This window comes from Aphelocoma coerulescens, chromosome 5 (genome assembly GCF_041296385.1).
Source record: "Aphelocoma coerulescens isolate FSJ_1873_10779 chromosome 5, UR_Acoe_1.0, whole genome shotgun sequence".
Taxonomy (NCBI): domain Eukaryota; kingdom Metazoa; phylum Chordata; class Aves; order Passeriformes; family Corvidae; genus Aphelocoma; species Aphelocoma coerulescens.
In genome coordinates this window covers 45,643,078-45,930,498 of record NC_091019.1, presented here as the reverse complement: position 1 = coordinate 45,930,498, position 287,421 = coordinate 45,643,078, and the positions used below count along the sequence as shown (strand labels likewise).

Below are 287,421 nucleotides of genomic sequence, written 5' to 3'. Positions count from 1 at the left end.
GACTCACGTAGTACAGAATGTGCAGACTTTGTGATTCTCTTGCACTGAGAAAAGATTTTCGTCAGCCTCAGCTAAAGGTTATTGGTCTCTGAGGGCAAGGGGGGACATATGCATCCTTCCTTGCAAACTGCACTTGGGTGTAGTAGGAAAAAAGTTGATATGTCCCCATAACTTTATGGGCTAAAGCAGCAGTTTTAAAGGATGCTGAATCAGATGAATCCTGGCCTTCCACATTCAGGACTAGGTCAGCCTCCTAATCTCACAGGAAAGCTATAGACAGAGCAGAATGTACCCTTTCTCATATGCTGCTAGACAAGATGAACAAGAGAAGTCCAAGTTTGCATCAGCAGAGCACACATTGGCTTCAGCTCTTAGTCAGCCTCCCACACTGTCTTTTCATCCCACACAAGCAGCCTAGCACCTACAAATACCTGCATAGGGAAAACCACAGCTCGCAGTATTTGTGCAGGCTACCTGACCTGGCTCCTCTGAGAGCATGAGCAGGTACAATCAGGAGTGCTGAGCACTGAGAGTATAGCTTTCCCTTTGAATCTAATTAGCAATGCAAAGTTGCACCCGAAGCAGAGGCTGCCTAACGTACAAAATAAAAGTGGCCTATTTCTTAATGCTCTTATTAGCACTAAATACCTTCCCTCTCTACCCAGACACATGGCAGAGAGAGCAAGAGACGAGGGCTCTAGCCTTTGCGCATAATCAGGTGGGGCGAGCTATCTGACCCACACTTGCCTCTGCCTCCCCCCTTCCAGTTAGTGCTTTCATCATGTTGAGCTCCGGCGCTGTGGTTTCCAGGCAAATTTCCACTCAGTGCTCAGAGAGCTGAAACCTTTAGATTAATCCCAGATCTGTCAGCCTCCATCATTTTCAAGCAGGGCCGTGAGCTGCAGGGCACTCCGTTACTTTCTCTAGCACTGAGGAGCCTTAAGCCTCTTGCTCTCACTCTCCTGGAGAGTGGGCAGCTCCATTCTTCTCCCTCCCAACCTGAGATGACCTGAGTCTGTGGCCAGTGTGGTTGCAGCAGGATTTTCTGGGAATCAGGTGATTAAATTGTTTCCTCTCCCTCAATTTTGACTGGATCTGCAAAGTTCCAAGTCAAGTAGGAGATAAATGCTGCCAGCAATCCCCTTGTTCCCTTACACATGGTTGCCCCAGCCCCTAAGCTGCAGCCACTCTGGCTGGCACCATAATCCTGCTTGTTTGCTGCAATTGTGGAAATGAGCCTAAATACCCTGCACAGAAACTCTTAAGCCACTTCACTGATAGTTTAACACTCCTCCTAGGCTAAACTTGAGATTTTGCTCAGATCTGTTTTGGTTAGACTGAACTTCTCTGATTCATCTGTTGGTGATCAACTGCCAGGGTAATTTCTTTCCCCTGCTCCAGTAGAATATCATTGCCAGTTATCTAGCCCCCATCTAGCTCAGCAGTCATTCATGGACTTTGCATCTTTTCTTCCTGCTTGCTTCTGTCTTGGTCATTTTACCCTGCTGCAGGTAGCAGCAATGGTTGCTAGCAGAAGCTGAAGTACCTAGAACTAGAGTGCTGTTGTGATCCTGCCCTCTGAAGCCCTGCGAAGCAGGGCAGGAGAGCTCCTCAAGGTGCCAGGCTCACTGCTTCAGCAATTATCCTTTCTGTGGGTACCTCCTCGTCATGTGGGTACCTCCTCCTCGTGTGCAGAAAGGGGAGATACTCTGGTGCTGGGTGCTGTGGGAAGAGTTTAACCCTTCAGCTCATAACAAATCCCACTGTTCCAGCACCCTGGCTAGCACTCCCTCCAGCCTGTACCTCCTGAATCCCTTTTGAGAGCAGCTGAATCAATGTTTGACTTGTACAAACAGCTGCCCGACTGCAATTTGGAAGGGATTCAGATGGGGATTACGGCAAGGCAGTGGATAAAAATCTATTACATGGCAGTATTTATTTTAGATCCCTGTGGCACTCAGTGTGAACTCTGGAAGCATCTCCTGTTCCTTATGCAGTGGCACAAGTGCAACGGATTGAGAAGAATCACTTTCAGGAGCGTGTGCTGCAGAGCAGTCAGAGGAGAGGAGTGAGATCCAAACGGAGTACACATTTCCAAGCCAGACTTACTTCACTCCACAGTGGATCCTCCCAGGGGGTGGGAACAGGTTTAATTTTCAGGAGGATTTGATATTGGTAAAATTGCATCGCTTTGATAGCCCTAAGGGCCTGTGCCAGCTCTGGTTTACCAAAGACCAATGTTTCTCGCTTGCTGCAGCTGCATCCAAGATCTAAATCCAATCCTGTCTTCTCTCTTTGGGCACAGAAATGATCCAAGCTCCGAGTCAGCAGTAGGACCTGCCTGGGAGAAGAACTGGAGCAATGTTGCAGCAAACCCCACTTCGTTGCTCTCTACTAAGAGCTTAGCAATGAAGGGAATAGTTCAGGCAAGAGGTCGTGTTCCTGTAGGTGGCAATCTCTGAGATAAAGTGTCCCAGGAACAGAACTGCAAACAACCCACTCAATGCCCACGAGGGTCACCACCAAACCACCACTGTTGGCCCAGCCTGGCCAAGCTAGTCAGGAGGGTACTCATGCCCAAGACAGGCATGAGTACCCTCAGTCCTTTTCCAGTGTACACGCACACAGGCTGCTGGCAGGAGGGAGCACCAGGGTAATGCTGAGAGGCCGCTGACTTAACAGGCTGTGACAGGGCTGTCCAGCAGCAAAGAGAGGCAGAGAAGCCACCTCTCTTGAAAAAGAAATACAGATAGGGGAGCGATCTAAAGACACTGAATTGCCCATCCCCAGCTTTGCCTTTTCTTGTGTTGAAAGTACCAAATTTTCATCTGCTGGAGGTACATCACGTGTTGAGGGAGACAGACCTCTCTACACCAGAGCTGCAATATTTTCTCCACAGGCTGATAGTGCTAAAAGCAAAATGAGCACTGGCCAAGGCTGCCACCGACAAGGCAGCGCATGTAGGTTCCCAATCCCTGGCAGCAGCATTTCTGGGCTGAGTGATGCAGAGATGACAGGAAGAAATGGACTGGAGAAGGGCTGGAGGAGCCAGAGCTAGTTTGGGCGGCCCTGGTGATGAGGGACCTGCCCTGAGCACAGCCACAGATTTCAAAGCCCAAAGTAGCTGTGTCCTAAGCACTTAACAGTTCCCTCTGGGGACTGCTCACATGGCTGGATCTGTGCTGGAGTCAGCCCCATGCCAGTGAATGAAGCTTTCCCATGAGATGCCAGCACAAATACAAGGTAGCAGAGCCTCCTCTTCCTCAGCTCTTCCATGGGCTCTGCACAAGTCACTGCCCCTCCTATGCAGCTGTATGGGTGACTGTCTTGATGGACAGGCTTCAAATTAACCAGCATTGCTGTGGCCTGGGATGCTGGGTCATTTTCTCAGCTTAGCAGTTTGAACTCTCAGTTTAAATTTTCCTATCTGTAGTCCAGAGATAAGCCTGCCCTAAAAAGATGCTGGGAAACTTAATGAATGGAAAACTTGCAATGTGCTTTAAGATCACAAGGGAGAAGATACAACAGATGGGAAGAATACTGCAATACATATAACATTTTATCAGATTGTAACATATTTTAAAGTACTTCAAGTATCAATCTCTATATATGAAGATGTGCTCTATCATACATGATTTTTTACAGGACCTACACTGCATTGAAAAGAACTAAACTTCTAGAGGGCTAGGAAGAGGTCATAATTCAGATTTCTGTCCCCTGGACTCATCCTCTCCATATGGTCTTTTTTTCCCCCCGCTTCCTTTTTCACTACAATCCACATTTCTGTTATCCCCCTGTCTTCCTCTGTTTGCTGTTGTGAAGTTATTGCTCACTGGGTTTTGTTTTCACGCAGAAGCCAAAAAGCATAAGAAATAACACAGGGCCCCAGAGGCAACCACACCAGGACGGCAGCATTCACATGTTTTCCTCTGGATGCTCTGACTGACTTCAGGAGTTGCAACAGGACTAGGAATCTGTGACTCTCTGAGCTTTGTATGTCACTTCTGTGACCACACAGGCTTTACTGCTGGATCAAGCTGAACTCCCCAAAAAGGAGAGCTTCACTTTTGTGTCGTGGAAGAGCCTCCATCCTTGTGCATGTAATTTGGTGCATCCCAGTCCCCAGAGGTCCTGGCTTACCTGAGCAAGCCCAGCTCTTCCATCCAAAGTGAGACACTCGGGCATTATGCTATATTATGGCTAATGAAGTTGCTTTGTTTTTCTATTGCTTCGGGGAATAAGTTAATGTCTCAGAATGCCCTTTAACAGTATTTGCCTTTGTTTATAAAATATTTATGTTGCAAGATAAATGCAGATGAGAGACTCCTAACAGGATTCCTTCTGGGAGAAGAGAGCGCTAAGAGTCACAGAGAATAAAATGGGTACAGAGATACAGGTTGAGTTCTTATCCAGAACAGGATACACCACCCATCCTTTTTAACGGTGTAAAAGATAAAGTTTCATCTTCCTAATTCTCAGAGTTTATTCTCCAGCAACCAAAAGAAAGTGGATGTGACATGCTTAGGGGCCTTTTGCTCCTCTTTGTCTGTGGTCTGACACTCCTTCCCTCCTACTGATGTAAAAGGACTGTGCTTCCCAACACAGTGAAAGGAAATCCTACAGGCTGATGGCTCCAAGGAGGATTTGGCAGGGCAGGAGGGGGAAGCAGGATGGTGCTGGTATAGGAAGCCTTCAGCAGCAGTATGAGGGGAAGGGAAGAGGGGAAAATCACATGGATGTACCACAGCCAGGATTAGCCTGTTCGCTGGTGGCCTTGCAGACTCCGTACACACCTGCTCAGCCTTTCTTTGAGTAAGCAAATAGTAGAGGAGAAATACAGATAAATCATAGAATGTTGAGGGGATGGAATGGACCTTAAAGATCATCTAGTCCCAACATCCCCCTGCCATGGGCAGGGACACCTCCCACTAGACCAGGTTGCTCAAGGCCTTATCCAACCTGGCTTAATGCAAGAGGGTAAACAGTTAGGATCAGAAGTGAGCACTATGGGCTGTTCCGGAGCTTTGCCGGAAAGTCAAAACAGCCTCCCAACTCCTCCCCAGTAATGTCAGCAGTTTGGGGGGTCCCTGCAGCCAGTCTATGACTCACAGGATCAGAGGTTTTAGACAGAGGAACAGAGGTTTGAGAAGGGACATGCCTGATGCTTCCCAACTCTCTGACCCTGATGCCCCAAGGAGAATTGGCAGGTGGGGAAACGGTGCTGCTGTCTTGCACAGCCACATTGCATGAGTCTCAGTGAAGATGTCATCCCCTCTCTGCCCATGCACGTGGCTGGCATTTGAATCTGGCCCTTCTGGTCGGAGCCCACTGCAGCTCTCTGCAGGAAGAGATTCACCCCCACGGCATGCTTCTGCTGGGAGGGTGACTCCCCTGGCCTCTCTTCCCTGAAAGCAGCTGTAAGGGAGGAATAGCCATCTCTTCCTGATGTGCATGGGAATTGAGCTGAGAGGGAGTGGCGTGGATTCAGCCTCCAGCCACCTGCTGTACAGAACGAATGGGCAGATCATTACCCAGAGAGCTCTGTAATTTTGCTTTGCAAATGCTTGCCCGCTGGCACAGAGCCCGAGGAGGGGAAGAGGGAGAGGGTGGTTGTTCACAGCTCTGCATGCCAAAAAGGCACTTTACCATGCATGAGGCCACCAACGCTTCTCCAGCCAGGAGACCTTGCAGGTTTAACCCTCTCTGCTGCTCCCCAAGCCAGTGTTTTGTAAGAGGGGTAGAAGAGTGGCAAGAGAGGGCAGAGAGGGAAAGAAGAACAAGGAGTTGTTGAAAAAAGAGAAGAAAGCACTTCGGGGAAGGGAAGGGGACTCTGGCTAAGGAAAGGGGTATGTGGAGGCCATGGAAGTATGTCGAGACAGGAGTTCCTGCAAGAGTTGCATGAAAGGAAGAAGATCCCATCTTCAAGGTCTCCCAAGCAGGCAGTCAGTAAGCTCTGTGTACTAACAGCAAGAGCGAGGAAGAGCCTGACTGGGACTTGCTGCTAAATGCATCAGCCCGCTTGTAGGGAAGGTGGCTCATAGGCACATACTGTATGCACCTGCAGCAGCATGCCATTCCTCCTGCCTCCCCCACCTCTCCAGAGCTTTTTAATTTGTGGACAAATTTCAGCTAAATCTATGACACAGGTACATCTCTATCTGAGAAGTTTCATGGAAACAGGCAAACCAACAATAGAAGAGAAATCAAGTTTCTATGAAGAGATGTGAAATGTGAATTCAACACCAGCAGAGAACCCATACAGGAGAGTGCTTCAATGAACGTGTCACAAAGTTCAAACTCCAACTCTCTGAAAAATAGTTTTTCAGCCAGCAATTGTGCAAAACCACAATGTGAGTAAGCTGGATCCCCATGCTCTGCTCTATGCTGATACCTGCTCACCTTCTAATTTTGTTTGAGCTCATGGCCTAGAGATGTCCCCTTCTCTGAGGTGTACATCAGAGATGGCAGAGAGGTGAACCTGCTGAGAGGAAGTGTAAACCCAAGTGCTCAGCAATAATCTTTAAAGGAACTCTCCCTGCCCTGCAACTCTGAGCCCCCCCCACACGCTGCCAGAGAATGGCTACATCCTACAGAGGTTCTCTACAGAGAGCTGTGCAGATCCCCCCAGGCAGCAGCACCTTTACTGCACTGACTTGAATTGCACCAAGAAACTGTGGGAGAGGTATGGCCCAAGAGGTTGTGTGTGGCCAGGGTGCTGCACACCAGAGAGGGAAGAGAAGGCTCTACTGCTTTCCACTTTTCCCAGTGTCATCTGATTTCTGCTGCTAGGCCTATTCCCATCTGGGAAGAGGTTTTCAGGACAAAAGGAAAACAAGGCTTGATCCAGCTCCCACTTCTCTAGAAAGCTGGGAAAGCATGTTCTGTTTAAGCACCTCTAGACATTCCTTTTCTACATGCAGGTAGCTCCAAAAGGAGCAACCTTTATGCTTTTCAAATACCATTCCCCAGCCTTGCCTTAAGGGCAGGCTCTGGCTAAAGTAAGCAACATGCCAACATCAGAAACATCTGAGAAAAAAAGTGTAAGTCATGTGGAAGCCGGTCTTTGGTATCCATGGCCAGATGCTCTCCTTTTTATAGCAGAACACCCATTTTCTACTTGGCAAGTACTCTCAACTTCTAAAAGCATAAGCCACAAGAAAACTAGATCCACTCTGGTCACCTGACCTATTGTACCAGCAAACATTCATCCCAATTCTGCTGACACTCTTACTTGCTCCAGTAGCACCACAACTTACAGTATATTTACTGGGCTAAAGTCATTTTAAGAAGAAATTTTAAATGTAATTTGATGACATTTTGATGAGTCACACCATTTTATTACAAATTTGGATCAGCCCTTATTTTTTAAATTATTTATAAAAGCGTAATATGAGTTTTTCAAGCAGCTGAAAAGCTCCAATCTGTGCCCCTTGATCCTACACATATACATATAGACTTGACTTCAGCATCAGGGCTTTAGATATGAATACGGACAAGGAACAGGCAGAAAGGAAGCAAACCCCAGCATGACTAAGAGAGCATTCAACATATTGGTAGCTGTGATTTTTTACTGTTTTTCTTCCCTTTCTGCCAAGTTTTTCATCCAGTTCTCACTCATTCACAGTATGGTGCAGTGGAAGGTGAGTGTTCCCTTGGCAGAGCTGAGAAACTAAAAACCTTAATTTTAGAGAGTCCCTTCAGTCACGTTAACACCACGCAGTGTGATGTTGGAATTATAGCTGGGAATTAATGGGTCAGAACAAAAAATTTTCCCCCACTGGAAAAAAGTATATATTGCTGTTGATTGCTTCATTTCTTTCCAAAGTACAAGAGAAAGAGTTCTTGTCAATAAGAAAAGACCAAAAAAAAAAAAAAAAAAAAAAAAGGAAAAAAGTGCTGAGACTTTCTATAATTAGTAGCTTCTAAATTTTGGCACATTTGTTTGCTAAAAATACCTACATGCACTTATTGGTGTGGTGGGAGAATTGGTATTCTGCTTTTTACCATCCAATTATCCAAGCAACAAGAGAGGCAGACAATTGCAATTTGATATTCCCTGACAGTTGTCTGCTGAACACAGAGCATTTAAATGCCCGTTTACAGAACATGTCGAGGAACAGAGTCCAGTCAGTGCATGGCTGAGGTGTTTGGCAGCACACCCAGCTGTGCTAAGGCTCAGCCCAGAGTGCCAGCAGGCAGGATATCAGTGCCACTCCTCACCTGAGGCAGGGAGATAGTGCCCTCATTCCCCTTGGGCAAGGCAGAGTGAATGGAGCCACAAGCCACCAAAGACAGCAGCAGGATGTGCACAAGGAGAGGGGACATGCCTGGAGCAAGGTGCCTGCCCAAACTCTCATCCCAGGACATCTCTGAGCAACTGGGATGCACAGCCTATCCTCATTCCTGGATTAGGATGCAAGTTATTTCTTTAGGGAATGTGGGACTATGCTTACTCTATTTCTTTTAAGCACTGCCCCTGCATGTTAGGCAGCCCAGTGCCCAGCACAGCTGAAGATCCAAGCTGTGAGCATCCTCAGCCTGAGGGAGCTTGGTTGTCATAGCCAGCCCTGCTTGGTGCCTGCATCTCTGAGGAAAGCTGCTGATGCTGTTGCAGAATTGTGCTACCCATTGCAACCTGGCTTACCTGAGTTACCTTTTTGGACCAGGATCAAGTTTCCTTGGGTCGATTCTTAGCTTCAACCTTCACTGTGTGACCAATCATCAGAGTTTCCTGGGACTCAGCCTTCCCTTCAGTATAAATACCACTAGTAGTAAGTAACTTCCTCCAAGCATGAAGTGGATTTTATGAGTACACAGGAAGCTACTCAGAGCTATTGGTTTAAAGCACTGAGCTCTATCCTTTAAACAGGAGAGCATTGAACCTAAAGTAGAAATTATTCCTAAAGAGCAGCATAACGACCAATAGGAATTTACAAGAGCATCTCTAGTCACAGCGATCTAGTCTCCCCTTCCAACAGAGTAACAGGGCTTGGGAGGCAGCAAGTGCAATGTCTTGACATTTTGCCGTGTGACTTGAGATATTCAAGAGAAGTATGTCTAGCTGAACCTACTGTGAGATAATAACATTTGGTTAGCAAAACATTTCTTTAAAATAGTTATTATTTCATTGCCAAATGAAAGGTGTATTGAGTGGATCCTAGAGGTATTCATTGGAGGGTCCAGCACTAGTCAGTATTTCCATTAATGACTTGAATAATGGAATAAAGAGTATACTTATTAAATCTGCAGATGACATCAAGCTGGGAGGGACTGAATACACTAGAGGACAGAAATAGACTACAAGACAATCACACTAAATTGGACAAATGATCTGAGAACACAAGATAAAATTCAACCAGGACATATTGATGTAATTAGACTTAAGCAGGAATAATCAACTTCATAAATACAGAAAAAGGAACAGCTGTCTAGGTGGCAATTCTACAAAAATTCTGGAAGTTCCTGCACACCACAGTCTGAAAAGCAGTAAAAAGCACGCCTCACCACCACAGGACAAACAAGTATCATATTGGGATGCTAACGTCAGTCTGACAGACCTGTGATGTAGATTTTTCCCTGAAGTGTTATGTCCAGTGTTGGGTGTCCCACTCTGAGACAGAGGCCCATTGGAGAGAGCCCAGGAAAGAAGGGGAATAGTCAAACATTTAGGATCCATGGCAAACGAGGGTACACAGAACAGACAGAGGATGTCCAGATAAAGAAATGATGACGAGGGAAGCACACCGTAACAGTTTTCAAATATCTGAACAGCTGCTACAAGGAAAAAAGTAATCAGTTTTCCATGCCCATGGTGAGTAAGAGGCAATAAATTCAACTTCAGCATGGAAGATTTGGGCTAATCTGTTAAGAATAGCAAAGCACTGGAATAAATTGCCCAGAGCTCAGTCAAAATATTGACAAAGGCAAAGGAGGTGCAGGTGGACGTGCCTTGGGCAAGGAGACAGACTAGATGATCTCTCAAAGCCCCTTCCAATCCTGTTTCCTATAGCTTTTTTGATCAGCAGTAGCAAGTCTAAACCGAAGATGTTCACAGAACTCTGCATTCCCCATCCTTCACATCAGGTATTTTCCACAATGAAAAGGGAGAGTTTTGAAGTTTTTACAGTACAGCAAAACACACACACCATTCCCTACCCAGCTTCAGCAAATCTCTTTTCTAAATACACCAGACACACATTTATGAGCTCTCAACACTATGTGGAGCAGAGCTTTGAACATTAATCTTTCAGCAACAAAACCACAGTCCTCTTCCAACAAACCTGTGTAACTGTTCCTAGGGGTGACTACAGAGCCTCAGACCCCTGCAGCTGCCTGCACATGCCTCCCTCACCCTACAGCCCCAGTTAGGAAAACTGTGTACATCCCAGGCTCACTGGTCCGTGTAGTTCCAAAAATAGAGAGGTTTTGGGGGTTGTTTTGTTTATGTCTTCCTGTGGGAACTTCTCATACACTAAATCTAATGCACCCACCAACAAATTACAATCACATTCTAGAAAGATTATAAAACCCTAAAACCAGTGTCAGTCTCAGACTCCAAGAACAGGACCAATGGCAATTAATGTTTTTAACACCTGTATTTGAAATCAGCCCCCCCATCTCTTTACAAAAAGAGGAGAAGTCCTTCTGCCAAGAGCTAGAGCTGTTGCAGGACCTGTGGTGCAGGCAGCCGTGTCACAGTGTTCTGCTGGAGGGCAGAGTGTGCTCATGGAAATGGGCAGGGAGCATGTGCGGGGAGCATCATGCCCGGCAGTGCTCCCAGAGGAGCATGACACGGGTATGGAAGTGTATATTACCAAGAGGAGAAAAGTGACGGCAGCACTGTAACTGGTGGAGTTAGGGCAGACAAAGACGTACTGCTTCCTTCTTTAGTGATCATAAAACTTTCCTGGTGTTATGATCAGGAGTGCATGAAACACTGCCTCCCATGCCATACATGTGTCTCCATATGGACCCATGGCTATTCTCTCCAAATCGAGAAGGTCATGCTTCCTATTCAGTCTGCCAGCAATGAAGATCATTAAGGCCATTTCTTAGATCAACCATAAAGTCACAGACCAGCACCTAGCAAAGTCAATGGGTAACATATTTTGATGCTGAAGAGCTTCTGAGACAAGCTGTCAGCTGGCCCCAGTTGTCCCAGCTCCTCCTGCGAGGGCTCAGCTGCCGCTGAGGGGTTTTGCTTCCCTGCACTCTGGCTCTGTCTGCCTGGCAGGGAGCTACTGCTGTTGCACACTGGGTGCCCCCACCTCCTGGGGACTTACAGGAAACGAGGGCATTTTAGCGGCCGCCCAAGCAGGACATGGAGTAATTTTGGTACAAGACAGAATGAGCTCCTCGGCACCTCATCTGCGGAGATGTGGGTCCCTGCAGCCTAAGTGGACGTGCCACAGGGACAGGGCACAACTACGCTTTTCTTATCAAGGCACTCAAGGGGGGAACGGGGGCCCGTGGGGCAGAGGACTATCTCTGCAGCTGGCCATTCTTCCTCTCCCATCTCGCCCACGGCAACTCCCAGCGATGCTCCCAACACTGGCTGTGCCCCTGCTGCTTGAGTTAATTACAGTAATTATACCTGTGCTCCTCAGCTCCAGCTCACTTCTGTTGTCACTTCCCTGCCCATTCATTTGCAAATCTAATCACTCCGTGGATTTTTTCAAAAGAAAAAGGGGTAGGGAGAGCAAGGATACAAATGAAGAAAGAAAGTATGATTCCTGCAACAATATAACAGAAATTGAGGCGCCATTGAGCAGCACCAAAGGTTTTATTTAGTGCCCCCGTGAGGGCTGCATGCTGCTCCCGGTTCTGATAAGACAGGCCTTTGCTAGAACAGAGTGGGGGGGATAAAGAAACAATTGCATCAGCCTCCCCCAGTGCCTGCTAAATTGCCCCAAGATACTTCCTGGTGCTTGAGAGCTCACTTGCGGAGAGGCAGGAGAGCTTCCAGGCATCCAGTGTTCCCAGCACAGCAGGGTGCCCCCATGGGCACAGGCACCATGAACCCCCAGCAACCGCTCAGCTTGGTGCGGGTCCTACCCATTTCTTGGGCAGGTTTTATGTGGATAAGGGGTGCTGCAGGATCAGCTGTGGAAACAGAAATCTCTTTTCATGCCTGGGAGGCTTTCCAGCAGTGACCCTGGAAGAGCCATGGCTAGAAGCATGCACTTCAGGTCACTTGTCTGATAAGGATAGATTTGAGGTCAATCCTTTGAACACAGAGGGGAAAGAGTGTAACCAGAAAAAAAATGGGCAGAAATGGCTTCCTATTTGTTTTCAGGTGCTCTGAAGAAGAAGAGAAAGCAAGAAGAGGAAGCTGTGATGTGCCCTGCCAGATGACACTGGGACCAGTGCTATATTGCTGCCAGGCAGCAAAGGAGAGCAGATGGGTTTTGTCACCCAGTACTGTATATAGAGTTTTGAGGAGAAAAATACAAAACTGTTATTTTTGCCTTTTACCGCCAATAGATAGAGACAGTGAAAGAGAGTGAGAGGCAAAGGGACAGCCTGGTTCCTTTGCACTAAGTGCAGCAGTTCAATTACACTGCACCGAAGCATTTTCACACCAGCCATTACACCAGTCCTTCTGTGTAGCCACACACTTCTGAGCTTGTTCACAGTATCATCCCAGATGCCAGAATTTCCCACTGTGTGATGACACTTCAGCACCAGGGCTTCTCTCTCTTATTGACCATGCTGGAAAAGCAGCCCAGGGGCTGCAGAAGTCCAGGAGGCTAAGGTTAGGATAAACCAATTCCCTGATAAAGTACTAAAAGTATTTAAGAAGACTGAAAATAGTTGGTGTTTCTCATTATCAGAGTAAATGTTTCTTATCACTGTATGCTTTGTACACAAAATATTTATTGTTTTGCATATCTGCATAGGCAAGAGAGCACTTCTCTGGACAGGAGCAGGAGGTAGAAAGGCCTTTTGAACATCATGGGCAGGAAGAGAGGTAGTCAGGGAAACGCTGGAACTGCAAAGCATTTCTATTTGCAGTTAATTTTTTGGTGAAGTGAAAGCAACAAATTTTTTTTAATGTAACAGACAGGAAAATGCAAACCCCCCCAAAGTTATGCCTTGTTTCCAGGCAAGAAATATGAAATGAGTACTGCACTGCAAAACATGTAACTGCACCAGGGCAAACTAAAGAGTCTCCAAGTTCTTTAGGTGACGTGCTCAAAAGGGTTTTCTCTCTCCCAGGAGGCTGATTGCTGGGGGAGGAGACAGAGGATCTACAATTAGGTTGATTAAAATAGTGGTCCCAGCATGGTCTGTTCTTCACTGTTGCCAGGAGACTAGAAGGCTGAGATGAACAGTTCAAACTTTTTGTAACAAAAATAGGTGTTTACTTGAACACCATATGATCTTGGCCCTCTTCAAGGCTTAGCACTCGCCATTAGTTCACAAGAAAAAAAATCCCGACCCAACTTCACTTTCTTAGACTTGTGTTAAGATAGGTTTTCCATGTTCAAAACTGCACCAATTCTTCCCTGCCTCCATCTTCCTAGCCTAGTGCCAAACTCCAGGCTCTATGCTAACTGTTCAGTGGCTGTTCTTTCACTTTTTGTAATATTAATCTGGTCTTTCTTTCCAGATCTGGGCCCTAGAACCCAGTAAGCAGGTCAGTTCTAGGTTACTCATCCCCTCTACAGAATCTACATCTGAAGCAAAGGTTGGGCAGGTGGCTCAGCTGATTGGCAAGGACATTGAGATGGGCAGCCACTCACAGTTATTTGGTGGACATGCACTGCCCTAAGTCAGTGACTTACCCTGGAAGAGGTAAGACTGTAATACATCAGGAAACAGAAGATCTTGGTGGAGAAACCAAGCCAGGCTATCTTACCAACTTGCTCCATTTCCCCCCCACTTTTCCCAGCTGATACAGAAGTAAAAGGAAACACTAAGTATATTGGTGGGAGACAGTTATAGTCCAAAGTGAAGCCCTACTTTTTTCTTCAAGTCCCTTTTGGTTAGCATCCTAAAGCATACAGAAAGAAAAAAAAACCAAAACAGCAACAAACTAAAAAAAAAAATCTGCAGTAGTAGCTGTTCCAAAGTTCTACGTCTGAAGATCTTTATGCATTTGAAGCATTTGATTTAGGCCCTACCTTCAAGGTAGGTCTTGTCTTCCCTAAAGTCTAGTGCATTAATAAAACTTAACCAATATGCCTTTTCTAGGGCTTTCACTTGTTCTGTTACTACAAAAACTGTACATGCCAAGCAATGTGTTTGCTTTTTAACATCCCAATGGATGTTAAAATCCTGAAGCAGGTGGCAAGGGGCTGTGATGGATGGATAGCAGGCATGACAGTTTTAGAAAAGAAGGATGGAGATGACAGTGAAGGTAGAAGATTGCAAAAGTAGCAGCAAAACTAGTTGAAAGCTGAAGTCCCTGCTACAAATGTTGTACTGCACATGCAGGGTTTTAATGCCAAAAGAGAGAGCATCCTTGCTCCTATTAACACAGCAGCAATCAGGCAATAGCTGGAAAGAGGCATTTAAACCTCCCTGTGTAGCTGTGTTGCAACACAGTGCATAATTGCTCATCATGCTCCTTTCCACAGCCTGCACAAGTTGCCTGTTGGAATTCATAGAATCACAGAATGGTTTGGACTGGAAAGAACCCTAAAGATCATCTAGTTCCAACTCCACTGCCATGGACAGGGACACCTTCCATTAGAGCAGATTGCTCAGAGCCTCATCCAACTTGGCCTTGAACACTCCAGGGATGGGGCATCCACAACTTCTCTGGGCAACCTATTCCAGTGTCTCACCACCCTCACAGTAACGAATTTTTTCGTAATATCTAAACCTACTCTCTTTCAGTTTGAAGCCATTCCCCCTTATCCTGTCACTGCATGATCTTGTCAAAAGTCCCTCCCCATCTTTCTTGTAGGTTCCCTTTATGTATTGGAAGGCTGCAATTAGGTCACCCTAATGTGATGCCTTTTCTTCTCCAGGCTGAACAAACACAGTTCTCTCAGCCTTTCCTCATAGGGAAGGTGCTCCATCCCTACAAAGAACTTGGTGGCCCTTTGTAGATGCTGAATAGGCTGGCAGAGAAATTTTCCTATTTTTTACAGCTGCTTGGAAAGTCTCCTTTCTCACACTAGATAGCTGAAAACAGTGTAGAGGGTTTTGTAAATCAAGACTTTATCTTACAGGTGCAAACTTGTTATGAACAGTCTTGTTTTCCACACTGAAGAAAATATTTTGAAATAGGCATCGTAGCATTCAGCCAGTCACTCTGGGAGGTGTATGGTCAAGCACCCAATAATGTTATATATACCACTTTTGCGAATAATGCTATATAAATGAGTCTGTAATTAATTAAATAATGTCATTTTATCCTGGACTTCCATGTCGTGATTTCTCGCCATCCCTACGGACAACAGTAACAGCCCTTCACTGGATGTACTCCAACAGGTCCATGTTCTTCCTGTGCTGGGGACTTCAGAGCTGTACACAGCACTGCAGGTGGGGTCTCACCAGAGCAGAGCAGAGCAGAGGGGCAGAATCCCCTTCCTCACCCTGCTGCCTACACTGCTTTGGATGCAGCCCAGGATACAATTGGCTCTCTGGACTCCAAGAGCTGGGTCACATCCAGCCTCTCATCCACCAGCACCCCCAAGTCCTTCCCAGCAGGGCTGCTCCCAGTCTTTTCATCCCCAGCCTGTGTTGATATCGGATGTTGCCCCAACTCAGGTACAGCACTTTGTACTTGACCTTGTTAAACCTCATGAGTTCCCATGCCCCACTTATCAAGCTTATCCAGATCCCTCTGGATGCCATCCCATCCTTCAGGTGTGCTAACCACACCACTCAGCTTGCTGTCACCTGCAAATTTGCTGAGGGTGCCTTTGATTCCTTCATCTATGTAATTAATAAAGATATTAAATAACACTGGTCACAATACAGACTCCCAAGGGACACCACTTGTCAATTGCTGTACTGCATAGCCACTTCAGCATGGCTTGGCCATGTGACTCCTTGGATACCATCCAGATGAGGCAGAGAGGAATTCACACAAGTACCTGAAAGTTTCCTGACTAAATCCCATCATGTGCACAAGGCCTTCATAGTCACCACACCAAGCTCACTGCTTCCTTGCACTCTTGTGGAGATACGGCACCATTCACAGGGATCTCTAGCCAGAGAAAGAGGGCAAGCAGCAGGAGTGCTACCACAAAGTCTGGTTTGGTCCTTAGTCTTCAGGTACTTTGCCACATTCGGACTGGGCAGCAGCCCTGTTAGTGGCCCTTCCCTGCATTTGCTCCAAGACATACACCCAGTATTGTGAACCAGGATCTCTGGCAGGCACATCCGGAGATCCTTGGAGGGGCTCAGATGGGAGCATGAAAGCACAGCCACGTTAGAGGAGGATACAAACCCACTATTAATAGTACTAGAGAAGGAGCCTCAGATTTCTCACCAGCATTTTAATAGGACTGTTTCTGCTTCAAAACCACCTTGACTGGATGTCAAGGACACATTATAAAGGCAGGTCAATCCAGGTGTGAAGCAATGTAGTATAGAGATAGCAGCTGAAAGAGTGCCAGAGGCAAAAAACTAAGAACACACCCCAGAATCTTAAGCCCAGCAAGCTCACAGTGGAATTACCAAATGAATTGCTTCCTGCAACCACAGATGCTAATTACTTGTGTTTTAATTTTTGTACTTAACATTCTTCTGTCAAAATTAAAGTACATCTAATTTAATGCCCCCACACAGACTCCAAGCATCTTTTTCCTTGAGAGCATTTCCTGCTAGCCAGTACCTAGATACCACACAGGAACAGTACAATTTTAACTCTTGTATGGCTTTTGCCTTCATGTTGTGAAGACAGTAAATCGTGTAACAACTAAAGAATGGGCCTTCAGTCATGTCTATCAACTAGATACAGCTATTCACCCTTCAACAAAGGCTATTGGGACGGTAACAGAGCCCAAAGAGATGCACCACAACATGTTAACAGCATCCAGTAGATGCTTCTCAGGTTCATTTCCTGACTCTGCAAGAAGAGAAAGCCAGCCATTGAGCCCAAGGGTGTATTTGTAGCTTACCTTCAAAAATTCATGTCTATTTACAAACTCTTCTTGGACAGCAGCCTCTGAGCCTTGCTTATATTCCTTCCATCTTGGATATTGCTCCTCTGACATTGTTCATTCCTCAAGTTTCCAGAAAGTCCTTGTGGCTAAGATGAAGAGATGAAAAAGTCAAGATTGCTTTGTAGGGTCTGCAGAACCAAAATTTGTTATTTAGCATCTTGACATCAAAGTAGGTGGTGAATTAGCAGAACTATATATCCAAAACCTATTTTGCCACAGATTCCTATCACTTCACAGAAGCTCTTTGCTTCCACCTTGATGACCTTTGCCCCTGATGGTAGAAGAGGAGGACGTTTGTCTCAGCCGACAAATGGTTTCACAGATACAGAGGAATCTGTGAAGTAGGTTATTGAGTAGCTGACACAAGGGGAATTAACAAGAGTATGGGTTATCTTCATAACAAACACAGCCTGCCATGGACCACCATATTTAAGAGCAGCCTCTCAGGATCAATAGGCTTGGTAGCTTTGGTCAGTCTATAAGACCTAGTACTAGTCTCAGCAAAAGTCAGATGCTGCTTAATAAAACTTGGTTTATGTTTTGAGTCTCCCAGAGATGTTTCTACTGCAAGCTTCTCCTCACATGGCCAAATTCTTTAGAAGACCAGGGAAGAAAACAGAGGTGCTGGTGAGCCAACAGGCAGCAACATTTTGTGTCTGTGTAAGCAATGCATTGGTGCACTCAATCAAAATTCTCCTCAGTGACAAGGGGTGAGGAGGAACACAGGCCAGCAGAGACCTCCACAAAACACAGCTCCCTCCAAGTCTCTGCACTGCTTCGCTTTTCTCACACTTTCTCACATTTGTTCTCAGCTGCTATCACACACCACCCCAGGCCCACAACCAATATACCAGGCAGGATGAAGGTCTCCTCATGTACTCATTGTCAGGCTCACAAAGAAGTTCAAGAAGAGATCATATTCAAAAGCCACCACCATCTGCAGGAGCAGCACTTCCACTAGCCACCCTTCCCTTGTTTTTTTCCCAGAAAAAGAAGCAGGCAAATACTTGCCTTTCTCCAGGTCACCAGACAAAAACAACCCCACTCCTTGGGATACCCTCCCTGCTCTGGGCTCTTTCCCCTGCCCCTTCTTCCCTTCTTTCTTCACACTGCCCATGTGTCACACCAAATGAGCCACCAAAGCCTTCAGCAGAGGCACTCATTAACTTCAGCAAGTGAAAAGGCAGCCAGAATGCAGAGCCACAACCTCCTTATAATTTGTAATGAGTCGATGGGAAAATATTTCTGCCTGATTAGAATCTTTAGCGATCTCCTGATTTTTATAAGTGGAATCTGGCTGGCCTTGTCTTTTGTCCCAGCCATAATTGCAGGACAGCTTCTAGTATACTGCATGTATCTCTTACCCTCAGCCCAGTAGGAAGGGGTACACTCACCCTTCCCCTTCTGTGCCACACCCTGAAACAGCAAAAGAGAAATACTGCTGGTGTTAATATATCAGCCCTTGCTGTAAATCAGGGTTAAACCTTCTGCTGCTTGGGAAAAACCTTTAGTCATGAGCAATGTCACCAAAGACGTCAGCCAAAGACACTGAGTCATGTTGCACCAGAGAATGTGTTGTGGTTGGGGGTTTTAAGACCCTTTATCAAGTGCTTGAAACCAAGATGCTCTTTTTCCCTTATATTGTATCTATTAAAAATTGTCCAGCTGAAGCATTGAGTACCATTGAGTGATTCCATTTGCAGAGGAAGACTGCAAAATAAGTATTTACATAAAAGCATGCACTCAATACTGCATGGTAACCACAGGGCTGGGGACTCCCAAGGCTGAAATGCAGCTCAGGTGCTATCATACTTTCCCCAGATATCTTCCTTGCTGGCAGCTTCAGGAGGAGCCAGAGAGGCCATGACAGCAAATGTTCCATCATCCCAAGGGGGATTCCTGCAGGGTGGGCTGTGGTGCATCTGCAAGGTTGTTCTCTGAATCACATTGAGTTTTCTTGTCTTCTTTCAGCTTGGAACTACAGATGTCCCCACAAGACCCTGTCTCTCCACAGCCTCCACATTTCCCCAGCACTGCAGGCCCACCAGGCAGTGGTGATCAACAGAGCCAGCCCCTCTCCACCCCAAATATAACATCTGAGACTTTATACATGAAGAGTCCTCCACCTTAATCTCCTGCCCATTGTCTCCAATTCAAGGCCCTCCACTCCTCCTCCTCCAAATTCTACAGACAAAACCCTTGCAGCCTGTTCTCTTGACTTTCTCTCCAAAAGCCATGACAGAGAGAAGTTCCTCTCATCAAGTGATTCCTTCTTCAACAGGGACCAGAAACATCTTTTCTCTGGGTACCCAACATTCCAAACACCAGGCCAATGAGTGGGAGGGGACAGGAGTGGTTCTCCAAGCCCAAATTATAACACAAGTGATGCACTTGGTTTAAGTTAGTCCCTTATAAATACACACAGGCAGACTTTGAAAAAGGGGCAGGGTGAGAGAGAGAGATTAAAGGGAAGAGGGAAGGAAAGGAAAGGAAGGAAAGGAAGGAAAGGAAGGAAAGGAAGGAAAGGAAGGAAAGGAAGGAAAGGAAGGAAAGGAAGGAAAGGAAGGAAAGGAAGGAAAGGAAGGAAAGGAAGGAAAGGAAGTCCATCAGTCAGTGTTGGCTCCAGCATTGATCCAGCTGATGGTGTCCAGGGTCCTGGGGCTACACACCTGGGCTTTGTGGGGGTACCTTTGTATACATTAGTTTTCTCCACTCTGGAGCTGAGTTTATCTTTCTATGCAAATTAGTTGTAATGCACAGTTCATTTCTTTCTGAAAATGGGTCAGAAGTTTTTGGGGGTCTTTGGTGTCTTCATCCTCCCCTACAGGACTGACCTTTGCTCAACAGTCCATGACTACTTCTTGACCTCATTCCTGCACTTGCACTGTACTGTGTTGTGCTTATCTCCAGGAGCCAGAACAAGGATATTTGTCCAAGAAAAGCACTGCCCTACCTCCATATGGCCCCTTTCTCCAGTCACATCATGTTCTTTCTTGGTCATTTGCACAGCATGATCTTGCCAGCAGTCCTTGGTTGGCTCCATGGCTATCTGGATATTGGTATTTGAGACATACATATTAGCCTCTTATCTTCTGGGCTTCTACAACATCTTTACTGTATTTTTAAAGACACTCTGGAATTTACCTGCAGTTAACCGGAGCAACTGAACTGATCTTGGGAACTGAGATGCCTCATATGGTCTTGGTGATTCAACTCCAGCCCATACAAGTGCCTAAGATGATCTGGTGATGGAGCCAAGTGATTCATATGACTAGGAAGGCTTGGACAGGACACCTTGGTGACCACTTTGATTCAGTCTTTGCCACTGTTGTATCACAAGGAATGGCTGGGCCCAGAAAGACACAATCAATTGGTTTGTCACTGTGCCCTGCATTGGTTATAATGATTTTAAGGTACTCAGTAATTACTGAAAGCAGGCACAGCTGCAATGTATCTAAATATGTACATATATATTTATAAATGTTAAGAGATATAAACTTTCTTATTAAAAGTTTAGACCTGTTATAAACAGAAGTATAAAGTAGGAAGAAACTGCTCCACTTGACAAGTTTTAGGTGTTGTCCATTTGTGTGTCTTTTCCACTGCCCTCTGGACCTGCCAGGAAGAACTACTTTTAGAGGCTGCAGGATGGACTAGGTGGAGCATTGGTCTAATCTGGTCATTAAGATTTCAGTCTTATGTTAGAAATTGTGGTTTTTAATTGTAACTAGTGCTAATATTTTTAATTACTTTTTTCCATCCACTGTCCTTTAGTCTGTGTAATACCAGATGTTTACAGTATGTGGTTTGTCCTTCCAGCAAAAGAGAACTAGAAGATTTGTGCCTGGGAATAGTGTACACATTTGCTTTATACATGCAGCCCTGGAGCAGAGGTGGTGAAGAGCATGCAAGTGCTCTCAGGGACCTCAGCCCAGGACTGGTGTGGATTTCCCCTTGAACTGACATTGATAAAAACCCAAAGCAGAACAGAGGTGCTTACAAGGCTCTCACTTCAGGTCTCCTGACTCTGTCCTAAACCTTGCAAAATCTCTGTGCCATATCATATCCTTCCATGGCCAAACACAATAAAAATAAATTGAAAGACTGTGTATAGTGGGATCATCCATTGGCACATGCAATAACAATATAAACGTATCCTGTCTCTTAACACTAGTTATTGAATTTTTAACTCAGGCATTAATACCCAGGACTTGCAATGCTTTCAACCCCTATATAGCAAAGCCCTTCTGTGAAATGAGATGCTGTGTAGGCTGCTAGGAGCATAGAGATAACCCGTTAAGATTTGGAAATAGTGGCTAATATACTCGCTGACCCAGCTGCAGGTCAGAAAACTGACAAAACCCTCTGCCCAACATACAGCTGGTTTGGTATGAAGCCCAGAATGGCTTTCCTGGAGTAATGTGGTATGGAGTTCAAAAACATCTTTATGTGACTATTGTAGTAACACAGAGATGCCTTTGTAATCTAAATTCCCCACTTCTTAATATAGTGTCAAGCAGAACCTGTTGTTTGAATCCATAAGACATAAAATACCTGCCTGAGCACTTCTCATTGCCATCTGAATACAGGCAATGAGGTCAGAGATTAAACAGCACTCTGCTCCCCCACCTCTCCCATTTGTAACCATGCAGCGTGTGTGTATTTATGGGGAGAGGCTGCAGTGTCCCACTGTGGAGAGATCAGTGGGCAGCTGTTTTCCATTGAACATGTGAGAAATTAATGACAAAATGAGGGTGCTGGTGGAGGCTGAGTCCCATCCTGCTATAAAAAACCCAGTCATCTTCTGTCTCTCCTGGCCAAGCAAGAGCCCTTGACTTTTTGCTGTATGTTTTGCTTTCTCTTCCCCTCCAAACCACACTGTTTTCTCTTAGAACTGCCCACCCCCTCCTTCTCCAACTGTTGTCCATGCTCAAAGTGATTAACTCTGCCCCTTTCTCTGGGCCTGTTCTTCTGAAGATTACTGTCTCATGTTTGGAGTGGATAATCCATCAACCAAATGGCCTGCTGCCACCCAGGGGTCTGTCGCAGTCCTTTGGCACTAGTGCTAGAAGGTCTCTGACTGCACAACCAGCGGAGCGTGGAGAAGGCAGCGCACCGGGAGCAAAACCAGCACAGGCTGGAGTTCAGTGTTTCAGCCAGCATGTGCACACATAAAAATGAGCACACATATGCATGCTCATACTAGCAGCTCCACAGCCTCAAATCCCAGGACATGGCTGGAGGAGCAGCACAGGAATGAATTAGCTGTCAGGAGATGACTTGCCTGCTCTCACGCTGCAGTGACCTCCATTACATCAGGAGGGGGAACTCTCCTTGCTAAGAGCCAGGCAGAGTTTTCAGATGACTTATGGAACCTGAGTAGTGTTATTATCTAAAGCAAATATTAAAGTGAGCTGGAGCTGAACATCATGCCCATGTTGAGCCCACATCCTCTGAGCACACAGGGTTCCCTAAGCCCTGTTCTTGCAATGCTCTAAGAGTTCCCTGCCAGAGCTGGTGCTTCTATGGGATGGTTGACAATCTCCTGGCCTGGTGATGCCATTGCAGACTTGGCTTTCCTCATAGCCTTGCCAAAATGCCTCCAGCCTGACTGCTGTGCCTGTCCCAACTGCCCAGGCTGAGCCGAGATCTGAGTTACACCACTATTGAAGACTAAACTATTGGTCTTTGGAGTGATCTAAACCACACCCAACATCCCTCCACAACAAGGACTATTGAAAAGCAACATCAGCATCTTTACAACATGGCCCAAACCACAGCCAGGTCTCCTTCAGCCTGGAAAGGCAAACCAAGCATGAGAGAAACATCACTGCAGAGTGGACTGAGAAGGAAGGGTGCAGCAAGAAAAGGAACAGGGAAATGACTCGGCACATGGGTGTACCATGCAGACTGCTTTGGGCAGGTGGGCACAGCCCTACCAGCTTCATGCAGCCAAGATGGAGCAACATCTGCCTTGTGGCTAAAGCAGGGATCGAACGGAAGCTGTGCTCCATGCTAGTTGTCAGTCCCTCCCTGTGCCTTGTTTTCTCTGCCCATAGCACCAGCCAGCCGTGCCATGAAGTGATGGTACACAGGCTTTCAGTGCAGCAGAAACTGGAGAGAAATCGGGCTCAGAAAACCAGCTGCAAGTGGAACAAACATGCAAGAAGAGAGGCAAAGTGCAAGACACAAGCTTCTTGATGGGAGTGGGACTAAGCTGGCCAGGGTGCTGGCAGAGTGAATGGACATCTGGCTGATATAACAAGCCATTTAAGAAATCCATTTTCCTCTACTTTTCATCATCTTTTCTTTCTCTTTTTTCCTTTGTGTTTCCCTTATTAGTCCGTTTTTTAAGGGCAGACAGTTTATCCCATCAAGCTGCCCTGAGAGGAGGGACTGGGCTGTCTGAATCTTTACCAGTTTCCTACTGACAAGCTTCTATTCAAATCCTTCTCCAGTTTCAACCAAGAGAGGCATACAGACCCCAGAGAAAATTAAAGTCTTTTAGATCTAATGAAAATAGGTAGGTGGAGAGCGGAGAGAGGACTCTCTGAGCATCCCCACTGCAGTGCGAGCTAAAATACCAAGCACCAGAAAACCTTTGTGGGAGAAATCCCATAACTACCACAGGCCATAGGAAACACATTTAGTCTGCCTCCGCACTCAGAAGGGCACTTGCAGCTGGACATGGAGCAGGGAATCAGCAGGCAATGGAGGCAGGCACAGCCCATAACAGCTGGATCAGCCCATAATGCCTGGATCAGCAGCAGGCCTCTGCTTCTGCAGCCTCTCTGCAGACAGTAGGCACAGCATCTGGGAGCAGATGCATCCATTGCACCCAGTCTATCATGTGGGTTCCCTTCCTGGCATCCCTGGCCAGCACTGAACTGTGCATTCATGTCTGGGACTGCCAAAAGTGTTTAAAAGGCCTTTCCATCTCTCACAAAAGAGCATTCTTGTCCCTCTTTACATCTGTCCCAAGGAGACTGTATCCTCTACACTAACGATGCTGGGCCAGCTTTTTAATGAAGCCACACTGTGCCGCTAATGCTCCCGCATCCTCTAGGCAGAGGAAGGCCAATGAGCCTGCTCTCTGCGCAAGTCTTCCCACACCCTCTCCGCAAATAAGCTCATGCCAGGTCACAGCCTGACTCCACTGCTGACTGCTGGCACATGAGTGCCCGACAGCTCCTTCAGAAGCTGCTGAACAATATGAACCAGGCTTAATGATGGATGTGACTCTTGCATGCTCCCTGCGGATTTTCTGTACTCTGCTTGGGAGATCCCATTTCCCCTCTGAAGGAAATAGGCGGCAAATGGAAGGGCATTATCCCTCCTATTTGCACTGAAACTTAGGCAGAGCCAGCACATAAAAAATGGAAGGAGTCATATACCTTCCTCTTTCAAAAACAGAAGGGCTAGGATGCTTTCCAAGCCTAGAGACAAACTTAAGGCCAAGGCTGACATTTCAGGGACCACTGCCAGTTAACTTAATGAATAAAATTCTCTTCTTCAGCCATGCTCTGTGCATGCTGGAGAGGAGCTGGATTGTTTTTCTGTCCTAGTTCTGGATAATAATTTTTGCTGCATTCACTCAGAGACATCTGTCTGTTTTCATGCCTGCAGTGTAAGCTGGTGTTGAAGTTGCATCTGCTAAGAAGCCTCTCAGCTCCCCATCCTGGGGGCTATTTCAGGGCAAAAATGTATCCGTTAACTGCTTACTCTGAAGCACACATTTAACAAAAGCATGAGCAAAAAACATAAGGCTCAAGCTCCACATATAAGTCATTGGCTACGGCCATGCCTGGAGACATGGCGAGAGACTGGTCGGGAGCAGGGTGGCCAGGATGCATGGGCTCCCCAGCACCATATCTGTGCCATGGCCTTGGCAGCAGCACTTGCTCCTGGGACATCTCAATGCAACCAAAACCTCCAGCGTGTGCAGTGCCACCAGAGAGCTACCGTTCCCAAGGGCAGCCAGACACTCATGGCAGCTCTGCCCACCTGCTGGCTGGCCCCTGGGGGACAGACACACACTGCTTCAAACCCTTGCAGTCCTGCAGACCTGAATCCACATCACACCCACCCTCCTCTCACTGCCACCATGGCCCGAGCAGTGCTCCCCCGCCTCACAAAGGGATGTTTCACCAACCACAACTGAAAGATGCTGAATAAAATAGCAGTGAGTTCCAAAACCAATATAAAAAGAGAAAGGGTGAAAGAAAGGGTTCGGTGTGGTATGTTTCAGGGGGAGTGAATGACTGGAAACAAACCCCAGATCCCTGAAAGCACAGAGAAAACAGGAACAAAAAGTGGAAGAAAACCACATAAGCAGAGGGGAGGCGGTGAGGAGAGGGGCTTTTGGTATTGATGTTTGAAACGGCCTCTTTAAAATGGAAGATAATGACACCGAAAATTATTCTGAGCTTTTCAAAGGCATAAATGACCAAACTGCCTCCTGACTCCTGAATTACATTATCCAGAAAGAACTTAATAGCGTGTTATTATCGCTTCTCCTCGCTGACAGGATTTCGGCACTGAAAAGACAAACAAGAAGTGCATTCATAATCACAACTGCATTCACCTCTGCGATGCACTGGCCACAGCTAATTTCAGGTAAGTGTCTCAGTAGCCAGCCAGGGAGCTCAGCAGTGAGGTAATTGCCTTTGTCACTACCTGAGAGGGAGCAGCTGGGTGTCCCCAGTGGCAGCCAGTGCCAAAACCCTGCTGTATGGGGAAGAGGGGCATGTCCTGGACCGGCTGATGGCAGCTGGTGGAGACCTACATCCATGAAGCTGGCTCCAGTGGGTCACAGTGCATCCCATCCTAGCAGGTACCTGCAAGGGGCCCAAGGCTCCATTGGCCCGATGGGAGCTTATAAGAATAGGAGCAAGACAAGACAGGGGGATATAGAGATGTGTGAGTGGTGGGGAGTGTGAGTAAACAGCATGGTCTGAACTGTTGTCATGGGTTAGCATGACAACAACCAAACCACTACAACAGTCCGGTGACAGCACCAGCCCTTGGCATATGTCACATCGTTAGTTTTCATGACCAGCAGCTCTGAAGGAGACAAACGTATTGCTGATTTGCAGAGCTGGGCAGTTTGGCCAGCCTCTCTCCCTATTCCCCTCTGCCACCCCATTCACATGCCTCAATTGAGAGGCCAGAAGACAACTCAGTCATATTGTGCTCCCTGCCAACACTCATGCCCTGGCAACGTCCTGGAGGGGCCTGGTAATCATCCTGGTGTAAGGTGGGGATGACCCAGGCATCACATAACACCACTGTGCCACTGCCTGAGAGTAGTTTGCATTGTGCTATTGCCAAGGCTTTTCTTTACATCTTCCTTGTGCTCTACTAAGGTGTGCCACTGCAGTACAAAGCACCTCTCTCCCAGGGGGTGCTCCATCTTCTCCTGAAACCTCCCTCAATGGCCAGAGATGGGGCTGACTGCAGCTATGGCAAGACAGCATGGGAGCCCTGCCCAGAGGGAAAGCAACAAGGAAAGGAAAGAGGCAGAGAGCCGTGTCTGGCTCTGGTGAGCTGCCACAGCCACAGGATGCACTTGCATGGACACAGATCATGACCCAGCCCAGCAGGATCCCTGTGCAAAAGACCATCCCTGCTATGGTGTTGATGTGACAAGGCCAAGCTAAATGCTAGGGGCAGCCTTCATGCAGTGTTGTGTCCATGATTTATGTCCCAGGTTTAAGAGCATTTCATTTCAGTGCCATGCTCCAACATCTGTAGGCCCCTGAGCAAGAATGTAACTGCCAATGATAACAGCCTGCTCTGTGCTCTGCCGCCTGCCTGCTACTATGTGTACTTGTGGGTTTTTTTCCCCTTAGCACAGTATGGCAAATAATCCTTCCCCACTCCCAGCAGAAGACAGGCTGTGAAGAGAGTTTATGCAGTGTACCCAGAGCCATCCACGTCATCAGGGTGGGACTCCTCAGCCCAGACTTGGCAGAAGGCACCAGGGTAGGGGCCATAGGAGCACCTGCTCCCATAGCAAAATCTGGGTGGTGCCAAGGACACTGCACATGGCACAGGAACACCCAAGCAGCTTTGCAATCCCGTACCCTCCCACAGAGACTCCTACAGGGCCTGTTTCTTGTGCAACCACTGCTTGGCAGAGAGAGAAAATGCAGCAACCAAAGGAAAGCATGGGAAGAAGACCTTGGACACAGCTCCCTTGAGTAAGACCACAGGGCAGTCTCAAAAATGAAGAAGTTCCATTAACCACATAACCTGAAAGAGCAAACTGCAGGGAACAGCCTTCGGCCAGCAAGAGCTGTAAGGGCAACCTTACACAGCCTGTGCAGCTCTCCATCACATTCACTGGCTTCAGGAACTCTCATTTCCTGGGAACACAATTGAACAGCCAAGTAAGGTTTCTCCAGGGCAAGACTCTTCTCCCATAAAATTGATTCTTCAGCCTGTTGTGCAAAGTTATCAGCAGTACCACACTTAGCTGATTCCCAAACCACATCAGTCTGCTTTCTTCCCTTTGTCTTCCTCTGGTGCTCCCTCCAGTTCACATCAATGTGTTTTAGGCTCATTGGTACCCCAAAGTAAATCCTCAGTCTGCATCACCTCATTGCTTAGGTCTCCAAACTGGCTGTTGCAGAACAGCTATTTGCCCACTGACCTTTTGCTCCCAGAGACTATGGTGACAGGCTTGCCCTGCTCCAGTTTATCCAGTGATGCAGAGGAGCAACTGCAGTCCCAGCGCAGACTGGGTGCAGTGCAGGCAGCCATAGGACTCACTGCCCTGTGATGTATGCATCTTATTTTGCCAAGTTTTCCTTTCAGCCTTATCGGCATGATGGATAGTTTAGCCTTGGTGAAGTACAAGACAGCAATAACAATGTCCATGATTTTTTTTCATATTTTCTTTAAGAGCAATATGGTATTACCAGGCTTCATGCATGTCACTTTGTTTATTAGCTACCATTTAGTAACCTCTTCCATCTTTGCTTTATTAGAGCTAGATGCACTGTTAGGCTGAGAGTTGAGAGGAGAGCAAGGGCTCACGGCGCAGCTTGTGTACATCAATGCTGAGCCTGGAGCTGCAAGCCTGCAAACCACCAGCAGCTAATGTGCATTTTACATGCAGACTTGTCCTGATAGGTCAGACCCAAGTCCCCTAACCTTCAGAGCAGAGCTTCAGTTACAGGAAGAGATTTTGAGTGTTTTTTATGCTCATATATATCAGAGTATGGAAAAGTAGCCTGAGCAAAAAAGACTCTGAATCAAACAGAAATAAAGTAAAACAAAATAAAATAATAGTAAAATGCCAAGGCTCCTCCCTCCACTGTTCATGCAGTCTAGGTGAACAGTCTCTAAAGACCACCAGAAGGTATGAGTACCTGGTTACAGCCATTAGCTCAAGGGGGAAGCTGTGCACAGAGCATTCCAAGTTCTGACATCATGGCTGATCTGGAGTGACACACAGAATGATGCTCTCTGGGTCACACAAGTCAACCCAAAAACGTTGTTACCATTTGACAAGGTCAGCATGAGCTGCACAGGGTCAGCGGGATGTGCATGGGTAAGAGTGTGGTCAATGTCCTGCCCAGGGCCCTCTCAGGCACTGCTGTGGATGAACACACAGCCATGATCCCTGCAGGGGACAGAAGCTCTGACCACTACCTCAGACAGGTGTGTAGCTCCAAATGCCCTATCAGGGAAACTTTGAACTGTCTCGATGGGGCTGACTACCATCACACAGAGATCATTGAGCATCCCTCCAGCCCACTCAGGAACCCTTCAGCTGGAGGTGGGTACAATTTACTCCCAGTTTAAAACCCGTTTAAAGCCTGCATTAGCCACAGGAGGATGCTGGGGAGACGCTCACTGCCTCTTCTCCAGAAGGCACTGTGACATGCAGGTTTTGCCCAAGAAGGACCCGAGAGGTGGCTGGCTGGCTGATAAAAACTGCAAGGCAAGCTACCCAGGCTGGCATTTGCCAGCACAGGCAGGCTCACACACAGCTCCACAACTGAACCAAACAAAAACAGTTGGTAAGCCCTGGCCTGGGCTTCAAAGCAAAGACAAGACCTAGTCAGGGACGTTATCTCGCATCTGAGCACAGACAGTGAAACAGAAGGAGAGCTGGGAAAGGTGAAACCCAGATCCAACCTCATCCCACAGCACTGACTCAATGGTGATGTGAGCCAGCTCCCTGCCTGCCCCATGCTATGGCTATATGGCTTTGCCAACAGGCTGGCTGGGAGGGGCCACTGGGGATCTGACTCCTCTCCTGCTCTGAGGCAGACTCTTGCCAACAGAAGACCAGCTGAGCCACTCTGCTGGCCAGCCAGGATGGAAATCCTCTCTGGGTGACATGTCCTAGCTTTGCACCACCCTCCTGGTAAAGTTCAGTCCTAACTTTGAACACTGTGACTTGTGGCCATCAGCCCTTGTTAGTCATCTGGCACTGCCAGAAGAGCCTCCAGCCATTATCACCTCATCCTTTTGCTTCTTTCTTGCAGGACTAAACAAGCCCATCTCCCTTACAGGCTATAGGAATAGGTCCTGACCATGTTATGTGCTCTCCACCAGACCCAATACAGTTTTCCAACATCCGTCTTCAACCAAGAGAACCGAAAGAGGACAGTTTCACATGTGGACTCAGTAGCACCAAGCAGAGGAGGAGAACAAGTAGCCCTGGACATGATTTCCACTGTAAGTTCGTGTTTACCTGGGGTCCCCTGTAACCCCTTCCTGCAGGGCTGCTAGTCCACCAGTAGGTTTTCCTAGTTCTAGTGATACCTCACAGAGTAACATGTGATGTCACTACCATCCATATGATTCTTGGAAAGGGTAATTTTTCTTAGGCAGATAATTAATTAATTAAATGTCAGTCTCTTACTGTCCAGCTCTTTTACAGTCCTGGCCAGCACCTGATGAGATGCTGAAGGAAGGAGGATGACCCACACCCCACAGGCGCCTCAGTGGGGCTGACAGAGCACCAGCCCTTTCCTTTCCCTTTTCCGTTCCTTTCCTTACCTCTCCTCCCCTCCCATCTCCAAACTCCCAGGACTCACAAGCAAAATTAATTGCTGCAAACACTCAGAATCACGTGCATCCTCCCACTGCTCTGTGAAGAGCAATTTGCTGCCTGGCTGGAGTGCCAACACCATGCTAGCCACTGGCCACTGCCACGCTGCAGCAAAGCAGCTGGGGCCAAGTCCTCTCACATCAACAGGGGTAGGACAGAAATCACCCCCCAGCCGGCAAAACTGAGGACTGCCCAGGGGAATGAGCAGAAAGCCTTTGGGCCTTGCATGCTCTCTCCACACAGCACAGCAGGAGGCAGTGAACACGGAGTGGTGGCAGCAGCTTGCCCCCAGAGATGTCAGCTGCTGGCACCTTACTGCTCAGGGTGGCCCCTAGGAAGCTTTGGAGGTCCTGGCCTCCAGCACTGCTTGCAGCCTTGTTCAAGGTGTGAAGCTGCAGCCATGTGGCTCAGGAGCCCAAAGCAGGGGCAGCAGAGGAAGCAGGATTCCTTGGGAGCTACTGCATTCCTACAGCAAAACAAGACCTTCATCTCAGCCTGCAGGCAGGAGACGGCTCTTTGATGCAGAGAGCAGCCCTTCTGCTGCTTTGCAGAGGACACCAAGAAGGAAGTCATGAGCAAAACCAAAGATGCCAACTGCTTCTTCCCTACACACCCTACTTCACCTTAGGGCACACCTATTCAAGCTACTTGAGAATCAGCAGCCCCAACCAGACCTGGATTTATCCCAAGGACTGGGAGCCTCTGAAGCATTCCTTCCACCTTTCAGCTTGGCAGCACCAGCAAATTCCCCCTCCCAGTACAGTGCATGGCCCCAGCCCGCACCCCTCTTATCTCAGTGCTGTTTGTTTGCTCTGGGCCATTTGAAAGCTGCAATACAGACTCTTGCCATCACCGAGACAAGCACAATCCCTGGGTGAGGAGGGCATGGACAGAGCTCAGGCTGCAGAGGCAAAAGCCAGCCCCAGCCTCTCACTTCTAGAGAGGAGCCAAGGAGGAAGATATATCCATACCCTCTTTCTAGCCATTCAGTTGTCGGGGGATGAAAGGAATAAGGCACTGACTGCCCTGAGGGCTGTATCACTCCAGGCATCCCTCCTGTTGGGGCCCTACCCCTGCCATGGGGTCCTGGGAGAGGGGCCCTGGGGGGCAGACACGGGGTTTCCCTGCCCCTGGTCAGCCTCGTTCCCCATTGGTTGTTTTGTGTTCCCCTGAGCGGGCAAAGGACCCTCGGGTCCCGTGATTGAGGAGTTCCTCAGCAGATCCCGGCCATGCAGCTGAAGAAATAAACATCTCTGAAACATCTAGCAAGAATCGGTCCATAGATATTTCTTTTCCATGGCCCTCCTTGTTTGATACACGTGCTGCAGTTTCCCCGCTGTAACAAATGGTGAATAATGCAGGCAGAGCAATCCCCGATCCCTAAGGACAGCGACTGATTTGTGAGTAAACTCTGGATTTCTCTTCTTGTTTCATTTTGCTATTCCATATCTAAACCATGGATGAACCGTGGAAAGACTCTTGGCTTTCAGAGCCGCATATGGACATTTATCTTAAACTTGAAAAGATTCTTGAACAGCGATTTGTAAATTTTAGCTTAATTCAAGCTCAAGAGGAACTGAAACACTTCCTGGCATGGTTGTTTAAGAACTTTTTCTATGTTTCTTGGGATTTAATTCTTACCAAAGACTTTTGGAAGACTGTTTGGACACAGTTAATTTCTGAGTCAAAATATATGCCGATAGAAGAATATTTTCGTGAATATTATTTAATTACCGAGACTGTTGAACATTGTCAGCTGTGACCTCGCGAAGTTAAAACTGCTTCAGGGACCGTGTGACCCAGGCCACGTGAACCGAGCGCTCTGTGAGCAGCAGCGAGGCAGTTCCCGCGCGCGGGCAGAGCAACACAAGCTGCAGTGTCAGCAGCAGAGCGAGGCACGGCAGGAGCCCACCTGGCCCCACGCAGCGCGTGGTGGAGCGAGCCCCGTGAGAGGAGTGGCGTGCAGGCGGTGGCTGGCGGCGGAGCGGAGCCGCGCCCAGCCGAAACGCACGCTGGAGCAGGGCACGGGGAGGTCGTTGCTCGGGGGCCTGGCTGAGATGTGGGCGTGGCCCCAGGCAGCCGCAGCGCAGCTGAGAGCAGAGGCAGCGGCGCGCAGGGAGCTGAGCGGCACAGCCCGGCCCGGCCTGCGCGGCCCCGAATGCGACCCCAGGAAGAGCGCGCAGGCACGAGCAGCCCCGACGGCCCCAGCAGCACTGACAACCCTGGCAATTCCAACATGGGAGCAAGCAAAAGCAAAAGAAAAAGCAAAAACACAGCAAGACAGAAAACAGCAACCACTCAAAAAAAGGAAAAAATAACCGTAGCTAAGGTTTTAGGAATAGTAAAATGGTATAATGTTAAACAAAATTATGGTTTTATAGAGAGATGTGTGAACCAAGAAGACATATTCGTTCATAGAACTGCTATTAAAAAGAATAACCCTGAAAAATGCATCCCAAGCTTGGCAGATGGAGAGGTGGTGGAGTCCAAAATTGTACAAGGTAGAAAAGGGTTACGAGCAGCAGAGGTCACTGGGCCTGATGGTGTTTCTGTGAAAGGCAGTATATATGCTAAAAATCGTAGTCATGTTAGACAATATCTCCATTATAAGCCCCCCCTACAGTCTCCCTTTCCTAATCCCACCTTCCCCTTTTACCCTATATCCTATTACCCCCAGTGTATTCCCAATCCGTTTTTTCACCCATGGTTTCCCTCACAAAACCATGCCTTTGCCAATTGTTTCCCCAAAAATCCCTTTCCAATGCTGAGTGGGGGATGAAGAGGGGGAGGGAAGAAATTATCTATTGCTGTTTAGAGTTCCAACAGGTACAAATGGAAGAAACCCTCTCCTGCCTCAGTTTCCCCACAAAGCATGCCTGGAGAGTCATGTCTCTTTTCTGACAGCCATAAGATGTTCCAGAGAATCTGTTTGGACATTTAAAGACTCAGCAGGGTGGCTTGTTTTGTTTTGAAACTGTCCTTGCTATCTCATGTTTATCTAGTTGCTTTCAATGTTAAGTTTTAAATCTCTTTTTGTTAAAAATAAACAGGTGAAATGTCGGGGTCCCTCCCCCTGCCATGGGGTCCTGGGAGAGGGCCCCTGGGGCAGGAGGCACAGGGCTTCCCGAGCCCCTGGTCAGCCTCGTTCCCCATTGGTTGTTTTGTGTTCCCCTGCGTGGGCAAGGGCCCTCGGGTCCCGTGATTGCCGCAGTTCCTCAGCAGATCCTCAGCCATGCAGCTGGAGAAATAAACATCTCTGAAACATCTATCAAGAATCGGTCCATATATATCTCTTTTCCACGGGCCTTGTTGACTGATACGTGTGTTGCAGTTTCCCCACTGTTACACCCTCCCTCTATTCCCACCTGATTGCTGGGCATCTTGGCACAGCCCACCATGTGTGACACCTTGAATGCTCCAGGACCCAGCAGGCTGCCCATACCCCTTTGGACTCAGGGCATGAGGGCAGAGGGAATAGTACCGAGGGATGCAGAGATGCACAGTGGAGGTGGGGGAAGAGCCCTGCCAAGTGATGCCCTGGAAGGGGGAGTCATTGTGAGGGGAATGACTTTGACGCTGGCCAAGCTGCATACAAGTCACAGTTCAAAAGACATATGCTGTGGGAAGCAGGGTGTGATTCATTCCAAAGCTTCTACACTGCAACTGCATGAGGTTTGTATGCCCTGCAAGATGGCAGAGGGCACCATGCAGCCTTGATCTGCAAATCTATATGCCACCCACTCATCATCATTAGCATTCACTAGATGGGCTAGGCAAAGTCTATGCTGTTCAGCCTGGACTAATGCCCTCTCTGGTTTTTCTTCAGCTGGATTTGTAAAAGCATGTTCACTTCATACCTGAGATTCTTGAAGTTTTGCATGGCAACTTCACTTTCCCTGACTGCCCCATTTTCCACCTCCAGCAGATGTAATGATGGTACATATAAGTGCTAGATGAAATGTCCACTGGTTTCCCAACACATCTGAGACCACTAGGATTGGTGATCCCGTAAGGCTACAACACAGTACTTCATATTACAGGAGCTGAAAGATACCCATCAGTTTTGCACCTCTGGTCCCAGCTCTTACCTACCCCCTGTTAGTCCTGAGAAAGAGTTGATGGGCTGCAAGGTCAGTATTTAGTGTCTGCACTAAACTTCATTTCGTTCACAGATGAAGCTGGGCAGACAGTAAGCCATGTGCTGCCTGCAAGCAAAGCAGCAGAAGCTGTGTTTGCTAGTGGTGAAAACAACAATAAATGCAGGTTGGAAGGAGAGGCCAAGTGCACAGAGCTGATCCAGGTTACCCATGTTTGACAACTGCAAATTGGGATGAGAAAGTGTCTTTTCAAAACCCTGTTAGCACATTCACCTTTGAGAGCTTTCAGCAAAAAGGCAGAAATGTTAAAGGGTCAAACTCCATGTATTTGCTTGTACTTTCCTAAGACAAACCTTCATTGATTGACTATGAGAAGGGTGAGAGCTGAGCACAACTGATGGAGGAGTCCCTCCACTAACACTGCAACACACAGCCTCCCAGGAGGAACTAATGTCAATAGACAAAGCTCTGCCAAATATACCCTGTTCTCTGCCTGCTGCACACTGCCAGAAACCAGTCTGAGGGGCTGCTGGTTCCCTACCACTTTTAGAGTCAGGACCTTCCTCAGGTAGCAGAACTAGCAGTCATGTGGTGGGATTTTTAAGGACTGAAAGAACATGCATGGTTGAGAGTACACTGTGAGCTTGACAGCCAGTGCAAATGCCAGCTGCAAGGAGCCTCTCCACATCATGGGATTCTCTAGAAATGAGGGCCTAACCATGGGATGAGCTTTCACTCACAGATGAGAGACCCAGACAGTGCTCTGGTCAGCATATCCAGCCATGAACAGGCAAAGGCATTTACAGAGGCAGCTACAAGGTGAGGATATGCAGTTGGTGACCATTATTAGAGGGTCTCTGGGACTTTAACAAGGCACACCAGGCCACCCTTCTGAAAGGAGCTCTACTTGTGATGAGTACAAGTCAGGCCCATGCTGGCCAGCCTACCAGCTGTAAGTGCCTGAGCAAGGCAGTGATTCAGCCAGACTGCTCAGATGAGCAAAGATTAGTCATGTACAGGCTGCAGGCCCAGTATTCCAAGGCCCCTGTGACTCTTGGTCGACTCAGGAATCTCACCCTGCAATTACCACCACTCCATTCCCTGATGCCATCATACAACTGAGAAGTCAAGGGAATCTATGACCTGTCATTGCATGGGTCAGGAACAAGCTTTACAAGGACATTCAGTCTTACCAGGGTTTCTTTTTTGCTCTTAGCAAAGATCAGAGAGCACATCACTCCTGCTGCTGCCCCCAAAGTCGGAAGGGCTCAGAGTTAATGCCAGGATCAGGTGATTGACTACACAAAGAGACCTCAAGCTCCCATTCAGTAATACCCTATCCACAACTCTGCCAATCACACACCACCTCTTGGCAGTCCTGAGCCAGCCAGCTCTGCCTACATGCTTGTGCATGTACACAGCCACTGTCTGTACATCTGCAGTCCCTAACCCATCATGCCCAAGCCCACCAGCAGTCAGGTACTTTTTCTGGATTATATTCCTTCCCTTCCCTGCACAGCCAGCAAGATGATTGGTTCCCCAGGGACTCACACACACACACTCACCTGCACTCCGTGCCCTGCTTCCCTTCCCACTCCTTCCCAAGCAAATGAACTCACTTCAAGGCAGGGTCTCGCATGCGTGCAAGTTGGGAAATTGTATGGGAACTGGGAGAGTGAATGGCCTTCTTGTAGCTTGCTCTCAGGAACAGCTTGGTGCCTGAGTAACCCTCAGCTTAGCAAGCTTTCTGACAGTAGAGAGACATTCCCATCCTGTCCTTCATGTCCCCTTTCACCAAGACAGTTTATGACAAAAGCTGAGATGATGTGAGCAGTCACCACCATCCACCCTTCCTGGCTAAAGGAATTCTTACAAGCAGCAGAGATGTCTCCCAGTATCTCAAACATGTCTCACATAAAGCAAGCCTCTAGATGAGACTTTCTGGTAGCTGTCCCACAACTGCAGAGTCAGAGCCATCAGACCTGTCACTTGCACCACTGAGCGAATGGCAGGTTTTTGTCTGAGGCCGGAGCAGTAAAATATCACAGGCAGTGACGAGGTGAAATGCTCAGTGTGGCATGGGGATGGTGACATCTCACGGATGTGCTTCAGCGCACTCCCACAGGCAGGGAGGACACAGGCTCAGCATGGATCTGGGCAGCAGGGTGTGAGGTGTCCTCCCAGCAGAAAGATGCTTGCTCCTCCATTCCATCCCAACACACATCTGATGCAGTACCAGAGGACTCAGATGTGGTACAAACCTCTTGGATAGAGGAAAGACCAAGTGGACATTTTGCTTACAAGAAATTGCCGGCACTGCCTGGCATCACTCACTTGTGGAAACAGGACTTAGGACAGAGGCCGAAACATAACTCTAGTGCACAGCCAAGCATCCCTCCCCCAAAGGTCTTCATTTATTTTGTTGTGTGGAAGTATTGTACAGTACATGTACATTACCAGCAGTTTCAGAGCCCTGAGTTGTCATTCCTACTGCCTCTTCTGAATTTGAGAAGAGGGGCAAGATCACTGTCCTCTTCCCCCACTTCACCTGCAAGGAAACAGGCCAGGAGAAGTCCAAAAACAGAGGCACCTGCTGACAGGACTGGAGATGAACCTTAGAAAGTCAGACTCCCAGTCCACCATTCTTACCATTTGAGTCCTATTTCCCTGGTGCTGGAAGAGAAAACCCTAGTGGCAGCTTTCCACAAGGCCTCGCTAGTCTGAGAAACCTTCTGCACACCTGAACAGAAATCAGACTAAGGAGATTGCACAAACTAATATAAACCCTATTGCATTTTAAAGGGACTTACCACCTCTCTCTGAGGGTCTGAGAAATGTTTTGGGGCATTCTAGGTAGGGTTGGGATTCTCTTAAATTCTTTAAGATTGTTTAACAAAGAGTCAAAGAGGCACTTGCTTCTGGTGCGATCTCACTAGAATCTGAGTGGAATTTAACCTGCACAAATGAGGAAAGAAAGTATACTTTCCTGTCTTTCCTGACACAAGGCATCATGCACCTACTTTTCCTAAACCACAAAACAATAGGGCTCTGGTACCAACTCAACTTCTCTGTACCACAGAGGAAGCTAATGCTGTAAAAGACAAGGACAGTGCAGTGTGTGATGTGGAGTAAGACCCAAAAACAGAAACAGTGAGAAAGGCAAATGTGCCATGGAGAGCAGAAGGGAGGGAGGGAGCACCCAGGCCTCTCCCACCAGTTCATGTCAGTATGTGAAATGGTGCATCCGTCTCAGGAGAGCAATGACCCAGTTCCCCAGCTGGGACCCCTTCAGCCACAGAAAGAGTTCATACAAGTTGATCTGCCACAGGCTTAGGGCTTCTGCGAGTGAGATCTGGGCCCTCCTGTAAAGCGAGTGACTCTTGTTCCTCTGGTACCTAGAATGAGAGAAACAGCTGCATTAGATCCAGCAGAAAACAGCCCAGGAGGAAGGAGGCCTGTCCTACATCATCCGTACAACTGACCCTCCCCAGGGGTGGGCAATATCTGCCATCTGGAGAATCCCCAGGAAGCAGGGATTTTCTCTAAGCAGTGCTTCTGAGGAGCTGAGGATTGCCTTTCTTAGAAGGAATCTGGCAGGAGAGACAGCCTGCTTCCGTTGTGAACTCAGTTCTCTTCCCACTGTGCATAGTGATCCTGGGTTATGGCAGCCCTCTGCTTCTATGCCCAGCTTCACTTCAGCTCACAGGGACAGGTGCACACTCCTATTGCTTTTCCTGGTAGCACACTTGTAAGAGTCCAGCAATCCTGACACACAGATTCCAGGAAAAGTATTTCTCCACCTTTCTTTAGCAGGGGCTAATTGGGATTCATAGGTCCCTCATCAGCCCGAGAAATAACTGTTATTTCATCTGCAAGGAGGAGGAATCTGAGGCAGAAGTGCATTGACTCATAAGACTCACAGATGGAAATCACTTGCACAACTCCTGTTCCTGGCTTTTAAACATCAGCCTGATCTTCAGTCAGCCCAATTCCCTCAATCAGGATGCAGTGAACTTGCAGATCTACCCTACCCACAAATACCGCCCAGTGGTAATGCCTGTAATGGGCAGGAAGCCCCTTCCCCTCCTCTGGGGGGACAAATCCTAAACCCTTAACCTAAGGCCTCCAACTCTATCCCTGTCCCCAGCCCCAGGGTGACAGGTTTGTCCTCTGGAGAGGCTGATGGATGTGAGAACAGCGTAGACAAAGGTTGAGATGTGTAACTGAGCAGAGGTAGGACCACAATGAGGGGACAAGACCCACAGCTAAGAGTAATAGGCCAAGAAGTCAAGTCAGAGCCTTGTCAGGCCCCCTGAGTGGGGGCCTCTAATAAGCCTTAATGACCCTGACTAGCCTGGAACCTCCCCCAACCCAGGAACCAGGAAGGCCCAGGAACCCCAGTTAATCTCAGACCTGCACCTTCCATTCCTGCCTGAGCTACACTGGAAGAGTAATGGTCCCCAACTCATGCCCTGCTGTAAAGCCCCATGGCCTGGACCTCAAGTCACATACTGACTTCTTTGCTTGACCTCAGCCCTGTCTTGTCACCAGGGACTTGCTTGACAACCACTGGACATAATCTACAGATTGACTTTGGTTTGTTCTTAGACCTGCCACATCACCAGCATGCTGCCTTATCATGAGGATTTTTGATTGGACCTGACCACCATCTCAGGGTCTGTCCTGCTCGCCTTGCTCAGCTGCAGTGGGACTGGACCCTGACTGGCCTGCTGTACCTGGGATCTCCCTCATCTCCTGGACCACAGGGACAGTCAGCTCCTGCTGCTCCCTGTCTGGCCTCTGGTGCCTGGATAAGAGACTCACGTGGAAACGGCTCTGATGCAGCAGCGAGACATGTTGAGGAAGGAGCTGGCACTGGCCCGTGTGTGCAGGGCTGACTCAATCCCCCTTAACAAGTCATTGGTCTTCAGCAGAAGCAGCATCTGGCGGGGGACATTGTTGAGGAGCTGGGTGATCTGGGGCAAGTAAGCAGCAGCATTGGACCGGATCTCCATGTCCTGTGGCCAGCCAGGTCATATCAGGGAGAAAAGAGAGAGAAGGTGAGAGTACATGGGAAATCCAGGTCCAGATGCAGCTGAGATTTGCCAGGAAGAGACAGTGTTTTTACAGACCATGACACTAGGCCAGAAGCTGAAGAGCTCTGTCCTCCTTTCCTGCAGACACTGGGCACAGCACTCACAGCACAGATCACTCTTGCCATATCCCATCTGTCCCTTGGTGAGATAAGGACCTATCTCCTCACTGGTAGTATTAATAGCCTCTCAGGAGAACAGCCACTCACTGTTATCTTGGTTCTTGGTCCTAGGCAGCCTGCAGCAACCAGAATTCATTACTGCCCTTGGAGACTTCTCACCTCACCAGCCCCAAAAGGGGCAGAGCTGCAGGTAGCAGGATTGCTCAGGAAGGTGGAGGCATGCTGCAAAGACAACCAGGCTGCTTGCTCTTTCCTGCCCCATGCAACTGATGGCTCTATGCTATACTGGTGAAGCTGTTTCCAAGGCCTAGTTTAGTCCTCTGTCCTCGATACAATTCAGCAGAGGTGAGAAAGCATTATGCAGTTAAGCATCATGTTAACCCAAAAGATCAAAAATTGTCATCTGTCAGATCTAGACCTATATCCTCTATGACAGCAGCCAGTAGCAGATAATTAAGGGAAGAGTTTAAGTCCAAGGCAATCTTTCATGTTCTCTGGTTCTCCAGATTCCAACTAATACATTGCCTACTGTAAGAACCCAGTGATAACTTACAGGCTACAGCCTGAGCCACATAAGATGAGCTCCTCTCCAAATACAAGCCACCACAGCATGCAAAACAGTCAGCTCTGCCTCTTCTGCCTGTTTTTAGATCTGAGATTTCCCTCACCATCCCAGTAAATGTAGCACAGTGTAGCTGGGAGCTGATCCTATATGCATACCATGTCCCTACCTCTTCTTACAGAGGCCATGACATGAATCATGACATGAAATCCAAAGACAAGTCCCTGGAACATCTGAAATCTCCAAAATCCAGGAGGACACATGCAGAGGGGCAGTAAATAATTTCTTACAGGAAGGAGCTCCTTTGTGGGAAATGACAGCTCTAAAGCTTTCTCTCTTCTGGAATGAGGGATGGCCTATATTTCATGATGTGGGATCTCACACTCACTCTTTGTGAACTTCAAACTTATTATAAAGGAACAGACCTGCACAAACTGAGTGTGCAGGTCATGATGGTCAGAGCTGTACACAGCTCACACACCACCATGGTTGCTTTGCTACTGACAAACAAATCTTTGTGTCCTCCTGCTTCTAGATTGACCAGATACACAAGGCTTCAGCAAGAAGATGCTTAGCCCTCCTAAATGTTAATTGTTTTGTTCCATTATTTGTTGGCAGAAAATTTCTTGCTGATTATCTCTTATCCCTTTTCCCAGCCAGCATCATTGCAAAGCCTACATTATTTTCCACACATAGGTTTTCTTTTCTATTTCTTTTCTTTTTATTTTTAGCTCCAGCTGCTTGTCCACATCACAAAACAACCACATGATCTGTCATCAGAACTGTCATTTTCTGTCAAGGGCAAAGCCTGTGTGCAGAGGAAGAAGTAAGCTATGCCACAGGACCTGAGAAAAGCCCCTTGGCTGCAGCTGCTGAGGCTGCTGCAGGATGCAGCAAAAGACATCATAAAATCAGACGAGATGAGGCTAGCAGCCACCCTGAGCGATCAGCTGCCTGGCCCTGGCTTAAGGCAGGAACAACTATACCTATGGCAATCCTCTTACATTTGCCCAGCCTGCACCTAAAACTCTCCAGTATTGAAATTGAAACCTCCCCAGACTATCTGCACTAGCATTTCACTGCTTTGCCGTTAGATCTGGCTTTTCTCATGTTTAGCTGAATTTAAACTTAAACCCATGACTGCTTGTCCTGCTTGCAGCTCTCTTCAAGAAATTTGAAAATCACTTCTACAACTCTTCTTGACCTGCCTTTTCTAGATTTTTTCTGACCTAACTTCCTCAGACTTACCTCAAGGGTTGCATCTGCTTGGCCACTAGTCCTTGTAGACTCCTACTGGACTTGCCCCAGTTTCATCAAACCTTTCTCAAGATGCAGTGCCCCAGACTGAGTACAATACTACAGATAAGATTTTGTTTAGGAAGGTTGGTTCCTTGTCTCACAGGCTGCTGTCATGTTGATACATCCTCATGCACACTCTCTGGAGCTCTGCACTGATGGTACCTGGCTACACAGTGCTCAGCTCTTGCTGCTGATAAAATCTTTCAAATTCACCTCTAAAGTAAGGGCAAGCAGCAGCTCATTTCCTAATGCCACAGCAAATCTGCTCAGCTCCCCATTATCTGCTGCAGGATTATCTAGTTTCAGCATTAATTGTGTCATGTAGGCAGACAACAGAGCTGGTTCCATACACGCAATTCAACTCAATGACAAAGTTCATTAGCACACACAGGGTACCATGAGGATGCAGCTACACCCCTGGTGTAACCCTCAAAAGCAAGTTGGGAATAAACATTGCTCACTAGCTCAGACTCAACACTGGCCTGGTAGGATTGGAGTCAACGCTGTGCGAATTTGCTTTGGCACCTATGAATTCTTTTCTGGAGCTACCAGCTACAAAACTCAGCAGATAAGCACAGATCTGTTAGATAGTCATGATATTATTTCTGATGTACAGAAAATTAACTCAGATAAAAACCAATCAAATTACTAGCTGGGGTGGGGTCCATTACCCAAGGTATCTGACCTACTCATTGCTGTTGATAATGGCAAGCCAGTGCAGCAAATTCTGCCACATCCATCAAAATGAAGGAACTTTTAGAAGAGAATTTCATAGGACAATATTATAACACTACTTAAATGAACTTCATCCTTTCTACTATAAATACGTGCAGATAAAAGCAAACCATAGGATACAACACACTTCTATTTACAGACACTCGTCCATTGGCTGGATCACATCACTTTATGTTCCTCTCTAGAAATAGCACAGTTGGCAGGGCTGCTACTATTCTTAAGGTGGGCTATGTGTGTATCAGGTGTGCGAGGAGGCGTGAGAAGGATCCCAGCACATGTGGATATGAAAGCGTGGAGAATGTAAGTGCAATTTCCCAGATTTGTAGTGATTGAGTTGACAGGATCTGCAGTTAAGCAACCCTGACTCCAAGTTAATAGGGTTTCTGATTGGGAGGTAATTTCCAGGGGTTTTTAGGAGTTTATATCAGTGCTGATAGTCATTTCCATGAATAGTGATAATGCATTATCCTTCTCATGTCTTCCCACCAAACCTTTGTGTCTCCTGTACCTTATCCTAGCCTCCTTGATGGTTTCCTGCACAGCCACATTCAACATTTTTTTAAGAAAAGGACAATCTAGAAATGTTTCCCCAGCCAGAAACGGTGAACACTTAGGTATTCAAATATTATAAAAAAATTTAAGCAGCCCATGACAAGTGAATCTGGGAAATTAAATTCAGCCACTATGAAACACATTGCAGAAGGAGTCCTGGCTTTTTCTAGTTCAGTTATCAAAGCAGAAATTGCTACAGAGCTGCCAGGGGCTGCCCAGCACTGCTGTAATCTCAGTGGTGCAAGTGATTTTAACAAAGAAAGGCACCTGAGGAGAAGCAAGGGCACATGTTAGGGAAAGACACACAAGACATACCTCGCTGGCAGAGACTGGTGACTGGTCAATGCCCCTGTTGACAGACTCCCAAGATCTGGCAGTCAGCATGCAGGCAAAGAGAGGATACAGATCCCCCGCCCCAAGCCGTCGGCTGTACTTCTGCACCCTCTTCATATCGGCCTTGATGAGGGCCTGCCAAAGGCGGCAGTAGTCCATGCGGAATGACTCGCTCAGCACCTGGGAAGGGAGACATGGTCCCCAGAAGCCCACAGAGGACAGGAAACAGGGAGAAAAGTCTTGCACCCCTTACCTGTGCCCTGACCTCCATTTCAGAGTCAAAAAATATCATTGGAGGGTTATGGAAGCAATAGGAAACATGTATTTATATGTGCTTAGAGGGGCAAGGCTCCAGCTGAGTGTGTTATTTCAGCCTGATGCCCAAAGGCAGCCTCACAAGGCCCTGGAAGCCCGTCACACCTACATACCTGGTAGAGCCCATGATCCAGGAGGATAATGTAAGCCTTGCCAGAGGCTGGGCATTTCTTCACTAGCACGTTGCCTGGGTGTGGGTCACAGTGCACAAAGCCATTCACAAAGATCATTTCGCTGTAGAGCTTCCCCAAGTTGCGAGAGATCTGTGAGGAGACAAGACATGGTCACAGATTGCCACCCACAGTAGGGTGCCTGCCGGGGAGGGGAAGCAGCCTCCATGTGACAATCCTACAGGGAGCAAGGGTCTGTACATGCTGATGTCCCCATGCAGAGTTCCTGCAGCTCCTCACACTGATGGATGCACAAGGTGGCTGCTGGCACCTACAGGTGGTCCAGGGCATTCAGGGAAGGATCCATCCAGGGAGCACCATGAAGGTGTTTGTGGGATCTGGGGTTATTTAAGGACACTTGTCTAGCATAAAGAAGAGATAGTACCTGTAGGTAGGAATGGGGTTTCTGATAATGAGGAGGAAAGTAGGACAGCAGATAGCGGCAGATACACATTCACAGGGAAGGCATGGAAATTGCTGCTGGGGTGGGTAAGATTGCATGGAGGAATACTCAGGTGTTTCCATCCATGGATGGCAGCAGGACACAGTGGAGAAGGGGTGGGGGGCACTCAGCCTGTCAGTCTCCTCACCAGAATGAACATGGGTTCCCTCTCCCCTCCCTCATCACACTGTCCCCCACTTTCCCTCTTCCTTTTCTGAGACCCATGCTAATCTGATTTGCAATGTCTGTGAAGATGAAGAAGCACAGAAAAGCTGTTTAAATCACCCTGTCACTACTGTGTCCCTCCACAGTACTGCTCCTTATCACCAAGAGATGTTATTAAAGTTAAAAACGTCCTAGGAGCAAGCAAACATCCCCAGGGCACGGGATCAATCCCTTGCCATGCACTAACACAGCAGCGTTGCTCTGCCATCCCACCACCAGCCCTTCCTGCCATCCCAGAGAGCCACAGTGCTCCACAGCAGAGTGCTGAATAAGCAATTAAAAGACAGTCGTTATAAATCATTCCAAGCATGTCTCCAGACACACTATGTTAGCAGCAAAGGGGCAGCTGTCCCCACAAGCAGAAGTGGTAGAAGAGATAACAGGGATAGTAATGACAGCTCATCCTGCAGAAAACCAGACAGACAAGAAAGGGCTTGCTTTACCCACTTCTGAAATGTGGCCACCTCTGAGAAGAGCATTCATTATGAATAGTGGCCAAATAACTACAAATGAGGAGAAAGAACGAGAACCCTTCCTGCAGCACACCAACAGGGACAGTGGTATGATCAGGTGAAACAATCCTCTGTCCCTCAAGTGGGACCTGGAACCACTGCTGAATCACAGGGAATGCTGGCCCACTCCATGATGATTCACCCACACAGACGGCACAGCACAGCCCTATGACCTCCTGTAGTGCAGCTTCCCTAACACCATGCAGGTGTTATTTTAAGTACTGACTGAGGGGAGTGATGTTTCCCTTCTGAATCATTGGCAGAGATCACCAGAGCCATGAAGTGACCCTTACAAGTCTCCTTGATTGGCAGGCTCTAAAATTAGATAGGACCAAAGTACCAGGTGCTGTGATCTCCTAGAAGAGATGAGTAGCCCTTGCTGACAGTCCAAGGATGTGCCAAATAGTCTGTTTTAAGCCCATCATGTCACTCATTCACAAAGCCTCCCAGGGACCTGTATACCAGAAGGAATGGACTCTGACATCATGACTGATCACAGCATCAATCCTGACACTGGTGCACACACTGGAATAACCATGCTTGGCCCTCGCTGTCCCAGCTGCTTGTCCTCCAGGGGCATGGAAAAGCACAGAATTATTGAAAATGAGGACTTGGGGACAATCTGGGGCCCAACATGATGCCTCATACCCATCGAACAGAAGTCCAGACAAGGGCTGGCAGTTCCACAAACCTGTTGATTGGTCATGGCTGAAGGGGTTGTGCAATCTCCATCCTTAGAGGTTTCACAGAGCTGACTAGCTAACACCGTGAGTAAGCTGGTCTGACCTCATAACTGACCCTGCCTTAGAAGGAGATTTGATAGAAGCCTTCCTGAGGTTCCCTTCCAAACCCCAAATATCCTAGGATCCTACAAAAACACTTCTTACCAAGTTATCCATGCCACCCTCATAACAGCATCTTATGATATGGCTGCAAGCTCCAGATGCAGAGAAGGTCCCCCCTCCTGAGTCACCATCAGCAGAAAGGTGACTAAATAGGTCTATGGTCATAGCCTCTTGCAGCCCATGATGCAACACAAAAGCAGCTCGAGATCCATCTTCCCATCCTCCCATGAAAACAGAGGGGTCATAGCCCTGCTCAGACCCACACACTGGGTCACAGGTAGAAGACAATGTTCACTGCAAGATCCCCATCCTCTCTCTCTTCCCTGCTGTACTTACATTTACCTCTCCCCCAACATGCAACCTTAAGTATCTCCAGTATCTTCAACTAAACTTTATGGCTTCTTTAAGACATATGAATGTATTCTGTACTATTTCATTAGCATACAAAAGATATTTTACAGGGATTTATGACACAAGCATATAAACAGTCTTCACTTTTGGAAAAAATTTACCATGGAGCTGTGGTGCACACTAAAGTATTTTCACATAGTTTTGTCTGTTGTCATACCTCTAAAATGGGATACAAAAAAAATTAAGATAAAAAGTAACAATACTGCCAAATTCTAAACAAAATAGGAAGCTTTACACTCTAGGTCATAGAGTGTAATATGAATAGCGACCTATCATTGTAATTCAGACAAAGGAAGTTCACATTTCTTGAGAAAAAGTTTAGGAAAAAAATATGAAACCTTTATATACATTAATTCTTCAGTACTGCGCCTTGTCACTTCAGGCCCTTATTCCGCCCTTATTCCACCCTTATTGAGAAGGCCACTGGATAAATAATATCTACAGAATTCACTTTGGAAGAACACAGCTAGGTGAAATGAGAAAACAGACTTATGAAAACCTTTGCTCAGGAGAAGGGAGGAATTCAGCATGCATTTCAGCTGTGTAAGACCTCAGGGTGAAGGTGCATCACAAATTAGAAAAAAGGTTGCAATGATTTACAGAAGCAAAGACCAAAGTTAACACACAGGCTTTTTGTTATGACACAGAGAGGTCATCAGTCCTTTTCCTGTTTATCATCCAACAAAACAAGGTCTTTATCATTACCAGCATCCCTCAGCACTGTTCTGCTGCACACTGTAAAAAAACAATAATCACTCTTGGAATTCTGCATTCACTTCCAGACACCTCATTAAGACAAGAGATGCAGACTACACAGAGGGAGTTCAGAGAAAGCAAATAAATGAGCAGGATGCAGGAGGCATTTACTTGGGAAAAAGATTAAAAGAGCTGAAGATTCCAAAGCTGGCTAAGGAATGGCAGAGGAGGAACAGTCTACCGGTTAGGTTTGAATAGCAAGGAAGCAGAAGCACTTGTAGTTCTGTATGTGCTACAAGAAATACAACTAGGCAGAAGCAGGTGTAATCATGAATGGCATAATTTAGTCATAACACATATTTTAGGCATAACAAAAACTATGCTAATCAGCAAGCAGAGTTTAGCTTGATACATCAGGATGACATCAGGCTCCAGGTCTGGCCAGAGGCATGTCCTTGCCTATTGCCAGAAGATGTGTTATTGCCTAAAAGAAGTTAAATTTGCCTGTCTGTGCAACAGCAGAACATGATGACTACAGTCACCAACTGAGCCTGTGGCCTTACCAGTCAATGCAAATACCAACCTGCCATTGCCAAATTATGCAACATGACCATGACACGGTGTCAGGGAAACCCCACACTTTCAGCCCAATGTTTTCATTTTGAAAAAAAAACAGAGCTGAGGAATAAACAGATTGCTGACAACAATCAAACAACAGAGTGACAGATATTTGTATAACAGCCCGACCTAGGGGTAACTCTTCACCAACCTAAGCACAAGAAGTGCTTTTCATGTATCAATCTGGCAAGGATGCTACATGTCACAAACCATCCTATGTGAGTTACAAACAAATACAGAAGAAAATAAGAATGTAGTGAAGACATTAAGAGTTGTTACTGTACAGCATCACAGTCTTTCTATAAACTGGTCAAGTTCACTGGAAGTATGTGAGACAGAAAGTATAACTTTGGCAGCTGTTCCAAAAATTTACCCTTTAGACGGTCAGAACCTTTCCCCTAAATCCCAGCCTAACTTTAACGATGTTCAGTTTAAATATTTCTTTAGCTAGCATAATCCTAGTGTTTAACTAGTTCCATTCATCTCCAGTATTTACTACCCCAATGTGTCGACCAGTCAGATAATAACAGGATAATAAACAGCAGAAATTTGCCCCATTTCTACAGGGTGCTCCTTCACCTGGTGTGTCCTAGGAGTCAATCTGCCTTTTGCACCGTTCCACTGCTTAAGAAAGACACACTTACACTGCAACCAATATCCTAAAGTTAATTCTAATATGGCACTTCTCTCTGACAAACTCCCAGTTTATTTAAGAAACTCTTCTCATTAGTTTTCAAGCACATGACTTTTCACTCAACATTGCTCCTTTTTATCCCTCTCTACTACTTCAGTCCTCAAGGCCAACAAGGGCTATTGCTACGCTGCTCCTCCTTCATAATGTCAGACCTCCCAGCCTGGTGTCATCAACAATCTCCTCGATACAGTTCTGTTTATGTTGAGGTCATAACCAATTTGTTAAGATCTGTTTGAAGAGCAAACCTCACAAAACTCCACTATGGTAATTTCTGTCCACCATTGCCTCCACAAGTTTCTCACCTACTTTGCAATTTCCCTACTAATTCCCACTTTTTCTAGTTAATGGAGTCATATCCAGCGTACCAAATATTTTAACAAGTACACCTACTGCATTTCTGTCATCTAATTCAGAGGATCCCAAGCTGTAGTGTAGCTTGATACCAGCAGTGATATATTTCTTCTTGTATATGTACACAGCCACAATATGTCGCTGCCATCAGTTTTGAAAGCCTAGACAACCTGTCACCCTTGCCCCTGTATGCAACTCTCCCCTTAACAAATCAGCACATCCACTGACAGAGCGATGTGACAGTAACAAAACTCTAGAAAGCTCATCACAAATGAGTATCTTTAAAAACACCAACACACAAGAAATCTCTCAGAAAAGAAAGAATGCGTGCAAATTTGAGCTTATGAGTATTCCTACGGTAAAAAGCACATATATCATGCTCATGGTTAGCTGCAATGTAACAAACCAGCCTGGTTTTATCTGGGGAAAGTCACTGATCCTTTCCTGGACTTGTGAGCAAGCTGGAGTGGTTCTGGCTCCATGCCTCTAACTGACATAAAGAAGAAAAGCAAAGGAAAAAATACTGTGTCATAGTCCTGTAGAGATGATCTCACTGCCTGCCCCTGATAAGTCCTAGATGAAACTACCTGATAGGGCATCATCCCTTCCTGTCCCACCTCCATCTGTGACTGTCTCTTTAGATCAGGAGCAGATACTAGTCTCTGGCCTTAATTTGGCTGTAATATTTGCCAATTATTTTAAGAGATGGCGACACTAACTTCTATTGATCTCATTAAAAGTAAAGGTCGTTCTGCAGCTCATTTCTCAGGGCTCAGTATTACCTCCTCCGGCCAAAATAATAGCATTGATTTTGGAACCTTAATCGAAGGTTAATTGGATTGAAGACTGTATTGGGTTTTTGCTTGCTTTCATTGTTTTTATTACAGCCATCATCTAAGGGTTTGCTTAATCCTGCTAGGGCAATTCTGCCCAATTAAACTGATGTCAAATTAGCAAAGGGTGTGAATGGACAATAGCCACAATTTGAAGCCTTCTGTGTTTCTGCTCTGAAATAGCTCTTATCCACAGCAGATTAGGGTGGTCACAGTAGAGATCTTATTTCACACTGTGTCCTCTGTGATCCAGTTGGGAGGATCAAAAGTGCTCTGTTAGGCAGTACTATCACTACACAGTCATCTAGCATCACAGCAAGGTGATGTCTGAACACACTTGATGTCATTAAGACACAGGAATAGTTTTTAGGACTCCTGGAGTGCACTCCTAGCATGTTCTGTACTCTCTGTTGGGGACTCAGGAAATTATTTTCATGCTCAATGCTCCATCTTCCATGGCATTTAAGTGGGGAGAAACATTATGATTCATCCACCCAGGGAACTGAGGGACTAACTCTGCAAGTTTGCACAGATTCTCAAAGGGACACAGCTAGAAAAGACTAGTCATTGTTTTTTTAATTGTTTCTTGCATCTCTGTCAGACCCAAAATGACCATGGGGATCATCTCCCTTAGCTTTAAATGCAGTTGTATTTCCTTGGATTTAATGTAAAGCATCTTGCTGAGTCTTAAGCAATTGATTGACATTGATGTTCAATACCAACTTTCAGTTAGAAACAGGTTTGTGTGTAATTTAACTCTTTTACCTGGTGTCTGTGCACAGTCCAAAAGCTGAAAATACTGGAGGTCACTATTCTTGCTTATCAGCGCCTTGTGAATTTCACTAAGCTTCAGACAAGATGAAACGTAGGACAATCTGCAAAGAAACCTCTCCCCAGACTAACTCAGCAAGTGCAAAGTGCAAGAATAGCCATTTTCCCCAGAACTGTGTTCTTCTCCATGCTACGCTTCATCTAACACTTGAGTGTTAGAAGCACAAATACTTGAGACATGAGAGGTTTCCACTGCTGACAAAAGGATCCCACCCTGGGAAATCCCACCTAAATTTTAGCAGCTACACGGCTACAGCTCCTGACTCTTGGCAGAAGGGTAAATCCCAGACTGAAAGCATATTTCAAGTTGCAAAGCTGTCAGGTACAGGAAGGTACTGGGCTCTTTACTGAGCTAAGAGATACCATTCCAGTGCAGAACCCATTTAGTAACAGAAAGAAGCAAAATGCCACAGTAGGATGGGGTAACAGATGGCAATAACTGCACACAGTAGCTCATCTTAAGTACCTTAGCTGTTTGCCTTCCAATTCTCAGCTGGACAAAACACTTTCCTAACTTCTAAATCAACCATGGCTCATGACCAGGCTCTTAGCAAGCTGAAGTACATGGCATCATTTCCTTTCCTTGACTCAAATCCAAATCAGGGTGATCATGGGGACTCTTCACTTGGCTACCTGAGCTGGCTGGTTAGTTTGAGGCAATACACCACATGCCATGACCGCATCTGGAAGCTCCACAGGTCCTACAGCCGGCTGATACAGCAGCCCCTGCAGAGACAGGCAGAGAACGCACAAGGAAGGACACGGAGAAGCCATGTGGCAAACCAAAGATAATGTTAAGATTTGTATACAAATAAGGTCTCTCGAAATGAATCAGGTATAATCAGAATGGATGCAAAAGGAGCATTTGTGCCATTTGGGATCTTCTTTAAAAATCCATGCTCTAAGTAGGCTTGCTATCCCTCCTTTCCTCCTGTATACAGTATACTACAAATCCCCTGAGAGCCCCTCAATCTAATTTTTCTCTCTTCCCTGCCCTACCGACTTCTTCCAAATATACCTCCCCAACCAAGACTGCAAATGCTCTTACGCTTTGAAATAGGAAGAGACCAGTTTCCAGGCGCCCCCTTCTTAGCCCTGCCATGTTCTGGCCTTCCCTTAAAATTCCTGCCAGCTCATCCTTGATAACTCTCCTCTCCAGATTTCCCTTTCACTGTCAATATCCTAGTTGCATGTTCCTCCTCAGCTACACTTGTACATGAATAAGTAACTGCTCCACAGGCAGATATTTCAGTGTTTGCACTTGTCTTTAGAAATCAAAGCCTTCTCTGATTAAATGCCATTACAATCCAGCACTTGGACGGATCCAGAGAGATTAATGTGCTTTTGGGCAGCTTTAATGATAATCCTGCTACAGACGGTATTAAGTAAATGTCAGTAACCTGGTTTGAAGGGAGCTTTCACCTCAGGGATCCTTTCCATTTAGAGGAGAGAGGCTCAGCTTGCTTTTCAAGGCTGCATTGTCACAAAAGAGAAATCCTGCTTAGTGAAGACTCCTCTTCCTCCACACCGTAAAACAAAATGTAAGTTGATAGAGGGATTGATAAAATAAATAGATACGGGTGATTTATAGGGAGCTCATGCATCTCTTGAAAGCCAAGACTGCTGTCATACTATAAGCCAGGTCACGGTTTTGCAACCCCCTCCTCATGCTCCTTTCAGTGTCTGCTGCCTTTTGCTCATCTCCCCACCATGCCATGCAGTCCTTTACCCGGGGCAACGACAGCAGCAGCCGATAATTAACCCAGGCAATATTTGTCCCCATCTGCTGCACCTTGCTGCAGAAGTCTGGGGTGAGCACTGCCCCTACCTCACCTTACTGTGGCCATAATAACAGACCTCTTTTCCCATCACATGATTCTGACAGGCTCAGTATTCCCTCCTTTCTACCTTGCTTTATTGGCAATGAGTAAAAGTTAATCATTAATTTCAGGGGGTAGGAAGAGAACCAGAAGAAAGAAAATTCAGTCCTGCCACTGAGCCGAGTAACATTCTCTACCTGACAGATGGCCAGAACTCTCTGAGGCTTATACTTTGCAGTAGTAGAAGTCTGTTGACAACTTTTTAAAAATTACTTCTTAGCTATCATTTAGAGACTAGCTCAGACTCAGGAAAATACGTGATTTCACTTCTGCACAGAACATATTGTGCCAAGTCATCACAAAACAACCTTCCCAAAGGCATGGATAAGCAAAAAAATTAGCAGAAATTTTCAGCCTACATTGCTCCTATCACAAGCAAAAGCCTCTGCAAGTTAGAAGAACTGAAATTAGCTGCTGCTCTACAACCTTGCTATCTCCAGCAGCTTGAGAAAATTCAAAGAAAATCTCAGGGAGCTATGCTATGCTAGCTACCTCAATCCCAGAATGGATCTGCTGCCTGAGATCTGTGAGGAAGCCCAGCTCAAAATCTAAATGTACATATTGCTCAAGAGTCCTCTCATTAATGCATCAAAACAAGCCCTTCTGACTATTTCAAGACTTGAGGAGTATTCACTCTCCTATCTGAGCGTGTGAGATAGATTTGACTTCTGCCTATAGCAAAAGTGTAAGATAAACTCACTCAAAGAAACAACTCTCTTACTTTGGACCAGCTGACTTGTCCAGATGAATGGAGCTGACCATGTTTTGCTACAGACAGAACTTTTCAAATCTCTCTTAATAGCAAAGTCCATGAGATAAAAATAATCAGAAACTGAAGTTGTTCCTTTAGGGTGACAGGAACTTCCATCTTGGAACACACCATGGTGTCTTTAATGTAAGAGCATATGTCTCCTTGAAGATGCCCCTAGCTCTGCAGCATACAGGAGAGTGTTCCCCAAAAGGGATTATGTACTTTTCAAAGGAGCACAAGAACAGATCTCTCAGATCAATCGCTCTGTTCACATCTGTGTGTGCTTATTCTTCTGCCCCATCCCATCCTGTCTTGTCAGCCTCCATTTTGCATCAAGGTCAACATCAGTTTTGCATTGCCCACCATGCCCAGCTCAGAGATGGCTGAGAAACTACCTCATTGACGTTGATGCCATTCCTCTCCATATAGGCCCTGTCGTTCACCTGTCCCCCTTCCATAAACTCCATGAGAAGGACGCGCCTTGTTGAGAGCTCCCAGTAGATCCTTGGGACCTGAAACAGGAACAGATGGGTTAGGTCAAGCAACAGCTTGGGAAAGAAAGGAGAATGTATCACACAAATCCCAGAAAAGGAGTGAAACTGGAAGCAGCTGAAGTGAGGACTTGGTTTTTTGATGAGCACAAGAGAGGTAAATCCATCTATCAGCCTCTTCCCCAGGACAGCAGCAATGTGTACAAGGGTAACACACTGATTTAACCACAGCAGAACCTGATCTCATGCAACATTTCTGGCCACACTCTACAGGATTTTGACCACCTCCCATTCCCAGTGATGTCTGAGAACTTTCTTACCTGCTCTGCAGCTCCTCTAGCTGGGCAGTTTAACTAGTACCTATTGCAAGTTTCTGAATCATCCACTCAGCTCCTTTAGACAGGAACTGCATCTTGTTTGCTACGCACAGGGTCCACTTACGCAGCTTTAAAAATTACAAGCCATCGTCATAAATTGTATCTCCGCAGAGCCCCTTGGAACACGAATGCCTTTGAGCTGACAAACCCTGCATACTTAGGCCATCTGCAATTGAACTGGGAGAAAAATGGAGTGTCACAAATAAGAGACTTGTCACAGAAACCATGGGAGACCCTTAACTATCTTACTGCCAACAACACAAGTAATGAGTGTAAAATGTCAATGCACTTTTCATCCAAGCTGTGGTAGATCAAGCTGAGTGAGGTACCAGAGAAGAGGTCTGGTGTCATCCAGAGAGGCAGTGACACTAGTGTTGCTCAGGCTGGCTCCCCATTTTCCAGCCTCCCTCTCCAGACAAATTTCTTCCATGTTGAAGTCCCTATTGTCAAGAGCCATTTCACTGAATTCCCTTTGGATACTCCTCATGTCACTGTGCTGACCAAACCCTCAATCTGCCCAGATCTGCTTTTGTACATGGGTGAAGCCACACATGTACATTTTACCAAAGACATAAGGGAGCTCCACCCATTCCCATTACTGTGCCCCACTAGAGAGATAATAATTTTGGATCATGCAAAGAGGGAGCCAGCCGTGCAGTCCCCTCTCCTCACCCTCCTGACTCAGCCATGGACTCAGCACCTTGGGGCAGGACAGGTAAGAGGTGTTGTCCATTGACTGACCAAAACAGGTGATGCTCATCATAGCTCCTGAACAAGCAGCATTTGCTGCTCTTAACTATTGACAACGTCTCAGTCCCTCATACAGTATCTGCTTCCCTCCTGTTCCTGTCCTGGAGACACCACTTCTACTTTACCACATGTGTGCCACTTCAGATCAAAGGCTCCTTTGCTGAGCAATTTCAGTGTTCCTCAGTCCCACTGTTCAACACTCCTGGTATACTTTGCATGTGAATCTTGCTTAGACTTTGATGCCATAGATCCACTATAAGCAAGGGGGATTCAGACACTCGCAGCCCTCCCAGCTTATCTGGATGCCCATTCTTTGCAGTTAGATTGGTGAGAAAGCCTGCTAACTCCGAAACTAACAGTTCCCCATCCCATCTAGCTCACTGATCCCTTAGATCACTTCCGAAAACACTCATTCTTGTCTCAGGATTTACACAGGCAAGTCAGTGGGCTTGCAAAGCACTATTCATGCTGTCAGAGATGCCTCTCTCAATCACAGCCAAATTCTTCAGCGATTTTTTTAATTACTCACAGATGTTTGGCTCTAATGCTAGTGTGTGGAAATAATTTATCTCTGGCTTTAAAAGCTCACACAGGTTCACAGCACAAAATCTACTTCTCAGCTTTCTCGCGTGTTCAGGAAAATTTATGATACAGGAGCCCAATTCTTCTGTTGTTTTTAGGTGATGAACACGTCTCTGAATTGGCAGGTCAGACGGGAGGATCCATTATTTAGCCATCTCAAGTCATTTGTTATTGTTACACATATTGATATCATGATAGCTCCTTACCCCAGCAAGGAGGTGATTGGCTGTCTCCATGGGGATTTATTTCACAGCATGCTACTTACAGCTGCAACAGATACATTCTCTAAGGTGCATCACTTCTGGTAAGTGCCCACTCAGCAAAACCACTCGCCTTTGGTCTTCCATAGCCCTGGTGGCTTTTAGCTATCTGTGTCTATGGGAAAGCCACTGCTGCCACTGGGCTCCAAAAGGACTCCTCCAAACCTGGAGTCAGGCAATATGGAATTACAACCCTTGCATGGAAAAAGCAAGGAAAAATGAATGTATCGGCCTAAAGTCTAACAAAAACTCACCTTATTTCAGACCTCTGTCACTTCTATCTTGGGACTTCTGCATAAACAGGAGTGAAAAGCTCATTTAGAAGTGTGTATGCAGGAAGGCCCACAGGAGGGTGTGTTTTTGCTGCCATTTTGTATGTGCCATGGGCACAGTCACATCAGTGACTGCAACCATGGCACTATGTGTGTTTCCAGAAAGCACACACTGGAGGCTTGTGCCTCTTATATGTCAGCAAAAGATTTCTGAAAGTGTGACTTTGAAGATGTGACCTTATGTCTTTCCAAGAATGAGATGTGTACATGTCTGGTTTTACTTGAGACATTTGTCAGTGACCTTAGTGTGTGGCAGGGGAGGTGAGGTAAAAATGCCAGTGGGGAAGAGCACACATAGGTGCAATTGGGTTTCTGTATGAAGGTAACATGAATGCATTAGCCATAGATGTGTATAAAGAATGAACATCCAATTCTAGAGTAAGAATGTGCTTTTTTCAATAGGAAGGACTCATGTGAGCATCCTTCCTCCTGAGATACAAGGTGTCCTCAATACTACTTGACATCATCAGTTTCAGTCTAGCTTTTCTGTTCTATGTCCATTTCTTGCCCTCAGTTGAGATAGAGCCCAAGGAAAGGTACCATCAGATGGCTCAGCAAAGAATGGCAAATTCACAGTCTCTGAACAAGTTCAGAAAGAAAATGAAAATGGAATTCAGAAAGAAAACCTGGGAAAATAAGTAGCAGGCTCCAGAGACTGCTGGTCCCAAGCCACCACTCCTGACCCAACAGAGTGCATTCAGTAGGAAACAAACAAGGAGAAAGCATGTCTCAGAGCATGTTCTGGTCTGTACTAGGACAGCAGTCTAGGACGAACAACACAGAGGGGCTGAACTCCATTCTCCCTCCTTATGGTTCCTCCACCTGGTGAATGAGAGGCCTAAGACTAAGTAAGGGAGACTATTAATGCACATACATATACAGAAATACGTGTTTCCTCACCTTCAGGAAGTCAAAGTTTTTGAGCATATGAGCAACCTTCTCAGCATTTCTGCCTTCATTGAGGAAATCCAGCTCCAAGGGCAGATTCTTCTTAGCTTCTTCCACCAGCCACATGAACTCAAAATCTGGAAAAATCTGCTTCACAACCAAGAGGAGAACCTGAGAACAAGGAAACAGACAATCAGTTCCATCCTGGCTCCAAAGCTACACAGCTACACACTGTGATGTTTTGATAGGATCATTCCATATAACTTACAGATAAAAAAACCAAGTGCTTTTAGGGTTCCTGCAGTATCACAACACAACACATGTCATGCCTTGGTCCTGTAACACAAATTCCGGCCTACACTTCCACAGAAGAAGGCACATCTAGGAGTTAAATGATGGCATACACATCAAAGGGAGGCCAGCTGGCTGCTGCCTAGAAGATAATAAATCTCAGGAGAAGAGACAACATGGCCAGATCTCACCAAGGGTGTTGCCCTAGAGCAATTATCTTCTGAGTCCGATAATTCTACAAGTCATTCTTTGACCATTTGAACAGCTCTCAGATAAAGCAGATGAGGAAGATCTAAAGTAAGACTTGTCACCTCTGTGTTACTTCTTCCACTGTTGAGCACAGAAAATCCTCTGGGCAGTTCAAAGAAGACAGTGGAGTTTGGATACAGTTAGTAGGTTACAAATCTTTAAATAACACTTCTGGTGGGGGTCAGAGGGCAAGTTGCTCTTCAGCATCAGACAAAGCCATCCTCACAAGGCTGAGGAGGTATTTTCCAAGTATCATATATCCACCACATGTAATGCTCTTCTTAAAGGGATTAGGTATTCAGCAACACAGCACCTTGAAAAGCCCAGCCAAAAAGTTCCTTGAAACGTTTGCTTGGAGCAACATTTAACGGGTGAGTGAATCAACATTACACAACTGGATGGCATAATCAAAGCTGCATAGCAGCCAAGTATGCTTTCTGTTCAAAGAAAGGGACAGTTTCTCCACCAGAGTCACAAATTTACACAAGCTGACAATTTGGACCACACCTTAAGGAAAATAATTTTTTTGGCTCTTTTTAACTAACTGAGTCATAAAACAAGTAAAAAAACATAAAAAATACAATGCACTTTGCTGTCTTTATTTCACCTGTTCTGTACATTCATCTGAAAACAGAAAAAGGCTTTTAAGTGTGTGTTATTGCACAGTTTCCCTTTCTCGATCTCCACCACTGAGGTGGGAACTCCTGCACTGCCGGAGGAACATTTAAAGTACACACAGGAAGCTATCATTGAAATGTATGACAAAAATAAATTTATGAACCATCACTGCTCCTGTTCAGTTGTGTGACAACATTTGTTCTCCACCCCGTCTCAACTTCTCTTATCTAAATGTCAGTTGCAAACTCAATGTTCCTTTAAAAATGTAATCACCAGGTTCCAGACACTATTGAATTGTATTTTTTACTGTTATATCTAGAGGCATAAATCCTTTCAAATTTATGTCACCCAAATGAAATGTAACCAGCGATCTTCATGAACATGAACATAAACTTCATAGGGCCTCCAAGATTATTTCTTTGGTGTCTGACGTGAGAAAATTCATTCCTTTTTTTTCCTTTCTTCAAATGCTATTTTCAATCAATTTGCCAACTTGACCATCAGCAGGGACACGCTAACAAGTATTTCACCTACCCCTTTTCTGACATCTGTCTAACATATTGTCTTGAAATAATTATTGATATAGAGAGAGCAGTGAGGTATCTCTCTCTGGGTTTATTAGATGCTGTACTGATTTTTAAAGAGTCGGCACTAAAGCTATGAAACCTCAAGCTACCTTTCTGTGTTCAGATTCCTTCCCAGCAGTCTCTAAATAAGACCATCTCCATCAGTATTTAAATTAACCTCTTACCTAGCTGCAATGTCTGTCTGATTCTTAAAGGACCAGAACATTAGCACATGTGATCTGGCTTTCTATGCAGCCTACACAAAAACAGTCCCACACAAGGATATGATGGTGCATGTAAGCCAGTACTCCAAAAGAGACCTTTTAAAAACAAAACTGCATGTGTCACATCTTGAGGATGGTAAACTAGACTGTCTGTACAAGAAGGACGGTACTAAATTACCAAAACAAAATACACCGGTTTAGTTTCAAGTTTCCCAGGAAGAATGGTTTAAAGCCAGAAAAGACAGGAATCATTCTAAAATAATTTGTTTAAATGTGTCTTACCAGTATAACAAGAAATCACAGCAACATGGTGTGAGGAGATATGTTTTCTGTGATATCCACTGTTAGAAGGGCAAATGTCCCAAGGTAGACACAGGTTTTGGTTCATTCATACAGAATCCTCTTATTGCCCTGATCCCACACTCTTTCATTACCTGCTCATCCTTAATCCTTGACTGCTCTTTTTCTGCTACTCTGTTTTGGGAGGGACTGAAGGATGTCATAAGCCCCCTGAGAAGTGCTGTGCATGTGATTACTCACAGAAGCAAATTCACTGGGCAGACTACTGCAGAGTCCTGGAGAAGATCTGAATCAAATTCAAATCTGTGGCTGGACCCAAAGCCAGTTCAAACAGTTCTGTGTTCTCAAACCAGCACAGAAACAGAGAGATCTTATCTTATTGGGACATCTTTTTGGAACCCAAAAATTTCTTTCACTATAAGTTCAAATTAAATACTCAGCTGCAAACTAATTTGCCCCAGCTCAAACCAGCTGTGCTTCTATGCAGACTAGCCAGGATTGCTCAAAGCAGGGTATTTTAACAGCCTAGAGAAGCTTTAGTTACATGGTACTCTGAGAGGGTGCTGGCAGAATCTTTGATTCTGATCTTCTGTGATGGAGAACTGCGTTACTGCATCAGCAACATCCTCCAAACATTCATCAGAACTCCTCAGCTTAAACTTCCCCTCTTTAGTCCCATGGACCTACCTGTCTGCCAATTAATGCGCGCTTACTGTATTATACAGACACACACATATATATACACATATATATGTATACATATAGATATACATGCTTTATTAGGAGAGCAAAAAGCTTCAGTGTTACCACTTACAGACCTAATCCTTCCCATCTCCTCCACCTCAGCCCGGTGTCCATTTCCTGTTCCATACTGCTGGCATCTTTGTCCGCTGCAATGCAGTACAGTGCCACAGTTTTTCTCCATTTCTTCCTTTCCATGGCTAGACTTAGAAGTTTGGGAAAAGCTACAGCACTGCACTGGGAAATATGAGTGGTATCCACCATTCAGGAGAGGAACAGGAGCCAGGCATTGAAACTTTTTTCCTAGCTAAATCCCTCATTTGTGTATTTTCCCCTGTTAGGTGACCCTTTCTGCATTTCAGTGTTTTTGTTTCTACTATGAATCAGTTCAGCATTAAGGAGCTGATCAAGAAACAAAACTGAATCATAGCAACCTCATCCACTGTTGAATCCACACTAGAATTTAATCAAAAAAAACATGCTCATCATGGGCAATGATCTTCCTTGGCCACATAGCCCTGACTACAAGAGAATTGAGACCAGTTAATGGGCACACAGGCTAAAAAGAGACTTCAGAACTCACTCTCTAGTTCTTAGATCTTATATGGACTTACTATGATGTCATTCATCTTTACCTGTCTTCTCCTTCTCTCTTACCCTGTTTTTCAGTCTCTCCATCCACACATTCACCAGCACTGCAATCCTCACCAATTTTCTGTGTTAATCCTACAAGACAGCACTGATTTCTGTGGAGGTTTCAAAGCTACAGGTTGGTGGTGTTATACCTGCTTACACCATGGGTGAATGTGGTCCTCATTTGGTTCAATGGCAATTGTTCTGTAAGTTGAAGTCAACAGGTAGTTTTACCTCCATGAGCAAAATATCCTTGGAGCTCTGAGCTTGCACCTTGGGGTGCTGGATTTTCACCGCCACTGTTCTCCCATCCTGCAGCACTGCTTTGTGTACCTGGGCTAGTGATGCTGCTCCCAAGGGAGTGTCCTCAAAACTCAAGAAGAGCTCTTTTATCTGCCAAGAGAAGAGAAGAGAAAGAGGCATCAGCTTGGGGTAACAGAGGCTATTCTTAGGAAAGCCCTGCCCACAGGCCAGAGAGTTCCTGTGCCAAACCTGGGCAGACTCAGGCCTTTCATCCTTCTCCTGTCCCCTCCCTTAGCCTTGTCATTGTTTGGCCTCCAAGTAGAGCCTGCCAAATGTGCAAGTGCCCTGGAGATACTCTGCTTATGGAACCTGTGGCAGAGCCCCAGCAGCACCTTTTATCTTGGACTTGTAGCGGCCAGGCAGTACATGAGGAACTTCTCCAGGCTGTCCTGAAAATGGGTTGGAGTGATTATGGTCAGCTTCCTGGGTGCAGAAGCCAACAGCTGTTCCCTTGCACATATTTCTTTTGCAGATACTTAATACCACCCACCATCACCCTCTGAAACCTGACAGTGTGTATTCCTGTGCATTACAGCAGCAGCAGCTAGCTTACTTGGTGAAAGCCAGCACATGACTGGGAGCAGTGGTTACAGGCTGCATTCAGGGCAGAGGGACAAAAACTGCTGTTTCAACCTTGACAACTTGGTCTGAAAACATGTTTAAAGTGATGGACTTTGTCACACCTTCTGTAAAGTAACCAGTGCTCTCAACTCAGAAAAAGCACCAAGCAGGGACAGCAAAGCACTTTGTGAGTAGGAGAGGAAATTACTAGAAGCTTTGGCTGAGAAATTCAGGGCTAGACTACAAGAAAAGTTGCAGATGAAGTAGATCTACCAGGAGCAGGTCCAGGAAGCAAAATCTGAGGTAGATGTGGGTGAGGCAATGGCAGAAGGGCAAAGGCCGACTGCCCTGCATAACACAGCACCCTGCTAGAGACCCTGAGTGCAGCACCAGGTAGTGCAGGCTCTGGAAACACTACTCCCATGGCAGTGCGATATCGGCCTGGCTGACGAGCCAGGGCCCTCCACAGTCAGTCAGCTCACAGGAAGGGCCAACACAGATATGTGGCTTCAGGTCTAGTTCACGTAATGCTAGTTGAGGATTTTTGTCCTGCTCTGTAGGGCAAGGTGAACATAAGCTCTCAAGTTTCCAGAAGTCAGCAAAGGGAACCTGTCCTACCCGTCTCACGGGCTCAACTGATTTCGAGTGAGCAGTTAGGAAGCCTGTAATTTATGCAGTAACAAAAAAGAAAGAATGTCAGTGCATTTTATAACCTGCTTTTTAACACATAATTAAAGATGGAAGCTGCAGCAACCTAGCAATTAAATATGAATAAAGACCTTCTAAGCAAAGTCTTCATGCAAAGCCTTAAACGAATACTCTTTTTGCTGAAAAGGAGGAAAAATACTACAAGGAGCAGCCTGTTCCCTCCTGCAGCTGCTAAGGAATGAGCCCCCTCCCACACCACCCTACCCCTTCTCTCCCAGTCCCTTCCACAGAAAACTATTGCTAGCAACAAACTGGAGCATTTGCAGTAATTAGATACCAACACAGACTCAGCTGCCTCCAGTAATTCACTAGGAAGGTGCATTTTATTTATTTAATTAATTCCTGTAGGTCCTGGCGGCAAAATCAATTAAGTAAAACAACTGCATTTAAAAACAACTAGTTATGTGGTTTTTAATTACAGCGGGTCCATAATTCAAACCTATTGACATTTGTGTCTCAAGGGAAAATGTGTTCAAGACACAGCGACTTTTACCTTTATGTGCAGTTTATCTATTGCCTGAAGAGAGGATCTGTTAAGGGTAAAGATTTAAGGTGGTCAAGAGTATGCTGGGCTGTACGATTCCATAAGGAAGAAAAAAATGCAAACAGAGAACTTGCCATATGAGGTCAAGCTGGGACTTTCTTCAGCTCTCTCCCTACCCTACATCCTCGTATCAAAGTGGTTACTAGTCTAGCTGTCATAAGGCTGGGTAACATCCCCCAAAGGTTAAAACACAGAACTGGAAGTTCACTGGCTTGAATCCAGTAAGGTACATTTATAGTAAGATCATATATAAATTGGATAAAATTCCATCTGCTCTGGATTTCAAAACCTCTTAATTGCCTACACTGTCAATCCAACCATTTTCACCAGTACTGAATGCGTGCAGGGGAAAAAAAGCTGCACGTGTTCCCTCTGGCAGGAATAATATCCACCTCATTATCGTGTGACTAAATTTTCTAAAGAAACATAACTGAAGAAAGCTGCATCTAGGAGTTATTTTGGATAGAAGAGTTTCATTTAAAAACTTGCTACTTAGGACATGAAAGTCAGGTTAGCAGTCATGTCCGGTAGAGCCTGCCCAGTGGCCCTACTGCAATTCCAGGGCAAATCTGTGCACATTCACAGGCTGCAGGCAAGGACAGAAAGGCGAAGGACTGCAACAGGGACAGAGAATTGATGGATACCCCAGGAGCAAAAGGGCAGAACATGCACAGGGAGAGGGAGCAGATCACAGCCAAGCCATTACATGAGCAGGTGTGAGGCTGAGATAAAGCCGAAGCACAATTATGGCTGGGCTCCAGGACCCCCCACTTAGCAAATGACCCTTGTTCATTATGGAATTGTCTTTTCTCGGCTCACTAGAGGTAGCTAATGCCTCTGCTGCAGGCTGTGTGTCCCAGACAGGCAAAAGCAAGCAAGAGGCAGTATGACATGGAAGCAGAGAAGAGGTGAGCTAGGTTCCCACACTGCCTGCCAGGGAGTGGGTCCTTCCAAGGGAAGGTGGCTGCACCCATTTCATACAAGCAGGGAGTTCTTGGAACAGGCTGCAGGCCCTTAGTGATCACAAGCACCGTTAACAAAAACTGTCATTTCCAGGATGGATAATTAGCAAGCAAAGGTCTGGGAAGTCTTGGAGCCCACCTAACTTAAGGAACTCTCTAGTTTTTTCCAGGCTGCAGCTGGTCTCAAATGGCCTCACCAAACTCGCTGTTACTATCTGTAATCCTGGCAGGAGATGAAACAAGCAGCCTCCCAACAGGTTTAATAAAGGTTTAGAAGGAACTTTAGGGCTGCTCTTTCAAAGGAACAGGACAGCCAGCTGCAGGTTTACAGCTGTACAGGTGAGCGGTGTCCCTGCACACAGTGGTTTCCCGCACTCCTTCTACATAGCCAGGTCCCCACTGGGCACATGCTCCACCAGCAAATGAATGTGCACTGTACTTCACTGGAAGCACAGCCCTGACTGCTTAATTCTAAAGAATGAAGCTCATTTAATTTTAAATATGCAAAATCTTTTCATGATTGTTGGTATTAGTATTCACACCTCAGGGAACTGATATAAAAGCTCTTACAGGATCTATCTACTTAGACACTTATTAGTATGTATTTGAGCTGAGGTTGCACCTAGAGACCACATTAAGCCCAGAGTGCCATGGTATGAGGTGCACAGCCACCATGGGCCCTGCAAAAGCTCATGCCTTCCAGGAGTTCCCAGATGTCAGCTACAGGTTGCCTCACATGCTGAAGCGCTTTCCCAAAGCACAGCTGCACTTCCCAAGGTCTGCAGCACATACCCCCTTAATGCCACAATGCTGAGCATCAGGATGCCTCAGTATTTTTTGTGAATCCTGTCCTTAAACACTTAGGAAGATACTGGAAGTCAATTGGATTTAAGTTCCCAAATCCTGAGTCCCTTCCAAAAGTATTACCTTAGGTGACCTGCCTAGCATGTTCAAAGAAGTCTTTGACAGAGCTGGGATTTAACCCAGATATCCCAAGTTCCAGACTGATATCTTAATCTCTAAACCATAAAAGTTAAATGTGCATGTCTTGCTAGCTAATTTCTTTTGAAATATACTGCCTCTCAATCCCAACCTTTTTATATCCATGTGCTGCAGCAAATGATGGAGTATTACTGCCTGGTTTCAACTTGCCTCCTTCACAGAGAGGTATGTTCTCTTCCCTCTCCAGAAAGGCTGCTAGCACAGTACCCTGGAGCAGAAGCCTGAGTCACAGAGCCCTTTCCCAGCCCAGCACTATAAAACATCATTCCACATGAGATGTGGTGGTTCTGCTCTGCCATTGTGAAGAATGTTGGCCATGTGTCAGCAGTTTGTTCAGGACAAATTTAGGGTGCAGTGAGATGCAGGATCACTAACAACAGAAGGCATCTCAACAGTCCAGCCCTGTTTAGCTTGCAGGCTGAACCCCACTGTCTCTTAGCCAACCGTGGCTACATCTGGAGACAGTGGTGAGCTCCAGCTTTTGATCTGATCTGTACTGTCATCCTTACATTCTTCAGAAGCTCTCCCAACAGACTGACCAGTCTCAATGACAGCAGGATGGGCACTGGAAGAACTGTTCCACCTGCGGCAAGCTGGGACTCAGTCACTGTCTGACAGCCTAGAAAGTTCCTGATAAACCCTGTAAGCTTCTGGGAGTGCAAAGGGTACAGGGAAACCACAAATGAAAGTAGCCCTGTATCCAGGGTAAACCCTGAGCTTTGGTAACAGTGTATCTTCGTGAGAGGTCTGTCATGTAGCTTTCAAATAATAAATTTGCTTCTGTTCAGTATGGTAAATATGACAGAACAAAGGTAAATATGTCTACGTTAGGGAACTTGGCCAGAGTCTGGCACAAGTGGGAACATGCAGCAAGAGCTGAGACCATCTCAGGCAGATGCCATCTCCAGACACTTCACTGTGCCTGACAGCTTCACCAATCACAGCTGTGCAAAATAATTCACAAAAAGAGGCTGAACAGGGATAATGCTATTCCTTTATTACCAAAACCAGTGCAAACTAAAACATTCAAAACCTCAACTACAATTTCACAACTCAGCTCCTCAAAACCAACAAAACCTCAACTCCTCTTCTGATCACAGCATAGTGTAATTGCTCCTGAGTCTTGCATTTTGTATTTGGAGACTATAATCTATAAGATGTCCTGCTATTTTAAAAGGGAGTGAGTGACCAGGTTAACACATGATTAATTTGGAACTGTTTTTGTCTCCAGGATACTCACCACAGGCCATGATACAACAGAGCTCCATTACCAAGAGTATGCTGTTGCAATGGTCAGGATCAGCTGACCAGTCACCTATCATTTTGAAGCCATGTAGCAGCACAGGAAAATGCACATGGAAAAGGTGGTATCAATCCATTCAAGACAAAGGGAATGATACAGCTGTGACACAAGTCCATGGAGGAAGCGGACAGCAAGAAAGTGATTAAGGTAGGTAAATTTTGCACATTCCCTGTGCTGTGATTCTCCAAGCTGGAATTCACTTGATAAGATGACTCAATCTGTTTTTTCTACTGAGACAGAAAGATAGAGACAGCACTAAACAGTTCCCTCTTGATCATGGCTCCATGGATGGCAATTTGCTAAGGTGAGCTCAGTCTGCAGGAGCTTCCTGAGAGCTACTGTCTGCAGCCTCCCAGACAAGACAGTGCAGGGCAGTGTGATAGCAGGATTCACAAGCTTGCAGGAAAACAGATTAACATAGTATCACTCTGGGAAGAAAAGCTAGGGGGCTGCAGCTGCCACTGTAACACTACATAGTACAATGTCCCCTCTAGTTCAAGAAACAGAATACCTGAAGAGACATTCAGTTCTATGTCTGTTACAGCATTACTAGGGTTTGCGCTTCCCAGAACTTTTGGAATTCACTTTATCAACACTAGCATACTATTGCTCTCAGGAATCTGAATGGCTTTCCTGGTTGAAGAAATGTGAACCTCATCCTAGGCTGGTTATCTTTTCAACAAGATACACATAACAGCTCATGGTGCCAAGGACTCACTGATCCCTGCAAGTCTGCAAGACCAGAGTTCCAGGTGTGAGAAAAATGTTACCTTGGTGTAAAGCAATATACTTCCCAGGCAGCAAGCGAGGGTTTTTTTCCATTGTCCAAGCCTTTCTATCCCCTCTATGAAAACAAAATGTCACAGTGTTGCTCTGAGAATTATTAAGACAGCAAAAACTGAAAGATTAGATTTATTGCAGTAGACAGTGGATTATGAAGAATAATTCATCAAACGTCAGAGCAAACAGCCCACAATTTATAGGCGGCTTTGTTGAGTCAGTGAAATCTGATTGGACTTCTCCCCACCTAATGAATGCCAAGCTTAATTGATGGTTCATAAATGCATCTGTCATGAACATCTATTTATTAATTCAGTATTTTTAATAATATTGCAGATATATACAGAATAGTGGTTTTCTTTTCAATAGACTTGCTGGTGTTCATATTACATTTACACGTACATGTGCATATATAGAGAGGTACACGCTGCATCCAAATGAATGCAGGTAGAGGTATGTGTGTATTCTCATGCACTGAAACAATTACCTTTGGCTTATTACACAAAATCCCTGCATCTTTCAGTGCACAGGATGGCAAAGTAACGTGGTTCTTTTCAGGGGGTGATACGCAATAAGGTGCCTGCCTAGAATTTGGAAGAGCTGAGCTCTAACATTGTTTCACCTCTCTGAGGAGACGAGTTCTGTGTGTACCTCTGTGGAGAACATGGAAGGTGGAAGGACCTTGCATGACTGAATCAACTATTTCCTCAGAATCCCCGAGTGATAACAAAGAACCAGCCCCTCTAAGACTGATGTGGACATTGAGAAAATGCTCATTTCTGTTTCCAGATGCAGTTAATCAGCACAATGACCTCTGGCCCATTCAGCATCCCACTTCTTTCCATCTCAGAATATAACATCTTGTGCAGCTAGAAATCCATCTAATTTATAAGGACAAAATTTTTAGCTTTCCCTTTAAAAACCTATCAGTATAATAAATATACAACAGTTACTACACACAGCCACAAACATGTCACTTCACGTGCCAATGGTACACACTTGTTCCTGGCATGCCAGTCACTGCTAACTTAGTTAATCACTGCTAATGTGGCATTACAATAGCACAAAACCAGGGCTGTCCATAAACCATCAGCCTTTCTTCTAGGAAAGGGCTGTGACACAGGTGGGGTGTGAAGTTTGTTTTTTCCTGTTATTTCTACCTGGTACCACTTTGGTCCTCTGCAGCCCACTACCTGCTAAAACCCTGAGAATATTCTCTGGGATCCTACCAACAGCATTTCTCCATTACTGTTACAGAGAATGAACTCTGCTAAAGGAAGAGTCCTTGATCCCCATCAGCCAGAGACCAATGTTTGCTCACCCATTCACTGATACCTAGGATCCTGGCTACTTCCTGTTCTGCTCACCTATGATCCTCTTTCCATAGTCTCTCTTGGCTAGACAAGCAGTGGAAAAGCCTACATGAAGCCACTCTTGTATTCATCACATCCATCCACTGAGCTGTGCAGCAATAGTATCAGTCTACTTTACTTGGTATAGTACCTTTAATTATTACAGAGGCATACCTCGAGGAAAAGCACCTTTTATTTTCTGTCCCTGAAGACTCCTGTGTAATAGTCTGTGCTCAGACATGCTCATGGTAGCTTCATTTATTTTCCTGAGTAAGTCAGATCCTTAAGACAAGGCAGAGCTGTCTGAGACTATCACTCATCCCAGATCGAAACCTGGATCTCAGTGGTGACAGCTACAACAGGCAGTATGAGCAATGAGCAGACAGAGCTGATGTACGTCTCCTGAGACCTTGTGTGTGAGGTGGACCTCATCTCCTATCTCTCTAAAAGGGGAGCCACTTATCCATGGCTCCCACAAACAAACAACATTTAGTCTAACAAAAGCAAGGATTGTCCTGGCCAGACTGGAACATAACTGGGTCAGGAACATCCTACTGACTGGCACAAGGAAACAAATGTTTTTCACTGATTAAGCTACCGGAAGTCCTACTATCTTCCAGAGACACAGGCTGCTAAAATTAACAGATTAGCTCAGCACCCAGACATGCTTTCAACAGTTTGGAGTTCTACAGGTCTTCCACTAGCATTTCATCACAGTCTCTTCCATGCTTAGCTTCATTCAGCTGTTCTTTGTCCAAGTGCTGGTTTCACAAAGCACTCTGAAAGCAGAGGAACTGCGCAATATAATTCTGATGTAAGGCAGATATCAAGCTAAATTGTAAGAAAGCAGAGTCCAGACATTATCTGCAGGGCTAGCACAACATCTTTGGTAGCACAGTCATATAGATGAAACCAGAGAAAGGAAACAGCAAAGCTGGGATGTGTCCAAAAAAGCTTCTAATCCATCCACATGTGTGTGAGCATTTTTCCTGCTCAAAGTACTCCATACAGGTACCTTTCCCCCATGTCTTTAATCTCACACTCAGAATTAAATTCCAAGAAAATCTATTTCCCAAAAATATCCATTACTAGGGGGAAGGTTTTGCTGTTGGAAGCTATGTCATAATTTTAAGCTGCAAGTCCAGTTCACTTCTCTGTGGAGAACATGGAAGGTGGAAGGACCTTGCATGACTGAATCAACTATTTCCTCAGAATCCCCGAGTGATAACAAAGAACCAGCCCCTCTAGACTGATGTGGACATTGAGAAAATGCTCATTTCTGTTTCCAGATGCAGTTAATCAGCACAATGACCTCTGGCCCATTCAGCATCCCACTTCTTTCCATCTCAGAATATAACATCTTGTGCAGCTAATCACCTTCCTGGTATACTAAACCACTTCCGCACTCCAGCCTGTCTGTGACTGGCCTCCAACAGCAGCCAGTGCTTCCTGATCCTAATGGTCAAGCAAGAGTCCACCAACAACTATGCTTGTGTGGAAATGGAAGATGAAATATGACAGTCTCTCTATGTGCACAGTAAACAATGTCACTGTGGAATCTATTTTGCATGACATAAGTATCCTATAGCCTATGCAAAATGCACACGCCAAAGCAAAACCAAGGTGTGTATATATACATATATAATCCTGCTTGCTTTCCATTCCATCATGCTGAAAAAGAAAATCGTGACTTGTGAGCTACTTATTCACTCCAGCAGTGCAGGCTATGGGGCAGATGCCTCCCTGCTCTTCCCTTGCACATACAAATGCTGTTTAATTTGCTCTTTAATCTTTCTCCCAGTTCAGCAATGCTCATTAAATCTACTCTTTTCTCTCTGACTGTTTGGGGAAATGCTACTTCCTCTGCATCTCTCCTGTCTGTGAGGATGGAGCCACACTTGTCAGTTGTTCAGACAGACTGGATCACAGTCCTTCAAGAGCACACAATGCCTCCACTCCCAGCCATCTTTTGTATTTTAATTGAAAACATTCTTTCTCTTTCCTCCCCCGCTACAAAGGAGGGTCTCATTTATTACACCAGTGCACAGTGGAAGCACAGCAGAAGACAACTCCTTGCTGCATCCCATCTGCCCAAAGGGATTCTTATTCCATGGTTGCGGTAGAGCAGTAGTTGCCCCATTCTATTAAGATCTTCAAGGCTTTCTGTGTTCTCTGCAGCTCTTCAGCTCCCAAGCAACAGAGCTGAAAGTGCTAACATAGCAGGAACATCCCAGTAGCTCCTAAGGAAGGGAAGAGTCTCCTCAGCCTTCTGCTCTTTTAATGGCTCTGTTAGTATACCTGAGCAGCTTGCTTATCCCTTTCCCAGCTTTCTGGAGATGTTACACAAAGCTCTGCTCACAACCTCTACCCCCACCACTGCATCTGGATAATAGCTCACATAAAATTCCCACTTCCTTTCTGCTGACTTGTAGTTCTGGCTCTGTACTCCACATCAGCCTGCTTCTAGCCAAACTACAATTTCAGCCTGTTTCTCAGTCATCTTCTTTCAGATAGTAGTATCTCTGTTCACATTCAACAAAGCTAAAGCACAGTTCCTAATTTTCTCACTCAAACCATCCCTTCTGTCTCCTTTCTCATCACAACAGAGAATGTCACCTACTTTCCGTCAAGCATGCCTGCAGCCCTGACCTTGTCATCAACAGTGACCTTGCTCCAAATCTCATTTCAAGGTCTGAATCTAGTACTAGACATCAAGTGCTAATGCTCATAAATGACAGGCAAAAACAAGCCAATTGTTGTTCCACATCCCCTCAAAGTTCCCATTTCTCTTGAGCCACACATGCAGTAAGATATGTGGAGGTCCCCAACACACAGAACCCCTTGACTGAATTCCTGAAGGCATAGTCCCAAATGACATATCACCCCTACAGATACCAGCAGCCTGGTGCAAAGACAGAATATTTGTAAAGAATCATCAAATCATAGAACAGCTCTGGTTGGAAGGGACCTCAAAAGATGGTCTAACTTAACTTTTCCTGGGAAAGGAGGCCTAGAAGAGATTATAACATCTTGAAAACCTCTAGATGGGGTCTCTACCACATCCCTGGGGAAGTCGTTGCTGTGATTGGTAGTTCTCAATGTAAAAAATTTCTGACCTGTATCAAGATGAAGCCTCTCTCAAAATGCCACAGAGATGGGGCCAGCTGGCACATAAGCAAGAAGGTTAGATTTAAGAAAACACCCAGAAGCGAATTAACTTCCAAGACCATTTTGACTCCAGGTATAAACACATCCCCGCCACTCACTGGCTGAAACCTGTGTAGGAAAGGGTCAAGGAGCCACAACAAACAAGCTCCCTGTTAGTCACAGCCAGGCAGAGGGAGGCTCAGAGAGGACTGCAGAGATGCCCCAAGTGCCCTATCAGCAGTAAGCCTGCACAACAGCAGCAGTCCTGTGAGAAATAACTAGCTGACAGAGCCTGAGGATATATGAGGACCTTCAGGAACACACATCACCTGTGCCTCATCTTAAATGGCTCTGATTCAGCCTTGAAAGTCTGGGGGCTTCAAGAAGTGTATAAGACAAGGTGGGGGATGTGTATGGGCAGTTTTATGTGACTATACAGAGAGTGATGAGGGGATGTTTGGAAGAGGCCAGGTACAAGGATTTGGTCAGGAAGTGAAGCTGTGCCAAGGCTTGAGCACAGAGTTAAAAAGGAAGCATGGGGCAGGGCATTTGTGTACACAGTTTACCTGGGAAATGGTAGGCAAAATCAATCCACAGAGAGGCAAATGATAGGATCAGGATGGTGTTTGTGTGTGTGCAGAGACAGGGTGTGCAGAAGGAGTGGAGGGTTCCTGCAGTGTGTGTGCAGACCAGCACTGCATTTTGTTTTATAGAATCATAGAATGGTTTGGGTTGGAAGAGACCTTAAAGATCTTCTAGTTCCAACCTCTCTGCCATTGGCAGGGAGACCTTCCACTAAACCAGGTTGCTCAAAGCCCCATCCATCCTGGCTTTAAACACTTCTCAGAACAGGGCAGTCACAACTTCTCTGGGCAGTTCTGTTCCAGAACCACCTTCACAGGAAAGAATTTTTTCCTAATATCTAACTTAAACCTACCATCTTTCAGTTTGAAGTAATTCCCCCTTGTCCTATCACCACCATGCCCTTGTAAAAAGTCCCTCTCCAGCTCTCTTTCAAGTCCCCTTTAGGTACTGGAAGTTGCTATGATGCCTCCCCCGGTCCTCCTCTTCTCCAGGCTGAACAACCTCAACTCTCTCATCCTGTGTTCACAGGAGAGATGTTCCAGCACTCTGATGATCTTCATCACATGGGACAAAGAGCAGTAATGACAGAAGCAGCACTGCACAATCCAGCAGCCTGTCACGAGGGTGGACAGAGGCACAGTACAATGATAACATGCAGTGGGCAAAGCCCAATCCCAGACAGATTCTGCCCAGTTATATCCTTTCCTCTGGTTTTGGTTATAATTACATAGATACAAGCAGGCCTGAAGTCTTACTGAGACACAACACTGCCCCAGATGAAGAGAACCGGGAAGTAGCAGTAGGGATCTGAGATAGACCTGGAAGTACATGCAGTCTGGCAGATGTGGGCAACCCTGCCTGAATTGAACTGGTATCAAGAAAGGCATATAATAAGGTCACTACTTTAGAAGAATAATGCTTAAAAGGTAGTAAAGCTCTGCCAAAGATGTAAAGCTCATAAGCCAGTTACTGGTGCTAACTGTGCCTTGATGGGAAATGGAAACACCAGCACACCTGGCAGACAAGTCAATGCAAAAGACACAGCTATTGTGCAGTGCACACCACAGAGACCAAAGAACAGGGACTAAAGAGAAGCTGCAGTGGAATAACTTACAAAGAGGTCTGGATGGGGCTCTGGAGTTTGTATCCTTTACAGCCAAGTCTCAGAAAAAAATGTACAGAGATCAATAGAAGTCCCTCAAGAGAGACAACTGCACGACAAATTAAATCCACAACTGACTTTGCCAATAGTGTCACTGGCACCATGCATTAGTACATCCCTAATGACCAGTCATACAAACAATGGAGCCCTGAGCTCTCTGCATGACGCCAAGAGAAAAGTCCTATACTAAGCCAGCCACATCCTGTCCTGTTTTCTTCTTGTCAATCTCTCCTCTGAGTATCAACTTTTCCTTTCTCCTGACCATATTTCCCCTACTTTTCACATGTCTGCTCTGATCTATCTGCTCCTTCTACAGTTCACTTATTATCTGTCTCTTCCTCCTCTTCCTCCCATGTATTTTTCCTTGCCTCCAGATCTTCGTGTAGGGCTGCCAAATCCCTGCTTCACTGGTGTAACTCAGCTGATTTACTTTCCTTAAAGTGTCTGCTCTCATGTAAATTACCCTCCAAACCCAGCCTGTGAAGCGGGCTTGTTCACTAAACTCTATGAATAGGAAAGTAGGCACAGCTGGCCTATTCATAATCAACATAAAAAATAGATTAGCACTTTACAGATTAAACATTATCGTTTCGACGGTTAACATAAATCAACTACACTTACAGGCCTAGCATTGCTGCTGCCACTGCAGGGTGACAAGTACTGCAAAGAGAAGGGCTGACAGTCCAGGGTGCAGTGGGAAACAGCGTGAACCTAAGCTCTCCTCTGGCATCCCCAGTGTGTACTGGTAGAGGTTCTTACCAGGAGAAGAGTAGGCTATGGAATAGGGGGGTAATTTTGATTAATTCACATGCATTTCCATGCAATCTAGCAACCCATTATTCTAAAGTAAGAATCCAACTGCCTTTCTTCCTTCCCTAGGGCTGATGCAGCTCAAAAATAGAGCAACAAAGTCAGCCTCTGGAATAGGAGCAGGACAGGAAGCCTCCAAATACTACCTGGTACGTAGCTCTGTTTCCTATAGTTCAAAATATTTGGGCTTCTGTGGATGAAGAAAAGCAACTTGGTGGATTCCATCTATTCTAACCATCTCAAAAATCACCTCATTACAACCCAGGATTCACCTCACCGAAGAGAGGCCAAGTACTGACACTGACTTCAGACGTGTCCTGTGGAGAGCAAAGCCAGGAGAGAGTATCCTGGAGTGGTCAGGCTACACTTTCTCCCTCATCAGGTACATGATACTAAGTCACTGGAGAGGCTCGCTCCAACACACTGTAATCAGTGTGCTATGGCTATGTAGTCATTAGAGAGATAAGGACCACAGAACCAGTCTGGTCCATATCTTTCCATTCCCTCCTGCTCACTCACTCACTTACGTTGGAGCAGCCAACCTGTAATGCCTGAGCTGGTTTTAGTGACTGCAAGGGACTGGCAAAGGCCTTGGCCAGGATATCCCATTAAGAACCAGCCTCACATCTCTTTCAAACAAAAAGGAAAAAAAATAGAAGAAGAAGAGATTAGGTTGTGGTCCAAAGGACAAAAGACAGACTGGGAGAGGAGGCATTGGCTTATAGGTCTTTTTGGCAGCCAGGGCAAAGACATTAGCAGTTTACAAAGGGCAAGGCAGGAAAAGTTACACAGGGAGACTTCTCTACTATAACCCCTCTTAACAAGCCCTGGTAATTTTAATTGCTCTAGCCTCCTTCTAGCCTTTCTTGATAAATGGGAATAGCAGCTAATAGACCTGAACCAATCAGCTACACCCAATAAGGTGCTTGAAAAAATTAGCTTTGTTCTCCACACACAACTCATACCACCTCAGTTTCATTCATTATCCAAAATGAGCTAACTAATGTAAATTTTCTACTAATAATTTGAAATTTGAAAGGATTGGTGCTGAACAGCCTTTTCCAAGAACTTGCCAATTTGAGATGCAGTGGTTATGTGAGCTTTGTAAGTGAGAAACTCATAGGTTTGCTTCAGCTGAGCTCTCCTGGCACAAGCAATAGCTCACGTGAGTTTACTTCTTCAGTTGTCACAGAGCTTCAGAGGTTTGGCTCTGAACCTCACATTCTGTAAAACTAAATACTGCAAAGCTTACAGAAAATAAGTGCAAAATATGCTCAATGTTCACAAATATAACATGAGAAAACTTCCTCAGGCTAGTCTGCCTACTAGGAACAAACAGATTTTGCTCACTAATGGTCTAAAGAACTTTGAGACCCCTTAGATCCCAATTTTTGCCTCAATTCTCGAAATATAAAAGCATGTTGAGTGTGTGGCTTCTCATAAGGAGAATTTCCAACGCTCCTAGCAGTTTTTTCACAGGGAAGAAAACTTGCAGGCAGAGTTGAAGCGTTCTTTATGGCTCAGCATCCTTCCATAGAATCAAGAGCTGCCTGTCAGACAGATCCCAGAAGTGCCATAAAACAAAGCTTATTAGATCACCATACATCTTAAAAATTCATAAAAATTCTATGTGTCTATTCTGTATGTTAGAAAAATGCAGATATGTCAAGGTCAGGCCCTGTAACTCCTTACTTCATCTTATGTCATTTGTTTCATCTACAAATAACCTATTGCCAAAAGTTGCCTGACTCACTGCATCATTTTTTCATGTTTCTGATGGGTCAAGAGCCAAGTAACTGTGCAGATGTAAAATTCTGAAAGAAATCAGGAGATAATAACTAGTCAGCATCAAGTAGGATATTAAAAGATCAGTGGGCAGGCAGATGATGGGATTCTCTGCTCCCTCAGAGAAAAATCAGGCATAGTAAACCCAGCCTGTGTCAAGATCAGAACATGAAGAATATTTCAGAGTATATCAGCAGTGGGCTTTGAAACAGAAGCCAGTCCCTCCACACAGCAGCTCAATGTTTCTGCCCCTACACAGATCCTGCTGTGTTAGAAATGCCTGGAGATTGCTGAGCAAAGGAGATACACATTTGAAAAAAGGAAGTCTCCATATGCAAGAATAAGGACTATTAATCCCAGATACAGACTCCAATTTCCAGTGATTGTTTGGAATTGGAAGGGTTACCCACATGCTGAGAAGCGTTTTCTGTCAATGGCTTGAGCATTGCTGTGCAGCACATCCACCACGTCTGCAGGATGCAGATACTGAATACAGCCTGACACAGCTGTTGTATGCACTGGCAGCCAAGGTATATTTGCATCAAAGCAACACTTCTGGTGCAATCAAAACTCTGAGAAAACTGTACTGTAACACAGCTTACCATCTGCACAGACACTGAGCCAACAAATTCCACGCAGGTATGTCATGCACTAACCCCCAGGCACCTAAAGAATTTGTAAATTGAAGGAAAAAAATGTCACTAAGCATCCAGTTCAGAACTATTCCTTACCAGGCCATTCCGCATTGCATTTTCTGATCTGAAGTTTTTCACTTCCTTGCAGAAGGCCCTCCAAACAATCCGTCGGAAAATCTACTGTCCAACTTCCTATATTGTAAATCTTACTAATTTGAAAGAAGTCAAAGGAGATTATCCTCTGATCTATACTCAAAACCTTCTCTCTCTTAGACAATGGGGCCTAGAGTACCCAGGAAGAGGCTGCCATGAGGACCCAGCCATCCTCTCCCAGGAGCTCTGAGTGGAGAGAAAACCCATGGAAAGTGGCAGTACCCTCTTCCAAAGCTCCCCTGGCAGTCAGAACAGCAGGTTGTCCTTGGCACGACAGTAAGGGTCAGTAACACTGAAGCTTGCATAAAGAGTGAGCAGGGACACAAGAAACAAAGCAAGGTTCACTACCTGAGCCACATAAAGCTCTCTGTTTGCTTTCCCCATCTGCCCTTGGAGCAGCAGTTCTGGACAGCTGCTGCTCACACAAGGGCTCAGTGTAGAGGCAGCCACATTGGGATCTGCCAGTGACTGGGGCCTCTTACCAGAGACAGGGCAGGGCAAGCACAGCAGAGGCTGCAGCAGCAGCGGGACTGCACAGGCAGCCACTTGTGCCTTTCCGTTGAGTAATGCAGGACCATTTGTTCTGGGTGACATTAATGCTATTCGCCATCCATCTCAGACTCTTTAAATTACCTTTTTATGGCCAAAATCCTTTTCATAATTGATAAAAATCTCTTTTTTATATCCCAAGTTATTGAAAGAAATTTGAAGGTTTTTTATTCCTCATTACAGTTTTAATAAAAATGTGGTTTTTATTGATGCCTGCTTGGAAGCCCTGCCGGGTGTGCTGAGAGAGACTCAGAGTGGTGGGAGAAGGGCCTTATCCTCCCATCCCACTTTCCAGCTCCTCACACTGTCAGAGCAATGGCCACCACAGCTCAGCTTCCACTTTGGTCAGTAAAGAAGGGTGGGTAACATCATGCAGAATGAGGACCTGTGACCAACAATACCCATAGCAGGCAAAAGAGGCTCTTGCTGACCTAGATCTGGTTGCCCCGAGCCCATTAGTGATGCATGCACAGTGATGGATTTCACTGACCACCCCGGCACAGCACTGCTGGAGATGGTATTTTAGGACAGAACCAGGTTCACAAACTACAGGAGACCTGGGTGTTCAGCAAAGCCATTCTGTGTCAGTCCACAGCCCCAGGCAATCACAAGAGGGACTGTGCACTGTGCCACACATCAGTGCTTTTGGGCAGAGCATTCAACCACAAGGCTGCGCAACACTGGAGGAAGCAGGCACTGTCCTGGCATCCTGGGTGGGTTAGACAACACTGCCAGCCTGGGAAGAGGCTTTCTGGAGCCATAACAGAACCTGCAGCAACCTTCATTATGATATGAAGACCTTGTGATATAGCACAGTAAATGAATCTTCTCTAGAACACCATATGGAGCCAGCTACAGAAAGTGGCTCATACTACCTTGGGAATAACTTGGATGCTGTAGAACATGCAGCGTAATACCCAACAGCCTACTGAAGGCCTAGCTCCTCTCCCACAGGGCTGAGCATTGCTTGAATCATTCTGCAAATCAGAAATAAGCATATGTGTTGCCAGAGCTTAAAATGCTAATCAACAAATTCCAGAAGGTCGGGAATCAAGTCCATCCTTCTCCCTCTCACTGGCACGGCAAAGGCTGCCATACTATACCAAGAATTCACACAGAAATAGGAGTAAAAAGAGTCTTTTCTATTCCTTCTATTTCTCATACTCTCATAACAGTATGAGGACAGGGCAGTCTCTTGCACTGGGGATTAGCACCTTGCTGTGGTCTCATTCTCTATCTTTTCCATGGCAGTACACATGGGCATACAATTTTTGTCCCTCCCCATGAAAGGGCCATGCAGCATCACTGCAGATCATTGCAGTGACCATACTCCCAGGTATATATGGGCATGTTTCAACAACAGATGAATAATATTTCATGTACCCAACCCAAAAAACACTTTGGGAACATTGGAAGTGCCCTGGCTCCAGCCAGGACAGGGTTAATTTTTTGCAGTAGCAAGGAGGGGGTGTGGCCCCTAAAGTTACTTGATACCACCTCATGACATTGCCAGAGGCAGGGGAAAGGGATTCTCTTTCTCTTCCAAGGAAAAGGAGTTCCTTCCAATGGAGTTAAAGTGGTGGACAGAACAGTCAGGTATTGTTTATTGTCAGGGGCTTTTCACGTAAATTGTTTCTCTGTCTTATACCTTTCATTATTAATATTGTTGCTGTTTTCATTTGTTTTCTTATCTCATTGCTGTTTCCAGTAAATTGTTCTTATCTCCACCTGTGATCTTTGCCTTTTGTGCCTCCAGTTGATTTTAGCTGGAGTACAAAATTGGAGAATACCATTCCTAAAAAGACAGGAAGCAATTTAAAGTGTTGCCTGGAAATAGAACAAACCTTCCCAGACAACGTTAGAATGATAATATAAAAGCAAACCTTTACTTGAAAGCCTTCAGGTACACAATATGATGAAAAACGCACATGATACAGTAATTCCATGATGTTTTATAAGGTTAGTTGATTAGTATACCTATCAAATATCATCCAATTATAAGAGCAGTTGGTTAGGTAATTTTTCCCTGGGTACTGCCCCATTGGAATTGGTCCAGGGGCTTCTCTATCCCACTTCTTGTTATGTCTCCTAAATTTCCAGTTGGAAAACAAAATGTCCTTGTAGGTGGTGCTCTTCTTAAGTAAGACTAAACAGTATTTCAGGAATGTGTTGGAAGGTTAGCTTATTGTTCTAACATGTAGGGGAAAAGGGTAGGAAAAGTACTAGGAGCTACAGCCATGCATTAGTAATCTACAAGGCTACAAATCTATGAAAAATATATAAAAAGCTAAAAATCTTTAGGCATCATTTCCCCCTTTAGAGACTTGACAAAAATTCTATATTGTCTAGTCTCTACCACTTACATTTGACAAAGGGCAGTATCCTTCTTAGCCATGGTTTTGCTGCAAAGCCAGTGACTTCTCAGACAAGGAGTATCTGTTTCTCACTTGCACAGCACTGGTGCTCTGCCAGGTACAACAGCAGGAATCCAAGGCTGAATCCTCCAAATATCACTGTGGAAATGCATCCTACTTCACAAATCACAGCACAGGAGGTTCCTCTACCACATGTGCTTTGTTTATAAATCACAGTCAAACCATTGACGTATCCTGCCCTGTTCAATCAACAAGCTCCTTTACTGTATGGCTGCAGGAGGTTTCTTGCAAATGGCAAAATAGTGCTTGAACAACCTGTAAAAGCTGCAATTAACTACGGATTAAAAGGATGGTCTCCTTGGAGGTGCTGGGTAATCAAGCAATTAAAAACTACTTCCCACTACCTACATTTCCACAAAGCAGAGCCAGAATGACATCCTTCCAAATGACTATGTTCCCACCTGTTTAAGCCCTTTATATGATTTGGCTTCAGCAGAGACAAGCCTTGACCTCTGAGCTCTCCCAGCCCTTACTCCCAGCTTTGAACAAAGGAAGCATTGTAAGCAGAACTTTCAACCACTGGTGTGTTCTCAGTAGGGAGCCTGTCTTGCCTCAGCCTTCCTGTAGCACAGCAAACTCACCAGCAATGGCATAAGCATGTATGCAGATATGGATATATGCAGTCAGGATTTCTTGGGATCCCTCATTTGCTCAGCTTCAACCATTTCTACTCTTCTCTGCAACAGTTTCAGCAACTGTTAGATGTGAAGGTAAGTAAAGAGACAAGGAGAGACACTCACTCCCGTGGCTAGTCACATGCCTTACACCAGCCTGTCATCTCCCAAGCAATGACAGCCTGGACACAGAGCACCTGGGCAGCCGCGCTACACAAGCACCCCATCAACATGGCAAAGACCCTGCTTGGGACCACACTGCCCTCAGTTGCGGGGGTGCTAACTTTGTCCTCGCCCTCATCCCCAACCACACAACATCCAACCAGACACAGGAGCAATGACTGGAGAACCTGTTCCCTAGGAACCTGCCAGAAAGGAGCGGGAACTGTGATATTTTTGAACGGACAGAGTGACAGATGGGGAGGAAGGGAGTGTCTCCCACCAAGGAAAATTACCTCCAACATGAGTTAAGGCCTGGGTAGAGTATGAAGTATATAAACATATCAAGAAGGAGAATAAGAAGTCTTAGGGAAAAGGTCAATAAGTTGAGTAAAAAATGCCAATGTGTAAGGATGGGCTGGAAGCTGATGAGAATTGGCTGTGAAAAGGGACATCTTGCTGTACACAGAAGTAATAACTGGCACTGAGTGGGTAGAGCTATGCTGTGGCTTACTGGGATGTCCAATATGAGGAGGTACTTTGGGACTAGAAACAGGTAAAAGTGTGTGTTGGTGTAGACAAGAGTACACAGTGAAGCAAGGAGATGTCACAGTATCTAAACACCTTATCATTGTGCGGCAGCAGAGAAGTGAGACCAGTATTAGGGAATGCACTGGACAGTAGTGGAGCCAGGCAACAGAAAGGCACAAAGGATATTTGGAAGACCAGGGTTGTAAAATCTGCCAAGTCCTTCTGCAACCACTCCATCACATAACAAGGGATGCTGTGAAATGCACTTGATCAGAACAGAGTGGCATTACCTCCCCAATATGCCTGTATCCCACAGACACATGACAGTCCTTTCCAACAACCCACCAGAGGGAGGAAATGCCCCTAATCCCAGTGCTGTTAAAATTTCTTCCACCTTTTCTAGTTTCTAAGCACAAATATTTTGTGCTTTAAGGTACACACACTGAAAAATTTATTTTCCAGAGCTCCTCATCAGTCTTCCTCCCTAAATGTGTGGTGTACACATTTCAACAGAAGTTGCCTGGCTCTGCCCTGCATGCACTTGGTTGAGTTAAGAGAGCACTTAGCTGAACCAGCTCTCTCTCCCTGTGTCATTAATAGCTCTGCAGAAAAAGAACATACTCCGTTTGCTTTCATTTTCCATGCTTGACACCTTTTCACTTTCAGAACCTTGTTCAAGCAAGGAAGATAAAAATAGAGGTAGGAGAGAGTCTTTCATTCATATCTTATCACCCATTCTGATGAACACAGCTTTTCCCAACTGCTCCAAGGAATACACCCAGAACAAGCCTAACCTGCGGTATCTCCACTGTCTCCCCAAAAGATTCTTGCTCTGTGATCTCACTGGTGATTGTTTCCAGGAGTTACTGCAAAGATTTCTTTGTGCAGCCTCTCCCACTGCTACTACTTGTGTTACCCTGCGAATCCCACCCCACCCACCTCAACCTCTTGCATGTAACACCCGAGAGCATCATCACCTCCCACCATCACTCATCCAAACCACTGTGGCTGAGATTAGAAAGCCAGCATCTGCTCACTACTGATTATTTTTATCCCAGTGATCCTAATAGGTACACAAACTGGCCCTGGACTTAAAAAAGGTTGGACAGGACCACCCACTAGTCAGCATATATGATGCTTCTCCTTCTGTGTCAAATCAGCACACACGCCATTCACATCAGGGCCACATGCTGCAGCTCCCGGTCCCCAGCCATGATGCTGGCCTAGAATGGGAGATCCCCCATCAGCAGGGTGTCAAACAAGTCTGTGTGGGGACAACAGAGTCATGTTGAACTGCCATAAATCCACATCACAAATGCTCTGTCTTTGCTCAAACATCAGTCCCACTGGCATGGTCTCCATTTAAGCCAGTTTTCCCACAAAATTTGTCAAACATCCAATCCCATGGTAAGATTCAGAGGAGTAGGTCACATTAGAAGGTAGACTATTTCTAATTGACTGAAAATATGCTTCTATACATGAAATTGGCTTATTTTGATCTTCCTGCCCTTTTGCAAGCTCTTGCCTAATTTGTTAGCTTGTCACATACCTCCCTAGGTATCTCTGTATTTCCAGTTGCTCTTTCTCCCATTTGTTCTGCAGTGATCCAAGCTGTATGTAATTACTTCTTGCCTACACTTAAGATTCATCTGAAGAGCCCTGCTCTTGGGCCTGATGGGAGAACTGGAAGTCTTACCACTGAATTCCTGAGCAGCAGGACTAGGCCTAGGCACCCTGGGAAGGTTCCCTCACTGTCATTTTTTCTTCTATTTGAATTCATCTGCAAGTTCCCAGGTACAATGCTGGCCCCAGGAGGGAAAATTTCAGGATCCCTCTCTGCGCTCTTCTCTGCCCTGACACTCCACCATGCCCCTCTGCCACCTATATTTCATCTAAGTATACCATATTTAAAATATACTGAGGATCTAGTTACACTGGAATTAAATTTGTTCCTGAAGCAACCCTGTTAAAACCTCTAGGCTCCAGATAGGACAGCTTTGGTGCATTAGGTTCTCAAATCCTTTCTGGTTTTAAATACTTTGATTTGGTACCTTGTAACTATTAACACAGGCATTTACATCAGCTTTTAATACTGCCCAGTTTTACACAGTCCTTTATTTTTATACATGTTATTCTCTTCATTTATCTCTTTTATCATTGCTGTCTTTCTCTTGTAACCATTTCCTCTCCATCACTTTCTTCCCATTTCTACCTTTTTTGCCCTCCCTCTGTCTCAAAAATTAAATATTGCCCAGCACTGCCCATGTGAAGGAAGTGAATGCTATGAGGTAATGCGGCTGTGGAGACTGTATTTGAGCCGCTTCATTGGGAATCAGTGAGGCACGGAGCATTCGTCTAGCTCCCAAGAAGCATAAAGAAACCAGGGATTATCAATGGCAGCTGAACAAACACACACTTGAGGGAAAAGGTCCCACCTCTGAGCACCTACTTCAGCCTTTAAGAGACACCACACAAACTGTGCCAGAGTTGGGTGGTGTGGTAATTCAGTGTGGGCTAACCTTGGGGTGGCTTTCCACAGCTCCTGTGGAAGGGAGATTGCTACATGGAAGCCCATGGAGGCAGAGGCCTGCAGGGAGCAGCCAGCCTGCCTTGCTCCATCTATCCACTGAGCTATGAAACACAGCTGGTACCAGCCATGCTACAAGGACGGAGTGCTGACAGAGGGAGCATGTTGCAGGTTGGGGGCTGACCTTAACCCTGCCATTAAACTGTAGGGAAGTATTAATGGTCATTCCTGACCACACAATATGTAGACCCTTAAACTACACCTAGGCAGACTCACCCCATCCAAATCTGCCCGTAATGCACCCTCTAGGTGCAAATATTTCACTTACCTTGTGTTTCCCCCATACCTCCTTACCATGCAGTCAGACAACCCAGAACAACCAGAATGGCTCCAAAACCCCAAAATATGAGAATCAACAGATATACATACTGCTTCCCTTCTTCAGCCTTCTGTCTTCCTCCCCCTCACACACACTTTCCCTAGCATCACCATTGTACACTGTTGTGTCCTGCCTCCCTCTTCCCTTGTCAGTTGTGATCTTTGAAATGCCTCTCCTCAACCTGGGCTAGAGTGTGAGGGGACATCTTGTAAAGAGCAAGATGCAAAGTAGCAGAATACCCTCTGTAATTTACTGTGCTTACTCCCCTCATATCTAATGAACACAGTCACCTACCTACTGATCTCAGTGCTGTGGGCTGCTGAGGGTTAATGATGGCACCAACTCCTGAACTACTGCGTTACCTGACTGCAGCACCAAAAGTGATTTATGCTATTATTTTCTTTGGGGGTTAATTAGGGGCTTGAAAAAGTAAATGGCTGTCAGTGCTAGCTGGAATTGGTCTAGTGCAGCCAGGGGAGAGCAGTCATCCCTCACAGAGCTCTGCCAATATATCTTCGTCCTAAACATCAATACCTCCAGCTCCCACCCCTCAGTGTAGCAGACAGCCCTCCATCCTAACCTCCCACAACCCTGTTAGTCTTATCATATAGAGTACACTGCTCTGCTGAGTCCTGCCATTTCCATCTGGCACCTTTCACACACTTACTCCTCTGTTATCTTCTCCTTACCAAAGCTTTGCCAATAATGCCCATTGATGGATAGGGAAAACTCACATGGCATTCTCCCAGAGGCAAGGAAGAGCTATCTTCCCTTGGTATCTCTTGTAACTGAGAAACAGCAGTTTTCCTTTCTCTAGCTGTCCAGGGCCTGCTGAGGCCTGAGAAGCCACCATAGGCTATGGTTGCCCCTACCTCTTTGCCTAGATCCTCACGGATAACTTGCTCAATCTCCTGCCTGGTGCTCTGCGGGGCCTGGCTGTGCAGCACCTTGAGGGTGCGGGTGTACTCCTCAGGCAGGAGGTAGTCCAGCGCTCCCAGGTGCTGTCCCACCTTGATGAAGGTGCCTCGGTTGGAGCAGCACAACTCCCGGAGGCGCTCAGCAGAGCGCAGGTGTACCTGTGAAGAGACCAGAACATTATTCAAGCCCTTTTGCTGTCTGTTACATGTACATGTCTACATATGTATCTTTTTTTCTCCAGTATTTAAGCAGACTAAGGATTTCCTTTCTTGATTCTGGGCATCATCATCTAACGCATCAGTTCAATATTATGACTCTGTCTGGATTTAAAGGGTATGAACCAGACCAGCACAAGATGCCCCAGAATATAAAGGGCTTCAACACTTGTTTGTACAGGCACCATGATCAGTAACAGCACATTAGTTTTTGGCTCATCCTCGCACAGAAAAAAAAGTCTGGCCATAGGGCAGCATTGGTTTGTCACTGTGATTCACCACTATGATGCACAGTTTGGGAACCCCTTGTCAAAAGACAAAAATCACAACCACAACCATTATATCAGACTCTTAGTGTGAGTGCAGTGAATTAAAATGAGAAGAAAAACCACAGATACCATCCCAGAAACTTCCAGGAACTTAGAAGGAGAGTCTGTTAAAAATCAAAATTACAGACATCTATTTGGGAGTGAGAAGGACAGTATGTGGGCAATCCTTCATCTTCCTCACCTCACTCTGACACGCACAAGGGGTAATTACATCCCTCCAGTCCAGCCAGGTCTTGGGTCTTACTGCTTACATTGCCAACAAAGTCTGCAGTGACAGTGGTTTGAGCAACCAAGTGTTAGAAGACTTGCCAGCTGTGCTCACAGTGGCCAAAACGCAACTACCAAATCAAAAACCCATTGCCAAACACTTGTCTGGTCTGCATTTCAGCTCTTAAGGTTCATTCCGCTCCTCAAGAATAGAACAGCCACCACATCCTTCAGTGACAATGATTTTTTCTGCCTTTATTACTCTCACTAGAAAAGGCTCCTACCAAGGACACAGCTATATTGAATAATATTTAATGAACTTATATTATATAAGTTTACCCTAGTACACTAATAAAATCTAAGCAAATCAATAACAAAAAATAACTGTGCGCCCATCTCCTGTAAACACCTGACACCTATCTGCATGAAGCTGTGGATCCTGAAAGCTTGATCACAGGGAAGTTTTCCAGCTTTCTGCCAGCATCTGTGTGAGTCTTGCTTTCACATGCATGCTGGCTGGGAACAGTGAGAGGTTTTTGTAAACCAATCTTTTATCTTGCAGCTGCAAGTTTGTTATGCAGTTTGTTATGTTACTGACTGGAGAAATATTTTGAAATGGGTGTTGTAGGGTTTAACCAATCATTCTAAGAGCTGGATGGTCAAAGGACCAATAACCTTATGCCATTCAAGCGAACCAGGTTATATAAATAAGTTTGGAAACTAACAAAAAAATTCCCTTCCTTTGGACCGAAGTCTATGCTGCTTTTCTCGCCATCCCCGGTACAACGGCGACATGAAGCCTCCTAATTCCTCTGGCTTCTGTGTCAGAAGTCATTGAAGGTCAAATCCTGTGTTTGCAGCCCTCATCTGCCCAAGATCCTGTGGTGATGGACTCCACCAAAAGCCTTGAAGTACATGACAAAAGGAACAATACCACAAACATTCATGAACAGCACATACACCCACGCCATTCGGCAGCTATCTTTACTCTCTGTGCAAAGTGGTGCCCTGTCACATCATGGGACAGGCTGAGAGTCTCGCATTTGGGAACATGTCAGGGGCAGACTGAGTGCTGAGCTGCAAGTGCATGAAACATAGGCCTAGGGGAGTGTGAGGAGAAAGCCTAATGTGCAAGTCTTGCCCTCAGTGTGAGACTTGACAGTTTGAGGCACACGTGCTCACACACACACACATTTTCCTAGGTGGGCACATATGGGCAAGTGTAACTCGTGCTGGGTTAATGAGCTTCCCCCAGTATATTGCCAGCTCAAGAACACTCCCACATATATAGGCAGCAAATAACACCCATGAGCATGCCTCAAGTCTCCCCCATCATTCTCCTGCATTTTACACAACAGCTTCGAAGCTCCTGCTGTAACAAGCTTCTGCCCTGGCTCTTTCCCTGCTCTCCTTCCCTGTGTGCAGCAAGGACAAAAGCAGGCCAAAAGGGAACAAGGAAAGGAAGCTGTGACAAAAGATGAGACAGCAAGAAAACCAGGGAGGGAGTAATGGGATGAAAGAGAAAGGGAGAAAGGGAGCTAGAGCAGCTGGGTTGTTTGTCACAACACCAGGAGTCCATCACAGGGGAACAGCTTTTTTTGCAACTCCAATAGCCACCCTCTACCCACGGCCTCCAGCTGTGGAGGAAAACCCTTACCAGCAGTGAAGGAGAGTGGTGGCCAGCCACACCCCTCAAGGTGTTGGGCAGCCATAGCCAAAGGCACTGGCAGGAAACAGGGGCAAGGCTCTTTACAGATATGTCCCAGAAAACCCAGCACTGAGCTCCCAGCATTGAGCTCAGGCCAGTACAGGGCCCTAAGATCTCCCATGCACAGCAGGAGCCCATCAAATGACTCCAGGCTGCACCATGACTCAGGACAGAGCAGCAGCAGCCCAGGGCTGTAATGCAGTGCTGGGTGTCAGGCCAAGCAGCCAGCTCAGGAGAGAGGTGCTGGTTCCAGTGCATTACCCCCACCACATGGATTGCCAAGGGAGATGGAAAAAACAGGATGGAAAACTCATGTAGCTAAAAATACAACTGACTGTAGACACACTTGCATACAGAGTTTATCTTCATATTGGTTACTGCTGAGAAAGAGGTGGAAATAGCCCCTCTTTCCTCTAGCACAAGGCTGAGAGGAAATTTTGGCCCTCACAAATTTATCCATACTGTTGAGAAGCTGGTTGGCCTCATGGATGCAGGAGTCCTGGCCAAGAGAGACAAGAGGATGGTTACAGAGGGCTCCAGGAACAAAACAGAACAAAACCCCCATGCACAGCATTCTCCACAGTGCTTTCACAACTGGCTTGGCTTAAACTCTTAAGAGATAGATGCCCTGGCTGGCTGGCTGGACCAGGGAATTCCAGCTCCTGCACCTCTAGAGAGACAACATGACCAAGCAACTTGTCTCAGAAGAAGTAAATCTGTAACCCTACATCTTACAAAATTCCAGTCTGCATTAGAGGCAGAAGTACAGTAAGCATGAAGCAGGACTGTTGAATGCAGCTTCCAAGGACTCTTTTCTTATCAACCAGATCAGGTTTTTTAGCAGAAAACTTTCTTAATGATCTCTATTATTTTCCTGGATCTCCCCAAGATAGGTCACAGTCCAGATGCAGCACTTGTTTCGCTGACAGACTACATTCCCCTAATCATAGACAAAATAAGAGCATCACATTCCTACCACAGTGTCCAGTAGTGGTGGCCCATGCTTCTGTTCTACCTTGAAGAAAATACAAGGTAAACAGAAATCCCCACAATGGCTCAGAATTTTTCTTCAAGATACTGCTCTTTGTTGCAAAAGCAATTCTTCAAGACTGTTTTTATCAGAGGAAAGAGCTGGCAACAACAGCTAATTTTACACAGACATACTTGTATGCATCACCCCTAGGAGCACACTACAAAGAAAGGAAGCATTTCATGTACCAAGGAATATCAAGAATAAGCTTCCATCAGAAAACCCTTCAGATCACAAATCCTGTCTGACTCTGTACATGGCTCTCTCCTCAGTCCACATGGGAATCTTTTTCTGTCTCAAATCCCTTCAGCAGGACAAATTCTACATTGGCCCACATGGCTATCAGACTCCTCTGCTTTACCTAAACCCTGGTTAGACTGGGATTAATACTGATTATTAAAACTGTGAAAGTAACAACTCTCAAATACGGAGAGGAGGCAACTCTGGGATGTAGCACATGCTCAGCAAGCAGAGCTGCAAAGGGATGTTTTTTGAATTATGCTTGATGTACAAGCAGACCTGGCTTCTCAAGTAATTTGGGTGCTTTTGAAGGAGCCTTTACTCACACAGATTATTGGCAAAGAACTGCTCATCAGAACATCAAATGTGCAGATGTCATAAACTGGTATGTGCTAACCTGGTCTTTAAAATAAAGGAATTAATTTAGAAGAAAATAAATGCTCAAGCTAAAATATACCAGTGAGAACTTCAGTATTTGATATCTGGTGACAGACCTGGTGGCAAAAATGCTCAGAAAGGCCACTAAAGACAGTAAAGTAAGTGGTGGAAGCAACCCCTCATATGAAATCCCTCAGAAAAGTCATCCCAACTCTGCAGGCCATACTCTTAGCTGGCAAAATGTGAAATGAGAATTAGGAATGCAAAGAGAACAGCCTGCCCATCACTGCTTACAATGGAGATACACTCTCCAAGACAGTATTTCAAGAAAGCCATCTCCAGAAAACACCTGGAAGACTTCAATCACATAAAAATTAGAGATTAATTCAAGAAGTAGCTGAGATGCTAATAATCATAAAAAAAGAAAATCTCATATTAAAACTGTTAACTTCCAGAGGACTAAAAGAGAAAAAATGTTGCCCTATTTTTAAGAAAAATCCAGACTAATCTGGGAAACTATAGTCCTGCAAGCTTTAATTCTGTATCAACTAAATTAGTTGAGACAATAATTACAGAGTACTAAAAATCATCTAGCTAAATGTGATACAACTGATAAAAAGCCAACAGGGATTTTGAGGGGGGAAAAACTATTCTTCACCAGTCCACTAAAATACTGTGAGTGTGTTAATACAATGGCCAATAGAAAAGAGGCATTAGAAAAGAGGTATTTACTGGGGCTCTCAAGTGGCTTTCAACAAATATCCTCACAAAGAGTGAACGGAAAACTCAGCAATTATTGGAGATACAAGAACATCACTTACTCATTTTATCCCATTCCCAGCTCAGAAACCCAGCACTACAGACAGCAGCAATGGGAGACTCTCCAATTAGGACAAGGCTGCAACATTTAGTGCTGTTTTCACCACAGTTTCTTTGCAACCTCCTCTGAGCATTTTTAGACCAGATGATCCTGCAGAAACCTTGTCTATCTTAGGACCTGGATTCATTTTTACTTGCAGGGAAGATGCACTAGCACTGGAAACACTGAGAAATATGATGAAAAGAGGAAGAGGTCCAGGTAGTGCACAGAAGGCAGAAGGAGCTCTCTATTACAAAATGATTGACCTGCATCACTGTCAAAAACAAACAGCAGAGTGTCCCATTACACCTGTTCTCACACCAATGTTTAATTTTCCTGCTACTGATCTGGCAAAGGAGAGAACAGTGCAGTGACAACAATTCCATGAGATGCAACAGATATTATTCACCACTGTGGAAAAATGCCAACTGCCAACTCCCTACCAAAGACAGGTGAAAAATCAATACACCAGGAGATCTCACTCTCAGCATAGATGGCTGCAAGGTTACACATACTGGGAGGTGCAGTTTGTCCTCCCCGCACACACTGCTGGGCTCTCAATTAACTGGAACCATCCAACACTTGCATCACATTTTTGTGGACTGCTCAGTGTGCTCAATGCACAGCATGAGTCAGGAAAACCCAAAAAAGCTGTTTGACTGTGATAAAAAAGATTAAAATGTTTAAAATATCAAAACACTATTGTATAAATTAAATGCACAACCCCACCCTAGATTCTAGACATCCCCTCACAAAAAAAGAGGTAGATAAATAAAAAAGGACAGAGAAAGACAGGGGAAATATGATCATGTAATATAAAAGAGTCTATTAAAAAAGAGATTTGAAATGTTTGGAGACCGTTTAGATTACAGAGAGTTGATGCATAAGAGAGAAAAGTTGGATAAAATAACGAAAAAAAAAAAAAGCTCCCATTCCTATTTCCAGCTCTCATAAACCCACAAACAATGGCACATTCCACAAAGCAACAACAGTTTTTAAGCTGGTTTTTTTTTTACATCCCATTTTGCCCAATACAACATTAACCAGTGGCACTCACTTTCAGAGGAGAGAGAAACCAAGAGCTTAATGGAATTCAGAAAGGCTTTAGATATTTATGATAAAACAACCATACCTGATTTTATATGGAGCTTTTCATCTCTAAAAGTGCTTTTACAAACCTCTTTACAAAACTCAGGATCGCTATTCCCCATTTTACAGACTCATAAGAACATTACAGGTAATAAAATGTCTAAAGGGCTTTGAACACTATTGCTCAAGGCATCAAGACAAAAATTACCCTATTGTCTGGCCACAATGAGAAAATGCAAACAGGGTACATTATTGAAATCTTCAAAGAACCTATTTGGTGTATCCAACTCCCAAATTCCAGTTAAATCTTCTGCTGAGGTCAACCTGTTTCCAAGGGTCTTCCATATTCACTGAATTACCTGCCATTCGAAGGAGTTCTGACATTGGTGATGAACTCTTGCTTTCTTTCCACAGAACAACAGAACTGCTGCTTATAGTCTTTCATATTAAGCCTTTGAGAGGCTGGGAAGAAACTTCTGTGTGGCACACAGTAGGTGGGAGCATCCCAAGCATATATGCTGTGAGCCATCCTGGACAAGAACACTCTTCCAGAAATGCCTGCAGCAGGAGACTGACTGGAAAAGCCAGGCTGTCCTTTGGACTCCCTACAGAGGGAAAAGAGGATGTCATCACCTCCATGGTTGGTATCCCCAAAACACAGTAAGTTGGGTAGAAAGAAAAGACATGTCAGAGAATACAGGAAGGGAATCTGGTCACAGTTGTTTCTCTTCCACCCCTGATGATGACAGAGCCACATGCACAGGACTAGTAAAACTGCAGAAAGAGCTTTAGATGACCCAGGACAGCACAAACCAGAGAGAAGTGAAAACATGTCCACCTCAATTCAACACAGTGAGAAGCTGAAATCGGTGGCCATGCCAAAAGATGTTTAGGGAGGATACGTCTACTGGTGATGTGAATAGGGTACTTGGGTGTTTTAAAAACAGCAGTACAAAACGTAGAACCCGTTTCAGTGACAGTGTAGTTCTGTCCAAGGGGCTGTTATCTCCTCTTTCAACTAATCAGAATAAGCATACAGTAAATATAAACTACTACAGCCTTCACTAACACTAGCAGCCTGGTAATCAAACTGACTGGCAGCAAGGATGCTGCAGGAAGATACACAACTCTAAATGGAATAGTTATTGTCTGCTTTTTGTATTATCTTTCCTACTTACCTTTTACAAAAGCTCATTCCTAAGCACACTAGATATTTCCCATTCAAATGCTTCCTTATACCAATACTAACTGATCATACTGCCAATGATGGATAGATCCACACCTCTGGAATTGGAATAAGTCCTGGTGCAATGTACCTCACTACCTAATAATTTGTTATTTGTGTAAGTTATGTATAACTTAATAAGATCCTTCAGAAATTCTGGCACAACAGTTGGTTGCCAGTGGGACAGAAAGATAGCTTGGAAAGGATTAAGGATGGAGATGATCCCCCAGACTAAAGTGACACCTTCTTAGCTTCTCAGTTCCACAAACACAGAAAACAAGGAGTCACACAACTAGCAGGATGGCCAGTAAACTCTGTACTAATGGAATATAGACAGTAGGCCTGCATCAGACAGCTGAAGTCTGGTGTTGGTGCTGTGGCCTTGTATCAGCAATGCAGCAGGTAGCTGAAATTAAAGCAAACACATTTCATGATTTGTGCAAAACTTCCCTGTTTTCCAAACCTAGGCCAACATTTTACACTGAACAGGTAAGCTCACACACTCGAGCCATCAGGACTCTGAATTTTCACATACAAGCGCTCACGGATGCTGACAACCCACCTGTGCCACACATACTCCAAAGTCTTCCAGCTAAAACCCCTATTCAAAACTTAGTTCATATAGGTGACTAAAGGCTGGCCTAGCAACAAACTGTAGTAGTGCAGGTGGCTGTAGCTACTCTTTCTCCTGAGGAGAACTCAGACAACCAGCTGTGGTGGTTAGCAACCCAAGTTTAGCAAGTAACTTTGCAGTCACGGTGAGAACCCATGATTCCCTTGTTTCGCCTTTTGCATGTTTTCCCCTGATTGGTGAATATTTTGTCTTCTTGTTTTATGTATGAAGTTATGTATGTTAATTTTCCTTCTTTAATATGTGTAAATTCTAGAAAGTTCTTTGTTCCTCGACGCCCTGAGTCCCTCCAATGTGTTGTTCCCATTGGTTCCCTTCCTGTCAATCCCACCTGCTTGTCTCTATCCCATTGGCTGAGATCCCTTTCCCCACCTATTCTGTACCCAGTATAAGATCCCTGGACCCTCCCACCAACTGGCCTCTTCATCCCTGTCTTTTCACGGGAATAAACCTGTGTGGAACACATACAGAGAGTCCCCTCTCTTTACTTCTTTGCCTTCTCTTGCGTGCCTGCTAAACTGCGACAGAAGGATACAGCCCCTTTTGGGTGAGGAGCTCTACCCCGTTTTCATTGTGTGTTGGGCACTGAGTGCTGCCTTCCAGAGGGGTTTCAGCGTTGACCTCCGGGCTTCTTTGTGTCGGCACGTGAGGGGTAAAACCCCCTTCTGCCAGCTCCCAGTGGCTGAAAACCCCTCCAACTGCTAGTGTGAGATGTCACTTGGTTCAAGAAACATTTTTACACTAGGCTGAGGTCCAGCTCTTTGGCCAGTCACTCCCCAAGATGCTCTGGAGAGGAGGATACAGTGTTTCTCAACTGCAGGGCAGAGTACCAGCAGTCACCTTGCTGAACCCTGCCCTTGCTGGCCGGCGCATGCACAACCAGCACTGATCACCTGTTTGTGTTCCATCTTCATTTTTCTCCAAGCTCGGTCATTTGTGCTCTGATTATCTCTCATTACTGACGACCTTGCTGTAATGAGTTTTAATCTGCCTCGTATTAATTAGAAACATTTTCATTAGCCAGCTCAATTTTAGGTAAATAGCTAATAGAAGCAACTGAGCTGCAATTAGTTATCTGTTGGGCAGTTCGGGATAAAAATCAGAAGAGAGCAGCTGTTGCCCCTCTAGACACCTCTGTGATACAATGCACTGTTCTGTGTAAGTCTCCTGAGCCAGGAAAACAAGGAGCACAGGGAAGGGCTGGTCAGAGACAAAGGGAAAATAATATGCTAAAATAACTGGGCCATAGAACTCCTGTGCCTATAGCAGGAATCTGAGAGTCAAGCTGAGTTCCCTACACCCAGACTTTACCTCTGGTGAACAAGGTTCTGCTCTTGAGGCTATTTTACCCTGTGACTGTTCAAGAGGTCCTTCACACAGGCTCTCTCATGGGGCACATACATTATCATGAATGGTTAGTTACACATGAGGATAAGATAAGATCAGATTTGCCCAAGACAGAAGGATCAGACCCATGTATACACAGACATTTAGTACTTGCAAAGGCAGCAGGTTCAGAAAAGTGCATTCAGTGCCTTGTTGTCCTGATAGCTGGTATACAATCAGATCTGTCCTGTGCTTCATTGCAGAGAACCCAAGGAGGATAGGAAGTAATTCAACAGCATGTCTGCAGAAGGCACGGAGACATTTACAGAAGCCACAATGAAATGAGGCACATGTCTTGATCCACTGATCACAGAGCCTGCAGCTCCAGTTACGGAGGCAAGCGAAATGATAAATTTGACACAGCATCTCTCAAAATCTGGCTAACAAAATTAATTCAGTTCAGCTTGGATCAAACCACATGGGATGCCAGTGAAAACAAGCTGAGTACTGTAAAGACACCATCTTATTTAGCATTGTATTTTGCTGGGGGGCGGGGGGCACTCACACCTTCTCATCAGTCCTGCTAAGCCCTGTTTCATATGATATTTTCAGTTGCTGGAAGGAACAGTATCAACCAAGTTGTGTATTACACACAGGAGTGTTCCCTAAACAGGAGCTGCTGACACGCCCTGCAGAAACCACATACTATTTACAGAATAGCAAGAGACGATGATGTTGTGCAGTAAAAATGACCTGAGAGGAGAACACTCCCCAGACAGCTATTTCCATATAAGAAGACCATGGAAAGGCAGTAGGCATGGGAAGTGAGGGTTGGTCTTGGGCCATGAGGAGGGTGGGGGGAAGAACTCAACCAAGGCCACAGTAGGAATCAGCTGTCACAGAAGCTCATACAGATTTGGCCATATTTTCAAAGCTAAGTGAAGAATCTTAGCAGGAGGAATGAAGCTGGAGATCTGACAGCCTCTTCCCTTAGTTCTCACACTCCATCCTGCAATAAAATGAAGCTGGAAAAGCCATGGACTCCACAGGAAGCCCCAACATGCAGAAGACAGACTGAAAGGCACACTGAAAGGTGAGTTTTATGAGGATGGATGGCCCAAGCACCATTGAGAAAGCTCAGCTAAGTCTCATCTAGTTCAGCAGCTGAGGGTCCAGACAGGGTAGCTTCACAGTCTGCTCTCCTACTGTGGATGTGCAGAAAACTAGGAAGCACAGAGGCAGCCGTTGCAGCTGGAGGGGAGAAATCGTCACATCCACTTCATCAACGCTGAAGAATCTGGGCTGGCATTTTTCTCTTCCCAACAGTCGAATCCCACCCTACCAGCTGCACGTCACAGCTGACCTCCAGTCAGGACCCATCTGAGTCAACATCAGGCGATTAAATAGTGCAATAGCAGCTTCTCCTCCTTGTACATATGTAACTTCTCTCCTGGCAGGTCACTCCAACAGCCAGGGGAGCAGAGCAAGCCAGCTCCCTCTCTTACAGCCATGCAGACACACACCAGTATTCAGCTGGGTGACAGACTCCAGAAAGAAGGGTTTCTATTGCAGTGTCTCTACAGAGAGTACAGCCCATTACCAAACTAACAGAGGCGGATTCCTTCCCCCTTCTTTAATCTGAGAAGCTCTGACCTTTAAAGTACAGACCTCTTCCCACAGGAACAGGATGCCTGAAAAGGAAAGAGACAGTAAAACATGAAATAACTAGAAGTGATTAAATTGGATTGACGAGGAAGTCAGGAAAGATAACAACCATGGGATTACGCTGTCAATTCCAAAAAACTGCAGTGACTGTCATAGCACCACATCCAACAGAGAGAGTGGCTGCAGTGCCAATAAGTCATCACCAATGGCAAAGTGCAGTTCTGTGTTTTAAAAACTGCCTGTGTCAAAAAAAAAAAAAAAAAAAAAAGGGTTGTCCCTTTGTTACTCAGAAGGTCTGCTCCCTTCTGGATATCCATCAGAGTTGCTGACTTCAGTGAAAAAAAAATATATATATAAATAACTCCAGTTTTTTCATCTAGTTGACACCACACAGCTTCACACCAAGAAAGGCAGCTGGTGTCTATTAGCATCCCATCAATGTCACCAGTATGGGAGACTGAGCAGGTGTCTCTTCTGACTCATACACAATAGACTTCTTAAACTGCAATTAGAAGGTCCAACCCTTCCTTGCAACCACTCCTATGCTTTCTCACTGAAAACAAAGGTTTCTGCAGGTGTCAGTGGAAGCAGAATTTGGAAAAAACTGGCTTGTGTGTGTGCCAGCGAAGGTAGCATTTGGTCTACTGAATCCTTATGGCTGCTAGGAACACAAGGAAGAGAGAGAACCTGTATTGGCTATGAGAGTGCCACTTTAAAAGAGCATGAGATAGCAATTTAATGAAGTAAAACATGAGTATCTGACATGGCACCAAACTGAGATGAACAAAAGGAGAGCCCAGGTGAGGCCACATGTTATCCAGAGTAGACTGCTTTTGCTCCCACAATAAGCAGAAGGAATTACCTCCAGCAGTACCCGAGGCAATTGCCTTTACTGCAGCTGGTATCACAACGAACAATACTGTACATGCCTCCCCTGCACTTAGCTGTGGCTCACCAGGGTTGTGAAGGGAATAAAACTGAGATCATCTATATATAAAATTACATATTCAATATTTCTCCATCAACAGGCTAGTCGAAGATAGCTAATGTCTAACCTTGGCTAGAAGGCAAATAGTGAACTCAAGACAAAAGGTATTGGTGCAAAACCTGACAGAACAATAATACTGACAAAGATCCTCCAAAGAATCAGATCTTAGTGGCCAAGTAAAATCACTGTGTATGTTCCCAAAGACATTTGCACGGCAAAAAAATTAAAGAATTTGCACAACACAAGATGGACATGAAGCAAAGAAATTAAAGCACATGCTAGTAATCAAAAATTAATACTATCTATGACTTCTAGCCTCAAATATTTAATATTAAAGCATTTACATACTCCACACAGAGATCCCATAAAGAAGAATGAAGTTACAGTGAAACTGGGAGTTGATGTCAGCAGGCAGAAGATAGAAAATGACATAAACATGGTCTTGATTCGGTCTCTGGAAAAGAATGGAGCTTCCCTGTTCTCTCATTAAGGAGATCATGGCATGAATGGGGGCTGTGCATTGATTACCTCTGAAGATTTGCTCCTTTTCTGGATAGAGTGCTTCAGGGACAAACACCTGGCTGGAGATAGTAAGAGGGGACTCAGTCCCAACTACAGAGATCCTTTGATCTGTAGTTGCCTGTAGTTTCCTGACAACTTGAGGGAGACATCAAGGCAAAGCTGAGAACATGAACAGACCTCATTCAGGAGCTTCTTTAATTCTACATTATTTCTATTTTGAAGCCTATAATTGGCTCCCCCTTAATGGTTTGCTCATCAGCACCTGGCATTCACTAGCACCCCACAGTAGCCAGTCAGCCACGAGTTACATACCTAACTGGCTCTTTGAAAGCACAGTTACCAAGTCTACATGGATTGCTGTCCAGACTACTCATACACTGCGTGAGCTTTTAGACACAGCAGTGAGAAGTAAAGGTATTTCAAAGTCCTCCTCCTCTGAGCATTGACAGACTGGTTCAGTCACAGGGAGGCAAGGTGCCTCAATCCCCTCTACTACAGGAAAGCAGACATGTTTTAGCCACATTGAAACAGCGCCCAGAGAGCACCCCATAAGAATAATTTGGAGCAGGTAGTCTGCAACTTCCAGGGGGACACAAGCATACCGGCCACTTGGAACTCAACCAGCATATTAGTTTGGCCTCCCTGACACAGAAAACCCTTAGAGGCAATAAAGCAGCCCAGATAATGACTTCATGTCTTGTTCTAAAGTCCATAAAATTCACAAGTCCAGCATTCTTCACTTCAAGCCTTCATGATGCTGCTCAACCATGACCCAGATAGAAGATGCTGGTCTAATACCAACCATGAAGACCTCCCCTCCATATGGCAACACCCAGACTCTAGCTCATTTTGGCATATAATGTTGAGAAACCGAAAGCTCAATAAAAGCAAGCTTGGAAACCCATTCTATACTCTAGTCCTCGTTTTTCAAATTACTCACCTCTAAGAAAAAATATGTTGGCTTACAGAGAAGCATGTGTTTCTAGCAGTTATATGGGAGCTGTTAGATTTTACTATTCAGTTGCCTTAAAGAAAAAAAAGAAATCCCCTCTCTTGGCCTATTAATCTGTCATAACGAGATTCTTCATAATTAGTTTGTCCCTAACAGTTGCTTTGTAATAGTAGCAAGAGAATATTTCAGGAATGGCAATTACCTCTGGTGTCAAAATGATGAGAAAAACAAATGTTCCACCATCAACAAAATGCAGTGCCTTTTCCACTCCCACCTGATGGTGGGTGACAGCATTGCACATCAGAATTACAGTGCGGTTAATTACTAGGCATGTTGCTATTGAGAATTCATTTCCCCTCTTGAGAAGAAATTTGTTGAGCAATGCAGGTGGAAGGAGGGGCATCTGTCATTGGGATGTGATGTGGGTAAATGGTCTTACCAATACATTGCTTCTTCCTTAATTTACTACACATGTCCAACAATTATAAGCAGCGAACACTGTTTACAAAGGAACTTTCTTTTATTAGCTACACATACATCCCACCATTTCAAAGATTTTGCAAAAGGACAGAGCTTGATCTCTTTATTGTTACTTTATTTAAATTCAGTATCCTTCAAATAAAATTCATGTCTGCATTAGTCACTTCACTCTATCCATACTAGTAGGAAATATAGTGGGTTTCTAGGCTGTTTATAAATGGAAGAGTTCCTTGGGCCGTGAGCTCATTGGATTTCAACATGTTGTGGAACCTGACATCTGATTGTCTCTGAAATGAGATTTACAGGAATGAAACTAGGGCACACACAACGTAGAGCTCGTCTTCTCAGATGAGGACCAAGCTGTGCCAGAGCTGGGAATCCTACTGCAGAGAGGGACTGGGAAGGGGAAACCTGCTGGTCTGGCTGCCATTGACACAAGTGCGAAAAACTGCAGCCAGCAGCTGTCCTGCCTAGGTTTGGCAATGTATCCTCCCAGCACCTGGGTCTCAGTTCTCAGAAAATTAAAGATTGTGGCAAATCTTTCCCACATGAGTTACCAAGAAATGTGAGGCCAGGTGGGGTAAGCCTGCATCCAATCCGCCAACAGCGCAGGGGCCAGGGAGGTGGCAGCCTGGGCTGAGACATCAGGCAGAGGTAAGGACTGAGATGGAGCAGGCAGGATGCTGATTCAGGCCTGGTACAGGATTGGTAGTGCAAGTGAAGGGAGAGCTCAGCTGTGCAGGGCCAGTGTGGGAAGCTGCATGCATTCAGATGGGGATACACCAGGAGAGGTGCATGCGTGAAGCTGCTTCTGCATGCATTTTGCTCAGTACTTAACCAGATTACCGAACACTTGCTACCCTAAAATCAAAACATAGGTTTAAAAGAATCAAACACCACTTCTGGGTACAGATTCAGTCCACTGTGGGAAGAGTGGAAGTCAGGGAAGCTGCAGAGGATATACCCTGCCAGTCAGGGCAGCAGGAGCTGGTACTGCTCTTGGGAGCCCCTCTCATGCATCAGATTGTAGTCACCTCTTGTCTTCAAGCACACAGTCCTGAACTAGCACCAGCTCACAGCGAGGAAAGTGCAGTTCCAGCTAATAGCCTTGATGTTTCTCAATCTCCATCAGAGAGATGATCTCATCTCCTCATCAGGAGCCATCATTCCAATTTAACATTCCCCAGTCACGGATCAGCACTCTGTATATTGGCACAGAATAACTCCCAGTTCAGACTGCCACAGCAAAACCTCAGCTCACTGCAAGAAATAGAAGCAGGGAAGTTGTCCTGGAGAGGAAAAAGAGAGACAGAACAGGTGATGCCAGGGCATTGCAGAGATAAAACAGCTCCTACCAGGCTCTGGAAATGCCCAGCTGTGCTGCCTGACTGTGAATGCCAAGGAAAGGGCCCGAGGGAGAAAAGCGTATCTTCCCTACTTCTCTTCACACACCCGTCCTATGATAAACAAAGCCTGCTGCCCTTCAATAGTTCTGTAAAAAACAACTTGTGTTCAGAAAAGCTCTACAATAACAAACAGGCTGCACAGTTACAGAGTTCACAGGCAACTCAAAATGAGTATATTTTCAAACAAAGACTGCACAGGCAGTAAAGACATTTTAAGACATGGGGTTTTTTTGAAAGCAATTCTGGTAGTGACCTTTTCAGTGAATTTACCTCTAAATTCAGCAAAACTAGCAACATAGTAAATGGATCCTGGCTTGGCAGAAGGCATTTCATAAAATACTGGATAGGTTCATACATGTGAAAGCTCACATGCAAATTCCTTTTTAAAGTGGAGCTCAGAACAGAGTGGAGGTTTTATAAAGATGACCCTTGTTTATCTGCTGGCTGTGGCCCTCTTCTGTGTCATATTGGCTCAGTACACTGACAGGAACAAGTTGTTACTGGTGTCAGACCTGCCAAAATGATGCTACTGCAGAGGAAGGAGCAGCAAGCTGCTCTGAATGGTGCACCATCAGCAGAACTTGTAGCCAGCAGAACTTGTAGCCACTGAGACAGAACTCTCAAGCCAAAAAAGATACAAGTAAACAAAACACCCAATAAAAATAAAGGAACCCCAAGCCAGTTCTGTAGGACCAAAAGTAGGCTTATCTAGTGTGGCAGTGAATGTGATTACCATCGTGAATTGACTCTTCCAAAGCCATCTTTGAACCTTTGCCTCTCTTCAAAGGTGGCTACTTCACTATAAGCACTCCCACCTGAAAAAACTGGCACATGTCTAAGGCAAACAGATGAGTCCGTCCAGATGTACAAAAATGCACATTTCCAGGCAGGGCACCTGAACACTCTAGCAAATAAAGCAAGGGATAGCTTTAAAACCTGACATCAAACAATACTTTTTGCTAGAACTAAATCATCAACTACTCCAGTTCAAGAGAAACTTAGCGTGCTAGTTTGAAAACAAACAAGTGGGAGGCATCAAGTCAGAATAACAATTTAATGGAAATTAAAGAAAAGGAAAAGAAAGTAAAAGAAAACACTGACAGAGTCAAGATACAACCTGAGTCCCTGTTAGGCAGGGTGGTGATAGCACTCTGGTAGAATGGTGGCTGCAGTCCTCTGAAGCAGTGATCCTGTAGTAAAAGGGGTCTGCTCTTCCTCAGAAAGTCCAGTGGTGGCTATGTAGCTCCTGGCCTCTGGAAATCCAGTGGAAAGGTTGTCTCTGGTGTTCAGCGTCTCAGATTATATCCACAATGGGATGCTTGGTTCCTCCCTCTGGGTGGAAGCATCTCACAATAGGGTAATGAGTTATGAGGCCAAGTGTTGATTAGGCTCATTAACAGAAGATAGTCCGGAGGGAGTTATCTCTGAATCATTTGGCAGGACAATGATGGGCCATTAACAGAAAGATAGTCTGGGGGGAGGAGGCAAGGAAACACTGCCCCACCTGGTTTCCACAGCTCATGAGGATGGTAATAGAATACACTGCAACCCAGGACACTTAGCTTCCTTTTTTCCTAGTCCGCAGGGCTTCCTCAGGCCTTACAGAGTCCTGCCTGGCCCTGGGGCACCAGATAGAAGAATACAGCAGTATCTTTCAGAGACACCTTTCCCTCAAGTATGCAAACAGTGTAGCCCCCACATACGTTCAAAGGATTTGCCTGGAACCCACTAAGATGCCTCCCACACTGCAAACAAGTCCAGATGAGTGTTTGCAAGACACCACCCACCACAGCAATTCCCTCACCACTGACTTAACTGACTAAATGAAGACACTTGCTTGACAGGTCAGGTAATTGTGAGCTGCCTTCCAGCACATTCTTTTATCAGATCCACTTTGGGGAGAATGTGAGAAGGTCACTGGTTTAGCAGAGCAAATCTACAATGTTCAGTCCTGCTCTGAAATTCCAACCTGGCCTGATACATGAAATATCCTCTGCATGCCACCGATTCTCTTCACCCCTGGTTTTATATCTAATTTGTACTCCTAATTTGGAGTTTTTCAAGATAGTGTTTCACTGCAAGCTAACTACAAGAACCTTAGAAAAAGGAATAGAATCCACAATATGGGTCTTGCCAAGGACTCACAGAGCAAACAAAACACTTCAGAAGTCCACTTTGACATTGCAACTATATGTCACTATCACCAAACAAAACTTTTAGGTTATCTATTTTTCCTAGTCTCAGATAAGATCATTGTACTCTCAAAACAGCTGTCTTCCTGTTCTTAAAATAGGTTAAGTACTGGCTACCTGTCAGCTCTACAGATTTTACAGGTGGCCTCCAACAACCATGTGGGCCGTTCCCTTAAAAGCTGGACTCAGTGATCCTTGTGGGTCCCTTCCAACTCAGAATATTCTGTGATTCTGTGTTCTGTGAACCATATAAACTGGTCAGTAGTTCACGGCTACACAGTCCTTCATTAAGAAAACATCCCAAATCAGGGCCTGATCCAATGTCAATGGGATCAGCATTAAGTCACTTACAGTAGCATCCTACATAATTTCTGCTTTTTGTCTCCTTCCCTGTTTACACAGACCTTCAAGCCTCTGAAAAATTCCATGTTCACATCTATTTGCACCACTCACATCTAGGGTGGAAATCTAGGCAAATCAACCACGCCCATGAGCTCTTCAGAGAAGATACCATCTCCTGCCATACCTCCTGACTTTGCACTGCTTAGCATTCATTTCACATTGGGACTCAAGGCATAGTCCAAACACTAAGTAAAGCATGATTATTTCTCCACTTCTCATTTGTTCCTTTTATAATGTTTCTTAAGATGCAAGCTCCTTGCAGCCTGCATCCTCCCAGGGCTTCTTAATGGTTTCCTCACTCTACCAGATGGGATGTTCTTCAGATACTAGTCTGGCTTCTATATACCTCTCCAGCAGCTCTAAGAAAGCAACGTGGTAAGGTCCTCAGGGACTCAAATGAAAAGGGATAGCCCCACCTGGAGGAGAGACAGCTAAATGCTCCCCAGGCACACTGTCACTCCTGCTGGGAAGCTGAGAGAGACACTCAGGAAAGTCGAGCACCTGACAACTCACAGTCATGCTCCTGGAGCAAAGCACTTCAGGGACAAGTGTGCACAGCCAGGAAAAAAGATGCAATAAACGAGGCACTGCCTCCTTCCCCTCACTTATCTCCTTCTTTCTCCTTCAAAAATGTCACAGTAGATGGTCCATTTCTCTGAATAAATCACCACAGATGACTGAAGAACATCTAGTCTCATATGCACAGATCCCCCCAAAAATGGACTTTCCTAATGCTACAAAATTAAAACCTAGAGATGCTATGGCCAGAGCATTCAGCTGACACCACTCCAGGAAGCACAAGGAGGAAGTGTCTTGCAACTAGAAGATTTCTTTTACAGCTTGTTATGTGATTTCAGTGCAAAGCTTTCATGCTTTATGTGTTAGCAGGAAGTTTGCTAGACAGCAGTGCTCAAATGTAGAGTCATCAAGCCACCAGCTGGCCCTGACAGTAGCTTTTCTAGACTGCATTAGTGTCGACCATGCCTTTTAGATGAAGAGATATCCTGGGGAGCACATAATAGGGCAACCAAACATGATCAGCTCAGGGACTGTGGATGACTCTGAAGCTCTTCACCTCTCTATTACTGGTTCCCATTTAGTTTGGTGACAGAAAGTCACTGCCACCTAATGGTTATTTCGTGTCTCATAGGGGAGTTCATTTGCTTCTCACCTCAGTTCACCAGAGGCTGAAGCACAAGAAGACCCACCACTGCACACACTGTCTGTAGTGTAGAACAGCCCACAGTCTCCATTCACAGTTGCCTTTTTGAAGGAATGCCGTGGAGAGTTCCTGAGGACTTCTCTCTACAGATGCAGTCCACCTCCATCAGGAAGAAACTGTTTTAGGACATCACTTAATATTTAAGGCACACGGTTTTACTGAATCACAAGAGAAGTCCAAAGACACAGGCTATTTCATTCGTCTGAACTATCCAGAAACTATAGATTATTTTTGAAAACACACACACACATACATTCATTCCTGCTCTTTCCAAGATCCTTCAGTTGGGCAACTTCACTGTGAGACAAAACTCATTTTGAGAACACCCACTTCACTGTGAAAAGCAAATATAGCAAAGACAGGAAGAGCCTCCAAGGAGCAAGAAATCGTATTTTGTATAATGATGGCACAAGGTTACAGTTTCCAAATATTTGCCCAGGTACTGACAGTCCAATAACCCTAAGTTTGAATGAGGAGAACATCCTCATTCTGCTCTCAAAAGGAGGAGATTTAATTAACCTCCCCAAATGGCTTTTCCCTGACAAAGCAATTTTATAGCCAACAAAGTTAATTCAAGAATGGATTCCCACTGTCTTCTGAGATACCTTGACCACAGATCCTTTTTCTCCTTGCAGTCTCCTCCTTATTACAAAAAAAACCAAAATTCACAGCAGTAACCTTTTGTCTTACAGAGGAAAACAACAAAAAGATGTCCTGCTTAAGATTTTCAACTGTGGCCACTTGTGCCAAAATCTGCAAGACAACTGACCCATTGCAATCCTCTTACTACACTGACAACTCAGAATTCCATTGATACCAGCCCTTAAACAAACTGCATGTTGTGACACACCTCCTGACTGACAGCAGGATCAACAGAAATTGACGCCAGCCATGTAGGAAGTGTCAGCCAAGACATCCAGGTGCTACACTGAGAGCAACACCACTGGAAATGTCACATGGTAGGCTGACTTGATACTGAGGAGACAAACACTGCAAAGGGCCAACACTCCAGGAGGCAGAAGAATGTCAGAGAAATGTAGCCTCCTACAGAATAAAATTGTTTTGAAAACAAAAGGTAAGGAATGGCACCGAGTAGGCTGCCCTCCATCTTCCTCTGGCCCAACACAAGCAGGAACAGAAATGAAAAGAAATGCCCAAGCTTATATTTGCAGAGATGTCCAGAATCATTTAATGAAACAGATATGAAGTGAAAGAATGGTCATAACTCCCCTAATATTCCTGACAGTAGACCTACAGACATACAATGTCTTGGAGCCAGCCATGGCTACCACTGGCCTTTACATCAGTACACTCGCATTACACTGGCATCATATGCAGGAAAAGGGCCCACACACCAGGAAAGGACCCCTAACTCAGAAGAAAGATCAAGCTTCCAATGTGGTCGAGCCACCAGTGGTGAGATGAAGCAACCACTGGGAAGGACATAAAGCCTGAGCACATAAGCGGGTTCATCTCTGCTACAGGCAGGGGCAGGAATGAAAAGTGGTTGTTGCTGAGGAACAGCTATGGGCGCCATCTAGAAAGTGGATTCTCGTATCTCCTAGCTGACAGGAGATCCATGGAGAGGCAGACTAACCTCAGGACACACAGTGAATTCCCATCTACTGCTTGCTGCCTGCCTCATGGAAAGTAGTAGAATACCCCCAATCTCCTGGCAATAAAAAAGTGCTGAGAACTGAGGGTCTTAGATTATTAGCATCAAAAGTGGTCCACAAGGGACAGAAATATACAGTAAAATTGAAGATAATTCCTTGGAGCTAAGCAGGAACCTGACTACAAGTCCCAGGGGAACCCATTTCCTTCTTAATCTGCTTTGCATTTAATTGTTTCCTAATGACTCTGTCCCTGTTTGGCCCCAATAGGCTCAGGGGACTGGTGCTGCCACTGAAGCTTCCCATCTCTCATGCAAGGCCATTTAATTTAGAGAGTCCAGTTTAATGTTTCACTGGAAATCCATGGAGAACAAGTTAAGCATTATTTTCACTGGAGTAGCATCACCAGTATGCTCTATCCAGGAGGAGATCCACAGAGAAAACTGTTTTTCCACTCCGAGCTGCAAGCACCTCATAGACATATGCAGCTGCACCTCCACACTGGAGAGAGGCACAACAACTGCACTCAGACCTTTTGGCACTATCAGCATGGTCCCCAGATCTCACACACACACACACACACACACACATATAGATACACCCTGCCTCACAGAATCTCTCTTCTAGGCACAGTACCAAAACTGCATCTGGAAATCAGCAGCCAATTTATACACACACTTAAAAGAAATTCCAAACTCTCAGTATATGAAGAGGAGGTTAAGCTGGCCTCACTAGAAGGACAGAAACAGAGTATGATGAGCTGAGAGTACCAGAGATCTATCCAGGACAGAAGCTAGTAGAAGCAACATCTGGCTAAGTATTGTTAAAACACAACACTTATTTGGGAGGGGCATTCACATCCTCTTGGCCCCATCCAGTGACTAATCTTAAGTACCAACTCCAATGGGGCAACTTCTTACAAGTCATTCTGAGCTAGTACAACACCAACAGAATCAGCCGCCACAGAGAGTTAAAAGAGCTGCAAGGTGGTAAAGACTTGGTTGCCATCCACTTAGAACTGCACTGAGATTAACAGTTTGGTGTGCAATTGCCCAGGTCCAAAATATCTCCCATGCCAAACTGATGCTTCACTGGCACAAACTCTACAGGGATGTTGCGGAGGAACCCATAAGTGGTGTTCCTGCCAGGCTCAGTGGTGGCACTCCGTTAACACCTGTCAACAGCAGGACAGGCATCCAATGGTCCACGAGTTTCACCAACTCATGCTATGCCTGTGCCAACTTCCTCCTGTCTCCCAGCTCATGCCCCTCTATGCAGCCAAAGGCTAGTGCTGGCCATGCTGGCATGCTGTGCTTGCCACTGGCTCTGCCCCATGCAGGGGCTGACTCAGCTAGTCTTGGCTGCCAAGCAGGGAGGCCACAGTTCTGTGCAATGCTAGTAAACAGGGCCCTTTCTGGCTGCTTGGGGCATGGATTGACAAATCATCACAACCTGCATGACAGAGGTTAATGAAACCATGGAGATACATGGCAAAAGGTGAGGAATTTGCAACAGCTGCTGCAAATTCTGCCAAGAAGTAAGCTGTTCACAGCACTGATAACTCCACAACTTGGGTGTCGCTCAAGGAAGCTACAGGCAGCCCTTCTGCAAACCAGACTTCAAAGGTACAGTGCAGAGACATGGGCAGATGGAAGTGAAACTCCAGACTCCAACACACCTATCTCCAGTTTATGCCAGGGCATCAGTGCCACTCACCTGGTATGGGGAGCTACATCAGAACAGCTTAGCATTTTTAAACAGGAGAGGATGACAACAAGCCTAAGGAAGCCATTCTGCAAACCATTCCAGATGTGGATTTTCTGCCAGAGGAATACCAAAGCATGCTGGAGTCCAATGTAACTGATTTCTACCTTACTCAAGGCTGTTTCCAGCCTTACATTCCCCCCAGTCTAAGAATCCCTGGAGAGCACCACTCCATGCACTATAACCCCATCAGTGGCCTAAATCCTACATGGACCGGGAAGAGAAATGAGGTTAAAGACCTTACTTCAAACATGCTATGCAGACTGGCCTAATTTGGCACAAGCTGTACTTCCCACTCCAAAGAGGCCTTGAACTAGAATAGCAGAGAAAGCCAGGCTAACATACATCACAAGCAATCAACTAAAACCAGGTGTCATTCACAGCTCAATGAACTATAGGGCTATGGGCTGGAATGAACAGTGCAGCACAAGACTTGAGAGGAGCAGTGGGGGTGCTTGTCTTCCTTCTCACTAGAAATGCTTTTGCTATTATTGTTACTGATATCAAAACACAACAGAGTGTTTCACAATGAGATATACACTTCTTTGCACAATTCTCATTTCCTCAGAGATCTGCGAGTCTGATTCATCTCTATTATTTCCTTTTCACCACACTCTGTTTACTTAAATCACTCAGCCTTCATGTTATGGCCATTACCAAAAAATAAGCAGAATAAGAAAGCACTGCCAGGCCACTCTCAGCAGCTGACCTCCACACAACCAGTCTGGTCAGCAGAGATCTGGTAGCAGAGCCCAAATACATACACCAAGAACTTGAGTCTCTACTGGACTTAAGTGAGCACTGGATGCATATAGCTACTTTTGACAAAGGACCGGACCTCCTCTGCTGGGCAATGCAAGTCCTGCAAGATGCTTATCTAATATGGAGCTGTTATCTAATATTGCTGTTAACAATCTGGTAGAAAGCATATTGAATTATTAAGCTGACAGTATTACAGGAATGGTTTTGGCAACACACCTATGCCTTGCAGTTTCCAAGGAATGCAGTTCAGTGCTATTACCTACCTGTGATTTCAGGAACTCATACTCCTCTGATCCATATGGGACACTCCGAAGAGAAGTGAGGTAGTCATAGGTGATAACTGCTGTCTGCAAATGAAACCAAAAATGCTGAGCAAGCTCTGCAGTTATCAAAACAATAAGACTTCTGTTAAAGAGAATGTATGTACCTTAGGCTTCAAAGTTTAGGCTTCACAGTGAAGCCTATGGCAACAGACTCATTAATAAATTAAATGAAAATATTTTAATTTCAATGAACACTTATAAAAAGAAGTGCAGGGGCCTGATTGATATGTAGCTATTAAAAATAAGCAGCACTTGGCATTCCTATACCATCTTCTCTTTGAGATGCTCAAAGCATTTTCCTAATCTCTGTACAGCACCTTGCACAGCAGACTCCCATCTTAGGTCAGCCATCTGGAGCTTCCACAATAGGGTCTGCTGGTAGTAACAGAGGCCATCCAGACTCCGTTTGCACCCCAACAGTTATCCCACACTTCATCTTCACACCTCCAAACTGCCTAACTTGCTTGCTCTGGGTAGAAGCTCAGGAGGGAACAGAGTGACTGAAGACAAACTCATAGATTAGCACAAGCAGCAGTACTTTTGGGGATATTCAACTGCACAAAGGACTATGGGGCCAAAGGGTCAAAAACCCAATTACAAAACCAGGATATGGGATCCAGCCAAAGCCTGTTAGACATTGCCATGGACAATGGAATTATGTTCTTAAGTGCCTTAATGATTTCTGAAAATAGATCTAGGGTATTTCACAATTCCTATCACTAAAGTTCCTCTCTTTCCACAGTCAGAATATCAGTGAATGGAAGAGAAACATACAGGTCATGTTTGGAGGGAGAAAAGGGGATATACACCTAGAGGAGCTTGTCCACTAACATGGCATTTGAACTTCAAGATCGTTGCCATGAAGAACCATTTGTGTAACTTCCATCAAAGTCAGTTTTCCTAAAATCTCCCTACTGAAGGGAGTATCTGGCACAGGATACTAGCCCCACCTTTCACCATAAACATGCCCAGGAAGGGTACAAAGTACGGTCGACTTATCATGAAAACCAGGGAGGCAAGGGAATCATAGCTGGTTTGAGACAAAGGCAGCGGAACAGACAAGAGGGAAAGACTCAAAAGCTCAGAAATGCATCCAAGAGTGGACCAAGCTGGGAATCATTAACAGACACAGTCCCTCCTTGTGGAGGTTAGGTTTCTCATGTTTCCTGTTTTTCAAATTGTAAACTGAGCACAGCAAATTTTTTTTTCTGGCATTTCAGGCTTTCTTGTCCCTGATGAACTCAGGAGCTGCACAGCTACAGAGACCACTCAGAAGAAAAATTTTTCAAAGCATCTTCACAACCTCAAAGGTTCAAATCAGTCTTGCATGAAGGCTTGAGCTGGTTCTTATTTTATCTCTGGTCCACGAGGGTAATTATCACCTCCAACTCAAAAAGAAGCAGCTAACAGATTGGCCTGTATTACAGAGGAAGAGGGAATTAATTAAGCGGTTGCTAATTACACTGTAATCTTAAACACTAAATTAATATTATGATGATCCTGATAGGCAACTCTGACATTGCCAAATCCCTCCCAGTGTCTAGCTACTGCACAGAATGTTCCTTCCACATAACCAAAACAACTGGTATACTCTCAAAAGAATATGGCAAATGCACAATGGCTCTGCCAGGTTTCTAATTTTACCAGAACACAGAAACTCTCTGCAGCGTGAAGCTGCCCACGCCACTGACTTCGTTCTCATCCAAGACTAGTGCTGTGATTCACGTTACAGAGTGAGACTGAAGCTCGGAATTATAAAAAGATATACAAATCAACCAGTCTCTCCCTTTACAAATGCCAGATTACTTTCACTGAGCTTGCATCCTGTCCAGTGTTAAATGTCCCACTTTGGTATCAATGAATTCTCAACACTGTACACTCTTCTACTGCTCCTAAACCTATCCTCAGATCTTACCAAGTCATGGGACAATGTTCCCCCTGAATAGCTGTCTACCCATATACAAGCGAGAGCCAATTCCCTAAACAGAGGCTTAAAAATAAATTTTCTACTAGTGAGCTTCATCAGGCTTCTTGCAGAGTCTGCAAAGAACTACTGAACCAACATGCTTAAAATACAACCAGATTCAAATCTCTCTAATCAAACTCAGATTAAATCTGTCCAGAGTCTCATAGTTGTACATCAGGTTCCTTGATCCTTGTGTGTTCTTTTCTCCAGGCTTCTCTTTTGTTTGCCCCACCATAACTTGTCTTAATTTTTTGTGTCTGCTGTTGCTGAACTTATTAGCTCTTAAGAATTGCAGTCTCTTCATTAGAGTCCGAATTTTCCTTGGCTATGGCTCAATGATGGAATCAAGCATCCAGGTAAGAAGCCTGGCACGGCTAGATTGAAGGACAGATACTTTAGGTACATGTAGATGTCACCAATATCCAATATCCAAAATCACTTGTTTGCTAGAGACTTCTCTTTGATTTACAAAAAGAACAATCCCAAAGCTGAGCTTCTTAGAAGTGAATGTCTGCTCTATTGGCTTCACCTGGTCCACGGCTAAGGAATGACAGCAGTTCAGGATGCCTGTGCTAAGATGAGAGCTGACTTCCGACTGTCCAACAAGGAGCAGGGAAGGCAGAGGTCACTGGTGCAGCAAGACTAAAGAATCTCTCAGAAGCAACTCAAATACATGCAGTCATACATACCAGAGGAAACAGAATTCAAAAAGAGACAGAACATTCTTTTATAAAAGTATATACATAGATTTAAACACATGCTGCCATCACCTACAGAAGACTGAGCACTGGTAACTTGATTTTGGGGGTCACTGCTTGCAGCTATGGGTGCAGAACCCTCTAATGCATTTAAGAGCAGGACCAGTGAAGCGCTTTACAGCCAATGACTTGTGACCTCCCTGAAGGCAAAGAACATGAAAGTCAAGCATGTCTGTGATTTGCCAGCATCTAAAGCAAAGAATATTTCCTTTCTCCTACATCCTGTTCTTCAGGAAAGTAATCTCTCACCATCACTCAAAACATGGACCAACTGCACAGCCTCATCGCTGGAACTTCTCACTTACTTCTGTCTTAAACAGTAGATTACCAGAATAACAGTGGCTTAAGAAAGACTGAGAAGCACTGGTCAAGCAGGCAGAACTCAAGGGCAGATTGGAGAACCCAAACACCCTGAATAACAGATTCTCCTCCAGCCACAAGAAGGTGCATTCCCTCTCCATGCCTCAATTTCCTGTGCTTTAAAATGGAAAGAGCTGCTACCTTATGGTCAGGGACAGAGGATGAAGCTTAGCACTTATTAAGTAAGAAGGAAAGACTACAGTTTGTATTTCTACCTTCACCCTTTCAAAAAAAGCATTCATTTTTCTCAACAGTTTATGATGCTGCATGCACATGGCACCTGAGCCAACCCACAGAGCTTGTTTCTTATTGCATCTGCCCTCAGGAGCTGACTCCCTGTAAAACTCATTAATGAAGTACTTAAAAGTCACAGAAAATGCAGACAGACAGCTGCTTACCACTGGGGGTCTGTAAATGATGGAGATTGTGGCCTGAAGTGACAGATGTATAATACAAGTGAGGTACAAGGACACTGATACCCCCTCCAGAGTTGCTGCTCTCCATGTTCCTGGCTGCTCATGGATTCATCAGTGAGCATCCTCAAGGAGAAGGCAGCAGTCTCCATTCCCAGTTTTCTGAGAAATATCAATGGTGCTAGGCAGATACAGCATTTATTTTACAAATCTGGAAACCACTCCAATCTCAGAAGTATGTAATCACCTGTACTCACTTTACTCTTGCTTTGAGAATGATCCTCAAAACACCAGTCCTTCTTTCCCCAAACCTCATACCAAGGGTCACAGGGCAATGGCTACCCTAGTTTATCAATACAACCAGGATCCTTATAACAAAATGTAGAAATAGCATATGCAGAGAAGAGGGTTTGAACTAAGTCACTCTTAAAAGGCACCAAGACACCACACCTGGGTGACTGACCTTGAAGGGTGGCTGATGAAAATGTGGGCCCAAAGGGAGCCCTTGCTCTGAAGGTCTCACCCTATCTAGGAAAGCAGAGACAGCTCTCTGCAGCTCGGTATCTCCATTTTTCTCTTTCCAAAATGTGCAAACAACAGCTGTATTCCTTATATCCTTTCACCCCCTTTCTCCCCATTGTGTCAAGAACTTGAAGAGCTCCCCACAGATCTTCTGATTTCTTGAGCCAGCTGCCAAATGAAAATGCAGACAGGGAATGCAGAAAATCACAAGTTCTTGTGAACCTCAATTCCCTTACCCATCTAGGAATCTTCCTGCACATTACTATGGTAGAACTTACTGTGGCAATGGCTCGGCCCACACGAACAACTCCAAAATCATTAGGATCCAGGAACTTGTTTCCATACAGATAGATGCCAGAAGCAGCTGCTGTCAATGAGGCAAATTTCAATGCCCTTAGTGCCATGACTGATGAACCCTGCCAAGACACAAAACAGCAACTGTAACATCTGATAAGGACTTAGTGATCTGATGCCTACAGCCCCAGAGGACCTGACAATCCAAGTTTTAATTGCTCCTTTCCTAATGACACATTGCTACCACTGCCCCCAGCCAAGAGTTCATGCAATCACCCAGCAACTGCGGGTAAGTTGCTCATTGCTATTGCTAACTCAACAGTGTCTATGGGCCACAAATCCAGAAGTAACTCACTGCTAGACCTTGCATATGTGCAACAAAACATTTGTTCAGGATCCTAAAGGCTTTTCAAGGAGACACTACAGGTGGACATGAGATCACCAGAAGTCAATTCTGATCCTAGCAACAGGTATTTCTTCAACACAAATTTTTGAAGATATCACAGCATAGGCAGATTATAAGGGGAACAACAGAAGATATAAAAAAACAGGGTTTAAAAAGAGGACTTGCAACATCAACAGCACCCAAAGCTTTTTAGAAGCTCTACCGGGCTAGTTCTAAAAGTTCCACACTGATGATGAGTGGTCTAGGAAGAGGCAATGCATCCCAGGATGTTGTATGCCACTCCAGCAGACAGTGCCAGACAACCAGGGACCTGATCAGAGTGACCAAGTGAGATTTGTTTTCTCATTATCACCATCCCATTCTAGTGCCAGGAACTGTACTGGCAGAACACTCATCTGCAGGAATCTACAGCCTATTCCTAGCTCTGTCACAGGCCCAATACAGGCCTGGGGTGAGACACTTCTCAACCACATGTTTTCTGTGAGACAAGGGTGGGGAATGAACACATTTCCCACACTAAGCACTTTGGATCACTACATTCACTGTTTGCAGTATATAAAGTAGCATAAACATGTAACTCTTTACATGTTAATGTATATATTTTCCATTTCCTTATGTCATCTTAGAGGACTCAGACCTGAAAGAAAATAACAAATTAGGTACATTTTTCTTTCCTTTCCCTATGGCTGGCATTGGGCAGAAAATATGATTGACTATTCCTTCTGCTTCTATCACAAATCAAAAGGTATGGTCACCTACTCTGCAAGCTCTCAGGAGCACCCTCAATACAGTGCAGGCTCTCACCCCACCAAGATGGAGTCTACTAATCCTCCCACTCCTAGGCTTGACTGAGAAACTTTCCTACTTCTCATTATGAACCTTTAGCAGGGTCTGTCTGGCTTGTGCCTTTTCTCTTGGAAGCCTTGTAACCAAAAAACACATGCAGTGACACAGGTCACATCTTTCAAAAACAGTTTACAAGAACACAATCAGCAAAATAAGCTAATATAACACAAGAGACCTTTGCACCTGAACCTTAGCTAAACTTTATTATTTCCTTTTATTTCCTTACAAGCCCTAGGTAATTGTGAGGCAGAAAAGCTGATACATACTCTGTCAGTGCCTGTCAGAATTGCCTGCAGCACCCCAGCTCTTTCTCCTGTCAGAATGGGTAGCTGGCTGACCAGGGCTCCTTTGAATCTATGATCAAAGTCAACAAAAGTAAACCTGGGCTCTTGACTGCAGTCAAACGAACATGCACTTTACAAAAAAAAAAGTTGCCCTCCTTCCCCTGCCTCACTGGAATTCTAGAAATTTTGGGGGTTCTTCCAGCAGGACCAATATTTTTTTGTACAGAGATCTCTTGTATCCTCTGTCACCTTCAAAAGTCATTTTTTGCAAAATGTTTTAATTAAGCCATTTGTGCTCCTTGGACATTTCATTTATTGAAAAGTAAAAGGTGCAGTGACATTTTCTTAACAGAAAATATGCCTCTCTTTTTCATTATTTTTTCCTTTTTCCTTCACTTTCTCAATTGCTAACAGAACATTTTATTGAAAGCAGAATGCAGGTCCATCTGTTCTTGCATTGTATTCCTACCTGAAGCTATAATCTGCAGTTTGTTACATCACATCTATTGCCATACCCGCCAGCTCTACACAAACAGAAGATGGGAACTTTAGGTAGCGAATAAACAGGCAGAGAAGCTGAATTCTTCAGCAAGAAAGTTCCTGCTTTCATGCTTAACATGTTGTAGCAATAAAAAGGAAATAATTAAAACCCCGCCAATATAAGGCACAGAAATAGAATTTTCTGGAATAAATTGTATTTCAAAGTTTTGCATAAGGTATAGAGGAGCCTTTTCCATGTAAATGAGCCATTACGACGCCCCTAAGGATATCTTAAATGCCCTGGGAGCTGTGAAACAAGCCTTGGGATGTCACTGCCTCTCGTTATTAAGCCCTGCCTTGACGGATCACCTCCAGCTCTTTTTTCACCTAGGTGAGGTGGTTTCTTTGACTTTCACACAACTTCGCTCACGTAAGGGTCCCTCGCGTTACAGCTGGACTTCTGTTCCCACCAGAGGCAGCCGGGACGGTGCCGGTTCCCTGTCGGAGCCCCGAAGGTGACCCCATCGCCATTTGCCCAGACCGGGAGCGGCGGCGACCGCTGACCGCCTCGAGGGCATTGGGGACCCAGGGCCGCTCAAAGCCCCGGCCAGGCCGCTCCGGCCCCCGAGCCCGCGTCCGCCGCCGCGCCCGAGAACTGCCCGGGAAGGACACAAGGGGCCGGCGCTGCCTGCTCTCGGTTCTGCTTCAGACGGGGCCGGGTCTCCCGGAGCAGCACCCGCGTCCCGCGCCGCTCCCGCCTCCACGAACAACCCCGGCCTCGCCAAGCCGTGCGGAAACCGGGTCTCCGCCACCGGGGCCGCAGCTGCGGGCAGCATTCGCCGCCTTGGCCCGGAGTCCCCGGCACGGGCCGAGGCCACCGCGAGGGCGGGAGGGCCCGAGCGCTCCGGCGGCGCTCAGAGCGGCACTTACCGACCGCCTCGCCGGCACTTCAACCCGCGCGCGCCCCACGCCTCTCCCCCCTCTACCTCGCACACGGTACGGCCCGGTCCCGCGCGGCACGCCGGGAAACGTAGTCTCCGGCCGCAGCCGCTCGGAGGGGCGGGGGCGCGGCGGGACCGCAAGGGGCGGCCCTTGGGCGAGCCCACGGGGGAGCAGCGGGGGGTGTGGAGGGAGCCGCGCTTCGACAGCGCCCGGGATGCGCTGACAGCCCCGTAACAACCCCGGACTGCAGGATTGTTACCTCCTGCCGTTCGGTAACTGCAGGTAACGCAATCCCACTTTATCAGTGGGGCTCTCAGAAAACCCATCTTCTGCACTCTTAAAAAAATTCACATTTAAGGATATTTCAGAGAATCAACTAGGTTGGAAAAGACGTTTAAGATCATCGAGTCCAACCTATGACCTAACACCACCTTGTCAATTAGGCCATGGCACTAAGTGCCACATCCAGTGTTTTCTTAAACTCCTCGAGGGATAGTGACTCTACTGCCTCTCTGGGCAGCCCATTCCAGTGTCTAATCACCCTTTCAGTGAAGAACTTCTTCCTAATGTCCAGCCTAAACCCCCCCTTGCACAGCCTGTGTCCTCTTGTCCTATTGCTGGTTGCCTGGGAGAAGGTGCCAGCCCTCACCTGGCTAGAACCTCCTTTCAGGCAGTTGTAGAGAGTGATAAGGTCTCCCCTGAGCCTCTTCTCTCCAGGCTAAACAACCCCAGCTCCCTCAGCCACTCCTCATAGGACTTGTGCTCCAGAGCCTTCACTAGTCCAGGCAGACAACATCCACAGCGTTCCCCTCATATACCAGGGAGGTCCCCTGGTCCTTAAAGCAAGTAAGGTTGGTCAGGCAGGACCTGCCCCTCCAAAATCCATGCTGGCATCCTGTAGGTGTAGTGTGATTGTGCTCAAGACGTTGTGTTCCATAAACTTGCTGGGCACCAAGGTCAGGCTGACAGGCCTGTAGTTTCCCAGATCCTCCTTTTGGTCCTTCTTATGGATGGGTTCACGCTGGCTAACCTTGGGTCATCTGGGACCTCCCCAGGGAGCTGGGACTGATGGTAAATGATGGAGAACAGCTTCACAAGCTCATCTGCCAGCTCCATTGTCACCCTAGGATGGATCCCATCTGGTCCCATAGACTTGTGAGCATCCAAGTGGCTCAGCAGGTCACTAACTGCTTCCTTCTGGATTACAGGGGGGGCTATTCTGCTCCCTGTCCCCATCTACTAGCTCAGAAGACCATTTGTCCTGAGGACAACGTGTCTTATTTTTGAAAATGGAGGTAAAGAAGGTGTTAAGTACCTCTGCCTTTTCCTCACCTTTGGTAACTATATTCCCCCCAACATCCAGTAAAGTATGGAGGTTTTCCTTGCCCCTCATTTTGCTATTAATGTATTTTTAAAAATATTTTTATTATCCTTTTCATTTGGTTTTCAGTGTTTTCTCACCAAAAGCTCTGCAGCAGGGAGAAAGCTTGCATGCATGTATGGGTATATACAAACATTCAGAAATCATGAGAGAAGGTAGAAATTACAAACTCAGAGCCCTCCTTTTCCACATCTATGAGAGACGCTGAAGGGGCACTGATGTTTTTATCAACTAGAAATCAAACCTGTTCTTTAGTGAAGGGTATGGGTTTGACCTGGGCACTAAGAATATCTTATTTTGTGAGTCTGGGTATTGCAACACATCAGGGTTGGGTGTGAGCACAGTCACCTACACAGCCAAGTAGCACGTGGGCTGGCAGCACGTCTGCCCCTGGTGCTGAGGGGTGCTCTTGTGCTCTCACCAGTGGGATTGCGATGACAAGAGTTGCAACACTTGTCCTGCTCCTGCTGAAGGTGAACCAAATGTTGTCTATCATGGGGTCAGATCCTCAAGCAGTGTAAATTGATAAGCTAACCTGTGCAGCTATACTTAGCATTGATCATTCAGTGAAATGCACACATGGCTGTCTAATATCAGCTTATATTTAAGGATATTCCAAAGAGATGTGCATCGTAAATATCCCAAAACCTGCTGTTCTCCATTCACAAGAATGAGGCAGTGAAACAACTATGTTCATCAAGAATAAAAGAACTGTTGGCGACTAGGAAAATAATTGCAGAATGGAAAAAAACCAGCTTTCTCTGCATCTAATCTTCACCTCCTTACTATAAGAAATGAAAATTATTTTATAAAATGACCATATTCAAGGTTCAATGCAAAACTAATCTCTCCACTAAAGCCTTCTAGCAATAAAGATTACAATAAAAGAGAGAAAGAACAAAGCAGAAAATGAAAAAATGCTGCTGAATCATCAAAAGTAATGTAAAATATTCATATTGTCTGGAGCAAATACCTATCTTGATAGTCACCCACTTGAAACTTAGCATTTCTGATTGAACTTTTCTCCCATTGTGAAAAGAAGGAAACTCAGTGTTGTTTCCAGTCAATACCTTTCTGAGAAAGAGAACCTGCAATTCAATAATACCTGGAAACCCACGGTAGAAGTATTTGGGACAGCTACCAAATACCAGTATTTTACAGCTACCAAAATTAATCCTTAATACTTTAGAAGGATGCCAGAGACCATAACCAAATGAGACCAAAAGGTTCCTAATAATTCTTTGAGAGTTATTGTTCCCATCAGGATTCTGGAAACACTGAAACAAAGCAAGGAAAGCATCACTGTGCAGCATTTCCATTCATACTTGCAGGAATGCAGTTGCACCCAAAAGGATGGAAATGTTTGAAGCAAAAGATCTCAGCTTCTAAAAGTAATAAACCAGGACATCGTACTCAAGAAAACATCCTGATGACAAGTCTTTTTTCCTGGATAAATAGGTTTTTCATCCAAACCTCTGTGGAAAAGTGCTGTAAAGGTAATTTATCTACCTTCTTCCTGGCTGTGAGACAATGGTGTGTTAAATACTTTCCTAAAAGATCAACATAATATTGGAAACATTTGATGGGTTCTTGTATTGGATTTGTGTTGCAAGGTTTTGGTAGTGGAGGCTACAGGGATGTTTTTTGCGAAAAGCTGATAGAAGCATCCCCCATGTCTGACAGGGCCAACACCAGATGGCTCCAAGACAGGCCCGCTGCTGGCCAAGGCCAAGGCCAAGGCCATCAGTGACAGTGGCAGCACCTCTGCGATAGCATAGTTAAGAAGAGAAAAAAGTTATTGTGCAGAAGTAATTGCAGCCAGAGAAGAAAGGAGTGGGAAATGTGAGAGAAACAGCTCTGCCGACGCCAAGGTCCACGAACAAGGAGAGGGAGGAGGTGGTGGATATTTCCAGATCACAGAATATCCTAAGGCATCCAGAAGGAACATCAAATCCAACTCTTCAGTGAATAGCCCACAGAGGGATTAATCCCACAGCCTTGGTGTTATTAGCACCATGCTCTAGCCAGTGGAGCTAATCTCAGGGTCATAATACTCCAGGTGCCAGAGCTGAGATTCCCCTGCAACCTGTGGTGAAGACCCCTGCAGCCCATGGAGGACCGTGGTGTATCAGATATCCACCTGCAGCTTGTGGAGGATCCCACACTGCAGCAAGTGGATGCCCAAAGGAGGCTGTGACCCTGTGACCCCCTAGAACAGGACCTGTCAGGACCTGTGGACCTATGTAAAGGGGAGCCCACACTGGAGCAGGTTTGTTAGCAGGACTTGTGACCCTGTGGAGGGGCCATGCTAGAGAAGTTCATGAGGAACTGTAGGTCATGAGAAGGACTCACATTGCAGAAGTTTGTGGAGAGCTCTCCATGGGAGGGACCCCATAATGGAGCAGGGGAAGAGTGTGAAGAGTTCTAGCATTTGAAAGAAGGAGCAGCAACATACATTCATGTGTGATGAACTGACTATAACCCCCATTCCCCTATAATCCCACATGAACATACATTCATGTGTGATGAACTGACTATAATCCCCCATGCTCTTCTGGTGGAGGGTAAGTAGAGAAAATTGGGAGTGAAGTTGAGCCCAGGAAGAAGGGAGAGTTGGGGAAGGTGTTTTTTTAAAATTTGAGGCTATTTCTCACTATCCTACTCTGATCTGATTACTAATAAATTCAAAATAAATTCATCTCCACCAGTACCCATGTTTTGCCCATGACAGTCATTAGTGAGAGATCTCTCCCTGTCTTTATCTCAGCCCATAAGGCTTTTGTTATTTTCTCTCCCTGTCCAGCTGAGGAGGGGAGTGAGAGAGCAGCTTTGGCTGGCAACTCCCATCCAGGTAGAGTCAACCTGCCACAGTACCCCTTTTGTTTCCATCTGGCTTCACTTCATTTTTGTTTTCCCCACTTGTACACTGTGGCAGACCTTAATGTCAATGCCTGCACAGTGTGGGCTTCCTGCTAAATATTGCCTCTAAGAAACAAAGCAGCTACAAATTATGAAGGGCGGAGTTAAGGGTGATTACCCTGCCAGCACATTGAGGATACAGGGCCCACATGGCCAGTTGCTGCATCAGCCATACGATGGCTAAACTGTCTGCAATCCCATAAGTTTCTTTCCCTTCTAGGACAGATGGGAGCTTTTGAACTGATGGGGGGCAGTGAAGCATCGCAGCTTAGTCTTGGACCATTACAAATTGTGTAGGAAAGACTTTATTGGAAGGAAGCTTCATGGTTTGGAGGGAAAAGAGGAAGAAAATAAAAAGTCAGGGAGATGTACGCCTGATGTACTGCTGAGGAAATGAGAAAAATTAGTACAGATTGAATGTGAAGTAACAACTCTGAATCACATAATTAAAAAGGCTGAAAAATACAGGGAAGAGGTCTACTGTTCTTGTGTCTACTAAAGCATGTGTAAGGTTTGTGATAGATTTTTGTGTTTGCAAATTCACAACCTCCATGGCTCAGGCTGATAGTGGGTGTGATAGTGGGGTGTCCATTTAAATCTACTGTGCTATTGCATATAAAAATCAAAAATAGCGACTCTAACCTCAGCACAGCCAGTGGTTCCTGACCACAGCCCACTGCTTCTGCCCGGGATGCTTAAAAGGCTGCCGCCCGGGCTATCAATCCCCTGCTTTAACGGCGAGATCCCACATGCTGGCAATGCTCCCAGCACAGGGAGCAGGTCAGCATCTGATTTTTGCTGGCCCCTCCTGGAAAAGCTATGGGAGGTTTCTTCAGAATTATTTTGTTCCTTGCAGCTTTCAGTTAAACAGGCTGACACTGGGTCTGCTGCAGAGAGGGGAATAAAAAAGAGGCTTTTGTAGCATAACAATGCCGTGTGCTGATGTGCAGTGGGCAATTATGTAACCAACGCTAAATCTTTCTATAATTAGAACAAGCACCTAGTTAGAGTGATCAGAGCTCTTTTGTGTGCGCCTGCACGGGGCTATGCAAGAAAAACCTTGGCTTGAAAGAAAGATGCTGGCTTGATTTCCCTTTCCTTTTCAACTGGTGAATAAATTAAATCTCAGATTACCCCAAATTGCTGTGAAAGATAAACTGTGAAAAGCGTTTCCTTTTCATTCCTGTTGAAGACATTTGCATCCCAGGTGTGAATCTCATGAAATGCAGATGCAAACCCAAAGACTTGGCCTCTCTATCTCAAGCACCAGAGCACCAAGAGCAGCCAGACAGCCTAAAGAGAGGACAGAAGGTCAGCATCAGCCCTCACGATTGAGAATCAATGCCTTGTTTAGATTCACTTTGATGAAGAACATGACAAGATATCCGCAAAGGCTCACTTATACTAGACATTCCTTATATACGGAGAGGAGGCATGGGAAAAGAGAACTAAACCGTCCCAGAAAGCAGGTGATCCTATGATTTTATGAACCCAGAGGAGTAGCTTAGAGGAGATATGGAAAGGTGTGGTGAGAAATTGCTACCAGAACACCTTGACCCTTCACTCTTCTGATCTCCTTCCTGTGGATGGTCAGCAACACAAATATTGAGGCAAATCTATCTTCTGCAGCTATAAACAAGTTCAACTCTAGAAATCACAGTAGCAATGCCAGTTCATACAAGTTAAAGATGTGGCCAGTGGGATCTCTGCTGCTAGAGTTGAGTACTTCTCAAATATTTTCTGGTTCTTTTCTGATTAGTTCAGGCCTGATTAGTTCAGGTTACCAGATGAAATATTACAAATATCTCTGTATAATGGTTGACAGATGTGAAAATAAACATGGAAGATAGGAAATACAGCAACCTCCTGCCTGGAGGTAATTCTAGAAGATAACACACAGGTCTTCTGATAGGCCAAACCCACTCCATTCTTGGTCCAGCTTAAATAGAGGTTGGCAGGTTTTGCCTTTATATCAGCAACAGAAAGTTCAGAGCTGACTCTGTAAGCCATAAAATTTTAGAATAGCATCTTCTTACCAATCATACTGTACAGAGCCAATATTTGGATAAAACATCTCTCAACACAAACATGCCCATTGCCCAAGGTCATTCAGTTCCTGTGACTCAGTAGTCACCAAAGTCTGAATGTGACAATAGAAAGTGATATGCTCCTTGGAGAGAGGGGCTCTAGATGAGCAGCAAAATCCCCTTCTACCAGTATTTTGTTCCTTCAAGGCCTTTGCTCAACCTTGTTGATGTTGTGGTATCAGTTTAGACAATTGCATGCCACCTCCATACTTCTCCCATAATTTCTGTTGGCAAAAAATATTCCCCTTACTCTATTTGCTAAAGCTGTTGGTGCCTAAAAGGCACTCCACTTCTTCTTGCAGGTTGTTGGGAAGTGTCAGTGAGCCAACATGTCCTGTGTGAAATGATCTTATCACCTGGAAGTGTGTATCACCTTCACAAAACACCCTCAGAGTCTGTGGTTTTTACAGAAACACGAGAACATTTTTGTCTGAGAAAGTTTAATTTTCTACAATATGCAACAAATAACAGAAATTAAACCAGCCTTCATTTCAGTAATTCCAGAGAACACAGACATGGCTTGAAGAATTTAAAGGTTTTTTTACAAAAGCACTAATAAACCTTGTGATCTTTTTCCCCCAGCTATAATTATTCCTCCTGAGTGCTGCCTGTAACCCCTTAGGGAATGTGAAGTACAGGGGTTGCAGATGTGGTTGAACCTTTCAATTTAGGTAAATCTCTTCTCTTTCACTGTTTAGCATCCTACCTGTGGCGTAATTTACCCCCCGAGTTAAGAAGAGTCGTTTATTTTGATCATTTTTACCCGACTGTGTGCAGCAACTGGTAGGCATACAGATATCTGATATGAACAATAGCTTATTCCATTACTTGGTATCATCATCTTCATTTGTTACAAGATATTTCATGAACCATTTAATTCTGGATTTGCAAATGTGAAAAGTGCTGAAGTAGATAAAAAAGGTGCAGAGGATTTAACAGCATAAATCTACCCCAAAAGACTCCTCAGAATGCCTCAGAAATATGTTCTTAAATCCAGCTGTGATATTCTCATCAAACTAAAAATGTCCCTGCTCCCAGCCATCCCAAGACCTCCACAGAGCCTGAACTCCTTACTCACCATACCCAGGATCATTTTGGGAATAGAGATGCATGTGGAAACCTGATATCATTATTGTCCAGAAAGATATTGTCAAAAAAATATCATGATAAAACCAGAAAGGAATTAATCCTTTTTGTCTTACAGAGAGATTTATATTTGGGGAAAATAAGTTTCAGATTCTCGGAACCATTCCTTGCCTAATGTTTCTTTTCAGAGAAGCACAAAATAAGCTAAGTTGGAAGGGACACACAGGGATCATCGAGTCCAACACCTGGCTCTGCACAGGACACCCCGAGAATCACACCATGTGCCTGAGAGGATAGTCCTGATGCCTCTTGAACTCTGTCAGGCTTGGTGCTGTGAGCACTTCGCTGGGGAGCCTGTTCCAGTGCCCAACCACCATCTGGGTGAAGAACCTTTTTCTAATATCCAACCTAAACCTCCCCTGACTCAGCTTCATGCCATTCCCTCAGGTCCTGTCACTGGTCACCAGACTGAAGAGATAAGAGCTCAGTGCCTGCCCCTCTGCTTCCCCTCCTGAGGAAGTTGTAATTGCAATGAGGTCTCCCCTCAGTCTCCTCTTCTCCAGGTTGAACAGACTGAGGGACCTCAGTCACTCCTCATACAGCTTTTCCTCAAGGCCCTTCGCCATCCTTTTAGCCCTCCTTTGGATGTTCTTTAATAGCTTTATGTCCTTCTTATATTGTGGTGACAAAAATATCACATACGACTCAAGGTGAGGCCGCACCAGTTCACAGCAAAGCAGAGTACAGCCCTGCCATTTGAACAATTACCAGATCTGGTTCAGAGAAAGTCCAGACCAGGGAGATACATGAAAATGCACAGAGATCGTCAATTCAGAAGGGAATATTAACTTTTCTTGTCCGATGTTGTGATTGTGGGACATTAAGTTTCACCTGACTGTTCCTGTATGGGCCCTGGTTGCTTAGGCTTGCCCAAAGCAGATCTGGTAATAATGAAACTGTCTCTTCCCAGGAGATTTCAGTTTTAATTCGAAGATAACAAGGGACAGAAAAGTGAGCACCTCCCACAGTTTTTCAAAGGTTAATCACTCCCATTGTTAAATATTTCAACCTAACTTCTCATTTGAATTTCCCTAATTTCTACTTCCAGTCACTGGTTATTGTTTTGCCTTCCTCTATGTGATTAAGGAGTGGCTTAATATCTTGCATTTTGAATTTGTATGGGTACATATACAAGATGGTCAAATCTCCTCTCAATTTTTTGTAATGAACAAAATATACTAAATGTTTTAATTTGCTCAGTCAGGTAATTTTTCCATGTGATGTTATTGTCCAAGGACAGATAAATTGAGTTAACCTCATTCTAATCTGGCAATATTAACGTTTACCTCTTAAACTTCACCACAAAACAAATTTACTTATTGTATTTTCCCTACACTTCCAATTAATGCTAGCCTTACAATACCTTTGCAGACTTTTAACACTCTTCTGCCTTCCAGCATTGTTTTAGAAACTTGAAGTCCAGGACAAGAGTCCCTCTAGAGTTCACCATGTCCCTACTTCTACATCCATGGCCTGCATGAGACTTTTTTTTACTTCATAGCACACAAAATTTGTGCTAAGCTGCTTGTCTCTCATAACCCTCATGGATCCTCTTCAGAGTTGCTGGTTCCCAGCACAGCCTGTACTTAATCCCACATTTCTTACTTACAGATATATGTTTGCACAATGTGATGCTGAAACACAGCTCATTCAAATGGATTCTACTTACCAAGTCATCTAGCTCACACTGTGACTCTCCTCCCAGTATCCCTGAAAATTTTGCCACTCATTTTGAAACATACAGACTTTATGAATAGCAATTTCATATTGATTGCAAGCTGATGAAAATGGTGGCTAGTATAAGTCAGTCTCCCTTCCTCTGCAACTTCCTCAGAAGTACCTTGTGCAGCATTGATCCACTGCTGATATTCCTTTGTATTTCAAAATGCCATGCACTTCCCAACCCCAGTGGCACACTTCTTCAGGTGTTGCACAGTGCTAATTCTTTAATCAAAACATCATCAGAAGCAGAAGATAGAAGTAATGGTGTGGTGGTGTATTCCCCCCCTCCCCCCCCACTTTTCAGGCCACACTGGGATCTGAGAAGTGTTCATTAGGCTTCAGCCTTGACCAACAGCACCTGGGCTCAGCTCCTCTTGAGCTTATCAGAAACACTCTCTGCTCCCAGGAACTGAAGTTTCCAAACTTCACACAGTTTTAAAGTGCATAACTTCTCAGAACTTTTTTTCCTAGTAAACATTTTTGACCAGTTAAACCATATATACAAGCATTTATATTTGAAACATGATAGGTGATGGGGACAAGAAATTATTCACACCTTGATTTGCAACAGTTGCATAAAATAAAGACTGTGATGAGTTTACTGAGCCATATGGTTTTGAATAAGCTTGTACAGCCCCTTTGTATCATGTGGTCCTCTCTACCCTGAACTAAGGACCTTCCATATTGGCAAACTCAAAATTAGCCAAGTCAGACATCAAAAGTAAACCACAAAAAAAAACACCAAAAAACAACAAAAAAAAAAAAACCCCAGAGGTTCAAGGGAAAGAAAATATTCAAAAGAACCAGTGTTGCTTATAGTCAGACAACTATAAACATCTGCGAGCACTGAGAGCTCACTGTTTGCAATGAGAAATGACCTGCACAGTTCTCAGAGCAAGCTGTGAGACTGAGGAAATGAAAGGAGCATCCTAGTGCAGGAGCTGAAGCAGATTGCTCATGTACAGTTTTACCTTCTAAACAGCAAACTTGTATTGTGGCTGTCATATAAACTGTGTTGCAAAATAGCTCACAAAGGTGTATATTTTGCATACAGCATTAAATAATACTCCACAGCAAAGGAAGAAGGAGAAATGTCAAAATTGGAGGGATAAAACATAATTTTTTCACTGAGACTAGTAAACAGCTGGGCACAGAATCCTTAGCAACTTCTAAGGGGGAAAGGAGGCTCCTGAGTCAGGTGGCAACATTGCTGGATATGATACTGTTACAAAATTATTGACAGAAATGGGTAGAAGGGATGACAGATAAGTTTTGCTTAGGAAAATTATTGATAAATGGCATGTGACAAAGTCTTGTATCTTTAGCTTTGTCTACAGTACTCATAAGACACCAGCTATCTCAGAGAGAAGGAGAAGTATCTGTCATTCATAGAGATGGTGACAGAGCTGTTGTCACCACAATGCTAAACCAAAAGCAGATTCCCCCTGGAGATGATGAGTTTGGGCATAGACAGACTGCACAGGATTGCCCTTACCTTCCTCCAAATCTCCCTGTCCTAGAAGTTGTAGGAGATTAATTTAGCCTGCAGGAGTAGTTCGCCCTTATCATTGAAAGATGATAAGACAGACAAAAATGACTAGAAGATTGCAAGACAGTTACTCTACCATATCATATTCCTGCCTCTCATGGTATGATTTTTTGAATTTCTGGTAGACCATGTTTGTTTCTTTAGTCATTCTACCCTTTTCTTCTCTGTCTGGCTTCTGTTTCTCTTCTAGATGAACTGTGCCTGGCCCAGTGGGACTCTTCTCCCTTTGATTCACTAGATGCTACGTAACAGCAGTAACTGCTAATTAATAACTGTCTTTGGTTATATATGGTGCTATATATTGCCACTTTAACACAAATAGTGACTTGCCTATGTAAAGCTCCACCTAGTTCCCATGTATTACAACTCCCTGAGAAGTATTTTTCCATATTCCAAATTTTAATTATACTCTAAAGAGTGCATCTCTTGATTTGATTTGAAGAACTCCTGTGTAACATATGGATGGCCATTTAACATAAACAGCACAACTCCTTGTTTTTAATGCAGAAGGTTTTTTTTATTTTAAATCACTATTTTGACACCACTTTCAGTCTCTCTTCTTCCCTTCACTCCCATGTCCCAGTTCAATGATTTCTAAGCAGGTATCAGAATAAATTTTATTCCAATCCATTTGCTCTATATTTTCTGCGTTTTACTTGGACATTTTCAGCTGAATGAACTGTGAAGTTATTGAACTTGTTGGAGACCGCGTGAATAGTACAGGGGAGCGGAATAGGATGGCTGAAGAGGTAAAGGGGGATACTGTAAAACTACAGCTTCCAGGGCGCCTTGCGGCCTACCGCGTGCGCCACCGCGCCGCGAGTGGCGTTATCCAGACTACAACTCCCAGGCCACGCTGCGGGCCAGGCGCATGCGCAGGTGCCGCCGCCTTCCCCCTCCTCGGCGGCCCGGCTGCCGAGCGGACGGCGGAGGCGGTCAAGATGGCGCTCACCAGGTGGGTCCGGCGGGCCCGGTCGGGCCGTGCTGGCGCTGCGGCTCCCGGCCCGCCCGCGGCTTCCCCGCCGCGCTGCGGGCCTACGCCGACGGGAGCGGCCGCGCTTGGGGACGCGCCGAGGGGCCGCGGCCTCTCCTGGGCAATGGGCCCGCCGACCGGGCCGCGGCCGCAGGGAGCGCGGCGAGGGCCGGTCGGGCCTGGGGGAGCCCTGGCGGGAGCGGGTGTTTGGCCCGTGGTTCAGGGTCCTGCTTCCTTCGCGTGTTCCCTGCGGGAGGAAGAATCTCCTTTGCCTCGGTTGGGTCCGTGGGGTTCTGTCGAGGTTCCCTCACCGTCAGAGAGGGCGAGCCGTCTTTGTTACGTGTTGGAGTGTCTCTCGCAGGGCTTGGGACTGCAGGTCCAGTGGCTGCCCCGGAATCCCGTGTTTCTCTGGGTATTTTCTTAGTAAACGCACAAAAGGGTTCTGTAGATAAGAAGAGCTGAAAAAGAGGAAGTGAAGAACTTTGGGTTCGACTTGCCCGTGGCAGGGAGGTGTCAGGTGTTGAAGAGGGGAGCTTGTTGACAGATCTGTTTGTGGGTGTTTGCCTTGAGAGAAAGGAAGAGCGAGTCATTGGGACTAGAGACATAGGAACGTAATATTTGTTTCTTATTCATAGTAGTGGAAAGAATACCCAGTAGTATGTGACATTCATGTTGGAAAACGGGCATTGTCACACTTCTGTTCAAACACTCTGTGAATGTGGGTGAGTTTAGTATTAGATTTTTTTAGGAATCTTACAGAATGCTGAGAAAGCACACATTGCCTTTGCCACTCTAATCTCAGAAGTTGTCCTCACATTTATGAGTGCAATGCTTAAGTTTCATAAATTGTTTCTTAATCTGTAGAGAATGATTGTAGAGAAAGTAGTAACTTAGAATGAAGTTGACTCAAGCATAGTTGAGTATCAGTGAGTAAAGTTACCAGAATGAACTTTTTATGTCATTCTCTTTTGGTGGCTGTCCATGGATGTCCAGTTTTTTGCCAGCTCCAACTCAGCTGTCCCAAGATCAGCTAGAACTAGAAGAAAGAGCAAGAGCTCAGAGATCCAGGCAGACTGCTCTGGTCTCATCACGAAGGGAACCTCCACCATACGGTTACCGGAAAGGATGGATACCACGGGTGCTAGAGGTAAATATTTAAATTCATACAAGTAGTAGTGTGTCTGCTAAAGGAGGAAAAAAAAATCTGGAGTAGAAATAAACTCTGAGCACTGTGAATGTAGCTGAGAATTGTGCAAAGCCTTACAAGCTGCATCATCCAGACTGCTTGATATATTCTTGTTTTGGAAGAGGTTCTAATCCACTGGATTTCTTAAAACACTTGATGGCAAACAGGATGGTCTAAGTCTACTTCTCTTCAGAGATTGTTGTGCTGTATTACGGAAATATATCTGTGGTCCTTTGGGTTTACAGTCTGTGAATGCAAGGGTCCCCCGAGAAAGACGTCCATATTGTTCCTCTGTCACTGTTAAATACACGTTCCAGATTATAGGTGAAGTAAATGAACGTGTGTGTATCAGAGAAGAGAACACTCAGGTGTTCTGTTCAAAAAGATAGCTGCTATTGGGGGGCAAAATTACAGTTGGAGGAAAACTTAAAAATTAGTCAGATATTTGTTAAGTATGTTACTAGCAAAAGGTTTTGGACAATGTTGTGTGTCGTTAGTTGTAACCCTTGCCAGTTTAATGTAATTTGAACTGGAACTGCTAAAAGTAGAAAGAAAATACAGATGGGTAGCTCTGATTACAAAATTGGTTTGGAACAGTCTCACTGTGAGCTGGAAAAACCTTGCAGTTTGAAATGATCCTTGACAATAACTTTTGAGACCTTTTCTGGTGAGTCACAAGCCAGTGCTCTTGGGACCAAGCATGCTGTTGAGGTTTTATTACAGTACTTGATGTATGATCCTATGTTGTTTCCATATACCATAATTTCATTAGCTTGTAACAACATTACCCTCATTTATATTTGAGTGCCATTTTTGTAAATCCAACACTGTTCTGTGGTGATCCATGTACTTCAAATAGTAGTTCCAGTGGTTCACTGAAAGAAAACATTCTTATGTGGGTGATGTTAAAAATTATACTTTCATTATACCCAGTGTAGGCTTTCCTTCCTACACTGTTGAGTACTTAAGTTAATGTTTCAGTGCTTGTTCTTTCTAAATGTTAATAAAGAAATTTTTTAAGAAGTCAGGTGCTGAAGGTTTGCAAAGAATTTCCTGCACCACTTGGCCACAAATTAATACATATCCAAAAAAGCCTGTTAAGGCTCCTTTCTGATTCATAAACAAGTGCAAATTCAAAAGCAGCAAATGCTTCCAAAGCGTAATCTTTGTCCAGTGATCCTGGAATGCCATTGTTGGAAAAAGCAAAACCTGTTCTTAATACATTAAGAGTTGTGCAAAAAAAAAAAAAAAAAAAAAAAAAAAAGGAAGAATGATTGAATTTGGTTCTGGCTAATACTTAACTAAATCTTGAATGTGGGACATCCAGTGGAAAACTTCAAAGAACTGAAACTATGTTTCAAGGAGCATTTGCAGATGGCATGAGCGCACCATCCCTGTTTGGAAGTGTTCTGCTTGGTCATTTCCAGTCTCAATCCACTCCATCCCCATACTGGTAACTACTTGGTCACATGGTGAGCATGAAGGGAGACAGATCTGCTCAAGACACCCATTCTTATTTTTTGATCTGTTTTGCTACCAGACTCCATATAAGCCATGCTGTTGTAACAGAGAGAGGGATAGATGCTCATGCTGCTTTAAGCAAATGCTTCCTCCAAAGCATTGCATTTGAAACTGTAGCCTGAAGTTGTTTTGTGAGTGGTACCACTGGGTCCTCTGTGTTATTGAGCCAGGATTATCTGCTTTAAGAAGTCTTTTGGTTAGATATTTATTAAATCTTTTTACACCAACACATTGTAGGAGAGAGGAAATAAACTGTAAGAGTATTGGGCTGTTGCATGCTGGGCTAATTTTCAGTGTATTTACACGTCAAAGTAAGGAAATGCTTGACACATAGCATTGTAAAGCTATGAGCTACAGGCTTTGAAAGGAATGGAATGCTTTTTTATCTTTTTCACTTCATTATGGTGTGAAAAGCAACAAATAACCAGTAGAAGTCTTCATAAAAATGCTGCTCTTGTAATTTTAGTATCCACAGTTGCTTTATAGCGGAAGGTCAATTTTTGAAGTTCTAATTAATAACTCACATGAGAATTAAATACTTAATTTTTTATTGTCTGTAGCATAGTACACTCTAGTCAGTAATACCTGTTCCTACTTTGTGCAGGGAATAATTACTGCAAGATGGCTCTCCATTTCAGTGTCTTTTAATAACTGCAAGTTCTCTCATTAACTGCTCTCTTTCCAGTGAAAATAATAAAGTTACTGGAGCATTCTTGACAAGTTAGTTTTTGTTGAAATCAATCTGCTCTTTCATTCCATTTTGCATTTTCTTGTCTTTTGGACATTCACTACTATTTTCTTTTCTGTAGGATTTTGGAGATGGGGGTGCTTTCCCAGAAATTCATGTGGCCCAATATCCATTGGATATGGGCCGAAAGAAGAAAATGTCCAATGCTTTGGCTGTTCAGGTGGATGCAGAAGGAAAAATAAAATACGATGCAATTGCTCGACAAGGACAGTCAAAAGACAAGGTAATACTTCTTCCAGTATGTCAGCTGGCATATATACTTGGAAGAGTTGTACATACACATTGCATATAATTGAACTCATTGGTCTGGCATTAGCCACATGGATTGTGTCCTCTTTTCTTATGTAAGAACTAAAATAATATCAGACAGAAATTGTGGTCTTCTCTGTAATGTAAGAGGTAACGCAAAAGTGGCGAGAATCTCTACACAGAACTTACTTGATGGCTTAGCAGTTTTCATTTTCCAATGAAGACAAGAAACTGGAAACAGTTCTGTGGCCTCATTTCAGTATGTAGAGAGAGGGGACAAAAAACCAGACAGAAAACACAGGTCAGCCTTCAGAACACTGCACTTTGTGTCTTACTGACGTAATATTTGACACTTCTGGTTTTTTTCAGTGTTGTTGCGTGCTCTGTGTTTGTCGTTGTTAATTGCAGCAGAAAGTATTGCCAGTGGTTATACTCCATAAGTTTTGTGCTGAGTGCAGAGATGGCAAGATTCTCATGGAGTTTTTCAGGGGGGAACTTCAACTTCCTGTATCCAGTAGCCTTTCTAATACCAAGAGATGACACTTGAGATCCTAACTAGTTTTGAGCTCAGATACTTGGGTCTGCTAAGTCTACTTTAAGGAGTATTTACATCTGCCTTTTCAAGTGTAACCAAGTGGGCTACATGGACTGTAATTCTCTTAAGCAGGTGTTGGGGGCTGGAAAACTGCTCAGGCATGATCAAGTGTATGACCAGCTGTTTCTTCCAGCAAGCATCTTCTGTAAAGAGTAGGGTAACACAAAGAAAGCCTAAACAAAGTGTTAACTACACAGAGTGTTTTAACTAGTAGATATGAATAGTTGTTTTCAAAATAATTTGACTTCTTGGGCTTTAATTTAGGGTGCCTTGAAAAGCTTATGGTTATGTAATACGCCCCATATTTTACTGCATTTGAGGAAGGGAGGAAACCAAAATATAAACTTTACCTCTCCAACAAAAAGCTGGGATGGGCATTCTAAGAGTATCAGGGAAAATACTTTTAACAGATAAATTTATTGTTTTAAATAGATGCTACTGCCAATAGGATTTTATATTTAATTAATACTCTGAGTGTCAAAAAAGCATCACATCTTGCATATCCTCACCCTATGCCTCATATGTTACTGCAGTACCTTTGAAAAAGATGAGTGCAAATTGGTCTCCATGCTGTCATGTGGAAGAAAGTAGTTAGACTAAACAGAAAAAAACAGCAGTGGCAATATTTTTATTGAGGAGACTTTCCTTGGAGTTCCATCAGACTTCATCTAATATCTGGAATTATTTTTCAAGAGGAAGGTGTTAAAATATTAATTCTATTTGAAGAAATTTTTTACTAAATATTTGATGCTTCATGCAAAATAGAAATGTTGCTTTGTCGAAAGCATACAAAATAATTTCAAGCAGATAATTAGACAAGAAGTAATAATCATACCAATTTTGGGGAAGCTGCAGGCCAAATAATAAGAAAAAAATTAGTGTAGTTAAACCCTCATTTTTACAACTTGTCAAGTAATCTTTACTTACTTGTAGGATTATTTTTAATTTGCATGTAGTAGAACTGTTCAGATTGGAATCTTAGTATGTTTGAAAAATAACTAGATATGATAATAGGCTTGAGGCAAAAGTGACTGTAATCTTTCACTGACTCTTACTTGGTTCAGAGTTAGGAAAATACTTCTTAACAGGTTAAATTAGAGTTAATTTAAGCCACTAACGTTTGTCATATTTGATTAATGAAGATCTGTACTTTCATTAACTTTCCATATGGCATCTATAATGAAGGCAGTAATATTCTTGTTCTCATTCACCAAGATGGAAGAGATGTGGGGCTTTTCCAAAAGCAGGCTCTATAGAACTGTAGAGTTAGGGCTTTCTAACCCTGAGCTCTGCCTTCTGTGTCAGCTTGATCCTGGTTGCATCCAGCTGGATGTAAATGCTGAGATTAAAGATTAAGTATTGTGATTCAAAGGAGAGTAAAACTGAGAGGAAAATTAGATCACAGATTCATAGAATGGTTTGGGTTGGGACACCCTCTGCCAGCCCAGTTTGCTCAGAGCCTCATCCATTCTGGCCTTGAACACTTTTCAAGGATGGGACATCCACAACTTCTCTGGGCAACCTGTTCCAGTGCCTCACCACCCTCACAGTAAAGAATTTATTCCTAATCCTGATCTAAACTTACTTTCCTTCATCTTAAAGCCCTTCCCCCTTGTCCTATCACTACATGCCCTTGTAAAAAGTCCCTCTCCAGCTTGTAGGCTCCCTTTAGGTACTGGAAATCTGCAGTAAGGTGTCCCTGAAGCCTTCTATTTGGGCTGAACACCACCAACTCTCTCAGCCTGTCTTCATAGAAGATGTGCTATAGCCCTGTGGTCAACTTAGTGGCCTCATTTGGACTCATTTCAACAGGTCAACATTGTGTTTGGGGCCTCAGAGCTGGATGCAGCATGCCAGCTCAGGTCTCAGCAGAGCAAAGTAGAGGGGTGGAATCACCTCCCTCGATCTGCTGGCCACACTGCTTTTGATGTAGCTCATGATACAATTGGCTCTTTGTGCTGCAACAGGTATTTGAAACAATTTCACTGGAAGCAGCAGAACTACTATTGCTTGATTTGATTTGCTTTGCAGGAGAAAGTATTGGCAGAGATGTCATAGGGAGCAGTTCTTCAGTGATCTGCGTTGAATTGAATAATGTGGAATATTTTCTCTTAAGAACTTCTGATAGTACAGTGTCAGTAGGATTAGATACAGAAGTTTCATTTTCCAGAGAGCTGCAGCCATAATTCAATATTTCTTCAATCTTAATACTTAAAGCTAAAAGAAACAGATACTTAGCAGCCTGACAGAAATTAGATGAAGTTTATTAACCTATTCTAGGAGCTACTTCTTTGGTCTGAGTTAGGAAGCAAATTTTGCTTTCGCTACAGTTTATGGATTTTTTGAAGTTGAATTTAGTATTCTGCTTTCTGTAGAGGCAGCAGTTCCATCACCCAGCCCCTATATCTAGATGACTTGTCAGCAGTTTCTACTATTGCAGTGGTTCATCTCTCTTGCATCTGTTCCCTTACATATTTAAAAAATAGTTGCTTCAGAGAATTTTCCCTGAAAAATACTGACACAAATGTGATCATCTGACAAGCCTCCTGTTTGGGTTTGGCAGAAAATCTGCTAGACATGAAATGCTGGATAACATTGACAGACCTGGATGCATGACCTTATGGATCTGAGGATGGAGTTCCTTCCGTCTGGTTGTTGAGATGGATTTCTAGCCTAGCTGTGTGGTTAGCTCTTGTGCTGCTGTAAATTCTTTCAGCACTTTACTTACATTACTAAAAGCCAGGCTAAAATAATGCATCAATAGCGATATATTTTGGTGAGATTGATGCTGTCCCCTTATTAGGAAAATAAAAACATGTAATTGCATCCTGTGTTTTTATGAAGACAGAAGAAAGAGTGAAATCAAGGAATGGAACTGTTAGGTACCTTACTTTTTTCCAGCAAGAATAACTTTTTATGTTGGAGTTGGATTTCTTCTTCATGGCCCAAGGCTGTGGCTTAGTCGTTAAAGGAGAAAAAAAATCACAAAGCTTATTTACAGGTTTTTTTCCCCAAGATTGTCAATTCAATTGAAACATTTACAAGAGAGTAGTTCCATTGTTGAAGTCCTGTCACAGCTATGGAACAGGTCAAGAGAATATGAATATAACTCAAATAATCAAAAGTGTTACATACTTGCAACCTATTTGCCTTTGTGTCAGAGCTTGGTTTGAGAGTTTGTTACTGTTCTTTAATCTGGTGTGTGTACCAGGCTTACAACCTGGTAATTTTAATGATTTCTAAAATGTTATATGCTCCATATGGAGAAACCATTCTTTGACAAGGAAGGAACTCATTCTGCATTGCTTGGTAGTAAATTCTTGATGTACATATAGGATTGATGAGCACTGTACAGGGCTGGTTGGAATATATAGAACAAAATATGTCGAGGACAGGATTTCTTGTAGCAAATTAAGAAATTTCTATCAAGACACTTGAATCTGTCAAGTGCCTTGTGAGACTCTGAATGTGATTGATGTCTAAATCCTGCCATGGTACAGTATCTTAGCCAGTTAGGTAATATTATTCTCTTTCTGATTGCAGTGGCATGCAGATTTCTAATCACTGCCTGTTAAGGCTGCCCCAGCCAGGGAATCGCGTGGCTGTACCAAAAACTTGAGCTTTTTCTTTCTGCCTAGAAGGAGATTCTGCTTTTCAGTAGCAATAAGAATGAAATATCTAAAACACAGGCTGATGCTTCATTTCAAATTTTACAGACTGAAAAATGGTAGTGGATGGGCACAGTACAATATCAATCAATCCCAGTCTCCTCTTTATCTTAGATTAATGAAATGTTTCAACATTACTCCTAAAACAAGATAAATGTCTCGAAAAACAACAAAAAGAAATGTAACTTCTTTATCTGCCTCTTTGTATCACTTCAAAAAAGGGCTACAATAAAAACAAGAGTATCAAGTTTTTGATGGAAGCAGAAATATTTGTATTTTCAGGATAGTTTAATCTATATTATGTATTTCTTCCATAATAAAGCATCTTGCCATTTGCATCCAATACTTCAAAGTTTAAATAGTTCCTATAGATCATTTGTACCTCAGTGTAAAGTACTTTTTAGGGTGCTCTTGGACCACCACAAGGAGCACCTTCTTTTATTTTCTTCTTTTGTCTTTTGGGATGCTCTAAAGCTCCTTCAGCATACTTTGTTCTTCATGCAGCAAGACACTTGGACTTAAGAGTTAATTACCTTAGAGGAACACTGCTCTTCAGATGTCCTTCATTCAGCATCTGAGAAGCTAGAATATTACTGATACTAATTCAAAGGATTAAAATTTTAGGAGTGAAGGCTGAGAAGCAGAAAATCCTCTCGTGATTAATTAATGCTGAGGCTAAAGGTTAATTTTGTAGTTGGACATGTACTGCATAATGAACTTGAAATAATAGTTCTTGACTTTTAACCCTTGGAACTAAAACTTGCTGTTTTGTTGGATACTTGTGAAGCATTAATGTAATACAATACATTTTTCCCTGAAGCCATCTAATAGTGTTCTTTCCCAATATTTTAAACCGGGACTGGAAGCTGCCAGCAGCTAGCTTCATGTTGTGTGAAAACTCAAGTACCTATATAAGGGAAAGTGTCAAGACCAGATTTCTCAAGTATTTATTTTTCAAGAAAATAGTAAACCTAATGATGTGAAAAAATCCAGATGCTGGAAAATACTTGCATGAAATTCTTGAGTAATCCTTGAAAACAAAGTAAAAATGTGTGGGATTTTGTCTGTCTTGAGGTCCCTAAAAAGGAAAATACTAGGAATGGGAAACAGAAAACTGCTGTCTAATGCCAGTTCTGAGAGCAATTTATACAATTATATCTAATCAGATTGCTTTGTTTCTTCGATCACTCCATCTGTAAAATGGGGTCCAGAGTATATATGTAACCAGGTCTTCTATGGGAGTAATTGAACGACATGTAATTGTAGTGCATTTATAGTTGTATATTAATTTTAATTAGTACCCAAAGTATAGTCTAAGCCTGAAAGATTTCCTTTGATATATGTACATTTATTCCTGTTCATCAGCACAAGTAAAATCTAATGTCTTCCAGGTTATTTACAGCAAGTACACAGATCTTGTGCCAAAAGAGGTCATGAATGTAGATGATCCTGAACTGCAAAGACCAGATGAGGAGGCAATTAGAGAGGTATTGTATGCACTGATGTGCCTAGTAAGCAGTGGCATGCTTTATGTCTTGCATATGGGATGAGATGCACAGTGTGGTATTTTTTCTTCAGATAACAGAGAAGACAAGAGCAGCCTTGGAGAAATCGGTCTCTCAGAAAGTTGCAGCAGCCATGCCAGTTCGAGCTGCTGACAAACTAGCTCCTGCACAGTACATTCGGTATGTAGTGCTGGTGTTTGTGCAAGATGTTGTGATAGACAAAATGGATTAAAATTGGCATATTTGTTTAATTTCTGAGAACAGAAATTCCTCTTGAATTCTGTTCTGTAAGGAATATGAAACTGGCTTACGTATTTTGAATTAAACCATTAATGATCACCTGGTTTGAAGTGTGTAGAAATATGTCATTAACATGTCATGAGTTGTGGCACTTTGGTGGGGTTATTGTTTTAGCAACAAAACACAGATTTGCTAGGGATCACTATTAATGATGCTGCCCTGAAAGGAAAGTATTTACTGCAAGTTTCAAGCCACAACAAGACATGTAACAAAGTTCTTCCTCCATAGAAAATGAGCAATTGGAAAGAATTGGAATGATGAGGAGGCTGATACTCATTTATGATGATTTTCTGTTTCAAACACAGAAAAATTTCATGGCAGGGTTACACTTGGCTTGAGGTTAATTCTGAAAAAAAAGTATGTGAAGAGGTTGGTATTGAACAGTAAGAAGTCACCAGGGCTTCACAGACATAGGTGGAGGAGAGTATTGTGACAAGCTGTGTGTATTGTACTTGTTTTTCTTCTATTTCAGAATCTAGGTCGAAACAGGAGAATATAGCCCTGAAGAGAAGTTACATTCTGTCTGGTGTAACTGAGTCTGCACTCAGTGCAGTATTATCTATGCAGTTACCTGCTGCTGACATTCATAGTGGAATAGTCTTAAACTGTTGTGGATAAAATGAAACCACAGCTAGAGCAGTGAACTGAGTAAAAATGGAGGTGGGAAAGGAATATCTAGCTGTGTGCAGAAAACTGAGCACTCTGTTTTATCCAGGTACACACCATCTCAGCAAGGAGTTGCATTCAACTCTGGAGCAAAACAGAGAGTTATTCGGATGGTGGAAATGCAGAAGGACCCTATGGAGCCTCCAAGATTCAAGTAAGTGTTCACAGCTTGTTCAAGGCAAGTAGAAGATTCTGAAATGTATTTCTGTGCAACATGATGATTGTAATTGTTTTCGTAATTGCTCAGAATTAACAAGAAGATTCCTCGAGGACCACCATCTCCTCCGGCACCTGTAATGCACTCTCCTAGTAGAAAGGTATGAAACACCATAGCTGTTCTCAGTTTTGAATGCATAGGTGGGTCACAAATTCTTCTGCATACCTTCTCCTTACTGATCTTTTGATGTGATGTTAAGTGATAAACTTGGTGCCTGGTGCAGTGTTTTTGTTTGCTTGTTTTCTTTTTTTCATTTGGGCAGTTCTGTAAGTAGCCGTCTTTTTATCTATCTTGTCAAAGGTTGAGTAGATGTCTCACGTATTTTATGCAGGGCTGCATTGCTAAATTAGTTCATGGCATGAATGAGTTGACCAAGGCTTTAGCCTGGGTACCCTTATGTTGCTTTTAGACAACACTGTTAAGATAATCTTTCATAACACTAAGTTGTGTCATTAAGGATGAGCTCCTTCTGAGAAATGAGAGTAGTGGTGGTTCATCAGTTTGGTTCAACTTGAATGGCTGCTAAGTGTGCAGATGTTAACAAGCTGGCTGAGAGTTATGGCCTGTGTGACAAAAGCTTAAGAGGATGGCTGAAGAGCTGTCAGGACTTGATTCAGTGTTGGCAAAGATACAGTGCAAAAATAAAATCCATGGCAGAGAGTTTGGAACCAGTTGATCTTTAAGGTCCCTTCCAATCAAACCATTCCTTAATTCTGTAATCTTACTGCTCCTAAGAAGAGTTGGGGTTTTGTAGTGGAGTCCTGAACTTTCTACTCTGACTTATTTCAATAGTTTCATAGTGGCTTTTGAGAAAGAAAACAGTATTTCCTTTTACGATGAATCTGAAGATGACTTTGCTTCTTCTCTTAAATCAGATGACTGTGAAAGAGCAGCAAGAGTGGAAAATTCCTCCATGCATTTCAAACTGGAAAAATGCAAAGGTAATTAAGTTGTCATAAATTTATTTTTCTAATGTTGCACCCTGATGGGAAACTTCTGTGCATGATTTAAGCTTGAATAATACTGATTTTAAACCTCTAGAGTTAGGTAAACTGGCTGCTTCTAGCATGAAGAGCATATGATCATACAGCTCATTTTTCTTCAGTTTGGCATATAAGGGTTGTCCAGTTGAGAGTATAGAACTGAGGGAAAATATGTTACTTCATGGCAGAGATTATAAATTTTGAGAGGAAAAAATTATATTAATTAAAATCCCTATAATAGCGCAGTCGAAACTCAAAACCTCTCGAGGTCACAAAGTAAAGCCATCTAAACTGAAAAAGAGCAGACTATCAGAGACCCAAGCATGTTTCTTTTTAATATTGCAGTCCATATTTCTAGAAAGTTTTCCTCGTTGCATTCTTTCATTAATTAATTTTTATCACTGGTCAGCTAGCTATTTTTGTTCCTTGTTTGAGTAGGTCCTGTCCCATTGATTTTTATCAGCTGTTAAGTTTATGTTCCAAGACAGGGGAGAATTTATTTGCTGCAGTAACTGGTTTAATCTTTCTGAAACTTACTAAGCTGTTGTCCTGAGACAGCCCCTTCAAATGGAGGAAGGAAAAGCTGCATGTTTGGATGTTACTTTTTTCTTGTGTACCCCAACACAGCTGTCTGACTGGGACCGATGCTAATTAGGAGATCAATTTTTAGGTTGCAGATGCTAAAACCAAAGCAGAAATTTTGTAGAGCTCACTAAAAAAAATCTTAAAATATCATCTATTAATAATTTTGAGTTTCAGCTTTGGAAAACAAAATTGGTATTTAGTGTGTCTTACTTTTGCTGGCTGCCTTGCCCCTTACTTTCTCATTTTGAATCAGCTAACCTCTTAACAGGTAGGGAAACCATTTAGGTAAAACAGCTGAGATACTGGAGAAGCTATTATCTGTAGATCTTTTAAGACAAAGCAAAAAGTGGACCTTATCAATTGAAAACTTTCTTTTGTCCTAAAATGAAACTTGAAGGGAAGCTGTGATTCAGATTTGGTGGGAGGGTGGAACTGGAGTGAAGCTTAGTATTACCTGGTAAGAATTTGGAGTACATATGAAAAGGAGATCCATTGAGGCATAATAATGATGGGCTATGAGTTTTGTATGTGGTTTTTTTTTTCTTACACAATAAATATAATAATGCTTGTTATTACAAATACTGTTTCTGTGATTAACTGCCTCTCTGTTTCCACTGTAGGGTTACACCATTCCATTAGATAAGCGTCTGGCTGCAGATGGCAGAGGATTGCAGACTGTTCATATTAATGAAAACTTTGCAAAACTTGCTGAGGCACTCTATATTGCTGACAGAAAGGTCAGGTAGTTCTTTAAACTGTTTTGTTCCATATAGTTCTACTATCTTTGTATGCTAATTTCTTTCAGAAAATCAGCTGTGAATAGGCTACAGCTTTTTGATTTGTTCTGCTTCTTTGCTAATGTAAGACTTAGGGTCTTATCCCCACTATCTCTGAATCATTGGCTCAGCATGGGTTAAGTTATTGGAAGTCATGGGTCTTGTCTCTGAGCGCCAACTGCTGTGGCTGATGGGCTTTAAGCTTCCTAATTTTGGCTTCATTTCTGTTCCTGTTTACTAGCTAACTCCATGACAGATCTGCTTGTATCCCAGGTGGTAGGCTTTCTGTATTTTTACCTGTGTCTTATTTGTGCAGGCTCGTGAGGCAGTAGAGATGCGTGCCCAGGTGGAGAGGAAGATGGCTCAGAAAGAAAAGGAGAAACATGAGGAAAAGCTCCGAGAAATGGCTCAGAAAGCCAGGGAGAGAAGAGCAGGGATCAAAACACATGTTGAAAAAGGTACATTTCTTTATTATTAAGATGCTATGGCTTTTTTTAACACTCTGAAGTGTGGAGCAATAACCTGAGAACTTACAATATCCAAATACCAGCTGAAATTTCTAAGCATTACATCAGTTTGTCTCTTCACTCTATTGGTTAAGTCACTGGCTGGTTTGATGGGATGCAGGTTTGAACCTCATATCGGTATGTTGGTGTATACAGGTTTAGGACACTGAGAATTTTGGAGTTAATAATGCATCAGTGAGAATGGTGGCTTTCATGGACAGTTCTAAACTAATTTTTTTAGAAGCAGCATGTTGCAGACGAAGGGCAACTTTGTTTAGAAGAACTAAACCATCTTTTAAGTTTTCAAAGCTGGTAAAATGCAGTATTCTGTCTCTGGCACTGTTGTAACTGGTCTTGCAGAGCTGTAGTTTTGTTGGCCAGCAGGCTCTAAAATCCTGCTGCCAACCTAACTAAATTGTCACCATTGTGATAAGTCTTATGTTCTGATTGAAATTACACTTCAAAGATCAAGATGATGAACTTACAGAGCAGTTACGATCTATCTAGAAGGCGGAGGGATATGGTCATACAAAGCCAGATCCTGCAGCTGGGATGTACTAACCTCTTACCAACAGGCTGGGGGCTGGCCAGCTGGAGAGCCACTCTGTTGGAAAGGACCCAGGAGTTGTAGTGGACAATATGCTGAATATGAGCCAGCAGTGTGCCCTGGCAACAGTAATGCTAAGGGCATACAAAGCTGGATCTGCAGGATTGTAACCAGTAGGTCAAGGGAAGTAATAATTTCCTTTTATTGGTGACCTGTTAGACTGCATCTGGGATACTTTGTGCAGTTATGGGCCTCCAGGTACAAGACGGACATTGATAAATAGGAGTCAGTTCAGTGGAAGGCCATCAGAATGGTCACAGGCTCAAGTAACTGCCTGTTCAGGTGATGCTGAGAGAATAAAGCTTGTTCTGCTAGGAGATGTGCCATTGGGGCCAAATAATGGGAATTTACCCACAAGATCATCCCATAATGATCCCTAAATGATTGTCAGAGCTCTTCACCAAGTTGCATGGTGGAAGAATGAGACAGTGGTCAAGAGTTGAAGCAGGAGGTTTCAATATGTTAGGAGAAAAATTTTCACCATGAGGACAAACAGCAGTGGAACGGGTTGCCTAGGAAGTCCGGCAGTCTCTATCCTTACAGGTTTTCCTCACCTGAGTGGAGAAAGCCCTGACCAACCTGGTTTGAATTCAGCATTGATAGCAGGAAGTTGTGAATTAGACTCCCTTTCAACCTGAGTGATTTTCTCATATTGCATCACAGAATGTTCTTCAAAACACTTAAATCCCTGCATGTTTCAATTATATTTTTACACTTAAAATTATGATATAATGATCTGTAAATGTTTTAGGATATTAATACCTAGACAGACAAGTATTCGAAGCTCTTGAAAGTTGGAAGAACATAGTTGTTAGGGTATGTCTGCTTTGACTCTTATCAAGGACAGTCAGTTGCTTGGGGCATAAGAAAGCTGTGGTGTTCCATGTGTTCACTTTATTTAAAGTGTAACATTTTAAATAGCACTAAGGGTCACTACTCTTCTGTAAAAGAATACTGAATTGAATTACTGTGCCAACGTCTGGCGTAATTAATTCAAACTTCAAATATTTGTTTATAATGAGCAATCTTGTACTTGTTCAGAGGATGGAGAAGCTAGAGAAAGAGACGAAATCAGACATGACCGGCGCAAAGAGAGACAGCATGACAGAAATCTTTCCCGGGCAGCCCCTGATAAAAGGTGAGTCACAAAAAAAAAACTAGTTTATTCTTGTACTGGCACTGGCTTCCCCACCAGGGAACCTATTACTGGGCTTTCCTTTTCTTGATCTGAGTGCCTGAATTTTATCTTGTGGAAATAGTCACTGGTATGAAGCACAGTTCATTGTATGAAAAGGTATTAATTACAGTGTGAAAACATTGCAATACTCTCTTCAAAATGTAGAATTTTCCACATGAATGGGAGAGAGGGGTGTACTGTGTTGGTTTTGGGTGGGTTTTTCTTTAGCAGAACTTCAGTATATTCAGGTTTAATTAACATGTTGACAGCAAAGATTGAAACCTGAATCCTCTAATTTTGGTGAGACCAGAGTTATCAATAGTGGCTTTACTTCTTGAAGCTGTTCATTTAAAGTAACCTTAGATTTATGAAGGTAGGCTGAAATATCTTACTAGCTGAAGCCACTGAGATTTCTGAGTGCAAATGGTTTCTGGAGGCTTAAAATCTCTAATATGTTAAAATTGGATTGCTTGGCCTTCCCAGAATATAACTACACTGATTCTTGCAAAAATAAATATGACATTTTAGACCAAGCCACCTTGATGTGAATCGCAGATAGTGGAAAGCAAATTTAAATGTCATGCCCAGCTGAACATAACTTTTCCAAATGTTTCCTTTGCCAGGAGACAAATTTTAAATGTTACCTAGTAAGGAAGAACAACAGTCAAAATCTGGCTCCTGAGGCAAATCGTTAGCATCTAATACAGGATCCAGTTGCAATTGAACATGTCAACAACTATGGTTTACTGACCTCATAAAACTTTTAAATTTTTAATTCAGGTCAAAGCTGCAAAGAAATGAGAACAGAGATATCAGTGAAGTTATTGCCCTGGGGGTACCCAACCCCAGGCCATCCAATGAAATCCAGTATGACCAGAGGCTGTTCAACCAGAGCAAGGTAAAAAACCTTTTCACAGCTGTGTAGCTTTCTATGAGAACATGTTCATCCTTCCTTAGTGGGTATGGCTAGAATACTAAAGGGAGCCTGTTCTCATGGTTGGTGTGGATGCACTCAAAAAGAAGTCTTTACATAACTGATTAGGGAACTATTGATTTCCTTTATCCAGAGCCTATGCAAAAAAAAAAAAAAAAAGAAATTGAATATTCTAAGTGTATAGCTGAATTAAAGTGTTTTTGTTGTGATTTTTCTCACTGGGGACTGGAGAGAAAAACTATTTTGCCTTCAAGCTGCAGTGACCTCATTTTCTTCTCTTGTACAAATGTACTAACCAAATAGGGAAGTCTGCTTTCAGAGAGAAGTAAATACTTTCTATTCCCATTACTGCTTGCGTTAATAATACTTCTGAAGATATAAACACTTGACAGCAACATTTATTTTCTCTGAATTTTATACCATTCAGAGATGACAAAATATATTAGGCTTCAGCAAAGCCCTCAATAGACCTGCAGTTTGTCAATCATTCTTTTTCATGTCTCCAATGAAAGACTTGCAGGCAAGAACGGAAAGCTGATGAACCAAAAATTAACAAGCAGACACTTCTACTTTCACAGTTTATATAAGCCTCTGTGTGATTTGGATCAGTCAGCTTAAATTAAGTTAGCTGACATTTTACAGATTCACTTGTGCTGTTCTGCTGTTCTTCACAGGGTATGGACAGTGGCTTTGCTGGAGGAGAGGATGAAATTTATAATGTTTATGACCAGCCTTGGAGAAGTGGCAAGGATATGGCCCAAAACATCTACAGACCAAGTAAAAATGTAGATAAGGACGTGTATGGTGATGATCTAGAGGCTCGAATAAAGACCAACAGGTAAGGAAATAAATTTAAGAAATATTCTTAATTAGTACTCTGAAGTTAATCAACTGAGAATCATCTTCTCCTGCAGGTTTGTTCCTGACAAAGAGTTTTCTAACTCGGATCGTAACACGAGAGGCAGGGGCAGAGATGGACCAGTTCAATTTGAGGAGGATCCATTTGGTTTGGACAAGTTTCTGGAAGAAGCTAAGCAACACGGTGGTTCTAAACGGCCATCAGACAGCAGCCGCCCTAAAGAACATGAGCACGAGAGCAAGAAGAGGAGGAAGGACTGAATGCCTCTTCTCCTTGAGAGGTAGGGAAATGGACTGCAAGCTTGGACTTCACGCAAAAGGATTTTTAATACTGGGTGTACAGGAGGATGACGTTGTAACACAGCAGTTCACAACTCTGGCCGTGTGGATATATACACACACTAATTCTTCTACATAGGACTGCTACCCAAGGAGAAAGGAGACATGGAGACCATTCTGAAACATTTCATAAGGGAATTCATGATTCTTTAGCAAGTTCTCTCACTTTGCTGATTTCCCCATTGCCCAGCATCTCAGGGTAACAATGTAACCCCCTTCCTACAGCTTTAGTTTTTGTAGGTAGCTAAAGCTTTGACTTGATCTGTTAAAAGCTTTCCTGCTGTATATAATGACTGTCTTATGCTGTAACAGATGCTGGGGTGTTTATGATTCAGTGTTATAGTGTGGCTATACAGTTTATTTGAACAAGGGAGGGTAAACAGCTGGATTCTGTTTTAAAACAAGTACTCATTCATAGTTTCTCGGTAATCTTTATTTTAGTTTCTTTACATTTAGTGAAATAAAGCCTCCTTCCACCACTCACGCACTTTGATTCTTTCTTTGACTGCGTCTTCTACGGATCTGCTGTCTGAGAGTGAGCTGAAAACAATAGAAATTATTGAAATTAGCTGGGCAAGAAGGTTTATTTTTCATTTCTGATCACCCAGAACATTGATACGGAAAGCAGAAGATACATTTATAACCAATTCAGTTTCATGAGCCCCAAGCCAGGGCTTTCCTGACAAGAAAGTTGAATATATATGGACAGCAATTGCTTGTTGTTCTAGCAAAATGCATCTTCAAAGCTTGTGCTTTCAAATGGAACTAATAAAAAGTAACTGTCTAAACCTAGCCTAGAGCCAAGTGGGAGAAGTGCTCATGTGTTCTAGAGAAGCCTGCATTTTTTAAGACATGAAAATAACTACTGCTTGCCTTCTGCTTTTTATTTCACTATAAAGAAGCCTCTTAGCTTGCACCTCTTGTACGAGTATAGTCTTTGAAGCCTAGGCAGTTAAGTGCATGTGGCTATCCTTAAATCTTCAAGAATAAAAAGCAGCAAAAATTTCCAGGAAATTTACACAAAATACTATGCTATTTCTAGTACTTAATTTGGTAATTGCATACAGATAACATCCTAGTTCAGCACAATTTATGAAGGACCAGCCTACTGCCTATCTAGTCACAGTTTAAGGAGTCTTAATTTCTGCTTCCATTTTTGTACCATAGTTGGAACTTGCAGGTTGGTTCTTCTTGGGAATGGGTACTGAAATACCACAACCAACAATGACTTATGCAGTAATATGAACCATGTCAAGCAAAATACCTTATCACAATCAAAATACTGCATCACTGAAGTCTCCTGCCAATTCATTTTACTTTTACTATCTACTAGCATTCAAAGTCTCAAAATAAGAAACTAGTTGTCAAAAGGATATTGAAGAATTTGTATTAATTAATCAAAGGCTTGAACTGATTGTATCTGATAACACTAGCCTCCTTGTTGCTCATGGCTTCACTCTGTACTACACCCTCTGAGTAGTTGTATCAGCTGAAGCACATATAAGTCTGTAAGAAAATCCCCTATTTAGGGAACATACCAGATCCAAGTTTCTAACGATTTTGACATGAGAGCTGTTAACAAATCAATGGCTTTGGGCAGCCATTGACTCCCTGTCCTTTATTCCTTATCTGTCAACACCACTGCACACTAAATGTTGGGAAAACAGTGACATGGCTTTACTCAGTTTCTGTGGAGTGACGCTGGAGGATATACAGTTGTCTGGCTCTAGCTGACCAGTCAATGACGTACAAAAGTGTCTGTGTCCCAGACCATTACACTGTCTTGATCCCACACACTAATGCACTAACATTTAAAATGTTAAAGATGGAGAGAATAAAACCCTACACTAAAGCAAATTTAAAGTTGTCTTGAACACATGAAAGCAAGCAGCTGATTTCTCCTGTATGAAATGACAGCTGAAGAAAAATAAATTTCACTGAAGTTCAAAACTTAGCATCACTTTCTTTATCATGTTCCCCCAGCCACTCAACATCCAGATCAGATGTTGGAATCCAGCTGCAGAAACCTGTGTTTCAAAGTGCAAACTAGTTGCATAGTAAATCCCAAACAGTTTTACTGAATTCATATTACTTTAGCATAGCAGTTTTTAGTCTCTTGCATGTGTGATCTCTCTGGTAGCTCTTTGATCTTGACCCTTAACAACTCAAGCTGAGAGGAGGGAATAAACAGAAGTGGTAATGATTTAAAAAACATTGAAAGCACACTGAGTGACAAAATCCTTAACCACACTTTGAAAGACTATGGTAATATTTTCATGTTACTGTATCCAATTGAAAGCAGAATTAAGAGTCAACTCATCGCCTTACTTCATGAAAGGAATTAGCACATTACCTTGGAACCTTCAAGAATGTGGGAGTCCTTCTGTAACACATTCTGAACTTCTTCTGGAGTTGAGAATTTAATCCAGCAATAACGTCTGTGAAAGCCTGTATCTCTGTCCTAATTACCAGTTAAAAAAAACAAATGCAATTACTATAGGAAACACAGAGGCTGTTAAAAACTTTCTACAGATATTGAATTTAAGGATTATTCAGAAGTGATCAGAGGAATTGGCACACTTGCTGTTTCTTCACACTAAGACATTTGCTGTCAGTGACAGCATGTGGGGTCTAGCAAAGGCTGTTCTACATACCTTTCAATTTGAATCTAGCAATAATAAAAAAAAATCACAATCTTAAGATATGGTTGAAGCCTGGAATAATGCATAGGCAGTAGTTTCAAACTGCAGTATTTATCTACTAATAATAGCCAGTCACAACAGAACTGATATTTAAATGGCCACAGTACATGAAAAGCATTCAGCAAGATATAAAGCAGCTGCTTAAGAGACTAAGAAAGCATTCTGCAATTCAGAATGACAAACACTAACTGCACTGGAAAGAAAAAAGTAATTTTTAGAAATAATTTACCAGTCAGAAAAGACAATTGTCAATAAAGAGTTGATAATGAGGAAAAGCCAAGTGCCTTCTATGTCTACTCAGATCCCCCTCAGAGCTCAGAACAGCTCAGCCACTCTGATCATCAGGCAACACTTCCAAACCACCAGGGAAGTTTTCACCTACAAGGCACTGCCTGGTTTCTGTATCACAGTGATGTCTAAATTAGGCTGTCCTACACTGGGATTTTTGTACCTCTGGCAGTTTTAAGCATTAATGAAACTCCTTAAGTAATCACTGAATCTAAAGGTACACATGCATGGCTTTGTAGTAAGCCACCAGACTTTACAACAGAATGATGCAGTCTGTCCTGGGCCTGAGGAAAAACGATGTGACAGGCAGGTGCCTAAGCTTCAACTGTTCAAAACAACCAGTCTGTTTCAAACTATCTTTCTCCATTTCCACACTAATCCTCAACTGAGGTGAACCCTTCAGCTCACTAACTGAAGTTCACTACACACTGAGCTTAATCTAACAGATCATTACTTCACATGGAGAAACACAAGCAGACAGAACCTTGATACTTTCAGCAATGGCCTGCAACTTACCCACAAAGGAACACTTTTTGACTGCTCATCTCTGAGAAACTGCATTAGATATCTATGATCCCCGACCTACATCCTCAGGAGATAAACAGCCTAAACGACAGAGGCATTGGTAGCTTGGCAGCACCCTGCAGAGGTTATGGGTTTTGTGTTAGCCTCGCACTCTGGATGGGGTCTGAATCCACAGCAGAAAAAGATGCTAGGTTCATACCCACACCTTTCGTTTTTGGCCAGCTAGAGCAGGCACATAAAAACTTTATTCTCTGTCAGAAAAATAGTAACACGATGACAGAAAGCTCAAAGCATTTTTACATTAATTATTGAGAAATGCCAGCATCAACAAGATGTGAAGGATGTGCTTTGTGAAGCTCTTTGAAAGCCAGTGGAAAACACTAAGCTTCAATAAGGCCTAGCGCTCGCAGTCAAGTGGTGACGCTCCTGCGAGAAGGAGCTAAGGGTAGAGAGCACTGAAAACCTCACTAGAGTACAAGATGAGTCCAGACTGCAGCTCCTAGGAAGCGGGGAAGCTGCTTCCGAGCAAGGCCTCAGCCGCAGGACCAGCCGGCGGCTCTTCTCTGCTTCGCCGAGAACACACGAACTGCGGCCCGGAGGACGCGCGGGTACTCACGAAAGGCAGCTGGCACCTCTGCACCGACCCGAACTGGGAGAAGTACTCCTTCAGCTCCTCTGTGGGGAAACGCACCGGGTTATCCGGGCCCGGCGCCTCCGCGCAGCCGCGCCGCCCTGGCCCGACCCCCGGCCTGTGCCGGCACACGTGGCGGGGCCTCCCAACCCCGCCAGCCCCAGCAGAGGTGAGGGATGGGAGCGGGGGCGCAAACTCACTGCTCGACACTGTCCAGGGAACCTCAGCCACGAAGATGTCGAAGAGCCGCCGGGAGCGGCGTCCCGCCGCCCGCACTGCACTGGCCGCCGCCATGTCGGGACTGCGGCGAGAGGGGAGGACGGAGAGAGGGAGGGGCGGCCCCGCCCCGGCCGGCCCGAAATGGCGGCGGCGGCCCTGACCCGTGAGGGTGGGGAGGACGCGTTTCGCCGGCTCTTTCGATTCTACCGGCAGCGCGACGCGTCCGACCTGCGGGGCGTGGTGGACTTCTCCTCGCCGGGGGGCCAGGTAATACCAGGCTGCTTCTGCCCGTGCCCCGCGGCGAGCGGCTCGAAGGGCGTCCCGCTCTCTGCGCGGTGTCTCTGCGGGGCTGTGGCGGTGTCGTTGCAGCCCGTTTTCTCCACCTGCTGTTCCCCTTCGTGCCCGACGCCGAATCCCTGGTGCCGCCCCGTTTCTGCCTAGAGGACGCTGCACTCGAGCGCTGACCCTCTTAGGGATCCCTGTGATGTTTTACAAATGACGGCGTGACCTGAGAGGGGCAGCTGGGACGGGCCCGTGGCCCCTCTGCGTGCGGGTCCCTAAGCCGGGCGCGCCCAGGGTCCCCCTGGGCCATGGGGCGCTGCCCGAGGGAACAGGGTGCCGTGCGGCCGCCCCTGGCCAGCGCCATGCCTAGTCACGGATTTACTACTTTTGCTGATACTTCATAATGTTTCATTAGCTCCCTACTCTGCACTAGGGAATCTTCAAAGCTTCTAATAGAACCACGTGATACTTAAGCAGTGGAACGTATTGACATAAAACCCCCCAAGTTTCGCTCTTGGAGCTGACACTGTTTCCTGGGCCTCCTGGCCTTTGTCTTAGCCCTGAAGCACTTGGGTGAGCTGGGATCAGCTGCCCCTTGCTGTGCTGTCTTCCCCCTAGTCAAGTTTCTTCTCCCTTCTCACTCCTGTACAATAAATGCTTGGCTCAGTCATCAGGGCGAGTTCAGCTGTTGCAGTGGGTTGGGGAGCACAGCTGAAAGCAGTAGCCATCATAGTGATTTACTATGCCTTTAATGATGAAGAAATGATCCTTAAAACTTGTCTTCTGTTTTGTCACCTCACAGAAGGATGACGCATAGCTGCTGAAGTGTTGTTAACCAGGGATTTTCTACTTAGGAGCCTATGTCAAAAAAAGGAGTGGGGAATATAGTTAAAATGAAGCTTTGCCTAATTTTTCATAGTTTCAATGCTTAGTCTTTTCTTTTTAGTGTTCTATTCAGGCATTTATTTTTCTATCTTTTTGGACTATAATTTTACTGTTGCTAATGGAACACAAAACCTGACCCATATGAAATTGTTAGAGGCATTAGAATTAACCAATGAAGTTGTTTACATTTCAGCCTTTCTTGAGCTTGCAGCAGTCCTATATTTGGTAAAGGATTACAGCATTATGGCTCTTCTGGGAAGTTCAGAGTATTTGAAAACATCACAAGGATCTGTCTTCTCTCAATATGATTCTTTTTGTGCCTGTTACTTTCTAAGATCAGGTGACAGTTTACTAGTGAAAACATCTTTTATTCCTCTTTCCCCCAGGTTAAAAACATCTGGCTTTTCTCTTTAAGAGCTGCAGGCTGGCCCAGATAATATTGCTTCTTTTTTCTTAGAAAACTGCTTCAAGCAATTGAGCTCTTCAGTGAAGTGTGACATACCCCATCTGCCCTGTTATCGGACTTATTTAACTGATTCAGCACATGTAATTCTTCAGCATAGAAACATCTCCTGTTCCTCAGAAGCCCAAGCAACAGCTGGTGTGGACGCACTTTGAGCAGGCAAAAGTGATGTGGCAGAGTTTTGGTCAGAGGATGAGCCTTCCTGGGGACATTCTGTGGATAGGACTATGAAGTAAGCTCCTCAAGGCTGGCACTCACAGAGCTGCTTTTGACAGAGAGCTGAAAAATGGGTAAAACTAACTACATTGCCAGAAGGTGCTGTCCAGCAGTAATTCAGAATTTCTTAGAAATTCAATGTATGTAATTTAGTTCTGTTGCTCATAAAATGTTAACCAGAGCTGTCAGCTGCAAAGAGACTGATTTACACATGCACCACTACAGAGGCTGTGTGCAAAGGCCTTAATTTGATATACACTTTTAAGTTGTTACAAAGTCTTGCAGTCTCTGCCTGTTTATTCCTACTGTGCCTGGCCATCTCTTTCCTTATATGAGCCTGTACTTTTCCACTGCTGCATGGAGAGCTGGACTGGGCAACTAAGCCAGAACAAAACCAACATGCCTCTACTCTGCCCTCCTCAAGACAGTTCCCTGTCCTAAGTGAAGAAGGGAGTGAGAACACAGTAGAATGAGTTTGGTGGGGTTTTTTCAGCAAACGTTAGCTTAAATACATGTGTTATTGCAACCCAAGAGAATATGTCCAGTAAGTACATCTTGCCGAGCCTTGAGCTGGTGATCCTGCTGTTGGGAACAGAAGTGGCAGGGTGGCATTCAGAATTGACAGGGTTTCTGTAGTCCTTCACATCGGACAGCTTTGGCTAGTTCATCACTGTACTGCTTATCCTTCTGTAAATTAGAGATGAGAATAGTCATCTACTCTATAGGATCAGGAGCAACTTGTATTTGGAATGTTCTTCGAAGTATAAAGTGTTATGAGTATATTGCTCTCTAATGGAGGTTGATAATTACCAGAATGTTTTACAATAATTAGGCTGTACTGTGGAAAAATCATGACGAATTTTTTTCTCATTGGTATATATTGTTTGGGTTTTTTTATGAGTGGGGGACACTTCTCCTCATCCCTAAGTAAAACCTGTAGTAATACATTCAAGTGTGGTAGCACTCTTCCTTTTAGATGCTATTTTTGGAGGAGTTTTGTGTTTCTCACTTTTTTTTTAACCAGAACAGTTTCCTTTTTCCAGGTGTTCAGATCACAGCTCAGTATTTCTTCAGTCAGTGATCAAGATGCCTACAGAGCAGGATTACGGCCAGTTAGCCAGTGGAAAGCCTATGGCCTCAGTGGGTATCCAGGTAGGTGCGTCTGATTTCAAGAAAAATTAAACACAACCTTGTTGCTTTGAATTAATGCAACTTCAGTCTTACCTTTCTTGTCCTGACTGAAAAAGCTATTTTGGTTTGCCTAAGTGTAATTTAATGTTGTCATAAGTGAGGAGGACGAACAAATCGGCTAAAGGGTGGGATGCAGCAATATTTATGAAGGTGAGAAGAGCCAGTTGTTTCACAGTGAGATCAACCAGACCACAGCTCATGAGAATGGGTTCCTCTTGCCTTTGGCAGAGACTTTATTTCTGTATAATCTGTTTTTTCTCAATATATATCATGCACATTGGGTACATGGCTGAAATACAGTAGTTTCACAGTTGAAGTGTGGCATCTACTTGTCAGTGTAGGACACCGAGTACAGTAAGTGAATTCAATATACAGAGTAATTTCTTCTGGCAAATTATTTCAGAAATGGAAATATGTTTTAGTTTGCAGTTTACCTGGTAGAGTCACAGAGGGGCATTAGGTTGGAAGGCACCTCCAGAGGTCTAGGCCAACACCCTGCTTAAAGCAGGATGAAGTTGCAAGTTAGATCAGGATGCTGACAGCTTTGTACGGATAAATTCTGGAAATCTCTAAGGACAGAGATTACACACCCTCTCTGGGCACCTGTACCAATGTTTGGCCATGTTTTTTTCCTAAACCTTATATCTAATAAAAATTTGTCTTGCTGTTATTTGTGACTGGTGTCTCTCCTAATCTTGCTGTGCACATCTGAGAAGAATCTGGCTCCCCTCCTCTCTCTGTAGGTAGTGCTCAATACCAGGATGTGTCACCAGCCCTCACTGCTGCTCACACAGTTTTTCCTCAAGGCAGCCTGGCCTTGGCTTGGAGCTGCTCTTAGCCCTTGGGCCCATATTGTTGCATGGGGTTTTTCTGCCCCTGATGCAGAATTACCACTGTTGAACTTCCTGAGATTCTCTTTAGCCCATTCCTTCATTTGTCAAAGTCCCTTTCAGGTGCAGTAGTAGCCTCCAGCATATTCATTGCTGCCCCAATTTAGTGTAATCTGTAAGTGAAATGGGGTGAGCATCCCATCATCCATGTTGTTGATGTAGATGTAGTTATCAGTCTTTGCCCCAGGATCAAAGAGCTCATAACAGCTGCTGGTGAGACTTTGAATCATCAGATCACTATTCTTTAAGCCTGGTGATCCAGCCACCTTTTGCTTACCCTTTCAATGTCCCCAAAAAATTTATGGGCCCCCAGTTTGCCTCCAATGATGCTGCAGGAGACCAAGTGGAAAACTTTCCTTAAGCCAAGGTAAACAACATCCCCTGTTTTCCCTTTGTCTGGACATCTCACTGTAGCAGGCAATAAGGCTGGTTGGACAAAATTTGCCTTTCATGCTGTCTGTTCTCAACCACTGTGTGTCTGGAAGCAGCTGCCATGAAAGTTTGCTTCATAATTTCATCAGGGGTTTTGGTAAGGCTGGTGACTTTGTAGTTCCCCAGATCCTCCTTATTTCAGGGATTTTTGTTTGATTAATTTTGTTTTTTCTCATGTTTCTTTTGGTTCATTGGGACCTCAGTCAGTTTCTGTGGGTGGTTGCTATGAAGCCAGCCTACCATTTCTGAAACTGAAGCAGCCATGCTACCCATCTGGCATGTTTAATACACAGGGAATTGAATAACTTCAGGAGAAAGGCTTCTGCCTCTTCTTGCCTCTATAAATGTTTTGTTCCACTTACCTGTCATATTATAGCTGCCCTCGCTTGGTCTGCCTGCCATTTACTGTCTGTCTAAACGTCTTTCCTAGTAATTACATAGGGGCTGTGGGGAATCACAGGTTTTCCACTTAACTGCATTTTTCTTCTGCTTTGGCAAAGGAAACCTTTTACTAAAATGAAATGCAAATACATTGACAAATTATCTGTCCTGTTTAGAATCAAGTCATGTGGACTTGAAAAGAATAATATTTTATCATTTTTCAGCTACCTTTATCTGGACATCCTGAAACAGTAGGAGATGTGTAACCAACTGTCCCAATAGCCTTCTAAGTGAAGTAAGAATTTCTTTAGTTTGTCTATGAGCGAATGGAAAGGAAGTAATCTGGTTTTGTCCACACAGTAAGCAATGAAATAGAAGACTAAGGGATCTGGGTGAATTTCTATTGTGGTGTCCTGAGTTCTGTGAGAAGCATGTGATGCTGTCTTTGGGTCTTTGTAATTGACACACTTTTTTTTATGAGAGGTTTTTCTTGCTGTTAGACATCTGCATGTCTTATCCTTCCTTTTTCTGAGGTTGGAGACCACTTTCAGTAGGTACGAATTAATTCCTAGTTTGTAGCAAGATAGTGCTGCAGTAAGAGAATTGCATCTGCTTCCTCAGGGCAGCTTTCTTTAGTATACAGATTCATAAAGAATAATTCTTTTGCCCTTCCCCCCACATCTTTCAAGGCGAAGAGGTTTAGTTACATTGTCTTCAAAGTTTGTCTGTGGTGTTTCTGAACTTCAGTCAGTTCAGAAAGATTGCTACAGAAATACATTTCTTATTTCTTACTCTTCTCCCTCCTGTGTGTGCAAGTCACTGATTCTAGCGCTATTAATCTTTGCTCTATGTTTGCATAGAATTTTGTAGTAAAACTCTGCAACTGTTAGAAATTCAGTTCCTGTCTTTCTTGACACAATAAGCATAATAGTAACCCACGTTTTAGTTGTTACTGCTTTTGTAACTCTAGACCAGTCTAGTTTCTTAGGAGAAACCTAGGTCAAGGAAAGGTTTGGAGAGACATGAGCATGTTCTAAGCTTGTGATATAAAAGCCGTAAAATCTGGATTCCTGTTCTCATCTCTGCTTGTAACTACCCCTCCAGGCTTCAATGCCTTTATTAATACCTGGGGATAATACATACATAGTAGAGTGTAATTTCATGAATGTAGTAAAGTGCTTCAAGGACTCCACATCAAAAACTGTAGACAGGATGGGCAATATTATTATTCTGTTCTATGCAGATGCCAGCAGAAAGTAAATGTAATGCTTCTGGCAAAGAAACTTCTTGTGGCCAAACCTATCAGAAGGCCACCATAGTCTGAAAGTGCAGGAAACAGAGTGAAGTGAGTGACCGACCATGTGTTATTAATACACTAAAGGCTTTCTTTCTAACCAGTTACTTTAATCTTGAATCTGTGAGGTATGCTGGCAGGTTGCTCTTTTTGTATTTTTATTACCACTTTCACAAGGCAAGTTTGTATCCTGCTAAGACTCCTAGCTTTGCTGCTTCTTTTTTCATCTATTTTTGTTTCTGCTAACTTGATGTGACTGAGAAGTTCAAAAAGATAGAGTAGGCCAAAACCTTAAAACCTCCTTTTCCTTTGTTCCTCTTACGTCCTTATCTCTCTCTGCATGTGGATTTTGTGTTGGTGAGCCTTACTGAATTGACAGTCTCTGAGAGAGTGCCTTGATTCTCAGAGTAGGTACATTCAGATTAGTAGCTTTTCTCATATGGGCTACTGGTTGAACCCTGCCTGAGGTGCCTGGCTAAATGAATGTGCAGAATAGCTGCATGTTTATTTTGTTTTGTTAATTAACAATGCCTGCAAAGTATTTGCAGTTCAACAAGCAGTTTGGGATATTATTTGACTTTCATGCCCCTTTCTAAGTGTAACTGTATCAAAATGCAAATGTGGATACAACCAGACTTACCTGGAAATAAGCATGAAGCAAAGGGGAGGACACTACATTACTAGACACTTGCTCAGCCCAGGAACTTCTTTCTGAAGTAGCAATAGGAAGGAAGTATGAGTTCAGAGACAGGATAAAGTTAGTTTGAAGTGTAGAAAAACTAGGCCAGAATTACTTTAATTTTGCAGGGCTTAAGAGAAAAGTCATGCTGAATAATTGAAAAAATAAATTTTCCTCCAAACCAATTGGATTTCCATATTATAACTCCTTTGTCTCCTGTAATCAATATGCCTTACACAGATATGTCCTTTATTGTCATTTTTTGTTTGGACCAGAGGCTGCCCTCTCTGCCTTTTCCCTTGTGCCATCATTTGTTTTTTTCTGAAAAAAAACCCCAGTAAGTTTTAACTTAACTATAATAGATTTCATCAGCTTATATGCACAGTCAATTTTTTTCACTACTTCTGACTCCTGTCCTTTGCTCTAGATTCAGAAAAAAAATAGGAAAACTCCTAATCATACTTTCTCTCCATCCTCTCCTTTTTTATTTGTGGTCAGGGTTTATTTTCATACCAAACCCATTCCTTCCGGGCTGCCAGCGTCACTGGGTGAAGCAGTGTCTCAAGCTGTACCCTGAGAAACCCAATGTCTGCAACCTGGACCTGCACATGGCTCCTGAGAAGACCATGGACCTGTGGGGACAGAGCAAGGAGCAGCTTAGGTAACTCCACTATAACCTTTGGTGGTCAAAACTAATGGAGCCAGATCTCACCTCTGAGAAGGTCTAAGAAAATGGAGCAGAAAAGGAAAGCTGAAGAAGATTGTGTACATGCTGGCAGCATACAGATGGTGTCACACCAAGTTAAAGATGGATATTTCATGACTTCACGTGCATCCTTGTTAATTCCTTGTTAATTCTCTGCTTTCATGCTCAGTGGGATTTTCTAGTAGCACATTGTTCTAAAGCCATCAGTGAAATGTTAAATAGTGACCCTGGCTGATGTGGTGCTTGGAAGCTTGCTAAACTCAGCTACGGGTAGAACCATGAAGTCCTCCTAGGCCTCAGTTATCCTGAGGCAAAAGGGATCCTTTCCAAAACTCCCCACTAATGGTAGCACTTCTTCTCAGTCAGCTCTTAGACCTAGTACGCTGTAATTCTGCTGTTAGCAGTACTCTCTTGTGCTTCTTAAATCTACCAGTTTCTGTGTTCTTATTTTCTAAAGTATTTCTTTTAGTTTGGTTTTGTTTGTGGTTCTTAATTCAGCATGACATTGAATTAAATGTACCATTTTAATGGCAATCCTGTTTAATCTGAAAGATTCCTTCAGGTTCAGAATTCTGCGGCTGATGCAGTTGCCTTTCCTCTACCTGATTTGAAATTTAATGGAGAATTTGTCCCCGTTTTGAAGTCAAGTAGAAAGTTTAATTTAAAGAAAAAGTCTTTTAAAGCTTGAACTTTATTAACGTCACCTGTAAAAATACATATAAGACAGACTGTTTACACAACCTTTTAGCCACTTGGATATTTATCATTACCTTATTGATTTCACTGCTCATTTTTCATAATGACTGTTTCATGTGATGGTGCAGAGTTCCCTACAATGCTCATCTTCCACCTCAGTCTCTTAGTGAGATTGACGTGCTGAGATTTTTCTTCAAAAAAACTCTTGACATCTACAAGATACAGAATGGCAAAAGCAAGATCTGGACTTCTAGCTGTTTGCACCTAGGAGAGAAATTATGCCCTCTAGGCTCGATCAGAATTAGCTACAGAAATGTAGATGCCATTTTTGTGTTTCATCAAGGATGAAAAATTGTTCTTTGAAAGGATTGTGCATTATGCCCAGTGGCTGAAAAAAGTGGGGTACTGTTCCAGCTTGACAGGCCTCTCCCAGCAGGACCTCCTGGGTGCAGAGAATGATCAGAACAGAAGTTCATTTGCAGCTGAATCCAGTTCAGTTGAAAACAGTGTTTGGAAGACTGATGGCTAGCAGCAACACTGGCAGTTTTATGAAGTACTTGCCTAAGTCTTCAAGTGAGCAAACTGCTGTATTGTGCTTATACCTAGGGGCAGCAGATCAAAACTAGCCAGCCTCTCTAGTATCTGTAGTGAAAGCCTTTCTAGGAGTCGAGAAACAGTGCTTAACTAAAAAGAGGTCTACTTCCAAGATTTAATGCTTTTTAAGCCTCAGGATGATGGCATGCATGTCCTTGGGGCTTACCTGCTCTTTTTAGGATGCAGGAGTCACAAGGTAGGGTGAATCTATACAGTTCCTAGACATAAATGCTGTGCTTTCCTCACAAAGTGGAGCCTGGGTATTGTCTCTGGTACTGGGGACAATTAAAAGCATAAAAGGGGATAGAGCATTCCCCCAAGGGAGATATATAGGTATGTCCATCTTTGTGTATAAGGAAAAGGCTGGAGGGGTTTTACAGATGCAATCATGACCAGCAAATAAAGACACAAGGGATCTTCAGACCAAAGCTCCCATGCTTGTTCTAACATAGTTATACTAGACCTTTTCTGTGTTTTCCTGCAGGACCTCATTGTTTCAAGATACACAACACTCACACTTTCCCCTTCTTAGCAATCAGACATGAAATCACATGCAGAATACCAAGTTCTGGGAATGAGGACTTCCCACATGCATTTGGGCTCTTGCTGTTGTCCAGACACTCTAGCACTGTAGCGAAAGAAGGGCACTTTTGAAAGGCACATGCTAAAAATGTTTCATTATGAACATTGGTAATTGAAGGTTTTACAGGAACAAGTTGTGGGCTCCGTGTTTTCTAAATGCTGTGTTACCTGCTTGTAGGCTACACAAATTGTTCCAAGCAGCATGTGTTTGACAGTTACTCTGTTGGTGTTTATGGTAATTGCAGTTGCTGTTACCATATGACAGATGGAAGTTGGCAAGACTACTTTCAGTAATCAGTGAGCTAAGAAAAATTACTAAAGGTAGAGAAACTGGTCTTTTACTCTGGTCCTGGTTTATCTTAGGAGCTATCAGCATGGCATACTTGAAGGGCAGGAACAAGCTGCATATCCAGGTAGAAATGCACACTAAATGCAGATGTTTGACTGAGACTTGACCATGGCAGCACAAATACAAATCTTTTTTTTGTAAAAGAGAGCATGTTTTGCTGAATTAATGAGGCTATAAATGGGAGCCAACTGTCTGGTGCTACTGCTTATCTTCTGAGTGTATTTCCCTTTTCTCTCTTTTTCTTTTTTTACCATACCACGTGACTTGACTTGAGAAAAATAAGCTGAAATTGCTGGAATGAGTAGACTAGAAGATAGATGTGTACCTTCCTTTTTGTATTTGTCACTAACATACTTCTGTCTTATTTAGTTACTTATACTCTGTAACTTTTCAAGAGCTTTTCCACAGTCCTACTAAAAGCCCGTCCTTTAAGCCTCTTGCTTTCATCACCTTCAAGTAAGAATGATGGTAAATTGGTGTGTGGCTTCAGACCACTCAGTCCCTTTACTTTAGGGTTGTCATGTGATAAGAACAGTTCTTTGTCCTGCGTAGCAGCCTGGATAAGGGGACACCTGCAGTCTGGACTTCTTGACACTGTGGTCATAGCTAGAGAAGTCTTGCTTTTTACTGTGACTCAGTCTGTCCTAAGGACGTTTTATCAAAGCACCAAGTAGTAGAACTCACCATCCTTTGCAGTATTAGGCAGCATGCTGTGTTTCACTGTCAGGAAACTCATTTTTCTTTCTTGTAATTTTCCAGTAGGTACCTAGAATATTTTTTCCTTGCATTTACACCTTTAGATCTTCAGATTCCAGTCTTTCAGGTGCTCAAATAGGACATGTTTAATTCTGATTTCTAAATCTGCGCAGCTCATTGTGTTGTTTCCATCTGATAACCTCTTAGGTACCATGTTGAAAATACAAGCTTTCAAACTGACAACAGTTGGCAGTAGGCCCCATAGCTTGCACACATTGCATGAACTAAATGTTCAGGGTCTTTGGAGGAAGAAAGTATTGGCACTGAAAATAAAAGTTTAGTATTGATTGGTTTTAATAGCATTGATTGGTTTTAATAGGCTGTGAAATGGATGAGTGAATCTCATTACTGTATGCTGCACTACCAGAAGACCCCTCAGAAATTAACACATATCCTATTTCTTTATATTTTGTCTCTGTAGAAGGAAAGGTTCCAGTAAATGGGAGCCCAGGAGCCTATTGGAGAAGCTGCGCTGGGTCACCCTTGGTTACCATTATAACTGGAATACTAAGGTATTGAGATTAAATTCTTCTCCATTTTTCTTAGCCATAAGCACTCAGAATGGCAAACAGAGAAGAACACCATGGAATAAAATGTTTATGATCCTACAAGACAGTATGGAGGAAAGGCACTAACAAACTGTGTTTTCAAGAACATTTTAATCTGTATTACCTTACTGTGAAGGGTTTAACAGCAAAAGTCCATTGCTGCATTCTTTCCTTTGAAAGTTAACATAAGAGCATGCACTCAGCTCTAAACCTGCAGCTATTTCAGAGTAAAGTGGCATTTTTGCCTACCAAAAGGGATGATTAAAAAAGCATTGCTAAATAAAGCTGACCGTGACTTCTGGGAAACTCCTCTTCTTGGGAGGGTTGAGCAGGAGCAAGAAGAGACTGCTGCTCTTGTGATTTTGAGCTTAAGGAAGTCTGAACCAGTATAGCACATTCTTACCAACCAACAGCTGTTTTGAGGATCCTGATCAAAATAAACTATTTTCGTAAGACTGAGATAGATGGAAGCTGATAAACACGGGCAGAGTGAATATGCATCTTATCTGTATACTGCAGATAACCAAATCTGCTTGCAGCTTTTTATTTACCAGATCAACTTGTTACTGGATGGCCTTAATAAAAGTTTGGTTATTATCTTCCAGTCCTCTCAGAATCACTCATGGGAGAGAGAAAAAGTAGGTTTGCAACTGATTACTGTTTCTTACTCGTGAAAGAATAAGATGCTTGAGAATAAAGATGGTTGTTTTGGAGCTCTGTTGATGAGCTACAGGACTGTCTTTCCATTGGCAGCTTCAGGTTGTGACTGAGAAGATCCTCAGGATGTTGGTACTAATCTTACTGATTTCAAGTTTAGCATCTAGATATAATGATTAACTTCACAATTCATTGAATCTCTGGCACTCTCAGCCTAGGCCACGATTTTAATGGTAAGAGGTAGACTTGCTGTGGTTCTGCCTGTGCTGTAGTCATTTTCTAGGCAAATGTGATGTCCTTCTCCATGGCTATGAGCCAGACACTTTCAAGTTCTTTTTCAGTGTTTGTTTACGGTTGTATTTGCTGCTCTGATGTGTTGGGTGTGGCTTTCTTTTTTTTTCTCCCCCCTCTCATCCTTCCAGAAGTACTCAGCAAATCACCACACTCCTTTCCCCTCAGACCTTGCATTCCTATCAGAACAAGTGGCTGCAGCCTGTGGGTTCCGGGGTTTCCAAGCCCAAGCAGGGATCTTGAACTACTATCATTTTGACTCTTCACTGGGAATTCATGTGGATGAGTCTGAACTAGACCATTCTCGGCCCCTGCTATCATTCAGGTGAGTCAAGGAAAGCACACTTGAGTGTTATGGAAAGATTGGTGGCTTTTTTCTAGGGTTGCATATGGTTAGAGGAAGGCAGTATCATGTAGTTTGGGTATATAATCTTCACTGTCAGAAGATCTGATTAGTAGTAGGTCAGGGACATAGGTTTTTCTTTAAGGACTGCTTGAATAGCATGGTTGTAGTGCCTGGAGTGAAGAGTTCTTTTGCACAGAGCAGAGTTCTGTTCTAAAGCAGCAGTGTCAGTTAGGTACTAAAGAAGTATCTCAGCAGAGCTTCAGACCTGGCAGGGCAATTGCTCACACTGTGCCTGTCTTGAACCAGATCTCTTAGCCTGTTTGCCATGTTCCCACTGAAAAGTTGTTCTTAGCAGTCCATCTGGTTTTTGTGATTGCTTGGGGTGTTTTTCATAAAGGAATTTAACTACTGATATTTCTTCCTGTGTAGAAAATTGTTCTCTACCTGAATTTGTTTTCTCTTCTCTCTCCATCCTTATACCATCTCTAGTTTTGGGCAATCCTCGATATTTTTGCTTGGGGGCCTGAAGCGGGAGGAGGCCCCGACAGCAATGTTCATGCACAGTGGAGATATCATGGTGATGTCTGGCTTCAGCCGCCTGCTGTACCATGCTGTTCCCCGCGTCCTCCCCAACCCCGAGGGCACAGCTCTGCCTTCGTGCCTCGACCAAGCTCTTTCTTCAGACCTTCCTGTTGGCTCAGTCATTGAGCACAGCTCTGATGAGGATTGGCAGGTGTGTGCCAAGTACCTGCAGTCCTCCCGCATCAACATGACTATTCGACAGGTGTTGGCTGAGGGTCAGAAATTTCCAGAGGAATCTGGGACAAATGGAAAGGGCCAAGCACCCTCTGAAGACAGTCATCATGAGAACAGCAAAGCCAAAAGACATAAACCAAACACAGTCAGCTGAAACCAGGAGATCATACTGACATGGACTGGACAGGCAATCTCCATATGGAATTAGGAACTAGTGTAATACTGGAAGTCACTTGTCTGTATTGCGGTTAATAAACTTGTGCAGAATAAATGTAGTCCTTCTTGCTGTAATAAATAGGTGGGAGGAGAAAAAGAATTTAAAAGGAAAGGAAGGATGAGTTCAGGACTCAGGAGATGAACTCTATTGGCATTTTGTTGGCAGATGTTTACAGGTATTTTAAAATACCTGTATGTCAGAGAATTTTAAGCTTGGTTAAGCTTAGATGTTTTAAGCTTCTGGTGAAGCTTGGTTTAAGCTTTAGGAGTGATGCTTATAAAGTATTTTGAAATCATTGGGCAGAGAGTGTTAGCAAAAGATACACAATTGCTATTTGATAGAGAATCCTGTTGGGCTTGTAAAGCCCAGCTGAAGCGAAGTAACAAGTATGGATGAGAATGAGCTGCTATGGGTGTAAGACCTATCTGCAACACTTTCAAGATAATTACTTCTACAGCAAAAATAGGTCCAGTGGTCAGAAACTGGCAGCTCCCTCAAGCAACACCTGCTGTAAGCTTGCTGTAGTCCTGTGCTTTCCTTTTGCCAGCTTGCATCCCCTCAGCTGCAGCAGAATCTGCTTTTATGAGTGGTACTGAACATCTTATCTCAGATTTTAGAGAGAAACAATTGGGGTTGATATCTACTTAGAATATTTAGTAGCTCCAACTGGGTCTCTTCCCAGTAGTATGTGACTGAGCCCAACACCCCCGTTCTTTCAAAACTGCCTTCTCTTAAGTGCCTGTGTGTTATGGTTCTCCAGTCCCAAGCTAGCATCTATAAGGAACAGAATGACTTGCAAATAGAAGCAATGAAGTTGTAAATTAAGTACCTAAAAAATTAATCAGTGACTATCTCTGTTGCCCAAAGATAAATATATTGAAACAAAGAAAAGCAGTAGCTTTTGTGCTAGTTCTTTTTAAGATTCAGACCTTCCTTTCTACTTTTTAATGCAGTTTTAATTGTTGAAGTGGAATGCACTATCCCTGGGGTATTTTTTTGCACTTTCCCAATGAATAAACTTATACAGTTTTTAAATTAAAGATGTCTATCAGTTTTGGGCTGACTATTTTCTTCTTTTCTTTTTCTCCCTGTTAGTTGTTTCAGTGTGTTGTTAGTGCTGCTGTATTCCTTGTGCAGTTCCCTCCAGGCTTTTGGATCTACTGCCTCTGCAATCTGCCAGCTCTGGTGGAGGAGCCCTCCGTTTGCCTGTAGGGCTGCTTTGCTTGTGGGCAGTTCAGAGGGCAGTTGCAGAGGAGTGTTGCCTGCAGCATCAAAGTCCAATTTGATACATATGTGGCAGATTTTCTCATGGGTAAAGTGCCTGGTCTGCTTATTTCATAGCAGGTGAATGTGTGTTTGTGTGCAATTAATTCCTTACACAATACTGCAGAAAGCTCCAGTAACTTAACGTCTGAAATAATCAGATAAGAGTTTCAATATCTTATTCTATGCTAGATGTGTGTCCTTTCTGTAGCCTAGGCCTGGTGTATTTACAGCTGAGCCCTAGGAGAGTGAATGTATTACGCAGAAAGGTTACAACATGATCAGAAAGGAAAGTTGACTGAGTCAGGCTCAGAAAACAGCAAAGATCCCTTAGTTGCACCTGAAGGTGGAGAAGGATGGAGAGGAATATCTGTTTTCCTAACTGAGAAGGCAGACTGACCTTCACCCTGGAGAGGGAGGCAAAGATTGTCCAACTCACTCATCTCTGATGATGAGACAAGACAAAGTCATGGAACTAGAAGGTGGTGAACTGGAGGTGTTTTCTTCATGTCACAGGCTGAATTGTAACTCCATGGTTTTCATGTCTTCTGTTCCCTATAAATACATAATATATGACAAGCAATTATTTATTCCAGGATTCAGTTGTTCCTGTGATTCAAGGACAAGAAACCATACTGTTTACCCTCTGCAGCTGAAAATTGTAGTAAATGCTGCAAACTACTGACAGCAGTTAGTCACGAGAAGTATCCAGTCTATTGAAGTCTTATGTTTAGATGTGACTGAGTTGAGAATTTTCTGAGTTGCTGACTTGCAGTCAAGCTTTTTACTTAATGTCATTGTGAGTGAGACAGCCCTGATCTAATTCTGTGTAAGACACCCAGAAAATGAAAAGTCCATGACCCAGAAATGGATATATGGGAAATGACCCAGAAAAAAAAAATCATCCATGTACCAAGAGAAACAACAATACGGAGAGAGAATTTCCTTGAACTGCCAGCCTAGCAGGATCATTGGTTCTTCATCCACAGCAGAGTGGAGTACAAGTGAGCAAACCACAGGGCTTCTGCAGGCTTTGCAAACTGTGGTTCCAAATTCAAATTGTAATTTCAAAGAGGCAGTAAATCCTGGCAAGAAGGCAGGATAGGGCTGCATCCAGTAATACACTCAGGAACCATTGACCTACTCCACACAGCTTTCAGTCTCACATTGCACCGCAGTTGCTTGGGTTTGTGATGACCAAACAATGTTTTTTCATAGCACTGATCAAATTTTTGTATCTATAGGTACCACAAATAATTGCTTGTCTTCATATAGGTGCATGCTGAGATAATCTCTGTAGTTTTTAATTCATCTGAGAGGAGGTAAAGAAGAGGACATCTGGACCAATTCTGCAAGAAAATTTATGTAATGAGTTGATTACAGGAAGATAATAATGTGTTTATTTCAAAGCCACCTGGAAATGAAGCACATGGTTTACCACATGTACGCTGTTCATTATGTGATCTAGAGATAAAGCTAGCTGTCCAACAATTACTGTTTTTTTTTTTTAAATCAAGAATAAAGGGAAAATAAATCTCCAGTTAAATGAGAAAGTGCAGTGGGATGAATACTGGAAGCAGAAGAGGAAGCTGCCTGCACAAACTAAAAATTTTCAGTCCTTTTGAGAGTACTGTGCTAGAAAAGTTCAGTGTTACAAACTGGACTTTTGGCTAGTGGCCAAGACAGATTTACTGCATGGCCTCTCCATGCTGCCAGGCAGTAACTTATGGGCAAGGTAGTCCCTAAAGCTGTGCCTGCTGCTGGAATGATTCTGATCTTAAGTATTTTTCCTTTCTTTGAGAGCTTTGTTGGCAGTTTTTCCTCACTGTTTCACAGCAGATATTTCTACAGATTGTAGTAAGGTGCACCTAAGCTCCTCTGTGATGCTCTGTGCTCTGCTGAGGTAGTAGGTAGAGAGAAGCAAGTGGCTGGGTGAAGAAGCTGGGTAGGGACTGCCGAGACAGCGGCAGCATCTCAGTGGCATGGTTACAGGTCCAGGGTGAAGCTGGCCAGTATCTTATGCAGTGCAGACAGCAGCTCAGATCGGTCTTCTATTCATGTAAGTTATTCTCTGCATCACACCTGAAACAGGATAGATTTAACACAGAAAAGAGACTTGTCAGTGATAAGATTGTTTTCCACTTAATTAGGATGCAAAATTAATTGAGCTATAATTCAGTGTGCTCTAAGCATACTCTAGTTCTGATGAAATCATAAAACTTGCCTGAGTCTGAACATGTTACCTCAAAAAGTTAACAGAAGTACATGGCCTGCAGACATCAGTGATCCAGAAAAATATGTTGATAGAGGCCTCAAAAGACCCATATATAAAAGGCTTTTTTTTTAATATACTTTATGCAAGAAGAGACTTAGAGAAAACCAGTGACAGTCATCCACGGCCATTTACGGATGCCTCTGTAAATCCTAACAACCCAAGCTGGTTGAAAACAGTCTGTAGCATAATGCTATAGGTCTGGTACAAGGAGGCACAAGATGTATCTGACACAAGTTTAGCACAGTACAAAATAAGTTCCATTATTTAAAACTCAGCAAATAAAAATCACAAATACCTTAATAAAACCATTTTTGTATACAAGGAATTGAACAATGACTAAGAATATGTTCATATGTCCTCCGGTAAAGTTGAGGTGAGATAAAAGTTGCCACTCTCTAAGTGACAGCTTTGCTCATAAAAGCTGTTTTCGTGCATCATCATCTGGACAAAAAGTAAAGGACCACAGAAATGGTAGTTGAAGGGACCTCTGGAGGTGTCTAGTCCAACCTCCCACTAGGAATTACTGCTGTTGCCTACATGAGACTTGGAAACCTTCCACGATGGAGACTCTACCATTTCTTTCAGTAACTTCTGCCCAGTGCTGTCATATTCACCTTATGAAGAAATTTCACCCGAGTTTCCCAGAATACAACCTCTTATCATTCTCTCTCCTTTTTTCTTACCATCTATTACTACCAAGAGTTTGCTTCCACTTGCTTTGTAACTCTCCTACAAATAATTGAAGTCTACAGTTAGACCATCTCCCCTTAGTCTACTCTGAGACACATGGAAGAACCCTGGGAACCACAATATTTCCCCATAGATAATGTGCCTTGGACCCCCACCCTTCTTCACTTTAGCCTTGTTCAGAACCTTGTCTGATTTCAGGTGCTGCACCACTCTCTCTACTAGGGCTGGTTTCTGTTACAACAAATTGACTACTGAACCCTAGTTCCTAAACCTGCTTTTTTACAGTGTTTCCTAGATTAAATAATTTTTTCCTCCCATCTATATCATAGCAAAATAAAAGTAGTAGTTTTGTGAGGTGCAGAATGAATGAACCATGGTCCCCTATGGATTTCTGTTCCTGAAAAATTGAGTTCTCACTGAAGCTTTTCATCCAGATGAGTACTTACATGTAATTTTTTCCCATGTGATCTCCCCAGAGTTTAATACATGCACAGTGCACCCTTTTCCCAAATCAGGTATTTATAGAGTCCCTCTCCTCTAACTGGTTACCTGCTACTTGCAGGAACTTAATTTGCTGTGAAATTTATCAAATCTAATTGAAATAGACCAACAGGTTTCAGAGTTACTGGACAAGAGCATGAGGACACACCAAGTTTAACACATGCACAACCCATAAGAACATATGCTTTACTCCCTTAGGAAACCAGTCTCAAAAGGCTACATTTGTGCTCTTAATGCAAGCTGGTCTGGACTTCTATAGCAGGTCCTGCTCTGGAGGGTTCTGCTCTTGATGTCCCAGAGAGGAGAGAAACAATCTGGAATATCAGAGTAATTTTAGTCCAGCAGTCACCATCCCCATCTGGCTCCTGCTGTTATATCACCCCTCTTAGAAGGAGCTGACTGTGCACATAGACTGAACTTAATCAGCTAAATGCTTAACTCTCCAGGGTGGTAAATAAGTCTCTGGAGTACAGCAGGGAGTCAGACCTGATTCTTATTCGAAGCTAGGGCTTGTATTCAGAAAGGCAACATGGAAAGTACCACTTCCACTAGATCAGGGATGAAGGAGAGAGGGGATAAAATCTGGAAAAGCCTGTAGTAGCTTTCCCTCTTTTCAGACTAGAGGTGTTTATTCCTCTTGAGGAAGTGAAAGCTTTAACCTTGCGGAGATGCTTCCCATCTTTTTTCCCAAGTCAGTGGAGATTATTCTGTCTCTGACCTTTTCCTATAGGGCTGTTAAATGTCCTCTTCCACAAAATCCCCATGTGTACTGTACTCTCCCCTGAGCTTCTCTGTGTAGCCTGTCCCTTTTTGTCCATGTAATCACCCATTTCAGCACTGGGGTTGTGCCCTCCTTCACCATCACTCAATGCTTATTTCCTTAATTCAAGAGGTCAGTGCTGCTGCCACCTGCCCACAATGCAGCTTTTCTAAGCTGTTTCATGATCTCAAAGCTCTTCCAAAGTGTAGGTCAGGACCATTAGCCCCCAGAAATTCAGAAGCTAGGCCAGTTTATAACAAACTGTGGGGAAACTGAAATAGCGGTAATGTGAGGTGGCACTCACACTTATGTGTAGAAGTGGTGCTTAGGGACATGGTTTAGTGGTGGACTTGGCTGTCCACCACAGCCAAGGTTTAGGTTTAGCTGTTAGGTTTATGCTGGGACTCAATGATCTCAGTGGTATTTTCCAAACTAAATGATTTTATGAATCTTTGAGGCACAATGAAACACTATCCAAATATTCTTGTTGAACTATGTATAGAGAAAAAAAGGGAATCAGCCTAGAAGACATACAGTCTCTTTCTCCTCTGATGTTGAGAAGTCAGTATTTTACATTAACTTTTAGCTTCCTTCTAGGTGAATTTAAAATACTCATTCTGTATTTACCGAGGAAGGCCAGAAGAATCAATAAAGGCCTCGGCTTTCTAGAGGTGATCATCTCACCAATCATTCCTCCTCTGTTCTGTGCTAAGGGCTTAGATAAGAAGGTTTTGTTTTTGTTTTCTTTCTCCTTAACAGATAGGTTTCTTAATTAGGGTGGGGGAAAAATGACTGCAATTTTGCTGTGGCAAATTAAAACCAAAATGAGGTAGTAAAGAGCAGGATCTGGAGGGGAGGGGGGACAAGCAGAGACAGCTATTGATTTGGAAATGATGGAGTAGCCAAAAGAGAGCACACAGCCTGGAAAGGAGACTCATCTTTCAAACCACTGTTCTTGCTTAAAACAATCAATCCAGGCAATCTTTGGAGTTAGATTTGTTTCCAGACAGAATTTAAATTTTGGAAAGACTTGCTGGTTCATAATGGGATAACTTCTTACACAAATTTTGATATTATGGAGCCCGGAATCATGGAATGGAGCTGAAAAAAGTAAACCTGAGTGGAGCATCAAGACATTTTTAGCAGCAGTGTTAACAAAAAAATGTTTGGAAATAGTTTCTTCCAAGGACAAAGTGTCATTGCTCACCATGGCCTGGGCAGGCAGAGAAATGGAAAAAACCATACACTGAATATGAGACAAGCACCAAAATCGAACACAACCTCACTACCAGGTGTTGAGTAGCATGTCCCATCTTTTCTAGAACAGAGAGAATTGATTTGGCATCATCTTATCTGGTTCCAGTAGCTGAGACTAAGCTTAGGTACAGCTTTGTGCCACTCCAGTCAGCACACTTTCATTTTCACTGGCCTTTTCCCCCTTGGCTTTTCAGACAACATTCCTCTAGGGTTAGAGTCAGATGTTAGCCTGATCTTTTGTCAAATGTAACCAGCACCTGGAAAGGCTGGCAGAGAACTGCACCAATCTTGTGATGACTGGTGTGAGTTTGTCAGCTTGTTCTCATTGCTATGATGAAACCTGACTTGGCAGAACTGCTGATTGTCAGATGTCTATGACAGGTCAGGAAGATTTTAGCCACACTACTGCAAATAATCTGCAGCCATTCTAAACCCTGCTTCACACAAGCCTCTTTTCAGTCCACATAGCTGAAACACACCTCAGGCCCTTTTAAAGCAAGGCTTTTTTCCACCTTGTAGGAGAACTGTCTTCTATTCTTCACAATGACATTGCTCCATCAAATCCTCATCACAAGGGTGGTGAACAATTGGCATCTCTTTTGCTTTTGGCATAGCATGTACCTTAGCATATCTTCTAGGAGGATCTGCTCCAAGATCTTCCCAGGCATAAAGGTGAGGCTCACCAGTTCTCTAGTCCCCAGTCCTGACCTGTCAAGTATGAGTGTAGGGATATGATTGCCTCCAAGCCCTTCTGGCCCAACACTGTAATTATGCTCCAGGAGAGATCTGAGTTTGGCATGCTGTTTTGATGGTTCAGCATTTACCTGAGCTGAAAGTGGAACAAGTTTGCAGACAGGTCTTGGCTTGCATAGGAGTCTTAAGCACTGAATCAAGTCTTGCATAGTCTTATTACTACCACTGTCAAATTCACTAGCCCTTCTTCCCTTCTCCTAGATCAAAATGATAAGGAAGACATTAAAGGAATGAAGGATGTCAGGTGAGTAAGCATAAAGAAGTGAAGATATGGTATGCTCTTTTTGTCCCCGTGGCGTACTCAACCCCGCCTGCAGCTGCAAGCATCACTGCACACCATTCTGGAACAGCAGAGGGGCTCAGTGCTGAAGGCTGCAATCCTTAATTCCACAGATTTTTAATACTTCCTTTCCCTGAATTTCACATCAGAAATGCTTTTTTTTTCATGTGGTATGAAACCTACTGAGAAGCCATGGGTCCCTTCTGGAGAGTGTCTGTGCAAGTACCCTGTGTTTGATTCCATGAATATTGTTTTCTGCAGCAGAAAAGTGTAAGAGAAAGAAGCATTAGTCACATACATGCTTAATTGAGATCTAATAGCCAAGGTCAGTGCTCAGCCCAGAATAGATAGCAGAAGCCTCCTGTGATATATTTTTGTGATGAGAGGTTCATAGCACACAGACTGATCTATTATTGGGTTTCACTATGAAAAATTTAGCTATCTCCTGGAATATGCTCAAATCTATTTTGCATCAGTTCCTTGCTTTTTCATTTAAAAATATCTTTCCAATGAGACCTCATGACCATGCAAATTAGCAAGTCTGTGCTGTGTGGAAAGATTGCTGCACCTCCACTGAAGTGCAGCTATTTGTTCTTTTGCCAACCCTCTGCAAAATGACAATACCTGTTTGTCAGTGTCTAGAATGCTTTTCTGTGATTGAAACAAAAGCTCTTACAGGGAAAAGATGAGTACTCAAGGGAAGATGCTGCGATGGGCACATCAGTGAGGAGAAGCATTGGACCTTTGCCTTGAGCTGTGTTCTGCATGTCTGCAAAATACCAGTGCAGCAGAAGTGACATGATGACCTACTTGCTGGTCTATAGCACCTCCCTGGTTTCCTGTGGTACTTCAGCCTACAGGACCAGTGTGACCATCCACTTGGTTTCTTCTTTCCACCTTTTGCGTATGGGTCTGTGCAGGATGCCTCAGCGTTCCTCCCCAAACCAAGCATCTCCAAACATTTTTAGTCCACAAAGCCTTTCCTCCTTCAAGTTTTCCCCACAGACCACAAAGTAACCATCTCCCCAAACCTCTAACTGAGAACACAGGATAGACACCGTTTATAATAGCCTCACAGACCACTGAGAACTGGAGAACTGATGAAAGAAGTAAGGCTTCTGAAGATGAAAGGAGTTAAGGTCTCTGAAGATGAAATATAGAAGTCTCTGAGGAACACACCTTAGCACCTGTAGTACCTGAAAGATGGAGCTGTACTTTCCTTGCCAGGAAAACAGCATAGGACATAATTTGATCCGACTGAATAAGAACAGAGAACATGTGGGCACTAAAAGCAAGCATGAATACACTAGGTGGAAAAAAGCTTTATGTTGTGGTGCACATTTGTCTTCTGTCTGTCCTTGGAGTCTTGCAGTACCTATTGCTGGTGAGCTCCAAGCTCCTGGTGGCACCAGGACTGGAGCTCTTCACTGTGATGCTCCCTGGAGCACCTCTTGCAGCACGGGTGCGATGTCCTCCAACGCACAGGTCTCTGCACACGTGCACTTTGTGCCTAAGGGCTGGCAGCTGGCTCACACCTCACTGCTCCTGAGGTCACTAAGTGGATGCACAGTGCAAGAACCATACTGTGTCACAGTAATTCGAACCACACCCCTTCTGTCTTTGCAGTGCAGTAGTGACCAGTGTAGGAGGTGCCCAGACAGTGGCCCCCTTCTACTGAAAGATGGAGTGTGCAGAAACCACCCCATATCCCAGTGTTTACCACTCTCCCACTCTGGAGATGGGGCAGCATGGTCCTCACCCTTTCTGAAAAGTGGGGGAGAGAGAATTTGGGGGTTTTAGAGCAATGCACAAACATTATTGCCTGGAAGTCTGGCATCTGTCAGGGAGAGGAGTGCGGTCGCCATGGTAATTCTTCGCCTCATTTAACTGCAAAGTGACCCGGTGTGGTTCTTTGTAGCCCCTCCCAGCACAGCAACCCCCTGCCCGTGGCCCACAGCTACACTACACATCCCCTGCTGGGCCACACCGCTGCCGTAGATGATACACAACATGGATGTGCTGAGCAATTCACACTCCTTCAGCTCTCTCCCCCTCACATCACCTATGCCTCTGGATAACCACACAGTCCCTGCTCCTACAACTATAGGTCCTTCTATTGCACAGGCATAAGATGCTTTGGGAACACAAGATCAACACATGCTCAGCTAGGCACCAAAAGATGCACCCACCCTATCTCCCCCAGCCTTGCCACCACACCTGCCTCCAGCTCTTGTACATTTTATTCTTAGATGCATTTTGTTTTCATGCTGTGGCATGAACAAGGAATAAATTAATCTTTGTCCTATTCATTTTTCTCTGTTTCTGTCTCTGACCAAAAAAAGAAATGTCCCTGAAAAGCAGGTTTATAAGGAGAAACCTGGGTGCCTCTCTGCAGAGCCAGCTCATGGGAAGCTGGTGATCAGGTCACTTGGTGCTCCTGACTGGACCCTGCTGCTCACATTTCTTGGCAGGTAACTATAGGAAATCATCTCAGTACTGTTTCTCCTCAAAGTGCAGGTCCCTGCAGGATCTCCAGGAGGCAAGGAGAAACTCCTCAGCCATATATACATGACAGCTTCAGCTAACAGGGCCCATGGGAGTCAGCAGGCAGGGACTTAGTGAAGCCTCAAGTTCCCATATTGCATGGTGTAAGTGTCCTTTTCTACCTTGTGCAGTGGTGAGTTTTAACAAGCATGTAGCAAAGGCACACAGCCAGGGGTGACCCATCACTGACAGTAACAGTCACCTGAGTCTGACAGGGTTGCTAACAACCAAGACCCACTTGTTGCCACTTCACAGCTTATGTGCTCTATGCATGTGGCCTACAAAATGCTATTTGAAGTGCTTCAGGCAAAACATGTCCTTTAGAGAGCTAGCAGGGTTGCCTGCCCATATGCTTTTGTATCTTCATTCCTCTTCATAAATCTTTCAAGCTTGCCGACTTCAGCTTGCTTTCTCCCAAGGTCCCCTGCCCTTCCTAAAAGCACCTCAATGTCACCATCCTCAAGCCTGAATGCCCTAATCTGAGTATGATCCAGCTAACACAACCAGACATCTGTATATGTGTGAGGAGAAAACTGAAATGAGATTTCCCCACCTGACTGCCCATCATTTCTGAACAAGACATCTCCAGTTCTCTCAGGACTGGTCAGGGTTGCACATCTCATCCTCCCCTATCTCCAGGAAGTGACAATTCACTTTCCCACCCTCGTTCCCCTCTCACCCCATCCCCATCACTGCTACCTGCACACTTGGCTGTGGCTGAGCTCACATGCCTCCGAAGGCGCTGGCCCTGCTTTTAGCCCTGCAGAGGAGGTGGGACACAGGCAGATCCACGGTGCTTGCAGAGCCCACAGCTAACAGCTGGGGCTGCTCCAGCCCAGAGAAAGCCCCTAATGCCTGAGCACACACTTCCCTCTTATGGCCATGCCCGATACAGCAACCACGCAGGCCTGCAGCATCTTCACTGGAGATGTGATTTTTCTATGAATATTTATGAATTACCTATAAATTATACCTACGAAACATTTCCCGTAGTTTCCTCTTACACCTGTTGGACACAGACATGTCTCCCCTGCACTCGAGGCTCAAACACAGCATGAGCTTTGCATCCCTGTCTGGCTGCTGCTGATCAACACACTGTGCACAGTGTGAGTGGGAGACACGAGTGCTCAGTCCTGCCTGCAGCATCACACTGTCTCTCTGATGGAAGCCCGAGTATCAATCCCTGGTCCTGGGGTAGATTTCCCCTCTTGGTAGTGCACAGCCTCTAACATTTTTCATCTCCTCTAGTTAAGTTTTACTTCCTTTGACTTTGGAGGGAAAGTTTTTAACTACCTAGTTATGGGCAATTAAAGACTCTGTTCAATTTCTCCCTTGCCCCATTTCACTGTATGGCAAAGTCTCTCTCTTCTATCTATAATAATACCCTTGCCAAAAGAAGAGAAAGCAGCCTTCTGTTTTCCTGTACTGACCTTTTTTTCTGGACTGAGCTTCAAGTTCTTTCTGAGCTCCCATCACCCCTTATACCAGATTTTGTAATTCAAAAGCAGTTTGCTGCACAGATGGGGTAGTTTCCCCTTATGTCTAATCCATGGCCACCTTCCTCCAGCCACCAAACCACTTCAGTTCACAGACCTGAAGAAAATTTTCCATGGGATAATTTTCTGCTGGATGAATTGAACTGACTCACTCTGCAAGTAGAAAGTTAAGCACTTAAAAAAAAAAAAAAAAAGCTCCTTTAGCCATGTCTTTTGCCAACTTGTCTATCTTCTTCCTTGATTCATTTTTTCTATAGAGATGTAGGAAAATAAGAACCTGAAAAACTGTGCTTGGTATTTGAAAGGTAACAAATTGCTCCTTCCTTCCTCTCCAACCCTTCCTTCCTCTCCAAGCTAAGGTTTGGTCACTGCTCAGGTGCTAGAGCACTGTCCTCACTGTCTCTCTTCTCTACAGTATGCTGTCCTCTCATGTGCCATCTTTGTAATAGCATCAGTACAGGATGAAATGAAAGCTATCAACAAAGACATTTTCCAGGGAACACCATTTTTAGTTCTGTTCTTCTCACAGGAAGAGGTGAATAAAGAGGAACCTGTCCAGTCTCCTGCAGTACTAACAGCACTGTCAGAAGCAGCAGCAGCAGTTATGTTGCCCTTGAAGTCAGCCATAGCAGCTTGATCATGCTCTGCTGGGCTCTGGGCCCTTTACCAGAGTTTCTCAGAGTGCTCCACAGCCACTGATAAAGTGAGACCATATCTGTCTGCTCTGAGCCTGTTTGCCAGGGTTCTGATGGGAAGAGGGTAACCTCCATAATGCTAATAGATAGTTCCAGATCCTCAAAAGTATTTAAGCACCTAGAAAGAAGTTAGAAATTAAAATACTATGGGCCTCGAGGTCCTAATGAGGATGTAGTTATATTGGTGTTCAATCTTTTTGCTGATACAGCTGATGGTGCTCGGTAAAGTTCTGCTCAAAAAAGAGCCTCATTCTGCTGACATAAGCTGCCTGCACACAAGGAGGGCTTCACTGCTACAGCTCTGCTGCTACAGCGATATCACATGCATTTACATGTAAATTAGGGCTTTGTTTATACCGCACAGATGCAGCCTTTCACTTCATCCTGGATGGGGAAGGGGGGCAGGGACAGTAATGGTCTCACTACTCTCATTTTATGGACTAAGAAAGCAAGGCACAAACAAAATGAACTCACTAGTTCAATATCACCCAACATGGGTGTCAGAAAAGGCAGAGATCCTCTTCATAGTTTACAACCATGGGACTGTTTTTTACTGTAGAAAGGGGGAGATGAGTCATCACTTGGCTCACAAGAGCCTCATCATTATGTGAGGTCAAACTCCTGATGTGTTTGAGATGGAGGCATTAGGAATGAATACACCAAGGAACCCTGAACACAGGGCATGGAGGCCTGTTCAGACGCACCGTCAGAAACTAACTGAACCTGAGACCTAATGTTGCTTCTGCACTGCTGCCCACTCACCAACATGAGTGGCAACAGGCATGGGTGACAGTGAATGTCCATGGAGGATGGACATGAAAGCTGAAGCAGCACAGGTGATTAACTACACACCACAGGAACCAAATATGAGATCAGAAGCGACAGAGATTACCTTGCTTCCAACTACTGCTGCCCAAGTAAATACGCACTGACTGCACCTCCATTCTGCCAGTACTTCTGTATCTTGACACCAGACCCTGTTAGGCCATATTTCCATTTACAAAAGCCAACATAAGCCAAGAATGATGAAATAACTGATCACATCTCAGCCATTCATTCCCAAACATGCCTCTGCATTCCCAAACGCTGCTGTACTAAACCATGTATCTGACATGGATACAAGGTGAATTGCATTGTGGGACCAAACTAATCATTTTTTCTGGCAAGGTTAACTTGTATCAGCTTCTCTCAGTGGCAAGTACAAGGTTCCTGAGCTACAGCCTTTGTTGGTCCAACAGTGCCAGTAAGCAACCTAGAAAAACACAAAAACCACACAGTTCCACTGTGATGGCATAAACAAAGGTCCAAAATTCAGGCTCCAGAAGAAGCAGCTCGTGTCATGTGAAAAGGGGAGATTTCCTCAACCCTTAGTGTGGGGAGATTTACTTCACCCTTAGTGTTTGATTTGTCTGTCAACACCCCAGGAAAGTCGAGATCCTTGTGCCTGACCAGTCTGTCAGAGTCCTGTTAGGACAACCCTTCACTGAACAGTCCTGCTGGATCGGAGCGTGGTTCCACTGACTTAGAGAGGGACACGCACCATAAGCATAAGGGAGACCCCTCAGTGGGTCTTCCTCTTTATTTCAGTACACTACCTGCTTCTGGTGACTTCTAGTGCCCATGAAGGACACTCACTAACAGTTTATGGAATAACGCTCTTTATTAATATAAAATTGTGACAGGTTAAGGTTTGATGGGTGCTGGTGATAGTATCTGACTGCAAAAACATATTCAAAGCAGTGCACAGAAAAGCTCTAATCCCCATTAAAATATTCAGCATGCATAGTTTGATTCTCACCCAATAGGCATCTCCACAGCGGAGAAGGCAAGTTCAGCCCGTTGCCTGGTCCCAGCAGTTATGATGGAGTCTTCCCTAACTTTTCCCCTACTCTCAACTTACTTTTATACTACTACTCTACACTTAGGTGGAGCTTGAGTGACTCCAGTCATACATACCGCTGTTACTGATTGGTGTAAAATTCTCTCACTTTGTTTTTAAAGATACAGTCAAGAATACAGAGCACATGCCCAGTGAAGGGTGGTCGTACCTTGGGGGCAGGTAACTTTGGGGTGGAGGTGTGTGTTAATATTACAATTAGGCTATAATGACCCAAGTTCATCCAAGGGGAATGATTTCACCACAGCTGTTGGCTCAGCAGCAAGATAATCTCTTGTCTCCCTTGGCTGACAAGTGTTACGCAGTTTCTCGGCTGCAAAGTGCCATCGAGTTCCCCTCCCTGCAAGGATTTCAACAGAGCCCACATGAGGTGACTCCACTCCACCCTCTGTTCCATCCCCCTTGCTATGGTTGCAGACTGTGGGTATGGGGAACCATCGTGGAGTAGGTGTTGAGCATGCCAACCGCATTCCGTCCAGGGAGCAACAGCTGTGTTTCACTCTATAATTTCCATACCGTTATAACCTCTGTTAAGCTGTGAATATAACCTCTCAGTTTCCTCTGATATTACCCCCAGACATCTCTCCACAACTGAGTGAAATGCAGTGAAAGTGGATGGATGTTACTGCTGGCCTTAAGTTGGCTGTAAGATAACAGTCTAGTTCTGTTGCAGAGAAACAGCCATCTCCATTCCAAAACACTGCCCAAGTCACTGCCCAAAGGAGGGCCAAATATCCAGAAAATTGAATTGAGGAGGGTGGGATGGGAACAGATACGAGTTTCTAACTGCAGTTTTGTACTGCACTTAGAAGTCTTGGGGACAGGGGACATAAGTAAAAGCAGATAAAGCATAGGAGGCTCCAAACAAAGCTAGGACAATCTTGGTAGTCAGTCCTGACTAAAACCTAGAGAAAAACAGCTCTTTATTATGGTCTGAAAAAGGTGTGGTGGTGCATGCCCCCTTCCTCCCCACCTCTGGGTGCACTATCATCTGAGAAATGCTTGTTAGGCCTCAGCCTTTACCAACAGCACCTGGGCTCAGCTCCTCTTGAGCTTATCAGAAACACTGTCTGCTCCCAGGAACTCATGCTAATGAGCTCCCGCTTTTTAACAAACAGCCCTGGAAACTTACTTTTCTTGCCCAAATAACAACCCAAGTGGAACTTTTCTTTGAAAGTTTGATAGCAAAACCAACCAGAATTGCAGCCAGGATAGAAAATTACTATGGCTAAAGTCAACTCCCTTGTGACCCTATGAAGAGCAGTCCTAAGTGAGACCCTCTGAGCTCTCCAGGACTGCAGTGGGCTGTGACCAGCAATCTCCCTCTGAGTGGGGTCTCTCAGAGCTCACAAACTTTCACGTCTGCTATACTTGGATGACTGCTGCTGATTGCCGACAAAGGAGCTGATATCTCCACTCCTTGAAGCTCAACCCTTTGCCCATTGAAAAGATGCAAAGGCATCCAACATTGAGTATTTCACTGAATTAGAGGGGAATTTTTCACAGGCGTATCCCTTGTACATACTCCTTTAAGTCTCTGTGCATGCAAGTGTGAATATGCAATAGCAAATGTACTATGAAGGTTGTTCTCCTACATTTTTAAGTACTTTAGATTAATAAGTAAGTTAGGCATGTGAGTCATTGTGCTATAGTAAATTCTATAGAATTTTTTGTTAAACTGCTTAGATTATGTTATCAGTTCAGTGCTGTTAAGTTTAAACCTTTGGTCAAACCTGGGGCTAAGTTTGGTACGGGTGTCCACTCTAAACCTTATGACTCAACAGGAGGGTCTCTCTTATTTGTTTTTATTCTTACCCTTTTCCCATCTCCAGCCTCCATGTAGATAATTTTTTGTTGGTTTAGACTGACTGATTTTTACATCTTGCTCTGATTTTCTCTGTGTGCTTTAACCACCTAGTAAGTAGTAGAGTGAAGCTTGCCAATGAACTTTGTTGTGCTTTCACTTTAATATTAAACCTGCTTTTGCTGATACTTTTCCCAGTGATTCTTTGAGCAACCTAAAACACACTTTTGTGACAGAAGGCTGGAGCCATGAGCAAGGAAATAGTGCCCTGCTGTTTGATTTCCTTACACCATTAGAAATATAACATTATATGCATTTTGTAAATAATAAAAAAGGTAAATACAGTTATCCGCTTCTCTCCTAATGAAGGATTAAACTTTTGCCACTTATATGTATGTATTAAAAGGAATAACAACTACAGGGGGTTAAATTCGTCTGTCATTTATCCCCTTTGCCACACTGGAATCCCTCACATACCCTGTTCTGCTGGCTAACACCCTGATCCTAACAGATATCATCCCCTCTGTTTTCTTGTGGCTCATCAGACCCATGCTCATACACATTCTTCAGTCTCTGGTGTATCTTCTCTGATATCTTGCACCTCTGATCATAAACCTCCTATCCTGACTCCTTCCCCATTTCACAACAAAAACATTATGCAAGTCTCGTTGGCTAGCCTGGCTTCTCCAGGCAAACAGACAACAGCAAACAGTTCACTGTGTTTAGAAATTCTGGTCCAAGTCAGTGCCCAAATACAGGTTCAGTCAAGGCTGCATTGTAAAAAAGAGGAGAAAGTAGTCTGAACAGTCTTTTTAGTATTACATAGCTTTGAAGGTTAAAATATTTCCAGAATAGCGTTATTTTCCAAGCCAGTGAAACAGAAGCTGTAGAGAGCCTAGAACTGTTGCATTCACAGCAGAAGGTGTTAAGGACAGGGAGGGTCTCTCCTGGAGCAGAAACATGATTCTCAGCACAGTTAAATTTGAACCAACCAACTCCATTCTTTAGAAATATGTACCTGCCTACTCCTGCCCCCACCAGAAGGAAGCAATCTGCTGTGGGCATTGATGGTTTACCTTTAACTTATAAAGATATGCTGAGGACAAATGATGGTCATTCCTACACCAGGCTAGCCAACCTTCCAAGCACTGCCTCTCCATCTTTCCATGAAGTTTAGCTAGGGGCTTACCGAGTTTTCCTGAGCATAACTATCTGCTTTCTTCAAGGCTGTGAGGTCCCCGAAGAGCTTTCCACACTTTTGCTAATTCTTCACCTATGCTACAGGCTGCTCTGAGAGGGTACAGTCTACATTCTTCAGGTACATTCTGCCATTCAGACCCAAGCTTAAAACCAAGGTTCCCTGCTGCCCTGGAGGCATTTTGCAGCACAGTCCCTGTGCCTTCAGTGCTAGGGTACTGTAACCATGACAGAAACACAGGACACAGTAACACCTCACAGCACTGCATTGTCCTGGTCAAACTGCAGCCTTTTCAGCTACACCTTCAGCATTTTCTGCTTACTTCAGCCTGCACCTGGAGACTGTAGAAGAGGAGAAAAGACACCTGAAGAATGTAGACTGTTCCCTCTCAGAGTAGACTGTCTGCTATTATCTGCCTTGAATGCAATTGCTGAGCCATTGCTTTTTCTGCCTCTGAATTGCAAATATAGAAGTCAAAGGCTTAGGTTTATTTCTGACTACAGCTGCCTTGTGACCTTCCATCAAGACTCTCTGCATACCTTGCATCATTCAGACGCCCAGTTTTGTGTCAGTTTTCAGTTCTCCCTTTTCTCAAAGGAAATTCTTCCCCTCAGTCACAGCTCTGATGAGTTCTGATGATCCCTTAGCAGCGCAGAAGGCCCTTGTTCTCTCTGCTTGGGACATTGGAGCGGTAAATTTTCTGCTACTTTGTCCCAGTGGCTACCCAATAGCTCCTTCCTGAACTTGCCCTTCTGCCATCTCCAAAGTTCACAACTCTCCTCTCTGATCCCCAAACCTACAGATGGTTAGAACAGTACTCACAGACTCAGACCAGTGATGTAAGCTTTTTGTTGACATGAGCCTGCTATGCAACAATCCCTGCCTGTCTTGACTTGTTACTTATGGTCTACTCTTCCTTTTGACTCATTAATTTTTTGATACAGTCCTTTGCTTTGTTCAGTTGGCAGAGTAAGGCCCTTTGCCAGTTCATTGGAATAGTATCCATGAAAACTTAAAATGTAACTTAAAACTGGAATTTGCTCTTCAGATTTTGTTTGGCTTCTCTATTTTGCAACTGCCGAGTCCAGAGGCACAAGCTGCAGCCACCTGTGTACACAGGTGTCTTGTGCAGCGCACAGAGTTGCCCCCAGGTGTGATTCCAAGAGCTCTGTGGGATGTGTTTGGTGCTGCCTGTGGCAGTAGCTGTGCCCTGGGATGGCATCCCTATGCTGGGACTTGTCTCCGTGGATATCCTGGACTCTTCTGTCATTGTGACCCCAGTGTGAGCATGGCCTTCCATGTCCCCAGCACTGTGCTGGAAGGGACCAGATGCTCCTCAAACCCCAGGTTATGCTGGCCCCATGCTCAGGGCAGGGTGAGGTCCCTCTGTGCAGGGGAGCACTGCAGCTGCTGTGTGAGACTGTAAAGTCCTGCATAAGATAAACAGTAGCTCCCTTAATGTTATTTACATTTCCTAAACCAAAACTGAAACCATCACATTCTAAGGGTTCATGTTAGCTGGGTTCAAGGACAGATGAAGAGACCAGTCTGCAGGTACCTACATGTGAAAAAGGTTTATGCTTCAATAGATAACACAGCAGTGAGATCCAGTGCCTGTCAGGCAAAGCAGCTTATCCTCTCCAGAAGTAAGGCATTAGCAGGTGAAACTCCTCCCTGTGCAGGTGGGCAGGGAGTGGAGAGTGCTGCCCCACATATGCCCTATGAGTGCAGACAGGTGGACCATCTGCACCTCATGGCAAAAACTAGTCAGTATAATTTAACCTGTTCTGTTCAAAGGGAGAGGAGGGAGGAGGAAAATGCTTATAGCCAACTATGGCAACAGCAGAAAAAATCCTTCAAAAAGTTCTACAGTATGTGGGCCCCTAATACAATTCTCTCTTTCTTGCTCATTTTTTTTTCATATTTATTAGTTTCTTCATAGGTAACTTCAACTCTGCAAAAGCCCTCCACTGCTCATCCAGAAATAAATCTCCCGTGTCTCTTCCCCACCAGTGCTCCTCCCTGGACCTACACTGACGGTCCACTGGCGCAAGCACTCAAGTACTAAACGGGTGTTTGCTGCTTTGATCCCAAGGTCCTTCCTAGTAACACCAGTGTCCCCCATGGTCCCAACTTGCAACACAAAAGATGGGACATGGCCCAGCCCCTCTCTTACTGCATATCAAACCAGGTGAAAAAAGCTTACTGCTGAGGCAAGTCCATACCTGCTTCAGTGGCAGTTCAGATATGGGAGTGGCCACAGACAGCAAGAAAAGGAACAAGGCCAAACACCCAGCTTGCACTTGTTACTCTGAGACTGTGTTTGTACCCCGCATTACAAAAAGCCCTCTTATCCAAAGGTGACGTGGAGACGTGAAGCAGACTGGGCACGAACTGCTGCCTACAAATAGGCTGAAACCTGGCCTTCCTGAGGGAAGAAAAACGACTGCCTTTCACAGAAGCTAATTCACTTGTTAGGTACTGCATGTTCATATCAAATTTGCAATAAGATCCGTGACAAAGGCTCCAAGATGTAACTATAATACAAAAAAAACCTATCAATAGCAGCAAATCAGAGAGAAAAGGATGAGACCATTCTCTTGAATTCATCTGCTTGAACCTGATAACTCTTCATTTTGTTTTTTCCCCGTTGCTAAGTGCTAAGAAAAACCACAGCCCTTCCAAGTATCAAAGGTCACACTCTTCCATCTCTTCCGTGTGTGATTAAACATGTCAGGCTGTTTTCTTTTTGCCAATTAACACTCTGCAGCTCCCCACTCCCTCACCAGGATGCATACAGGTATTTAATAGCGCACAAATACAGAAGCTTTGTGGTTTCCTTCTGGCCTTGTCTGCGTGATGTTTGGTCACCCAAACTGTACTGAGGTTGGTAACACCTATCCCCGAACTAAATAAGGAATTTAATTTACCTGGTATTTAAAGGAAGTACAGCTTTCCAAACCCTGTCAGGAAACACGTTTGCACATAAACCTAATATGGTTTTTAAACAGAGCCGTGGGCAGAGCGAACAGCCAGCCAGCTCCAGCTGTCGGGGGCGATACAGCCCAGCAGGGCGGCCAGGCTCACACCAGTCTTCCGCCCAAGTGTACATCCTGTTGGGTTAAGCTCTGCCCGAGGCTTGTCTGCAGGCTTCCCTGCAAGGCCCTTCGATGTCCTCGCGGACTCCGGCCGGGATACATCTCTCCCGAGTGCTGGCAAGGGCATTACAGTAACTACGTCTGATCTCCTTTCCGGACCTTTCCGGAGCTCTCACCCGGGGCTCTCCGTCGGCTCCGACGGATGATCTCATCAGGACACAGCCCGAGGCGTCTCGGGCCAGCCCTCCAGGTCTCGGAGGAACCGCTTCATCAGCTCCCTCAACACGAAGCAGCGAAGGGCTCCCCGCTGCCCTCACCCCGCCCCGGCCTTCACCCTGCTCTAGCCACCGGCGTGCCCGAGGCAGGGCTGCCGGTTTCCCGGCGTGGATGGTGACGGCAGCAGCACCAACCCGCGCCGCTCTGGGCCCCTCCCCACCGCGTGCGGAAAGGCGCTCACGGGCGCTCCGGAGCGGGACGAGAAGGGCGAGGCGGCTTCACGCGGCCCTGTCCCTGTCCCTGTCCCTGTCGCCACCGCCGCCACGCGCCCCCCGGGCCCGGCCCTGCCCGCGCCCGCCCCGGCCCATTGGCTGCCGCCTCCGCCCCGCCCCACCCTCCCTCCGCCATTGGACGGACGCCGCGGCTCACTCGCGCCTCTCCCGCGGCCTCGAGCTGTGATTGGCTAGCTATTTCCCGTCCCTCCGTTCCCGGTCCCATCTCTGCCAAGTGATTGGACAATGCTCACGCCCTGGCTCCGCCTCCCCGCGAGCGTTCCGCTTTGCGATTGGGCGAGCCGCTCCCTTCGCCTCGCTCCCCTCCCACCCGGGCGCCGCGCGGGCTCTCATTGGGCCCTGTCCGCCCGCCTCGCACGCGCGCCGGCGCGTCCAGGCGGGGCCCGTCCCCTCGCGTGACGCCCGCGCCGGCGATTGGGGGAGCGCGGGCCGCGCTTCCGGTGCGGCGCGGCCGGGCGGGGACGGCGGAGCGGGCGCGGCGGGGCCGGCGCGATGGAGCGGCCCGAGCGGCCCCGCGCCAACGGCTGCGGCGGCGCCCACGGCGCGCTCCGCAACGGCTTCGTCCGCGGCCCGCCAGGCACCCAGGTGTGCGCCGGGGAGGGGGGCGCCGGGGCGGGCGGGGGGCGCGGCGGCGGGACCCCGGGAGGCACCGAGGTGTGGCTGTGAGGGATGTCGGCAGAACCCAGGTGGTTTGTGTCGCCGGCCCTCGCCTGGGGAGAAAGGGCAGCGCCCGGGGGCTACTCGCTTACCGCACTGGTGGCGGCATGTGAAATGACTGACCCTCGAGTCACGGCTGTAACTTTACTGCAAGGCTTTTGGTGGTGGCAGAGCTTTGAACTTAAACCTCGCTATACCGCACTAGGTCTGTGCTTTAGAAGAAAAGGCTTTAGCAGTTCTTCACCGCTGTTTTGTTGTTGTAGGTGCGATGCACTGGGCTGTGGGTACAAGTAGCGTTGAGCAGGGACTTCCCTGTAGAGCAGAGTTGGAGGTTGATGCAGCACTTCCCATCCGGCTGTATTAACACCCTGTGATGCAAGTGTGTATTTGTGCTTGCAGACTCCAGTTGTTTCTCTGCAAAACACTCAAATTTTGTGTTATAGTGTAAAGAACTTAATGGTTCTCTTAAAGTCAGCCTCAGCAGAAGTCAGTAAGTTGTGTTTCCTTGAACACCTCAAGCTGCTTGAGAAAAGCCTTCCTCTGTCATCATCTCTCATGTTGCTTCTGTTTTTCAATCCTCTGCTGTCCCTTCTGTTTTCTCAGTGTAGGCTTGTGCACTTGCTCACTGTGTGAACTAGACTGAGAACTGATGCAGGGTAAAACAAAGCTTTTTTTTTTCTTGAGTTATCATTAACTTAGGATGCTTACTGTATTTCTTTAACTGGATGGTTGCTCACAGTCTTGCACTGGCCCTTGGGAGGTATAGCACAGTACTGGGAGTAAACAAATGGAAGGAGTTACAATACCTTTGTAGTGGTTTGGTTTGCTAAACCATGACAACCTTCGTTTGGCAGCAGTGTCAGCTTGTACTGGTTTGGGGAGCCGTGGCATTGGTAGTCTTGCCTTGCAAACACCAAGCACTGCTGGCTATAAAACCTTACACGTAAATCTTTGTAATAAGACAAAGCATGGTGATGGTGAGTGTTCTTCTGTGAGAGTTTTTTCCCACCCTGTGCTTTCTAAAGAAGAAGGTCTGAATACAGTTATATTCTTCTACTTCAGGAGCACAGAAAGTGCAGTAGGGAAGCACTTCCTCAAGGATTTTGTTCAGCTGGGTTTCTGGAAAACATGGGCGATGCAGTGTGTGAATTGGAAAAACCATAGATGTCAAACTGAGGAAGCTTAAAAGCCTTGCTGGTGTATGAGATGTTCTATTCACTTAGTAGCTTGCATGTGATACTATGCTCAGATATGTTTTGGAGACCTGAGGGATTTGAGATAACTATTTCTAAAGCGGGTGAGGGTTCACTGGAGAAGTGGTAATGAGAAATTTTACCAAAAAGCCAAAACATAGCGGCATTGTCAGAGGGTAGAAGAAGAGTGTAGGAAAGTTTGGTATCTTTCTGGCAGCTGCTTGCTGGTCAGAGATTTATAATTAGGAGTATTACATCCTTTTCTCTGTAATTTTATGTGGGCTAAATTTGAAGTGAGGATCTGAATGTTAGAACTGGAGTGGAAGAAGCAACTGTTTAGGGGAACTAATCATGTCTAGCTTTCTCAAATAGCATCAGTGGTGGTAAGCTGCCAGAAGATGTGTTTGCTGATGTATCACAGATTTGGCTACTTGATTGGTCTTTCACCTTTTCAGTTTTGGGTTTTGGGCCTCTATGCAGAAGAAGGGAAACATGTGAATGCTTACTTTGTAATGAATATATTTGTCTGTGTAGGTATATACCAGGTACATATCACATACAGCACTTGAGAATCTGCAACTGTAAGCAAGCACCAAAAAGGAGGCAGCTTACACAAAAGAATGCAATTGTTACTTAGTAGAAAAAAAAACCAAAACAGAAAATAAGGATGAGGAGAAGAACTTTTTCAAAAAAGCGTTTTACAGGGTTTGTGTGAGAAATAAGAGGCAGAAAGAGATCTAGCTAAAATGATGGGAACAGGAGGGGCAAGGAAAACCATTGGTTTAAAGAAATGTTTCAGTCATTGTCAATTTATCTAGAAAACCACAGAGCTTCTGAGGGGAGAGCTTAGAGACAGGGTAATACATTACCATGCCCTCCAGTAGGGCTTGATAGTGCAGGAAAACTTTACCCATTTTTAACGGTGTGAAAAAAAAGGAGTCCTCTTCTACCTAGGACATTTCTGCTCAGGTTACCTGTGTAAGTTTTGGGATTTTAAAATTTTGATTTGTTTGTTTATCTTGTTTTGGGGGGTTTTATCCTAGAAAACCTAGAGCTTAGATTCAAAGGTTTCCTTATGATACTCCCTTCACTAGGAGTGGTATTTGACATAGAATGGGTTCTTTACTGTTACTCCAGCATGAGCAGAAGAGGGTGAAATTGTTCGCCTTAATTTTCAAAGAGATTGTATTTGTCTCCTTCTGAACTGCTAAACCTCTTTTTGCTAAGAGGAGAGGGAACCTTGCTGTCTACTAAAACTGTGCAGTAACTGACTTTGGCTACCTTGGAGATTAATGGAATAGCATCAATGACTAGAAAAGTGACCATTTGAAGTTAAGGTTCCGGCATATTAAAAAACATTCTGCTGAAATACTAAGATAAATAACAGCTCTTGGCTTTCCTGAGATGTCTTGTTTTCAGATTACTTGGGTCCTGCTTGAAGTTAATCTGTTTAGAGATTGTTGCATTCACTGAATTTCAATCTCATTATGAACACCTTAATTAAAGGAGGTTGAAGAACCATATAGCAATTAAAAATTGTGGAATGTTAGAGAAAAGTGACTGTTTTCTGACTGTGTACAGTTGAGGGAGTTCATTGTTAGAAAGAATGGTAACTTATAGATGGACTTAAAATTGATACAGAGCTCTGGTGTAATACTGCACTATGTAAGATAAAAGCCTGACATCTCAAAGGGTATTGTCATGATGTGAGGAATTGAACATAGATAGGAGAAAGAGAGCAAATCTTAGTAAAAGAGATGTGAAGTTACCTCTTCAAGTTGTGCATGAGTCTGCTTTTTATGCCCTTCTGCTCTTTTGGGGAGAGTGTTGAGTTTAAAAGAAAAATGGTGTTTAGGAGCTATCAAGACACTTGTGGGAATAACAAGTGTGGGGAAATTGCTTTTTCTTTCTGCAATGCAGTTTTAAACTGAAATGTATTTCTCCATTGGAGTGTTTTGCAAATGACTAATGGTTTTCCAATGCTGCATCTAAAAAGATTTTTCTTGCTTAGAATAGGGAGATTGGGACATCTTTAATGGGAGAAGATGCCCTTATTTTCCAAGATAATTTATTGGAATCTACCTATTATTGTGAACAAATTCTTAGTAATGTGATTTTTTTTTTAACTCCTTAATTGTGCTTCTCACATTAGAATGGTTCTGTTATGCTTCTAGAAGTTAAAGAAGGAATAGTCTCAAACTAAAAACAATAAAATTGGAATATAGGTTTTAGATATCAAGTTCTTAATTTCTGTTGTGTGCAGTATCTCCAAGTCAGTTAGATAGGAGCTGGAATTATATAAACAAGTTTTAATTTCCCTGGTGTTTCTTGAAGGTTTTCAAACACCAGCTTATAGCAACTTCCAGATAGCTTATTGCATGTGCATGCCTTTGTAAACAAGGTCTTGTACTATTTCCTCAGGAAGACAAGGAATAGTTTGGTTGGGAAGAGTGGGAGTACTGTGGGATTTGCATTCCTTTAAAACTGTCACAAGTCCTGAATTCTAACAATTATTAAAATCACCAGGATAGGTATTTCTTTCCTGGAAGCTTTGGTGTGTGCATGCAAAAAACAGCTTGTGTAGTCCTGTGATTTGTGCTTGCTCTTCTTAAATAGAGCAGTCAAACTGCTTGTATGTTCATCTCGTGGGATGCTTCAGGATGCAGGGGAACAATAGCTTCCTCTTGGTTTTTAGATGCTTTTGCTGGAATTCAGGTTAGTGTAACTTCTTTCGGAGAGCACACTTAAGATGACTGCAGCAGATACTGCAAGTTTTTCTTGCTACAAGTGATTTAGTGGTAGCAGTGACATGAATCTCGTTTCAGATGAAACTTAGGATAAGATAAATATGCTAAATAACTACCCTATCCACTGGTATAATAAAGAATTGGAGTACAGAATTGTGAGGTTTTTTCACATCTGTGTGCCAATTTAAAATTCAGACGGAAAAAAAGATGATCCTGAGAATCTAAATCTCATTAACTTCTTCATGAAGTGGTTGTTCCCCCTTAGTCAGCATTTGGGAGACTGCATCTTGCAAATGGTGTCCAGTTTTGAGTTTCCCAGAAAGATGTTGACATAACCACATCAATGTGTGAATCCAGTGGAGGGTTCCCAGGAAATGAAGAGGCTGTGAGAGCTGGGTTTGCTCAACCTTCGGAGAGAGGAGCTTAACTAGCTGGCTGCAGGATATAGAGAAAATGAGACCAGGCTCTTGGAAGCGTGTGGCAATAGTATGGAAGGCAACACATGTAATTTGGAAGAATGGGAAATTCTGATTGCACATAAGGAAAATAATTTTTCCCACGAGGGTGGTAAGATACTGGAAGAAGTTGCCCAGAGAGGTTGTGGAATCTCCATCCATGGAGGAGTTCAAGACTGTTGGATGTGGCCCTTGGCAACCTGTTGTAATTAGCCCTGCTTTGACTTGGGGCTTGGACACGGTGACCACTGGACGTCCCTTCCAGCCTTGGTTATTCCATGGTTACAGGATTGCTGGAGGGTTTGTCCAGGTTTAGACGTTAGCATTTAATCCCCGAACCCCTGTAAAAATGTGTGCCTTAGGGCTCATAGCAGGTACTCTGAGGCTTATATCAGACCTGAGGAAAGAAGTTACTACTTTCCGACTCTTGCTTGGTTTTATGCTTGACTGTATTTATTGTGTTAGTAACGTAAAACTCAAGTGAGAAGAAAGTTGTCTGATCTAGAAAAGACTGCAACCTTGTTCAGATATGTTAATTGACAAAACTGTTATTTTTGAAAAAGTGTACCTGTGCACAACGATCTTTTTCTAATACCAAATTCAGCTATAAAAGACTGTAAGCCTTTGTGGAAGGAGTAGGTACTCAACATTTTCCCTGGCTAAACAATTATTTGAGGCCATCATGTTAAATTAGTAGGTGTAGTGCCAGTGTTGTACTTGTTGAGAATTTGTGTGTCTGTGCTGGTATGAAAACAAATGCTCATGGTAGCTGCTGATGTGATGGGCTTCTCTTAGACTGGGGTATGTGCTAGTGAGAAATTAGTTTGGGTGAAGTGTTAAAAATATATAGACTATATTTGTACTGCCATTTCAAATTTAGCTGGTGATAAACCTTAAATGCTCTAAGAAATTGTTATAAATGTATACAAGTTAATTTTTTTTTTACAATATCTACTTAAGTGATATGTCATGTTGTATTTTTCTGTTTTAATTGTACAACAAAACCAATGTTTTTCTAAATTTCATGTTTTCAGTTTGTTGGGAGGACAAAAGCTTTATCTGAATTATCTATTGACTTCAGTTTCTCTAGGTGGAACATAAAACATTGGCCCATCTTCAATGAGGTTTCCAGTTTTTTGTTTTGCCATCATTAAGAAATGAATCCTAGAAAAAGAACTGTTTTTAATTCAAATGTATAGTTTTGAAGAATACTTACAGTTGAGAAAGCAGGAGTTGGAAAATTTAGGAAGTAATGGGGTTTCATGTCTATAAAAATGAGAGCAGATTCAAAAATATGTCTGGAAATGCTTTCAGAGGTATCTGAGAGCCTGGAGATTGACTTGTTAGGGAAGCACTGCAGACCTGTGCTGTCTTTGGAAATCTTTATTGTAAATCATATTTAGTAATTAAGCATGCAGTTAGGAAATTCTCTGTCAAAATTCTGTATGCCTAAAATCTACTGAACATAATAGATAAAGTTACATGTAAGGTTTAAGGTTTTAAATCTGAGGTAAACTGTCAGAAAAAAAAAGTATATTCTCAGGAGGATTGAAATTGTCACCTATATGTAGCAAGCAAAAAACCCCAAGTTTAATTGCATTCTTTACTTGCTAATGGGGGTGGGGGGAACCAAACAACTTTTAAACATGATGAAGATTTACGCTATTTTTGTAGATGCGGTAAGTGCATCTTAAGGGCTGTCATATTTGTTGTGAGTAACTAGTTGCAAATAAAAATATTTGATAATACCTGTCAAGAACAAATCTTTAATGAGGAATATACTCTTAAAGTCTGTTTTATAAAACAAGTTTATCACCTGTGAGGGTTTTTTAAGAGCTTAAAATGTGTTTCAAACCAATTTAATTCTAATTTTGGTGGTAAATACTTGGTCTTTTTACCCATGCAACAGTCTGAGATTTGAAGTCTAAGCAAAGCAGTGCAAGGTGACAGTAAAATTACCACAGAATACATAACAGCTTAGAGCAGCTGCCATCATGGAATTCTCACTGCCGTGGTTTCTGTAGTGCTGATTTCCTCAATCCTTTGTAATAAATGTGACCACTTTTGCATACGGAGGCACACTCATGGATGCGGTCTTTCACACTGTGTTTCTAAAAATAGAAGCTGCAAACCTGTTAGTAAAATTTCTGCAGTATGTGTGGTATGTTGCAATGAGAAGCTACTAAATTTAATAAGAATTTAGCAAAGTTGTGTCCCAGCGTAAATAATCTTTTTAAGGTGTTTACATGAAGTCTTCCAGGTTCATCTTAATTTGTTCTTCCTGTCAGTAAGGAATGAAATGGCCTCTGTAATACAGAGTGCTGGGCCTTTCCTGGGGTAGCAGCAATAAGCAGTTACAATACTTGTCCTGCGTGCAGTAGCACTTGTAGCATCTTCTGTCCCTAAAATACATGCCTGCCATGCAAGGTGTGTACCCAGAGCCCTGTGGTAAATCCTGTGTGTTGTCTATGGGAGCATCTGCCGATGTTCCCATGTTTGCGCGTGGCTTTTGTCTTCTCACTCACAAAGGATACAGAGAGCATCCAAAGGAGGGCTACAAAGATGGCGAAAGTATCTAGAAGGGAAGCTTTATGAAGACTGAGGTCCCTTGGTCTGTTCAGCCTGGAGGAGAGGAGGCTGAGGGCACACCTCACTGCAGTTACAACATCCTCATGAGGGGAAGAGGAGGAGCAGGCACTGATCTCTTCAATCTGGTGACCAGTGACAGGACCTGAGGGAATGGCTTGAAGCTGTTCTAGGGCAGATTTAGGTTGGATATTAGAAAAAGGTTCTTCACTCAGAGGGTGGTTGGGCTCTGGAACAGGCTTCCCAGGGAAGTGTTCACAGCACCAAGCCTGACAGAGCTCAAGAAGCTCTTGGACAACTCCCTCAAATACATGGTGTGACTCTTGGGGTTGTGCTGTGCAGGGCTGGGAGTTGGACTTGATGATCCTTGTGGGTCCTACTCAGTACATTCTGTGATTATCATCAGACTCAGATGTGTTCTGCTTAGACCAGTGGAGTCCTTTCTAGCAGTAGCTGTGTGATGCTGCTGCTGCTGCTCAGTAACTGTTATAATACTGTTTAATGTGATTTGTTTCCCCAAGAGTTTGGCCCAATACAGGCATTACCTGTGGCTGATTCTTTGCTGCCTCCTGTAACCAGCTGAGTTGTGCTCTCTGATTCTCCTGCAGCTGAGTTCTTTAATGTGATGGTGCTCTTCTGCGTACATATACTCTGCATGGTACAGGAAAGAGCATACATGTGCTTTTTTGAACCATGTTTAAGTGAACTCTGACTTTTCTTTGTACTTGGATATGCCGTATATTCTACTTCAAAGGTCATGGCTCACTTTATGATCATAAGGCTTATTGAAATCATAAAAGTCTTAATCTTCCACGCCTTTTTTCTCCTCCCATGAAAAGGAAGTGAAGCACTGAACTGTAGCCACCTCCTTTGTTGGTCTCTGGACCTAAAATTGCTGCTCTTTTGCAGCAGCTTTGGAGCTTGCAGCATGTAAGCCTTCATTTGAAGTCTAATGTATGGATTTATAAGGCATTCTTAGAAAAACAAATAGGCTTGTATTTAATGTGACTATAAATGTCTCCTCTGTAGTCAGCTCTAGAGGTTTTTTTATGGTCATATGCTTCATGAAGAGTTTGTGGAATTGCATTCAGTCTTTAATTTTTTGATTCAGCTAGGATAACACAAGCTTCTCAGCTGATGTGGTAGCTGACGGTGAATATAAGCATGTGTAAGCACATTGGTGGAAGGACACTGAGAGGTGAAATTGATTGGAGTATGGGTTGAATCAACACAGGTATTCCTAAAACAGCCTTTCTTAGTGAAATGTTGAGTTCAACCATATGGAATAACTTGTTTAGTTTTAGCATTACAAGCCCAGGCACCTCCAAAGACCTGGAATAATTTGGTATGGTTTTATTCTGATTAAATTTGCATATAGATTTGGCTCTCTTAGTTGTTTTTTTTCTAACTACATTTTGGTATTTGGTAACCTCAGATCCTTTATTTTAGGATGTAGCCTTTCATCTCTTCTAGCTGAACTTCCAGTTACCTGGGAAAGGCATTAGAAGCTTTGATGTACTCTCTAGTTATTCAATCCTAGGTACTTTGCAAAGTAGTCATTACCAGTTTTCTGTCTGCTTATCCAGAAATCAGCTGCTAGTAGACAGGCCCGGGTGGCAGGTATGTAGTGTGCCTGCTCTTGAATAGCTGCTATTCACAGCCTGGTCTGACAACATGAGGATGCAAAACTTCAACTTGTAATTCATCAAGCTGTAAACTGTGGTGGTTGGAGCTTTGGTGCATGGTCTTTCTTGTATGTGGATGCAATAAAATTCTATAGATTTGGGTACTGGAGCCATAGTGATACAGTTAAGCAATCCTGAGAGTAATAGGGAAGAGGCAGCTTTCACGGTTTTTCCTTTGCTTTCACGGTTTTTCCTTTCCTTTTCAATTGGCTCACTGATTTGGTGATTGTCGTGGTGCTGCTGCCCCTCCTCTCTCTCCAAAAGCTGCTGGCTCTTGTTTGCTGAGCTCTATCGAATGACTTTGTGGAGCAGAACTGTAAAGGCTATTACAGTCTAATGAATAACCTTCTGCAAATGATTATATTTTCAACATGGATAGGTTCAGTGTTGAAGGGATACTGTGCTGATAATCAGATTTAGTTGCTTTAGTTGTGCAAGCTGGAGACTGGTGCAGGTGGCTCAAAGTGGGAGTGAGGGGCTGGGGCAGTTTCTTTGGCTGGCATCGTTCATGAAGAAAACAGTGTATGAACCTTTGGCCTGCATTAAAGCCTTAAATTGCCAGCACTTGAGCTGCAATGTGGTAAGCAAGTGTACGTACACTTGTTCCAAAGCCATAGTAATTTTCTAACTCAAGCCACCACTGTATGCAGTATGTTTTTAAAATAATACTTCAGTATTAAACCTGGCCTCAAAGCACTGCAAGTTACTTACCTGCATCAGGCTTTAAGTGCTGCTACTAAAAGGGAAGTTCCTACTGTGTCTTTGCTATTTTGTTTCCATACTTGCGCCTATTCTAAAGTCCCCTCGACTATGCTGGCCAAATCAAAGCTTTGCTTTGCTTAAAACTGTGTCAACAGAAGGGAAGAGGTAGAAATGGCTGTCAGGAGGGAAGGTGCTGTTGTGGCTTATACTTGGTGACTGCACAGCTGTAGCATAATTGTATCCCCAACAGCAGACCCTTGCTTCTGAAAAATTGCTTTCACGTTATCAATGACAGACTTGAAATACAGACTTGCTCCAGCATCTGAGATGAGCAGGTATCACTTTCCAAATAATGCAGTGTCTGGTAAGGCCAGCAAGTATGTGTGCCTTTATTGATTCATCAGCTGTTATAGAGGTTTGTACAATTCTGCCTTACTTTCTCATATGATAATATGAGTGACATAGGTGAATAATTGGTTATATTGTGTCTGCTGGCTCACACCCCTCAGGAATTATTTGCCATTGTCTTTTTTGGATGTGTTTAGCTTCAATTTCTTTCCTAGGTGTTGAGGTTTCTTTGATTAGTATATTTTAAGAAATACATTTCTTATTTTTATATATATTTGATGCTACACAAAGGGGATTTATATCTTGGAGAGTGTTCTTTCATATGTAGCCATTCTATTACAGTGCAGCCAGTCTATAACTTTTAGCAATGCAGACAGCAATTTGCGTCTAATGGCTAGGTTTCTGTGTTTTCATTCATTGACTTATGAGATTTGATCTTTAATGTAACTGTTTGAAAAAGTAGTCTAGTTAAAACCATTATTCCATTATTTTTTTTCCCAGTGTTAATGTTGTGCGAGCACTTGGCTTGTAGCTGTGAAGCTTTTCTGTAATAGTCACAAATATTGCATATTCCAGTAACTGTACTTGAGATAGACCTGCTGTATGTATTTGGCAGCTAGCAAATACCTTACCTTCAGATGATATGTAAGTAGCAAGATGACTTTTAGCGTGGATTTTATGCAGAAAGCTTTGCTTTGTTCTGGTGCTGACATATATGCTGTGTTGAGACTCTATATACAATGACTTTTTTGTCTGTGGTGTCATGTCCGCCTCATGGATGAGTACAGTGTTTATGTCAGCATCTTTAGGCTAACGGCGACAGAGACACATGGATTATGATTGTTTTGTTACACTAATATAGGCTTCCAAGTCTGAGAATATATTGTTTAGATCAATAAAACTATTACTTTCTATTTTGTTTTTCTCTGTAGTAATCCTAGGAAACATCACTATTCTGTTATTTGTGTCCTGTTGGTGAAGGCACTTTTTTCATTTTGGTTTGCCCAGATGTAAGCAATGCTCTGTATGTAACTTTGCAAGCTAAATAATTTTAATGAGATGTTAGATTAAACTACCCTAGATTGGTAACTGTGACTTTGGTTATATCAGCAATATGGCAACTTCTATGTGGAGGCTGGCAGTAATGGCTGAACTTAGCTGGAAGCACTTTGTGCTGAGTGGGGGGGGATGCAGAGCCTATAACTGACCAGAGGGCTGGGGACTACTCTGAAATGTCTATCTGCCTTTTCTTGAATTAATACCTCAACTGCCTTTCTTTATATTTTTACTATAGATAAATCATATTGTGCACAATGGAGGATTATACAAAAGGCCTTTCAATGAAGCTTTTGAAGAAACACCAATGCTGGTTGCTGTGCTGACCTATGTAGGCTATGGTGTTCTCACTCTCTTTGGATATCTGCGAGATTTCATGCGGCAGTGGAAGATTGAGAAGTGTCAAAATGCAACAGAAAGAGAAGAACAGAAGGTAACCACTGGGAAATAATGTTCAGGGGGAAATGATGTGGCTGAGGCTTGAGTGTTTCTTTGAGGAGAAGTGGTGTTCAAAGTTTTCTGCTGTTTTCTTTGTCTTCTGGATGCCCCAAATACTATACAAGTACTGCTGTGTCGTTAAAAAAATAATGTTTCTTTTGAGTTATTTTTCCTCAGAGTAGTTTCCTCATCTGTCTCACTGCAAAGTTGCACTGACAGTTATATCAACCTACTGAAAGATCCCCCAGCTGCAGAAACAAGGGTTTGGGGAAGAGACACTGCATGTGCCAGCATCAGTACCTAAAGAAAGGCTCTGGTTTGAATTTGGGAGGCTTTCTGATGCTGATCTGGAGGCTGAGTTTTGATTTAGAAATGTTATTAATTCTTTTTACCTGAAGCAGTTGCAAAGAGAAGCTTGTGGGTCAGCTCCAGAGCACAAGCTATATGACTTTAAATTCATTTGGAGTCCAGAACACATGCAGGTTAGCTGGTGAGTAATTTTAGGCACTGACTCCTGGCTCACTGATAGTGATTAGAAAGAATAAATTCATGTTAAGACCTATTCAAAAAAGCTTCTGTTACCAGGTGAAAGGTCTTGCCTGCTTCAGCAGTTAGCCTGGAATGGATAATTCTGATTTTCAGTACTTGTAAATTATTTTCAGAGATCTTTATTCCTCACAGGAATTAATTGTTGTTAGGAAAGCTACTGTTGAAACATGAAGTTCACAAGCTATTTTCTTGCTAACTCTTAATGTGAGCCCTCTTCTAAAGAGTGTGACTGTCAGTGAGCTTTCTCCAAAGGTCTTACTTACTCTTGATGATTTGGGTTCTGTTTTCCTCAACTGCTTTGGGGAGCCAATCTGGCTTATAAAATGTTAAGGGAGGTTCTTTCCCAGTTGCTGGTTTCTGGTTCTCTGTGCAGCCACAAAAGCAGTTGGCTAGCAGAAAATAGGAGGACGCAGAAGGGACATCTCAGTAAGTCAAACAAATAATCAAGGGAAACAGCACTGGAGTAAAGTGCCTGGTTTTTTTTGCAGTAGATTAGCTAAGGATCAGTGCCTAAAATTACCTCATGGTAACTTCCTTCTGTGAACATTGTGAAGTAGAATTAAGCAGAGTCACAGTAGGGCACTAAATTCCAAAACAAACATTCTTACAGGAGTTTAATGAGTAAAAGGCATTTCATATTGGTTTAAAGTACAGGAGTTTAAATTTATACTTTTGCCAAAACTGACTTGTGGAATATGAAAGTAAAAATCTTGGATCCCTCTTAATAGTTAAAATATCTAATTAAAGAATGCTGGTTAAATCTCAACTTGAAACTTGATGTGTTCATTAATGTCTTTTGAGCTACTTTGGTTTATGACACTTGAGAACATGACACCCTTGTATTTTTCTGTGTATAAAGTACAGTGGAGAGCAGTCAAAACAGTTGCAGAAATCTACCAAGACATTAGAATAAAAGTTTAAATATTGATATGTATTCATGGTGTTGAGAATTCTAAAGGAGTAACTGAAGTGTTGGTGCAGTTACTCTATACTGTAATTGTTACATTTCTGTTGCACAGTTGTTGTGAAACGCTTGTCCTGTTACCAGTGTATAAGAACTGCTTACAGCAGTCCTTTTCTGTGGGAGCAGTCATGGCTCTTACATGGGTGAGTGTACAGAAAGGGGGCAGTATGTCTAATTCAGTAACACATTATTGATATTAGGCTCTCAGTAAAGATTGCCATAGAGGACCTTGAAGCACAGAGGTGGTTAGCAACAGAGTATCCTAGTCCTAAAAGAAATGTAGCCTTGATTTTTTTTATAAATTAACTCAGCATTGCATCTTACATCTTACTCTGAAAGACATTTGCTTAACAAGTATGCCTTCTGGACAGATGAATTGAAACTCTTTCAGTTTCTGTGTTGGTTATGGCTTCCATGAAGAGATGCATGTATTCTGGTTTTGTTTGTACATAGGATGTCTGCAGATGGAGCTAATATGAAGTGCCAGTGAATATTGTGTAAAAATGAAAAATAGGAAATCCTGTTTAAAGAAGTTTTGGTGTTGGAGAAATCTCAGCCTAGTGTACTTCCCCAAATCATGTTTCTAGCACTTAGATTGTAAGAGCTGTTTCTGATATCAGACAAATAGAAAAGTGATCATGTGAGGTCTAGAACATACAGTACTTATCCTCACCCTTTGCTGCTTTAAGCTTTGTTTGCTGGCAAATGAATTGATGAGAGCACGTTGCAGCATGTCTAATGTGGGAGCCAGGGGTTATTTTGGTGCAGGAGGTGGAGGGGGAGGTGTGTGCTCAATAACTTGTTTTGAAATTATTTTCTCAAATATTTGAATCTCTCTGCTGGATGACAGCCCAATCACCTTTTGGTAAGGGAGTGCAGATATTAGTGTGCAGAAAAGGCTCAAAACTCACCTTTTTTATTATTACTAATACATCGAATCAGAGGAGCCCTGTGATTACACTGGGGTACTTTCTGGTAGATTTGTGACCTCTGTGTGGAAAGTAACTTTTTTATTATTGAAATTCTGAAGAGCCAACTAGGTTATTATGATTTTCTTAAGTATCAAGCAAAAGGATTAGCCTTACCTTTTTGAAATAGTTCATAATTGCTTGGGTGAAAAATTACAAAATTACGTAGTGTGAGGAAGTATTTTGTAAAGGGCTGAATGAACTTGTTCTGAAAAGCATGGAATTGAAGTATGTGGATTTTCTGAGGTGTGTTTCTGAAGGTGGTTACATTTAACTCATAACATAAACTTGGGTCCAAAATGTGGTATTAAAAACAAACTCAAGAAAAAGACTCAGTTTTTCTGTGTTAGGGAGGGCAGTTTATTTCAGAAGAGCAAATCCTTCCTTAAATTGTCACTTAATAGTATAATCTTATTTTGCATCATAACTAGAAAAATGCAAGTGGCTAAATTTAAAGAGCAGAGCATGATTTTGAATAGGTTTGAATTACAGCTGTCTCTGATGGCAGGTAAATTCCTTGGAATTTATTAGAGCCATGCATTGATAGGAATGATTCCAGGAAAACCTAATATTCACTCACTGTTGAAACACAAAAGGGTGAAAAGGGACACACTTTGCTAGTACTGATTTCCAGGAAATAGTTTCATGGGTTTTGGCTTTGTTTCAAATACATCCAGCTGAGCTTTTCCTGGAAACCAGTGTTGTGTAGCACATCCTCTGAAGCATTACCCGTCTGTTTTAGGCATGGGTAAACGGCAAGATGAAAAATTCTCAATTACTCTGGAATCAATTTATGCGTACCCAATTTAATGTGCTGTCTGGTCATACAATGTCGTTAAATCTGCAAAATGCTTATAGGATTTTCTAGGCAGGATGAAAATCACTTTTACCTTTCCTCCAGTCTAATTTGCCTGTTGATTACCTTACATGTTTTGTATATGGGAGTGACTGTGCAAATGGGGCTGATAACTCTCTAATATACTGCTTCATGCTCTGTAGTTTGCCCAGTTAGAACGTGTTTCTAGCATCTGGGGTTTTCAAACACATGTTCACAGGAGTCCAGCTGTAGGAATATTTCCGGGGCAGTAAACTGGAGTCTTTTGTTCGGTGTCATCTTAACATCTCTGTAGCTCATCAGAGGCCTCCTGATGGTACAAAGGCTACCCACAGTTATTGCTCCACTTTTTGACTCATGTAACAATGAGATGAAACTGGTCTTTCTGCTTCCTTTCAGAAGCCTGAAATTTGTTGCAATTGTCTGCTTGATTTCTGTTCAGAGTCAGTTATATATTACCAGGGAGCACATTATGCGAATTGCAGATAAGCCCTGCTGGTGCTTATGGCACCATTTGTTAGCTTAGGTGCAATGCTGTGAAAACTTGGCTCTAAAAGTAGCATAATCACTGCATTTGCATGTCCCTTTGCCCTGAGCTAAAGGCTACAAAGCTCTTGTTATGACCTTCACTTGTAATATTAATTTACAGTATGATGAAATAATGGATTCCTTAATCACCTATGTTAAGGTGTTGCACCCCAAGGGAGAATTTTATTCTTCCCTTGATGGGCTGTGCTTTTCACTGAAATTGTTATGCTTTTCGGGCTTCTGGCAGACCACTAGTACTTCGGTGTCTTCATCAGGCATCCCCTCACTAATAGGGGATGTGTTCAAGGCTTAAATTGACAGGAATAAAGCTGTTTAGGTTTTTTTTTAGCTCCATAAATGAAAGAACTTGCTGCTTTTGCTCTCTCTTTTGGAAGCAGTGTAACTTTCGCAGTTGTTTGACTCGGCTTATTCAGAAGATTGCTCAAAGAATCAACTCCTAGAATATTTTTCCTTGAATGAAACTGTTTCATCTCAGACTGGCATTCGTAGGGACTCTACGGCTAGAAGGAGTGTTGGATCTGAAATAAGATGAGAATGTGATGGAAAAACAACAAGCTCTGAATGCCATTTAAAGGTGACAGTGGTTGTGTCCAGCTCTAGGACACTTTTGCAGCAGAGCACTGTGGCTGCATGTGTCAAAAATTTGAAATCATGGAATATACTGAGTTGGAAGGCACCCACAAGGACATTGACATTGACCCACAAGGGCTGTACAGGACAGCCCAAAGAGTCACACCATGTGCCTGAGAGCATTCTCCAAACTTCTTGATCTCTGTCAGGCTTGGTGCTGTGACCGCTTTGCCTTAGGAGTCTCTTCCAGTGCCCTCTGGGTGAACACCCTCTGGGTGAAAAGTATGGATTGATAGATTTCATCCATCCCTTCCTCCCAGGTGTTTACTTTTTTTGGTTCAAAGATTGAAAACGTTAAATTAGCATGAGGAATTCAAGTGGGCTTTTTGTTGTACTATCTTCTCTACTTCTTATCTGGAATGCCAGACTGCAGAAGCATGGAGGAGATAAATAAACCAGCCCCCAAACCAACCAGCAGACCATCTGCTCCTGTATGCCAGCTCCAAAAGAGGGCTCTCAAACTCCAAAAGTCAGTATCAGTTTATAAAGGCACAATATCCTTACGCTTTCTCTTTACACATTCTCAGATGCGTGGGTCCTGAGAACCCCTCAGTGGGGTTAGGATTACTGAGGAAATAGACAATCCAGTTTTGCATTATGCCAAAGTACTTCCTGCCTGTCTATTCCAAGGAACTTTCTCATGAGACCTATCTCTGAGGATGGTTTGTTGGAGGGAGGGGTACATGTATAGATAATGAAGGAGTTCACAGTATGCTGATACCTCAACTTAAAGTCCTTTACTATAATCCTACAACTTGGTACCCCAAAAAACTAAAGCTCGTGTCCCATATTAAACCTTAATTCCCTTACCCATAATTTATTCCTTGAATTCTTGACTTTTAAGACACATTTTTTCTTTATCATAATCCATTAGGTTCAGAGAACTTCTCTACTTCAGTTAAATCCCTTTAAACTTCGTTCTAATGCTGGCTTGTAAGATCATGCTTTTGTTACTTATACTGGTGGTGCCAACCTGTTGTGGGTGATTGTCCTTATCTCACCAGTTGAGCTTGTTACTGTTCCGGCTTTGTCAGCTTGGGTTTCAAAAGAAAACTCATCTGATGAGTAATCTGGAGTGGGATTGGGTTGTATCAATGCAGGCATACCTGCTTGGGTTGGTATAATGACTCATTTCCAGCTTCCCTTCCTAGCCAAGAACCTTGGTTAAAATATCAATTGTTTCTTGGGTCATATAGTTGGTGTGCTTGGATAACTATTGCAAAGCTGAACTCTTGTGCATAGATGGTTGAGAGGAGTGGAAAATACTTACAAGCATCTCAGTAGATTATAATTAGATTTAACAAGTCTCTCAAGTATTGATCTTCTAATGTGCCAGGGTTTCTTTTTGATCTCACTTCCTCCACCCCTCTACAAATAACATAGCAGAGGGTTTGAAACAATTGTGGATAATTATTTTGATTTTGTGTCATGAATTGGGACGGAACATGGAAGAAATAATTGCCATTCTGTGCATGTTAGTGCATAGAAATTTTATTCCCACTGCCTGTCTTTGAGAAAGGACATGCTTGTGATTCTCTGGAAGAGTGATTGCTAGCTAAATTTGGGTTGTTTTTCCATAGTTGAAATGACAAAAATTAATATCTTTGTGCCTTTTTGGCACAGGCAAATCAGAAATGGGTTTAGGTGCTTAGGCTTAGAAGTTGGCACTTTTGGGCTTGGTGTTTCCTGTGCAGCTGCTGGTGGGAGGATGCAAAGGTATGGACCTAAATGTTCCTTTACTCCAAACTGCAAGGACAAAGTTGTTAAATCATTACAGTATGAAGGTAATGAAAAAAGTACTCCTCCTGCAGGCAAGCATTCTAAGTAAGAGCTTGTCAGTGCCCGTTTGTGTTTTTATTAAAAATCTGCCATAAATGCTCCCAGTTTTACTTCAGTGGTACAAATGTCTGACACTGTAGTCCTTGGTGAGATAGATACTCTGCCTTTCTCATACTGTCACCAAAAATAAAATTCACAATGTTTGCATTTTTCTTGTGCAAAACAGGAAGAAATGCTCTGCTGGCTCATACCTTTGTAATAAATTCTACTTTTTCCTCTGTAGATGATTAAAAAGGTGCCTTTTTTTTTTTTCCCCCAACAGAAGCAAATGAATTATGCATTCTTATCGTTACTAAATGTCAAACTTTCTTTAATTAAACAGTAAAAAGGAAATCTTGTGACTTTGGAGTAAGAAAAAAAAATGTTCTTGAGTGATCAGATGTCCTTGCTGCTGCACTTAGTTTGACATTCTTGTGTTATCCATTCAAGGCAGTCACTTACTTTTCCTGGAAAACATTGGAAGGGAAGCTAAAATTCAGGAAATGCTCATTCATAAAAATCACATGGGACTTCAGTGTTGATAAGCTGTACAGAAGAGCGGTGCCATAACGTAGCTTATTAGCTTCTATTCAGAACAAAAAGTTGTGAAAAGTTCTAATGGTAATGTGTAAAATAATGCTAGTGCTGCTATATTAAATGCATTTCTTGTGCACAGAATAAAATATGGTAGAGCACCTTAGTTTTCAAAGTCTTTGTGTATTCAGTAGAGCAGTGTATGCTGTATGGTGCCAAAAAGCCATTGCATGTTCCCTTGCTCTGCTTAATTCTGAAGGCTGACTATACCTCTCCTGCAAAGATTATATGCCCAAGGATTTAATGAAGGGGTTTATTTTATGTTTTGTGTTTTCTTGAGTTTTTTCATTACACCAGAATGACAGAAAAGAATTATTCTTCTTACTCTAATTTTGCTATTGTATATACTTTCCTTTTACTCTGAGTGCCTTTGATGTGTTTCAGGACTTTGTCCCATTGTACCAGGACTTTGAAAATTTCTACAACAGAAACCTCTATATGCGCATTCGGGACAGCTGGAACCGTCCGATCTGCAGTGTGCCAGGGGCCAAAGTGGACATGATGGAGAGAGTTTCCCATGACTATAACTGGACATTCACGTGAGTCCAAATTGAAGAAAACACTTGCAAGACCTGCCTTGAAATATAGGGTCTCTAAAAGCAAGTTGCAGGCTGTGAGGTTAAAGGAGCAGTGAATTATGTTTAGTTTGAGCTTTCTAGCAGCTTGAATCAATGAATTTTGCTCTTTTGAAATGCATTTAGCCACTGAGGCGATGATTTGTATATAATCTTTTGGTTACTTTACTGTATTATGATCCCCTGGGCATGCACCTGCAATAAAATTTATACCTTTGTGCATGATAAGAACCTGAGGCAGGTCCTTTGGATTGCACTGCTGCTTGTGACTCTTCATTTAGAAGAAGTTCTTCCACTTGAAGTAAATGCTGCTGCCTGAACTGAATCTAACATGATTGCTTTGAGTCAGAACTGAGGTAGTCTGTCGAAACAAAATCGGAAATACAATGAAAGGATTTTTACAAATTGGAAATGACATATCACCAGTTTGATGTGAAGAGGTTTGCAGCACAGTACTTGGTGAAACTAGTTATGTCTCTTCTTGGCTTTCAAGGGCAAAAGAATTAAAACAGATTTTTTTCTGCTAAACTTCTTCCTTATTCTCCTTGTCACGTATTGTTAGCACAGAAGTGCCAGATGTGTTTCCTTTCTGTGGTTAGAGGATATCCCGCTTGAGGGGCTGCCAAGTTAATTGATAGAGAGATGTTATTTTGTAATTGAAAAAAAAACTTGTATGTTTCTGGGATGGAGGGGGAAACATGTCAGAGCAACAGATGGTTTGAGAAGCCTCAAGCAATTTTATATATGATAGCAAATTCACCTTTAAATATAAACTCTTCTGGGAATTAATTTGAGATTGAGATTGTAAGATAGGGAAAGAATCTTTTTCACTGATTGTTGCAGTTTGATGATGAGAGGCAGTACTGAAATAATGTTTGGTTCTATTGAGTTTTAACATTTCAGTGTACAGTCTAGGAAAGTGAAATAATAATCTTCTGGTGTAAATAACTTTTTAAATTTTGGGTATCCTAACTTGTGCTGTTTTTAAAACACAGGTACACAGGGAGAGTGATAAAAGACATTATAAATATGGGTTCCTACAACTACCTTGGATTTGCACAGAAGGCTGGGGCTTGCCAAGAAGCAGCTGCTAAAGTTCTCTCCCAGTATGGAGCTGGGGTGTGCAGCACTAGGCAGGAGATGGGTAAGTTGGAGGATGATAGTATGTTCCCTGAATGTGTATTTCAAAGTCTGTATCTGATTGCAGGTCTTTGTACCATTAATTGTTCCAGCATTGAACTTTAGTCTAACCAATAAAGAAACTTTTACTTCAGTGAGGACAAGTTGACTTCCTGGATTTACATTGCACAGCAGTTGTCTTACTTATGTTTTCATATATGGGTTTTTTTCAGTGTTCCCTTAGGGGCCTTTAAATAAAGCGTAGCTTGGTTGGTGGAAATTCTTTTTGTAGAATTTAGCAGTAGTGAAAGCTTCTGCTTACTCTGAATTTCCCATTTGTTTTATGTGCAGGAAACTTGGACAAGCATGAGGAGCTGGAAAAGCTAGTTGCCAGGTTCCTAGGTGTGGAATCTGCAATGGCATATGGAATGGGATTTGCAACCAACTCTATGAACATTCCTGCTTTAGTTGGCAAGGTATGGCTTAAGTCATGGACCAAAGCTCACCTAAGAAAGATTCTAGTGGTTAAATTTTCTAAAAGCTACGTGTTTGCTTTTGTGTTTCCTCAGTGGCAACCCCTGCAGATATTCTCTATGGAAACTGTAGGTCACAGTGTGCATCTCTAACCGTTGCAAAAATCTCTTCAGGAAACAGCATCCATGGGACCAGTAGCAGCCCAGAACTTTCTCTCTGGCAAAAAGCCTAGCATGTTAAGTCTTGCTTTCTCAGGCTATTCCTTGGTGTGTGAAATAGTGGAGGTACTTTGGTGTTTTTGAGACACTAAGAACTGACTGTATCAGATACACAGATAAGCTGAATTGCATATTGGTACACAGAGAATTTATTACCTTTGAGTGACAGCTAAAAAATCCTCCCTTTGAAAAAGTAGCAAAGCTGTTTGAGGGAAATAAGGTCAAATAAGTAAAGACTCATGATGTTTACTGTGTGCCTCGTAAAACAGTAGACAATTAGTCTGAGTGTCCAGTATCTCCAACTAGGTTTTTTTAGTTATTGGAAAATGAAATAACAGTGAAATTTTTGTTTGCATCTTCTAATGCAAAATATATGTTCTCTTAGCTCCTCCTTAGAGTAAAATAATGCAAGGACTGGAACAGGTGGTTTTTTTTTTAATTATTCACTGTCACCCTAATACTACTAGTCTATTGAAATTCTTTGTCCCTGTGTAGTGAATTATTTTCCTTTTATTTAATTTATTTTTTCACTTCCTGATACTACTTTGTAAATCTTCCTCTTGCAGTATCTACAGATTATAAATTTGCTGTCTCGTTCTTCCTGGCAACTTTTCTTCCTGGTGATTCTCTGTCTGATTAGCTGCAGTGTCTTCCTGCATGCTATTTTTTTTTTTTTTTTGTAACAAGGAAGTAGCACTGTCTAAATAATGTGCCTTTTCTTTTGGTCTGTTAAATTTTAAATATGAAATGCTTTGCACAATAAAAAAAACCCCAACATTTTTGAGTCTGATGTGCTTCAAATCTAGTCTTTCTGGAGTCAAATACTTTTGCAGCGCTATGAATCTGAGCAACTTGTGTTACTTCTGACATACCTTTTTACCTGCATTTTTTGGCTTTGTCTTTCCACATCTCTCCAGTTTTATGTTCAACAGAAAAATGATTAATGATTTCTGTGAGACCTTTCAGATTTAGTACACACTGTCAGATACATTTAAGTAGATTGCTGGTTGTTGTCAGTACAAATTACTCATTCCTGCAAACTTACTCGATCTGTTTTTCTATGTGGAGCATATCTTCTGTATATCTTCAATGCCTTATGAGAATACCCTCGAGACACCTTACTCAGATCCTGAGTTTTCACCTTTGAACTTCAACAGGTTTTACAACCATTGAGAAAATCTGAACAGTAAATTTCAAGGCACGTAACATACCTGTTTTTATACAGCTCACTTGTACATTTACTAAGCCAACTCTTGTCATAAATGGGTACAGCAGTCTGTGCTGGGTTAGTCATGAGGATACTTAGTTTTTTGTACACTTGAAATAAAGTAGTAAGAAGTTTCTGCCTTATAACAATACAAGTGTCCTTATACTCAGGTGGATACTCCAAACAGAAAACACACTCTGGTGAAGAAAAGAGTTCTTGTCAAATGAACCATTTTGCAGTTCAGAATGTTCTCTAAATGTTTTTTTTTTGGCTGCCTGAAGTTGCTTCTCACTGCACATTTGATTTCTTCATTGTCTGCAAATAAGGACACATAAATCCTGAATTCTGGCACCACCCAGTACACAATTAAGTGTGTGTGCACAACCTGTTTGGCAATGCTTTGGTAGTCCTCAGTAAAGCTCAGAGATTCCCATGCTTGATTAAACTCTTGGGTTAATTTTTTTTTTAAGACTGTTTGTGTCTTTCTGCATGTCCTACTTAACGTTTTCAACTGCAAAGCTGCCTGGATCACAAGATATGTTTGACGTTAATGATATCTGGGTTAGTCTGTTACTATTTAATTAGCTAAAAACAAGCTACCATTATATGCTCACATATACTGGACCACCTGTTCTTTTTCTGCTCTGTGGAATCCTGAAGCACTTAGTTTATGTTCCTACTGAATCCTCTTTTAATAGCAACAATTACAGTTTGACTATCCTAGATCCATCTCTACGCCATAATTTGATCAGCATTAGTCAGCAAAAGGAATTCAAAAGCTTCATCATTACTTAGTTGATCTTTATTCACTATGCCTTGTTTTCAGCATCTGCTTAGTACAGGCTGCTGTTAATAGGTACAGTTGGTGTAGACTGAAAGTCGTATTTCAGCACTGTTAAAGCATCCCTAAAACCAGGTCTTTCTGCACCTGGTAGTTTTCATCAGTAGACACCCTCTGTTCACAGCCAAGTTGTCATGTGCCTGGTACAGTCACTGCCAAGTATGCTGAGTCTAGACCACAGATAATGGGAAATTTGAGGGTTACTTAGAAGTTGTTAGACCATCTGAGGCTAAGCTAGACTCTTAAACTTGCCTGTTTTGGAGTAAGTGCCATTAATGTAGTTAGCATAATGTAGTCAGGAAGTGTCATTAGTGTAGTTAGTTAATAACACCATTCTGTACTGCCTTTAGCACGGAGCTTTTTATCATAGCTCTGGATTGAGAGACTAGACAGTTGAGTTAGAACAATGATGCTTGAAGGATATTTTTTGGTTGTAAGAAAGCAAATTAATTTCCATATATATGTGGGTTGTGAAATTAAGTGCTCAGGACTGAATTACATGATTTATGTACATAGCACTCTGTGGTAAAATGTGGCATTCAGTTCAATAGGCCTTGTAGGATGTGGTGGTAAGCCTGATCTTCACTAAAATGTTTTTCTAGAGCCCAAGTAGTGTTACCTCCAGTTACTGTTAGCCTTGTCCTGGATGCTTTCTCAAATGTAAATTAGCTCATAAATGCTAGTGAAGTCTTACTGTAGTAGCAGCACCCAGTTTTACATATGATCATCAGGGATTGCTGTACCAGTGGCTTATGTGATCCGTGGCCCTCTCTCTACAGGCAGACAGTATTAGATTCTTTACTACTTCTTCAGTTTCAAGTTAATTTGTTCCTAAATGAATGGCCTGTTAGCAGGGGGTGAAAAGAGGTTGCTGCTGCTGATCAATTTGTTAGGTCTACTTTCTCCATCAAATGCTTGTCCTTGTTTTTATGGAAAAGCTTTTTCTAGACTATTAATCTCTTCTTCCTCTTTTTTTTTTTTAATCTATCACTTTTCCTGCTTTCTACCATTCCAAGAAGGATACTAGTACTGGATTATTATATTCATGTTTTTTGATACAGTGGTGTTTAACAGCAATGCCCTCTGATATATACATAGTCTGATATAGTAGTTCCAAAGAGTAAACACTAGTTGGAAATTTTCATACTGCCTATGCCAAAGTCTATGAACTATGTAATGTGAATGTTTGTAGCAGCAGTATGAACACATGGCATTTATTGCAGTTTCTGATGAAAACCAGTCTCGGGCTTTCTCAGAATGTAGAATGTTTCTAAGTTCATCGCAATTCTAGTGCAGTTTCCTTTATTTTGAAGAAAATACTGTTGTCTGTGACACTCCTTGTATAACTGTAGGCAATGCTTTTCACAGTCGTTTCTAGTAATTCCCATTGCAGAGAAGAAATCCTCTTGATTATTCCCTCCATCAGTTGTTATTAGAGAAGCATGGAATGACCATCTTTCAGTGCTAGATCTTCATCATTTTGATACCCTTTCTAGATTTTTTAACTGAGCAAAGTCACTTTTAAAGTTGCAGCACATTTGCATAGTAATTGGAGGTGGACCAAGGTTATTTAGAAATATTGTTGCTTCCTTATATATTAATCCCCCAATATACATTCTTGTAGTCCACAGTGGTAACGCTGTGACTGAGTCTTCAGCATATCAGTTATTGACCTGTAATCATCACTGCTCTCAAAACATACATATCCTGGTTTAATGTTTGTCCAAGGATTTGTTGTCTGGTTTTTTTAAAAAAGCAAATGAATTCAATGTCATGTTTAATGGCTTCAGAAAACTTCTCCATTTCACAATGCAATTTTGTTTTCCACTTTCTGTCCCTTGTATATTACCTCCATCTACACATGGGTTTAGTCAGTGGTTGCTTCCTAATGTAAGAAATAGTGCAACTTTGATAAGGCCTTTAATCAAGGACTTCTGTGTCCTCTTTCTTAGCAGCACTGTAGACTCGCTGAGTGAACTGTGATAAGCTGCTCTGCTCCCTGTTTTACCTGACTGCATAGGAGGATGAGTACTCATCAGCAGCATGAGATATTCAGGCAGATTCATCTGCAGGACTTCCAGCAAAAGTGAAACTTGAGTGGTTCTTTCAGTTAAGAGAAGTTGTGTATTTTTATTTGCCATAATAAGGCTGCAAATTGGGTCTTAGCAAGTCTTGCCTGGACTAGCTGCATTTATGATAGAATATTTTTTTCTTAAATGATCCTGAAGCACTTCAGAGCTGAACGGTGTTACATGCTTGGCTGTGAAACATAACCTTTTCAATATCTTCCTCTTTCCCCTTCTAATTCAGGGCTGTCTGATTTTGAGTGATGAACTGAATCATGCATCACTAGTGCTTGGAGCAAGACTGTCAGGAGCAACGATTCGAATCTTTAAGCACAACAGTAAGTATCAGATGGTGGACTCTGCCTTTCTGCAGATGCTATAGATCAAATACAATCTTTTCTATCTTCTAACAGTTGGAAATCCAATTTCATGCAAGGAAATCAATTGCTAGTTACCTGAAAGGTCAGAAGTCTGCTGCTCCTGAAAGCTGAATCATCCTGAATAGGATATTTTTTTATATGTTCAGTCCCAACTAATAACACTTTTATCCTGAAGCTGTTCTGTCTTACATCTTCTGCATATGGAGAAGAACATGCTACCTTTTGGCAACTCTAGGGGCACTGGTGTTTTAACATGGTTTCTTGTTCTACCATGCTTGGGGTAGCTCAGCATGGTTAGACTATTCTAACAGTCTGTGTCATATAATAATGCAGTCTTGTAGGGGCCTAGGTTACAATTTGGGGGATAAGAAGTTTAATTTTAGAACTAGATGCTAACATGCTCCTACAGTAACAAAAACTTATGATTGCAGATGTCCTAGCTAAACTAGACAGTCATGAATTGGCACAATGTAGTACTAAAAGAATTTTTGGGACATGAAGCATAGATTAAGTTCACTGAATTACTTGCTTTAAGTATTTGTTTCCAAAATACACAGATTTTTTAACTTCCTAGTTTCATCTTCCTCCAAAGGAGGTATTTATAATAACTTTCAGGTTAAAGCTACCTAGGATTTCCTTCTCTTACTCTTGATGAAAGAGGTATCTGGTTGTTCTTGATTAGTAAGGCCACTACCTTCGTTCTTCGGGTACTCCTAACACTCTTTATAGTGTCAGTCTCTGAGATCACCATGGCTCTTGCTCTCTTTGAAGTGTGTGGTGATAACAGCAAAACTTGGGTGACTGCAATTATTTTTTTCTTTGTCCTACTTGATAGTGTGGATTCTCTCTGCTGTGCTTACTGTTCCTTTTGTGTTCACTCTTTCTTGTTTCCTATCATTTGAAATAATTTGTTTTACAAAAAAGTAGAGCTTATTGTAACATTCATTTTTTTCTTTTTAATTTGTTGTGGTTGGATGCTGGCCCAATACCAGGCACCCACAACAGCCGCTTGCTCACCCTCCCCTGCCACAGCTGGGCAGAGGAGGGAAAAGGAAAAAAAAAATCAACGAACGCTTCATGAATGAGATAAGGACCGGGAGAAACACTTCAAGGGCAAAACAGGCTCAACTTAAGCTGTAAAGTGAATTTGTTACTAACAGAGTCAGAGGATAATGAGAAGTAAAATAAGCCCTTAGAACACCTTCCCCGCCCCTCCCTCCTTCCCACCGACAGCGCAAGGAGACAGGGCCTGGGGGTTTGGTCAGTCCATCACCGAGATTTCCTTCTGCTGCTCCAGGAGAGGAGTCTTCCCCTGTGAGGCCGTGGGGTCCCTCCCATGGGAGACAGTTCTCCTGAACTTCCCTGCCGTGGGTCCGCTCTCACGAGCAGCAGCCCCACCGCCCCTGCTGCAGCGTGAGCCCCTCCCACGGGCACACGGCCCTCCCGAACTGCTGCGCCGGGGCTCTCTCTTTCCTCGGGGTGCAGTCCCCCAAGGACAGGCTGCTCCAGCCTGGAAGCAGGGCCCTCTCTCTCCAGCGGGTCTGCCACTGGATCACAGCCCCCTCCAGGCATCCACCCGCTCCGGCACGGGCACCTCCCCCACGGGCTGTGGGTGGATCTCTGCATCCCCCGTGGATCCCCACGGGCTGCAGGGGCACAGCGGCTTCACCATGGTCGGCACCACGGCCTGCAGAGGCACCTCGGCTCCGGCGCCTGGAGCACCTCCTGCCCCTCCTTCTGCACTGACCTTGGTGTTGCCATGTTGTTTTCCCTCACATGTCCTCACCTCCTCCTCTTCTCTGACTAGAATCCAAAATCTTGTGACTTTGTTTTGATTTTCTTTTTTAATGTGTCATCACTGAGGCATTACCAACCTCTCTCACTGGCCCAGTTTTGGCCAGCAGCATGTCCATCTTCAGAGCCATCAGCCATTGGCTCTGCCAGACATGGTGGAAGCTTCCAGCAGCTTCCTCACAGGAGCCATCTTTGTGGCCCCCCTGCTACATAAAACCAGGCCGTGCCAAACCAATACATAATTCTTTCTAAATTTTGGTTCCTGAGCAAGATCACAAAAGTTTTGCATTCAACTTCTGCATTTGTATAGACATACTTCTGAACATTAAATCCAGTTGCAGAATTTCAGAGAACATTGGTGACAAACATAGTTCTGGCTGTGAGGAGAAGGACTTAGAAGCTGCTGTGATGAAAAATAGATGATTTGTTGGCATGGGGTACAAATTAGCACTGGTGAAATTGGGGAATATTGTAGAAACATTCTAGATGGTGGGTTTCTGTGGAAGAGAATGTAATGGCAGATTAGAATCAAGGCAAAATGCAAACAATGGTCTCGGCCTGTCAAGATGATGTTCAGTTCATATTTCTGTATATGTTCTCAGTCTTACTCTTGTTACACTCTGTGCTGCCTTTCTAACGTCATTTTCTTGAGATGTTAATGGCTTCATTCATATTCAGATTTTTAGAAATGGGGGGGCAGGGGGGGGAATGAAAAATTCCCCTGAAATTCCATGTTCAATGTTTTTATTTTTTTCCTGCTTTATTCTGTAGTTTGTCTTTTTTATTAAGGTCAGACTAATCTTCCCCTCCTTCCTGAAAAATTAGAGTAGAAGTTTATTTTCCATTGCTCTCCCTAACTGCACTAACCCTGTCTTTCCTTCATTGAGAGACCTGTTGGAGACAGGGACTAGACTGCAGATTTCTTCATCATTGACTTTCTGAATGCTAGCTGTCCTTTAACAGTCCATTAACTGACCTACTTTGCTGTGTAGTTTTTAGTCTAGATCTAGTTCACAAGTTCCTCTTGCCGCTACAACTGCCCTAGTCTACCAGTGCTCTTTTCATTATTAATGTGTGCTCTTTTTCATGCCCTAGTGTTTAGATCTGTCTCTTGCTCAGCACTTGGCTTTTATGCTTTGATTAATCCCATCTTCACTCCTTTCTTCAGAGTTTTTTTCAGGACTGATTCCACGTGTATGTATTTGTTCACATTACTTAGGTCTCTTAGGACTCATGTCAAGTGTTTGTAGCCAAAGTTAGTAAGATTTCAGAATACGTTTCTCCTAACAGCTTCATCTGTCTAGTTTCTGATATGCTGAACATTGTCCTCTTTCCTACATTGGTGGTTCTCTTTTTTCCCTTTTCTCCTTTTGGTTTAGAAGCTTCCTGTTCCACACTTCCAATCCCTTCAGTTGTAAACAAAGGAAAAAAGTACACTTGCCCTGATTCTTTTCCTGCACTCTGGTCTATCTTCTACTTATCTTTAATTGATTATCCTTGAACTTGTTGTGTTCTAGCTCTATTCTGTTGTTCTGTTCTGAATTATTTCTATCCACAAGGACATTCTTACTACCTAAATTGCCTTCTCTTTTTATTAGAATGAGATATCTTCCTTTTATCTTTTTTTTTTCCCCCACTTTCTTTGTTTGTGCCTAATGTTCTAACTTGTGTTTTAGTTTAGAATGATGAAATTCTTCCTTGGAGTTCATACAGTTACCTATTCCCTTCAATCTCATCCATGGGCCTGTAGGTAGATGAAGCCTGTGCTTATTGACTTGTGTATGGTCTGTCCTCCACTCTGGAGCAATTTGTGCCTTTCTGGAGTATTGCTGTCTTTAGTCATGTCAAAGCTCAAGCTAGTAGCTGTTTTGGTACCATTTAACAGTAATTTCTGGCGCAGATATGCAAAGCCTGGAGAAGCTGCTCAAAGATGCTATTGTGCATGGGCAACCTCGTACACGGAGGCCCTGGAAAAAAATTCTTATCTTGGTGGAAGGAATATACAGGTACAAACTATTCTTTATATTCCTAAGACCCTCCACATGAGATCTAAATGCTTAGTTTTTGGGTTTCTTTGCCAAATCAAACTATGAATATTGTCACTTCATAGTTATTTCATTAGTCTCATCTGTGAATTAAATTACACTGTGTATGTCTCACATCCTGGGCTTTCTGTTGCTAGAACTATAGCTGCACCTGGTGTTATCACAATGCTTCCCACATCCTGATTAGATTGTAGAAATTAATTAATCAAAACTGATTATTTTTATCAGAGCTGAGGTCTTAAGTTGCTTGTCCATTTCATTCTTTCTGTGCTCACTGGATTATGCTAGTGTGAATGGAATTGCACAAATTTAAAGCTTTTGCTAAGAGTGAGTAGGAGCAGTAGGCATAGCTATGTTAGGCATTTAAATCATGGTGACTTTCAGCACAAAATGGGGTGTTTTGGAGCGTTACTAATGAGAGCCTAGTCAGTTCTTAGAAGCATCAGGTAAGTAGATGTCAAGTCAGAATACTGACATTAGGGTAGAAGTAAAATTGAGATAATTTTATAAATGAATTATCACTGAACACATTCCTGTACCCTAAGTTACTGTTGCCGCTGCTGTTTAGTCAGTGTGTCAGTATCCCAGACATGCTGAACAGGTAGAAAGTAGAGATCTGGGCCCCAGGTACAAGGAGAGGTGCATCTCTGCAGACTGTGATGTGTCTATCAAATTTTAGGTGTTTGTAATTACTGAAAGAGTGAAGAAATGAAAGCTTAGTGACTTTAGGCTCTATAAGGTGGTCCCAACTATGAAATCAACTTATACTGAATTTTTGTTTCTTAACAGTATGGAGGGATCCATAGTCCGTTTGCCTGAAGTGATTGCCCTTAAGAAGAAGTACAAATCCTATCTGTACCTTGATGAAGCTCATAGTATAGGTGCCCTGGGTCCCAGTGGCCGGGGTGTAGTGGAATATTTTGGACTCAGTCCTGAAGATGTGGATGTTATGATGGGAACATTCACCAAAAGCTTTGGAGCTGCAGGAGGATACATTGGGGGCAAGAAGGTAAAAAGCTGGGAATCTCATGGTTGGTGGTGAAGTCCATTTCAGGCAGGTGGTGGAACTCTTCATTAAGCATTTCAAAGTTAATCTACTCATCAAGTACCCTACTGTCCATTTGTTTCATAATTTTACATACTGTCTAATACTGTGAAAGTCTGCAGTGCAGAAGAGTCTAGTCTAGTAAAATACCTCATAATCATTTAGGTCTCACATGATGATCTCATTTTGCAGAGTGTACAGTAGTGATGTAATATCTTTCTAGGAACTGCTAGGAGCCAGGAAGCTGGGATTTCTTGATGTTACTTTTAATGAGACTTGAAGGAAGAATACCAAAAGCTTAAGTTTTTCAACCTGTTTGGAGGAAGATCCTCTTAGATTGGTCTGGTAGAATTGATTTCCCCATGGTAGAAACAGTTTGCTTTCTGAAAAGACACCTTTTCCGTTTTTCTCTTTTGGCTGGTTGATTGTTTTGGTGTTTTTGTTTATTTGTTTAGGCATTTTGTTTGTTTGGGGTTTTGGGGGCTTTTGGGGCTTTTTTTTTGGCTACTGTCTCTTTTCCATTGGAAAGTACAGCTGGAAGGTGTTGCCTTTGCCAAACCTCTAATTTTCAGAAGGGATAGTGTAGACAATTCCCTGTGTCACCTTTCCCATATCCTAAAATATCTGATCTCATAGATCAGGCTTCTAAGCTTTATTTGAGGGTAAAATTCTATAATTTTCCTACCAGGACAATAATTTTTTACGTATTAATTGGGATAATTACTTCCACCCACCCAAATGGAGATGGAATTTAGAGATATTCCTTGTAGGGGGTTTACTGCAGTTAGATTAAAATTACTTTGACAACTTCCCCAGAAGAAGACATCATATAAATCTTTTTCCAAAGGTAGTGAGCTAGTGGGATTGACTCCATGGCATAAGGTAAAGAAGCTAAGAGTCCTTTGCAACTGTGTTTTAGCTACTGATTGAGGGATTGCTTCAGAGGTAAGAGGCCTTAAATCTTCTTACCTAGTTTATTTCAAAGTCCCTTTACAACTTCCTTTCATTTAACTGTGGCCCTAGGCAGACAGCCACAGAACACTTCTGCACATTTTTATAATACATTTGCAGCTTGTGATAGCTACAGAGTTGTCATTATTCATTTTATGGTAGCAAAAGACAGAATCTGTTCTGGCATTCATACTGATGCTTATAATATTTTGGTAGGATGGTATTTTAGCATGGTTTTATTACCATTAACAAGCAGCCTAGATAAAAGGTGTGTTGGTCCTTTGTTTTCTATATTACCTGCTTTTGCCCTCTAGGAAAAATAGCATGTGTTTAACTGTGAAATGCAGAAGGGTTAGGCTGAGGTTCTTGCACTCTTAAATTACACCTACTGCTTTATTTATATTGTGCTGATGAATGAGAGAGAAGCTTTTCTGACCTGTTCCCTTGTTTAGTGGATTTTGGGGGGAAAAAAGTATTTTGAGCATGATCCATAAGCATGTATGGATCCTGCTCCCCACTATTTGATTTTCTGTGTATTCCTACTGTTATAATAAACACTTTTGAAACTCACCCTGGGCACAGCCTAAGTAATGCAAACATAATGCAAACCCTTGTTGCAATCCACTGCTGATGGTGTTAGCTAAACAAGTCTGTCATAGACATTTGTCTCTGATCAACACACATTCTTGCCCTGTGACATTATTATTTGTCATGTCCCTGCTGTTCACATTTCAGCTGTTTATTTCTTGTACTGTTAAATTAATCCTTGAGATACTTGTTCTCTTATGGGGCATTCTGAAAGAAGTTTTTTGTGGTGCCTTGTTTTATTGTGATTAAAGATATGACAGAAGCATTTCTCTGAGTGCTGGGAAGGCTATGTCTGATGCCTCTTGTGTTTTGCTAGGAACTGATTGATTATCTCAGGACATACTCTCACAGTGCTGCATATGCAACGTCAATGTCACCTCCTGTTGTGGAGCAAATCATCACCTCCGTGAAGTGCATTATGGGTGAAGATGGTACAACTATTGGTGAGTCTTTCTAGCAGTAAGCATGTAGAAACAGGAAGCCAAAAAGAGCTTCTATCACTTTGACAGATAACACATTCAGTGGGCACTTTCATAATTATCTGTTAGTACATGTATGGTTGGAATTTCTGGATCGGTAAACCAGTTTACAATTCTGCTTGGCAGATCAGCCTAATTACAGCATAAAGAGTTTTCAGCTAGAGGTAAGTCATCTTAGTCTTGTCTAAGACACACTATTTTCTTATATTTGCATCTCAGTTAAAGTAAATATGGAAATATTTGTGAAATCCCTTTTTACTTGGGGAGCTAGAGGTGTATTTTTCAAAATCAGTGAACTGAATGGACTAGGAGAAGAAATTCAGCATATTTGTCTTTATTGTCTTAGTTTTCCTGTTTCATTGTAGAAGTAAAAGGGAAATTTGTACTACTCTCTGGGCATTCAAAGTCATAATGACAAATTCTTGTCTCATTTGATTATGGGGTTGTGGCTTCCTTCTGTTACAGCATGAAGTAAATAGCTCTTTAAGCTGCCTTGAAACTGAAATGGTTTGCATGTAGGATACTTTCCCCTCTTCACAGGTAATTAAAAAGTTGTGAGCAGCTCAGACTGGATGCTGGTGTAGTTTGCTGAGGATCTGTTGGAGGCATTTAGAATTGCGACTGCAGTATATATTGAATCCTTGGAGCTTGAGGCATGTGGCCACAAGGTGGTGGTGGTGTATGCTGAAGAAATGAATTGGCTTTTGAACATGCATCATATGACCAACCAACCTTTTTGATAACTTACAGTGGAAAAGCTCACTGGGGAAATGACTTGAGAATTTTTCTGTTATAATAGGCTTCATTTGGTTTGCTTATATTATCTGAGACCAGAGTTAAGTGCCAGCAGTTGATGTTCATGATTGCCCAGTAGACACATCCTCAGTGAGGCAAGTACAGCTGGGCAGCAGCCTGCATTTGTGCTAGCTTTGAGTGCTTCTGAGTGGTCCATGTGAGAGACCTGTACCAAGGTGACTCCCTGCTCTTGAGTACAGATATTAAGCAAGCTTCAAACTACACAAAAAGTTGTCTTGCTGTAGTCTTAAAAGTAATTGTTTGAGCTTTTTATAGCTGATGATTTGCCAACAATCTGTGGTCTGCTTAGGTGTTGCTTGTTTTGGGTTTCTTCCAGTATCAGTTTTGCTTAATGAAATGGAAAGCAAGGAATGTGTCACTGATTTCTGTTTGCAGTATTTAAACTCAGGCATTTTTGTCTCTTTCTGAGGCTACATACATTGAGGTATTTGTTCAAGCCAGGAGAATGGAAGTAACTTCCATTCCAGACTGTTCTCCTGCCATTATGCCAGTGAGATCCGAGCTGAAAGGCAAACCAGATGAGGAACGAATTTGGCAGAAGATAAGCTCAAAAGATCTTTTTTGTTCTCATGTTGCTTAAAATGCATGTCAAGCTACATCCTGCTAATTTGGTACCAAGAAGTACCAGAATTCCTAGGCACTCTGAGAAAATGAGTGGTTTTGGTGTTTGATAGGTATTTCATTTCCAAGAAGTCTCTGTATGTCCACTTTCTATATGAGCTGTAGCACTTTTCGTAAGTGATGGATTTAACATCTGGATAGCCAGAACCCTGTCAAATCTCAAAGGATTTCTCAGCTACAGGTCTCGTGAAAGTGTTACTGGCTTCTTTAAGCATCTAAGTCAACTTTGAGTTAAGATAAGCACCTCACAGGATGATTTCTGCATGAAAGTGCTTTTCTGTTTATTTTCTGCAGAGTGCTGTTTCCCAGTCATGCATTTTTTTTAATTGCCTTAAGGCTTTAGAGATAATATTACTTTGTAGACATTTTCTGTGGATGAAGTTGGCAAAAGTTAAGTTGGATGAACTGAGCAGCTGATTAGTGATAGCATGACAAAAGTTTTTCTTTGTTTAAGGGCTTTGGCTGAAAAACTTCTGTTTAGATTCTGTGGAATTACAAGTGGGCTCTGGAGGACCACTGCCTGCAGTTGGTTTGACGGTGAATAAATAAGGAGTAGATGGGTGCTGGTAATAGTTGTTAACTGTGAAAGACAAGTGGAGAAATAGTGTTAAACTGGGTGACTGGTAAGCACCTCTGAATTGACTGTGTACTACAAAAATTTCATTGCATTTAAGTTAGTCGAGCTGAACGAATGGATGAAGGAAGCTGAGATAGTGCAGTGGTTTTACAAGAGCACAGGAGTGGAGCTGGAATCAGAACAGTAGATGGCTAGCTCCCAACCTCATGTTTTGGACCACAGCTAAATCTTTTAATGGCTTTAAGAATGCTTTCTTGAAAAGAGCCTTTGCGGCTTCTTTGTCTGACTGCTTCTGTTTACCACATGCTATTTGTAAAACATGCTGTCCTCCATGACATCAAATTATTGTGGAAATTGTCATGTCAGATTGAGACAGTCTGTAGCTGAGGAATAAGTAGTAGGAACAGAGTAGTTTTTGAAGATGAAGGGGGTTCTGTATATCATTTTGAAAGAATATGTTAATCATTTTTAGGTTATTTCTAAATCTAAAGAAGCATCTGAAGACTCTAAACTTACAATATAAGGTGGTGTAATTACTAAAACTTTACATAACTAAAAAAAGTGAATGTCTCCTTTCAGATTTTTCTAGCAAGTTGCCAGTGACTAAATAGGATATTAGTAGGAGGCAGCACTGACAAAATACAGATGCTATAAAAAGCTTCTCGACAGAGAATGTAAGATGTGCTTATGTGGAGATGTGCTGCCTGAGTTGGGACAGTAGTTTTCTTGTGTCTTGATTTCTATTCAAATTAATCTGTTAATTCTTTGTAATGTGTATGCATGTACGTGACTAGCAAACTTCAATCACCCTGAAGACAGTTACAGTGGTAGAATTATATCTTAATTAATTTTATATATATATATATATATAAAACTTGTTCCTTCATCCAGGCTGCAAAAACCATGCCAACAGCTAAAGCGATGGCAGAGCCACCTGGGAGGCTCTTGGTAGTGGTGTTCCAGTATTGCAGCTCCTTTACATTATCAGATCAATACTCTGTCCTATTTTACTTTGCATTACTTGTCTTGCACTGTAATTGGCTAGAAGACCACCATGGGGTCTTTAACAAAACATACTTGATCTGTGATCCCTTTGAGAATTTCTTCAGAGGAACAGTCATCCTCAAGAGTGTTGAACATGTTGAGCATATAGCTTCACTTCAGAGAACTCAGGTGACAATGTACGTATCTTGTATATCATCACATTTGGCTTTGATATATAGTAGAGCAAGGTGAGCAGGAGAGATGGAGAAGGCTTCTTTCTGCAAAAACCTTTTGGAACTGTTTTCCAATTCAGAGTCACTATGGTTGAAAACTTTAATGAGAAAGTGTTGCAGATGTTTGTCAGCAGTTTGGTGAATGTTGCTCTTGCTCTGTTCAGCCACAAAATGAATGAATTTCATATAGTTTTGTAGATAAAGGAGCTTTTTAAACAATGATAATAAAAAGACACAATAAGCAGACTTTTCAGGGTCATACTACACATACACAAAGATGACAAATTGATTCTTGGAATGGAGTTTTGGAAAGCTGTAGCATAGAGCCACTTGATTCTTGCTGTTATTTAACTTGACTGTAGGGAAAATGAGACAGCTTGGGTCTTGTCATGGTAAATGAGACATTGTTTTGATTTATGATGTTAAGTACTTGGCCTGTCGTGATGAATTTTTCAGCATCAATGGTTTGGTTTGAGTTGAAAGCTGGATTTTTTGCCACTACAGTCTTACTAGGACTGGGAATCCAGCTGGCTTCTTTCTGTTATTTACATAAGAGCCAGTGATACATCCTGTACAACTGGAGTTCTGTTATCACTGTAGCTCTTCAAGACCCAGCCTGTTTGTTGCCCTGATAACATTGCTGGGGGCACGTGGAAGAAAAACATAAGTAACCCAAGTGAGATTCAGGCAAATCAAAACATGCAAAGTGAAACCAGTCTAGGCACTGGTTAAGCACCTTCAGAGCTGAAACTGAGTTTGCTCTCCTGTGTATTAAAACTGAAGATCAGCCTTAAAGCCAGGTGTCCTTTAAGTTTGAACTAAAGCTGGCAATACTAATGGCTTGTAAAAGAGGTGAACTACTTCTTTTCACAGACCTTAACTCAGTAATAGTAATTATACCTGTTGACATTTGTAATGAGTTTACTGACTTCCATGTGAGTTTTAGGAGGCGAATATCCCACACTTAATCACAGCACCATACATAGCATGCATAGGATGAGTCGTGGATAGACCTTGCCCAAGATGGCTCTTAAATTTTGAGTGAATGTTGTCTTGAGCACTGTATAGAAATGAAGGATTATTATCCAACACAGTTCAGTGGAGGCAGCAGTTGCATTGGCCATCCCAGCTGCTAAACTGTTGGAAACTGCTCTTTGGAGGCTGGTCACTCAGTTAGCAGCACACAATCTGATTGGTATTTGTCTCATCACTTCAGTTGTGAAGAGCCAGTAATTGACTCCACCTCATGAGTGAAAACATTAAAAAAAAAATTCTACTCTTGCCATTGCTATGTGCAACAATATTGAGTGAGTTAAATCAGAGAAGGTAGTTAAGCCAATTATAACCAGAAGTAATAAGAATGTACAGCTGTCTTGGCAGAGAATTGAGCATAACTGAGCTGTTCAGAATTCAGGACCATTGTTATACTGTCAATACGCCCAGGGAGAAGCATGCTGGGGGGGGGGGACTAAACCAAACAAAGCTCAAATAAGCTGCTTAAATTCTAGAGGAGAAAAGACTGCAATTAGTAATTTAACTTCCATGTGGTTAATCAGGCCTTCACGTGAAGATAGGACCTCAGCAGTTCAATCATCTGCCTAATCAGTAAGTTTCTTGAAGTTGGACATTTTGTAACATTACCTTTTTCTTTCCAAAGACAAACCACAACTATATGCATGTACAAACATAAGGAGTAATAAAGGAATAGCCCATGTTTCAGCACCTGTAACTGAATTTTAAGTAGCTTATGGTATATTTATAAATGAAGTCTGTACTTTGCCATTCATTGCCAGCAGTAGATCCACAAATGGAAGCAGTGACTGCTGTTGTACTCCAAGGGGGAAATACTCCTTCTGCAGGCTGATGCTGAAAACATTCAATTATCATTAAAATCGGTTCATTTGAATTTCCTCCAATAATGCACTTGTTAATGAGGTGTTAAATTATCACCTTGGGAACCTGGGGACCAGTCAAAACTAATTTGAGCAAAGTGAAATTTTTTTTTGTTGCTGCCCTTGAGAATCTCAAGCTGAGCTGGGAAACTGTTGGAAAAACAAATACTCTGGGGGTCATAAAGAGAGTTTCCTGCTTCTCTCCAGGGGTCTAGCAGTTTTAAACATCATTCTCTGTATTTGTACTTCCAGTTGAGGATCTTTTAAATCCAGCTTGTTGCTGCACCCCTACTTGCCTCCCACAGAGTATGGCAAGCCTCCAGAAAAATTGCTTTAACCTGGGCTGGGCAGGAGAAATCTTTCAGCTTTTGATGCTTTGAAGAGTGTTTACAGACATTAGCAGAGTTGTGCCCTTTGTGTTGTACATTGAAATGTGAGAATTCTTCAGTGCCTCTTCTTTTGGACTTTATTCAACATTGTGGTGTTTGTACAGAGCTTATAAATCTTTGTAAGTGTACACCTGCTTTGTTCTCGTAACATTCTGGTTCTTGCTATTTCTGTTAAGGTAGGAGCTGTCATCCTGTGTCTTTATAGACTAAACACTGATCTGGCATAGCAGAAATACAACTAGAAATATTGCTTTGTTGAAGTCATTTAATTTTTCTTCATTTCTTATACTACATTTGATTTAAAATGTGTATCTTACTTTTTACTCTCAATAGCATATGTGGTGCCAGGTTTTTACAGAATGCTGGTGTGCAGCTACTACAGGGAAAGGAGAAAATACTCGTAGCAGGTTACTAGTATATTGTTAGCAACAGTGCAACTGATACGCTTTTAAATCATTAAGGTAACATTAAGGTAAAGCATTTCAACAGGAGTAGTCACACATGAGGTGATGTGCACTCTTTCTTTGGGTTAGTGTTAAATAGAATTCATGGTTCCTGGTGTGGTACATGATTTACTAGAGCAGTTTTTAGAAAATACCTGAATGACCCACACAAGCACTGCCTCCTGTCATCAGTCCTGGCAACTGCACCAAATCTCTACATATTAAAAATAATACTAGTACTGCAATAGTTTCTGCAATACAGAGACTTCTGTGAAGACTGTAGTAGAATTGTTTCTATCTTCTTTGGAAACAGGCAATAGTCAGTAACGAAGCCTTTTCTGTGGGCTGTGTTAGGCTATGTGGGAGTTGCAGGCCAGCTGAGCTACTGTCCATGCCTACTTTAGTGGGTTCTGATGGAAAATGTGTTTGGCACAAGGTCAACTCATGCCATTTCCCATCAATGCAGTTGACCTGCCACAAATTCCCAAACGCAGACAATCTTGGCAATCTACAATGTGTATTTTGTCCTACTAGAGTGCAGATGTTTGCTAATGTTTCAGAATTAATAAACTTTCTTAGATAGTACAGATTTAATCTTTGAAGGAAGAAGCTGTCTGAAAAACCTGCATGGCAATTAATGTGTTTGAAGACCATATGGCCAGAGGAGAGATTTGAGATTACTTTGAATAAGATTGAGCAGATTCTGTTGCAGTCTAATTTCAGTATTGGGGTTTAGTTCAAGACAAATTGACTTGTCAAGGACAGGATAAACGAACCTGTAGGGCTTCTTTCTGCCACAAGTAAGCTTCTGTTAATGCTCAGGTTATTGCCTAATTGTTGCATAGTGGAAAAGTTGTGGTTACAATACTGCCTACATGGGGGAAAATGTGTTACAGAGTATGCATGCTTCTCAAGTTCATGTTGGCTAGCAGCTCCTAATATTTCTTAACTGCTTGTCCATGGACAGTGGGATTGAAAAAAAAAAAAAAAAGAGAGAGAAAGAAAAAAGGCGGCAGTAAAATACTTCTGAGGCTTTTTAAGACTTTCAAGCTTGCCTTCCAGCTGGTCAGCTTAATATTGTATCATGTAAGTGTGTTGGCAAACTCAGGCTCTAAGTGGGCAGTGGAGAACTCATTTGTCCGGCAACTAGCATGTCTAGAACTAAGTACTCTGTGCAAACAGATGCGTAACTCTTGCAGAAGAACTGTACCAAGAGCTGGAAGCAAAATGTTTAGTACCTCCAATCTGAAATACAGCTTGTTTTTCCTAGGATTATAGCTATATTCCTGACAAGTATCTTTTTGTTCAGGACCTGGCATTGTAGAGGCAATTGTGGGTTTTATATGCACAGCTTTGATCTTTCCAGGATCCCTGGAAAACAGAGCTGTGCAGGAAAAACAAGTCTGTAAATGTCGAAGGAGAGGCAAGGGTCTCCAGGGTTTGGGCCTTTTCAGGCACAAAGCCTACTCTTCCACCTCACTGCAGTTCCAGGTGGCAGGATACCAGGAGCTTCTTGCCAAATACAACTTACTAACATGGGAAAGCTCAACACCCTTCCTGTTGAAATTATTGCAGAGTTTTAGGGTAAATCTGAGAGCACACTGTGGAAGGACAAGTATGGCTATTATAACAGATAACACAGGTAGATGTGGGCAGCTCTGACTTGGTGGGAAACTTCCAGGCTATAGTTTCTATCATGAGATAACTTGGCTATAAGCATCTTTGATGTCAAAGGAGAAACTTGAAATGTTGTACAGGACCTCTTATTGAATGGATCAAAGTCTTCACAGAAAGATGTATGAAGATGTGTTCTGTGAAAGATTCAGGTGCTGCCTTCTCAATGACTTCATACATAAGCTTCCTATTGAAAAAAAAACAAACCAAACCAACTCGTTCAGAGTGAAAGTTTGTAATTTTAGGACACATTAGTAAAGAGCACATACACACTTGCAGCATCCTGTCTCTCCCACTGTGCCTTGTCTTAGGTGAAATCTGTAGCAATATTATTGGGAGGTATATCAAAGTCCGGTTGAAGTACAGAAAGATCTTTGGAACTTAATGTGCTCCATTCCATAAGGTCCCATTTAGTACCACTGATGAAGAGTAGGTGTTGAGGACTATTCTGTTCACTTTCTTTATCCCTTAAAGGATTCTTCTACCAAGAGACATAGTTAGAAGGTAGTCTGTCTGCCAGGGTGCTTTTCTGGATTTTCAGACTAACACAGAGATAAATACTTCTCATAGTACTTTACAGTATCAGTTACTGGTCAAAGCATACTTCTGTGTAGGATCTCATTATTATCTCAAGCTCATGGAGCCTATTTCGTAGGACTCTTGGCATCATTTCTTTATAGAGCTGACTTCTGTTCAGTTTGGCCAGAAGATGGTACTTCAGTGTTTATGGCGGCCACCTCCCAAAGGAGTTTGCCAAAGAGTACAGTAGTCAGACGCATCCTACCCTTCAGGTGATACCCCCTCAGGGATACCTCACTATCCAGGTAAGAGAATGGATGCCCTAGCTCTATTTGTTGCTTTCTAGATGAAGCTGATTATTGGCTATTTCTAACCAAAGGTGAACACTTTATAGCTGGCTGGTGTGTCTTTTCCAGTGAATGACAAGCCTTGCTGTGCTAGAAATTGAGCATTAATCCAGATGCTTCAGCAACAATGCTATTAGAAGCTTCTAAGGTGTTGACATAGAGTGTGACCAATCAGCTGACTTTTGCTGAATGCTGTTTCTTGCACTTAGAGCATTCCTATCTGATTTTATATTTAAGGGCAGCACTTCAGTATGTGGCTAATGCAGCCGTAGGGAATGGGGGAGAAGATTGTTGCTAGTCATCTGCAGTTAATTTGCACTGTTTCTTAGTCTACCTTACTGCCTGTGATTTATATGATATACAAATCCTTCTATTTGGCTGAACTGGCATTGAGTTTTAGAAGAATAGATTAAGGCCTATGGATGTTGTAAAACCTTGTGCTTTTATACTGGTTTGATGTAAAACTAAAAAAAAAAAAGCAGGAAAAAATAAATCTAATTTTTATGACTAGCTAGCAAGAGTTCTATAGGGAAGCTAGTGTGTTAAAGCTCAGTCAGAAGAGCTACCAAATTACTGCTCTAAAGTTGAGTTCTTGGCTGTCTTGTCCAGTCTATGAATTCCATTGTGAGCTCCTTAAAGATGTGCCTAATGGCAGGATAAATATACTGGCAAACTAAATGTTAGTTAATAAATAATAACCACACTGACTATACTTTGCTGCATTTCCCTGAAGACTATTCTTGTATTTGAGAATTTTAAGGGAAAATAGTTTTCTTTTTTTCCTGAACACAACAGAGCTAATTCTTTTTTTCCAAGTTTGATTTTGGGAGGTGTTTCCTGTTAACACAGGGCATTCAGTGACATTGGTTACTGTTGTCAGACTCTTCATCTTTTCTAACCCTATAGCTTTGGCTATAACCTGTGTTGTATGCAGTCATTTTTATCGGATTTCAATACTTTTCATTTTCAGAATACTTCATACTTGTGCATTCTTTCTTCATTATGTTTTGAGAAAAGTGAGCACGGTTTGGAGTAGACCACTTTGGGGTTTTTTGTTTGGTTTTGTTGGTGGTTTTTTTTTTGTTGGGGTTTTTTTTGGTGTGGTGTTTTTTTGTTTGTTGGTTTGGTTTGGGGTTTTGTTTTTTTGGTTTTTGGGGCTTTTTGTTTGCTTTTTTTTTTTTTTGGTGAGATTTTCTCCATTAGGAAAAAGGCACTAGTAGCTTGTAGCCTGTCGATTTTGGATATGATGCCCTAATATCCTGCTTGAGTCTGTAGATTTTGGTATTTAATTAACTTGGAAATTTTACTACCAAGGGAAACCTTTGGAAAGTGTTATGTACATAAAAAAATATTCCACTACAAGTGTTTGTGTTGTCTTGGGATTAGTTCTTTTGACAATTGATCACAAAGTGAAGGATTTGTGTAACAGTGTCTTCATGGAAGCTCTGTAGATACCTGGTAAACAAGGGGAATTACACTGTGTTCTGGGAAGTGGATGTGTAGGATCTGGGGGTTTTGATAGTTCTGTTGTAATGGCATTTATTGGAATGGTGGAAGACGCTGCTGCTGCTTAAGCGTGGTCTTGGATCCATGTGGTGGTCTTCATAAAACAGCTTAAGTTTTGGGTTTGATGTATTCAGTGGGATTGAAGGCTCATATGGGGGACTTTGGGAATATTTTTCATAGCAGCATTTTTCCTAACACGGGGCATAAATGTTCAATGACTTCCCTTTAGATCTGAGGGGAGTCTAATGTGGCCACAAGGGCTGTATATTCCATACACGTTTGTTTTTCTATAGTACTAATGTATTGTGGAGTGTTTCAAGTGCCTTTCTTTTAAAATGTTGTCTGTATAGATCACACCTATTAAACTTAAGCACTGTGCTTTTGCTTGGAAAAGCTGGTGTGCACTGCAGCTCTTTTGCTTTCTGGGAAAAGAAATATGGTTTTCTGCACTTTTTATTGTGGTCTATGCATGTAGAGAACAGCTATGCCATATAACATAGGGTGAACTCCAGCCTAACAGCAGTAGAATGGCAGAAAATGTGCTAATAATATATGAGTTTAATATATACTTTTTAAAATTTGTTTTATCTGTTTTAAGATGGATAGCTTCAGAAGAGATTTTATGGTAAAATGAACTTTGGAGATGGAAGGAGTACTTCCAATGCTGATATTTTTGTTTTCCTCTTGAAGAAGTACTTACAGTGCTGTCCTTTTTGTTCTCCTCATGGTTGACCTAAAGCTGATTTCATGTTTTATACTGACTGTATCTTTCCATTTTTGATTATAGCTCTCTTAAAATGTGGAAAGGGGGCTGCTTTGCTGCTCTTACTGCACATGTTCAGCTGGAGGTGATAATCTATCTGGTTCTGTAAGGTTTTTTATACCTGTATGATATTTTACAATTAATAAACACAGTATTATTAGCTTAAACTAGGTGACTGCTACATCATGTGTAACATGTCCTGCTTAAAACAAGAGGTCTTCATCACATATTTTTGTATATATTGTTAGTAGCCATTCATATCCTCCATCTTCTCTTGTACTGCATAGGAAAAGGTTCCTTTACCCTTTTGTGTTGCTGTTTAAAATCCCATGGAACAGTTTGCTTGGTACTGACTTCCATTGTAAAAAAACAGTCTGCACAAAACAGATGGAAAATATAGTTCACGCTCTTTGTTGCTATGTTGTAAAGCTACTGAACTGTCTCCATGGAAGTAGATTATAAACATCCTTAATAGAATATGCTTTGTCAAAGCTTGCACATTCCTTAGCTTCTAAAGAAATGTGGTGTTTGTATGTGTTCCTGATGTTTTTGCTCTCTGTAGCTTCAATCTGCCATAAAGGCCTCCCAACCTATTTGTACTGTACAAAGATTTGAGTCTTTTTTTGTTCTGTCTCTTCTTCCGTGATGCTTTCTCTTGAGATTTTTAAGAGCAAAGATGTGCTTTTTAAATTTCAGTGTCTGTGGTATCATAATAAAAAGAAAATAGAAGGCTTTTAATGTTTGCTTTTTTCAACAAATCAATTAAAAGGTAAGTTTTACTGAAACTATATAAAGGTAATTTTTTTCATGGTTCTGACTTTATGGTGAAGGTGCCATAACTAGTTCAGAAGAGTAGTCTGATGAGCACACATTTCTTTCTTCTCAGCAGGACACAAGAATAGCTGTCAAACAGGATATGTACAGCTGTCTTTTTAATGATTATGAACACTATTATCATGACTGCATTTGTGATAATACAAAATCTGTATGAGCTAATGTGTAAGTAGTGTTAATGCAATCCCACAAATCCTCCCAGTGATTTAATATACAGTTAGATAATACATGTACCTAGGCAAAAAAAACTTAATTTCTTTGTTCTGGAGGGATAGCCCTAATCACATTCTTTAAAATTACCTCTTGATCTGAACCAATACTTTATAAATTCACCTTCAAAATAAAGACGACTGTAAATCATAATTGTTAGGATGCTGGGAATTTTAGTCATGTGACAGCAGTGCAGCCAGATCCAGTAAGCAAGGTATAAACAAACAGGAACAGGTATTGTGAATTACATTTCAGAAATTGCTTTCTGGATTGTCTGGGGGTGGGATTCTTGCAGGCAGTGCTGCTATTCTTTAGCAGATCCTTCAGCTAGTGTCAGAGTGAAGTTGGCTGGTAATGTGCTTTTGTCCTCACTTTCTGTCACAGTAGATTTTCTTTGTATGGCTAATCTATTTGGCTATGTTAATGCTAGAGAGAGCTTAAACTGCTTTCAGTAGAAATTTGGCCTCTGGAAAAGTCCTGTGTGGAAAAGTACAGTGGTGGCTTGTGGGGTTGGAGTTAGGGAATCCTTCTGAGTCTCGTGAGCGTAGTCTCTCATTGCAACAGGGCTTGAAACATATCTGAGGAGATGAGTGTAATGTGACCATGAAATGTAACTGTTGTTCCTGTGTAGTTCTTTGCCTATGAAATAATTTTGTGTTCAGCCGGTCTTACTCATTTTTAGATACACAGGCACATGCTATTGCTTTCTTATTCTTTTTTTAATAGTAAAATAGAGTTAATGGATAATTTTATCAACTTAATCAAGCAGGCATTATCTTGAATTCTCCTTTAAGTGGAAAGGGCTTGTGTCTTTCTGACAGCCTTCTGACAGGAGACAGTGTTTTGGTTTGGTTTTGTGTGGTGTTGTTGCCTTGGACAAAATCCATTCTTCATCAAAGACATCAAATCCTACTTCTGTCTAGGTGGGTTTCCCATGAAGAGTTTCACACTAAACACAAAAGGAGAGCATGGAATCTTTTGTTCTCTGTTGTGTGAACTTTAAAGTAGAGACAGTTGGTGTTTCTGCAGTGTCTGGTATACCATTGAGTTAGTACTGGGGGAAAAAATTTAAAAGCAAATTACCAGATAGACGTGATTCTAGTAGTCATTAAGGAATCTGATGCTACCAGCAACCAGCAGTCTTTTTAGACTCTCCTAAGTGTTAAAGAAAACAGGTTTCTGTAATTCAAAGTGCATTTTGACTGCAGAGAAGTGGCAAGAGATGGTATTTTGATTTCCTTCCCATCTCTTGAAACTGAGTTGTTGAAATGAATTGCAAGGTGGCATTACATTTGAGGATGTGGCTCTTTTACATGGATAACTCCAGTAGATTATTTATGTGATGTGGATCTACTATTTTATAATTTCTGTATCTTTAAAATCAAGAGACTGTTGAAACTAAACAATGGGAGCAATTCCATTTTACTTTGCATGCCATCTTGCATAAGACAAAAGGCTGTGTAAATGTGAATCGGAATTATGGTTGGATTTGGTGCCTGTTTTGGGGGGCGATTGGATTTTTTGTGGTTGATTTGTTTTGTTTTTCCCTTATGCTGACTTAATAATTCAGATCTAAAGAAAAGAAATCAATGCTTGCTGCATGACAGTTTTTGCATGTTAGGCTTAAATGACACACTGATATACAAAGCCTGTTTCACAGCAGCCCTTAACATTGTCTATAACCATAAGCTTTCTGGCAGCCCAGGTGTTTACAGGTTTTGAGAGAACCACTCGTCCAGCAGAGCTTTTGGAGGAGCAGGCCTAGGGGGATGTATGTCCTGCTGAATAGTCCTTCCCTCTTCTTTAGGTAATGTTTGTGCAGACTTCAAAGACTGCTTGAGGTCAGCAGATCATTTCCTCTGATTATCACACAGGGAGCCTGAGATGGTAATGGCTCCATATCCCTGTTGTGTGTCATTGTCTTATCTATACAGAGGGAAAGGGCAGTTTTTAAAATTAGGGTAAAAAGCACTGCAGCTCAAGTGTTCAACTTTGTGAAGGCTGCTGCTACAATCTCAGTGGTTCTTAAGATCTCTTTTAAAGGTTGACAGATTGTAAACACATGCATTTTGTTGGTATCCCTTTAGCTGTGAACTCCTGAGGGCTGGATGTACCTTGTAGAACAAATAAATGGTCTGATGAAAAAGCTCCAGGTTCAGAGGGCTGATCTCTTTGGCAACCTGAGGGCAAATGTGTGGGAGGAGGTACTGTTATGGCCAAGGCATCAACTGATGAACCTCACATAACAGCACAAAAATTCACACACTTCTGTGACAAATATGTAGCATGTCTCAAATGCCAGACTTGCTTAGGAATTATCCTGGTATTAAGACAGCTGAAATGTTTCCATATTAAATTACAAACAATCCTGTCTTTTGGAGGTACCAAAGAGTTGTATGTTGTTCCTGTTGTGAAGCAATATTTTAAACAGGAGAGTTTTGAAAGTTCATCCATTGAAATAGTTGGTGTATTCTATTGGCTGTATTTTTATCAGAATGCTGAAAATAGCTGGTATTTTTAAAAATGCTAATCAGTATGCAACCCATGATGTTGCATACCAGTGGAGCCTTTAAAAATCTGTATTCCCCAGAACTGTACTGAAATTCACTTCATTACAGCTCACATGAAGCTCAGCAAAAGTGATCATTGGTGCCTTGTGTTTTTTGTTAGTTGTGGGCTTTTCTGGGGGATGTCCCCCTGTTTCATTTAGTTAAATCTCAGTGCAGATGCCAGTTCATTCTGTGTGTCAAGAGAGACTGAGGTGTTTCAGTTAATAAAATAGGTTAATTCTGGTTGCTGGCTCTAGAAAATTCAGATTACTTAGGAAATATAAATTGCAAACTAGAAGGAAGAGTCATAATAAAACCTACAGGAAAACTGTTCAGGCATGTTTGTCTTTAGAGCTGTATTACATGATTTTAATATGGTGTTAATTAGAAGCTGATATCACTTCTTTGGTCACTTACTGGAGCAGAAGATTGATCAAGAGGAAGGTTCTGAACATGCTACAGTCTGGTTCTGCCTTAGTGTGAGTGCTGCCATAATTAGCACCTGATCATCAGTGCTGTGGTGTAGCCTATGTTCTTTGGCTTTATTTTTTCAAGTACTGTGCATCAGTTGATATTGGTGGTTCTGAATGTATTTTCTTCACGTAAAGACAAATGCCTTCAGTTGCCTTTAGCTTGATTGGGGATTGACTGGTTTCTGTTTACTTTTTCATTAACATGGCTTTAATAGTAGTGGCAACACTAATGCTTTACAGCTGTTGGGGAATCTCAAAAAAATGGTTTTGTAGTATACTCTCTGTGTAATATGGCACAGTTGGAGATAACAGTATTGTACAAAACAAGAACAGTAAAAATATTTTGTTATCAAGGTGAGACAATTGTCATGTATTGGAAAACAAACAAAAGCCTCTAACTTGGAAAGGGCATTGAGCTTTTTGTTGTGTACGTCTTTGCACAGTGAGTGTGAGTTGCTGCACACCTGTGTCTGGGCTTTGGAAAAGCCTGCAAAATCTCCTTTGAAGGCTACTGCACAGGTGCAAGAAATGCTTAAAATCTGAGAACAGTTTTAAGTGTTAGTAAAAATAGATCTGTATCTGTGTCTGTGGAAGTTTATCAGTTGCTGTCTCCATTGTGTTATGTCCCCGCTGCATGTGCTTATTAAGAGTGAGCAACAAAGGATTTTCCAGTGATATTTGAAGTTCTGGTGGGACTGGACGCTGGTATCCTAAGATAAGAGCCACCCTTGCTCATTCAGACAGAGAAGACAACTTACTCTTTCCCTGTGAAAAAGCTTTTTGTTCATGCACATAACTGTGCTTCTTGGGAGAACCAAAGGATCATGCTTTATCTTCTACTCTTTTTTAATGAGTTGTGGTCTTCTGGATGGTAAGTCATCAGCTACTTACTGAACCTTCTGGAGGTGATGAGCAGAAATTTGTCAGCTGAGATTTGTGTAAAGTCTTAAATGCTGTTCAATTGTTGTGGTGGTTTGGTTTTTTTGTTTTCTATCATGTTTTGCCTGAATGTATTTTTCTTCTAAGGCTGTAAATCACATGTAAAATACAGTAGAATCTATAATAGGATCCTTTAGGCAACTGCTACGTGAAGAAAAGAATATACTGATCTTAGCTAGAGAGAGGGTCAATCAAAAGTAAACTGAGCCAAGATATCTTTTAATACATTTGTTACCACTGTGGAACTGAAACTACAGGAATATTTCTGTTCTATTCTGTTAGATGTAATTCCTGGAAATGGTCACACTTGGCCTTCCAGCTCATGTTTAATTTCCCAAGCTAGAGAGTTATTCTACTTTTTTGAGGTGAACAGAATGTTCTGGTATTATGAAAAAAGGATGTGTTTCTTAACCACTTCATTAAATATGTACTGTTGAAAGAAGGACAAGCTAGCTGAAAGTCAGTTTTTGGCGTGGAAGTAGGCTCAGAAAACGCTTTGAGTGTTCAGATAATTACTGCTTTTTATTTGGTGGGGTTTGAAACTCAAGGGGAAATTTAGTATGTGTGAAATTCATCCAGTTTTTTGCATTGCTCCAAGAGAAGGTACCATTTGTGGTTGTATTGTAACTTGTTTAATTATGCTGCAAGGTCCATTCCTCTGATTACTCCAGTATGATTGCCATGTGTTTCCAGATGTCAGAGGAGTGTTAACCTACTAGTGTTTCGGTGTGCAAGAGACAGTTTTCTGTTCTTCTTTAGCTTTTATTGCTAGTTAATTTTAATTGTCTTTGCTTTACAGCCTTTACCTATTAGTCTTCCTCCCAGAATAAATGTTGCTACTCCAGCTCCTGAGATGTAGAAATGCAAAGCAGAAGACGTGCATAACAGAGCAGTGAATATCTTCCATAGTTTACTTAAAAGGCCTGGGATGTAGGTGGCATTTTAATGCAATACAGCTACTTTTGCTGTAAAATTTGTGATGAAAAAAGTCTGTGCAAAAAGCTTTTAAAGAAGATTCAAAATGTCTCTACTGTTTGGGGTTTTTTTAAATTGTGTGTCATCAGTGTTCTCTGAGATACTCGTGCTATGTTTTTAACAAATGGTCTCCTTCACTTCTGTGAGTCTAATGAATCCTGGAGCTGCACAGTGGGAGTCTTGACAGACTGGAAGTTGCATTAAACAGCTTGGGTTTTTATTGAAAACATTGTCCTTGGTTCAAAGGAAAGGTAATTATTCTGCCCTGGAATGATAGCAGCCCCTCCTTTATTGACAGCACACCATCTGGTTGTGATAAATTACATGGCCCTGGCAAGGCTGCAGCTTTTTGGTAGCAATAGGTGACGTAAAACCTTCATGTCCAGATGGTAGAAAATAAGAAATAAAGACTGTCTATATAAATGACACACTTCCCTGTGTTTGGTGTCATGGTTTAAGCCCCAACAAGTCACAAAGTTTTTGCTTTTTTTACTGTCTTTTAGATGTATCTCTAAAGGAAGATTTCAGAAAACAAGGTAGTGTATAGGATTTTTTTAGGAACTAATTCTTGCTGCAAGGTAAGTTCCACTAATCTCTTGAGGGAGAGCTTGAAAAAATTATGATGGAAATACTGAGTATTTCAGGTGTAATTGGCACCATTTATTTTACTTTACCACCCAAGGACTGTTAGTGTAGTTCTCACCTAGCAGTAAGAACAGTGCAGATTATTAAAGGGTTTTTCTCAAAAACTGGTTGTACTTAAACTTGTTTGTTGCTGTAGCTTCAGGGAGGTAGGTTCTTTTTCTGAAAGCTTGCCAAGTAGTCAGTTTACATCTGTAAGTAAAAGTTCAGAGTGCTGTTAGGTAGTTTGTTAGCGAATTTGTCCTCCTGGCAGCTACTTCTTTTTCTTGCTGTCCTAGCCAAAGTATTATTTCTTCCTCAACCTGTTTAATTTTATGATACCGTTTAATGATATGATATATTCAGCTCAGTTCTTGTGCCCTGACAAAAATAAACATCTGAGGCAATGGTGATTATTAAGCAGAAATGTCTGCAAGAGTCTTGGAGGGTAGAGGCAGTTTTGGTTCTCCTAATGTCTGAATTATAACTGTAAGACAGGTTTAAATGTTTGTGAGTAGAACATACTGCATGTGACTTCCTAGAGTGTCTGATTTGTTGAGAATGTTGGCTGGTTCCTACTTCCAGATTTTATTTCAGAAACAATTTTAAGTTCTCTTGCCACACATTACTATTCTTGGTTTAGAAATTTCTTCCATTTGTTGTTTTTATTTGCTTTAAAAACATAATCACAGCAACACTATGATAAAGCTTATTCTTGACAAGCTCTTCTGGTATCTTTTCTGAGGCGAGTTGCTGCAGAGAAAAGCGTCATCAACTAATTCTGCAAAGCATTTCAGTCTTTTTTATTTGGGCTGAGATAGCGGTAATACCACTCATTACTAGTTCTTACTTTCCTACCACTTCTTTTTTTAGAGTTGGATCCTTACAGTTATATTTGCACGATGTGGCATGAATAACATTTATCTTCGATTTAGAAGTGTCTTGGTTTGAAAGACAGGTGTCTGCCAAGGAAGGCAGGAGCCTCCCTTGAAATGAAAAATGCAACCCCCCTTCCCTCCGAATTACTATAATTTTGAAATTAAGGGCTTTCAGGCAAAGATATGAGGAATAGGAATAACAGTTCTTTACTCTCTCTCTCTCTCTCTCTCTATATATATATGGATAACCAGACAAACAAACAGCAATAACTACGGCAGTAACAGCAAACAATCACAAACCCAGTCCCAGCCTTCTCGGCTGTCGGGCCCTTTCCCCTCGGGTGCAGTTCCGCTCGCAGCCGGCAGGGGCGCTGGCGGCTCCCGGTGAGCAGGGCAGGTGCGATGGTTCCCCCGCGGCTGCAGGGGGCGCTCCGGAGCGAGCTCGGGGAGCACGCGGCACCGGTGCCCTGGGATCCCGGGAAGGGATGGGACAAAGGCTTCACAAACTGCTGGGCAGCCGATCCCGGTGTCTGGCCGGACCCTCGGGAACAGTAGGCTGGAACAGCAGGGACGAGCACAAATCCCGGGTGGCAGACGAGATGTATCGAACTCCGGAGCTGCAGCGGGAACCCCCGGAGGTCTGGGCATGCAGGGCTATGATACAGCGAAGGCTCAAAGCAACGGCGGGGGCAGGGCGGCCACAGCCCGGCTCCCAGCGGGGCAGGGAAAGGCGGGCTTGGGAATCCCAGGGTTTCTCCCTGAGGCACCCGAGCAGATGGCGAACAGGTCCCTCTTCTAGTAAGGTGCGGTGTTAGGGTCCCGGTGCAACAGCCGCTCCAGTGAGCAGGCTCCACTCACGGTAGAAGGAAGGCAGCCGAAAAGCAGAAGCCCGCAGCAGATTAAATCCCTCCACAATGATGGCAGCCTCTCTCCCTCCAAACGCGGAAAACACCAGCCAGCCAGGGGTGTACCCAACCCCCAGGTGAAAGGGAGTAGCATGTTGGACCCCTCCCCTCTGTGGCCAGGTCTTTTGTTTTTCTTAAGCACCCAGTAATTTGTTGCCCTGGCAACATTTATGGGAAAAATTCTTTAAGAGCAAAAGAAAACTGGACGACTCCTAAAACCCCAACAAGATGTAAAGAGGAAACACTTTGAACCTGGCATTGCTATGCTTGCTATTTCTGTGGCTAGGCAGTTTGGACATGCATGTGGGGATTGGCCACAGGTTAAAATAACTCTGAAGACCAGTCAAGAATTCTATGTATAATGAGCAAAGTGCCCTGGCAAATTTGACTCACTGTTTGGCTTCCAGGGTACATAAGAAGCGGATGTGTATTATTCTGGTGTTTGGCAGCTAAGACCTTCACCTTTAGTGGGCAAAATGCCTCAGCCGCTTCAAGCTATTTAGGCTTATGCCTCCTATCTAATATGTGCAGTTTGCTGATGAGCAAAAGTTACAAAGTGCTTGTTATTATTAATCTCTCAAACCAATAGACTTGAAATTTTACCCTCTATTGTGGAAGATGGCTTAAAGTAAAGGTAGTACTGAATGTATGTAATAGCAGTGTGTATTAATTAATGTGTGTAATGTTTTCTGCACCTAGTAAATGGTAAGTCATTTGATAATTTTAGGATTTACCGAAGAGGAAAAGAGTTTCTAAAAACTCAAACTATGAGGGTGCTCAAGCATTGGAACACACTGCTCATGGAGATTGTAAAGTCTCCATCTGTGAAGACAGTCAAAACCCCAACTAGACACAGTTCTGGGCAACCTGCTCTAGCTGATCCTGCTTGAGCAGGCAAGTTGGACTGACTGATTTCAAGACATCTATTCCAACCTAAAGAATTTGTGAAAAATGAAAGTGGTACCTTCCGTGTCAGTAACAGCTCTTTTCACCACTTGGGACATTTTATATTTTTACACAGAGAATAATAAACCTGCAGAGCTTCTTTTGCATTCCACAAAAGCCTTTTTCAGTGCCATAGGAAAGATGCAGAGTGGATGTTTCCAGAGCCATTGTCTGTGCAAGATGCATCCTAAAATGACCTCATTGTATTGACACTTGTAATATCAGTTCCTAATGCTTCATAGGTGATTTATGTTTGTTTGCTTATGGACAGTTCCAGCCTATGGTCAGAGAAGCTGACTTGTCCTCTGATGAGATTTGTTCTGATGGTCTTTGACAAGCCAATACAATGTGTCAGTTAGCCCATCCTTTTAGATCTGGCCAGGTGACAATAATTCTAGCATCTCATCTTTTGGACAGACCATAGATATATTACATACTTTCAGATCTGATTGTACAGAATGACATCAGGAGATCATCAAAGCATTTGGAACCTCTCTCTGGAGTTGAATGATGCTCATGTGTAGAACACTGTCACACTTATAAAGGATGTGCTAATTGGTAAGCAGGCAAGATCCAAGGGGACATCCTTACCTTGCTCAGTCGGCTGTTTTGTGCCACCTAGAAGCTGTTACATGTCCCTTGCTCAGCACTTCTGGAGTAGCTGTTTGGTTACTGTCTTTCAAATTTGCCCATTGTTTAGATGGGTTTCTTGCATCTGCCTTGGCCACTTATGTCTTTGAGATGCCATTTTCTACATTCAGTCACCCTGTAGTTCTGAAGTACCTACAGCAGTCCAATAAAGGTGTTTCCTTCAGTAAAAAAACTTCTTCTCTAAGGCAAATTCCAGTTTTCATTCCTGCTATACTTATATGCCTCATAAGGGCCACAGTCAGTCTGTGATCTTGCTGAAAAGGAATGACTGGCAGCTTTTAGTAATAGTTTTTCTTCCTGATGATGTTTGACATTCATCCAAATCAGAATGTTATCTTCTTGCATTTTAGATGTATTTAAGCTTTGTACTTCAGGACAAACTTCCAATAATGGAGAGCAGTCAAGTCTTACTAAAGGCTTCAGTGTATCAGTGGCTGCAATCACTCCATGAACTATTAGGATTGGTTGCAGGAGTCTTCCCTAGTAGTGGAAGCATGCTCTGCTAAAATATTCTAACATAGCCCAAGATAATTTAAAAATGTTTTTCAGACACCTGCAGGTCAATCAATCTTACATTTCAACTGTGACTTCGTCAGAATCTCTGCCAGTGGTACAGTATATGATAGTGATGCTACATTTGATAAAGTAGCCCTCTATTCATGTATGTTTTAAAGACCTGGGCCCATTGTTCGCTAATTGTGATGATAGGGACTGCTTGGAGTCTTCTATCCTGATTTTTAGATTTACCTTTCTTAACACTTGGTGTGTTATTTTCATGCATAATAACCTTCCTCTGAGTCCTTAGTAGGTTACTGAATTCTGTAGCTGAGAGACTGTAAAGGACACATGTAAGGCTGAACATTAGCCTTGTTTCAGTCACAAGGGGGAGGATGCAGGTTGCTATACAATTGTACCAACTACAAAGGGAAAAGTATAGAAGTTGATAACTAATGATGTATGTGCACCCAGAAGATCAAACTTACATGCACACAAGATAATTAAAGAATTGGGTTATCAAGAAATGATTTTCCTTCCACTTTAATTAGTTTGGATTAATAATTTCTAAGTTTCAGCGATCAACATCTCTAATGGAATGTACTCATTTTATGTATTTGCAGCTCTTACTAAATGTTCAGTATATGTTCATTTTAGGAGCCAGTGTTGGCCAGATTTGAGGCAGGATGAACTTTTTTGCTGTAGGATCAGTAGAATTCTACTGCTTTAATCTCTTTCTCTTTAAAGCTTGAATTTATAGGATCCTATGAAAAGTATTTTTGCTGTAGAAAAGCTGACTCCTGTAGTTTGATAAACATTGGCTCAGTTTAAATAAATTGGGTTTAATATTGCTTTTACTAACTCCTTAATGTTTATTCGTTCTGGTCTCCTTAGCATATGTATCTTATTTCAAAGTCTTTTGCTCACTTGGTGAAGCCTGCTGTTTGAAGCAAAAGATGACTAATCAAATAATTATAATACTCTCATGGCTGTGCACAGAGGAGCGGCCATTTTAGCTGATTTTGTTACAGTGTCATTTTGTAACATCTTTGTGTTCCCCATACTGCAGAAACCCTTTGACATGAGCTAAGACTGTTGTGCTTGCTGCTGTACACATGTTGTCACTGCTCTACAGAAGCTTAGATGATACAGAGAGCAGGGCAGTATGAAGAAATCATATTTACAAATACTATTTTATTGGCTACAGCAAGGTTGGGCAATGCTACTTCTGTGATATTTGAAGTGCATATCCAGCCAGATCATTCAAGTTATTTCATGGTCACCAACACAGATGTTCTATTAATAGACTAATAACCTGTGAAACATGTGCTATTTTGAACAGTTAGTAGGATCCTCTGGCAAAGTGCCTCTATTGTGGCCTTTCTGTACTTAAAGAGAGCTTATGAGAAAGATGGGGACAAACATTTTGGTAGGACCTGTTGCAGTAGGACAAAGGGCAATGGTTTTAAACTAAAAGAAGGTAAATTCAGACTAAATAGAAGGAAGAATTCTTTTTACAAGAGTGGTGGAACACAGATAAGTGGTTTTTTAAAGTAATTTCCCCAAAGAAGTGGTGGATGGCCCATCCCTGGAAACATTCCAGGCCAGTCTGGATGGTGCTCTGAGCAACCTGGTCTAGTGTTAGGTGTCTGTGTCCCTGCTTTTGGCAGTGGTGTTGGAACTAGATGATCTTTAAGGTCCCTTCCAACCCAAACTCTTCTATGATTCTAACAGATTGCATCTTTCCAGTCACATCAAGCAACATGATCTCTTCTTGGTGAGAGCTGCATCTTTTTATGATGAAGTTCATGAGGAGAGCAGGCTGCCTTGGAGTTCTCTAAATGCAGCTGGTAGTTGCAAACAAAATCAGAAAGTGCAAATACAAAAATACTCCTCTGGGCTCTGGAATATGCCAAAGGCTTCAATCTCACCAGTATATATAAACTCAATGAGTACACAGTACATGCACCCAGCTGTTTTTGGCATGCCTTTAGACTCCACTGGAACTATTTAGTTTGATAGCAAATGCAATGATGGATATTTAATATTAGCATAAATTTTGTTTCTCTGAGATATTTTAATGCCAAGAATATCAACCATAATTTTTCTTTTCTCCTTTTTCCGTTTCTGATTCTCTTTGGCTTTACTGTTGCCAGTTTTTAAAATCAGATTTAGCTGTTTTCCTCTCTCCTTTAAAGCACTGAGCATTTTTACCATCACCTCTACAGTGGCTCCAAACTGAGTACCCGTGTAATCCAGGCAAATCCCCTGCATACAGTGTTGTTAAAATCCACAGTCCTGGGGTTAACTGAGAATGGTCATGAGCCAAGCCTTTCACTTCTTCTCCTAAAATAAATTGCTGCTTATGCTGCTGCCATATGGCCAACGAACATGAGCTCCCAGCCGTCTTTTGATTTCCTCGTCCACGCTTTCAAGTGCACTGATTCTTAAACCGTTCTCTTCCCATGTTATTTGTAGTTTCTCTCCCGAGTGCTGAACTCGGGAAGCATGCAAGTATGTCAGAAGAATAAATAACTTGACTCAGCTGTCCCCTTAGCGTCTCCTGGGTGAATTAAGCACAGCCTTGCCATGCTGCTGCAGTGCAGCCTTTTGTGGGGAGCACATGCTGTGAGCAGGTACCGCGGCTGGGGACTCCTGGGGTGCAGCGCTGGCCTCTAGTGGAAGGTGCCCGGTCCTTCTGGTGACCTCAGGCTTGAAACATACAGCCCGAAGACTCTTCCCATTCCCAAATTAGCTTTAAACCTGGATTCTCCATCAACCCTGCAAAAAAACCCAGTGAGTTTACTCTGTTTTCAGAGTGGTTTGCTGAATACTAAAGTTTGAGCTATTAGATGGTAATATAATAGCAATGAGTTAAGGAATTATTCTAATTACTTCCTTTAAGTTTCTCATTGTTCTGGGAGGCTCTCTTGGTATTTGTTGATGTGAACTGGTATGTTCTAATATAAAAGTGGGGGAATATAGTATTCTGGCCCACACATTTTAATGTATCTCTGTACAATCTCAGGTTACATTTTATAATTGTCTACAGTACTTTTCTGAAGATCTATAATGAAAATCTGCAGACAGTATCTGAAGGAGAGGATGTAAAATTCTTACTGCAAATATTGGCAGTGATGCAGTGTTCACATGAGCAAACTTGGAGGAAGCAGACTGAAACATGTGGAGTCACCTTGTCCCTGGAACTTAAATAATGAGATAGGAAAATTATTCTGAAAGATAAGAAATCTTTGAGTAATGTATAATAAAATTTTCTTTATTATCTATTATAGAGTGATCTCTCAGAAGAAACCAGCAAAACTTTGCTTTATACCTTCATCTTATTTATGCGCTGTTGTAAATCACTTTTTAGGCTGACAGAATAGATTGTTGTAGGGGGTCACCTCTCCCTTATTTTGTGCGTGAGTGATGCCTTTGGGTGGGTTGTGCAGGTGAATCACTGTTGATCCCTCTTTCTGCTTTGGGTTGTGAGTTTGTGTCATGAGTCTGCTTTCTCACAAATGATGTTACAAGCATCTTGAAATCTGCACATGCTAGGTCCTTAAGCATCCATTACGGCATTTTTAACAACACTGTGCTCTCTCTGTCTCTCTCAGTGCAACTTTTCCTTAAAAGGTAAAAGTTTTGGCATACAATCATTGCTGAAGTGGAATTTTGTTTAGTGTTCCAATCTTTTTTGGTTTAAAATCTCACTCAACTTTCTCTGGTTTTAGGTTACTTACTGTAGCCCCTAATAGGTACTACTTTGTTTCTAATCTGACCCTTGCTTCCAGTCAGATATTCATTAGCTGTGCTTGTCCTTTCTGCTGGTTAGCAAATCCAGAAACATTTTGCTATTTTTTTTCATCATGCAAATACTATTAGAAGTCCTGCTTGACTTGTGCTTTTCAGGAGAAGTCTTCAAGAGGGGAGTTTTCTATATCTTCTATGAAAAACATGTTCATGGCAGTAAAAGGGTAGTAGTGCTTTTATGTCTTCTCAAAAAAAGAAAAATTGGCTGTTGTATGGGTTTTTTAATGATGAGGTATTTACAAGTATAATGTCCAGAAAACAACTTGACTTATTATGTTAACATTGCAAAAGATCTTCATAAGCCCTTGGGAGGCAACTTAGCTTCTGAAAGCTTAGTGGAGAATCTGTTAAATCAGCAGAAGAATATTGAATTCCTGGTTGAGATTTGAAAAATGCTTGTTTCCAAAACAGAATATGCTGAATTATGTCTTTCACTGAAACAGCCAACCAAAAGATGGAAATGTAGGAATAATAAACAGAATGAAAGTATAAGCCTTTGCAAAAACAAGGGGGTTTTAATGTGGAAAAATTTACAAGCTTGATTGTATAATAACGTCACTCTGACTTGAAGAAACAAACTTTTAGAGAATGATATATGTAACCAAGTTTTCCTCACCAGTTTACTTTGATTTAAGCACTTCCCAATGTCTGAAAATACAGGCTTTCTGAAGTAGAAATTTTATCTTATTTTCTTTTGTTTGACCCATTGATAGCAAGGTATATGGAGAAAAAGCACTATCCTTGTTAATGAAGTAGTACTTTATCTTCTGTGTCATTGATGCTGGTGCTCTCAGAAAAGCAACCACAGAGTATTGCAGCCTGGTCCATATCCTTTCTGTGTAGGTTGTATTTAGCCAATGTTTGTTTGGAGAAACAGGACACACTGGCATCACATTGTTCTTTGTGCCTTTGTAGTGGATTGTGATTTCCTTCTCTTTTTTTTGTTATTTTGTTTGTTTTCTGTGATGGAGGACTTCTAGTTGCATACATGCCTGCTAAAAATTGTAGTAAGCTTACATGGTCAAGGATTTCTGTAAAATTGGGTTATAGAGTGGTTGTGTAGTTTTGGAACAATGGTAGATGCTACAGGACCTACCCTTTCCACAAGCTCTTTTTATTCCACACAACAGTCAGTAAATATTAATGCTTAGGTTATAAAATGCCCTTCAGCATTATTTCCTGAAAAAGTAGGTTGAGATCTGCTGCTTTGATCTCCTTTGACACCATATGGATGCTTCTTTCCATCAGGGCTGACCTGCTGGGAAGCAGCTCTGTGGAGAAGGATGAGGGGGTGCTGGTGGACAACAGGCTGTCTGTGAGCCAGCAGTATGCCCTTCCCATGGCCAAGAAGGCCAGTGCTATTCTGGGCTGCATTAGGAAGGGTATTGCCAGCAGGTCAAGGGAGGTGATCCTGCCCCTCTGCTCAGCCCTGGTGAGGCCACATCTGGAGTGCTGTGTCCACTTCTGGGCTCCTCAGTACAAGAGAGACTTGGAGCTCCTGGAACAGGTCCAGTGGAGGGCAACAAATATGATTAAGGGACTGGAGTATCTCTCTCTAATAAGGAAAGGCTGAGGGAGCTGGGCCTGTTCAGCCTTGAGAAGAGACAACTGAGAGGGGACCTCGTCAATGTACACAAGTATCTGGACAGAGGATGCCAGAAGAAGGATCCAGGCTTTTCTCGGTGATGCCAAGGAATAGGACAAGGGGCAATGGGCAGAAACTGATGCACAGGAAGTTTCACCTGAATATGAGGAAGAACTTCTCTACTGTGCCAGTGACTGAGCACTCTAACAGATTGCCCAGAGAGGCTGTAGAGTCTCCCTCACTGGAGATCCTCCAGAAATGTCTGGATACAGTCCTGTGCAAAGTGCTCTAGGATGACCCTGCTTGGGCAGGGAGGTGTGAAAAAATGACCCACCTTGCTCCCTTCCTTCCCCATTCTGTGTATACATGCACTCAGAGCTGCCATAATCCCCATAAGCATTTAGTTGGCCAAGTACCTTCTTTTAGTTAGCTTGATTTTTATTTTTAGTTCTGAGAAAGACCAAAACTTGTTTAGTTTTGGGAAAGCATTTGTACAAGGGAGGGAAAAGCTTTATTATATTCCCTGGATTGTGGCTGTCAGGAGAGGAGAAGACAGGAAACCTGCCCAGGTAAGCAATCCTATAAAATTCATAGCCCTAGCAAAGTAAATGTGCAGAGGTCATGCTAGCATCAGTAAAGCTGTGGTATTTGTCAGGGTAAACCGATTGCCGGATGAATCTCTTCCTTGGCTGAAATAAGCTCTACTAAGAGAAATGCCACAAATTAAGGATGGCGCATCTATCAGTAGTTAATATAATGTTTCTCACCTCCAACACCTGGCAAGAGTTGGTAAGATGGGACCAGCTTGGAAAACAGTGTGAAGTGGATTACAGTAGAGACTGAAAGCAAAATTTCCACAAAGAATTAATAGAGTATTTTCGTCTTAAAGATGCCTTATGGATCTGATATTAACTTGCTATAATCTTCCTACAGTGGTTTAAAACATCTTTAATATGTACCCGACAATCTTGTTAACAAAACCTATTTCTTGTTAGACACATACTAAGTCTTAGCAGAGGCGTGTGCTACTGTCAGACTACATCTTCACAAGTTCTTACAGAATTCTTACAAATCTCTGCTAATAAATGTTTTCATTTCCTTGATCACATAATGAAAACTGAACCTGAAGGTGTTTGATTGTGTAACAGCATGAGCTGTTACTGAGGGACTGAGTAATTGGGTCAATAAATATGTATCACAAGTGGAATGATTCTGCATGTACTGAATTCCAATCTATTTGAATCAAGAGGGGTTTTTTTATTCTACATTTTTCCTTTAATCATTAAAAACAAATATGTTAGTTTTCAATTAGTATGTAAGGCAAAGGCATGAAATTGCTTCGTTTAGCCTCTCTTTCCGTGTTGACAGTAAAGTAAATAGGTTAAATTAAGGCTGCAATAATAAAACTCTCATATTAGTGTTGAACATCTACAAGATTGGTTAATGAAAGAATATAGAGTAACTTCATCATAGCTGCCTAATGTGAACTGATATTTGTTGACCAACAAGAGCTTGTGCATACAGTTTACAGTTTCACTGATTAGGAACCATTTTTCAAGATATGTCCTACTATTTTGCTTTGAAGTCTTTGTAAGAACCAATTTAAATGTAAAGCTTCCTCTATATTGCAGCAAGTATCTTTGTTTTAGATCCAGGAGACAGTGATCCCTAGTGTGACAAGCAGATAAAATCCTGCCTGTGTGTGTTTTTTGCCTATCTGAAGTTGGTTTGCCCCTCTGAGTTCAGTGTCAGTTGGTAGTCTGTCTGTGTATAATGCAACATGCTTTTTATTTCTCAAGAAGTTGTGCTGATTAAGTGTTGCACTGTTTGGAACAGATTTGTGATTGCTCTCCAGTTACTGCTTAGAGATCAAGGCAGGGAGAGGGAAACAAGTACATCCAGGTTGAACTGAATTTTCTTTTGTGTCCAATACTATCTATGATAGCTTATTTATCAACCTTAATAGATGACAGAAATGTTATAAATACTAGATTTTTGTGAGCGAGTAACTTCCACAAATTCTTGGGGTTCTTTGTAGAGATGATTTTTTTTTAACATGGAATTGAGAAGTTACACAGACATTAGCTCTAAGAACTGTCTTTTTTTCCAAAGGCTAAGTTCATCCTGGCCTTGCAAAAATTTTTAATTGCTGAGCAACTGTTGTTTATTTATTAAACTGACTTTTGTAAATCTGGGTTGTATGAGAATTCTTAAGTATCTGGACCGTTAGTTTAAGCATAAGCCTTTATGAGAGAGCGAGGTTAAATACAGGCGAGTTTCTCTGTTGATGTGTGCCATTGGTAAACCCATTGCAAAAGGAGTTTAGATGTGCTGTGGTGAAATGTGCAGCTCCCTTTTTATCCTGCTGATAATTATAATCAATATCAACTCAATTTTTACTTCAAGAAAAGGTGTGCCTAAATATTTCTTATATAATAACAGAATCACAGGGTAGGTAAAGTTGGAAGGGACCACAGTGGGTCATCTGATCCAACCACCCCAAGCAAGGTCATCCTAGAGTACTTTGCACAGGATTGTATCCAGACATTTCTGTAGGACCTCCAGTGAGGGAGACTCCACAGCCTCTCTGGGCAGTCTGTTACAGCACTCAGTCACTGGCACAGTAGAGAAGTTCTTCCTCATATTCAGATGGAACTTCCTGTGCATCAGTTTCTGCCCATTCCCCTTGTCCTGTTCTTTGGCACCACCAAGAAGAGCCTGGATCCTTCCTCTTGGCACCCTCCCTTCAGATACTTGTATGCATTGATGAGGTCCCCTCTCAGTTGTCTCTTCTCAACAGGCCCAGCTCCCTCAGCCTTTCCTTATTAGAGAGAGATGTTCCACTCCCTTGGCATCTTTGTAGCCCTCCACTGGACCTGTTCCAGGAGCTCCAAGTCTCTCTTGTACTGAGGAGCCCAGAAGTGGACACAGTACTCCAGATGCGGCCTTACCAGGAAGGAGTAGAGGGGGCAGGATCACCTCCCTTGACCTGCTGGCAATGTTCTTCCTAATGTACCCCAGGATACCACTGGCCTTCCAGCTGCCAGGGCATACTGCTGGCTCATGGACAGCTTGTTGCCCACCAGCACCCCCTCTTCCTTCTCCAAAGAGCTGCCTTCAAGTAGGTTGGCCCTCAGCTTGTACCAGTTCCTGTGGCTTCATCTTCCCCAGATGCTGGACCCTGCATTTGCCTTTGTTGAATTTCAGACAAGTTCTTCTCTGCTCATTGCTCCAACCTCTTGAGGTCCTGTACAGCACTCCGGAGTACTGTCCACTCCTCCCAGCTTCATGTCATCAGTGAACTTGCTGAGGATACATCTATCTCTTCCATCCAAGTCATTGATGAACAAGTTAGACAATACTGTGCCCAGTATTGGACACTGGGGGACACGACTAGTGACAGGTCTCCAACTAGACCTTGTGCCACTGATTACAACCCTCTGGGATCTGCCATTCAGCCAGTTCTCAATCCACGTCACTGTCCACTCATCCATTCCTCACTTCCTGAATTTGCCTGTGAGGATATTGTGAGAGACAGTGCCAAAAGTCTTGCTGAAGTATAGGTAGACAATATCCATTTTCTCCCCTCATCCATCTGGGTAGTTGTTTCATCATAGAAGTCAATCAGGTTGGACAAGCATGATTTACCTTTAGTGAATCCATGCTGACTACCCCTGATCTCCTTCTTGTCATCCATGAGGACAGAGATGATCTCCAGAATGAGGTGCTCCATCACCTTTCCTGGGACTGAGGTGAGGCTGACTGGCTGGAAGTTTCCTGGGCTCTCCTTCTTGCCTTTTTGAAGGCCGGGAGGACATTTGCTTTCTTCCAGTCCTCAGGCACCTCTCCTGATCACCAGGACCTCTCAAAGATAATCATGAGCTGCCTTGCTGTGGTGTCCGTCAGCTCTCTCAGCAGTCGTGGATGCATCCCATCAGGGCCCATGGACTGGTGGATGTCAAGTCTGCCTGGGTGTTTCCTAACTCAGTGCTCCTTCACCAGGGGAGAGTCTTTACAATACTCCAATACCTTTCTTGGTCTTCTGGGCCAGAGATTCCTGAGGACTGTTCTTGTTGGTGAAGACCAATGTGAAGAAGGCATTCAGTAACTCCTGCCTTCTCTGCTTCCTGCTTTCATTATAACTTCTGCCTTTCTGAGCATTATGACCTCTAAAGCAGACACCTTTACAAGTGATGAAGTATTATTCACAGCATCACTGAATATTCTGAGTTGGAAGGGACCCAAAAGGATCATGAAGTCCAACTCTTACGTGAATGGCCCATACGGGTATCGGACCTGCAACCGTGGCATTATTGGCACCATGCTCTAATCATCTGAGCTAATCTCAGGGTCATTCTTTTAGCCTGTGGGAACCTGTCTTGGCAGAGACACTAATTTACCTCTAGTGGTTACAAGGAATATGCACACATGGGCTTTCAGATTCATAATGGAGTACTTTCTCTAGGGTGTTGGAATTCTATTTTTTTTTTTTTTCAGGTACTAGCTGCATTTTTAAAAGAATATTGCTTGCATTGTGTATTTGTGACCTGAGAGCATTTCTCCTCTTTAGATGGTGTGTGACCTTTACTTCTGATAAAATGGCAGCATGTTCTTTAGGAGATACATGTGCACTTTAGACTAAATGATGCCCAGGCTACTACAAGCAAAGAAGTGTTTTACTAAATTGTAAGAGCAATCTTGATATGACTGCAGTAAACTTGTAAAAGGGTATAGAAGAAGTACAGGAAAAGTTATTAGTTATCCTCTAATTTCAATGTTGCTCTGTCAGTAGCTAGTTTAAGCCATTTACAGGACCCATGAGGGACTTGAGATCCGTTGATCTGATAAACAGTTCTAGCTTTTTGAACCTTCTGAAGAACTCAGTTCCAGTAATCATCCCTTTCTTCCCCCTTTCCTTCCTTTGCTGAAGGTCATCACATTCCAGTTTCCTAGATGAAAGGATGTTACCAGAATCATTGCACAACTCCTATGCAAGAACAATTGGCAGGGTGGTGTCTGATCTGGCCTTTTTTATGGTCTTAAAAATGCAGCTGCATACTGCCAAAAAAGCCAGTTGCTGGAGAATTACTGCAGTCCTGACAATTTTTCTAGGCCTACTACAGTTGAGTAGTTGTGGACAAAGCTCTGAGCTTTGGAAGGTGCTTGGGCTGGGAAGGGATTTAGAGGTCCTGTTTGAGTGCTCAAGCACTGTTTGGGTTGTGAGTGGGATTAGCAACGGTACCTACTCGTTGCTGTTTCTAGCACTGCTTAGTTTGTCTTTGTGGTCCCAGAAAACATGGTGGAACTGTAGTAGCAGTTAACAGCTTGCTACACCAGTGTGTAGCAGTGGGGCTGAACCAGCAAATGTTAGTAGAGCTGAACACTGGATATATGCTTGTTGCATAGTATTACAAACCCTATTCAATTAGCATGTGGCATCACTCTTCCAATTGCAGGATTTTATAGTGGAGGAGGAGACCAAATATCTTGACATACAGAGAAGAGTAGTTGCACAGAATGCAGGGAGAAAGGCAAGCAGAGGACAAGGAACCTGCGCTCAATTTTTGTTTGATTCCTGGTGCTTTGCTTCACCGCAACGACAGTTCTCTTCAGATGGTAATGACGTGGTGGGTAGTGAGCAGATGCCACTGAATATGTTTTCAAGTTCTTGGTATATTATTGTAGCCACAAGTTTTTAAAGAAGTAATAATTTCATTAAATGACTTGATGGCTCTAGAGTGAAGTAAAAGCTGATAGACTTTTGAGACCCACAAACCTGAAGAAGGCAGGTATCTTCCAAATCTCTCAGTTGCTGTTAATAGGTGATTACATCTCTGTAGAGTACTGAAAGACTTGTTCTTGAGACTTGTTTACATCGCAAAGCACTCTTCAATCTATAAGGACAAATCTAGAATCATAACTTGTTTTTATTGGTAGGAGTTTAGGGAAGACTGTGAAGGGGTTGCCAGCTAGAAATTAAGATTGCTGTGTAATCTTTAGTCTGGAAGGCTCTCAACAACATGCAAGAGGGTGTGAATGTGTAGAGGGGAAAACCATAAAGGTGATGAAGTTCCTTCTGCTTCAACACTGTAAGCTCCATGCTTTATGGGAACACAGAGAAGATGTATGTATGGCAAAAGCTGCATTCCTTGTCAGGGAGAGGGGCTGATCACAGCAGCTGTGTACTTTACCTTACTACTCCATAGTGGTGAAATCTGATTTGTGTTTTGATGCGATTGTACATCACTGACCTGACATATCAGAAGTTGGTGCATTTCTCTGTAGGAGATGTGCAGATGCAGCTTTCTCAGAAGGTACCAAAATAGCTTTTTTTCTGCATGTAGTTTGCTGTGGACACTTGTGACACTTGTATTGATTGCCTCAATATTAGAAATGCAAGTAGTGGCTTTTGGCCCACTATTTTTAGTATCTTGTAGTAAGCCTGGTTCTTTTAATTTTACTGAGTTTGTTTATTTTTTTCAACTTCATTTTGCAGTCTGGGTTATTTAAAATGCTCAAATAATTGGTCTGAAAACATAAGAGAAAGCTGGGTCTGCAGCAGAGGATCTGATCTGATGTGAATAAATTAAAAATTTAGTTTTGTAAGTTCAAGAAGCCTTTGTGTTTTAGTGAAATCTTACTGCTTTTTGGGGAAGAGGAATTAAGTTTCTGGAGAAACTCTGGGGGAGAAAAGATTAAGAAATAATGCTGTTAATGGAGAAGAAGAGATGTCTTAAGTGGCAGTCAGTGCTATTAAAAATACCAGTTTCTACCCGCTAATGATAGGCCAAGTTTTGCAAACTTAACAGGGTTTCACCCTTTTTTCTTATACTGTGCCTTTGATGGGATTTTGCTTTTGATTGTCTGGTTGTGGGTGGAATGTCTGATACTCTTGGTAGCAAATACTATATAGGTTCTTAAAATTACATTTGTTCTGGCCTGGAGCAGAGCTACATGGGTGTTGGATGTTTCTTTGAGACCTGGCATTCCTTTTAGTTAATCACCTAATGTTATCTACAACTTCAAAGGAAGACGATTATGTCTAGCAGCCACCTTCACTACGTGGCATAGATCTGCGTGCTGTACATTTAATGGTTCAGTTTGTGAATCACCCGTCTGGGCAGGGCAGTGTTTGGGTAATCAATTACCCAGAAATGTACTTTGTGGACGAGAGACAAGTAAGGTTAAGTGTTACTTATTATAGTCTCATCAATGGCATAGTGCTTAATCTCTTAAGCACATTAGACTATTAGTTGATCAGAAATGCATTATGATCTGCTTAAGTGAGATGATGTGAACCTTTTTCTGGGCAATACAGAAATGTAGTACAGTGTGCTAGGCTAGAATTTAATTAACTGATAAATAGGTTAGTCTATGCATAGATCTGAACATCTGGAATATTTAAGTTATACTAGCTGTCTAATGTCCTGTGTTCTAATTTTGACAAATATCAAAGTACCCCTACAGAAATGGCTGAATACATAATAAATTGGCTTGGCTGCTGCCACTTAAGTAAAGTGATCGGGATTATCAGAAGTAATCAGTTTAATTTAAACCTAGATCATTTTAACTGAGAAAGGTTAGGGAGCAGCCCTGTGGTAGTTCAGCAAAGAGATCTAAAGAGGATAGTAGTAATTTACAATAATACAAGCAAGCAGGATAAAACATGGTGAACAACCCCAGCTGATTCAGTAGGTTTTTCATTAATTATTCAAAGTGTAAGCAAACTCTTCTTCAAGATGCAGTTACTAGTGAATTCTGAGCAAACTTTGAATCTTATTTAAAAGCAGGTAACTGCCCTTTTTTTGCCAGGTACCTCTTGATTGAAAGAAAACCTGGTATGGAAAAACTAGGCAGTGCTTGGACTTGATAGTTGTGCCTGTCCTGGTCCATTCAGACTTGTCAGAAAATGCATGATTAACCTTGGTTACATAAAGGAGGAGAAACTGTAAATCCCAATTTGCATTTGTTTTTAACGCTTCCATAAGCACAAGCAGGACATTAATGTCTTGTACTTTAGTTTGAGGTCTTGTGTTGCAGTTATGGATGTGACTTACAACAATTGAGTTCACAGTCTCACCTTCAATTCTTTTCTAGGGAGAGCACGTGTGCAGCAACTAGCAGAGAACACGAGATATTTCAGGAGACGACTGAAAGAGATGGGCTTTATCATCTATGGAAATGAAGATTCCCCTGTTGTGCCTCTGATGCTGTACATGCCAGCAAAAATTGGGTACGTTTGACAGCATAACTTCTTACCCATCTTCTTTAAAGCTAGGTTGGTGTAAGAATATGAAGAGTTTTCTAAATATAAGAAAAGACCCGTTTGATTTTTGCTTTTATGATCATTACTGAGTCTTATAAAATATGGAAACTTCTGTAAGTGATCTTGAGAAAACTGAGGCTTGTAGCTTGGGGCATCAAGAAAGCACTTCAGGGAAGCAATTTTGCCTCTATGTGTCGTGCTTTAAAGGTTGGGTTGTGTGTTTCCATTTTATTTATATGTAAAGTTTATAAATGTGCTAAAGAGGAGCTAAAATTGAATGGAAATGAACATTAAAAGTCACTGGAAGAAGTCTTTCGACTAGCTCCTGGATCAGAAGGAGCCAGTATTTCCATTGATGAACTTTGAAAATTAAAAAGGGAAAGCAGGGGGGCAAGACATGATGGGAGCCAACAACATGTATTTAATGAATCCCAAGTTTTTAAGAAGTCCAGATTTCATCACTCAGGTATTGGTATTGTAAATACTAAAACAACTGTAGCACATAGGTTTATAGATGCTTGCTGATTTGTGTGGTGCTGTGTGAATAATTAAGGCTAAAATTCTGCAAGGAGGCTATATAATGTATACATTAAAAATTTTTGCAACATAAACAAAAACCTGATTTCAAGGACAGCTTGGCTATGATTGCTACTTTTTAGTGTCTGTGTAATGCAGTGTTTAATCAACACTTTCAAATTTGGAAAACATAATTTCATTTTAAGCTGTGCTGAGCATCTCTAGTGCCTTACTAGCTCAGGCTTCAGTCTGGCACTTTTTACAGAGCTAGATACAGTCGTTCTCCACCCTTCTCAGTGTAACAAAGTTTTAAAAGGCCTGTTACCTTTATGGGTGCTGCACAGTACATGTCCCACACACTGAGGCAGCTGTTTCTGCTGCCCAGTTTCTCTACCAAGCAGTACAATCTTTTCCTTGGAAATATTCATGGAAATATTTATTAGCTGAGCAGTTGGGCCAGTATCTTACTTTAAATGAGCAAGAACAGAGAGCATCAGATTTACTTGATCCTTTCTTTGTCCCTTGTAGCCTGTTTTTAAAATAGTTTGAGAGTACTAAATGGATACAAAATGAAGTGTATCAGGAGGCACGTATTTGTAAGGAAAATAGTTGTGGAAGAAAATTTAAAAACCTAATAAAAGAATGTTATTTTTATATGTCCTTATAAGCCTCTTAAGTCCATTGCTACTTCTCACAACAAGGTCAGTTCAAAAAGGATTAACCATTTCCTGTGGCCTGTAGAAACACCCACAACCTCACTGCCATTACATATAGGATCAAGATCTTTGTGCCTCTCATTGCATAAGTCACAGCCACTACTTTCTTTAATCTCCTTAAGAAATGGTTTTGTTGAAGGTAGTGTGTGACAGTTGTATGATATTTTTGCACCTTCCTTAAAAATATTAGGTATCATATTAGATGATCTCAATTTACTGTGGTGATTGTGGTTCCCGTGATACTTATGAAGTGGTACATTCTGTGATGCAATAATGTACTTTAATCAAATTAAATTCATGAAAACAAAACATCTTGAAATTGCAGAAACATCCGCTTTGGGGCATTGCAACATGAGGGATTCCTTGTATAGTCAAACTTCTGAGCCAAAATCACTGTTTCCTATTGGAAGGATTTCCAAGCTTAGGTTACAAATCCATGTAGAAACAGCCTGCTAAAAGACCAGTCTCTACCACATACAATCTTTCATCTTTGTTAGAACTTAATACACTGAAACCTTTTGAGAAGGACCACCTTGGGATTGAATTTTAAAAAGGCTTTTGTGCACAAGCATTTCTGCCTCTAAAAAGAAAGCGCCAGAAGCTCCAAAATGTGGTCTGACAGCCTTGCCTCAACAAAGGCCTGTATGGGTTACCATATTGAGTCCTTCATGCTTCTGCTTTGCCACCACTGGAGTAATTGTGACGATCTCGTTCTCTCTGGCAGTGCGTTTGGGCGTGAGATGCTGAAGCGGAACATCGGTGTTGTGGTTGTGGGCTTCCCTGCCACCCCCATCATCGAGTCCAGAGCCAGATTCTGTTTGTCTGCAGCTCATACCAAAGAGATGCTTGATACAGTAAGTGTCTCATCTTGTCTTCCTCCTGCTCATGCCTGCTAATAAACAGATACAACAGTTGTTGGATTTTGTACACTGGTTCAATGTTTGGTAAGCAAACTAGCTGAACCTAATCTTCAAAGCCCTTTGTAGTAGGGCTGGCAATGACTCCATCTCTTTCCTTGCTTCAGTAGTGCAGAATGGCTGCTTAGAGTAAATCTCTGGGCTTTTCTTGTCCTATTTTAAAAGGAGACAGTCTCATTCCTGTGAGACAATGCTTTTTCCCCTCTTTAAAGGCTGTACCTTGCATTGAACTAGTTAGAAGGAAACATTCTGCATCTTCTGACCCTAGATGCTAATGGTAAGAAAAAAAATAAAAAGGCCTGAGATCTTCCAAAACATTTATATTCCTCTCAAAAGGAAGCACATGATTCCTAGTGAGAATTTTTATTCCAAAGACTACTATTCCTGTTCTTGTTTAAAGCTTCAGAGCACTGTATCTTAAATGAACCAATCCTAGTGAGTCTGTGCCACATGCAGTGCCTTACTTACTCTTACCAGCACTTCCAGAGAGAATGGAAGTCCCTTCAAAGGAGGCCTGCATCACAGTTAGGAGATGCTGCCTTCAAAAAGTAAGGATGGAGGTTACTCTTGGACTAAGAGTTGAAAGAGGATTATATGAATAAGCCTGACATACTGAGAATATTCTTGGTGTGGTAGCTACATTCAATTTTGAGTCTTCTGAATAATCTTTTTTGTGGGACATGTGTACATGGGCTGTCTTACGCACTGCCAAAGTTCTGCATTGCACATTTTTCCCCACTTTGAGGGTCTGTGACTTAGAATATAAACTAGGTTAAGTAATGAATTTGGACTTAATGAGACTAGACTCTGTCTTGTTCAGAGACCTACTTGAAAGAATCCCATAGGATGCAGCCTCAAAGAGCAGAGGTGTCCAGGACAGCTAGTTGATTTTTCCTCCCCACTCCTTCCCTGAAGAATGATCTATTCTGACTTAAAGGAGAGTGAATGTGGTGGGAAGCCTGCATGGATAAATAAACTGACAAAAATATATAATGAAAGTGTGTAAGAGGTGCAAGCAGGGTCAGGTGACCGAGGAAGAATGGAGACACAGTCCTGAGCATGCAGGGATGGGGTCAGGAAAGCCTACCTGGAACTCAGTCTGTTAAAGGACATTAAATGCACCAGGCAGAGCTTTTATGGGGGTACTAGTAGCAAAAGAAAGAGTAGAGAAAATGTGGAGGAGTGCTGCTGAATGGCACAGGGAATCAGGTGACAAATGCATGCAAGAGGCAAGGGTACTCAGTGCCTTTGTTGTCTTAGTCTCCTGGTGACACTTCAGGAATCCTGAGACCATGAGATTAGTGGGAAAGTATGGAGCAGTAAAGACTTACCTTTGGTGTGAAGGAGGCTCCAATAAGGGCACATTTAAACAAAATCAACATGCACAAGTCCATGGGACCTGATGAGCTGCATCCACAAGTGTTGAGGGAGCTGGTTGTCACTGCAAGGCTGTTCTTGATTACCATCTTTGGAGAAAGAGTTCGTGGTGGTTGGGGGAGGCTCCTGAGGACTGGAAGATGGCAAAAGCCGCCTTCATCTTAAAGAAGGACAAAAAAATCTGGGGAACTGCCGGTTGAAAAGCCTTGCCTTTGTCACTGTTATACCAAGAATGACACAGTCCAGGATCAGGTTCAAAGGCCAGAAGTGGCTATATTTAATTTTATAAATCAGCTTATATAGCTTTGTTCACAAGAGTGGCATAACACCCATTTCCAAAATATTTTTCCCAGTGTGGAAAACAAAGACACAAACAGCTTGTACCTGCAATATAGTTTACAAAACCTCAACCCGTTTCCCAGCTAGTTAGCGTGAGAAAGGAGACTTTCCACAGGTGGCTGTAAAAAATAGGAAAATCTCTCTGCCAGCCCTTTCAACATCTACACACCTTTATATTGAGAAGATTGTGGAGAAAAAAAATCTTGAAACTATTTTTGAACATTTTGTGGACGACATGATTGAGAGTAGTCACGGAGTTAGGAAAGGGAAATCGTGCCCAATGTCCAAATATGATCAGGTGGTAACACTTCAATGTGTGAACAGCAAATGGGACATACAACAGATATTTACCAATGTCTTGTAAAATATACAGACTCAACGTTTTCACTCTTTGCTGCTGCAGAACTTACATAAAAATCAACAGCTTCAAATGGCACACTTTTTAATTTTTGTTAGGAAATTTAGTAAGGCAGTGAGTGATGTGAGCAGTTTCATAATGTATGTTTAGTGTCATTGAGTAGTATTAACCTGTTGTGTATCTGTGGTGCTGTACTTGCTGCTCCTGAGCTGTCTCTGCCCTGTGAGAGATTCCCTAACACAACACTCAAGCAGTCTGTTGTTGAAGGAGTTCCTTCCCAGCTACTTGTTCTGCTACTCTTGCCTCAATAATCTCAATTCAATTTTCTGTTCCAAGTAAAGGTTTTGAACCAGTATGTTCAGAGAAGACCCTCTCCTTCACTTCCTTTCCCCATGTATAAAATGAATAGTATCAGACTTGGCTCAGAGCATGGTAATAGACCATTCATTGACACAAATGAGGGAGCAGTAACTTCTGGACAGGTGGGCATGGAGTGGGGATGAATGGATAAGAGGTGGGAGGAAGGAAAATAAAGAAAACTGAAGTCTCTGAAATCATACTGCTGCAAATTGAGCTAAAACTGAAACCATACAAACTTGATGTGAGGGCACTACGTGAGCAATCATGCAATTTTACAGTTGGTTAGGTTCTTGATCTTCTCTTTTAGTGACTAGCTGGGGCTTTTGCCATAATAAGCTGCTTTTGTAGGGTCTGTATAAGTACCACACTTGCTCTCTTCCAAAATCTATCTGTAACTTTTATTACTCTGCTTTAAAAGCCTCTTTTCCTGTAAATTCTTACTGCATTTTCCAAAAAATGTTTCAAATTTTGTGCATTTAACATAAGACTCATTGCTAGAGTACCTCTGTAAGTGTTAAATGTACTAAATTGAGGAAATGCTTGTTCAATATATTAGAGCTTGTCTGCCTAAGAAAATTAATCCAGAGCAAAATGAGGTGTGAATTTTGAAGTGAATGAAGAAATCCTGATTTAGCTCAGTATGTAGAGGCTTTGTTCCAAGTTAGTGTAACCCCCTTTAAGGTTCAAAATAGCTGCATGCTCAAAACCCAGAGCATTGGCAAGAGGAGTTAATAAGGAGCAAGTATTTTTGTCAGTGACTTTGTGCTGTGTTTTCTTGTGATGCAGTGAAAGGGGATTGATTTCAGGCAGCTAATCATTAAGGCAACCCTCAGATCTAATCCCTCTGCTAACTGTGGCAACAATATCCAGGAAGAGGAAGAACTAAAATGAATGGACTTGGGGAGAGCTGGCAGACAGCTTCTTCAAGTCAGTGACAGAGGATAACTTGGTATCCCATCTGTGTATTCATGGATGCTAACCAGGGCTCTTGTGGTATTTTTTAAAAGAAAACTTACCCAGGTTTGAAGCATAGGGAGGAGAAGCTTGTCTTGCAAATGGTGATATTTGTAATGCTTCCTTGTTCTTATTGAATACGCCCACATGATGAGGAACAGTTCTTAGTTACAACTTTAACTGTTCTATGTAAATAAAACTTCCTTGCCTAAAAATATTTGGCTTAGGATCAGAGTGAAGTCCCTCATAACCTGCATCCCTGTGGGCTGTGCTTTCTTTTCAGTGATGAAAAATATATTGCACTCTCCTAAAGTCAGAGTACACCAATGCCATTTCCTTTGTAGTCTTTGCTGGTCACATGGCTCTTTTTGTTTTAAATTAATAAAATCCTAAATCTGCATTCAAGAATAACAGTTAACATACTCTTTCAACAGAAATTCAGCTTTAAATTGCTTCCATATGGGATCTTTACTTAAAGCTCTAGCAGACTGTGCCCACACTTTTGTTTTGTTTTGTTTTACCGAGGTCCAACTTCTGGGTTTGTCGTTCCCTGAGATTTTAGAGTGCAGAGGGTTTTGCTGCCAGATATAACAAACATGAAGGGCCATTGTTTAAAGAAACAAAAACTTGAACTATCCATCTAGGAAGAAAAAACATGTAGAGGTATCAACCCCCATCTGCCAACTGTCCTCAAGAGACAAGCATTTGACCCAGATTGGAGCATTAATGTTGAATTAGTGACATTCTGAAGCAATGCTGAATGTACCTATCTCAAATAAATGTACAATTCAAGGCAGCGAAAAATGCCAGCCTTTGAATCCAAAAAATCACATTGGACTTGGAAGTGATCTTTTGAATTCATTTTTTGTCACTTGCCTATATAAAATAACTAGCATCACATGCTATTGCAGATTTTGTCTGCAGCAACTGATTTTGTACTTTGCTCTGTAGAGAAATGAAGTTTAGGATTTGGCTTTGAACAGAACTTATTGTGGACAGTGTCTTATCAGAGATGGGACTTTCCTCATTTCTTACACAAGCAGATGTTTGATCTCTGGTAAACTTCATAATACTTGAGTTCAGGTCAAAATGATGAAAGGTTGTGCTAATTCAGTAGCAGTGTTCTGGGTCATCAATCACTTGAGTGTGGCCTTTGTGGCAACCTCAGTGGGACTTGCTTTCCAAGGAGAAAATGCTTGGGGTCCTACCCAGAATAACTTTTTCTCTCCTTGGATTGTCTGGCAAAAATCTCCTGTGCTATGTAGTTTATGATACATAGCTTTCATCTCTAGTTGTATATGGCCAATGCAAATTAACCAAATGTAGATAACACAAATGCATCTATAGAACTTGTTAGCTCACTATTGTAGTTTGTCTTCATTATTTTGCAATTTAAAAAATGTGGTAGATCAGGTATGCTAACACAGGTTGTTTTCAAACTGAATGATACATAAAGAGGAGCCAAACCTCCATGTACATTTTCTTCTACTTCAGCTTCTTTATCTCCAGGAAGGGAAGAACATTATTCTCTGTTTTTCTATCTGTGAATAGTCATGGGGTTTGCTGGATGTTATGATCCTGTTTTGGAACTGGTAATAGTCAGGTGGATGCATAGGCAGTCTCAGTTAAGTGACCAGTGCTGTTTACGTGGTCTCAAAATTTCTGAATGCTAAAATAAAGAATCCTATGCACTTCTGAAGGTACTGGCCTCTAGCACAATAAAATCTCAAGTAAAATGGCTGTCAGAGTAGTCTGCAGGCATTCATAAAGGAAGATGTGCTGATAACTTGCATCTGTCTTCTCTGCTGATCTACTGTGGTCTCTTTGTCAGGCTTTAAAAGAAATCAATGAAGTTGGGGACCTTTTGCAACTGAAATATTCCCGTCGCCGTTTGGTACCTCTCTTGGACCGGCCGTTTGACGAGACAACATACGAAGAAACAGAAGACTGAACTCCCTCCATGTGCCTCAGTGGGAGGGACACACCCCATGGGACACTCTGTGGCACACAGGCCACAGCATCCGTGAACAACACACTTAGGACTGCTTAGTATAAAAGACATTTCCTCACAATACTGAAGTGGCCACATCAGCTCTAAATGGCATTTTGTAAATAGGGAGAGGAGAAAAAAAATTCTTTGATTCCTGTGTCTTCAGGGTCTGGCCCTAGAGGTGCTTGGCTTTATTTTTCTCTTGTTGCTTTTTTATAATTTATTTGTCTCAATGAGTTCACAGCAACCCAAGTTGGCTGTGGCTGATTAGTTCAAACTTTGTATGCACCATTAGCCTCCCAAATGCTGGCTGAGATGTTGTGAGCATGTGTGACGCTGGCATGGCAGCATTTTCAGTGTCACTGCTAGGTGTCTGATCTTCCCAATAATGAATGAGCTGACCTGTCTGTTTTTGGAGACTTCCTAGAGAAACTGTTGATTGCTAACTTTGACATCTTTAACAAGATGGATAATCAACCAAAGTAGTTTTTTTCATTTGCAGTTACTTATGTTTAAAACTTGAATTTAGCCTTTTTAAAATAAATGTGTTGTTGACATGTTGCTGACAGGACCATTGTTCCCAAACATTATTTAGTTTTGTAAGCCACAGGCAGAAGGACTTCTGGAACTGTAGCCTCTTTTCCTTCCCAGTATGGATACCAGATTGTCTCCTGGTTTTGACACTAATTGTCCCCTTGATAGAGGGTAAGTGATGGAGAGGGGTTTGTTTTGTTTTGTTTTTAATACTTCTGTTTGAAAAAAAGGAAAAATACGGATTGCGTGTGTGTTGCTTTCTCATCCTCAGGTTAGTTTCTCTTGCTATAGAATTGTCATAAAGTCATGAACAAGTCACTGCTAAGTTCTAGGAGGGTGCTCTTGGGTGCGAGTAAACTAGAGCAAGTCTTGTGCTTATTTTTAAGACTAAGCTCCCTCAATAAGCAGGCCTATACATAGGGTGCCTGTTAGGATGCAGATCTGTGAAAGACTCCTGCCCTTTGCCATGCTAACTCACTGTTTCTTGTCATCCATGAGGTGTTCTTCACTGGCCCTGTTACATGTACGGACAACCTGAATCTTGTAATCATACATTACATTTTGGCTAGCCAGCAAAGTCTCCAATGGCAGCTGCGTGTCTGTAGGCCTTCCGTGAAGAGAGAAAATGTCCTCACAATTGCATTTAGTTTGACATCTTTATTCTTTTGTACTTCTGTTACTGATCAACACTGCTCAAATGAGTGTTTATTGAGCCAGTTGCTGTTTGGAGTCTTTATTTGCAAGTTTCATACTGTCCCTCTGTTTAAAATAGATGCCTTTGCTCTAACACACCTTATGGTTGCTACTTAGTCTTTACATCTTGAATTCTTTCAGAGAACAGAATGGATCAACAAAAAGGTACCAAAAATTTTAAGTAGGAGTCGATGGCAGTATAGTTTCTGTATTTTATACTTAGACATACATGATTTCTGCAAAGATAGTAAAATGTTAACATTGTGTCAATTGGTTTGGGCCAGCTCTTCAGTTTGGACTAGCAAGATGCTTTTTGCAGGTGACTGAGGTTTTAGAAACCGACTCATCGCCATCATCATACTAAAGCAGAGGGCAGCTCAAAGCTCTTTGTGTGGTGCTGAAAAAAAAAAAAATCATTCTTTTAAAGTTCTTTTATGTTCAGTCTGCAACTAACAAGGAAGGAGTGCTCTGGCCACTAGAACCAAGTAGTTCTGCAAATACATCTGGTGATTTAAAGCAGAATTGGCTTCTATTTAATAGAATATCTAACTTCATGCATTTATAGATCTTGTTCCATTTTAATGTAATGGAACTTCAAAACACTGGTTCATTTTTTTACCATTGAATTTCAGAAATTTAATTATATGAGAAGAACTCAAATTGACTTTTTGAAAATAGGTCCAAATAACTATTTCTGTCTTAGTCCATTAATGTTGGTTGGCTCTTCTTCTGGAGCCGAGCGTGTGCAGAGTTCGGGGAGTCTGTATGTGCGGCTTGGATAGCTTTGAAATAGTCTCACATGTTCAGCCACAGAGTGAACAAACCTCAGTTAGCTGAGCTTTCTCGCCCGTGTTCTGCCCAGGGCTAGCTCTAACATTCCAGCAGATGACCTGCTTTCTCACTTCAAGAAGCTTTACCTCAAAGAATTACTGATTTTTTTCTCTCTGGATTGTACTAGGGAACAAGAGGAAGTTAGTACAGGAAGCCCTGACTTCAGTCCTGATCCTATTAGCTTGATCATGGAATGGTTTAAGAGCAGACAAATCTGACCAATTTAAAGGCTTGGGTCAGTAGGTAGCTGTTTTTAAGCATTCACAAATGTACAGTGTGTTTGTCTGCTGTGTAGTCAAGTCAGTTTGAAAACTGTGATGTATTAGGTTAGAAGTGGGTTACCACAGATTCTACAAGTCTTGAATCTTAACCTTGTCTCTGGGAATCAGTTTTAGAGCAGCTTGTCTTTGGAAGGGAGAAAAGCATCTGGAAAAATCTTCATAATATTGATAAATCCTGTGTAATACTTCTGAAATGGTCAGTGTTTAAGAATTACTAGTGTCCATTTGGTTTCTAGTTGCACTTGTTGAGGAAATTGTGTTCAAGCTTCTGCCTTTTTGTATCTTTCTGCTGTGTCACACTGTCTGCATATAACTTTGAATTTTGGGTTGCAAAGAGACTTCAGAAATAACTCTGGCAGTTAGCATTTGCAAACTGCTTGGTTACATTTTGGCCTTGTCATATCCTTTTTGGGAAGCAAATCCCCCCACTCCTCTCTGAGGCCTTTTGTTTAAAAGAACCTGTTTTGCCAAAGTCTGGTAAAAATAATGAAACCTGTTGAAACTGCTTCTGAAAAAGTAAGAGTTACAAGGCCAAGATTTCATGCTTTTAATTCAGTAATTCACTGAGCTTGAAAGCCAGAAAAACCTTTTTGCATCTACTAAAAAAACTCCAATACTGGTTTGTGCTAGGCAAACCTACAGCATGTATGCTGTCACGGTATGTCTAGGATGGATTGCTGCTTTGATATTTATGTACTGACCAGAAATCTGTCTCCTTTTTCTCCTGGCAGTAGAAGTGAATGAAAGAACCAATCTTGAGAGATCACAAAGGAAGAAAAGCTGCTTAAGAAATAAGACTTCAGTCCCTGCCAACTTTTCAGAGACATTCTAATTGAAAATGACTCCTGGTATTTCTTAAGAGATGCAAAATTCAAAAGAAAATGAAGGCTGCTTTTGAACAAAGGATTTTGCCCTGTACTGTATATTGGCTAAACTTACTCATAAATATACAATAGTTACCGTCTCAGTAGCTCTCTGAAGAACTTAGCAAGCAAGTTGTTGCCTCTGTTGAGCAGAGTGAAGAGTTTAGAACCATTACTGTTTTTAAGGCTAATGGCCATATTCTTTCACTCGTAAGAAAATTGAGAAGCTCCTATTACCGAGCATCAGCAAAGAGTGGGAGATGTGCTTCTTGTTAGAAACGGGCCTTCTCAAGCAGACCTTTGTCTTAAGGAGCCTGATGCATAGTTTTCCTTTAGTTCTTTGGCAGAGAAGAAACTAATTTTTTTTGTGTCAAAATATTCAGGGCTTTCATTTTTATTTTTTACACAACACAAACATTTGTATAGTATGTATATGGTATATTTAACTCTTTAGTTGCTATATCTTTTCCCTTCTAAGTAGCATCCTTAATGAAGAGTTCTGGTTCTTGAGTTACGGGTGTAGTATGCTTCTGCTTTAGGCAAAGACTCAGGAGCGAGTTGACCAAACATCTTTCTGTGATGAAGTCATTCAGTGAAGGAATTGCATTATCCATCCTCCTCTTGCTGTTTCCTCTAAGAGTGCAGATGTGGTACTCACTATCAGAGCTGCACCTTCACAAAGAACAGGCAAGGGAAGTGTGCCCATAAACTCAGTGACTCTGTGCTGTGTGGATGAAGGACTGATACAGCAGAGAAGGAGAAAAGGGGTAGCCAATCATCACTTATTTTCAGCTGTACAGGGATCTTTCATGTGTACTTGAACAAGTATCCCTAATAAATCAGGAATGCAGCTTTCAGTGCCTAAATGGACACTCCTCTAAAACTTTTCCACACCAAGTAAATACTTCTCCTTCTGTGCAAATTTTGATTTCTTTACCTCTGAAAAGCATTTGGCTTACAGCTGTTTGCTCATTCAAAATCCATGTTACCTGTTCAGGGAGATCATAGGAGAGGTTGGAGGAAAAGTGTGAGCATGACTCTTCATTTCATCTAAGAGAACACCTTGCAGCATTGGGTTTGGAGCACAATGCATGAGCCCCCCTGCTGCATCACAGAGAAGGAGGCTTGTGGAGATGTATCCCAATATACAATGCTCAGTCAGAATTTATGCAGTTTATATATATTATTTTTACAGTTTATATTCAGCCTATGGAAGTGTCAAGCATGCTGGGATCTGTGTGGGTGGCACCTTCTGCGTGGAGATTTGAGGCACCTGCAGTCTGTTCTGTTTTAGCACTAGTGAAGTCCTGAGCTGTTCAGGAATGCTTAGTATGACCCCTCAGCAGGTGCATTGTTGGCTTTGGTGCTGGACCTGACACCCAAGTGGCATTGGACCACTACTTGGGAAAAGCACTGGGAGTCATTTGACCTGCGTAACCTGAACATGGTTTTAAAAGAAAAAAAACATCTCTGATGCCATTTGGATGGCTTTGTATTCCTGAAAACATCCCCAGCCTTCCAGTTGTTCACCTGTTCAAGGATTCAGACATAATACTAGAGCAGAAACATAAAGTTTTTGTGTGAAGTATTGTGCTTTACCTTTCACTAAAAAGAAAAGCATTTGCTGCAGACATTGGAGCTGTTGTGTTCATATCCCCAAAAGGGGCTGGGTGGAGCAAATGATGACTGTGGTGTGTGTTGAAGGCCTTAAACTGTGATTCTTGGTATGAAGAATTGAAATTAGGACTGGCCTTGAAGAATGCAGTGGATTTTAACCATGGAAGAATACTCTGTGCTCTTAGTTAAGCAGTTATGTACTGCTATTTTCTTGGGAGGGAGGGGTTTAAAACTCAATTTGTGTGTGACCCTGGCTAGCAGCTGTTTAAGGATATCTGGACGTGGGAGCCAGAAGTAGTGCAGTTCTCTGCACTGATGTTCCTGTGTAGCTTACATGGTTCCTGTGTAATTCCATCGGTAATTTGTTCCTGGGCTGCTGAAAGTGGGAAACTTATTGAGAGAGTCAGGGACTTCAGAACCAGTGGCAGCTAGCAAATTCATTTCCTCAACAGTAGGTGAACAGGTCTCACATGAATATGCCAAGGGTTGGTGCCGTTGTAAAGATACCCACAGTGAGGTGAAACATGCACCAAACCCACCTGACCGTTGTAAACATTCTTCTTTTTTTGCCAAAGCTCGTCCTATTCAGGCAGTATTTCTGCTACCCCCTAATGGTATATTAAGTTTAATGCATCTCTGGCCTCCCAATATCAACTTCAGACCCATTGAGAGAGAACAGAGGAATGCTGGAGCCTGAGGCTTTAGGCTAGCAGCCCTAAAGCCAATGGTGGCCCACATTTCCATAAGCCCTGGGCAGAATTACCAAATCACAGCATTTCATCTTAAATTGCACTGTATTCTTATGCCTCTGTGTTGCTATAATGTACATATATATTGGATTTTTTTGTAGATAAGACATTTTAGATAAAATTTTTAAATGGGCTCCCCCCAAAAATATTTTATGCCAGATGTCTAACTTTTTTTACACTTGTGATTAACATGAATATGGATGCTCTGTGGGCAGGGAAAAAGATAAATGAATGGTACATTGGCTTTAAAAAGGTAACAATGCATGTTTAAAAAAAAACACTGGAGAAAAAAATGCTTGGGAAAAAATTCATTCAAATATATTCTATGTTCTGCATAATAAAGACTTTAAAAAAACACTATATTGTGGTTTTGGTGCTTTTTTTCTTAATGAGGCTTTTCCCTATTAAGGAGACCGAACCCTCTTCCTCTTTCTTCCCAGTCCCTCTCCTACCCACCCCCAAAATAAAAACCTCAAAAAAATTCAACACACAAGTTTCGTACTGGAATGACTGGGTAAAACCATAACCTGTTTGCAAGCTGAGACAGATCATTGTTTCCTTCTAGCCTTGTACTCCAGAGCCAGGAAACCTTGCATGTGAGATGGATGCTTAGCTGGTTTTTGGCAGTCTCCAGTCCATCGGACAGCAGGAGCTTTGATGAGCAGTCTTAGAAAAGCCACTTCTGTTGCGGAGAGACGCCTGCAGTGGTAGCTGCTGTTCCTGATGTGCAGCACTCCCACGATGAGTGCCCGTTCTGTAGATCGTTACTGGCCTCAAAATGCTGCTGTGCTTGAAAACCAGACTGCTACCCTTGGGTGCTGTTAGACTGTCAGGCTGCTCTCAGCTGTCATGCTGCTAATGAGATGTTTGAAAAGGCTTCTTGATCCATTTCGCAGGGGATTCTTGACCTCACATCTGTCTTGCCGTCTGTGTCTTGTTTTAAACATTTCCTTCCATGCCCTAAGTCTGCATAAACCACATGTCGGCATTTGAAAAGGAGGTGCAGGTCCTGATTTTAGCTGTGGGTACACAAATGGGCCCAGGTGATTTGCAGCTTTGTGCTAAGGCTGCTGTAGAAATATTGGGGTTTCCCTTCCAGGTCTCCCTTTTTTGGACCGTGCCAGCACTGGCACTTTTCATTAGCGGGCTGCCAAACCTCCTTTCAGTGTCCTTCCCTAAAAATTTTTTTCATAATCCTTTCCCTAATTTTGTTCACAGGCTCATGAACGCCTGTGGAGATCCTGGAAAAGGTATTCTCTAGACCCCAAGTAAACAGCCACTCCACGTTTCCAAGAGGCCTTAAGGACTGGATAAGGTGCTGCCGGCCCAGAAGAGAGCAGATCATGGAATAAAGACTTTTTTTGAGCGGTAGAAACTCTCCCGCAATTCGGGAACAGCCAGGGCTTTCACCGGGGAGCACAGAGCCCCGTTTCTGCCTCTCGCGGGCCGGCCCCGGGACGGGGGAGCCCGTCCCTCCCACCCGCAGAGCGGCCCCAGCCCTGGCGCTCGGAGGAATGGGGAAAGGGGCGGCTTTTGCAAGCTCTTTTCCCCGGGGGCGCGGCGGGAGGCTCGGAGCCCCCTGCCCGACCGCGTCCCTGCTCCCGCCCCTCCGTCCAGGGCACCTCCATCCTCCCGCCTCGTGCGGCCGGGCCGCAGCCGCCGGGGCCCGCGGCCGCCCCGCCCCGCCGGGAGGGCGCTGCAGCGGCGGGGCTGCCCCGGCGGGAAGCACCCGGTGCCGCGGAGCTTGTGCGAGGCCGGCGCCGCCGAGGCGCGGAACAAAGAGCCCCGGGCCGGCCTCGCCGGAGGGGCAGCGCCCTGCGGGCACCGCCGGGTGGAGGGGGCGGTGGCCGCCCCGGCCATGCAGCTGCCGGGAGGGGAGGAGCGGAGCGGGCGGTGGCGCCCCGGAGGGGGCAGCGCCCGGAGGGAGAGGGGGGAGGTCTGGCAGTGCCGGCAGCCTCCGAGCGGGGCAGGGGCGCGGCGGAGCCGTGCCCGGGGCCGGCAGCCGCGGCGGTCGCCCGGGAGGGGCTGGAGCGCGTTTCATGCGAGTAGGAGCCTCTCCCCGCCGAGCGGCCTCCCGTCCGCCCTCCGGTGCCCGGCGTTGCCGGCAGAGCCGCAGCAGCACCGGGGAGTGACTCGGCGAGGGGAGGAGAAGAGGAGGAAAAGAAATCGGATTGCCGAAAGGATTAGGAAGTGGGGTGGGGAGGCGAAGCTCTCTCCCTCCCTCCCTCCCCGCACACATTTGTGAAGCTTTTCAGAGTTATCCTTCAGCATCAGTGGTACCGGCAGGCGAGCCCGGGGGAGCCGCGACAGTGGAAGGTGCTCGGCAAACTGCAAGAGCGATCAGAGGGAGCTGAGTGGCCGGGGCCGGCGGACCCTACCCCTGCGCTTACCCCGGCCCCTGCCCGCGCCCGCGGGGCACCGCACTTCCCGGCTCCGGTGGGTTTTATAATTTTTTTTTTTTTTTTTTTTTTTACCGCTCCTCTCGGCGGACAGGATTTGGAGCATTAAGGGCGGGCGTGCTGCCGGACCGCCTGCCCTGAACGTGCGAGGCGGAGAGAGAGGAAGGGAGAGATGCCTCTGATTAGAGGGAAAGTCGTGCTCATCCTCGGATTCGTCTTCCTGACAACTTTCCTGGCCGCGGTGAGAGGACTACCCGTGAGGGGGAAACAGCGCAGCAATAGCCCGAAGGAGAGGAGCTCCAGGCTGGCGGAGGTAGGGCGATCTTTGGGGAAATACAGAGAGCCAGGAGGGTGCTAGGGCGAGCTCTTCTTCAGCCTCTGCACCCCCTCCCGTGCCCGGGAAAGCTGAGGGGTACAGCCGGTCACCTGGGTGGTCACTGGGGCTCTCTCGGAGGTGGTTGTGCATCTCGGACGGGAGCAGCATCCAACACGTGTCCCGCGGCTCGGCCGCCCAGAGCTCCGGGGAGAGAAGCAGCAGCGGGGAGAAGCAGGGTTTGGGGGCCCCCTCTTATGGGCTGTTTCCTCACTCGCTGAGGGGCAGAGCCCTTTCCCGGCCTGCGGGATTCTTGGGCAGCCTCAGGTCTTCACACTGCACAGAGGCTGAAGGACAGGGGATGCTTTAGGTTTGCTGAACTCGGGGCCGAGTGCCGTGACCCGCTGCCCGGGAAGATCCATTGCCCCCGGCGCCCAGCATCCCAGGTGGGAGAGGGGTCCGGCTGCAGTCAAAGTAGCAGTTGGTGCCTTGCCAGGAATGCCAACTCTCCTCTACCAGAAACCTAAGACACGATGGATTTCAGCCACCATCTCTCCTCCCCTCCCCGCCGAAACGCCCCTGGGGCAGGTTCCGGAGCGGCCACGCTCTCTTCTCATGCCGACGACCTCCGCCTCCGCAGTGCCCCACGGGGCAGGCGGCCTTGGGAGCCCCGCGGCCGGGAGGGGGATGTTCTGGGGCTGCCTGGGTGCCGGACCCTGTGCCGCGCTCGCTGCCGAGCGCGGTTTGTGAAAGGGGAGACTTCAGCAGGCAATGAGGGTCCAGTCAGACTGGGAGCCAACTGGTGGGACCTGATGGGGATGACAGGAATGGAATGGGAAAGAAACTACCGGGAGAGCGGGTGGTAAGAAAGACTCTTGGATGGTTAAAACAAGCTGTTTCCATCTTGAAATTGTTCTCTGGAGGAAAAGTCATTCAGCCATCAGAGCTGTGTTCAAAAAGTGCTCTCTCAAAGAATGCTACTGCTAAAACTAGGTGGAAAGGAATGATTGAGAAAGGTGGCGATAGGAGGAGTTTGAGCAGGACAGGGTCAGAGCAGCTCAGTCCTCGCTGGCGATACACAGGAGTATGGAAAGCAACAGGTTTGATCTTCAGTGTCAGTCAGATTGGCAGAGGAGGTGCGAAGTGATGGGAATATACTTTATTGCTAGTTAATGCCAAAACAGGGTCTGATCTGTGGAGGAGTCATGCTGGCAGCTCCTGTCGGATGCACTAAACTCCATGCCAGCATGAAGTTCAGGGCACAAGTGTGAGAAGGGAATCTGCCACATGAAATGCTTGGCTAAGGGGCAAGAGAAGGCCAAGTACTTTGCATCCAGCCAAATACCACTAGTCAAGCCTGGTGATGGTTTTGAGTGGCGTGTGGACTGAGCAGATGCAAGAACTGCTGGGGATGATGTGCTGTAGTGCTGGTAATACCATGTTGGTGCTGATCTTTGCTAGTGAAACTTCAACCATAGATGTAGATGCTGCTTCAGTTGCCAGACAAATGCCAGGCAGAGTGCCCTCAGGCTCTGGCTGCAGAGGGAGTAGGGATTTACACTTGAAATCCAGGAAGGTATTGCACCCCTGTGGCAGGGAGCAAGGGTAGGGACAAGCCGTCTGTTAGGAAGTTGTGCACGTCCCCACCACGGGACCCTGCGGCACAGTCTCAGGCTCCTTTTTATCTGACATCTAAAATACACGGGAGAGCGTGTGAGCTGCTGTCAGTCGCGGTTTGTGAATGGCTGTGAATGGGGAGCGTTGTGCGGCCAGCCAAAGATCACATTCGGCACTTAAACAGCGCGGCCTGTGTCCCCGGGACCTTTGCTTCTTGCAGAAATACAAACATACAACAAGGTTATAGGCAAAGGTTTGAGGGTGGAGGTTAGGAGCAAGGAGGAAGTTGAAGAATGGATTCCTCTGGGAGTCTGGCGGTGCTCCTGTGCTCACCCTGCATCCCTCAGAGTACTGGTGGCACACTTCTCATGGCAGCGAGGAAGCAGTAGGTAATCGCATATGTCTTTTAGCTGCGTTTTGGGATGAAATCCTCTGTTTCTGGTGCATGCAGGGGACAATTTAGAGTAGTCATGCCCAGCTGTTTGAACTAAAGCAGAGAGCACAAGCGCAGCAGCATGGTGGTTAAAAAAAATCCAGAGTGATTTTGGGTCATACACACAGATGGTTCCTGTTGCAGCGTTGATACGTCCTGTCTCTATGGCAGCAGGGCAGCCACAGCTGGAGTATTGGTTACACTATGGGTAATGCCCTACAGATGTGGGTAGAATGAAGGGGGCTGTGAGGAGAAAAATAGAAATGACAGAGCAGAGCAGATAGACAATCGAAACCATTAAACAATTACATAACTTGGATTTATTTTAATTTAACAACTTCGTTTAAAGCAAATGTTTTTCCTTGGTTTAGAATTGAATGGGACTTTTTGTAATCTGTGCTGAGCCTTAGAGTTGCACTCCTATACTAAAATAATTTAGAAAAATTAAAACAAATAAGTTTTCCAGTAAATTTTTTGGCATAGAAAGTCTTCTTATTGTAGGAATGATGGAGAGAACACATGCTTTATTTTTAGGTGCTAGCCTTATCAGTGTGTCCAAAGTTCTGTACCCCAGTCAAGATCCATTATTTCCAGCATTACCAAAGGAGCAAGTACTTGCATTTACATTATCTCAGCAATGACACTGGTCAGCAAAGCTTTGCCTGAATTATACTGTGCTCAGCATAAGCAACAGATGTACTGAGAATATTTTGCTATTTCTTCAGTCTATTTGATTAGAAGTTGAAAAGGCAGAATGAGAAAGTTGAAAAGCAGTTTTCTTTCCAAACTGTGACTTAAATCTAACAAGAGAGGTACCTGCTCATTTGAAGGTTTGTTGGTGACGTTTGAGATGGCAGGTGGGTTCAGAAACAGCAGACAGGTGTACAGCAGGGGTTTTAGAAGGGCTTTTGCAGGCTGGATACATCATACTTTGATGTGGGCAGAAATGTGGCAGGATGGAGCACTGACCACTAAGTGGCTCTTCAGATTTGGGTAACTTAATAGTTGGAAAAGCTTGTGTCCCTTGTGGAGACAAGATACAGCTCATCACATCACTTAATAGTTTATTTATTTATGAAGTCGGGAGGTTTAAATGAAAAATATGTTTTGATAAACTCACTGGATTTCAAAATATTGGCTCCGAACATAGTTAATAGATGTTTGGATTCTTTCCAGCTGATACCAATGAATTCCGGTGTTCTCCTGGTAAACAGAAAACAGCCACAGTCCTAACATGCTGCAAATGTAAACGTTAGGAGTGATTAGATCTGTGTGAACCCACACAAGAGCTTCAGTAGTTGTGCACAGGAATAACAGTGCCAGCAGGAATGGTGATGGGGGTGTTGGAGCATCCTGGCACTGACAGGGTGAGGCAGAGCAAGCCCACAGTGTTTTATGGGGGGTCCAGCTCTGGTGGGTTTGGTGGGTGCTCTTTTGCAGGAGGGAACCACTCTGAGAGAGGGGCCCAAGAGTAACGTCAGCAAACTTCCCAAAGCACCCAGGGTGTTACTGCAGGGCTGGGACAGGGGTCAAATCCAGGCTGGAACTTGCTGTTGGATTTCCCCTGGTCTGAGGCTGTGAGCAAAGCAAATCTGGCATCTGCGATAAGAGATAATGGAAGGCAACAAAAGAAATATCAATCGTAACATAAAGGCTGAGTTGGCTGCAAATCAGTGGGTTTGTGCAGCACCTGATATGACTGGCTCCTGGCCCCTGAGAAATAAGGAAACAACTAACAACACAACACATTATTTACTGGTTAAACCAGGCAGTGAGAATAGCAGTGGGAAACTACATGTAAAACTGAAGGTCTACACCTGATTGAAAATCATTGCTAGCAGTCTTGATTGAAATCAAACTGCCCTGTGCATAAGGGCGTGAGAGTGCTTAAAAATCAAATGTATAGCAGTGATGTGATGCCTGGCTGGAGAGAGCAGACAGAGAGTGAAGGAGCTCCAAGGTGACATGGTGTGGCTGTCCTAGATAAGAAGAGTGAAAGAAATATCAGCTGGGCTTGAGTGGAGTTTGTCAGGAGACTGTTAAGTCGGGGTAGCCTTGTCATTTGGGAGCCTTGACACAGCCTAGACACATTGGTTTGGGGAGACCACTGGGGTGATGGGCTGCACAGGCACAGAGGTCTGCAGGAGCCTGCCCTGTGCCTCACCCCCAGCTCTTGCTCCCTCTTGACTCCTCTAGGGCTCTGGCCAAGGAGAGGATCTCAGTTTCCCTAGAGCGGTCCCACCCTCTCACGCTGCTGTGGATCCCCAGCTTGTGTTGTCACCCGTGTCCGCCGTGCGGGGAGCACCTTGCCGGGCTCCCGTCTCCTCGGGAGAGCCCCGCTGGGGTACGAGTGGACAGCTGGGTCGGTGCTGGCTGCCTGCGCAGCCAGATCCCCGCCGCCACTGCGGGCTGTGTCAGTAGCAGAGTCATTTTGCCTGAGGATGTGCTTTTTACCTTTTCATTTCTTCAGCAATTAAGCGTTCTTGTCCCTGGCTTTGTCCTTGGCGGAGGTCGGATTTGTGGGTACAAAACGTTCACTGAAGCATCCTTCCGCTCTGAAAGGGGCTCTTTGTGCGCAGGGAGGTACTTCGCCCTTTGTAGCAAATTTCCTTTTGAGAAGTGCCAAATTATCTTAGTCAACACAGTTGAAAACCCTCCCGCCCTGGGGCTGAGACAGCAGCAGAAACAAAGGAGAGCCGGGTGTAGGGAAGCTGCCCAACAAGGGGGCTTCTTCCATTTTCACTGCACAAATAGGTCTGCTGCGTTCCCATTGTTATAATCAAAGGGGTTCCTGTAAAAGGCACATGTAAGGGGAAGAGATTAGGCATAAATCGCCCAACAGGGTATTGCCCTGCACTCTCTCTGGGTTCCCAAAACTGTCTGACTCAGTGCAGACCTTTTCCTCAAAAGACAGGCAAGCTGGGGGACTCATCCTGCCTCCAGCCATGATCTTTCCCAGACCAGTGGGATAGAGGGAGTGTTCTAGAGATTAATTCCCACTTTCCTCTTGTCAGTGTCTTAGGCACAGGGAGTGCACACTGGTCCACTGTAGCAGTAAGTACTCTTCCTCTCAGAGTAGTCCTCAAAACACGAAGCCTGATACTTCCCATAGGGAAGCCCGGGGATAGTCTGAGCTGCAGGCAGGCCCACAAGGTGTACCCGTGCTGTCCAGCTCCTTCAAAGCAAATGTTATCAGCCAGAGGCTCAGGTTTTGTATAATATACTGGAGCAAGGAAGAGATTGCAGCATATTTCAGTGTTGAATCGTTTTTGTTTCAGACAGAAGCTTGCAAAAGTGCAGTGTAAAGACTACTTTTTTGTTTGTTTGTTTTGGTAGAATGTTTTTGTAAGGAGCCTTCATTGGGCAGCCTGGTGCTTTTATGTGGTCAGCTGTAAATGTCAGCCTGCATGGTGTTGCTTCCAAGCAATTCCGTTGCTCCATGTTCCTTCTGTGTAGGGACTCCGGGGGCTTGTCTGAGAAGCTGTTTGAGATATGCTTTCATCTCAGTACTGAAGAGGTGAAGACAGCAAAAAAATGGTGACCTACCTGGCTCTGAGTTCTGGGCGGCCCTTGGCATGAAGGGCACCAATGCCTCTTGAGGTTCAGGTTGTTTAGTCTCCAGGGCAAGGATACAACTTCAAAGGGAACAAAATGCGGTAAATTGCTGCCTTCTGCTGTCCCTTAGCACCACAAGATGGGCACAAGGTAGAGACCTGGCTGCCGAAGGCCAGGAAACACCCATGCACGCAGGGAAGAGGTGGTGAGGCGTGGGTTTATCTTGGATTAGGAGCTGATGGTTGGCCTGCTCTGTCAGGGTCTTATCTAGCACTCAGGATTTGGGCTGCAGGGCAGGTGTTGGAACATGTCACTGCCACTATCACGCAGGGCTCAACTGGAGACTGGCACATGGCATGGGTACAGTGCCCTTCAGGTGAGCCGCCTTCCATCCCAGCCTTGGCAGCCCTAGCCTAGGGTGAGCAAGGCATCCCCAGCTCTTTCCCAGCAGCTGAGCCCCAGGGCCCTCCCGGCTGAGGAGGCACTATTTGCTGGATGGCCTGGAGGTGCTGTGGGAGGTGCCCCACGTGGAAAATCGATCTCTTTGCCTCCCTGGGGTGTCCTCTCTTCCTTACCACTTTAGCACTCCCTCCTGCTGCCCTCCCTGCCCTCACCTTCACCTGCAGCCATTCCCACAGAAGCCAAAATCACAAGGAATGCCAGCTGCACTGTGCCGTACCATGCAGCACCTCCATCGAGACAAGGTGTTGTACAGATGTCTTCATGTTAGCAGTTCCCATCACCTTCCCCTCTGGAGACAGTGTGGTTTTATTACATGCTAAGGCTGCTGGCTCCTTGAAAGTCAAAGCTGGCTAGGGAGAGGAGTTGAGCTTGACCCCAGGCTCGGGAGCTGCAGCCAAGCACCTGGGGCAGGGGCTGCTTGCTGAGCATCATCCCAGCTTTGCCTCTTCGGGAAGACAAGATGCAGCATCCCTGCCTGGATCCCTTCCTGTGCAGGGCATGGAGATGCTCCAAGTCTGGCTCAGGTGCCCATTTTGTCTGTTGTTGAAGGGATCCCTGATGGATTTGCATTTGTTTGGTTGGCTGCATTCCTTGTGCCGATGCTTGCACGGAGGGGCAGCCTGTGCACCCTGCGTGGGACAAGGGGAGCAGGTGCCCCCTGCACTCCCTCCTGCCCTGTGATCCCCTCCCTCACCTCTTCTAGCAGGCAGGAGGAGGCTGGTGTTGATCTGGTCCTGTCAGTTTCTACACCTGCTTTGCAATATTTGGGGTTTTCTTCCTTTTGCAGTTTTGCCTGGGCTGTGGCAGGTAGGGAAGCCACAGCTGGAGCAGTGGGAGAGTTACGGTGTGCAGACTAGCAAATGCAGATCATTAGCTGGAACAAGTTAATGGTTACTGAAGCACCTGGGCTTTAGAGCTGGAACAAGTTAGCAGCGACTCCCTCTGATGCATTAGGAGCTTATGTGTATTACTGCTCAACTATGTTAACAGAAACCATGTGCCCCAGCAAGAGCATTTGCCAGAGAACACCAGAGGGTGTGGATGTGTGTCTGTTCATCTCTCTGGGGGACCTCTCCATGCAGTCTCCTTTCTCCCATACCATGACTGCAGCAGAAGTCTCAAGATCTTCAAGTAATGGGTGCCTTGCCACCAGCTGGTGTCATTGCAGTAGGCACCACCCATCAAGAATTGTCCCTTGGGACCTGTGCACTTGGACAGAGTCTCTGGTGCAAGGACAGCCCCATCTGCTCTGCTGGGACGTATCAGCAGAGCCAACTGTATGCTCCAGCTTCTCCACTACAAGGCCTGTGTGGTTCATCTGTCTAGAAAGCAGACTAATCCCTCCTCCAGGGCAGGTGGGGAGGAAAAACTGAGCTGTAGTGAACCTTCTTGAGAGTCTTCTCCAAGTACGACATGGGAGACCCACATGTATCCTGCCTTGCTGGAGGCTACCTGAGGAGCAGGTCATTTTCTTTGTCTGCAGAATGGGAGTTTTGCAGACAAAGAATTTTGTCTCAGTGATAAAGAGAGAAAAGATATTTATGGTAGAGAAGCATCTGCCAGTGAAACGATCTGCATGAGGAGGGCAACAGTGTGGCATGGTGAGGTGAAAGGCCACAAGGCTGCTACTTTTCCTCCTTGTGTCACAAGTGACCTGGGGTGGGAGGATGCCATGGGCAAATTACTCATGAACACACCCACAGGAGAGCCGACTGCAATGAGAAGGCCTGGGCTGTGCCAATGGGATGCATGGTGAGGAGCATTCTCAGTAGCCTGGGCAACCTCCTCATTTCTGGTCTTGCACAAAGTCAGCTATGCTGTGTCCTTGCTCCTCATGGTGCTGCGTGCTGCTGCTTCTCTGTGCTGTGGTGTCTTCTGCTCCAGGGCTGGCTCTGCCTCAGGGGCAACTGAGTCACCGACCTTGGAAAGAGTTTTGAGATTACAGTTGTTGCAACTGTGAGACATGAAAATAAATGTGAAACATGAGGAGGCCTTTGATGCTGCCTCCTGCAGCTCCCTATCCAAGACAGTTGGGATGAAGCTAGTTAGAAAAGAAAGTGATACCATATGATCTAAAGTATTTTGATAACTGCATGAAAATTATAATCATGAGGGCGTAATAATTATCTGCACAGCCTACAGTTTGCTGCTGGCTCCTGCTGGCGTGTCGTAAACAGGATCTGCCCATGTAAGTGCGATAACCAAGTGCCTTGTCTGTTCTGTAAGCACTTGTAGAACTCTCCTAAAACCTAAAGGGAGTGTTTACTAAAAGAAAAGAACAAGCCAACAAAAACAAACAAACAAACCAATAACCCCCCCCTCCCAGCACCCATGTACGTTGATCCTGAGGTGCACCGGATAGTACAGCAGTTGGGAAGTCATGGCTCTGCTCTTCACCTGTGCCACAGCCCCTTTGCAGGCAGGAGTGTAACCCAGGGCACAAGAAGAGGGAGGCAACTGGAGGTGTTAATTTCTTTAAATTACCTCTGGCAGATCTTCCAGAGCTCACATGTCAAAATCCTGAGTGATAGCTCCTGCTAAGCCACCTGCCTATAAGTCTAAATGTGTTGTGTCTGATGACTGGGGTTGTGGCTCAGAAGGTCTTAAAGACAGTAGCAGGAACTGAGCAGCATCTTTGCATTCCCTGTTATCTCGTAGGTACCCACCCAGCTCTTGACACCGCTAGGAGCTGCTGTGCTCTGTCACGGCTCTGGGAAATCCCTTAAGTGGGTGATGAGCTGATGGCTGGCAGAGGTCACTTGCCTAATGTGTGTCCCATGAATTTTCCATCTGGCTGAAAGACTGCCAGTGGACAGGTTATGTGCTGGTGGATGGGTTATGAGCCAGGAGGATCAAACTACAGCCCTCAGGAGGCTACAGTGGTTTCAGCTGGCTGGGCTAAAAAAGCCCTTATTTGAGCAGTGCCTCATAGAGGAGAAAGCATGCACTATGGGAAGGAGGCATCATGGCACACTGCATTTGTTCCTGGTGATTACCCTGCTGTTCAACCTTACTTTATTTTAAAGAGACAACAGTGTTACCTGTTAGCAGTAGAAGAACCTTCCTTTCTCCTAGTCCCACCAGCAAAAATTGTCATGAGCCTTTCTGCAAACTGCAGCCCCAGAGCTAACCCCAGACATGCTGGGCTTCCTTCTAATGCAACCAACCAGCCTTCTCTACTTCCATAGCTTTATAGTATGGCTTTATAGTAAAATCCTGCTCTGGAGTTATTCCTGCCCAGTTTCAATCCAAAGATGTATTTTTTTAATACTTCCTCCAGATCCTTGCAGCTCATTTAGGTAAATATAAAAAGAAAAGTTTGATGGTAAAAAAAAAAAAAAAAAGAAAAAAATTTGTACTTGACTAATTTATAAGTGGGCAAGTTTGCAACAGACTGCAGGACAGATTTTAAAATAATGTTGGAGAGAGCTTGGGGGAAAGAGAAGGAAGGTCTATTCAGGAAAAGATCAATAGTTCTTCTCGTGGTTTCTTGTTTCAATACAGCATAGTAAAACTGTTCAAAGGAAACCTAACACAAGCAGTAATGATTAAGCAACAAAAGCGCCCATTCCTTATAATTATAGCTCAGTGTGAGACCGGCCTTTAGCAAATACGTCATTTTCCTCACTGCAGTGTTAACAAGCCCAAAGCACAGCCTGAATGTTGCCTCTGATCTGACTGCTGTGTGCACAGGTTTCTTTGGTTCAAGTTGAATGAGTTTATGTGCTCTATAATTGGCTTGGGATAGGTGTGGTTAGAAGCTGCATCCTCTGAGCTTGTGCTATGCTGGTGACTTGCTTGCTCCACTGGCTGCTGATGCACAAGCTCCAGCAGTGCTTTGCTGCCAGAGGAGTTCTCTCAAAGGTACTTGGATTGGCTTAACCCCATGATGAGGGGCAGCTCTGCTCAGCAGTGTATGTAGTTACAAAGAGCACTGCTGTTGGGTGCTCTGGCAACTTGAGATGCCTACAGAGATGCTGAGGAATGTGCTGGAGGGACAAGTACCTGTGGTTGTGTTAAGTGGCAGTGTAGTGGTGTTCCTGGTTGCCGAAGTGCAGTACAGCACAGGAACTAGTCTGTTGATGTTTTCAGATTTTAAACTGCTGTAGGATCTGAAATGTCATGTCTAATAATTTTTAGTTAAGAGCTGCAGCACATGAACATTGGTCATTTGCTTTCTTAACCTTAGAGACATTTCTAAGGCTTTCAAAGCCTTAGAGACATTTCTAGCAAAATCACAAATTTTAAGAGCAGAAGAAATTACTAGAGCCTTGAATTTCTTCCCTAGTGCAGTTGCAGTATTCATGTTGAGCCCAGTGATGTGGGTTTGACAGTCTCCACGAGATAAGTTGTCATTTTTCTTGTTAATTGTTCCTGTGGTTAATTACCTATGGCATTAAAAGCCTGATCCTTATTCCTCAGTTAAATTTGTCTGGCTTTGACTTGGGCACATTGTTTCCTATTATGTGTTTCTGTTCTGGATTATAGAGTCTCTGGTGCCTGATGGATTACTGCCTTAAAGAACTGGAAAACCAAGTCATTGCTTTCTTTTTTCAGCATGACAAACAAATTGAATTGTACAAGTTTTTCACTCAAAAAGTCTTTCCATCCTGTGAAATGTTTTTGTGGCTGCTCTCTTCAACATCTCCAGATTTTGAAGCAATTCTAGTAGAGATGTATGGACTAGAAATGGAAAAATGTCAGCCTTTAGTCTCTGGAGCAATGATGTGTGGCCTTTTCCCACACCTTTTCCACACACCTTGTTGCCTGTGTTATGTACAAAGTAGGCATGACACCGGGGTGAATTGCTAACCGGTTACTTCCCCTTCCAAACATCTCCTCTAAGGTTGTGCCTCAGGGTGTTTAGGTGATCAGTCCTACATGTGGGAGAGCCTGGACTATGTGGGAAGGGCTCCTGGACTGGTAGGTAGGCAGGAGTGATCCAGTTTACAGCCTTCAGTCGAAATACTATCTTCACAAATGGAAAGTGCATGCTCTTTCCCGAGTGCTGCCCCAGAGTTTCTCTCAGGTTCCTGCCCTGGGAATCCTTATTCCCAGACAGGTAGGATATGCTGAGTGTATGCAGGAGCAGCTGTGGCAATTCCTTGTTCAGCATTTTCCTTTGCTTAGTGCTGGCTGGTCGCAGGAGAAGGCTGGAGCTCGGCTGCCAGACATTAATGGCTTCCCAGCACTGCACTCTGCTTCTGTGGGGTGGTAGCTAGTGTTCTTCCATGGTGGTGGAAGGAGAAGGGAGCTGCTGATGACCAGCTCTGCAATGGTTTGCAGCCTTTCTCCTGTGCTCTATAGAGATCAGTGGAATAGAGTGTTCCCTCTGGACAAGCAAAGTCTTCTCTTCCCTTAGCCCACTGCAGTGGCTTAGCTCCAGCCTTGATGGCTTTATCCAGCTGCTCCTTGGACAGTGCAGAGGAGAGGGTGGATGTCACACAGCAGGAGTGCAAACCTCAAGGGCAGCTGCTTGTGTGGCTGTCAGGGGACCCTTGATGACTTGGAGAAGACACATCTGATACCATAGATGCTCTGACCTGGAGGGAGCACTGGGCCTCCTAAGAGCTTGTTAAATCCATGGATTGATTGTCTGGGGCAGGGCACTGAGCCTTACTCAGGAGGGACATCTGATGCAGGGACAAATTTTAACCCAGCAAAGCTTCAGAGCAATGCAGACATTAACAGGAGGAAAGCGTTGGGTGGTACATTGTAGTCACCATTGCTGAAGGGCTCTGGGCCATCCAGGGCAGCCACCCCTGTCGTCCTTATGCCTCCAGAGTATCTGGGAGCTGAGGGAATTCTGTTTGCCCTGCAACACTCTTGCAGCCAGTTCCCCTGGAGCAGTTTTACATTTTCCCTGTGGGAACAGTACTCTGAATTTCTTGAGCTTGTTTGGGCGTAAAATCTGAATTAGTCATTGAGTGTAAATTTGGAGACTTTGAGTCTGTTCCTGGCTTGTTTGCTCTGGTGTCCTTGGGTGAGCTCAGATCTTGTTGCTAAGAGGAGACCTCCCTTTCCATGTGTATTAAATTTGGGTTGCCTGTGAAGTGAGCTTACCTGGCCCAACAAGCTCTTGGCAAATTGGGCAGGAACGCCAGCCTTGCAGGGCTGTTGCCAGTCTCCTGTGCAGGGGTTGTGTTGGGCATGTGCAGCTGGCAGCAAACCCAGCACCAGCAGGCAGTGTCATGCAGCCAGCACTGGGATATGGCTAGGTTCGCCCGCTCAGCCCCTCTTGCTATTTTTGTTCCACCTGGGCTCCTTGCTGCCTGCCAAGGAGTCCTGGGGCATGACAGGAGACTTAGCAAGGGGCTAAGGCCCTGGGAGATGGGCTGAGACAGAGCCAGTTATCATTCCCATGCATCCTTCCCAAAACCTTTGTGGTTTGGATGGGGACAGAGGGCGCTTGGAGGGGAAGGTGCATGCAGGGGGGTGTTTTTGTTCAGGTTTGCTACCAGCAGTGCCACAGGAGCCCTCCAGGCCAGGGAGAGGGGCAAGCCCTAAACTCTCTCTCTGGGCAGCACAGGTTCTCTCCTCTCTGCAGCCCTCTCTCCTCCAGGCCCATCTGGTGAAGTCTGTCACTGGCCCTTCCCTGCGTTCAGCCTGCTCTGGGCAGCAGCCAAGGGACCAGCAGTGTCCCTGCTGCTCTTTTCCCTCCCCCGGGGATGGAGGGATCACGGGCTTTGATGTACAGGGACAGGGCTCGGGACAGGCTGTGTGCGCTCATGAGAGTCTGGCTAGGCTCCAGCTGCCTTTGAAGTGCTCCAGTGATCAGGATGAAAGGGAGGGGAGTCCTTCCCCAAACCATCTGGCTCTAATTGCAGGTAGAAATGCCTCTCTGCGTCCCCCCCGCCCGGCGCCGTGGGGAGGGGGCACTCCATGCTCTTCGTTAATCCCACGGCTCTCGACTGGGCTGACGCGAAGGGTGAGAGCTTGGGAACAAAAGGGGGTTTCAGCTGGGCAGCCAGAAATAGGCAGCCGCTGGCGGAGATGCTGGGAGTTCGGGCACCTCTGCTCCCAGCCTTGAGCTGCGGGGCCCTGCAGACCTTCCCAAGGACGCCCGTGCCGCGGGGGGGGCTTTGCCAGTTGTTCCCATCTCGGGTTTCTCGGGCACACTGGAGCCTGCTGGCCCCTTGAGTCACGCTCTTTCGTGCCAGTGCGCACCGAGTGCGGGACGAGGAACGTGGGAACTCAGAGCGGGCGCAGTCATTTGGCAGCATTTGCTGGCCGCCTCCCTGGCCCCCTGGATGGCTGGTGCTGCCTCTCCGGCAAGGCTCCCTGCCTGCTGCTGCTGCTCCTCCTGGGACTGGAGGGCTGGCTGTGAAATGCCATGTGCCCCTGGAATGGCAGCAGCACTTAGGGCCTTTGGCAGCACTCCTAAGTGAGTTTTGTTGACTTGTTTGGCTGGGCATCTTCCCTTTCCCGAAGAGCTAAAGGTAGCTGGGTTATATCTACCAGCAGTTTCTTTCACTCTTTGTGGTAGCCTTTGGGCACCATCAGAAATCTCAATTAAACCTGTGTTGCTTGAAGTCATCTGCCCTAATACCAATACCACAGAACTATTTATTTGGGTGAGGTTTTCCCCTTTGTCATAAAGCCCTTGTTGTAAACTTTTTATATAAATATATAAAATTATTAAACTTGAGCTGCGGTAACTCTGTGACCAGAAGCAGCCCTTGCTGTTAACGCATTTCCAGGGACTGAGAAATAGCCAAAAAGGGAGAGTGAGAACTGGAAAGCCAGGCGAGATGGGCAGTGGGATGGCAGAGAGGGTGGTCATGGGGTTGGGCAGTACCAGTCTGAATAGACCTGTAAGTTCAGATGCAGCGGGACTGAGCGCTGGCACAGCACAGGGCACTTGGTATTAACTTGATTGATTAACATGTTAATTGCTATCTTGATGCTGCAATAAGATGGGGTGGAGGAACTGTTTGGGGCAGACCCGTCCTTGCAGGGCAGCAGTTTGCTCCGTGCCCTGCACTGCCACCCTCAAGAGATACTCTCTCTGCCTCTTCCCTCTCTAGGTCTCGGCATCATCCAGCCCCCGTTCGGCAGGAGATGAGGAGCTGCCACCATCGGGCAAGGCGCGGGGGCTGAGGCGGAGTGGGCAGGCTGGCCCGCGGCGGCACAGGCGCAGAGGGGTGGCTCAGCAGCCTGCCAGGAGCCCAGCGCTGCCCCAGCCCAGTGGTGCTGGCCAGGAGGAGAGCCTGCCATTCATGCTGGACCTGCAGAACTTGCCAGGGCTGGCCAATGTGGACCTGAGTGCCCAGAACCCCAACATCCAGGTGGGGAGTGGGTCTGAGAAGGCCACAGGGAGTGTGCGTGAGCACTGTGGTGAAAGTGGTGTTCTCCAGACTCAATTGGTTCCTTAAGAGAAAGGATCTCATGAGCAGGGTCTGTGTGGCCACTGTCACCTGTTTTTTTGGTGACTACCAGCTGCAAATAGCTGGCATGGAGAAGGTCCTTGACTGAGGAATTTGCTCACAGCCTTTTCCCTGGCCCCCCCAGTCCCTCTCCACAGAGCAGGAGCAAACTATGTGGGTGACCCCTCAGTTTCTGAGGGTGGTGTTGGCCCCTTTGGGTGACCACCAGCCACCCTGTGCTTCCCGCTCTGTCCATGCTCAGTCCCTCTGGATGAGAGGAGACCATTTGCGCTCCTCATACGGTCCTGCAGCCCAGAGTGTCTCTGGCCTCTTGGGCTAGGAACCAGTGCATGGTCTGGTAGGCCTGCCCAAGGGCTGTGCCCCAGCTCACTGCCTTGCCTTATATTGCCCGCCAGGTGACCATTGAAGTGGTGGATGATCCTCAGGCTGAGATGGAGATGGACTTGCTGAAGGAGACAAGCAATGACTGGTCTCTGACATCCTCTGAGTGGTTGTCTCACAAGGACCTGTTCTGGCCCCTCTTCTGGGAATACACTGACCCTGCTGAGGGGGACGAGGAGGAGGAAGATGAAGAGGAGGAGGAAGAGGAGGAAGAGGATGACAACCTGGATGTGGGGGACAGGGAGGAAGAAGAGGATGATGATGAAGAGGAAGATTACACAACAGAGTATGAGGAGGAGGAGTCCATGCTCAGTGGAGTAGGAGGTAACTGGGACCAGCGATGGCCTGGGCAGAAGAACTGGATCTTTAAAGAAAAATACAATTACGGTGAGTTCTCTTGGCATGTGCAGCTGTCCTGCAGACCAGCACTGCCCTCCCCTGTCCTGCCTGGCCCACAGCCCTGCACCAGCGATCACAGCACGCTGGTGCTCAGCTCTTCCTTACAAAATAAGCCAGCGTGCCAAGGAGCAAGGCCAGCACTCAGCTGGGGCTGCCAGCAGACATGCCAGTGTCCTGGCGGGAATTGCCCTTGCATGTAATCACACTGGAGCATGGGCTCTAGCGAAGGCATGCTCACATGAGAAATACAGTGCAAATGTTTTATGACAAGTGCTGCTGCCATTGACTCAGGTCCCTGTAGTGACATCAGTGCCAGAAGCCTTTTCCACAGACCTGGGTGCCCCCCAAGAGAGGAGCTGCAGAGGGCTAGATGGCAGATGGGCCAGGGCACCTCAGCAGCTCCCTCCTGCAGCTTCTTGGCCATGACTTCAAAACCAGCCAACCTTTGCTAACACATGATGATGCTTCAGCATCATGGCCAGTGTGTTGTGCAGGTTTGGTGAGGATCAGGATGGGCAGCAATACCTGTTTGGGTTGGTATGAATGGAAGCAAAGCTGTGAGAATGAGAGCTTTTGCTCAGGGATGCTTCCCTGGGGTTGGCAGCGAGGATGGGGTTGGCCCTTGGCATTGCATGGCTGGGCACTTCCCTGTGCCCCAGGCAGCACTGTTCCTGTCAGGGATGGAGACAGAGCTGCGGGAGGTCCCAGGTGGCTGTTGTCTCCCCTCCTGCTAAAGTTTTGCTGAGGTCCATCACTCTCTGCGTCTTCCCTGCCATGTACAGACTATGAAGACGAGGAGGAGTGGAGCCCATGGTCCCCTTGCAGCATCACCTGTGGCCGTGGCAACCAGAAGAGGACCCGGTCCTGTGGCTATGCCTGCACAGCGACTGAGTCGAGGACCTGCGATCTGACACGCTGCCCTGGTGAGCCCCTGGCCATATCAGTCCTTGGGGACTGTCTGATTGACTTTGATGTGGGCTGGTTCCCCACTGCTGCAGACTGGGCATTGCTCATGCTTCAAGAATTAGGTATGTTTGATGTGATCAGGGCTAATGACCATGGGGATTTGTTTCCACAAAGAAGCTATGATTGGGCTTCATGGCTCCCCAGGTAGTTGTGTGGGGCCCAGGTGTGGTAGAGCTGGCATCAGGCTTGGTGTGGGACTTCTAGCACTTCTCTCACACTGAGAGCTTGAAATCCTCTCCTGACATATTGAGAGCCAGCTCTATCCACTGGGATTTACATAACTAACAGCCTCAGACAGGTCCATTGGGCCAGTCTTCCTGCTGGCCCTTCCTTCCAAACACAGGGCCATGTTACCAAAGAAGTGGCAGGAGAGGGTCTGGGAGATGGATGGTGTCTGGTGCATGTACAGAGGAAAAAAACACCATTCCTCCTGGTGTTCAACCAGGCTCTTTGTTTTGGTTTTTTTTCTGTCTCAAGGAGCAGAAGGAGAAATGGTCTTCCCCACAGAGGAGACACCTTTCAAGAGCGACAACACCACAGAGCTGTTCAACTCAGGTCAGCCTCAGCCTCTGCCTTGCACTGGGGGCTTCAGTGACAGACCTTGGGAGGGTCATAGCTGGCTTGTGGGCAGGGCTCTGCCAAGGGGTCCTGTGTCTGGTGTCCAGACCTAAGCCACCCAAACCACTACATTGTGCAGGCTTCAGTGGTCATGCTGGGAAGCCCAGTTGCTCCCACAGCCCTGGTACAACACTGTCCTGCTTTATGGTTCACTGACTGAGGCCAGCCTGCCATGTGCCCTCTACTGTGAGGGAATGTTGCCAGCCTGGCCCCAGCACAAAACCCCTTCCCTCTGTCACTGCCTTGGGAGTGGAGCCTGGCTCCAGCTCATCCCAAGAGCCTGGCTGCTCCTGCCTGGTGGTTGCAGGCTCCACTGGTGGTGTTGGCATGGCTTCAGGCAAATGGCAGCTGGGTAAAGTGGGGTGCAGAATGTGCATGCCCTCACCCTTTTGGTACTCTCCCCCCAGAGGTGGACAGCTGTGAGAAGTGGCTGAACTGCAAGAGCGACTTCCTCACCAAGTACTTGAGCAAGGTGCTGACGGACCTGCCCAGCTGCCCCTGCTCCTACCCTCTGGAGGCCGTCTACAGTGCCGTCAACCTGCGGGATGAGCAGCAGGGCAAGAGCTTCCGATGGCGGGATGCCAGCGGCCCCAAGGAGCGCCTGGACATCTACAAGCCGACGGCACGCTTCTGCCTGCGCTCCATGCTCTCCCTTGACAGCACCACCCTGGCTGCCCAGCACTGCTGCTATGATGAGCACACCCGCCTCATCACCCGTGGCAAGGGGGCCGGTGTCCCCAACCTCATCAGCACCGAGTTCTCCCCGGAGCTGCACTACAAGGTGGACATGCTGCCCTGGATCCTCTGCAAGGGCGACTGGAGCCGGTATCACGCCATCCGGCCCCCCAACAATGGGCAACGGTGTGCTGACAACCCCACCGAGGAGGAGTACCTCTCCCAGCTGCAGGAGGCCAAGGAGTACTAGCCACAGCCACTCTCCAAGGTGCCACGACCACCACTGGTTTGCAGCCCTGCGCAGCCTGGCCAGCCCTGACCCTGCTCATGGGTCAGTGGTGCCAGGCAAAATGGGGAGGATGCGCCGTTTGTCTCATCCCCTCAGAGGGGTGTCTCAGTCCCCCTCCGATTTCTGAGGGTGCTGGAGGTCATTGTGGTGCAGTGCCTGCCATGCCACCCAGGGCAGTCCTGCAGTCCAGGTCTCCTGGCCTGGCATGTGGGGAGCAGCAGGGGCTGGGAGGTATGAAGGGAACAAGGGGCTGCTCCTGTCTGCTTTTATTCTCTATGACCTTTCAACACAGCCTGTAAGCTGAGCACAGGGTGAAGTGGGCTCAGCTCCTGCTGGCTTCACGCCACGTCTGAGGAGCTGCTGCAGGCATGGCTGCCTGCCCTTGTCTGTACACCTGCCCTGGCACATGCTGGTTTATGTTTGAAACTGGGGATAGGTGTTCCTGGAGAGTGCAGGGCTGTCCCAGCCACACATACAGAGCGGGGTCTCCCCTATTCTTGGGTTTGTGTGTGCACAGTTGGGAAGGAGCAGGGAAGGACTTAGCAGGGTCCATGGGTCCAGGGGAGGGGTTTGTGGGGCAGGAGGAGACTGGCTGCCTGGGCTTCTTTGGCAAGATTGCCTTGCCACCAGAGTTTCGGCTGCCACAGCTACATGTAGGTGGACCTCAGAGGAGGTCAGCATGGGGACATACCACCTGTGTGCATTTCAGCCCCTCTGCCTTGGTGCTTGGGGGGAGCAGGGTGGTAGCATCTGTGCAAGTCACAGCACTAGACCTCCACCAGTCCTTGGTCCCCTGGCAGTCCCCAGAAGGTCTCAGGAGCACCTGTGACACAGCCTCAAAGAAAGTCCTGTGTTTCCCACTCACAGCCCTGCCAGGGGCAGGAGGCACCTTGGCCACTGCTCATGGCATTGCTGGTGAGGAGCAAAAAGCACTGAGCCAAGCAAGACCCTGCTCCATGCTGTGTCTGCCCACATCCCCAGCTTCTCCATTCTGTGTCTGCCCAGGTCCCCAGCTGGAGGCAGCCCAGACAAACCGAGCCACGGATCCTCAGGCTCACTTCCAGGCCAGGCTCACAAGTGTGGCTCCAGAAGAGGAAGACACACACATGCTAATAATGTCAATACCTGGTGTCCACAGATCATGAATTGTGATGCTCTCTGTTGGCACTTTGGTCTTGCCTGGGTTTTATTTGGCTTTTCACAGGTCCATGGCAGTGTCTCACAGCATATTTTGGAGGCTTTTCTGCAGAGAAGCTAGGCTGAGCACCTTTGTCCCTGGACATTCAGTTGCTGAACTGGCAGAAAATTTATAGCTTTTATTTAACAAATTTGTTGCATCAGGGGAAATAAGTCAAGCACACATAAAGAAGAATGGAGTAATTTCTACACTAGAGGTTTCACACAAGGCTGCTAGCTACTCCGTGTACTTCTGCAGGGCACTGTTGAACCAAAAAACTGGTTGCAGAGGTCCTTTGTTGACCATCCTGTGCTATCTGTCCTGCTTACAGGAGCTTTCTCCAGCATCAGTGAGTATCCTTGGTCTGAAAGCTCTTTGGGGAATCTTTCGGGGGTGTCTTTGTATCTATGGAGTGTATGTTGATCCTTTTGCCTTGGTTACTGATAGAAGATTGCATCCTTGGTCATCCATACCTAAGACTTCTTAGCTGGTAAAACAAAAGTATTCATGAAATTGTCACTGAATTTTCTTACTCAACTATTATTACACCCCTGTATCCCTAGACTCTGGTTATGGGTTCTATCAAAATACAGGCAGACATCATCCATTTCCCAACTGCCATGCAGTCTGAGATGACCAGTGTTCTGTAAATGGTGAGAAGGAAGAGAACCAAATAAGCATGGATAGAGACCTAGACCCTGGAAAATTATCATGATCACTACACGTTCTCTAGCCCAGATGGTCATTCACTTGCTAGTTTCACACTAGCTCTGGCAAAGAGGTAGGTCATATAGAGGTGGTCAAGAGGGGGTGACAGTGATCTGGTGGCTTGGTTCTGGGAGCCAGGGAGCCTCAGCAAGAGACATGGAAGCAAACAAATTGAGCGGCTGAAGCCATGGAAGAATGAGCTTGTTAACAGCAGTCATTCAGCAGAGTGTATTTCCACTCCCATACCATATGCTATCATTAACATCATCAGATTCTCACAGGAGTTTATTTACCATCAGTGCAGACTTCTTAAAAGCAACGTCCTGTTCAATATGCCTAGTGTTCAGTATTGAACCACACATGGAAGCAGGACTTCTACAAACAGCCTTTCCTGAAGACTTGCAAAAGCTCAGCCAATTTGTTTGTTAGACTGGCTGCTCTCTAAGGAAGTGTTCTTACAATAAGAGTGTTACCCAGGATTTGTACCCTCCTCCTCTTTATACTGGCTATGTCAACCAGTCTAACCCCCAGAAAAAAACCTGTAATTTCTGTAATAACTGGAGTTCCTGTCCAAGGGCAGGTAGAAAAATTTATTGCGTTGATACCCCCCCATTCCCCACTACCCCCACAAAAGCTAGTTGAGAGCCAAGTAGCTGTTCTGCTTTGCTGCCTCTGTGGTTTGGACAATACAGACACAAACTGGAGCATGAGAAACAAGCAGTGTTGTTCTTCATACAAGCACCTTACACACTGTGAGGCTTTGCAGAACACCGTAAGAAAAGTAGGCATTAAGCAAGTGTTTATTTTTATATCTCGTCAAAGATTCTGTCCAGCCCACTGCTATTTAAGCGCTGAATCTCTAAGCTTTCACTCCTTAAGTTTATTGTGGTTTTTTATGTATAATATATATATAAAATGTCTTATTCCTACAAAATTTCACAGAGAATAATTCTTTAATCTGATGCTGCAATAAAGCACTTTATATATGTCATGCTGATGTCATTCAGTTGTGTCTGAAGCATATGTTGCTATTTATTTTGGTTGAGAGGGATGATCTGTTAAATGCTATATATCTTGGGTTTCCAGCCCCAGTTGGGGCCCTGATGGCTTTGCTTCCTTCCTGTAACATTTGCATTTGAAGTTGTCTGGCTGCAAAAGTCACAGGTAAGAAAGACTAGCTGGAGGCCATCACACCATGGGATATGTGAAGTTCTGCTTGCAGGGAAGGAAGCCTCCTACAAGAAGACCGTCAGGGTCAGTGCTGAGAAGCAAATGCATTGCCTGTGCCCCAGCCCTGACCTCGGGTTTTATTCCATGGTCAGCCTGGACAGAGCTGGGTAGTGGCTGACGGCCCCTGCCCAAGGAGAGCAGGTGACTTCGGTCAGTGAAGGATGCTAGGAGCTTCCTGCTGGCCTTCTGCAACATCAAAAACATTGTTGCATGGAGCCCAAGCCAGGGGGAGCCGGCTGAGCTCCACTCTGCTCAGAGAAAATCACTCTTTTCCCTGGAGGGGCAGTCAACAGTTACTGCTGTGTATAGTAACATGCCTAATGTGCTTTTACCCTCTGCAACAAGGTCTTTGCTGTGTTGGATGATGAGCCCTGCTGTGAAACTCCTGGGATATAGAAATCCCACAGCCAGAGGATAGAAGCAGGAAGAATTCCTGCCCTAATTCTGCAGGTGCTGAGGACCTGGAGATGTCACCTGAAATCACAGAGTGAGTCTGTGGCAGTCTTAAGCTGCACTTTTACCTGTGGCTTTGAACACAAAACTTCTTAACCAGTTGCTTTTGAGTTGTCTTAGTCTGCCAGCCTGGGCTGGAGCTGAGCTGTACCAGTCCCCTGGCATCCGGCATGCAGCGGTGTTTGTTTGCACACAGAAGGAGCTGTGCCCAGATTTTGCTGGGGCACAGGTGAGGTGAGTACAGCCCATCTCTCAGGGATGAACTTGAGATTTTCTAGGAACATGTTTACAACAGCAGAGATCCCAGTACCTGTGTGATTTTTTTTCAGGGCTCCAGCTCCAAGAATCCACTTCTTGGAAAGCACACAAAAAGCCCAGCTGGGCCCAGAAGGATCTCCTTTGGAAAGAGAAGACAGAGAATGATAATGCCAGGAGAATTTAGCCG

General features: G+C 43.7%; 6 protein-coding genes and 1 long non-coding RNA gene across 18 annotated transcripts; 4 read left to right on the top strand and 3 right to left on the bottom strand.

Moving 5' to 3' along the window:
• Positions 1-32,874: 32,874 nt before the first annotated feature.
• On the bottom strand, positions 32,875-114,653 carry ADCK1 (aarF domain containing kinase 1). 8 transcript variants are annotated; one of them, XM_069017985.1, is made up of 11 exons: positions 114,612-114,653; positions 111,594-111,731; positions 107,237-107,320; positions 83,723-83,926; positions 60,099-60,257; positions 56,255-56,413; positions 52,958-53,074; positions 43,417-43,566; positions 42,971-43,168; positions 39,117-39,310; positions 32,875-37,687 (listed from the first exon to the last, which is right to left on the bottom strand). In XM_069017985.1, exons 2-11 carry the CDS (start codon positions 111,717-111,719, stop codon positions 37,516-37,518), a joined length of 1,563 nt encoding a protein of 520 aa, XP_068874086.1. In that variant the 5' UTR covers positions 111,720-111,731; positions 114,612-114,653; the 3' UTR covers positions 32,875-37,515. The 8 variants fall into 8 exon arrangements, with proteins under 8 accessions (XP_068874086.1, XP_068874083.1, XP_068874085.1 ...); XM_069017982.1 differs by having other exon boundaries at positions 114,556-114,612; XM_069017984.1 differs by lacking the exon at positions 114,612-114,653 and adding an exon at positions 113,995-114,406.
• Positions 114,654-126,245: 11,592 nt separating this feature from the next.
• SNW1 (SNW domain containing 1) lies at positions 126,246-144,243 on the top strand. The gene is made up of 14 exons (XM_069017978.1): positions 126,246-126,326; positions 127,338-127,491; positions 129,861-130,022; positions 135,703-135,798; positions 135,890-135,996; positions 136,832-136,936; positions 137,030-137,099; positions 137,875-137,940; positions 139,188-139,304; positions 139,660-139,801; positions 141,498-141,594; positions 142,414-142,531; positions 143,242-143,405; positions 143,482-144,243. Exons 1-14 carry the CDS (start codon positions 126,313-126,315, stop codon positions 143,684-143,686), a joined length of 1,617 nt encoding a protein of 538 aa, XP_068874079.1. The 5' UTR covers positions 126,246-126,312; the 3' UTR covers positions 143,687-144,243.
• SLIRP (SRA stem-loop interacting RNA binding protein) lies at positions 144,180-148,204 on the bottom strand. Its single transcript, XM_069017981.1, has 4 exons — positions 148,111-148,204; positions 147,896-147,954; positions 146,118-146,225; positions 144,180-144,304 (listed from the first exon to the last, which is right to left on the bottom strand). Exons 1-4 carry the CDS (start codon positions 148,202-148,204, stop codon positions 144,245-144,247), a joined length of 321 nt encoding a protein of 106 aa, XP_068874082.1. The 3' UTR covers positions 144,180-144,244.
• A 66-nt stretch (positions 148,205-148,270) lies between these two features.
• Positions 148,271-162,380, top strand: ALKBH1 (alkB homolog 1, histone H2A dioxygenase). Its single transcript, XM_069017980.1, has 6 exons — positions 148,271-148,396; positions 151,019-151,127; positions 155,341-155,503; positions 158,947-159,037; positions 160,153-160,346; positions 160,857-162,380. The coding sequence occupies exons 1-6, from the start codon at positions 148,271-148,273 to the stop codon at positions 161,275-161,277; spliced, it is 1,104 nt and encodes a 367-aa protein (XP_068874081.1). The 3' UTR covers positions 161,278-162,380.
• Positions 162,381-163,980: 1,600 nt separating this feature from the next.
• On the bottom strand, positions 163,981-182,341 carry LOC138111734 (uncharacterized). The gene is made up of 2 exons (XR_011151429.1): positions 181,684-182,341; positions 163,981-164,685 (listed from the first exon to the last, which is right to left on the bottom strand). It is a non-coding gene; the product is annotated as an uncharacterized lncRNA (long non-coding RNA).
• A 487-nt stretch (positions 182,342-182,828) lies between these two features.
• SPTLC2 (serine palmitoyltransferase long chain base subunit 2) lies at positions 182,829-263,274 on the top strand. Of its 4 annotated transcripts, none has more exons than XR_011151427.1 (13): positions 182,829-182,945; positions 194,028-194,222; positions 201,519-201,673; positions 202,705-202,853; positions 203,180-203,304; positions 207,879-207,972; positions 211,709-211,814; positions 212,643-212,862; positions 214,754-214,880; positions 249,651-249,786; positions 251,776-251,905; positions 257,188-258,051; positions 260,420-263,274. XR_011151427.1 is itself a non-coding variant. In XM_069017976.1 (12 exons), the coding sequence occupies exons 1-12, from the start codon at positions 182,853-182,855 to the stop codon at positions 257,305-257,307; spliced, it is 1,650 nt and encodes a 549-aa protein (XP_068874077.1). In that variant the 5' UTR covers positions 182,829-182,852; the 3' UTR covers positions 257,308-263,274. The 4 variants fall into 4 exon arrangements, 2 of the variants coding, with proteins under 2 accessions (XP_068874077.1, XP_068874078.1); XR_011151428.1 differs by having other exon boundaries at positions 260,417-263,274; XM_069017976.1 differs by having other exon boundaries at positions 257,188-263,274.
• A 2,195-nt stretch (positions 263,275-265,469) lies between these two features.
• On the top strand, positions 265,470-286,231 carry ISM2 (isthmin 2). Of its 2 annotated transcripts, none has more exons than XM_069016014.1 (6): positions 265,470-265,626; positions 279,721-279,981; positions 280,476-280,848; positions 281,643-281,783; positions 282,304-282,381; positions 282,852-286,231. In XM_069016014.1, exons 1-6 carry the CDS (start codon positions 265,486-265,488, stop codon positions 283,367-283,369), a joined length of 1,512 nt encoding a protein of 503 aa, XP_068872115.1. In that variant the 5' UTR covers positions 265,470-265,485; the 3' UTR covers positions 283,370-286,231. The 2 variants fall into 2 exon arrangements, with proteins under 2 accessions (XP_068872115.1, XP_068872116.1); XM_069016015.1 differs by lacking the exon at positions 265,470-265,626 and adding an exon at positions 275,493-275,557.
• The last annotated feature ends 1,190 nt before the right edge of the window (positions 286,232-287,421 follow it).

What these genes read in the sequence shown, in the direction of transcription:
- ADCK1 (XM_069017985.1), bottom strand. Translation starts at nt 111,719, where the DNA reads ATGGCACTAAGGGCATTGAAATTTGCCTCATTGACAGCAGCTGCTTCT. An exon ending in ATGGCATCAACGTCAATGAG is followed by an intron (nt 43,567 to 52,957) that starts GTAGTTTCTCAG and finishes GTCTCCTCACAG; the next exon opens with ATCTCTCGCAACTTGGGGAA. An exon ending in TGGATCATGGGCTCTACCAG is followed by an intron (nt 43,169 to 43,416) that starts GTATGTAGGTGT and finishes CTCCCTTCCCAG; the next exon opens with GTGCTGAGCGAGTCATTCCG.
- SNW1 (XM_069017978.1), top strand. An exon ending in AAGGACAGTCAAAAGACAAG is followed by an intron (nt 130,023 to 135,702) that starts GTAATACTTCTT and finishes AATGTCTTCCAG; the next exon opens with GTTATTTACAGCAAGTACAC. An exon ending in GCTCGAATAAAGACCAACAG is followed by an intron (nt 143,406 to 143,481) that starts GTAAGGAAATAA and finishes CTTCTCCTGCAG; the next exon opens with GTTTGTTCCTGACAAAGAGT.
- SLIRP (XM_069017981.1), bottom strand. Translation starts at nt 148,204, where the DNA reads ATGGCGGCGGCCAGTGCAGTGCGGGCGGCGGGACGCCGCTCCCGGCGG. An exon ending in TCCCTGGACAGTGTCGAGCA is followed by an intron (nt 147,955 to 148,110) that starts GTGAGTTTGCGC and finishes GTTTCCCCACAG; the next exon opens with AGGAGCTGAAGGAGTACTTC. An exon ending in ACATTCTTGAAGGTTCCAAG is followed by an intron (nt 144,305 to 146,117) that starts GTAATGTGCTAA and finishes TATTGTTTTCAG; the next exon opens with CTCACTCTCAGACAGCAGAT.
- ALKBH1 (XM_069017980.1), top strand. Translation starts at nt 148,271, where the DNA reads ATGGCGGCGGCGGCCCTGACCCGTGAGGGTGGGGAGGACGCGTTTCGC. An exon ending in TCTCCTCGCCGGGGGGCCAG is followed by an intron (nt 148,397 to 151,018) that starts GTAATACCAGGC and finishes TCCTTTTTCCAG; the next exon opens with GTGTTCAGATCACAGCTCAG. An exon ending in TGGCCTCAGTGGGTATCCAG is followed by an intron (nt 151,128 to 155,340) that starts GTAGGTGCGTCT and finishes ATTTGTGGTCAG; the next exon opens with GGTTTATTTTCATACCAAAC.
- SPTLC2 (XM_069017976.1), top strand. Translation starts at nt 182,853, where the DNA reads ATGGAGCGGCCCGAGCGGCCCCGCGCCAACGGCTGCGGCGGCGCCCAC. An exon ending in CAGAAAGAGAAGAACAGAAG is followed by an intron (nt 194,223 to 201,518) that starts GTAACCACTGGG and finishes GATGTGTTTCAG; the next exon opens with GACTTTGTCCCATTGTACCA. An exon ending in TTGGTGGAAGGAATATACAG is followed by an intron (nt 211,815 to 212,642) that starts GTACAAACTATT and finishes GTTTCTTAACAG; the next exon opens with TATGGAGGGATCCATAGTCC.
- ISM2 (XM_069016014.1), top strand. Translation starts at nt 265,486, where the DNA reads ATGCCTCTGATTAGAGGGAAAGTCGTGCTCATCCTCGGATTCGTCTTC. An exon ending in TAAAGAAAAATACAATTACG is followed by an intron (nt 280,849 to 281,642) that starts GTGAGTTCTCTT and finishes TGCCATGTACAG; the next exon opens with ACTATGAAGACGAGGAGGAG. An exon ending in CACAGAGCTGTTCAACTCAG is followed by an intron (nt 282,382 to 282,851) that starts GTCAGCCTCAGC and finishes CTCTCCCCCCAG; the next exon opens with AGGTGGACAGCTGTGAGAAG.